General features: G+C 47.5%; 1 protein-coding gene across 1 annotated transcript; it reads right to left on the reverse strand.

The window, feature by feature from the left end:
• Positions 1 to 48,339: 48,339 nt before the first annotated feature.
• On the reverse strand, positions 48,340 to 198,463 carry LOC140389984 (uncharacterized). Its single transcript, XM_072474733.1, is given in 25 exon segments — positions 48,340 to 48,582; positions 49,846 to 49,989; positions 58,927 to 59,001; positions 59,646 to 59,757; positions 61,906 to 62,018; positions 62,479 to 62,553; positions 73,133 to 73,275; positions 77,479 to 77,583; positions 81,138 to 81,207; positions 83,214 to 83,276; positions 87,734 to 87,873; positions 89,004 to 89,171; positions 92,151 to 92,315; positions 95,032 to 95,196; positions 101,837 to 102,004; positions 122,364 to 122,531; positions 126,535 to 126,702; positions 130,870 to 131,037; positions 136,440 to 136,607; positions 142,000 to 142,167; positions 147,567 to 147,734; positions 156,152 to 156,304; positions 168,457 to 168,625; positions 189,447 to 189,594; positions 198,213 to 198,463. Coding segments are annotated over 24 exon segments (3,297 nt in total). The 5' UTR covers position 189,594; positions 198,213 to 198,463; the 3' UTR covers positions 48,340 to 48,468.
• Between the last annotated feature and the right edge of the window lie 23,434 nt (positions 198,464 to 221,897).

Below are 221,897 nucleotides of genomic sequence, written 5' to 3' on the forward strand. Positions count from 1 at the left end.
CAACAAAGGTTGCCTGCTACAGCCTCACTGCACCCTTGGGAATGGCCTGGCTATGGGTATGAATCTGTTATAATCTGCCTGAATCCTTTTGGCTGGGGACAATTGGTTATCCCGTGATGTATTTTGTGGTCAATCAACTAAATGGAAGAACAGGAATTAACTAAGGGATAAATTAAAAGCAGCCGCTCCTAAAAAAACAAATGGAGCACAGCCCAAAAAGAACAAAGAGGAATGGAAACTTAAAAACATTAAATCAAAAGGTGAAAACTGGGATCGATAAAACAATCCAATCCCTGTGGTGCCCACAGAACACGGAAGGCTGGTTATCCCATGACTCTTGGGGAGTACGAGCTCCAAATGAGGAGTGGCAGGGCAATCATTAGTCATTGCAGTTGTGTAAATAGAGATGACCAGTACGGTACCGGCTAGAGAAAGAAGCAGTGGTGAACATATTGTTGTAAATAAAGTTATTTTCTGTTTGACTCTACAATCACATGCTGGATTCTTCCTAGCCCTCACTAAAGAATCCATATTGATTATGTTGGTCCATTCCTGGGCACAATGATTTTTCTGTGATTGATGCATACTCTTAATGGATGGATATTTTTGAGGTGAAGTCACCCACATCGCATGTCACCATCGAATGTTGCGCCAATGCTTTTCAACTCTCAGATATCAGAGTATGGAACCGTATTCACAAGTGCCGAGTTCCAAAGCTTCACATCTTTCAATGGTATTAGAACTGCGCCTTACCACCCAGCATCAAAAGGACTAGCTGAGAGCCGTCCAAACTTTCTAGTCTGACTTAAAGAAACTGTCAGGAGGAACGTTGGAGACCAAAACTTTATGATTCCTCCTTAGCTATTGTAGACTCCACATGCAACACCAGGAGTTCCACCAGCAGAACTGCTAATGAAACATTGTCTCGGAATGAGATTGAACCTCATGTTTCCAAACTTGCCAAGGAAGGTAGAAGCCAGCCAAGTTGGATTCCTGGAATTATTATCTCTAAAACCGGACCCCTTTCATACCAAGTGAACGTGGAGGGTTGGATCGTTCATAAACACGTGGACCTCATGAGAGGCACTCCAGCAGTCAGTGTTTCCATCAAGAAATGTTTTCGAACCCATAAACACTAAAGTAGCCGATTGACTTGTTATCGGCATAACTGATGTCTCCTTGGAAGCAAGTAATGATCAATTGCCTATGCCAGAAGAGGTTCCCGTTATTGCAATTCCTTTTAACATCAACGCTGTGGAAGTACCTTAGACAACAGAATTACGCCACTCTACAAGGAACAGAAAATCCCCTCAAAGATTGATTTATAATCGTCCAAATCATGTACGTAATGTTTTGTTAATATTTAGGACTGAGTGAATTAGTTATACAAGGTTGTATAAAGGACTTAAATGGGGAGGGATGTGGTAATTGTCCCTTTAAGGGTAACACAACAGAGAAGGGTCACATGGCCGATGTGACCAACTGGGACTCCAAGCGTAGAATCACCTCATGGTGGGAGCAGCTCTTAGGCAGAGAAACATTTTGGGAGCTGGTTACAGCCATGAGGCTGCTGTACAATTTTTATTAATAAATAACTACCTTTTGTGTGATGTGTTATATGAGTTGGTTTAACACTAACTGCAACTGGATGCAGTAAGACGAGAAACAGGCTTCCGACACAGGAGATGGTTCAACACTGTTTTATTGAACCTGCTGATTGCTGTACATAATCTGCTGTGGGTTGACACTCTATTAATCTAAACTGATAACCCCTGTCTGGCTTGACCAGACTGGCTCTCTGTCACATGGAGACGGTGCTCACTGCACTGTGCACCCTGACTATTTCTGTAGCTGTATCCAGTGAGAAGAGGCAGAGTCTTGATGCCTCGTGTGTTTTATAGTGGTGGTGTCCCCTGCAGTGTCCTGTCTGTTATGATTGGTTGTTCTGTGTCCTGTGTGTTTATTGGTTATTCTGTGTGTCAGTCACTGCCTGTCTGTATCTCATTATATATATATGAGTGGATATTATGACATTGTGTTCACTAATGAAAACTGTGTAAGTGCATTTTTACATACACCCAAAACAGGAATAGAGCCAGGGACATAACCAATAAAGAAACCAAGACCAGAATTCAAACTAATGTACTCAAACCAGAAACAATTGAGAGCTCAAAAGTAAAAGTTATCAGCATTGAACATTGTTAGAGATTACTATTTCCTTACAGCGGTAGTGGAATCATTGAATTATGGACTATTCTGCCGCAGGAACAGGACATTGTGTCAATTGTGCCTAAACCTGCTCCCTCAAAGAGCTCTCCATTTTAGCCCGTATCACGAATTCTCCCGCATAGTCATGCAACGTAGTCATTTTAAGTGTATGTTCAATTGCTTTTAGAAAGTTCCGATGAGATATGATTCCAGGACACATCCAGCTTGTGCATTCCAAAATTTCACCCTTTAGCTATTTTTCCTATTATTTTAAATCTGTGGCCTTTCATTACTGACTTGCTAGAAGAAGCAGTTTGAGCTTTCTTGCTCCATCAAAGACTCTCATAGTTTTGAATACCTTTATCTCCCCTTAACAATCTTTAAGGAGAACAATTCCAGATTTCCAATGTTTCAATATGACTGAAGTTCCATATCCCTGATATCATTCTCATAAACTTCCCTTGCAAAAGTCTTGACATCCTTCCTAAAATGTGAGGTTCAGAACTAGACACAATGGCCGGGATTCTCCAATCCTGCGGCCAGGTTCTGACGCCGGCATGAAAAGTGGCACGAGCCACCCCGGCCTCAACAGGCCTCAACTGGCAGCTATCCACCCCTCCTTAGGGGGCTAGTATGGCGCCAGAGTGGTCTCTGCAGCTCCGGCGCCGGAAAGCCAGCACAACACGGCCAGGGCGAGTTTGCGCATGGGTTCCCGTCTCCGCGCCGGCGCCCGGGCGATATGGCAGAGCCCTACAGGAGCCCGGCGCGGAGGAACATAAGCCCTCCACAGAACTAGCCCGCCCGCCGATTGGTAGGCCTCGATCGCGGGCCAGGCCATCGTGGAGGCCCCCCCGGGTTCGGATCCCCCTGCTCTCCCCACCAGCACGGCCCTCGCAGACAGAACTCCGAGGTCCTGCCGAGTGGGACCATATGTGACCCACGCCGGGATTCGGCCAAACTCAGCGGGCGCTCTGCCCGTCGAGGCCCGGAGAATCTCCGGTGGGGGGGGGGGGGGCGGCGCTTTCAACGGCCCCCGACCGGCGCGACGGCGATCCTGCAGGCGCCCGAAAATCGGCACCGGAGAATCGGCGAGCCGGCATCGGGGCAGCATGCCGCGATTCTCGCGCGACCCCCCCACCCCCCACCCCCCGGCGGTTTTATGATAACCATTATCGATTGTCATAAAAACCCATCTGGTTCACTAATGTCTTTTGGGGAAGGAAACGTGCTGTCCTTACTTGGTCTGGATTTGACTCTAGATCCACAGCAATGTGGTTGATTCCTAGATGCCCTCTGGGATGGGCAATAAATGCTGGCCCTGCCAGCGACGCCAACATCTCATGAATGAATAATTTTTAAAAAAGTACCCAATTTTCCACTATCCCTTTAAACGTATCTTCTTCTATTTTCTGAATATGTCAGTTATGTTCATCAACTGCTTTTTGAAAATCCATTTATGCAATATCTACTGCTCCATTTCCAGCAACCTTCTCTGTTACCACATCAAAGAACTCAATCAGATTAGTCAGATTTGCCTCATAACAAATCCAAAATAATTGTTCCTTATGAAGCCATACTTCTCCATGTGAAAATTAATTTTGTCCTTAACAATGGACCCCTGGTGCTTACCAACCACTGATATTAGATCAACAGGCCTGTAGGTATGACATTTATCCCGCTCTCTCCCCAGTCTCCCGCTAAGGGGCTGGTTTAGCACAGGACTAAATCGCTGGCTTTGAAAGCAGACCAAGGCAGGCCAGCAGCACGGTTCAATTCCCGTACCAGCCTCCCCGAACAGGCACCGGAATGTGGCGACTAGGGTCTTTTCACAGTAACTTCATTTGAAGCCTACTTGTGACAATAAGCGGTTTTCATTTCTCTCTCCCCCGATGGCACAGTAGTTAGCACCACTGCCTCACAGCTCCAGGTACCAGGGTTCAATTCCAGCCTTGGGTGACTGTCTGTGTGGAGTTTGCACTTTCTTCCCGTGTCTGCGTGGGTTCCCTCTGGATGCTCCGATTTCCTCCACAGTCCAAAGTTGTGCAGGTTGGGTGGATTAGTCAAGCTATATTGCCCCTTAGTGTCCAAAGGTTAGGTAGGGTTACTGGATTATGGAGGTAGGGTGGAGACATGGGCATCTTTCCAAGGGCTGGTGCAGACTCGATGGGCTGAATGGCCTCCTTCTGCACTGTAGGGTTTCTATGATTCTTTGTTTTAAAACAGAATTGTAGCATTTACAATCTTATTGCAAGTAGCTAGGACTCTTAGAAAAGAGAAGCCTCTTTGAGATAGGTTATAACATTTAAGAAGTTTGATTCTCAGGGTCAGGAAGAGAATGTAGAGTTTGAGTGTGCACGTGTTCATGTTTGTGGGAGTTGTGCATGAGCTGTGAAACAAGTGGGCAATTTTACTATCTATGGCAAATTTGGCTGGCTCTAAAGAATGCTTTGCAACTTTTTTTCTGATATCTCTCTCTTTCTCTCTCTGTTAGCTATGGGAATCAACAGAGTATGGTTAAGAACTACTTGTATTCGGGGCTTCCTCTACAAACTGTAATGAAATTGGGCATGAGAAATAATATTTTCAATCTTCCATTAGCCGTAGCACAATGTTCAAACCTGGGACTTTCTTGATCTGTACTGCTGAGCTACTATCTGGAGAAACTCACTGAACCATTGGAGGAGCCCGAAAGAGGCACCATCACCAATTGATTCTTTGACTTCAGAATCTCTTACGAAAGGAGTTTCATCCATTCGGAATTCCTGAAAGAGTGTTTTACTCATTGACACCCCTTGTAGAACATCCATTGGAAACCTATGAGGAGAGGATCTCACCTTTTCAAACCCCTCGCAGACTAATCTTGCCCGTTCAAACCCGTACAGAATCTCATTTGTCGGGGCTGGACAGGGGAGAAATCTCATCCCTTGTACTGCTTCAAACCTGGTATATTTATAATACACACTTTTACATTAATCATTTTAAAACTTCTTAAATTAGCAAAAACTGTCTGCGAGTGCTATTCTATTTACCTTTCCTTCAGTATGAGATCTGTGCAGCTCTTTCAGATGTGAGGATGTACCCGGTACACTGATGTGCAAGCTGCTGGGCTAATGTTTTCTGTACAATGACTGTGACTCAACATTGCTAGTCACTGAGCTCCACAAAATGCAAGCTGCACAAGGCTGCTTTTCCTAAACCAACAGAGAAACCCCTGAAAGAAAGGATGAGCTCCTCAACTCTTGTTCAAAACTGTACATTAAACAAAAACACAATAGCGAATGTATATTAGACTGACACACACATTTATCACAATATAGTTCAATAGTTGATAGTATATTAAACTAACGCACCTTCTTTCAAATTGATTACTTGTACAGCAAACTACTTTATGTTAGCATAATGGGGTATTAAGGCATTGAATTAATGTACCGTTATCAGAATTAGGTTAGCATACCTTTATCACAAAGACGTAATCCCCTGAAGTTTCTGAAATGAATGCAGAAGAATTGTAAATCTTTTTTGTAAGTGGCATTGACAAATAAGTGCAGCTGGAATTTTATGAAACATCTGAAGTAACCTGTCAACAATGACACATATAGAAGAGACCAATCCAACCTCGCAGTCTATTGGCCTGATAGGTTTCTCCCATGATAGAAAGTCAGGTATTATTCCAGTCATGGGCTGGGCTGGCAGAGTGCCTTTTGAGGTGCGAACATGATCAACCCCATCCATAAATTAATTCAGCTTTTGCCTGAATACACCCCAGCTGACCATCATGTGTTTCATGTGGAGGTTAATTGAATTTGATTATGGCCAGAGACTCAGGTGAGCAGGAAGAGATCCAGCGAGGGTCTGAACATCAGGCCCTGTGTTTCACAGGTTTAATGGATAGATGGTCAGCAGGGCAACATCTTTACAGTGAACAAATAAGTCAACTTTTGTTCATATTACAAGAGATGTCGGTATTTTTACCAGGTGTCTGAGAATCACATTCTTGCTTCATTCCTCTTTCCATGGAAGCCATCCACTGCCATGTCTCACTGATTAGAGCGACGTTCAGTTCTCACACTCTATTTTATGTCTTCAGGCAGCTTTCATCAGTTGAAAGAGTGAAAAAACCCTGACTGCTTTAGTGCAGGAATAAAAAATTTTGGTAGACACCCCTTGTTTACCCTATGTTGCTCTCCTGTTACCTCCGATCTCCTATGATACTGTAGCCACTTAAAATGGCCAACTCCCGATTCAAAATGGCGAACGGCAAAGGCTGATGGGAAAGTCAGCCAACAAGACAAAAATGAGCAGCTGCAGGTTGGCTGCATATTTACCTCTGGAAAGGCCAGACACTATCGATACCAGCAACCATCAGCATAACAAAACAACAGCCATCTGCATACTAATGAGCAATCCCCGGGAACAATAAGCAACATTTAGACACACAAAGCAAAACCAGAGTCTTCGGCGCCAGCAGAAGCCTACACAAAACGAGGTGAACGAATACCTCCAGACCGCCCATCGATCAGGGAACCGCTCCAGCATTGGAGAAAATCGAACCAAGCGATTGGGACAAAGTCCAATCACTTGGGACCAGGTACAGGGTCCGCCCCAAAAGGCGGGAAGCCCCTGGGAACTATAAGAATTGAGCCCCAAGTTCAAATCGCTCTTCTTCTCTTTTCTCCACCGCTTCTCCAGCTCTTCACTCTTCAGCCGCTGATCAAAACTGTAAGTCTTACTTCAATGCTCGCTATGAGATAGGCGCTCCTAGCTATCAATCTGTACCAACTTCGAATCCCGCAGGCTCAGAACCCGAACGAAAGGCCATTTGTTTCCCTGACCTGGTGGGCCAGTTCAAAGTTAAGTATAGGCCTGTTAGTTGTAGAAGTAGCTTAAACGTAGAATTTGTGCATGAGTAGTGATTACTGTGTATAATAAATGTGCTTTGATTTAAATCTTGTTAATCGGTTTTTTGTTGCGACAAAACTGTCGGAAGTTTGTATATCGTAAAGTAGCGAAAGCCGTACCTGTATTTACAGCACAACCTTAATACTCCTGTCCCAAATTTGAAGAGCAGCATTCGGATTAATAGCCCTGTCCCAAATTTGAAGAGCAGCATTCGGATAGGAAAGATGGCAATGCAGGCAATGCAGCGCATAATGAACCCAGAGGAATTTGCGGTCGCAGCGACCAGCAGCAGTAGAGTGGGACAATGTCCCATTTGGGAGGAAGAGATCAGGAAAAATCTCAAAGGGAAAGGATGGCCCCTTTGGAATGAATTCTGTGACAACGAGGAATCAGGTCCCGGGAGCATAGGACACACTTGGTGGGAGAACCTGAGCGAGATCCACAAAAAGAGCTTAGGGAAAGCTCGCAAGCCGATGGCAATTGAGTCCTGCTTGGCACAATTGCGAGGCACAGAGGAGGTCGTTAGGACGCTCCGGAAAGAAGTTGAGGGCATACATCGAATGAGTAAGGTCGATGTAAGCGAGGTAGAAAAGGAGAATTTGGAATTGAGAAGGAAATTGGCAGCAAAAGATGTAGAGAGATGATGCCAAAAGGGCGCACCTGTCTTGTCTGGCGCACCTAAGCAGCTTCCAGTCCCAGTACGAAAAGGACTATCAGGACACGCAACCTGCAGTCCTGGTACGTGAGGAAACGGAGGAACAGGTAGAAGCATTACAGAGACAGTGTAGTGACCTCAAGGCAGCATTAAGAGCACTCCATGCTGCCACCACAGAACAAAGACAAAGCACGTTAGATTACGCAAAGTGCCGGAAGCAGATTGCAGAGATGCAATCTCTGCTTTCAGTTCAGAAAGGTTTTCAGGAAACCTTTGGAGAAAAATTAGATCAGGAAGACGGCCCTGATTGGGAAGAATTGAACGAAACAGCGCAGAGATATGTTCAGGGAACATGTGCGCAGGGAAAGCCACCAAAGAGGAAAGCGCCCCAACCCCCCACACAGCAGATAGTTCAAGCTCCAATTAACCCAGTAACCATCCACCGCACAGCCACATCGGACGATGCGGAATTTCTATACTCCACCCCCTTAACAGTGACCCAATTACGGGACACGTGCGATAAGATCACACCCTTCCTCCCCACCTCAGACCCCCACCATTTATTTGCCACAGTTATGCATCAGGCGACCATGTACGGCCTGGATGAGCAAGAGCATGTAAAGCTCACCGTTTTAAGTTTAGACCCTTCAGTAGCAGCAGCCCTTCCCGACCCACAGAATGTAGGAGGAGGCACCCTTGCAGAAATGCATACCGCAATCCTGGATGCGATCGGGTATAACTTGGGTGACCCCGTAGATGGCCTCAACAAATGTAGGCAAAAGAAATCCGAGCACCCCATAGCGTTTGCTGGACACCTGTGGATTCACTTTGCAGCAGTCTTGGAGACTTAGACCGTGCCCATTTGTCCCCAGACAACATGGCCAAATGGACCCGCACCCTTATCTCCCATGCCACAGAAACAGGACAGAAAGCTTGCACGAGTAATGATCCCTCAGAGGAGGCCCATAACGAGAAGTGGGTAGTGAAAAGATTGTCCCGCGCTTGGAAGCAATCTATACAAAGCAAGCCCGCAGTTAAGAATACTGAGGAAAAGCAGGCCGGCGCAGATATGCAGGCAGTAAAAACAACACACCACAACCCCGCATGAGTGAATGAGGGAAAGAACAGCCCCCCACCCAAGTCACAGGAGTGTTACAACTGCGGACAATTGGGACACTTCGCAAGAGAGTGCAATGCCCAGCAGATGGGCACTCTGAGTAAGAAAATGACAGAGCCCATTCATAGCGTTAGCGCCCGTTCGGATCAGACGGACTTGACCGGAACGGACTGACGGTGTATGGGCTCCCCCAGTTGGGTCTGCGACACCCTTTGGGATAGATCAGGACGACCCAAAGTTGCAGCGAAGATTCGGGGACAGCCTATCGAATTTCTCTGGGACACAGGAGGGTCCCGCACCACAATAAATTCCTCCAGCCTATTTCAAAAGGACACGTGGCCCACTACAGCCACTATCACCCTCAGCGGCTTTACAGGCCACTCACAGCAGGGACACATCACAGCCTCTGTACCCATTCAAATCAGAACCATCACCACAAAACACCCCGTGATTTTAGTTGACCTGCCCCACACAGCAGAACACATTCTGGGAATTGATTTCATGAATTCCCACCACCTTTCATTCGATCCAGTCAACCAGTGTGTCTGGAAGATGGCGAAATCCGCAAGAGCCCCTGCAACGCTCAACATAGGCGAATATATGAACAAAATTAGCGCAGTAGGCGAATTTTGGTTCAACCCGACCACGCTTAGCACAGACAAGCAGGTTAGGGCAGTTCTGCAAAAGAACAGGGCAGCATTCGCGACCCACAAGCACTACTGTGGACAGACGACTGGCTCCGTACAAATAATAGGACCTGACCCTAGACCCCAAAAACAGTATGGATTTCCCCAAGAGGCAGAGGGAGAAATCTCCAAGGTAATAGAAAGCTTATTAGAGCAGGGCATACTTCGATCAGTAGCCTCCACTACTAATGCCCCGATTTTGCCAGTAAGAAAGCCCAATGGATCATGGCGACTGACCATCGATTACTGGGAACTCAACAAAGTCACCCCCGCAGCAGCCCCCACAGTAGCAACAAGTCCCGAGACCATGCTCAAGCAGGGACTCAATTCCCGATTCTTTACGGTTTTGGGCGTCAGTAATGGATTCTGGTCCATTCCATTGGCAAAGGTGTGCCAGTACAAATTTGCCTTCACCTTTAAAGCACAGCAGTACACGTGGACATGCCTGCCACAAGGCTTCCACAACTCCCCCTCCATTTTCCACCGACAGCTGGCAAATGGTTTAGCCAAATTCTCTCGCCCCGAATGTCGGGTCCAGTATGTAGACGACCTGCTACTGCAGACTGACACCAAAAAGAGCACATCGAGCTTCTGTCCGAACTCCTGGAACTCTGACACTCAATCGGTTGTAAAGTCAACCCCAAAAAGGCCCAGATTTTGGAAGATAAAGTGATATATTTGGGAAAAATTTGGGAACAATTATCACACATGGTAAACGCGAGATTGAGCATAAAATGATTGACTCGATTGCTAAATTGCCCCTTCCCCAGAATGTTTCAGCCCTCCGGTCGTTTTTAGGACTGGTTGGCTACTGCCGAAACCTCATTGACGGTTTTGCCAGCAAGGCAGCACCCCTCTCAGACCTCCTAAAGAAGGGAGCCCCCTGGGAATGGCTTCCGCAGCATACGGACGCTGTAGACTCTTTAAAACAGGCACTCATAGCAGCCCCCGCACTACAAGTTCCAGATCTGCTTTCCCCTTACGCCATAGAGGTAGTGACCACAGACCGCACCCTTTCGGCCGTGCTCCTCCAGGAACGGCATGACCAGTTAAGGCCCGTAGCTTACGCCTCCAGAATTTTATATGCTGTGGAACAGGGATTTTCAGCTGTGAGAGGCACCTGCTCGCAGTATTTTGGGCAGTGCAGTATTTTTCATATATTACCGGACTGAACCCCATCACAATTCTCACCGAACACACCCCCACCCAACATTTACTGGACGGACGACTCCAGGACGGTACAGTAAGCCAGATTAGAGCAGCGAGATGGACCCTTCTCTTGCAGGGACAGGACATCACTGTTAAACGGACAAAGGCGCACCTATTTAGCCGACAACTTACAGTACCCCGGAACCCCCCATGGCAAATTATCTTGCCACACCACAACACAGGCCACTTTATTGCTAAGACACCGCCCAGAAAGATAGGTAGTTCAACCGAGAGCCCCCAGCACACGGACACGCGTGAGCCCATAAAGATCTATGTGGATGGATCTTCCACAGTCTTGGATGGGAAGCGCATAACAGGTTGCGGTATCTATGTCGAGGACGCGCAGGGACCCGCCCTTGAGGAAATATCGTTAAAACCTCCAGGCCACTTAGGCGCGCCGGCAGCAGAGCTCGCGGCCATCGCATATATATTGGAACACCCAGATTCCTTCCCCAGCCCAGCAGACATATACTCGGACAGCCTCTATGTCTGCAACAGCCTCACGGAATTTCTGTCGCTGTGGAAAGCAAGAGGATTTGTTTCCGCAGACGGAAACCCCTCCCCTCAGCCCCATTGCTCCGTCATATTTTACAGAGAGCCCAGAACAGGACTTTTGGGATAATCAAAGTTCGCAGTCACCATCGTTCCTCCCCCCCCTGGAAATGTGAAAATGACGCACTGGCTAAGGCAGGTTCCAGGTATGGATATTTCTGGACACCCCCCGAAGGCGCACCAGTGAGTGCAGTTCAGGTCTCACAGACAAAGATCGAGGATCTAGTGGAGGCCCAGAAGCAGGAGAGCAATCTCAGGGAGATTGTAAAAGGGAAATATCCAGCTCTCTATGAGAGGTTCAAAAATGCACTTACCACACATGACGGTGTGGTGTTAAAAGACATCCTTTATGTGGTTCCTGAACAGGACAGGAATCAACTGATTTGTTTGTTCCCTGACGGTCATGGACATCAGGGAATCGATCCCACTACAGCCCATCTCAGGCAGCTCTGTTGGTGGCCGAATTTAAAGAAAGATGTAAACCACTACATCGAGAATTGTCTTATCTGCGCCCAGAATAATCCGGATAGATATGCCAAAAAGGCTCAACTCAGCCACATCCGACCCGTTAATGGCCCCTGGACTAACCTCCAGATCGATTTTATAGGACCATTGCCCCCTTGCAGGAATGGCTATAAATATGTACATGTGGTTATTGACACATTTACGAAATGGGTGGAAGCATTCAAAGCCCGCACGAACACTGCAAAAACCACAGCCAAGATTTTGACCCACCACATCTTTACAAGATGGGGACTCCCCCGCAGCATTAAATCCGACCAAGGCTCCCATTTTACGGGACGTGTCATGCAGAACGTCCTCACGACATTTGGCATCACCCAAAAATTCCACGTAGCATACCACCCACAGTCAAGTGGTATCGTGGAGCGCATGAATCGGACCCTAAAATCCACCCTCAGAAAAATGGTCCAGCAAAACAACACCACTTGGGACTCAATCCTTCCTTTTGCGCTGATGTTTTTGCGTAATACAATTTGTACTTCCACAGGTTACACCCCACACACCCTCATGACCGGACGCTCCATGAAAGGCACAGAATATTTGTTAGGTTTAGACTTGACCAGCCCCGAAGTGACGGCCCTCACACACGAGAAAGCAGTGGAGCAATTAGTTGCAAATGTTAAAACGGCTCAGCTAGGAGCCGCAGTAAAATTGGGCACCAGAAAGAAACAGAGCAAGGCTTGTTTTGACAAGACAGTGCATGCGACTGAGTACAGTATAGGACAGCAAGTTATGCTCTTTGTATATAACCCCAGCACATTCCTGTCACCAAAATACTCGGGTCCGTACTCCATTGCGGATAAAGTAAGCCCTTCCGTATATAAGATTAAAATATCCCAAAGGTAAGACTGCGTGATTCCATATAAACCAGCTGAAGGCATATGGAACACAGTCTAACCACGCACACCTCGTCATGCTCGACGCAGCACACCACACCCCACCCACTGCCAATGTAACCCTACCATCCCCCAACACGTCCAGCCCAGCCACGGACTCAACCTCGACTCCACCCCCAAAATATACACTCCGCCCCGAAACACCCACAGACTGCAGCAGCAGAGACAGTGACTGTGACTCGGACGATAGCCACAGCACGCCTCTCTACTATCCCCATGCAACAGGACCCACACCCAGCGATTCTGACTACGATCCAAGTGATCCCTTCATGATCACTTTCCGAATCAAACCCCACCACCGACCACCGAACTACACTGACGACCCCGATTCTGTCCCCACACAGCTAGACACCAACTATTGGCACCGAGATAACTCGTTCCGACTCATCTGCAACGACGAGAGCAACCCCACCTCACACCATGCAGCCCTTTCAGCCTTGATACACTCAAGAGTTTGTCACCGGGAGAAGATGACCACCTTGGGTCTGACTCCCATACCGAGAACCCCTTTGCGACCCTGTTCGCAACCGAGAACTGAGGTGTCCAGATGATGTTTTAAAAGGAACCGCTTGGGAGAAGTGGTGTCCTTTCTGATGGAACCTGCAGCATGTTTTATGTTGTTTGTAAGTTTGTTAAATGTTGTATGTCCGACAGGAGAATTTTTTTTTTCACTTCCCAACGCCTTTTCGGCCGAAACCTCTGAGAACTTGTCCGCACGCTCATCAGCAGAAACCTCTGAAGGCTTGCCCACAGAGACTTGTTAAGGTCCCAGACGCCAGTTCAGCGGAACTCATCTATCGACAGATACCACACGCCCGTTCGTGACTGCCCTTCTGGTTCGAAGGAAAGAACCACTATGGCAGCCCCACCACGATGACTAAATTTCTTGCCTGTTCTTGTCGGTTGCTCAGGCAGTGGAGAAACGGCTTGGGACCCGCCCTGCCTGGGAACCCCCCCTCTGGTCAACTACGCTCGAGTCGGAGAGACACGGCATTGGTAGCCGTCCTACCCGGGGACTCCATCCAACTCTTACCCGTCGCGGCCCATACACACCTCATTTTGGAGATTTTCGTTCAAAAAGTTTTGTTTTGTTTCAGGTAACCCTTAGGTTGCCAACCATATGCTATTTACATCCTGAAACAGTTGGATGGTAAATTGCGCAGTCTGCGAGACGGCTCGCACTGGTTCATTATTGGGAAGTGTGTCTTGTCCTAAAATTCGGTTTTTGAAAAAAAAAATGAGGGAGTCACACATAGTGACCAATTATAAAGGGAGTAATTGACACTAAAGGACAGACATGCTATCATACGAGATGTTAAACCAAGATAGTAACAGACACTATGCTTGTTTCCACAGAACTTCAGAAGCTCCAGGACCGGAGAAGAGAAGAAAAGAAAAGAAAAAGAGCCATGAGGACTTCCTTCATATGGATCATCATCTTTATGGACATTTGGTTGCGAGTGAACGCGAACCCCATGACGTCAAGCCCCCCCAGCCGTTAATGTTTCACTTCCCCACAGTACCCAGAGCCCAGTCAGCAGCGACACCACATCATCTTGGTGTGCCAGGTTTATAACCTGGTACTCTCTGTCATATGTAATAGAAGCCTTACTGGTATTAGCGATACTCTGCTGCATCGTGCAGACTATGCGTCTAAGGGAATGGAGAAGGAAAGCCTACCGCGCTCGAACCCCGTATATAGGATCAGATCCCCTATTTTCGGATGCGACCAGACCCCGACCCCCGCAATCTATAATAAAGAGCATTCACTTGCGTTTTATTGTAAATAAAGACATGTAAAGAACTGTTCATGAGCAAATTGTACGATCCTGAGCTTGACTGCCAAGCCAGGAAAAATGTGTATAAACTGCTATGATTTTGTTTGTATGGTTGAGGAAGGTAGAATGATGAAATGTATAAGTGAGTGTAGTGTATTAAGAATAGTTAGAGGTTCCCAGTTTATTGTTTTATAATGCATGTTCCTGTTTGACATAGCGCCCTTAGAAATTGTCAGTTAAAAATTTTTTTGCATAGCTATGGTCAATGCAGAGGCCATGAAGGAAGTGCCCCCCCCCCCCCCCCAGGTCAGGGAATGGAAAGCAACATAGTTATGTGATCCTTCACGCTTCGCGTTAGGATCACAAGGAGGAAATGTAGCCACTTAAAATGGCCAACTCCCGATTCAAAATGGCAAACGGCAAAGGCTGATGGGTAAGTCAGCCAACAAGACAAAAATGAGCAGCTGCAGGTTGACTGTGTATTTACCTCTGGAAAGGCCAGACAAGATCGATACCAGCAACCATCAGCATAACAAAACAACAGCCATCTGCATTCTAATGAGCAATCCCCGGGAACAATGAGCAACATTTAGACACACAAAGCAAATCCAGAGTCTTCGGCGCCAGCAGAAGCCTACACAAAAGGAGATGAACGAGCACCTCAAGACCGCCCATCGATCAGGGAACCGCTCCAGGATTGGAGAAAATCGAACCAAGCGATTGGGACAAAGTCCAATCACTTGGGACCAGGTACAGGGTCCGCCCCAAAAGGCGGGAAGCCCCTGGGAACTATAAGAATTGAGCCCCAAGTTCAAATCGCTCTTTTTCTCTTTTCTCCACCGCTTCTCCAGCTCTTCACTCTTCAGCTGCTGATCGAAACTGTAAGTCTTACTTCAATGCTCGCTATGAGATAGGCGCTCCTAGCTATCAATCTGTACCAACTTCGAATCCCGCAGGCTCAGAACCTGAACGAAAGGCCACTTGTTTCCCTGACCTGGTGGGCCAGTTCAAAGTTAAATATAGGCCTGTTAGTTGTAGAAGTAGCTTAAACATAGAATTTGTGCATGAGTATTGATTACTGTGTATAATAAATGTGCTTTGATTTAAATCTTACTAATCGGTGTATTGGATTATTGATCATTACTCGGACTTGAACCACGTGGCGGTATCATAAAGATACCTGGCGACTCGAGCTAAGGTAATAAAACAGAGCAATTAAACTAAGGCAAAGTTAGCAACAATACCTCCTTCATTATCATGCATTTCCCATGGAACTGCTCAAGGGGTCCCTAGTTTTCCCATTGAGCTGCTGCTCAAACTACCTTAGATGTGCCATGGGAGTAATGTTATCTTTCCGATCATTTTTCTACATTAAAAGTTGGAGGAAAAGGACCTGTTCAGTTTGGTTCACACATCTCTGAAAATACATGAGCAGTGCCGAGGTGCAACAGCTAGAGAAAAAATAGGGCGTCGGGCTGCATTCCTGGGAAGATTTATGATAAGCCGAGGCAAATTGTTGTCATCTTTGTACAGAACCTTGGTCAGGTTTCGCTTGGGAATCTGCGTAGATGTTGAATGATATTGAGGCTCTGGAAGTGTGAAGAGGCGGGTCACTAGACTAAATCAAACAAAGCATCTTAGTTATCAAGACAGGCTGAAAGAAAAGTTGGAATTCCACACATTGAGATAGCAAAACTTAAGGTGAATCTGATCAGGTTGTAAGAGAATGAAGGGCAGATTATATTTGGGTTGATCGTTTGTACCAATTTAATTGACTATGGGAGACCATGGATCATCATTTAAGTTGAGTGAAGAGAGCCCTCAGTTCGATGTCAGGGCAATTGTGAACTTGTGTGGTGAACACCGATTTGCTGAATTCCTTTGAGAGGGAGCTGCACCTATATCTGGCTGGGAGAGAAAGCACCTCGTACAAAAGGTAGACGCAGCAGCTAATGCAGGACCAGAGTAATCTCCTGGACCCGTTTGACTGCCTAGATGGTCTCAAACTCTTTCGCCAAATTGACTTGGGTTTTTATCTGTTTTTTCACTTCTCCCAGGTGGTCAGCTTTGAGTGGGGTGGCAAGTGTATAAGTTGTGATCCATATTATTTAATTTGTGTGAGACAGGCTGAATGGAGCACAGGGTCTTTACCTGTCCACCGTTATTCATATGTTCATAGCTATCCACAGATCTGGATGAATAATCCAAGGACCGTGATTTCAAATCCCACCGGGCAGCACGGTAGCATAGTGGTTAGCACAGTTGCTTCACAGCTCCAGGGTCCGAGGTTTGATTCCCGGCTGGGTCACTCTCTGTGCGGAGTCTACACGTTCTCCCCGTGTCTGCGTGGGTTTCCTCTGGGTGCTCCGGTTTCCTCCCACAGTCCAAAGATGTGCGGGTTAGGTGGATTGGCTATGCTCAATTGCCCTTAATGTCCAGAAAATGTTAAGTGGGGGTTATTGTGTTACGGGCATGGGGTGGATATGTGGGCTTCGGTAGGGTGCCCTTGGTAAGGTCCGGTGCAGACTCGATGGGCCGAATGGCCTCCTTCTGCACTGTAAATTCTATGATTCAAAAATGAAAGATTGAGTGGTTGAATTCAGTTTAAAAATCTAGAGTAAGTAGTTAGCAACAGTAAAAAAGGCCATGAAGCTGTTAAATGTCTGTAAAATCCCACCTGTCAAATGGTAGTAGTGGTAACAGATTTGTAAAATGAATGACTTGGAAAGAAAATTGGTCGAGGGAAGTCAATTTCGAGGGTGATGGGGATAGAGTGGGGAAATGGGACAGGTTGGATTGTCCCATAGAGAGCCAGCATGGATTTGATTGGCCGAAAGGCCTCTTTTTGCACCAAAATGACTCTAATGTTCTTATCTGATCTGACCAACACATGACTCCTGTTGCATGCCAACCTGATGACCCTGAACTTCCCTCTGAAATGTCCTGATGTTGTGATAAAAGTGTCAGTCCTGGGCAACTAGGAATGAATAATAAATGTAGGTCATTGAGAATGAATATTAAAAAAGACAAAATATGTACCAGGCCCTTCATACTACCTGACTGACTCCTAATTCTGGTGCAGCTGGTGGACGGGTCTCTCCGCTGTGAGAGCCGAGTCCAAGGGAGCGATTCTCTCTTGGGGGCTCCTTCTTATACCCGAAGGGGGCTTCACGTGCTTTTGGGTGGGCCTTGAACTTGGCCCCAATCAATTGGGCCGTTTCTTGATCATTCCTATTGATTTCATCCAATAAAGGGGTGGGTGCCCTGATGGCTGGGCGTGTCCTAAGTGGTCGTTGGCCTGCTTTGTTTCGGTCTGCCTTAGTATCGGTTACTCAAATGTTACTCTTTTGTTCCCAGAGATGGGCCATTAGTATGCTAATGGGCCTACAGTTTTGGTCTTGTCTGGGAGCTGCGGCTCCAATATACAGACAAACCCTGAACCTGCTTGTTTTCTCAGCATTGTCCATTTTCCCTGCAATCTTTGCAAAGTGTCCATTTTGTAATCGGGAAGTGGCCATCCCAGATCGCTACAGAGTGCAGCTCCAACAACGTGCAAGAATCTCGACACCATCCAGGACAAAACAGCCCACTTGATTGCTCCCCCTTCCATAAACATTCATCCCCTCTACCACTTCCGAACAGTGGCAGCCGTGTGTACATCTACAAGATGCACTGCAGCAACACATCAAGGCTCCTTAGACAGCACCTTCCAAATCCATGACCACTACAATCTAGAAGGACAAGTGCAGCAGACACATGGAAACACCACCACTTGGAAGGCCTCCTCCAAGCCACTTAACATCCTGGCTTGGAAATATATTGCCGTTCCTTCACTGTTGCTGGATCAAAATCTTGGAAATTCCTCCCTAACAGCCCATTGGGTGTACCTACACCACATGGACTGCAGTTCTCAAGTGCAATTAGTGATAGGCAATGAATGCTGGCCTAGCCAGTGACACTCACATCCATGAATAGATAAAACAAAGCATTGTTACTTGTGGCCACAGATACGCTTCTGCTTGAATTCAAATAGACCCCAATGTATGTATCGGACAAAGAGCAAGATTTGCATTTATTTCGTGCTTTTCATGCCCATTGGACATCTCAAAGCGTTTTACGGCCAATTAATTACCTTTTGAAATGTAGTCACTGTTATAATTTGGGAAATGCAGCAGTACACTCTCACAAACCACAGATGACCAAAGTATATTTTTGTGGCGTCGATATAAGGAATAATATTGGCCACAACACCTACTTTTCTTCCAAACAGTGTCGTGAAAGCTTTGATATCCACCTAAGCAGGCAACTGGGACCTCAGTTTAATGTCTCATCCAAAAGGCGACACCTCCGATGGTACAGCACTCCCTCAATACTCGCTTTTTATTCTCAAGCCCTGTAGTAGTCCAAGGTCAACGCTCGCTACCAGACGGACGACCTTAGCTGTTCCCCTTCACCACTTCAACCCCAGCAGCCTCAGATCCGAACAACGGGCATTGTTCCTCTGGCTGAGTGGGCGCTCAAAGCTAAGTATAGGCTTTAGCAGTAGTGATAGTTTAGTCTGTAGTATTTCGTGCATGAGTAGATATTGCTGCGTGTGTAAATAAATAGGATTGACTTTGAACTAACTAACTGGTGTATTGGCTCTTTGATCAGTATTCGGGTTTGAACCTTGTGGCGGTATCGAAAGATACCAGGCAACTCTAGAGCAAACTTAATTAGGATTAAGGAAGGTGACCATATTGAATGCCATATTCAGAGCCAACCAAAGAGAGCAACAACTTATCCAGGCAAGTGGAGATATTCCATTAAATTCCTGACTTGTGTCTTGTAAATGGAACAAATTCTGAAACAGGTCTTCAGTACTATTGCCGGAATATTGTCAGGCTCCATAGCCTTTACAGCATCCAGTGCCTTCAGCCGTTTCTTGATATCATGCGGAGTGAATCAAATTGGCTGAAAACTGACATCTGTGATGCTGGGGACCTCTGGAGGAGACCGAGATGGATCATCCACTCGGCACTTCTGGCTGAAGATTGTAAATGCTTCAGCCTTATCTTTTGCACTGATGTGCTAGGCTTTCCCATCATTGAGGATGGGAATATTTGTGGAAGCTGCTTCCTCCTCCTCCTGCTCCAATGAGTTGTTTAATTGTCCACCACCATGCATGGCTAGATGTGACAGGACTGCAGAACTTAGATCTGACCCGTTGGCTGTGGGATTGCTTAGCTCTGTCTATTACTTGCTGCTTATGCTGTTGGCACACAAGGAGTCCTGTGTTGTAGCTTCACCAGGTTAACACCTCATTTTTAGGTATGCCTGGTGCTCCTATTGGCAGTCCCTCCTGCACTCTTCATTGAGTATGAGTGCAAATGTCATACTGCAGACAAAAACAACCTTCATAACCAAAGAGTCATATTGAACTCAAAACTGTAACTGTTTCTCTCTCCACAGACGCTGCAACATCTGTCGAGTTTTTCCAGCACTTTCTGTTTTATCCCACAACCATTGTGCTCGCATAGAAAGTGAAGCAATATCAGAGGGGGATGGAAAATTGCTAAGATGCTTTTGTTGGAAAGAGTGTTTATGATTTCATTATACCTCAAGCCTAGACACCGCATTGTCCCATGGCGGTGGAAACCCAATTTCCAGAGATACATGAATTCACCAATATTATAAATGGCACTGACATAGTTTATCTGATATTGGTCAAATCTCCAAGGAGCTCATTGGGCATGGCTCGACGAGGTTAGCAACATCATTCAGGCTGCATGCCCAATATGTGCAGCTTGTAGCCACCTAAAATGGCTGATTCCCGATTAGAATGGTCAAACCCCGATCTAAATTGGGGAACGAAAGAGGCTGATGGGAAAATCAGCCAACAGGACTCAACCGGACAGCTGCAGGTAAAACAGTGTATTCGGCCCTGGGGAAGTCAGCCCAGACCGATACCTGCAGCCATCAACATCACAACAACCCAGCCATCTGCATAGTAACCAGCCATCCCCGGGAACAATTGCTACAAATTAGCAACATAAAGCCGATCCAGACCTTTCAGCGCCAACAGAGGCTGTGACAAAGGAAGGTAGACGACCACCCCCCGATCAAGGAATCGCCCCATTATTGGAGCATATCGAACCAAGTGATTGGGACCGTCCAATCACTTGGAACCAGGTACGAGGTCCGCCCCGAGAGGCGGGAAGCTCCTGGGAACTATAAGAATAGGGGCCAAGTTCAGCTCGACCCTTCTCTTCCTGCTCGCGACCTTCGAGACCCTTCGACAAAGAGAACAGTAAGTCTTACTCCAGCGATCGCTACCAGATAGATGCTCCTGACTATCGACTTGTACCAGCCTTTGAATCCCGCAGGCCAGACCCAATTCGATAGACCATTCGATTCCCTGACCTGGTGGGCCATTTCCAAAGTTAAGTATTGGCCTTTAGTGGTAGGTAGTAGTCTAGAAGTAGGATTATTGTATAAGTATTTATTGCTGTATATAATAAATGATCGTTGATTTAACCTTTACTAAGTGGTGTGCTGCATTCTTAATCATTACTTGGGCTTGAACCATGGGGCGGTATCAGAAAAGATATCTGGCGACTCGTGAGCAAAGGTGACAGAATTAGAGCTAATAAAACTAAGGCTAATAAGAACAACATGTTGGCGACATCCTGACGGGATCCGATCTAGAAGTGGAAAACCACTCCGGGAGAACCCAAGAAATTTGAATTAGAATCCAATTGGAAACAAAAAACCACAAGTGTTCAAGCAGTTCTGATTAATAATTCATAATTCGGAAGTGTGTGTATGATTGCGTAACTAACAGGGCTATAAGGTAAAACTGATAGATTTTGTTGCGTCAAAACTGTTGGAAGTCTGTATTTTCGGAAATTAGCGCAAGCCGTACCCACATCTATGACACCACCTTAGCCCCCTGTTCCAAATTTAAATGAAGCAAGCGGATAGGAAAGATGGCCATGCAGGCAATGTAATGCCTCATGAACCCTGAGGAATTTGCGGTCGCAGCGACCAGCAGCAGTAGAGTGGGACAGTGTCCCATTTGGGAAGAGGAAATCCGGATATACATCAAGGGCAAAGGATGGCCCATGTGGAATGATTTCTGCGATAATGACGAATCAGGTCCCGGACGTATAGGGCATACTTGGTGGGAGAACATGAGTCAGATACATAAAAAGAGCTTAGCAAAAGCTCGCAAGCCGATGGCAATCGTGTCCTGTTTGGCACAATTGCGAGGCACAGAGGAGGTCGTCAAGACGCTCCGCAAAGAAGTAAAGAGCATACATCGTATGTGTAAAGTCGATGTATGCGAGGTTGAGAAAGAAAATTTGGAATTAAGGAGGAAATTAGCAGCAAAGGATGAAGAGGTGGCTGCCGCATTTGTCTGGCGCATTTGAATAGTTTCCAGTCCCAGTATGAAAAGGCCTATCAGGACACGCAGCGTGCAGTCCTGGTAAGGAAAGAAACAGAGAAGCAGGTGGAGACGCTACAGAAATAATGTAGTGGTCTCAAGGCAGCCTTGAGAGCGCTCCACGCTGCAACCACAGAACAAAGACAGAGCACCATAGATCATGAAAAGTGCCGGAAGCAAATTGCAGACCTGCAATCACCCTTTGGGGAAAAGGTAGACCAGGAAGACGGCCCTGATTGGGAAGAATTACAGGAAACAGTGCAGAGATATGCTCAGGGGACATGTGCGCAGGGAAAGCCCCAAAGGAGAAAAGCACCCCCACCCCCCACACAGCAGGTAGTTCAGGCTCCGATGAACCCTGTAACAACCCACCGCACAGCCACATCGGACGAGGCGGAATTCCTATATTCCACCCCCCTCACAGTGACCCAATTACGGGACACGTGTGCAAAAATCACACCATTCCTCCCCGCCGCAGACCCCCACCATTTCTTTGCCACCGTCAAACATCAGACGACCATGTACGGCCTGGATGAGAGAGAGCATGTAAAGCTCATGGTTCTAAGTTTGGATCCATCGGTAGCAGCAGCCCTTCCTGACCCACAGAAAGCCCAACAAACAGGCACTCTGAGTAAGAAAAAGGCAGAGCCCATCCATCGCGTTAGCGCCCGTTCGGATCAGACGGACTTGACCAAAACGAACTGACGGTGTACGGGTTCCCCCAGTTGGGTCTGCGATACCCTTTGGGATAGGTCAGAACGACCCATAGTCGCAGCGAAAATTCGGGGGCAGCCTATTGAGTTTCTTTGGGACACAGGAGGGTCCCGCACCACCATAAATTCCTCCACCTTATTTCAAAAGGGCACGTGGCCCACTACAGCCACTATCACCCTCAGCTGCTTTACAGGCCACTCACAGCAGGGACACATCACAGCCCCTGTACCCATTCAAATAGGAACCATCACCACCAAACACCCTGTAGTTTTAGTGGACCTGCCCACACAGCAGAACACATCCTGGGGGTTGATTTTATGAATTCCCACCACCTATCCTTCGATCCAGTCAACCAGTGTATCTGGAAGATGGCGAAATCCGCTAGAGCCCCCGCAACGCTCAACATAGGGGACTACATGAGCAAAATTAGCGCAGTAGGCGAATTTTGGTTCAACCCGACCACGCTTAGCACGGACAAGCAGGTTTGGGCAGTCCTGCAAAAGAACAGGGCAGCATTCGCGACCCACAAGCATGACTGTGGACGGATGACTGGCTCCGTACAAGTAACAGGACCGGACCCTAGACCCCCAAAACAGTACGGATTCCCCCTAGAAGCAGAGGGAGAAATCCTAAAACTTATAGAGAGCTTATTAGAGCAAGGCGTACTTCGATCAGTAGCCTCTACTAATAATGCCCCGATTTGGCCAGTAAGAAAGCCCGACGGATCATGGCACCTGACCATTGATTATCGGGAACTCAATAAAGTCACCCCTGCAGCAGCCCCCACCGTAGCAACAAGTCCCGAGACCATGCTCAAACAGGGACTCAATTCCCGCTATTTCACGGTTTTGGACATCAGTAATGGATTCTGGTCCATTCCATTGGCAAAGGCGTGCCAGTACAAATTTGCCTTCACTTTTAGAGCGCAGCAGTACACGTGGACATGCCTACCACAAGGCTTCCACAACTCCCCCTCCATTTTCCACCGACAGCGAGCAAATGGACTAGCAAAGTTTTCTCGCCCCGAATGTCTGGTACAGTATGTAGATGATCTACTACTGCAGACAGACACTAAGGAAGAGCACATTGAGCTTCTGTCCGAACTCCTGGAATTATTACATTCCATTGGCTGTAAAGTCAACCCCAAAAAGGCCCAGATATTGGAAGAAAAAGTGGTATATTAGGGTACAGCCAAATATGCGCAGCTAGGTGGACCATTCTCTTGCAAGGACGGGACATCACAGTAAAACGGACCCATACATACTTAGCGGACAATTTGCAATACCCCAGAACCCCCCATGAATGTGAGATCATCTCTCCACACCACAACACAGGCCCCTTTATCGCAAAAACACCCCCCAGAAAGATAGGAAATCCATCTCAGAGCCCCCCTCACCCGGACACGTGTGAACCCATTAGGATTTATGTGGATGGATCTTCCACAGTCTTAGATGGGCAACGCATAACAGGTTGCGGGATTTATGTTGAGGACGCGCAGGGACGCGCCCTCGAGGAAATAGCATTAAAACTCCCCGGACACTTAGGCGCGCAGGCAGCAGTGCTTGCGGCCATTGCATACATAGTAGACCACACAGATTCCTTCCCCAGCCCAGCAGACATATACTCAGACAGCCTCTATGTCTGTAACAGCCTTACAGAATTTCTGCCCCTGTGGGAAACAAGAGGATTTGTTTCCGCGGATGGGAAACCCCTCCCCTCAGCCCCATTACTCCGCCATATTTTAGGAAAAGCCCAGAACAGGACTTTAGGCATCATAAAAGTCTGCAGCCACCATCGTTCCTCCCCCCCTGGAAATGTAAAAGCCGACACAGTGGCTAAGGCAGGACCCAGGCATGGGTACTTTTGGAAGCCCCCCGAGAGCGCCCCAGTGAGTGCGCCAGTGAGTGCAGTTCAGGCACGCAGACTAGGATCTAGTAGAGGCCCAGAAGCAGGATAGCGCTCTCACTGAGATTGTGAAAGGGAAGTTTCCAGCCTCCTATGAGAGGTTCAGAAATACACTAACCACACATGGCGGTGTGGTGTTAAAGGACACCCTTTATGTAGTTCCTGAGCAGGATAGGAACCAATTGATTTGTTTATTCCATGATGGTCATGGACACCAGGGAATCGATCCCACTACAGCCCACCTCAAACAGCTTTGTTGGTGGCCAAACCTCAAGGAAGATGTAAGCCATTACATTGAGAATTGCCTTATCTGTGCGCAGAACAACCCCGATAGATATGCCAAAAAGGCCCAACTCAGCCACACCCGACCCGTTAACGGCCCCTGGACTAACCTCCAGATTGATTTATAGGTCCATTGCCCCCTTGCAGGAATGGCTATAAATATGTTCTGGTGGTCATAGACACTTTTACCAAGTGGATGGAAGCATTTCCAGCCCGCACCACCACCGCGAAAACCACAGCCAAGATCCTAACCCACCACATCTTTACAAGATGGGGACTCCCTCGCAGTATTGAATCGGACCAAGGTTCTCACTTTACGGGACGGGTCATGCAGAACGTCCTCACGATATTTGGCATCACCCAAAAATTCCACATTGTGTACCACCCACAGTCGAGTGGTATAGTGGAGCGCATGAATCGGACCCTAAAAACCACCCTCAGAAAAATGGTCCAGCAGAACAACACCACTTGGGACTCAGTCCTCCCTTTTGCGCTGATGTTTTTACATAACACTGTTTCCACCTCCACAGGTTACACCCCACACACTCTCATGACTGGACGCCCCATGAAAGGGACAGAATACCTGTTAGATTTAGACCTGACCAGCCCCGAAGTAACGGCCCTCACCCACGAGAAAGCTGTGGAGCAATTAGTTGCTAATGTAAAAACGGCTCAGTTAGCAGCCGCAGTTAAATTGTGCACCAAAAAGAAACAGAGCAAGGCCTATTTCGATAAGGCAGTGCATGCAACGGAGTATGATATAGGACAGAAAGTGATGTTGTCTGTATATAACCCCAGCACATTCCTGTCTCCAAAATACCCGGGTCCATACTCCATTTCGGATAAAGTAAGCCCATCAGTATACAAAATAAAATACCCAAATGGTAAGACTGTGTGGTTTCATATGAACCAGTTAAAGGCTTATGGAACACAGTCAAACCCCGCCCACCACGTCATGCTTGACGCAGCAGACCACACCCTGCCCACAGCCAACGTAACCAGACCAACCCCCACCACGTCCAGCCCAGACACGGACTCGACCTCGACTCCACCCCCAAAATATACACTCCGCCCCGGAACGCCCACAGACTGCAGCAGCAGAGACAGCGACTGTGACTCGGACGATAGCCATAGCACACCTCCCTACTATCCCATGCAACAGGACCCACACCCAGCGACTCCGACTACGATCCCAGTGATCCCTTCCCGATCACCTTTCTAAATAAATCCCACCACCGACCACCGAACCACACGGACGACCCCGACTTTGTCCCCACACAACTCGACACAACCCATTGGCACCGCGACAACTCCTACAGACTCGTCTGCAACGACGAAAGCAACCCCAACTCACACCACGCAGCCCTTTCAGCCCTGATTCACTCCAGAGTTTGGCACCCGGGAGAAGGGGACGACCTCGAGTCTGACTCCCAAGCCGCCAACCCCTTTGCGACCCTGTTCGCAACAGAGAACTGAGGTGTCCACATGATGTTTAAAGGAAACGCTTGGGAGAAGTGTTGTCCTTCCTGATGGAACCTGCAGGATGTTTTATGTTGTTCGTACGTTTGTTTTGTGTTGTCCGTCCGACAGGAGAATCTTTTTCCAGCCGCTTGTTCAGCGGTACCAACTTATCTGCAGATACCTGGTCAACAGACCAGACGCTTGTTCAGCGGAACTAGCTTGTCTACAAACACTTCAGCTGATACCGGTTCGGGTATCAGACACCCGATCGTAACTGCTCTTCTGATTCAAGGATAGAATCACTATAGCAGCCCCACCACAATGATTACATTTATGCCCGTTCTTGTCGGTTGCTCAGGCAGTGGAGAAACGGCCTGAGACCCGCCCTGCCTGGGGACCCCCCTGTTGGTCAAACACGCCTGGGTAGGGGAGATAGGGCATTGGTAGCCGTCCTACCCGGGGACTCCATCCAAATCTTACCCGTCGCGGCCCATACGCACCTCATTTGACATTCTTTCATTTCAAAAAGTTTTTATTTGTTTAGGCGACCTTTAGGTTGCTGCCATCTGCTATTTACATCCTGGAACATTTGGATGGTAAATCAGCACTGGTCCACCATTGGGAAGTGTGCCGTGTCCTAAAATTTGTTTTTGAAAAAAAATAAGGGAGTTACACATAGTGACTAATTATAAGGGTATAATTGGCCCCAAAGGACAGACACTCTAACACAAACAAAGAACACAAGAAGGAAAAGGAAAGAGGACAGCCAGGACAGCCATGAGGACTCCCTTCATCGTGCTCAACATGCTTTTTGTGGACATTTGGTTACGCAGGAACGCGAACCCCATTACTTCAAACCTCCCTGCCGTTAATGTTTCACTGCCCCGCAGTACCCAGAGCCCAGTCACCAGCGACACTGCATCTTCCTGGTTTGCCAGGTTCATAACCTGGTACTCCCTGTCCTACGTGATTGAAGCACTGTTAGCGTTGGCGATACTCTGCTGTGTAGTGCAGACTATGCGCCTCCGTAAATGGAGAAGGAGAGCGTACCGCGCTCGAACCCCGGTATATCGGATCAGATCCCCTATATTCGGTTACAACCAGAGCCCCGACCCCCGCGATCTATAACAAAATAATAAAGAGCATTCACTTGCGTTATTACTGTGAATAAAGAATTGTACACATTTTTCATGAAAAACACTGTATGATCCTGAGCTTGACTACCAAGCCAGGAAAGACTATGAAATGTTGTGATTGTTTGTTGTATGTTTAGGAAGATAGGATAATGCAATGTTTAGCGAGTATAGTGTACTATGGATAAAATTAGAGGTTCCAAGTTTATTATTTTGTAAATGCATGTCCCTGTCTGACATAGCGCCCTTAGAATTGCTAGGTAAAATGTTTGTGCATAGCTAGGGTCAGAGCAGAGGCCATGTAGGAGGTGTCCCCCCCTGGTCAGGGAATGGAAAGAACAAAATTTATGTGATCCTTCACACTTCGCGTTAGGATCACAAGGAGGGAATGTAGCCACCTAAAATGGCTGATTCCCGATTAGAATGGTCAAACTCTGATCTAAAATGGCGAACAGAAGAGGCTGATGGGAAAATCAGCCAACAGGACTCAAACGGACAGCTGCAGGTAAAACAGTGTATTCGGCTCTGGGGAAGCCAGCCCAGACCGACACCTGCAGCCATCAACATCACAACAACCCAGCCATCTGCATAGTAATCAGCGATCCCCGGGAACAATTGCTACACATTAGCAACATAAAGCCGATCCAGACCTTTCGGCGCCAGCAGGGGCTGTGACAAAGGAAGGTAGACGACCACCCCCCGATCAAGGAATCGCCCCATTATTGGAGCATATCGAACCAAGTGATTGGGACCAAGTCCAATCACCTGGAACCAGGTACGAGGTCTGCCCCGAGAGGCGGGAAGCCCCTGGGGACTATAAGAATAGGGGCCAAGTTCAGCTCGACCCTTCTCTTCCTGCTCGCGACCTTCGAGACCCTTCGACAAAGAGAACAGTAAGTCCTACTCCAGCGATCGCTACCAGATAGGTGCTCCTGACTATCGACTTGTACCAGCCTTTGAATCCCACAGGCCAGACCCAATTCGATAGACCATTCGTTTCCCTGACCTGGTGGGCCATTTCCAAAGTTAAGTATTGGCCTTTAGTGGTAGGTAGTAGTCTAGAAGTAGGATTATTGTATAAGTATTTATTGCTGTATATAATAGATGATTGTTGATTTAACCTTTACTAAGCGGTGTGCTGCATTCTTTTTTTTTTTATTAAATATTTTATTGAAAATTTTTGGTCAACCAACACAGTACATTGTGCATCCTTTACACAATACTATAACAACACAAATAACAATGACCTATTTTATAAACAAAAAATGAATAAATAATAAATGACAAAAATAAAAACTAGCCCTAATTGGCAACTGCCTTGTCACAAGTAACACTCTCCAAAAATATAATTTAACAGTCCAATATATAATTATCTGTAGCAACGACCTATACAGTATATATTAACAACCCTGAGAGTCCTTCTGGTTCCTCCTCCCCCCCCCCCCCCTCCCCCCCCCCCCCCCGATCCTGGGCTGCTGCTGCTGCCTTCTTTTTCCCATTCCGTCTATCTTTCTACGAGGTATTCGACGAACGGTTGCCACCGCCTGGTGAACCCTTGAGCCGACCCCCTTAGGACGAACTTAATCCGCTCTAGCTTTATAAACCCCGCCATGTCATTTATCCAGGTCTCCACCCCCGGGGGCTTGGCTTCTTTCCACATTAGCAATATCCTGCGCCGGGCTACTAGGGACGCAAAGGCCAAAACATCGGCCTCTCTCGCCTCCTGCACTCCCGGCTCTTGTGCAACCCCAAATATAGCCAACCACCAGCTTGGTTCGACCCGGACTCCTACTACTTTTGAAAGCACCTTTGTCACCCCCATCCAAAACCCCTGTAGTGCCGGGCATGACCAAAACATATGGGTATGATTCGCTGGGCTTCTCGAGCACCTCGCACACCTATCCTCCACCCCAAAAAATTTACTGAGCCGTGCTCCAGTCATATGTGCCCTGTGTAATACCTTAAACTGAATCAGGCTTAGCCTGGCACACGAGGACGACGAGTTTACCCTGCTTAGGGCATCTGCCCACAGCCCCTCCTCGATCTCCTCCCCCAGCTCTTCTTCCCATTTCCCTTTTAGTTCATCTACCATAGTCTCCCCTTCGTCCCTCATTTCCCTATAAATATCTGACACCTTACCATCCCCCACCCATGTCTTTGAGATCACTCTGTCCTGCACCTCTTGTGTCGGGAATTCCCTCACCTGTTGCCTCGCAAAAGCCCTCAGTTGCATATACCTGAATGCATTCCCTTGGGGCAACCCATATTTCTCGGTCAGCGCTCCCAGACACGCAATCTTCCCATCCACAAATGGATCTTTCAGTTGCGTTATTCCTGCTCTTTGCCACATTCCATATCCCCCATCCATTCCCCCCGGGGCAAACCTATGGTTGTTTCTTATCGGGGACCCCCCCAAGGCTCCAGTCTTTCCCCTATGCCGTGTAGCCACCACCACCGGGCTTGTGGTGTAGTTCCTCGGTGAGAACAGCAATGGGGCTGTCACCATAGCCTGTAGGCTAGTCCCCCTACAGGACGCCCTCTCTAATCTCTTCCACGCCGCTCCCTCCTCCTCTCCCATCCACTTACTCACCATTGAAATATTAGCGGCCCAATAATACTCACTTAGGCTCGGTAGTGCCAGTCCCCCCCTATCCCTGCTACGCTGTAATAATCCCTTCCTCACTCTCGGGGTCTTCCCGGCCCACACAAAACCCATGATGCTCTTTTCAATCCTTTTAAAAAAAGCCTTCGTAATCACCACCGGGAGGCACTGAAACACAAAGAGGAATCTCGGGAGGACCACCATCTTAACCGCCTGCACCCTCCCTGCCATTGACAGGGATACCATATCCCATCTCTTGAAATCCTCCTCCATCTGTTCCACCAACCGCGTTAAATTTAACCTATGCAATGTGCCCCAATTCTTAGCTATCTGGATCCCCAGGTAACGAAAGTCCCTTGTTACCTTCCTCAACGGTAGGTCCTCTATTTCTCTACTCTGCTCCCCTGGATGCACCACAAACAACTCATTTTTCCCCATGTTCAATTTATACCCTGAAAAATCCCCAAACTCCCCAAGTATCCGCATTATTTCTGGCATCCCCTCCGCCGGGTCCGCCACGTATAGTAGCAAATCGTCCGCATACAAAGATACCCGGTGCTCTTCTCCTCCCCTAAGTACTCCCCTCCACTTCTTGGAACCCCTCAACGCTATCGCCAGGGGCTCAATCGCCAGTGCAAACAATAATGGGGACAGAGGGCATCCCTGCCTTGTCCCTCTATGGAGCCGAAAATATGCAGATCCCCGTCCATTCGTGACCACGCTCGCCACTGGGGCCCTATACAACAGCTGCACCCATCTAACATACCCCTCTCCAAAACCAAATCTCCTCAACACCTCCCACAAATAATCCCACTCCACTCTATCAAATGCTTTCTCGGCATCCATCGCCACTACTATCTCCGTTTCTCCCTCTGGTGGGGCCATCATCATTACCCCTAACAGCCTCCGTATATTCGTGTTCAGCTGACTCCCCTTCACAAACCCAGTTTGGTCCTCGTGGACCACCCCCGGGACACATTCCTCTATTCTCATTGCCATTACCTTGGCCAGGACCTTGGCATCTACATTTAGGAGGGAAATAGGTCTATAGGACCCGCATTGTAGCGGGTCCTTTTCCTTCTTTAAGAGAAGCGATATCGTTGCTTCAGACATAGTCGGGGGCAGTTGTCCCCTTTCCTTTGCCTCATTAAAGGTCCTCGTCAGTACCGGGGCGAGCAAATCCACATATTTTCTATAGAATTCGACTGGGAATCCATCCGGTCCCGGGGCCTTTCCCACCTGCATGCTCCTAATTCCTTTCACCACTTCTTCTACCTCGATCTGTGCTCCCAGTCCCACCCTTTCCTGCTCTTCCACCTTGGGAAATTCCAGCCGATCCAAGAAGCCCATCATTCTCTCCCTCCCATCCGGGGGTTGAGCTTCATATAATTTTTTATAAAATGTCTTGAACACTCCATTCACTCTCTCCGCTCCCCGCTCCATCTCTCCTTCCTCATCCCTCACTCCCCCTATTTCCCTCGCTGCTCCCCTTTTCCTCAATTGGTGTGCCAGCAACCTGCTCGCCTTCTCCCTATATTCGTACTGTACACCCTGTGCCTTCCTCCATTGTGCCTCTGCAGTGCCTGTAGTCAGCAAGTCAAATTCTACATGTAGCCTTTGCCTTTCCCTGTACAGTCCCTCCTCCGGTGCTTCCGCATATTGTCTGTCCACCCTCAAAAGTTCTTGCAGCAATCGCTCCCGTTCCTTACTCTCCTGCTTCCCTTTATGTGCCCTTATTGATATCAGCTCCCCTCTAACCACCGCCTTCAACGCCTCCCAGACCACTCCCACCTGGACCTCCCCATTATCATTGAGTTCCAAGTACTTTTCAATGCACCCCCTCACCCTTAGACACACCCCCTCATCTGCCATTAGTCCCATGTCCATTCTCCAGGGTGGGCGCCCTCCTGTTTCCTCCCCTATCTCCAAGTCCACCCAGTGTGGAGCGTGATCCGAAATGGCTATAGCCGTATACTCCGTTCCCCTCACCTTCGGGATCAATGCCCTACCCAGCACAAAAAAGTCTATTCGCGAGTAGACTTTATGGACATAGGAGAAAAACGAGAACTCCTTACTCCTAGGTCTGCTAAATCTCCACGGGTCTACACCTCCCATCTGCTCCATAAAATCTTTAAGTACCTTGGCTGCTGCCGGCCTCCTTCCAGTCCTGGACTTCGACCTATCCAGCCCTGGTTCCAACACCGTATTAAAATCTCCCCCCATTATCAGCTTTCCCATCTCTAGGTCCGGAATGCGTCCTAGCATCCGCCTCATAAAATTGGCATCATCCCAGTTTGGGGCATATACGTTTACCAAAACCACCGTCTCCCCCTGTAGTTTGCCACTCACCATCACGTATCTGCCCCCGTTATCCGCCACTATAGTCTTTGCCTCGAACATTACCCGCTTCCCCACTAATATAGCCCCTGTTTTTCGCATCTAGCCCCGAATGGAACACCTGCCCCACCCATCCTTTGCGTAGCCTAACCTGGTCTATCAGTTTCAGGTGCGTTTCCTGTAACATAACCACATCTGCCTTAAGTTTCTTAAGGTGTGCGAGTACCCGTGCCCTCTTTATCGGCCCGTTCAGCCCTCTCACGTTCCACGTGATCAGCTGAGTTGGGGGGCTTCCTACCCCCCCCCCCCCCTTGTCGATTAGCCATCACCTTTTTCCAGCTCCTCACCTGGTTCCCACGCAGCTGTATCTCCCCCAGGCGGTGCCCCCCCGCCCATCCTCTCCCATACCAGCTCCCCCCTCTCCCCAGCAGCAGCAACCCAGTAATTCCCCCCTCCCACCCCCCCCCCCCCCGCTAGATCCCCCGCTAGCGTAATTACTCCCCCCATGTTGCTCCCAGAAGTCAGCAAACTCTGGCTGACCTCGGCTTCCCCCCGTGACCTCGGCTCGCACCGTGCGACGCCCCCTCCTTCCTGCTTCTCTATTCCCGCCATGATTATCATAGCGCGGGAACCAAGCCCGCGCTTCTCCCTTGGCCCCGCCCCCAATGGCCAACGCCCCACCTCCTCCACCTCCCCTCCTCCCCCCATCACCACCTGTGGGAGAGAGAAAAGTTACCGAATCGCAGGATTAGTACATAAAACCCCTCTTTGCCCTCCACATTCGCCCCACCACTTTGTTCGAACGTTCTTTTTAATAACCCGCTCATTCCAGTTTTTCTTCCACAATAAAAGTCCACGCTTCATCCGCCGTCTCAAAGTAGTGGTGCCTCTCTCGATATGTGACCCACAGTCTTGCCGGTTGCAGCATTCCAAATTTTATCTTCTTTTTATGAAGCACCGCCTTGGCCCGATTAAAGCTCGCCCTCCTTCTCGCCACCTCCGCACTCCAGTCTTGATAAACGCGGATCACCGCGTTCTCCCATTTACTACTCCGAGTTTTCTTCGCCCATCTAAGGACCATTTCTCTATCTTTAAAACGGAGGAATCTCACCACTATGGCTCTGGGAATTTCTCCTGCTCTCGGTCCTCGCGCCATCACTCGGTATGCTCCCTCCACTTCCAACGGACCTGCCGGGGCCTCCGCTCCCATTAACGAGTGCAGCATCGTGCTCACATATGCCCCGACGTCCGCTCCCTCCACACCTTCAGGAAGACCAAGAATCCTCAGGTTGTTCCTCCTTGCGTTGTTTTCCAGTGCCTCCAACCTTTCCACACATCGTTTCTGATGTGCCTCCTGCGTCTCCGTCTTCACCACCAGGCCCTGTATATCGTCCTCATTCTCGGCTGCCTTTGCCTTCACGACCCGAAGCTCCTGCTCCTGGGTCTTTTGTTCCTCCTTTAGCCCTTCGATCGCCTGTAGTATCGGGGCCAACAGCTCTTTCTTCATTTCCTTTTTGATCTCTTCCACACAGCATTTCAAGAACTCTTGTTGTTCAGGGCCCCATGTTAAACTGCCACCTTCCGACGCCATCTTGGTTTTTGCTTGCCTTCCTTGCCGCTGTTCTAAAGGATCCACTGCAATCTGGCCACTTCCCTCTCCTTTTTCCATCCGTATCCAGGGGGGATTCCCTTCTGGTTTACCGCACAGTGTTTTTAGCCGTCAAAATTGCCGTTGGGGCTCCTATCAAGAGCCCAAAAGTCCGTTTCACAGGGAGCTGCCGAAATGTGCGACTCAGCTGGTCATCGCCGCACCCGGAAGTGGTGTGCTGCATTCTTAATCATTACTTGGGCTTGAACCATGGGGCGGTATCAGAAAAGATACCTGGCGACTCGTGAGCAAAGGTGACAGAATTAGAGCTAATAAAACTAAGGCTAATAAGAGCAACAAGCTGTACATATTACAGATGGTGATGGCACAGCAGTATTGTCACTGTACTCGTAAACCAGATCTCGGGGCCTGGGTCGAATCCCACAACAGATGGTGGAATTTGAATTGAATAAAAGAAAATCAGGAATTAAAAGTCTAATGATGAGACTGTGAAACCACTGTTGAGTGTGGTAAAAATCCAACTGGTTCAGTAATGTCCTTTAGGGAAGGAAACAAAACTTGGACTGGTCTCCATGCAAGGAAGTGGCCTAGCAAGCCACTCAGTTCAAGGAATAGGGATGGGCGATAAAATGAAATGATGGCCCAGCCTGCAACCCGCAATCTCATGATAGAAAAAATAGAAATTTGAGATGGCTGGCTGATATTGACTTAACCAGCATCACTCACCTCCTGTGAAAGAAGATAAAAAGCACAGAGTTAAACACTCCTCTGAATATCCAGGTCCTTAGCTCACTTAAGGTTGCACAGCAATAACAGAGTATTAAAAGTTCTGCTCAGCCCAATCAATGGATTGTAGACAACCTGGCTGCACTTATGTCCCATTGGATTTGAGCCCAAACTCATGGATGTCCAAATATAATCACATCTTTTGAGTTCTTTGAAAAGACAAGCCAAGCAAGGTGGGCATGAATTCAAAGGGTATAAAATGGCCAAAGGTCAAACGGTGACAGCAAATCAGTAGCCCATTGTTGCACTCTGCCTAATTCCTGTTGAAAGTTGTTTTAGCATCAAGCTGTAGATAGATTAAGGCAATGTGGAATTGATCCTCATTTTCTGATGGGGAACATAGAATCAGGGAACATAATAAAATATTACGAAAGAAACACAATGTTGCCGCTGAAAGGCTGGCCCACCTCTCTCCCCTGTTGTCCAAACTCTGCTGATCGTGATCAAATGAAAATCACACGGACGCCTAGGTCTCTGTGTTGAGAAAGGAAGTCTCTTGCTGTTAATCATGCATTCATTCTGAACAATGAGCCTAGGGTATCAGAGTGTTCAGCTAACAGCTGGAAGTCCCCAATCAAACAGTTAGACAAAACCTTAACTGCCCAAAAGTTTCAAAGATCGAATCAATAATGTCAGACACCCTCGACTCAGCACGAGGCTGGGAGAGCAGAGTTTTGGAAAATTTCCTGAACCAGTTTTCAATTTTATCTTGCGTGACGCATCACGGTGAGCATCTCTTAAATAGCACTCTGCAGTTAATGAGTAACTCTTACCTTCCCAGTATAGGGGGATAGTTTTAGCCCAGCAGAAAAATGGTTGTGTGTATCAGACATCCCCTCCCATTATAGAAAACACTTGATTTTCACCGGTAAAGTTAGTTATATGCCCAGATGGGATGTTGATTGGAACCCTGCTGTCACTGGGCTGAACAGAGCCCCCCTCCACTGCGGCTGGTAAGATGCCGCGGAGGCAGTTTTGGAGGTGCGCACGGAAATTTGGAACGCTGCATGTCGGATGTGCTCCCCAAAGCGTTCCGGCCACCAGGAAGTGGGCTCCCTGAGGCAGAAGCTGGCAGGCTGATATCCAATCATGGTGCTCAAAAGGGCACTTAATCCCCACTTCTGGACTCCGGTGGAATCTCCAGAGCAGAGCAATCCCCCTGCGGTGTTGGTCCCCTGGCAGGCACGAGGTGGCAACATCAGGCTGTTAAAGAGCACACATCCTGTCTGCCCATATCATTGCTATAGAGTAAAGAAATTGTGCAGGTGGATGTTTTTGATAGCCATGTACAGTGAACCTTGCATCTGCTCCACCGGCCCCAGTGGCAGCTGTAATGCCTACCTGCTGCTCCATCAATCCAGTCCTCAGCAGCACACATACTGGTCTCACAATGAGGGATGCCAGTCTCCTTTGGATTGGCTCACAATGTCCTAGATTGGCTGGCAAATGCAGAAGTGGCCTCTCCTCACAGATGAGCCCTTCCCTCATTGATACACCTCTGAGTGGTGCCGGGCCGTGAATCAGGAATGGTCCCCACATCTGAAATATTTTTTGAAGAGGAAAAGATTCTTCACAATGTGTCAGCGCTGGTTCAGTCGTTGCCACCAAACTCAATCAGAAGGCTCTGGGTTCATGTCTCACGGCAGGGTCTTGAGCACAGAAATCTATACTGACATTCCAGTGCAGTACAGTACAGAGGGAGCACTGCACTGTCAGAGGTACAGTGTTTTGGATGAGGGATTAAACCAGGCCACAGCCACCCTCACCAGTGAATGGAAAAGATCCCATGACAATTCCAAAGACCAGGAGAGTTATCCAATATTAATTTCTCAATCAACTAAATCACTAAAACAGATGATCTGGTCATTATCACATCACTGCTTACTAGAGCTTGCTGTGCACATGTTGCATAGGAACATAGGAACAGGAGTAGGCTGTTCAGCTCCTTGAGCCTATCCTGCCATTCAATGATCTGGCACCTAACTCTATATACCTGCCTTTGGCATATATCCCTTAATATCTTTGCTTAACAAAAATCTATCTCAGATTTAAAATTAAGAACTGATCGAGCTTCAACTGCTGTTTGTCGGAGAGGGTTCCAAACTTCCACCACCCTTTAGTAAAGAAGTTCTTCTGAACATCTCTCCTGAATGGTCCAGCCCTATTTTTTAGACTATGCCCCCTAGTTTTAGAATCTCCAATCAGCGGAAATAGTTTATCTTTATCTACCCTGCCTTTCCCTGTTAATATTTAAATATTACGATCAGATCATTCCTTAACCTTCTAAATTCTGGTGAAAATAGGTCTAATTTGAGTCATTTCTCCTCATAGCTCATCCCCAGTAATCCAGGTATCATTTTTGTCAACCTATGTTGCACTCCCTCCAAGACCAAAATATCCTTCCTAAGGTGTGGTGCCCAGAACTGCTCACAGTGGGGTCTAACCAGGGTTTTGTAAAGCTGCAGCTTAACTTCTATTGGCTTTACACTCCAATCCTCTAGATATAAAGGTCAACATTTCATTAGCCTTTTTGATTATTTTCTGCACTTGTTCCTGGCACTTTAAGGACCCGTGCACCTGAAGCCTCAAGTCTCTGGACACCCACTATACCTAACCTATTTCCATTTAGAAAGAATTCTGCTCTATCCTTTTTTGGTCCAAATTGGATAACCTCACACTTACTTACATTGAATTCCATCTGCAACAATTTTACCCATTCACCTAGTCTGCCAATATCTCCTTGTAATTTTATGCTGTCATCGTCGACAATGCCACCTAACCTTGTATCATCTCCAAATTTGGATAGATGACATTCTATGCAACATCCAAGTCATTAATGAATGTGAATAATTGAGGCTCCTGTGGTATACCACGAGTCACCTCCTGCCAATTAGAGTAATTACCCATTATTCAAACTCTGTCGCCTGCCACTCAACCAATTTCCTAACTATGTCAATAATTTGCCCTCAACTCCGTCGGCTTCCACCTCAGTTCATAATCTCTGGTGTGGGACTTAATCGAATGCCTTCTAGAAGTCCATAGAAAATAATATCCATCGACACTACCTTAGTCACTACCTTTCAAAAAATTCAATAAGATTTGTCAAGCACGATCATCCCTTCACAAATCCATGCTGGCTCTCACTGATCGACCAAGATTTTCAAGGTGTTCAGTTACCCCATCCCTGATCTGGGGCGGCACAGTGGCACAGTGGTTAGCACTGCTGCCTCACAGCGCTGAGGACCACAGTTCAATTCCGACCTCAGGTGACTGTGTGGAGTTTGTATGTTCTCTGCGTGGGTTTCCTTCGGGTACCCTGGTTTCCTCCCACAGTCCAAGGATGTGCAGGTTAAGTGGACTGGCCATGCTAAATTGCCCCTTCGATGCCCAAAAGGTTAGGTGGTTTACGGGGATAGGGCGGGGTGTGGGCCTGGGTGGGGTGCTCCTTTGGAGGGTAGGTGCAGACACGATGGGCCGAATTGCATCCTTTTTCACTCCAGGGATTCCATGATTCTATGACTATAGACTCTACCAATTTCCCCACCACAGACGTTAACCGTTCTGTAATTCCCGTTTTCACCCTTCTTAAAAAGTGGAGTGACATGTGCAATTTTCCAATCCAGAGGGACTACTCCTGAATGGAGGGAACTCTGAAAGATTATAGTTAGGGCATCTACAATGTGCTCCCCCACTTCCTTTAACACCCATGGATAGAAACTGCCAGGTCCTAGGGATTTGTCACTCTTTAGTTCCATTAATTTCCTAGATACTGCTGCTATACTTCCGGTAATTGTATTAAGTCCCTATCGACTGTTAATTTTTTCAGAACGTCCAGCAAGTTAACATTCTTTTCTACTGTAAATACTGTGGCAAAATAATTGTTCAACATATCTGCCATTTCCCCATTATCACGGACAATACGTCCATTTTCAGCTTTTAGTGGGCCTACATTGCTCTTGACCACCCGTTTTCCCTTTATATAATTCTAAAATATCTTATTACTTTTGATGTCCTTTTGTTGCATCTTGAACATATTTGCTGCAGAAAACTATCCCGGACACATTCCAGAAATTCACTTCCTTCCTGACAGGTACTTGTCTACCTTTTCCAATCTATGTGTGAGTTGAAATTTCCCATTAATACTACTCTGCCTAATTTCTGCCTTTATACGCTCTAACACCTCAGAACTGCTACCAGGGGGTTGATCCACAACACCTATTGATGTGTTGGGTGTTCTGGATCACAAACAGGTCACCAACACTGGAAGTGGTACAACTCTATTTTATTATAAGGTTAACTATATTAACATACTTGAACTGTGGGTAAATGCAATACCAGCTTTAACTGTTGACCCTTGCTGAGTCCTAACCAGGCGATGCACTCAGCACATGGTGAATGGCTGTTGCAGGCTGTGAGCTCTGATCTCCGAGCTGGCTGCTACTAGAATGAGCAGGAACTCTCCTGTCCCGTCTTTATAGTGCGTGTGCTCTCACTGGTGATTGGCTGCGGTGTTGTGTATGCTGATTGGTCCCACTGCATGTCCATCAGTGTGTGTGTGTGTGTCTGCACCATGATATACTGGTGTATATTATGACATCCCCCCTTTTATATAAAGAATATGTGCCTGCGTGACAATAAATATTGTGTAGTGAATGTACCTGACTATGTGTGTGCGTGTTATTTACATGACTATGTACATGAGGCTAATCTATTTACACGGGAAGGTGCCTGGTGCCGAGAAATAGGGTGTCACACCAACAACGAAATGAACATTATATACAAACTACTGGAACGATGAAACGGGATAACAGAACAGATCAAAGAGTCCAACATCATAAAACTCATAAGTCAAGTCTCTGAGGTGGGCGACGAATTCTGGTTGACCGCCTCAAGGGTGGGTCAGGAGCCACTGGCTGAGGAACAGGCTGGGCCACGGCAGAGTGAGGAGGATGCAGTGTATTCGGAATCTCCACATAGTCCACGTTGGGGACAACAGGAGGGCGTGGCACCAGTGGAGGAGCACGTAGCGAGCGTGGAACAAGACGAAGGGGATGCCGATTGGGGCGGCGAATGGAACCATCTGGCAGATGAACCAGGAACGAGCGGGGAGACACCTGCCGAAGAACCACAGTAGTTCTGCAGACCAGCCACCCTCCGGAAAATGGATGAGGACGTTGTCATCCGGCGCCAGAGCAGGGAGATCAGTCGCCCGAGCGTCATGCGCCGCCTTGTGTTGTGCACGAGACTGTTGCATCCGCTGAAGGACCGGAACATGGTCGAGATCTGGGACGTGAATGGACGGCACCGTGATCCTGAGGGTGCGACCCATGAGCATCTGGGCTGGTGACAGGCCCATGGAGTGTGGGGCCGAACGATAGGCCAGCAAGGCGAGGTGGAAGTCGGATCCTGCATCGGCAGCCTTGCAGAGGAGCCGTTTGACGATGTGGACGCCCTTCCCGCTTTGCCATTGGATTGGGGGTGCAGGCGACTGGATGTCACATGCACAAAGTTGTACCTCCTGGCAAAGTTGGACCATTCCTGGCTCGCGAAGCAGGGGCCATTGTCTGACATCACAGTGAGTGGGATGCCGTGACGAGCAAAGGTCTCCTTGCAGGCACGGATGAACGCCGATGATGTGATGTCATGCAGGCATATGACCTCCTGGTAGACAGGTGGGGCAGTTGAGCACTGTGTTGGCGATGTCCTCATTGATGCCGGGCCAGTACACAGCCTCTCGAGCCCCCCGTCGGCACTTCCCCATGCCAAGATGGCCCTCGTGTAGCTGTTCCAAAATGAGCTGGCGCATGCTGTGCGCAATCACAATGCGGTCCAGCTTCAGGAGGACACCATCGACTACTGCCAGATCGTCTCTGATATTATAAAACTGCGGGCTTTGGCCCTTGAGCCACCCGTCCGTCATGTGGCGCTTGACACGCTGTAGTAGGGGGTCAGCCGCAGTCTCGCGGCGAATGTGGATAATGCGTTCATCCGTGGCCGGCAGATTGGAGTCAGTGAAGGCCACATGGGCGTCAACCTGGCAGACGAACCCCTCTGGGTCACACGGGGTGTTGACTGCCCTGGACAGAGCTTCGGCTATGATCAGGTCCTTGCCCGGGGTGTATAGGAGCTGGAAATCGTACCGCCGGAGTTTAAGCAGAATGCGCTGGAGGCGAGGGGTCATATCATTCAGGTCTTTTTGTGTAATGTTGACCAGCGGGCGATGGTCAGTCTCGACAGGGAATTGGGGGAGGCCGTACACGTAATCATGAAATTTGTCGACCCCAGTCAACAGGCCCAGGCACTCCTTTTCGATCTGCGCGTAGCGCTGTTCCGTGGGGGTCATGGCACGTGACGCATATGTAACGGGGGTCCATGATGAGGCCTCATCGCGTTGCAGGAGCACCGCCCCAATGCCGGATTGGCTGGCATCCGTTGAAATTTTTGTTTCCTTCGTGGGATCAAAAAATGCCAATACCGGGGCCGTGGTAAGCTTGGTCTTAAGCTCCTCCCATTCGCGCTCGTGGGCGGGAAGCCATTGGAAGTCTGTCGTCTTCCTGACCAGGTTCCGGAGAGCTGTGGTATGGGAGGCGAGGTTGGGGATGAACTTCCCCAGGAAGTTGACCATGCCCAAAAATCGGAGGACAGCCTTCTTATCCGCTGGCTTCTGCATGGCCGTGATGGCTGCCACCTTGTCCGCATCCGGCCGCACACCCAACCGGGAGATGTGGTCCCCTAGGAACTTGAGTTCCGTCTGGCCGAAGGAACATTTGGCTCTGTTGAGGCGAAGGCCTTGGTCCCGTATTCATTTGAAAATGCGCTGGAGGCGACTGATATGCTCCTGCATATCAGTGGACCAAATGATGATGTCGTCAACATAGACGCGCACACCCTCAATGCCCTCCATCATTTGCTCCATGATCCGGTGGAATACTTCTGATGCCGATATAATCCCAAACGGCATCCAGTTGTAGCAGTATCTTCCAAACGGGGTATTAAAGGTACACAGCTTTCTGCTGGACCTGTCTAGTTGAATTTGTCAGAATCCTTTCGAGGCGTCAAGTTTGGTGAAGATGTTGGCCCGAGCCATCTCGCACGTGATCTCCTCGCGATTGGGGACAGGGTAATGCTCCCTCATTATGTTGCGATTCAGATCCTTTGGGTCAATGCAGATCCGGAGCTCGCTGGAGGACTTCTTTACGCACACCATGGAACTGACCCAGTCGGTTGGTTCCATCACTCTGGAGAGCACTCCTTGGTCCTGGAGGTCCTGCAGCTGCTGCTTAAGGCGGTCCTTGAGGGGTGCTGGGACTCTGCGAGGTGCATGAACTACAGGCGTCTTAATTGAGCAGGATTTTGTAAGTTTATGGAAGCGTGCCCATGCCTTCGAAACGTCACGGTGCTGGTCGATGATGGCATTGAGTTGCGCCCTGAAGTCCTCATCCTGGAAGGCAGACGTGTCCTCTGGAGAGAGAGAGTGTACTCATTGAACGAGGTTTAGGGGTTTGCACGCCTGTGCGCCTAGCAGAGAGTCCTTCGAGGAGCCCACGATCTCGAAGGGAAGGATGGCTTTTCGCGAGTTGTGCGTCACTTCGAGTTGGCATGAACCCGTAGCAGGAATGACGTTGCCATTGTAGTCCACTAGTTGGCAGGTCGATGGAAGAATGGTTGGTTTAACCCCAAGGGTCTGAAAGGCTGCCCACGCTAGGAGATTAGCGGAAGCACCAGTATCCAGGCGGAATCGTATCTGGGATCGGTTGACCGTCAGGGTGGCACACCACTCGTCGTCTGGATCCATGCTGTGCACCGACAGCGGCTGGTGGTTTTGATTTGGGGGACAGCCTATTCTTTGTTATAACAACGACTCGAAAAGGCTCCCTCGGGTCCTCGGTGTCACTGGTCTGCAGGAAGTCGGAATCGGACTCGGTTTAGGGGTAGGTAACTGCTTGTTGCAGGGTTCTTTGGAGGTTTATTTCATTTCCTGGTTCAATTTGAGGCATTGTGCTGTCATTCCAGGTGAAGGAAGGTTGTTTTACAGCTTTAAAAGATTTTTTCTTTGATTTGGGACGTTTCCCCGTTACAGATTACAGTCAGCTCGGTCATGGGAAAGAGACAGGGCAAAGCAGCCGAGCTAAAATAGCTAATACATCTAAGGAAGACTAGAATTTAAAGAGTAGCCAGATTCAGCTCAGAGATAGCTCTCACAGCTCTGTACATGGGAAAGATAGAACACAGCAACTGAGCTAACCAGCAAATACATCTAAAGAAGACCAGATTTTAAAAAGAAGATTGATTGTCAAGTTGGGCCTGAAGGTCACTTCAACCAACCAGAAGGATCCAGAAGCAAGATCTTTTTACCTTTCTGTAAAGACAGTGATTGCATCTTTTAGAAAGAGAGAAAAAATATATATCATAATAAAATAACTAAAAAGTTTTAACCTGAAACAGTGGTTATTAGTCTACTTTCCTTACTTAGCAATGCGGGACCCAGGATCGATGCTACTAAGTGGTAAGTAGATGAAATCTTCGGTGAAGGTATGGGTTATACCGGGGGATAACTTGAAAATATAGTTTGACCTGAATAGCACCCCCTGAAGCTTGCATCAGAGTTGGGGAGTGAGAATCCCTGATCACCATTTAGAATGTCGGCCCTTTTTGGTATAGGGGGAATTCTAAGAATAGTGGTGAGTTTTCAAAAACATGGCATCCGAACAGGGACGTTTTGTTAAAACCGTATTAATTACGCCTAGCAGGTTGCTGTATTTTCTACATGGCACCCGTCGTGTTAACACTGTGTTAATTACGCCCAGCCGGTTGTTTTGCTTTCTCCATGGCATCCAGCGTGGAGGCCTAGAATATTAGAAATTTCTCGGTAAAGCGAGGCTAGAATATTAGAAGTTTCTAGTTCCCAAGAAACGGTTGGAATATTAGAAGTTTCTAACCGGCACAAAGGCTAGGATATTAGAAGTTTCTGGTCTATGTGTGAGTCAGACTTTACCTGCCGAGTTTAGTCTGGAAAGTCATTTGTGATTGACTTACGTAAGGATATTCTGTGGATCGAGGGGACATAAAACTCAGGGTGGGTGTGTAAAATTAGCAGACTAGAAGATGCTGACCCTGAGAAAAAGTCTGCAAGACATCTTGGTGACAGCACTAAAAATCTTGCATCCATTACTGGTAAAAAGAGGCCAAAAAATAAATCATCCTTAGAGTGAGGCAGATTGTGAGGTTACATCCTAGAGAAATGGGGACGCCTAGAATCTTTAGAGACCAGTAACCAATCGACCCTTAACTAAAACGGGAAGATAGTGCCTTAGTCAGCCTTGGATAGGGCCCAGAAAGGGTACTTATCCTTAATTTCAGGTTGCAACTGAAAGGGACACTCAGGAACAGAACTTAGAATTCTGAAAAATGGCAATTAGAATAATCCTCTTGCTCTGAAACACGGTCAAGACAGTTGAAGCAATGAAACAAGAGTGGAAGAAATTAACAGAGGCAAAAAAACCCTGCATAAGTGAAACTTTATCAGCATGGAGGGGTCTCAATTTTTGTTAAAGTAACTAAAACCCTACTGAATAGAGGTCCAAGATCTCAGTGGATAAATGTGTGTGTGTTTAATAAGGATTTGTGAAACCCTACAAAGTAGAGATCCAAGATCTGAGTGGATGAATGAATGTGTGTATGTCTAATAAGGAATTGTGAATTTCCTTTGGTGTTTGTATTTTTAAAAAATGTTATATTTTGTAAAACTGAGTTTCACATCAATTAGAAATTATAAATGGCAGGTAGAAATGTGATCAGTATTATGAGGTAAATCAGTATGTTCAGAACTAAATTAGTTTTAGAATAAACGGATAAAATGTTTGTACTGGGCCGCAGTCAGCTGCTAGCAGGCTTTGAAACGGAGCATTGAAATTGACACTGCATAGCTCCGCAGGGTCCTAGTGCCCAATGTGCACAAGAATGTCACCAGCAAAAATAATGATGTTTAGAATGTTAAATACATTGAAGAATGAGCTTTGGAGAATAAAGATATTGGATCAAAAGTTAGATTAAGAGAATTACTAGCAGTATAAGGAAAAGAGAATCTGATGGCAGGAAAAGATTTGATAAAAATAAATGCAGGTAGTAAAATTAAGATATTAAAACCAATTGATAACACAGAGGAAGTTTGGGTGAAGCTACCAACTAAAATTGCAGGAAAAATAATCAGTGAAGTTGTAAAATGTAAAGACAAGGTTGTTCAGAATCTGGGAAAACATACAGTTGAATTAGAGATTAAAACACATGACCAATTGGTGTGAAGACAGTGAATTAAAACCCGTTAGCAGCATTGATTGGACAGATGATGAAGTTACAATGTCATGTTTGGAACTTACTTTCATAAAGATCCAGTCGTAATCAAAATAAAATAATTAAAGTAAATGCAGTAGCAATATCAGGAATGTATCAGGGTAAGGTTTCAATGATTGGATCACTGAGTGTGCAAAAGGGGAGGAGTTTGAGATTCTTCGAATCTCACTCAGGGGTGCAATGACAGAAGGAGGAGGCTTAACAGGCCTTAATTGTATGAAGGACATAAAGGATAAGGAAAATAAACCAGTTCAAAAAGAAAAAAGAAAGAAATGGTAGCAAAAGAAATCCGGAAGTCCTGGAGAGGACACTTCTGGGGAATTCAAACGAAGATAGAAAGTACAAATTAAAGAATAGGGCCCTCTCCACCCTTGACCTGTTCATTTGATTTTTCAGATGGAAAAAATAACAGACAAACCAGTTCACAAGAAGGAAGAGAACTGCACTCCAGAGAAGAATGTTTTAGATAGGATTGGGGGGAAACTAATGATACAATTGGCTACATATTTGAGGGAATTAAATGACAAGAGCCCGGAGGAAAACTTTACGGGTTAGAAACATATCAAAATACCAAATTAGTACTGAACAGTGAAACCTCCGGTCAGACACCTCTAATTGGGCATCAGCTGATGGATGATCTGTGGTCTCCACGGGGAATGTACTACGCGATGGAGTTATTAAGGGTCTCGGCAGACAGCAGCGACTGACGATGAACCCCAATATGATAAATGATAAAAGTTTAAGAATTTTTGTAGCTTGATGCCACGGCGGGAAAATTATTACCAAATATTGCATTGAAGAGCTGTAAACATTATTAAGGAAGAAATGTCATATAAATTGGTAGGGACTGTTATGTGTGATAATGGGGATATGTGTGCCGTTCAAGGAACTTGATCAGCATTTCTAAACTGTGTGAATGTTTTAATAGAGGGGGAATAGTAGTAGTTTAGTGTGTTTTCCTGATTTAACTACATAGAACATCACAAATAATATTGATGTTGTTTACACGCCATATTTAGTATGTAATGACTATTGGTCCCAAAACCATGAAGGGATGTGTCAATAGATGTTGTACTTTATTTTAGTATTGAAATTGTGATAACAGTTGCAAATATGTAAAGTTGTAACACACGGTCTATTTGTGTGGTTAGGTGATGAGTAATGTGTTAAGACTTAATTTTTTAAAACTGTGTATTTAACAATAAGGAGAATTTATTTGGAAATAGTGATAGACCACCCCCTCTGCCATTTTCCCTGTCCCTCCTGTAAACTTTATAACCAGGTATATTTAGTTCCCAGTCCTGACCATCCTGCAGTCATGTCTCTGTAATAGCAACTACATCATAATTTTCAATTTGCATTCGTGCCTACAGCTCATCTAGTTTATTCCTTACACTCCGTGTATTTGTATATAGAACTCTTAATTGGGCTATTCCCCTTCAGCACTAATGTTTTATTTGCTTATTTATTGTGTTTCTCTTTTGGTTTAACCTGTATACATCGTGGAGTTTTGCCCTTAGCTGCAGTTCCAGAAGTTGGGTTCCTGATTATTTCTTTACTCTCTGCCCTGCTACTTGTTTTTGCAACTGTTTTTTAAAAATATATATTTTTATTCAAATTTCTACATATTTTCAACAAAACCCCCTCCCTTACAGAAATAAGAAAAAACAAAAAACACATAAATAAACATCTTATTGCTATGCCACGTGTTACCCCAATATACAAGCCCCCCATTAAACAATAATAAACACAGTAGTAAACACAAAGTACCCTCCCTGTTGTGTTGGGTGTTCTGATGTACAAACGATCCAACACGGCTGGAGATGGTGTAACTCAATTTTATTAACTAATCAACTGTAACAGCACACTGCTAACTTGGGTACGTGCATGACCAGCTTATCTGTGGACCCTGTCCTATCACTATCTGGGTGAGACACTCAGCACATGGTGAATGTCTGAGTGGCAGGCTCTGAGCTCGGTGCTCTGAGCTGGCTGCTGCTGGAATGAGTGGGAACTGTAGTGTCCCCTGTTTTTATAGTGCGTGTGCTCTCACTGGTGATTGGCTGTGATGTTGTGTGTGGGTTGGTTGGTCCTACTGCATGTCCATCAGTGTGTGTGTGATTGCACCATGATATGCTAATCTAAATATCATGGCACTTCCCCCCCCCCCCCACGATCTCGTCCTCGTTCTCCGAGGCCTTTTGCCGCACCTCCCACATCGCCGCCCCTTGGGCCTTCTGGGTCTCGAGACAGCTTGTCTATTGAAGCCTTCATCGGCTCCAACAGCTCTGCCTTCAATTCCGTGAAGCAGCGCGGGAGAAACCCCTGCTGTTCCTGCGACCACTGCGCCCACGCTACCTGGTCTCCACCTGCCGCCATCTTGGTTTTCCTCCCTCGCGCTTTTCGCTGCTCCAAAACTACTTTTTTCACCGTTCCACTCCTGGTCCAATCCATACAGTGCCGGGGAAGTGTTACTGTCACCTTCCCATACTGGGAACCGTCGAACAAATGTCGCTGGGGGCCATAAAAAGAGCCCAAAAGTCAGTTTCTGGTGGGAGCTGCCGAAGGTGTGACTTAGCTCAGCATAGCCGCAACCGAAAGCTCTTTGTTTTTGCAATTGTATTGACTTCCCCCGAGGCATCCCCCTGCCCTCCATTTGGTAGTTTAAAATCCTTGTGACCACCCTATTTACCTGTTCCACTAGAACATTGGTCCCAGATCGGTTCAGGTAGAGATAATCCCAATGGTACAGTTCCCTCCTGTCCCAATACTGATGCCAGTGCCCCATGAAATAGAACCCCTCTTTTCTGCACCACGCCTTTAACCACGTGTTTACTTCCCTAATTTTCTCATCCTTATGCCAATTTGCACGTGGCTAGGGTAATAATTCCGTGGACCCGTTTTTAAAATTTTTTCCGAGTTCCTGGTATTCCCCAAACAGGTCCTCTTGCTGTGCTTCCCACTTTACAGCAGTGACTTCATTGTAAAGTGCTTTGGGATGCCGGAGGGCATGAAAGGTGTTACATAAATGCAAGTCTTTTTTTACAACATATCTCACACTTGCATGCAGATGTATACACGGAAATGTATACCCACACGCACACACATGCTCCATGATAATACCTGTATTTTCCACCCCTGCACAGACATATAAAAATGCACACAACAAACACACTCCCATAAATAGAGAGCAATTGACAACATTGCATTCATTTATCAGATCTCCATTTTATTAAAAGATACAGAAATATGCATATTTACATACATGTGAGTGTATCAAAAAGTGAATTCAGATTTTGGCATATTCATTCATTGTAGCTCTTGGGTTAATACACCAGCATTCATTCATCTATTTGTGGGATTTGAAGGCCGCTGTTACTGATATCAAACACCTGCATCATAATCTCTTCAAATTCATCACTAAGGTTTCTTCCAAAGGCTTGAAATTCATTATCCTAGTAGGAAGAAGACAAGCAATTGGTGAACTGTATGAAACAGTAGTATATACCACTCTCAACCCATCCAGCCTCTCTCACACACACCACAGAGATCCCCCTCACTCTTTTCTACCCTGAGTCCCCCTCATTCCTTCCACCCCTTGCTCTTTATCCAACCGATCTAACTCTCTCTCCCCCTCCAGCCCCCCTCCCTCTCTCACAGTCTTTCTCATTCTGTCTCCCTCTTTTATGTTCTCATTCCCTCAGGTTACCCCTCTCTGCCCCCCTCCTTTCCCCGCCCCAAAGCATGCCTCCCTTCCTTTCTCTCTGGTCCCCATTTGCCCCCCTCCATCACTCACTACTCGCCCCCACCGAATCCCCAGCCCCTGGCACCTTCTTGCCCTCTTCCTGCCCCCAGCCCCTCTCCCTGTCCACACTCCCACTCCCTGCCCTCAGTCCCTCTCACCCTCTCCCTGTCCCCACCCCCTTTCGCTCACTCCTGAAATCTTTTCCCTGTTTATTGTTGTGTTTCTCAGCCAACAGAGGAAACCCAGAATCCTCCGATTTAGAAACCTTTGGAAATGGCCCAGTTTCCTCTCGTGGCTGCGGACCCACTGAAACAGGCCTATTCCTATTCCAATCATTATCATTTTCACCTACTCACAATTCCACCCCAATCCCAGAAGGATAGACCAGTAAAACTTGGGAAATGACTGGGCATTGGTTCGAACTAGTATTGTATACCTAAAAACATGAACTTCAGCTCACCGCCACTTCATAGCTGGCTGACTACCAACCTACGCAATGATCATCGATCAATTTATTATCACCAAAGCCCACTATGTTCTGCCTATGACAAAACAATGGCCGGAGTTCTCCAGTCGTTGCGATTCACTTTTCCCGCCGGTAGTGGTGGCTTTAATGGGAAATCCCATTGGCAGCTGGAGGGAAGGTAAGAACCCTGCCACCAGCGAATGGTGCACCGCTGAGAAACAAGTGGCTGGGGGGCCGGAGAACCCCCCCCAATGTTTCCAAAATGGCGTGTGGTGCCGCACACAGTGGAATAGCAATAACAAGTTGTGAACCCCAAACGGTTAGTTTCTAAAGTGCAAGGAAGGAGGAAAAGAAGGGAGTGAAGCACATATGGTCCCAAAATTTCTACATGGGTTCTTCATAACACAGGTCTGGAGCTGAAATTAATGTGTAATTCCCTGTTGGGCCCACCCATTACGGCACTGAGGAGAGTCCATGCTGGCAAAGTCATGCTGCTTGAGAGATTACCTGGTTGAATCTCGCACAGTTGTGGGAGATTAGCCTCACGTCGTCAATAAAACCGCCCACAATCCGGTATTCGTTCGTGGCCAACCTCTTCTTCACCTTGCAGAGCCACATCGGGTTTTCAATGACATCACTGTAGTTTGGAATCTGTGAAAGTGCAGACTGAGGATGAACAAGGCTGGCCAGAGAACCCCCACGAGTGTCAACATAAAAGAACCACTGATCACTATTTTAGATTCAAGACTCTGGATCAAGAATAAATAGAACAAACTTCCGGTGGTGGTCATGGAATGAGCGGTCGCATATTTGGTGGCTCCTGGTTTTTTCCCAGTTGGAAGGGCGAGGTTTTTGATTGAAAGAGGTGTAGGAGTACCTGGAGAAGAAGGTGTTACTCCTCTAGTGTGGCTGGTCGATGGATCTATCAACTAGGAGTGGGGCAAGAAGAAAAGAGCTGCTGGAGCAGGAGAGTCTTCAGGGTACACCACAGGATAAGATGGCAGAGGGCAAAGGACTTGTTCTGCCTGCTCAGTGGTCAATGGAGCAGCTATGGAGTTTTTGAACGCTAAATTCAGCCAGCAGAGGAAGGAGGCCCTAGAAGATCTGGCCAAAGTGGTGCGGCCAATCAAAGCAGGATTCGAGAGAGTGCAGCAGAGGCTGGAGTCCCAGGACTGGGCGATCCAGCAAGTGGAGGAGCTGGTGGGAGGGCACGAGGAGCAGCTGGCCTCTTTCAGAAGTGGGTGAAGTTTGGCGTGCTGTACCTGGCCCGTCTCCGGATGACTTTCCAGAGCGTCAGTATTATTTTGACATGCCAGAAGTGGCGATGGAGTGCATGAGGGACAATGGATTGGCTGGAGAAGGAGGTCATTGAACTTTGGAAGTTTGAGCGAGTGTTTCTTTGCTTGTTCTCTGAAAATGTTTCCCCTTGATGTGTTTCTTTCGTTTTGATAGCTGGAATTTTGGACGGCAGGCCTTTCATGGGGGAACATAAAGGGTGAGTGCACGTTTTGTTGCTTTTTGGGGGCGTGTGAAGGGGGGGTGGGGGAAGGGATTCGTGGGGTCTGGAGGTTGGAGGCCTTGGGCAGGGCCACCATGCTAGCTGGGTGAGCTAGTTAATGGGAGTGCAGTGGGGATTGTCAGGAGGTAAGCGTAGGGGAGGGGATGTTTGTTTGGTGTGGCACAGTTGGAAAAGGATCGATGAGGGTGGATATCCGAGGGTGGGTCTGAAGGGTCATGAGACACGGGACGGAGGGATATGGTTGATTGGCAGGGGATGGGGAGCTCCCTAAAGAGGCTGGTCACGTGGAACGTGAGGGGGCTGAATGGGCCGATCAAATGGTCACATGTGTTCACGCACTTGGCTGAAGGCGGACATGGCTTTTTTGCAGGAGGCGCACTTAAAGACAGGAGACCAGACAAGGTTGAGGAAGGAATGGATGGGGCAGTTGTTCCACTTGGGACTGAATAGAAAGAAAAGGGCGGGGGGGGGCAGTGCTGGTGAATAAGTGGGTTGCGTTCGAGGTGTGGAACATTGTGGCAGATTTGGAGGGGAGGTTCGTGATGGTGAGTGGGAAGCTGGAGGGGATGCCAGTGGTCCGTGTAAATGTTTATGCCCCAAATTGGGATGATGAAGATTTCTTGAGGCAGGTGCTGGGGAAGATCCTTGACCTGCACTCACACTGGTTGATCATGGGGCGGATTTTAATACGACTATGGAGCCGAGTTTAGGCGGGTTGAGCCCGAGGTCGAGGAAGGTGACGGCAGTGGCGAAGGAGCTGAAGGGGTTCATGGAGCACATGGGGGGGGTGGACCCGTGGAGGTTTGCGAGGCCGAGGGCGAAGGAATTTTCATTCTTCTCCCATGTGCACTGGGTGCACTCCCGAATTGATTTTTTCATGTTAGACAAGGGATTGCTGACAGAGATGGTCGACTCAGAGTGTTCGGTGATCATGGTCTCCAAACACGCGCCGCACTGGATGGATCTGTGAGTGAACCGCGGGGGCTCACAGTGGAGATTGGATGTGGGGGAGTTGGCAGATGAGGAGGTGTGTGAGCAGGTGAGGGCAGCCATCCGGGGGTATGTGGAGCTAAATGATATGGGGGAGGTTACAGCCGCCATGCTGTGGGAGGCACTCAAGGCAGTGGTCGCGGGGGGGGGGGGGGGGGGGGGGGGGGTTAATTTCAATTCGGGCACATAGGGAGAAGACAGAGCGGGCGGAGATGGCAAGGTTGGTAGATGAGATCCCGAGGTTGGACAGAGGATATTTGGAGGCCCCGGAGGCAGGGCTGGTGAAGGAGAGGCAGAGGCTCCAGATGGAGTTCGGATTAGTGTCCATGGGGAAAACCGTGGGGTAGCTCCGGAGGGCCAGAGGGGCAGTGTATGAATACGGTGAGAAGGCGAGCAGGATGCTGGCCCACCAGTTGAGGAAGCAAGAGGTGGTGAGGCAGTGCAAAGGACGAGATGGGAAGGGTGGTGTTGGACCCAGAGGGGATGAATGGTGTGTTTGAGGTGTTTTATCGGAGATTATATGAGTCGGAGCCCTCGGCCGGGGTGGGTGAGGGGTAATGCAGCAGTTCCTGGGCGGGTTGGAGTTTCCCAGGGTGGACGAGGAGATGGTGCAGGGATTGGGGCTGAGGGTGAGTATTGGGGCGATGCAGACAGGGAAGGCCCCAGGCCTGGATGGGTTTCTAGTGAAATTCTATAAAACGTTTGGGGAGGGACGTCCGGCCATTGCTGGTGAGGGCATACAACAAGGCTAGGAAGAGGGTGAAATCCTCCCTACACTATCGCAAGCATCTATCTTCCTGATGTTGAAAAAGGACAAGGATCCAGAGCAGTGTGGGTTGTACTGCCCGATATCGCTATTGAACGTAGGCGCCAAGTTGTTGGCGAAGGTGTTGCCTTCGCGAATCGAGGATTGCGTCCCGGGTGTGAACGGGGAAGACCAGAGTTCACTAAAGGGAAGCAGCTGTCGGTGAATGTGAGGAGGCTACTCACTGTATTATAATGCCTCCGGAGGGGCAGGAGATAGAGATGGGATTGGCGATGGATGCAGAGAAGGTGTTCAACCGGGTGGAGAGGGAATATCTGTGGGAGGTGCTGGGGAGCTTTGTGATTGGACAGGGGTTTGTGGACTGGATCCGGCTGCTGTACACAGCACCGGATGCATGTGTGCGAACAAACCGAGTGAGTTTGGGATACTTAGGCTGCATTGGGGGAGAGGCAGGGGGGGCCCGCTCTCCCCTCTGCTCTTTTCCTTGGCAATAGAGCCGCTGGCAATGGCGCTTCAGGTGTCGAGGGATTGTGCGGGGGTACGCCGAGCGCATGGTCTCATTGTACATGAACGACTTGCTGTTATACATTTCAGATTAACTGGGGGGCATTGGGGCCATTATAGGGGTTTGGGGGGATTTTGGCACGTTCTCTGGATACATGTTCAACATGGGAAAGTGCGAAGTGTTCCCCATTGAGGCCAGAGGGCAGGAGGGAAGAAAAGTGGAGCTGCCATTTAACGTAGTAGGGGCGAGCTTTAGATACCTGGGCTTCCGGTAACGCGGGGTTGGGCGCAGTTGCACGAGTTGAATTTGACCCGGTTGGTGAAGCAAATGAAGGGTTACTTTAGGAGGTGGGATGTGCAGTCATTGTCTCTGGCAGAACAGGTGCAGACAGTAAAAATGACAGTACTGCCAAGGTTTCTGTTCGTATTTCAGAACCTCCCAATCTTTGCTCATGCGCTAATCTCTGGGCTTGTGTGGCCATGAGCTGCCAGGGGGAATGGTTTCAGGTGCCTGCAGGTTCGGGATTTCGTGAGGAGAGAGGTGACATCTTTTCCTGGGCTACCGACCTTGGGGCTGCAGGATAAGGTACTGTCGAAGGAGGAGGTAGGGAGGGGAAGGTGCCGAGGTCTACAAGGAGCTGATGGATTGGACGGGGCCACCGGTGGGAGACATAAAGCGTACGTGGGAGGAGGAGCTGGGAGGGGAGGTCCAGGCCAGGACATGGGCTGAGGCCCTGTGGAGGGTGAATGCGTCCTCGCCGTGTGCAAGGCTAAGCTTCATTCAGTTTAAAGTAATTCATAGGACACAGATGGCGGTAGCATAGATGAATAGGTTTTTTGAGGGAATAGGCATGGAGAGGTCTGCGAATCACGTCCACATATTGTGGGCATGTCCAAAGCTGACGGGGTTCTGGCAGGGGTTTGCAGACGTAATGTTCGAGGTGTTGGGGTGAAGGTGGCCCCCGGTCCAGAGGTAGTGATATTCAGAGTATCAGAAGACCAGTGAGCGAGAGAGTCCGATGTTTTGGCCTGTGCCTCCCTGATAGCTTGGAGACAGATCCTGCTTGGATGGAGGGCGTCGGAGCTGTTGAAAGCGGGGGTGTGGGTGGAATTCCTGAGGCTGGAGAAGGTCAAGTTCGTCCTGAGGGGTCGAATAGGGGTTTGCATGGAGGTGGAAGCCGTTCATTTACTTTTATAAGAAAGATTGACGGGTCAGCAAGGGGGGTGGTGGGGGGGGGGGGGGGGGGAGTTAGGGAGTTAAAATGGGGAAGGCAGGATGGGAGAAGGGGGTGATGGTGGGGAGCAGTTGGAGGGAGGGGGGTTGGTTATTTGTAATGTTTTTCTTATGCTTTGGTTTGTTTTTATGAAAATGCCTGAATGAAATATTTTTAAAAATAAAAAATTGAACACCACATGAAACCTGCTAGAGTTGAGAGAACAAGTAGGATATATAGACCCTTCAAGCACATATTAAAAATCAGAGACTATTAAAATGAGTATGGAGTGAGTATTTCCCCACTCTGATTCAACACCCAACCCTGTTTCAACTGGAAGGTTTGGATGGTCAGAATATAAAATCCCTTTGTAAGGAATGTTGAGTCACAGACTGGAATGGCAAGAATATAATAATAAGAATCTTTATTGTCACAAGCAGGCTTACATTAACACTGCAATGAAGTTACTGTGAAAAGCCCCTAGTCGCTACATTCCGGCGCCTGTTCGGTTACACAGAGGGAGAATTCAGAATGTCAAATTCACCCAACAGCACGTTTTTGGGGACTTGTGGGAGGAAACTGGAGCACCCGGAGGAAACCCACGCAGACACGGGGAGAACGTGCAGACTCCGCACAGACAGTGACCCAAGCCGGGAATCGAACCTGGGACTCTGGCGCTGTGAAGCAACAGTGCTAACCACTGTGCTACCGTGCCACATGAAACATCTGTGACAATATGGTCAGGGCTGTATGTGAAAGTGTAAGAATGCAGGCAGTGAAAAAGACTGTGTCTAAAACTTCTAAGCATACTGAACAAGAATGACTATATCTGGAACACGGGGATCATATGATTGGGGATTGTATCGGAAATTATATCTGTGTTTCTGGGGAATGAGTGTAACTCTATGTGAGACAGTACAATCATAGAATAAGAAGAAGCAGCACAATTGGCTGAATTTATGGGCCTTACGGAGGTCAGGAACAATGGCAAATAGGGCCTGGGCCTGAGTACTGGCACTGACCATATCAGCCGAGCAGCTAACGAGACAGGCAACCAACTAGATTCATAAAGAGCCTTATTAAACACACTGAATGGAGGCTGTCTGAGATTTTCCAGCTGGCGTCCAATTTCTCAAAGAGATGGGGTGGGGGGTGGGGAGGGAATGGTACAACTTCCTGGAAGTTGGCACCTAACAGCAGCTAGGCTGGGCTGTCAGTGCACTCCACACAGGCCTACATGGCCTGCAAAGTCATGGGTACAGTCAAAGGTCACCCTGAATGGGAATTCTCCCTCCCAGTGGTGGCCTGGCTTATGCATCTGTTATTTTTAAATTTAAATTGCTTAACTAGTTCAGTGAGAGGGCATCGAATCATAGAATCCCTACAGTGCAGAAGGGGGCCATTCGGCCCATCACGTCTGCACCGACCCACCAAAAGAGCATCGTACCCCGGCCAAATCCCCCGTAACCCCACCTAACCTCCGGACTCTCAGGGGCAATTTTGTATGGCCATTCCACCTAACCTGCACATCTTTGGACTGTGGGAGGAAACCGGAGCACATGGAGGAAACCCACACAGATACAGGAAGAAAGTGCAAACTTCATGCAGACACTGAGCCGAGGTCGGAATCAAACCCGGGTCCTTGGCGCTGTGAGGCTGCTAACCACTGTGTCACCATGTTGCCCATGGACACCTAGACGTTGAAGCATCCTCTTACTTACCAACCACTGGTGCCTTGCTTTTGCTTGTTGCAAGCTACAAGGCTTCCAATTGGCCCTTCAGCTTTGGGAGGCTGCCCATTGCCCTTAATTGTACAGGGAAGCTATCTCTTTGCCAATTGAAGAGGATCCGTGAAAATCCCAAAGAATTTTTGTTTCCTGCCTAGGGGCCAGTTTGGGACATGGAAAGAGCCCTGTCCCCTCTTACATAGGAACATAGGAATAATAGCTGAAGTAGGTAACTGAGCCCTTCAAGCCTGTTCCGCCATTCAGTCAGATTAAAGCCACCTCCCTACCTGTTCCCCATGTGCCTTTAAACTGTTTTTTAAAAAATCAGAAATATATCTATCTCCCTCTTGAAACCATTTAATGATTCGGGCTCCACCGCACTATGGGGCAGCAAGTTCCACAAATTCACCACCTTCAGCAAGGTGTAGTGCCTCCTCATCTCAGGTTTAAATCTACCGCCTCTCAACCTATATCTGTGACCACTTGTTCTAGATTGCCCCACAAGGGGGAACATTTGGTCTATGTTTACTTTATCAATCCCTTTTAGTATTTTATATACCTTGATCAGATCCCCTCTCATGCATCTAAACTCAAGTGATATAAGCCTAGATTGTTTAATCTCTCCTCATACATCAACCCCTTCATCCTCGGAATTAATCTGGTGAACCACCTCTGAACTGCTTCCAATGCCACCACATCCTTCCTCAAATAAGGAGACCAAAACTGGACACAATACTCCAGATGTGGTCTCACCAACAACCTACAAAATTGCAACAATATATCTCCACTTTTACTCCAGTCATTTTGCAATAAATGCTAACATTCCATTTGCCTTTCTTATTACATATTGTACCTGCATACAGACTGGGAAGGAAAATCCTGCCCTATGTATATGTGCCAATAAGAGTGTTGACCAGGAATGGTAAACCAAAAGTCAGGATGATTCTGATAAGGAAGAATCTAACCTCGCAGGAATGATTACGGAATGTAGGCGTTTGTATTGTTTGAAAGGAGACTTGTGAGTTGACCAAAATGTTGAAAACATTAAATAGAAGGACATTGACAACACTGATCAACTGCTGTTGGTGGAGAACACTTTTGAACTAGGTTCTCACTCATTAACAAGTTCCATTTCTATAGCACAGTCTACGGATAAATTCTTTAGAGATTTACAGATTAGTGTAAGGGTGGATTTTGAATAGGAGAGAAGCGGAAGTAGGATTGGCAGACGGTGAAAACACAGGGAAGGGAAGGAACAAGGTGGATGGTCTGTGGGATAGAATTCTGCAGGACAGGCATACGCACTTACTCCAATGCACAATTAATGCATGTGCTAGCTCAGGTGTCGCATTCCAATACAATCTTGGTAAACTTATATGGTTTAATACATATTTAGCAAAGGTGCACATAAAGCACCCATGCTCACTCTGACACACTACATGTGTTCACCTGGTAATTTTCATACACACCTTTGTGCATGCTCTTGATCTAACACTACACTAGTTCAAGCATGCACCAATGAATTGAACACTCATTTAGCACATCTTTATTCTAACTATATTCAGCATGCATGCTGACTCTCAGATATTCTGAGACATAGATAGGATGCAGAGCTGGGCTGAGAAGTGGCAGATGGAGTTTAACCCTGAAAAGTGTGAGGTTGTCCATTTTGGAAGGACAAATATGAATGCGGAATACAGGGTTAACGGTAGAGTTCTTGGCAATGTGGAGGAGCAGAGAGATCTTGGGGTCTATGTTCATACATCTTTGAAAGTTGCCACTCAAGTGGATAGAGCTGTGAAGAAGGCCTATGGTGTGCTCGCGTTCATTAACAGAGGGATTGAATTTAAGAGCCGTGAGGTGATGATGCAGCTGTACAAAACTTTGGTAAGGCCACATTTGGAGTACTGTGTACAGTTCTGGTCGCCTCATTTTAGGAAGGATGTGGAAGCTTTGGAAAAGGTGCAAAGAAGATTTACCAGGATGTTGCCTGGAATGGAGAGTAGGTCTTACGAGGAAAGGTTGAGGGTGCTAGGCCTTTTCTCATTAGAACGGAGAAGGATGAGGGGCGACTTGATAGAGGTTTATAAGATGATCAGGGGAATAGATAGAGTAGACAGTCAGAGACTTTTTCCCCGGGTGGAACAAACCATTACAAGGGGACATAAATTTAAGGTGAAAGGTGGAAGATTTGGAGGGATATCAGAGGTAGGTTCTTTACCCAGAGAGTAGTGGGGGCATGGAATGCACTGCCTGTGGAAGTAGTTGAGTCGGAAACATTAGGGACCTTCAAGCAGCTATTGGATAGGTACATGGATTACGGTTAAATGATATAGTGTAGATTTATTTGTTCTCAAGGGCAGCACGGTAGCATTGTGGATAGCACAATTGCTTCACAGCTCCAGGGTCCCAGGTTCGATTCCGGCTTGGGTCACTGACTGTGCGGAGTCTGCACGTCCTCCCCGTGTCTGCGTGGGTTTCCTCCGGGTGCTCCGGTTTCCTCCCACAATCCAAAAATGTGCAGGTTAGGTGAATTGGCCAATGATAAATTGCCCTTAATGTCCAAATTGACCTTGGTGTTGGGTGAAGGTGTTGAGTTTGGGTAGGGTGCTCTTTCCAAGAGCCGGTGCAGACTCAAAGGGCCGAATGGCCTCCTTCTGCACTGTAAATTCAATGATAATCTATGATTAATCTAGGACAAAGGTTCGGCACAACATCGTGGGCTGAAGGGCCTGTTCTGTGCTGTATTTTCTATGTTCTATGTTCTATGTTCTGCTGGTTACAACAGGTATTTCCACCCTCACGCTTCCTTTACGTCACTAAACACAAGTGGACTGCAAAGGTTGAGGACTCAGGTCAAATACTTACAATCTCACAGGGGTTTTTGTCGAACCCCACGCTCACTTGCTTGCAATACAGTTGGAGCAAAATATATTCACATTTCTGTAATTAAAAACAGTCAGTTAAATGAAAGTAATAAATGAGAACACAAAGGTTAATGTTTGCTTATTCCTCTTTAATATGTAAATTCCGCTATTGGGACACCCTAAACCCCAGGCTGGTCTGTGACATCAATGACTATTTGATCATAGGAGGAATCACAGCCAAATGCAACCCTGTCCTTACCCACCATGCCCAACATTCAACATGCATACTGTAGGGTGTTTGGTGAGTAATCTGGGAAAATGTATCTCCTCCTCAACTGAGGCTAACTGGAGTCCTCTCACGGACATACAGGCTAAGATCATCCAGCTCAATCAAATGTCAGGCGATCATGGTCTTTGTGGCTCATTACATTGGTTGGGAAAATAACCAAGATTAAACTGTTCCTCATCTTGAGGTGATAAAAGAACAAATTCAAATGATGGCTTTTATACACATCCCCAAGAACAAAAAAAGTATAATTTCATGTGTGCAATTTATAAAAGAGTAGATTGAACCTTCCAATTAGTTGCATTAGAGAACTAGGAGAGGAGTAGATGAAAGCATAACATGAACATTCAAGGGGGACTAACAGTGTTTGAACAAATTAATACCCTGTTGGGACTATGGTTCTATGGATTATAAATGTTATCACACAGACTTACCAGAATGTACTGCGGTGTCATGGCTGTTTGATGTACACCAAATTCACTATTTGCCCTTGTTTTATTTGCTGACAGCTTGCCAATTTTGCAGAAAGTGCAGATAAACTTCTCACTGGAATGAAGTAGCAAAATTAAACTCTTTAACTGAAACCTTTCTGTTAGGTATAGGTCAATAGGAAATGTCATAGTCCGCTTCTCAAAGTCCATTCCTCCATTACATTAACTAACCTGCCCACTTTACTTCTTACATAAACTTACTGATCCATCTCTTCCATACATTATTAACTAATACTTAGTTAAATGCTAGTGTGACCTGGAGCCATGTGATGAGTATGGCGATCTCTCTGTGCATCACCCATATCGTTCAGAAGTGTTATGAATAATATATTAATTTTCTTTGCATTAAGAAAGGCAAAACATTGTTTCAATTTCATTTCGGGTTTTGTTGATGAATCTTGGTGCCTGAAATCTGAAGATATGTGGCTAAAATGATTCAGGTCATTTTAGTTTGTTTGTATATATGCAATTTTAATGAAGTTTCACAACCCCTGAAGCTGAAGAGATGGGTTTACGAGGGACTGAAGGTTCAGTGGAAAACAAACGCAAAAACAGAAAAGTTTTACTGTTGCCTCGCCAGTAATCCAGTCACACAATACATAGACAGGAGTTGAGAGAGGTTGGCGAGATTTTCTGGCCCTTCGTGTCAGGAGCTTCTCGTCCCAACAAAGGCATTCCCCCACCGGTGGGTTCCCTGGTGGTGGGACGGGCAAGCCATGCAAACAGCCATAGACATCGGTGGGACAGGGAGATCCAGCGGGCAGCGAATGGCAAGCCGCCTTCACTACTGCCTCGAGGAGTGGGCGGGGGGAGTGGGGGGGGGGGGGGGGGATCGCGCCTAGAGTGTTCATTGTAAGTCAGCAGAGAAAATGGTGGTTTTTACGCTCTCTGAGGAGTAAAACTGCAAGGTTATTACAATAGCAGTTAACTGAATAATCAGTTCTAGGACTCAAAAACGGTGATTAGTTTAGCAGAGGTGGCACGAGGGTGCAAGGCTGACAGAATGAAATTATAGCCTGTGGTAATTTTCTAACATCAAACCATGCCGAAAATCAAGTTCCCTGCAAGGCGTTTTGTGTGTGTCCATGATAACGGATGGATGTATGAGAATAGAGTGATGTGATGAATCAATAATGTGTGAAATAGTGTTCCAGTGGCCTACAAATCATTGAGAATGCAGCTTATTAGTGTGGGACATGTTCGTGCCCATAACCATTGAGACTAAGAGGAACCTGTAAAGAGATAATATCCACATTGCAATTATACCAAGAGGGTCTAATGTCCACAGTTCAACATTTGGATGTATGCCTTAACAAGCCATTCAAGGATCATGTTTGCACGAAATGGAATAGGTGGATGTTTGAGGCCGCCGTTTTGCGCATGCACGGCCATAGGCCTGGCAATTCTCTGGGGCGTATCGGCAGTTGAGCCGGGTGCTCTACGCTGCCGTCCTGCTAACTCCCAGCAAAACGGGGAATCGGTGGCCATTTTGCAGCAGTTTTTCTGGCATAAAACGCCACCGTTCCCATGCTGACGTGGGGGGGCATAGCCCCAGAATTGGAGAATGCAGCCCAAAATCCTCACAAAGTGAAAACATGTCCGCTGTCCAGCTTGTATGGGTTGCCATCTAATCACGGGATGCTGTTAATGCACGAGCTGCCATCAGATTGTTAAAGAAATGCAGAATATCCAATAATTTTGTTGTGGAGGAATGATTCTGAAACCAAAGTACTGCATCTGATCAGGAGTGGGATACTTACAATGACGCCCAAACCAAACGACTCAGAATGAATTTGATGAACTCTTTGTTTCCGATGCTTTTATGTTTTAAAATGCTTTCACTGTGGTTAAAATTATCAATGTGCAATTAATTTATTCAGTAAACCGTGCCACATTAATTTAATATTAATTACTGGTGTTCTGTTTTTTTCCCCTCACATTTCAAAATAACCATCCAGACCATGGATCACATTTTACACTTAAGTGTATAATTCGATCCCTGCTTTTGGAGACTTCAATCGTCAACTTCAAAAGTGCTCACGAGGTGTTAAGTCAGAATGTAAAGATTTATTTTTCCACTGATTTGTCTGCAAAACCCGTTTCCACATTGTGGCGATGATTCTGTGAATGTCCTATTTCTAACATGCTAGTACCCCAGCTCTCCGATAACAGCACAATAATAAGTTGAAGCCAAAATACAAACCTTAAGTTTGGGCTGAGCGAGGGAACATGGCAGAGGAAGTGGAAAGCTTTGGGACATTGGTCACAGCAGATCAGTTTCCCTCTATTCTCACACACTGTACACTCATCATCATTCTGTTTATTGAAAAAAGAGTAAGTTATGCAGAGAGCACCAAGAACTGAGTGACACTCTGAAACGTCCAACAAGCACAGTACACAGGTAACACAGTGAAACCAGGAGGGAACATAGGTACATCTTTGCTCCATGTCTCCCTCTATCTGTCACCATCACTGCCGGTCTCTCCAGCTGTAAGCATCTCTACCTTTTCCTCACCTTCTTGGCTGTTTCTCTTTATGAATCTTGCGATCTGCCCCATCTCCCTCTCGTTCTCTCTCTTTCTCATTTGGTCTCTGCCTGTTTATCATTATCTACCCGTCACTTTCTCTCTCTGTTTACCTGTAATTGTACTCGGATCATCTCGCCCATAACTGCTGGGACTAGGCTGCTCTGTGATAACAATGGGGTCAGTTTGCTTCAGAAGAATAAAGATGTAAATCTGCTGTGTAAAAGGGTAACTTTTTGGGTTTTATTTACCTGAGAGTCACAATCTGGAGGAGATGTGCACTTTTCACACAAACAGTCAAGCTTATGAAGTTTCAAGTGGCCTCTCTGGAAAAATAAAAGAATCAGAGGGAAGAGACAGGAATAAAATTTAAATCATATCAAATGATATACACTCAGAACAACTTAGGAAGGCGAGGGGAGTGGTGTATGAGCATGGGGAGAAGGCCAGCAGATTGCTAGCGCAGCAACTCAGGAAGAGGGAGGCGGCCAGGGAAATAAGTGGAGTGGTTGATGGGGAGGGGAGCAGAGTGGAGGAACCGGCAGGGCTGAATAAGGTATTTCGGGACTTCTATAGTAAGCTGTACACTTCAGAACTCCCGGAAGAGCCGGAGGAAATGAAAAGGTTCCTGGATGGACTAACCTTCCCAAAAGTAGGCAGGGGACTAGTTGACGGGTTGGGGACCCCGATTAGAGCGGAGGAGGTATTGGGGGGCCTAAAGGCCATGCAGTTGGGGAAAGCCCCGGGACCGGATGGATACCCAGTAAAGTTTTACAAGGAGTTCTCGGAGATAGTGGAACCGGTCCTGACAAGGGTTTTTAATGAGGCAAGGGACAGAGGGACCCTGCCACCGACGATGTCGCAAGCCACCATCTCGCTGATATTGAAGCGGGACAAGGACCCGGAATCCTGCGGGTCATACAGGCCAATCTCCCTGATCAATGGGATGCCAAGCTCCTGGCCAAGGTCCTGCCGATTAGAATTGAGGACTGCGTACCGGAGGTGATTGGGGACGATCAGACAGGGTTTGTGAAAGGCAGGCAGCTGACAGCTAACTTGAGAAGATTGCTTAATGTGATCATGATGCCCCCGACGGGCAAGGAGGTGGAGGTAGTGGTGGCAATGGAGGCTGAGAAGGCCTCCGACCGGGTGGAGTGGGGCTATTTGTGGGAGGTGCTTGGACGGTTTGGGTTCGGGGAGGGACTGGTTAATTGGGTCAGACTATTGTACCAGGCCCCAAAAGCTAGCATTAGGATGAACAGGATAATGCCAGATTATTTCAGACTACATTGCGGCACCAGACAGGGGTGCCCACTCTCCCCGTTGCTGTTCATGCTGGCCACAGAGCCGTTGGCGATGGCGTTGAGAGCTGCGAAGGGGTGGAAGGGAATGACTAGGGGGGGTGGAACATAGGGTCTCTCTCTATGCGGACGACCTGCTCCTGTACGTGTCAGACCCACTGGCCGGGATGGAAAATATACTGGAAACATTGAAGAAGTTCAGCCGGTTTCAGGGTACAAATTAAATATTAGTTTAACAAGATCAAGCCAACACCTTGAAAACCCCCTGTGTTCATTGACCTATCTTGGCTCCTGATCAATCCCTTGATCTTCAAATTCTCATCCATGTTTTCAAATCCCTCCCCATCTCTGTAATCCCCTCCACCACTGTAGATAGGGCTTTAAACTAAAAGGTGATTCATTTTGGTAGGACAAATTTGAATGCAGATTACAGGGTCAACGGCAGGGTTCTGAGGAATGTGGAGGAACAGAGAGATCTTGGGGTTCATATCCACAGATCTCTGAAGGTTGCCACTCAAGTGGATAGAGCCATGAAGAAGGCCTATAGTGTGTTAGCGTTTATTAACAGGGGGCTTGAGTTTAAAAGCCGTGGGGTTATGCTGCAACTGTACAGGGCCCTGGTGAGACCACATTTGGAGTATTGTGTGCAGTTCTGGTCACCACATTTTTGGAAGGATGTGGAAGCATTGAAATGGGTGCAAAGGAGATTTACCAGGATGCTGCCTGGATTGGAGGGTAGGTCTTATGAGGAAAGGTTGAGGGAGCTAGGGCTTTTCTCATTGGAGCGAAGGAGGATGAGAGGCGACTTAATAGAGGTTTATAAGATGATGAGGGGGATAGATAGAGTGGACGTTCAGAGACTATTTCCTCGGGTGGATGTAGCTGTTACAAGGGGGCATAACTATAAGGTTTGGGGTGGGAGATATAGGAGGGATGTCCGAGGTAGGTTCTTTACTCAGAGAGTGGTTAGAATGTGGAATGGACTGCCTGCTGTGATAGTGGAGTCGGACACTTTTAGGAACTTTCAAGCGGTTATTGGATAGGCACATGGAGCACACCAGAATGACAGGGAGTGAGATAGCTTGATCTTGGTTTCGGACAAAGCTAGGCACAACATCGAGGGCCGAAGGGCCTGTTCTGTGCTGTACTGTTCTATGTAAGAGTGAGATGTTTGTGGTGCAGGCAAGGGGCCAGGAGAATAGGCTGAAGGAGCTGCCATTTAGGCTGGTGGAGGAAAGTTTCCGGTACTTGGGGATACAGGTGGCACGAGACTGGGGCAGGTTGCATAAGTTAAATTTGACTAGAGTGGTGGAACGAATGAAGAGGGAATTTCGTAGATGGGATGCACTCCCGTTGTCACTGGCGGGGAGGGTGCAGACCGTAAAGATGACAATTCTCCCTAGATTTCTGTTCATCTTCCAGTGCCTCCCGATCTTTATCACACGGTCCGTCTTCAAAAGGACTGGCAAAATCATCATGAGCTTTGTCTGGGTGGGAAAATCCTCGCGGGTGAAGAAGGCAATGCTTGAAAGGAGCCGCAGTGAGGGGGTACTGGCATTGCCGAGTCTGATCAACCACTACTGGGCGGCTAACATAGCCATGATAAGGAAGTGGATGGTGGGTACGGGGTCTATCTGGGATCGAGTGGAGGCGACTTCGTGCAGGGGCACCAGTTTGGCAGCCCTGGTCACGGCTCCCCTACCGCTGTCGCCGGCCAGGTACTCCACCAGCCGGTAGTGGGGGCGGCCCTGCGGATATGGGGCCAGTGGAGGAGGCATGTAGGGAGGGTGGGTGTGTCTGTCTGGGCTCCAATATGGATAACCATCGATTCGCCCCTGGGAACATGGATGGAGGGTTTCGAACATGGCCACGGGTGGGGATGGGGGGGGTGGGCGATATGTTCCTGGAGGGGAGCTTTGCAAGTTTGAGGGGCTTGGAGGAGAAATTTGGGCTGGTAAGGGGAAATGACTTTAAGTACTTACAGATGCGGGACTTTGTACGCAGACAGGTCCCATCCTTCCCACGCCTCCCGCTAATAGGGATCCAGGACAGAATAGTCTCTACAGGAGAAGGAGGAGAGGGTAGAGTCTCGGATATCTACAAGGTGCTCATGAAGGGGAAAGAGTCCCAGACGAAGGAACTGAAACTCAAATGGGAGGAGGAGTTTGGCGGGGAGATGGAGGATGGGCTGTGGGCGGAAGCCCTGAGTAGGGTAAACTCAACCGCAACATGTGCCAGGCTCGGCCTGATTCAATATAAGGTCGTTCACCGGGCCCACATGACGGTAGCTCGGATGAGCAAATTCTTTGTGGTAGAGGACAAGTGCGCTAGATGCGCAGGAGGACCAGCGAACCACATGTTTTGGGCATGTCCTAAGCTGAGGGGGTATTGGGAGGGATCTGCGGATGTCATGTCCCGGGAGCTGAAAACAAGGGTGGTGGTGAGTCCCGAGGTGGCAATGTTTGGGGTTTCGGAAGACCCAGGAGTCCAAGGGGAGAAAAAGGCAGATGTTCTGGCCTTTGCTTCCCTGATAGCCCCGCGGCGAATACTGCTGGCATGGAGGGACTCAAAACCCCCGAAGACCGAACTATGGCTTTCGGACATGTCAGGTTTTCTGGGTGTGGAAAACATCAAGTTCGCCTTGAGGGGATCTGTACTGGGGTTCGCCCGAAGGTGGCAACCATTCATCGACTTCTTCGCGGGAGAGTGAACGTCAGCAGGGGTGGGGGAAGGGGGGAGATTAGAGTAGAGTAGGAGGGATAAATAGGCGGGTAGTGTCTATGGGAGAGGAGCGGGTATGTGCAGTATGGTTTGGTTGAAGTGTTGGCTTTTCATTGATGTTTGCATATTTCTGTAATCTGTAACTGTTTACAATGCCAAAAAATACCTCAATAAAATTGTTTGTTAAAAAAAAATGATATACATTCAGATACAAAATTTGCAGACACATTCTAAGATGTGGCAGGATGGCAGAGCGCACAACGGGACAGCAGTGAGACAGGGGATAAAATTCACCTGACAATGGAAGAGTGGGAGAGTGAGTGTACTAAGAATCTATAAATGACATAGAATGAAAGTGTGAATGGGTCAAAATGAGTGAGGCTGGCTGAATGTGATAGTGTGACTGGGTGAGTGTGATAAGTGGTCTGCGTTGATGATGTATGTGGTGGTATCAAGGCTGTGAGGATTGAACATGGGATGGCAAGCAGTAGGGGGAGCCCATGTTCAGTAACACAAGGCTGCAGGCTATAGGAGGGATGGTTACATTGCCCAACAGCATGAGAAAAATAGAATAATACACAATTTTAACAAAATGTTTATTTAAGTGCTCAAAACAGCTGACTCAGTAATTTGCCATTTTTGTGTAACCATCTCGGTTCATTTTCATTTATCGTACAAGGCAAGGAGTTTGTCTGGTCCTGTTTTTGGGAGGATGGCCAGAAATTGAGTTTCAGACACCTGTTATGTGTGGTAATTTGTGACTTAAAGGCAGCAACTGGATCTGAAATGGTGGCGAGGTGTCATGGACAGATGGTAAGGAATGATCATGATTCTGGAGTCAGAGGATTACTGTACATCTCTCTTTGACAGCTGTAACTACTGCTCAAGAATCCCCAGCAAAAAAGGAAAGGACCGGTGGTGGACTGAGAGTTTTTGAACTTTGCTGCAACGTTCATGGTTTTTTTTTTTGTTTGTTTCTCTGTTCTTTAAAAAAAAGTTTCTTGTTTTTCATTTTGTGGAAGCTGTTTGTAATGCCTTCTGTATTGATTTGGGACCAGTGGCAGAGCTGAGTGAGTTAAGGTTTTCATTTGCAGAGCTGAGTGAGTTAAGGTTTTCATTTGCAGAGCTGAGTGAGTTAAGGTTTTCATTTGCAGAGCTGAGTGAGTTAAGGTTTTCATTTGCACTGTTGGGGGATGGAGGTGTGCTTGTTTAGATTTTGGTGTTTTTCTGTCGGGCAATTACGTGGGGTTGTTTGATATTGGAGTATGTTTGTATGAGCGTGAAGGGTGGGGGAAGGGTGGGGAGAGAACAATAGGTGGGAGACTATCCGGCACCAGGGATGGGGGCCACCAAGCTAGCTGGGCGGGCTAGCTCATGGAATCGCAGTGGGGTGTGTGCATATGTTCAGTTTATCAAAGGGGTTGGGTTACAGAGTGTTGTTACTAGTGGGGGGGGGAATGTTCTGCTGACGAGGGAGGGACTTGGGCCAAGGCACAGAGAGGAAGTTGAGGGCGGAGGCTGCCTGGGGACGGGCCGGTGGAGGCTTGAGCATGGGCTGGAGGCGGGCCCAAAAAAGGGGATGACTGATCGGCGAAGTGGTGGGGCAATGAGCCCCCCAACTAGGCTGATCACCTGGAATGTTCGAGGGTTAAATGGGCCGGTCAAGAGGGCACGTGTGTTGACACATCTTAGAGGACTCAAGGCGGACGTGGTAATGTTGCAGGAGACGCACCTTAGAGTAACTGACCAGATTAGATTGAAGAAAGGCTGGGTCAGTCAAGTCTTTCACTCGGGACTGGATTCAAAGACTAGAGGGATCACGATCCTGATCAATAAGTGGGTGGTATTTGAGAATAGTTTCGGATGTGGAGGTCAGTACATTATGGTCAGTGGGAAACTGGAGGGGGTGCAGGTAGTATTAGTAAAAGTGTATGCGCCAAATTGGGATGATGTGGAGTTTACAAAGAGAATGCTGGGGAAGGTAATGGACCTGGATTCGCACAGGGTTGGTCATGGGAGGGGAATTCAACACAGTTATTGACCCTGGCTTGGACCGGTCAAGCTCAAAAACGGGCAGGGTGCCAGCAATTGTGTGATGAACGGTTATTGTATTACTGTACCCTTATCATCATGTAAGGTGATGTCCCCTTTAAGACCGGGCTTGGGACCCTGGGGGACTCCGCCTCCGGCTCTGCCCACCTGGGAGTCGTATATAAGGGGCCGCCTTGCGGGCGGCACCAGGCTAGTTCTTAGCTTATTAAAGCTTTCTTTACCGTTTTACTCTCTAGCGTCGTTATTGAGGGTACAACAAATGGCAAAGGAACTAAAAGGGTTCATGGAGCAGATGGTGGGGGGATGGAGATTTGGGCAGCCGAGGGTGAAGGAGTTCTCCTTCTACTCACACATGCATAAAATGTACTCCCAGATCGATTTCTTCATTTTGAACAGGGCCTTACTGGCAGGGGTGGTGGACACGGGGTATTCGGCGATCACAATCTCAGACCATGCTCCGCACTGGGTTGACCTGCAGGTTAGTAAAGACAGTAACCAGCGCCCTCACTGGAGGTTAGATGTGGGACTTTTGGCTGATGAAGGGGTGTGCGAGCGGCTGAGGAAATGTATTCAGAACTATCTGCAGGTCAACGACACGGGGGAAATTTCAGCAGCGATGGTCTGGGAAGCACTGAAGGCAGTGGTCAGAGGGGAGCTGATCTCCATACGGGCCCAAAGGGAGAAGGTGGACAGGGCAGAGTCGGACCGACTGGTTAAGGAGATGCTACAGATCGATAGGAGGTATGCAGAGACCCCAGAGGCAGGGCTTTTAAGGGAACGGCGGCGGCTGCAGGCGGAGTTTGGCTTGTTAACCACAGGGAGGGTGGTGGAGCAGCTGAGAAAGGTGAGGGGGGCGATCTATGAGTATGGAGAGAAGGCCAGCAGAATGCTTGCAAAGCAGCTTAGAAAGAGGGAGGCAGCCAGGGAGATAGGGAAAGTAAATGACGGAGATGGGAACCTGATTGGAGATTCAGCAGGGGTGAATAAGTCATTTAGGGATTTCTACAGTAGGCTGTATAGGTCGGAACCCCCTAAGGAGCCGGCGAGAATGAGACACTTCTTGAGGGGGGCGGTGGGGGAGGGGGTGGGGGGGGGGGGGGGCGGCTGTATTTCCCAAAGGTGGATGAGGAGCTTGTGGAAGGGCTGGGGGCCCCGATCGGGTTGGAAGAGATAGTGGAGGGTCTGTAGGCCATGCAGGCAGGTAAATCCCCAGGGCCAGACGGTTACCCAATGGAGTTTTATAAAAGGTTCTCTGGGATATTGGGGCCGGCGTTGATGAGGATGTTCAATGAGGCAAGGGAAAGAGTTGTGCTGCCCCCGACGATGTCACAGGCCACGATTTCACTGATTCTGAAGCGGGACAAGAACCCGGAGCTGTGTGTGTCCAACAGGCCGCTATCCCTGTGGAATTTGGATGCGAAACTGTTGGCCAAAATCTTGTCCTCCAGGTTTGAGGATTGTGTTCCAGACGTTATTGGGGAGGACCAGACGGGGTTTGTTAAGGGTAGGCAGTTGGTAGCCAATGTAAGAAGGCTGTTAAATGTGATCATGAGGTCCTCGGAAGGTAGGGAGGTGTAGGTAGTGATCGCAATGGATGCAGAAAAGGCTTTTGATCGGGTGGAATGGGATTATCTGTGGGAGGTACTGGGACAGTTCGGATTTGGGCGGGGCTTTATTGACTGGGTCAGGTTGCTGTATCAGGCTCCTGTGGCAAGTGTATGGACGAAACGGACAACATTGGACTATTTTAGACTGCACCGCGGGACGAGACAGGGATGCCCCCTCTCCCCACTGTTGTTCGCACTAGCTATAGAGCCGCTGGCAATTGCTCTGAGAGCCTCAAGGGGCTGGTCCGGAGGGGTGGAGCACAGAGTCTCGCTCTATGCAGCTGACCTGCTTCTGTATGTATCCATTAGAGGGGATGGAAGAAATCATGAGAATTCTAGGGGAATTTGGCTGGTTTTCGGGGTATAAGCTAAATACGGGGAAAAGTGTGATGTTTGCGGTCCAGACGAGGGGACAGGAGAGGCGATTGGGGGAGCTGCCATTTAGATTAGTAGGGGGAATCTTTAGGTACCTAGGCATTCAAGTGGCGCGGGAATGGGACCGGCTGTATAAATTAAATCTGGCCCGGCTAGTAGACCAAATGAAGGACGATTTTCGGAGATGGGACATGCTCCAGTTGTCATTAGCTGGGAGGGTGCAGACGGTGAAGATGACTGTCCTCCCGAGATTCCTGTTGTGTTAGGTACACTGCTCTAACACTGGCTGTAACAGGATGCAGCTTAAATCTGAAAGATACTCCAGACCTCGAGGTTAGTTCAATCAGGTTTATTGAACTAATAGCACAGTTAGCACAGTTCTCTGTGAGTTCGACTCTCTGCTAACCTAAGTGTGGTTACTCTGTCTGACTGAACCAGACTAGCTCTTAGCCACGTGGTGGAGGTGTGAGATTGTAACAACACCCTTGACTGACTCTCTAGATGTTCATCAGTGGAAAGAGGCGGAGTGTGAGTGCCTCGTGTCTTCTATAGTCAGATCCCACCCCTGAGTGTCCTGCCTGCTTATTGGTCATGTCCCGTTCTCTGTGTCCATTAGCTGCTTGTCTGTATATCATTATGTGCGTGTGTGTGTGCCTGCATATCATGACAATTCCTGTTCGTGTTTCAATGTCTTTATTCCGCGGTTGTTTTTTAAACGGGTCAACAAAGTGATCTCTGGCTTTGTCTGGGCGGGCAAGACCCTGCGGGTAAGGAAGGTAATGCTTGAGCGGAGTCGGGGAGAGGGCGAGTTGGCGCTGCCAAATTTTAGTAACTATTACTGGGCAGCGAATATAGCCATGATCAGCAAGTGGGTGGTGGGGGAGGAGTTGGCATAGGAGCGTATGGAGGCGGTGTCATGCAAGGGCACCAGTCTGGGGGCGTTGGTAACTGCGCCTCTGCCGTTCCCGCCAGCACAGTATTCCACCAGCCCCGTGATGGTGGCAGCCTTGAGAGTCTGGGGGCAATGGAGGAGACATGTGGGAGCAGAGGGAGCATTGGTCTGGTCCCCAATCTGTAATAATCACGGTTTGCCCCGGGAAGTATGGATGGGGGGTTCCGGCTAAGGCGTAGAACAGGGATTGAGAGGATGGGAGATATGTTTATAGAGGGGAGCTTTCCGACTACGAGGGCGCTGGAGGAGAAGTTTGGGTTGGCGAGGGGAAACAAATTCAGGTATCTGCAGGTGCCGGACTTCCTACGTAAACGGGTATCAACCTTCCCGCTCCTACCGCTAAGGGGGATTCAGGACAGGGTAGTTTCCAGAGGGTGGGTAGGAGAAGGGAGCGTCTCGGACATTTCCAAGGAATTCATGGGGTCAGAGGAGACGCAGACCGAGGAGCTGAAGCGCAAGTGGGAGGAGGAGCTGGGAGGAGAGATAGAGGATGGTCTATGGGCGGACGCGTTGAGTAGAGTCAACGCGTCCGCAACATGTGCCAGGTTCAGCCTGATACAATTTAAGGTCGTTCACCGTGCTCACATGACAGTGGCCCGGATGAGCAGATTATTTGTGGTGGAAGACAGGTGTGTAAAATGTGCGGGAGGACCAGCGAACCATGTCCACATGTTCTGGGCATGTCCGAAGCTTAGGGGATGCTGGCTGGGGTTTGCAGATGTCATGTCCACTGTGTTAAAAACAAGGGTGGCGCTGAGTCCAGAGGTGACGATTTTCGGGGTGTCGGAAAATCCGGGAATCCAGGAGAAAGAGGCAGACATTCTGGCCTTTTCTTCCCTGGTAGCCCGGAGACGGATACTATTAGCTTGGAGGGAACAAGGGTGGCGCTGAGTCCAGAGGTGACGTTTTCGGGGTGTCGGAAAATCCGGGAATCCAGGAGAAAGAGGCAGACATTCTGGCCTTTTCTTCCCTGGTAGCCCGGAGACGGATACTATTAGCTTGGAGGGAACAAGGGTGGCGCTGAGTCCAGAGGTGACGTTTTCGGGGTGTCGGAAAATCCGGGAATCCAGGAGAAAGAGGCAGACATTCTGGCCTTTTCTTCCCTGGTAGCCCGGAGACGGATACTATTAGCTTGAAGGGACTCAAAGTCCCTGAAGTCGGAGACGTGGCTATCGGACATGGCTAGCTTTCTCTGTTTGGAGAAAATCAAGTTCACCTTGAGAGGGTCGCTGTTCGGGTTCGCCCGAAGGTGGCAACCATTCCTCGACTTCTTCGCGGAAAATTAATCGTCAGCAGAAAGGGGGGGGGGGTTAGTTTAGCTGAGAGTAGGGGTTAATAAAGGTGGGACCTATAAGGGAGGGAGACGGCTTTTGCACTATGTTTATCGTTTCATGTACATTGTTTATTGTGTTGTTGTTATAATACAAAAATATACCTCAATAAAATGTTTATTAAGAAAAAAAGAATCCTCAGCAAGTCAGATATGGTACCTGCTCTGTTTATTGAATCAAATGTCCCAGGGGGCTGCTTTAACACCCATTAGGGCTCCAGTAAACACATACAGGGGACCTTAGATGGCCATCTGGAAAGCCTGAAAAAATAGTCAAATTTGGTAGTGGACTGAACTCATGTAAGGAAGCGAATTGCTAAATTTGTCAATGTTGCTTGCGCCTTACACTCAGGAAATGGACAAAACGTGGAACAATTTTAACCCACTGAACACTGTCAGAGACTGCTTTCTGGTAACATCTCACAAAGCACTCTTAAGTGGGTTTCTCCATTGCTGGTAATCTGATATTTTAAAATGTGAACGTTGAAAATATGCCTAATGCTAAAGATCTAGCTCCACATTAAATGTACATCACTTCACCTATACATTGGATTTAATGAAACTGACCTGGATCAGTTTACCCAGAGTCTCTGATTTACAATGGATATTTCTCTTCCAATATCAAATTTCTTTTTTGATATCACTCAAATTTTCAAACTCCGATGGAGTCAGCCATTTAGTCTCCGTTCGAATGGATTTTCCATTAATTCCTTAAAGAGAAAAAATGGAAAGAATGTGATAGATTGGTATGGCAGAGAAATTTTCAACAACTGTAGAAAATAGCATTGTCTCTTGTGCAAAGGTGGAGGGCACATCCTGATCATTAGAAGGCGTGTAGGGAATGAGGAGGTAGCAAAATTGAAAGGGATCAGATCACTGTTGCTGGATCAAAATCCTGAAACGCCCTTGCATACAGTGCTGTGGGTGTACCTAGACCAGATGGCCTGCAAAAGTTCAAGAAGGCGGCTCACCATCACTACCTCAGAGGCAATTATGGATGGGCAATAAATGCTGACATAGCCAGCGACACCAAGACACAGTGAAAGAATAAATTCTCATTGGAGTTTAGAAGACTGAGAGATAACCTTCTTGAAACATATTCGGAGGGGGCTTGATAGAGTAAACGCTGAGAGGACGTTTACTCTCATCAGACAATCTAGAACTGAGGGCCATAACTTCAAATTAAGGGGTTACCCATTTTAGATGGAGATGCAGAACGATTTTTTCTCAGAGAGTCGTTACTTATGGAATTCTCTCCCCCAGCGGGAAGTGGAGGCCAGTTAATTGAATATATTCAAGGCTGAGATTTTTTGATTGACTAAAGAGTCAAGGATTATGGGGAACTGGCAGGAAGGTAGAATTAAGGCCACAGTCACATCAGCCATGACCTTACGGAATGGTGAAGCAGGCTCGAAGGGCCGAATTGCCCACTCCTGCTCCTAATTCTTATGTTCTTATTCAAGGCACAGGAAGGTCGATCTCCACTGGTAGCTCAAACATAACAAAAAGGAACAGCAGTAGTCCACAGGACCCCTCAACCCTGTCCCGCTATGGAATAAGATTAAACAATTCTAGTTTCCTGCCCGATCGCAGTATTCTTTAGTGTCTAAAAATCTATTGATCTCATTGTGGAATATATTCATTGAGTGAGTATTAGCAGCCCTTTCAGACAATGTTCCCCTGAAGCTGCTTGGCTGCATATTAGCCTGAATGTTCCCACATTGTCCGTAACCATGCATGCCTCTTCAAATTACCATGGGGTCATGGTAGCCCAAACATTTTATTAAATGGGCTGAACAGATAAACTGCACAAGTATTCCTAAAAAAATGTACTGTGCAGCTGGAGTGGTGATGGAGAATTCCAAAGATTCACAAACCTTTGAGTATATACCCCCAGTTCTAAAGCCTCCATCTGGGGGTCTAACTGTTTTATACATTTCAATGAACTCATTTATCATTTTTCAAAACTCCAGAGAATATAGTCCCATTCTGTTCAATATCAGCTCAAAGGGACAGCTCTCTTATCCTAGGGATCAATCTAATGGTAGGTCGCAGGGTTGTCCACAGGCTATTTAAATGTCCTGGAAAAAGATGCCAGGGCTGGACAGGAGCAGAACACTTCTGGTTTGGTGCTTCTGTCAAAGTTCGAGAGGTGGCACCCAGGAGAATTCTTGTTGGATTGTATTGAAAAATGTGGAAGGATTCACACCTACTGCAGGCCACTAAAGAATGGAAGTGGGGCTGGTGGTGGGGAGGGGGGGTGGAGGAGGAGGAAATCCACAGACCGATTATAGAGCTGTGCGCCAACAATACTAACGAGATCTTTGAGATACTAAAATAGCCTGAGTGAGGGACCTATTTGTGGTGAAAAAGGACAGAATGTTCCATGTTGTTTTCTCAGGTTTGTTAGCACCAATAGTGAACCCAGAGATTGGTGTAGGAGAAATGAGTTTTGAATCATGGTGCATTGGCACCAGTACTGGGGTAAGATGGAGCTTTATTTTTTGAGCTTCAACCGAACCGTACTGGGACCAGTGTGCCAACAAGTAACGAAAGCTGTAGAGAGGACTTTGAATTAAATAGTGGGCGCGGGCGGGCTCGAGGTTGATGGGCAGGATTCTCCCCACGGGAGTCTAAGTGCCGACGCTGGAGTAAGAACCAGAGTGCTTTACTCCGGCGTTGGCGCCCGTTCCCAGGCCCCCATTCTGGGGCCTCCGTGGGGCTAGCAGGGGCGTGGCGCGATTTGCGGGGGCAGGGCCTCGGCACTCGGCAGGCGCCAACTAGCGCATGCGCAATGGCCGTCCTCCCCCAGGCTACCCCGCACAAAAATGGCACAGGGATATAACATTGCCAGCGGAGGAAAGGAGGCCCGCCGACAGAGAGGCCGGCCCGCCGATCGGCGAGCTCCGGTCGTGGGCCAGACACCATCGGAGGCCCTCCCGGTGAGGGAGCCCCCTCCTCCCCCCCACAGGCCGCCCCCCGGGCGTTCCCGCAGAGTTACCGCCGGCAGCGACAGGGGTGAACGGCGCCGGCAGGACTCTGTCAAATCAGCGTGGCCGCTCGGCCCATCCGGGCCGGAGAACCAGTGGCCCCGCCGATTCCAGTGGCCCACGGTGCGCCAAACGCGCCGGCTCAAATGGCGCCGATTCTCCGCACCTCAGAGAATCGCGCGCCATTGGGGTGTTCTGATTCTCCAGTCCGGCGCGGGTCTCGGAGAATCGCCCCCAATGTGAGGGGAAATGTGGAAAGTTAAAGAGAAAGATCAAAACAAGAAAATGGCAGTGACTTTCTACAGGTAATTTGTATCTGTCTTCACAGTAGAAAACATAAAGCACCAAAAGGGAGGGAAGAACTTAAAATAATGACAATCACCAGAGACAAAGGGCTGGATTCTTCCGCCCTGCCCACCGCAAGAACACCACGGGCAAGATGTGGACAATGGAGACGTCCATTGGCCTCGGGCAGGATTCTCCGATCGCCAGGTGGACACGGCCGGAGAATCCTGCCCAAAGTACTAGTCAAACTAATGGAACTAAAGGCTGACAAATCTTCTGGACCTGATGGCCTGCATCCGAGGGTGCAAAAGGACGTGGCTGCAGAGATAGTGGATGCACTGACTGTAATCTTCCAAAATGCCTGAGATTTTGCAACGGTTGCAATGATTTGGAAAACACCAAACATACCACTGTTCCAGAAAGAAAGGAGAGGGAAACCAGAAACTTAACCACTAATCCACACAGTTTATGTTTCCGCTTTTCAATGAGGCCCATAACTTACATAGAGTTATATAACTTTTCTAAGAATTATTTCAGTAGAAATAAACAGTGATCAAAACTAAACTTTGAACGAGTTGTCTGAAGGGTAACCCTCAACCTGACAGATTATTTTTCATTGGGTGTGGACATCATTGGCTGGGCCAGTATTTATAGCCCATCTTTAATTGCCCTTGAACTGAGTGGTTTGCTCAGCTATTTCAGAGGCATTTAAGTGTCAACCACATTGCTGTGGATCTGGAGTCACATGTAGGCCAGACCAGGTAAGGACGGCAGATTTCCTTCCCAAGGCCCACTGGTGAACCAGATGGGTTTTTGCGACAATCGACAAGGGTGTCATGGTCACCATTAATTCCAGGAGCGGGATTCTCCCCTACCCGGCGGGGCGGGGGGTTCTGGCGTAATGGAGTGGCGGGAACCACTCCAGCGTCGGGCCGCCCCAAAGGTGCGGAGACGGGCCAAGCCCTCACCTTGACGGGCTAGGCCCACGCCGGAGCGGTTTCCGCTCCTCCGGCTGGCGGGAAAGGCATTTGGCGCCACGCCTGCCGTGGCCGAAAGGTCTTCGCCGGGCGACGTGGGTCGGCGCATGCGCGGGTGCGTCTCTTCCGCCTCTGCCATAGTGAAGACCACGGCGAAGGCGGAAGAAAAGGAGTGCCCCCACGGCACAGGTCCGCCCGCGGATCGGTGGGCCCCGATTGCGGGCCAGGACAATCCACGCCCCCCCCCAGGACCCCGGAGTCTGCCCGCGCCACCTTGTCCCGCCGTTCAAAAAGTGGTTTAATCCACGCTTGTGGGACAGGCATTCCAGCAGCGGGACTTCAGCCCATCGTGGGCCGGAGAATCGGCGGGGGTGGGCCCGCCGACCAGCGCGGTGCGATTCCCGCCCCTGCCGAATCTCTGGTGGCGGAGACTTCGGGACACGGCGGGGGCGGGATTCACTCCAACCCCCGGCGATTCTCCGACCCGGCGGGGGGGTCGGAGAATCCCGCCCCAGATGTTGTTGGATTCAATTTTGCTATTTGCCATGGTGGGGTTCAAACCCGGGTCCCTAGAGCATTACCCCTGGTCTCGGGTTTACTAGTCCAGTAACAATACCACTAAGCCACAGGCACATATAAGCAAACACTATTGAATCCATACCGGTTATAAATCTGTCCTTGTGCAGGATCCCTGAGTGAGAACCGCATGCAACCGGAAGCTCATTGGAGGAGAAATCAGCCATTTCAGGATCCTCGGCATCTGCACCTGATTTGAAAACCAGTTCCACAATTAATTATTGCTGCATAGGTTGTGAAGGGAAGGAGTGTTTGTGGTGCATGAGGGAGGCAGTGCATGTCGGGGAGGCAGTATGTGTTTGGTGAGGGAATGTCTTTAAGACAGAGATAGATAGGTTCTTGATTAATAAGGGAGATCAGGGGTTACGGGGAGAAGGCAGGAGAGTGGGGATGAGAAAAATATCAGCCATGATCGAATGGCGGCGAGGACCCAAAAGGCCTAATTCTGCTCCGATATCTTATTGACTTATGGAGAGGAAATGGGGAAGCTTAGGCAGTGCATGTGCAATCAGTTTGTGCAGACATGCAGACTGTACATGTATACTATATGCAATATTTGTTGCTTTCCTGACATGTTTTAGGATATTATCAGCTCAAATGCTCTTGCATTCTGATGTTGGATTGCCCGAGCCACCTGATCTGCCTCCATGAAAGAACACCGTGGCCCTTGAGTTGTTAAATCTTCAGTGAGAGAGATGCCATCATATAGAGTAATGATGGAGCGGGTGTTTGTATCATTTGTAAAAGGATTGCATGTGGGAGTGGAAATGACTGTAACTTGTGGGATGGATATGGCTTAAAGAATAAAGAAAAGACTTGCATTTATATAGCCCCTTTCAAACCATGTCTCAAAAGGGCATTACAGCCCATGAAGTACTTTTGAAATTGAGCCCTTTCATAATGTAGGAATGTGGCAGCCAATTTCCACATAGTAAGGTCCTATAAACAGCAATGTGGTAATGGCCAGAGAATCTGTTTTTTTATGATGTTGATTGAGGGGTATAGATTGGGCATGGATACAGGATGCAGACTCTACTCACTGGTACTTCATTACAAACTGAAAATTCCACCAAGCTCCTCCAAATAGTGTAGGACCCTGTTTAAATAGGTGACCACTGCAGGCCGGATATTCGCAGAGAGAGATGCACTAAACAGGAGTCTAAGAAGTTAATAAGTGGAAAACAAGGAAATGGCAGGCACTTTGAATGAATATTTTGTATCCGTCTTCTAGTATAAGACCTTAAAAACATCCCAATAATAGTACAGAATCAGGGGGCAAAAAAGAGTGAGCAACTATAAACGATTGCCAGCACTACAGAAGAGGTGGCAGGCAATATTATGGACTAATGGCTGTCAGGCTGCCAGACCTGATAACATACATGCTAGAATCTGAAAAGAAGTGGCTGGAGAGATAGTGGATGCATTGGTTGTAATCTTACAAAATTCCCTAGATTCTGCAAAGGTCCCAGCAGGTTGGAAAATTAGAAATATAACACCATTTGGAGGGAGACACAAAGCAGGAAACTATAGTCCAGAGAATCCCTACCAAGAGCACCCTACTCCCCCACCCTATCCCCATAACCCCACCTAACCTGTACATTTTTGGACTGTGGGAGGATACCGGAGCACCTGAAAGAAACCCAGGCAGATACAGGGAGAATGTGTAAACTCCACACAGTTACCCAAAATGAGAATCGAACCCGTGTCCTTGGCGCTGTGAGGCTGCAGTGCTAACCACTGTGCTACTGTGCCGCCAGTTTGACGAATGTCATCCATTATTAAAAGAAGTAGTAGCAGGACATTTAGACAATCAGGCAGAGTCGACATGGTTATGTGAAAGGGAAATGGTGTCGAACACATTTATTAAATCTTTGAAGATGAAACGAGCAGGATGGATAAATGGTAAACCAGTAGATATGGTGCATTTGGGTTTCCAGAGAGCACACAATAAGTTGCCACATAAAAGGTTATTGCACAAGATAGGTCATGGTGTTGGGGGTGATATATTAGCATTGATGGGGGAATGGTTAAATAACAGAAAACAGAGTCGGGGTAAACGGTTCATTTTCAAATTGGTAAACTGCAACTATTGGAGTGTCAGACGAATCAGTATTGGGGCCTCAAACATTTACAGTCTGTATTAATGACTTGGACGAAGGGACCAAGAGGATTATAGCTGAATTTGCTGACAATACAAAGATAGATGAGGAAGCAAGTTATGAGGAGGAAAAAAGTCAAAGGGATCTAAATAAGTGAGTGGGCAAAAAAATTGGCAGTTGGAATATGGGCGACACGGTGGCACAGTGGTTAGCACTGCTGCCTCACAACTCCAAGGCCTGCATTCAATTCCTGGCTTGGGTCACTGTCTGGGCGGAGTCTGCACGTTCTCCCCATGTCTGCGTGGGTTTCCTCCGGGTGCTCGGGTTTCCTCCCACAAGTCCTGAAAGACGTGCTGTGAGGTGAATTGGACATTCTGAATTCTCCCTCAGTGTACGCAAACAGGCGCAGGAGTGTGGGGACTGGGGGATTTTCACAGTACCTTCATTGCAGTGTTAATGTAAGCCTGCTTGTGACACTAATAAAGATTATTATTATGAGGAAAAATGTGAGGCTGTCCACTTTGGAAGTAAGAATAGGAAAGCAAAATATTATTTAAATTGAGACTGACCGCAGACTGCTGGGCGTCCTTCTACATAAATTACAAAAACGTTAGCAAGCAGGTACGGCAAGTATTTAGGAAGTCAAATAGAATAGTCTTGATTGCAAGAGGGCAAGTATAAAAGTAACAAGCCTTTTGAACAGGGAATTGGTGAGATCATATGTACAGTTTTGGTCTTTTAAAAATATGTTTTTATTAGTATTTTTTCTTTTTATACATAACAAGGATAAAAATAAACATATGCAAATCGATATACATCAGGTACAGTTTACAATTTATAAGTGTCTAGCATTTGAATTGACATCCTAACCCCAACTCCTCCTACTTCCCCGAGACCCCGTCCCCTTCTTGCTATTTGGTGTGTTTTCTATGTTCGCTGGTTCATCAGTCCTGAACATATTGGGATGGCGTAGTGATACATATGTTACATTGTGTGAAGTTGTTCTTATTTAGTTGCTTGCATTTTCTTCTTCAGGGAAGAATATATTCGCATTGAAGGCTGTTGAGAAAAAGTTCACGAGATTGGTTTTGGGAGATGAAGGAATTATCCAACTGAGAAAGGTTAATAACACCGATACTGATTGGAGTTTAGAAGACTGGAGAGGTGATCTTATTGAAACACAAAATATTCTGAGGGGCATGTGACACAGTACATTCTGAGAGGATGTCACCCTTTGTGGGGGAATCTAAGACTAAGGGATAAAGTTTCAGAATAAGTGATCCTCCATTTAAGGAGGTGGGGATAAGGAGGAATTCGTTCTCTCAGAGCAAGCTGAAACTTTGGAACTCTCTACCCCGGAGAACTGTGGAAGCTGAGCCATTGAACATATTCAAGTTGAGAGAGACAACTTTTGAATTATAGGGGAGGCAAGGGTTATGGGGCACAGGCTAGAAAGGCGAGTTTAGGCCTGGATCAGATAAGCCATGATTTATTGAATGGGGGAGCAGGTTGGAGGGGCTGAATGGCCTACTCATGCTCCTATTTCTTATGCTCATGTTCACTTTCCACCTATTTCCCTCTTCCTGCTGATTCTGAAAATAGTGTTTCTTGCACTTTTTTAGAAACGGAATAGATAAATTGAAACCTTTTCTGCATTCATCTGAAGATCCATCTTCACACTGGATAGTAGATTTCTTCATCAACCCAATATGCTCCTGGAAAAGCAACACATTCCATTTTACATTGCATGCCTTCTAAAGCAGCACCTCCATTATTTGGTCTGAGCCTCACTTGGACTTCATTCATATCCAGGCTCAAAACGATTAGTATTCATCATCTGTCTGTTCTGCATCAAGAGCAGGCCCCAACTCAAGTCTCACTTATGGGTTTCTTGAGATACTTACTAGGGAAGTGGGGCCAAGGTAGTTTTGCCATTGCTGTCCTCGTCGGTTTTACTTCCTACTAGTTAGACTGCAACCAAGAACTTAAGAGCCCCACTTACATAAGCAATGGATAGTGTCAGTGATACCTTCACTCATTGGTTTGAAGTGCTCTCACTGGATATTAATCCAGTATTGGAACCAGTGCTCCAGTCTCTACCTGCGAGAACTGTCTGGACTGGGTCAGAAACAACCCCTCTGAATCAGTAGTTGGAACACTACCCCTGTCTGGATGTGAGTATCTCACTGAGATGTCAATACAGGATTTATAATCCACATTGTAGTCGAAATATGCCCAGGCTATCTGGAATGGGCCGGTACCCTTTGTCTTCTGACACAGAAGTGGAAATGCTATCACTGAGCCAAAGGTTCACTCCTAACAGTCATGATAATTTACTCCAAACAGCAATCTCAACATGTCATTCTAGCTTTCCCCAGATGATGGAGTTTCTGAGCTCCAGGAGTAAAGTTTGGGAGGGTAGGTGATTCAAGACTCCAAAATGTTGAGACATGTGAGACGATAAACTTGAATCTTACTAGTTGGCTGAAATGAACCAACACAGCAGTTGGGGCACTACCTTTAGTTTCAATGCATTAGATTAGTCAGGTTCCAGCTTTTCAACAATATGCTGGACATCAGGCAAGGACAGAATCAGGCTTGGCTTCTGCCACCTTCCACAGTCCTTGGTTGCGCTCCTAAAGAATGATAACTTGTTTGAGGGAGCACTCGGGGTTGGTGCCTGTGGAGCATTTGTGCAGTGAAGGAGACATTGGGTAGCTGGAAAGGAAGCAAAGCAACAACGGCTAACATTAACCTCTAACATTGCCTGCCTGCCTCACCACTAACTTCTGCCATCAATATTCATGCCACCTTCATTCGCCAGCTCATTGGAACTTCTGCTGACGAAATCCTACTCACGTCAAAATGCAGAGATGTCGAGGATGAAAAGTATGCCGAGGTGAAAGGACATTTAGCTGCCTGGTGGTAGATGATCATTTGTCTACGATCATGTCTATAACCCCTGCACTGCCTCTGTGTTGTCAGACAGCTGTCCAACATATTTTCTTGGACGAGGTACACATCCATCAATTAGTCTTGGGAAGTGTAGCCCCCATCCCACTATCAATCTGCTACCTTGCCACTTACTCCATTCTAAATTATCTCAGACTTTCAGTGTCCTTGGCCTGTTTTGTGTTCATTTCCAAGGTTGCATTGTAAGGGCAGCTACCTCGTGCCAGAGTGCTTCACAGTGCAAGGGACCCCGGTTCGATTCTTGACTTGGGTCACTGTCTGTGCGGAGTCTGCACGCTCTCCCCATGGCTGCGTGGGCTTCCTCCGGGTGCTCCGGATACATTGTTCAGGACTCTTTGCAGTGCAGCAATGTGGTGACAAGAACACTAGGGGAGCAATTTACTCGAATGAGAACAGAGTCGCATAGCGTGTGCGATTAGCCGGATGTATCCCAGTGCTCGGAGCGGTGAGAAGCATCACGCTATCGAACGGCTATTTGGGTAGATCAGAGGCCACACTTAGTCCCGTTTTCTGCACTGAGGAATTCCGCTTGCTGGAACTCCGTGCAGGAAGATATCGGGACGAAGGGGGCCTCGCCTCAGCTCGCTCCTCCCCCACCACCGGGCACCCTCGGGCCAATCCCGTTGCGTGAAAAATGTCAGCTTGGCACCTTAGCAGTGCATGCAATAAGTTTGTTTGGCTCCTCTCTTCTGTGTAGCTACAACCTACTTTGCTTCCAAAGAGAACACTGAAGTCAGGGATTTCTTACCTGAGCACATGCTGCTTTAACTTTCCCCTTCTTGGTTGGACTCTCACAAATCAAATATTCTAACTGCAAATTAAAGAATATGGTCAATAAAAAGAGACATTTCCAATTGTACCCATAATGTAAAACACGTTTCTAACTGTCCATTCATATTCAGGAAAAAGAGCAACAGTAAAATGGGACTGAAGGGCTAAGCTGTAAACATTTCTAGTAAACCTGACACCTCAATCAGGCAAGGCATAGGCGAGATAAAAAATAAAGCTCCTTCTACACTGTTCCACCAAATATCTTCAGGTCAAGTGCAGCATTGCTAGATACAGAAATATTTTAAGCAGAGGTAGGACAGCAGTGGAAAATATTTGAAACTGTGATCACTACAGTTCAGGAGAAAAATAATCTTATAGTCTTATCAACATTGACCGGGATACTGAATTTCCGGTTAATTTGGTCAAGACGTTCCACCAACTCCTGTAGGGGGCAGCATGGTAGCATAGTGGTTAGCACTATGGCTTCACAGCGCCAGGGTCCCAAGTTCGATTCCTGCTTGGGTCACTGTCTTTGCGGAGTCTGCACGTTCTCCCCGTGTCTGCGTGGGTTTCCTCCGGGTGCTCCGATTTCCTCCCACACTCCAAAGATGTGCAGGTCAGGTGGATTGGCCATGCTAAATTGCCCTTAGGTCAGATGGGATTGCAGGGTTATGGGGATGGAGTGGAGGTGTGGGCTTAACTGGGGTGCTCTTTCCAAGAGCCGGTGCAGACTCGATGGGCCGAATGGCCTCCTTCTGCATTGTAAATTCTATGAGATTCCATGAGCCCCATCACCAAGTTAGCGAACAGAATGACATTCACATATCAAAGACTCAAAATCTTTCCCCCTGCCAATCTGCATCCCACCTTTATATCCAACATGCGTCTCTCTCAACTATTTCTGCTGGAATGTTGATCAAATATGGTGGAGAAGGCAAACCCCGTCTTAACATCCTTTTTGGCTCTGAACCATCCTGATAGAGTACCAGTAACTCTTACCCTAGCTCATTGCTTATGATAAAGCTTAGCTAGCAAGTCGATTAAGTATGGTCTAACACAGGTTTTTCAAAGTGCGGGTCGTGACCTGCGGATGCGTTATGGGCTGGTGTTGGGAAGGTTGTGGAGCAAACGGTAGCGCCATTCCCGCGGTGATCCCGATCGAGGTAGAAGTGCCCAATGTCCGCTACCGGCTTTTACATTGAGAACGGTGGCAACTGCCGCCTTTTAAATGAAATTAATGAGGCTGTGTGCAGTTTTCCTGCCAGAGACAGCAGCAGGGAGCAGGTCATGCGCCCTGCATGTACACTTAACATCAGGTGCCCTCCATGTCCGTGCTTTTGGCGCCAAATTACACAGTAGAGGTGCTTTCATTTTCTAGCTGCTGGCAAGAGAACTGTGAAGATGGATCATTTTCTTAAAAGGAAGAGACAGCCGGAGACTCAAATAGCCAGTGTACCTATTGGCCAGGATCTTACAACAGAATCTGCTGGAGAGAGCTGCTCAAGAGAGTCCAGGGCAGATTGGAGCAGTGCTAGTGTTAGCTATGTACAGTGCTCCAGGGCCTCCGGTTAACAGACTACAAAGAAGAAACTTAACTCGGGAATAAAGCAGTATAAAGATGATTTCTTGAGGTTTGGTTTTGTCAATTGTCCAACGCAAATATGGATGCAAAGGCCATGTGTGTTATATGCAGGGTAGCACTGGCAAATGAGAGAAGTTTCAGATTTTGAAAGAGAAATGGTGGGTAAAAAATTCCTTTTGAGTTTAAGAACACAGAGTCAGTTCTTAACTTAGAGCTGACACCAAATTAAAAGATGACACTGCTATACCTGACCTGAAATACCACATTAAAAACACGGCAAAGGCCCATGAGGATGTCAGCATTCTGGAGCACTATCTCCCAGAAGTATCCAGAGCTGAGTAAAACAAGCATTTTGTTGCTATTGCCTTTCACGATGACCTACATGTGCAAGGTTGGATTTTACGTTTTCAGAGAGATGAAGATGACACAAAGAAACTAGCTGAAGTCTGCACCTGTTATGCATCCTTATTTGCTTGGCACAATTGACAAAACCAAACCTCAAGAGATCATTTTTATACTGCTTTTTTCCAGAGTTAAGTTTCTTCTTTGTAAGCTGTTAACCAGAGGCCCTGGATCACCTGACATGCACATTGCCCTCTCCTCCATTAAACCTAATTCAAGTGAGATTCACCTGATTATGTACATTGCCCTCTCCTCCATTAAGCCTAATTCAAGTGAGATTGTGAGGACCAAGCAGGCTCCCTTTTTGCATTAAAGATAACTGAACGAGGCGTGTGTCGTGAAGGTCGGCCGGTGTGGGTTGCAAAGGTTGGCCGGTGCATGTCCTGAAAGTTGGTCAGTTGGCAAAAGTATGGCCTGGGAAAACATGTTTGAAAAACAATGGTCTATCACCATTAACCAGAGTTTCTCACGTGAGATTGGCATGGTGGCACAGTAGGGCAACATGGTGGTATAGTGGTTAGCATTGCTGCCTCGCAGCGCCAGGGACCGGGTTCAATTCCTGTTTTTAGTGATTGTATGGAGTTTGCAATTTCTCCCATGTCTGAATGGGTTTCCTCCGGGTGCACCGGTTTCCTCCCACAGTCAAAGGATGTTCCGGTTAGGTGGATTGGCCATGATAAAATTACCCTTTAGTGTCCAGGGATGTGCAGGTTAGGTGGGGTTATGGGGATAGGGCAGTGGAGTGGGCATGGGTAGGGTGCTCTTTCAAAGGGTCTCCTTTTACTGTAGCAATTCTATGGAACACCTTCTTAAAATCAATGAAACACACATAAAATGGATGCTTATATTTTTGGACTTTGCCCATTATGATTTTAGGATTAGTGATTTGGGCCAAGACTTTTAGGGTGGCAGGATTCACCTTCCCACCACCCAAAGATTCCTCACCAATACTGCCTCCTCTGCAGCCACCACCTTGGTGGATTGAGTCTGCGCATATTGAAAGATGTGAGTGAAGAGATAGCACTGCCACCATTCGGCAGTTAAGAAGCAGTACAGCCAGAGGACTTGCGGATTATTCCAAAACTTTAAAAGTACATGTCTAGGGAACTACGAAACCAGTCTGCTTAACATTAGGAGAAGGAAAGTTTAGTTGCAACAAAGTGTCCATTGTTTGTGCCCACTTTCAAGTTATTGGCAAAGTTGCCCAAGAATACTGAATCCGAGGTATTGTGTCCAACCTCCCAGATTTTCAGATTTTTTCTGAAAAAACATTTTTGAACTGCTGGAGTTGATTTAATATTAAACAAATGTGTGGAAAATAGTATATATATAAGAAATAAATCACCATTTTGACAAGTGAGGAGGAGGAACTAATCCCAGATCACTTGCTCCTGACTGTGGGAATGTGAGTTTTCCACAAGGAGAGAGCAGCATCTGGAAGGAATCTGTACAATTTGAAATTTACTTCCTCTGTCTCTGCTTGTTATTGTACATGGAGTGTGATGGAGCAGGAAGCAAATTCAATTTTTATGTTTCTCTGCTTGGTTCTGAATTGTAGAAAGAAGGTTACTTCATTGTAATCTTTTTTTATTGAATCTCAGCTATTCAGACCCAAATCAAGCAGTATAATTATGCTATCAGTTCTCCATTTGAGCTGCTGTTCACAATTTGAGTGGACACGACTGATCTTTTGCTGGACCTTCCCATTAATGGCTGCTTCGGTTTAGTGGGGGCACAGGGGAAGGGGGTCAACAGAAAAAATCTAGATTGATGCCGTTTTAAAGAAAGCTACGGAGTAAAGTCTGAGAGACACCAGTAAAGCCACAGATAGCTCCCTTTGCACCATGTATTAAGTTGCCATTTCTAGTGGACACTTCCTTGTTACTGGAGTATGTTAGAGCACACACACACACCCGTTTTCTCTGACACACAAAATAATTTATTTTCTGGGGTCTTAGAAGGGGTATTGTGGTCATTTGGGTAGGGCAAAAGTAAAACCCTTCAGATGAGACATTAAAGCGAGTTCCTGCCCATCTGCTCCATCAGGTGGATGCTCAAGATCCCTTGGATCAATTTCACGGAGCTCTTCCCAGTGTCTTGGCCAACATTCTTCCCTCAACAAACACCACTCAGCAAAATCTGGTAGTTATCACATTGCAGTTTGTGGAACCTTGCTGGATAGACATTTCCTACATTACAGCAGTGACTACACTTAATAATATTGGCTGTAAAGAGATTCTGAAATCGTGAAAGGTGCTCTATAGGCGAATGTCTTTTCTTCATTTCGTATTCAGATACAGAGCAAAGCCATATCTAGGCCATAATATTAAGCATGATCAGGGCAGTAAGGCAGTGAGTAGAAACAGAATAAAGACATTTCTGCCCTCCTTATTTCTCCCCACTTTCAGCATGACAAAATTTATCCTGGTATGTGACTTGCTTTGGCTGTAATGAATGAGATTTTGCCCACATGGCCAGCATTAACATGTCGGAAAATGCAACACAGGATGTACCTCCAACAACTTGGATAGGCGACGGCCTTTGCATTGGATACTGACTTTCCAATTTTTACTTTTCTCTCGGCCACCCTTCACTTCAAATTCACGTGGTGTGTACCAGTCATCCTTGTATTTTATACATGCTTCCCTACTTCCTAAATAAACAGAGATCAGGTGGGACATATAAGAAGAGGAACATTACTCGGAATAATAACAGAGAATAGCACAGAATCATTGCATAACATAAGGATACAGGGTTGAAACATTATGTTGAAGAGTAATAATAGGAAGCACAAAAATATTATATCACACATAGTGAGAGGGGTGGAGGAGATGGGGACATGGTGGTAATGTCACTTGATGAGTAATATAACAGCCCAGGTTAATGCCCTGCGTGTCAGGGGTCAAAACAACTGGAGAATTTCAAATTCAATTAATTAGTACATTAAAAAATCCGGAATTGAAACCTAGTCTCAGTAATAGTGCCAGGAAACTATCATCTAATCCAGTGTCACCCAAAAGTTACAGAATACTGGTGAATTTCCTTCACTACTCATTAAAGCAAAGTTCCACAAACAATCAAATTGTGTGTTTTACCTGCAAAATAAACAGCAGAACTGAGGCCCAGTTCATTCACTGTGAGGCATTAAGGTTCATCCAGAGGATGTGAATGATGTTATATAAATAACATCATTCCTGATGTGACACTGAACTGTGTTGAGGAGGCCAAAGTGAAAACACGTGAAGATGTAAGACCAACTGGAAAACATGGTGGACTTTTATACTTTGCCAAAATCTCATTTGGTCCCCCGGTGAGGATAAGAGCGTGGTGGAATGATTGGAGGCAGCATGGTAGCATAGTGGTTAGCACAGTTGCTTCACAGCTCCAGGGTCCCAGGTTCGATTCCCGGTTTGGGTCACTGTCTGTGCGGAGTATGCATGTTCTCCCCATGTCTGCTTGGGTTTCCTCCGGGTGTTCCGGTTTCCTCCCACAGTCCAAAGATGTGCAGGTTAGGTGGATTGGCTATGCTAAATTGCCCTTAAGAGTCCAAAAAGGTTAGTTGGGGTTACTGGATTACGGAGATAGGTTAGAGGAATGGGTTTAAATGGCTCTTTCCAAGAGCCGGTGCAGACTTGATGGGCTGAATGGCCTCCTTCTGCACTGTAAATTATATGATTCTATGATTGCGGACTTGAGGCCCAACAGAAGAGTGTTGATGATACCAGGGGCTGAAGTAACTGAGGGGAAAGTGGTTGGCAAACACCCAAAATATGACATAAATACCAAGTGCTAGTTTTGTCTTGTCCAGCAGTCCAGTGATGTCACCACACGAGACTGGCAGTAGGTTGGAGTCAAAATCTTCTTCGCCCAGCAGAGAAGGAGGCTTTCTGGTTTTCGTCGCATTTGGTTTGCCATCTTTTTTTGCCTGTTGCAGTCCCACACTCCTTTTCCCTGAGCAGAAAAGAAAACAACTGGACTGAAATAACAGACTGGAACAGGCATTCTCAAGCCAATTGGTGCTACAATACATTGACGTTCGAGTACATAGAATCATAGAATTTACAGTGCAGAAGGAGGCCATTCGGCCCATCGAGTCTGCACTAGCCCTTGGAAAGATCACCCTCCCTAAGGCCACACCTCCACCCTATCCCCGTAACCCAGTAACCCCACCCAACCTTTTTTTTTTGGTCACTAAGCGCAATTTAGCATGGCCAATCCACCTAACCTGCACATCTTTAGGTTATGGGAGGAAATCGGAGCACCCGGAGGAAACCCACGCAGACATGAGGGGAACGTGCAGACTCTGCACAGACAGTGACCCAAGGCGGGAATCGAACCTGGGACCCTGGAGCTGTGTAGGCATATCAGCAGACACCTCCCAGCACAGACTTAACGCAGTTGGATGCCAGACCAATAGCCTCTGCATCACTGACACTGGGCTCATTATGCACAAATCGATAAGGAACTTCTCGCCCTAGTCTTCGCCGGACCGAAGTTTCATGACTTCATATATGGTCGTCCTACAACCACAGAAACTGATCATCAGCCTCATAACTATCCTAAAAAGTAATTTTGCACAGTCTGCATGGCTGCAGTATATGATGCTAAAGTTAAAACGTGACAACCTCAGCATTGGCTACAATTGGGATAAGAAATTGCCCTTTCCTCTTGTAGAATCCAGGAAGTCAAAGATGCCTTACAGTCACATGCAGACAACTGCACAACATTGTTTTGAGGGACTGGCCTGTATCCTCAAGGGAGCTTTCCCATGGGCTCCGCACATTGTTTGCCATCAGAGATGAACAAACGGTACTGGACGGTCTGAAATCGCGTGGCCAGCTTCTCCCCAGAGATACTGCACCCAACACCAGGGCACCCTGGGTTGAACATAACCAGATATAGTGCCAAGGAATCATTGTACTGGCCCTACATGTATACCGGCATAGATAGTGAAGTCTCCAGATGTGCACCATGCAGTGCACTCCAGCCATCAAACAAAAGAACCGTTAGTCCTACATGGGGCAGCAGGGTGGAAAAGTGGTTAGAACGCATGCCTCACAACTCCAGGGGCATGGGTTCAATTCTGGCCGTGGGTGACTGGGTGGTGTTTGCACTTTCTCCCCGTGCCCACGTGGGTTTCCTCCGGGCGCTCCGGTTTCCTCCCAAAATCCAAAGATGTGCAGGCCAGGTGGATTGGCCATGCTAATTTGCTCCTTAATGTCCAAAAGGTTAGGTGGGGTTACTGGGTTATGGAGATAGGCGGGAAAGGGAGGGTGGAGGTGTGGCCTTAAGTAGGGTGATCTTTCCAAGGGCTGGTGCAGATTCGATGGGCCGCATGGTCTTCTTCTGCACTGTAAATTATATGAAGTTCTATGATTCTATGAGGTCCCAGATCTCCAATGGTCATTCATGATGGTTGACATTTTTGATAAACAACATTTGGTCTCAGTCGATTTGCATTCCAGGTGGTTTGAATTTGACTACCTGCCAAACACAATGAGTAATTAATTAATGAGGAATTAATCTCAAGAGACACTTTTCCACAGCCTCGGAGGCAAATGACAGACGACACTCACCAATTTGTCTTCACTGAATTTAGAAACATTGTACACACAAGGGATATTGAACATATTACAAGCAGCTGCTATACCCACAGCCCAGAGGTGTGGCAGAACAGGCGGTAAGCTCAGCCAAGCATCCTCTGAAGCAATGTGCCCAGGATCTCACAGATTACTACGCTGTACTCCTCAGCCTGTGAAACATGTTACAACGGGGTTTGCCCGTGTCAGCATGGCAGTTATTCTTCAGGCGCATCAAGACCACAATTCCTACTGCCAAAGACATTTTTTAGCCAAAACTCAAAACCAATGTGAGTGGTGTCCTCAGGCACCTAGAATACAATGCCCACAGACCCAGTCCTCTGATACCTGGTCAGACAGTCAGGATCCAGATCACATGCCCTACAACACGTTGGCGATGGTACACAGCCATGCCCCACAGCCAAATTTATGTGGTTGCCTCAGATAGTACTCACTATACGAAACTGGTGACTACAGGTATTGGAATGAGAAGCAGCAGAAGCCACAGCGCACCAGCCATTCAGCCTACAACACAGGCCCCCTACAGTGGAAATGGAGGGCCCTCCAGAGACCTACGCAACAAGTCCTGCACCCACTAGGTACATAAATGGAGCACCCCAGGTCACTCATGCTGAGGACACTATCCCGAGAACATCTAGAGCACAGCCAACTGGCACAATGACATTCTCAGGGCATATGACCAAACCAAACACACGGTTCCAGGACTATGTGATGAACTAGTCTACAACTGGCCATGGCCTTCCTTCTTTAAACAACAGAATGCAGTTGGAGGGGGTGGGAGACCCGATGGGCTACGCACCAGCTGCCTACTGCCCAATCCGTTTTTCAACCTTTGTAATTGGTTATGTATTGTTAGCCTGTTCAATCTGTAGGTTATAAAATGGTTTGCACATAAGTGACTGTCCACACACCTTGTTACATTACAGTACCACCTTTGGCCCAACATAAATGGGTCACACGGCGATGTGATGATGCGGTTACTTAAGAGGTCACGTGATGGATGGACTGGCGTTCTCCCTGGAGCATGGACAGAGTACAAGCATGGAGTAGCTGCTCAGCTTGTAAATAAAGTATTGTTTGTTATAAGCCCTTGGTCCCAAGACTTTGGGAACCCAGCACTTCTACAGAGAGAGTTACAGAATGTGAGACCGAGGGAGTCATTTTGATTTACCACAGGCATTGAGTGCCCTTTATGGAGATGTCAAATTTACACTCTTATAGCATTAACCTACAAATTAACCCAAAATTTACAAATAACTGCAGAGACATATATAGAAGGCCGAGAGTTTTGTGTGGAGTGACTGGCCTTCTGAGAAGCCTAGCTGCTCACAGTTTGGGTCTTTGCTGCATTCCGGGATTTGCTCTTTGATGTCCTTCTGAGTTCTCCCACTAACTGAGTGATGTGCACATTCTTCATCAGGATACTTTCTCTTCCCTGTTACAGAGAATCCAGTCTTCACAACAGGAACAGTTGCAGGTCTATATTTACCAAGATCTGAGGATGGGCAAGAGGAAATAGTCGTCAGTGCATAGGAATAAACAGGACGAGACAAAGGATCACTCCCTCAGTTACTCAGGCACCGAGTCAAAAAGCAAAATACAGTTTCATTATCTGAATCCTTAAATTAACTTTCTTCATCCAGCTCCTTAAAATTACTGAAACCAGCAGCCTTGATCACTTCCTGTCAGACTATTAATTTGAAAATCCTTCCACTACTTCACAATTTTCTACAAAGGAATAGTGTGAACATAAATAAACAACAAGTCTCTCCCTGGGCATCCTATTCCAAACATCTGTGAATAAGTTATACCTTAACTGTCCATACACACTTTCTCAATGTCCAGTGCATCTCACTAATTGTCTTTCTTAGCACCATAGTAAATAATCACACAGGATCCAAACTGGGACGGCTGGTTCGTGATGCGGAGCGACACCAAACAGCACTGGCTTAATTTACGTAATGGCTGAGGTTACACATGAATCATAGAATTTACAGTGCAGAAGGAGGCCATTTGGCCCATCGAGTCTGCACCGGCTCTTGGAAAGAGCACCCTACCCAAGCCTACACCACCCTATCCCCATAACCCAGTAACCCCACTCAACCAACACCCAGGGCAATTTTGGACGCTAAGGGCAATTTAGCATGGCCTATCCACCTAACCTGCACATCATTGGACTGTGGGAGGAAACCGGAGCACCCGGAGGAAACCCACGCACACACGGGGAGAACGTGCAGACTCCGCACAGACAGTGACCCATCCGGGAATCGAACCTGGGACCCTGGAGCTGTGAAGCAATTGTGCTAACCACTATGCTACTGTGCTGCCCACATGCTGCCCCACCTTCTGAACCTTGCGCCTTGCCTGAGGTGTGGTGACCCTCAGATTAAATAGACACCAGTCAGCTCTCAAAAGAGGGGAGAGCAACCTATGGTCCTCTGGTGACATTTACATTTTTACTCCAAAGAACTAACTCAATACAATCCTCGCCCAATCTTCTCGACTGCAAATGATGCTCAGATCTATAGTCTCCCAGTGTACAATTTATGATAAGATTCGGCGTAACATCATTCTATATATCATCATTAACAGAAGAATGAAGTACATTGTCTGAAATGCCACTCTTGGTTGTTTGACACTCCCAGATCAAGTACAGCATGGGTGAAATATAGAATGAAGCTTGCTCTACACGAGGCCCAGTGTCGAAGGCAAGCCCCACCCCCTTAAGGGAAAACAGATCAACTCTCCCATGGCGAGACCATGCAGACGCTGCGACAACGAATGAACGGACATCGCGCAACAATCACCAGGCAGGAATGTTCCCTTCCAGTCGGGGAACACTTCAGCAGTCAAGGGCATTCAGCCTCTGATCTCCGGGTAAGCGTTCTCCAAGGCGGCCTTCAGGACGCGCGACAACGCAGAATCGCCGAGCAGAAACTTATAGCCAAGTTCCGCACACATGAGTGGGTCCTCAACCGGGACCTGGGATTCATGTCGCATTACATTCACCCTCCACCATCTGGCCTGGGCTTGCGAAATCCTACTAACTGTCCTGGCTTGAGACAATTCACACCTATTTAACCTAAGGTTACCCCGCTCTCTGGATCTGTAAACACTTAATTAACTGCAAATGCCCGCATTCTAAGCATTGTCTTTGAATTTTGTCAAGATATATGTTTCTGGAACATACCTCTTCATTCACCTGAGGAAGAAGCAGTGCTCCGAAAGCTAGTGTTTGAAACAAACCTGTTGGACTTTAACCCAGTGTTGTAAGACTACTTACTGTGCTCACCCCAGTCCAACGCCGGTATCTCCACATCATGATCATCAAGCTCAAGAGACATTTTTCCACACCCTCAGAGACAAATGATAGACAACACTCGCCAATTTGTCTCGGAGTTTAGAAACTTTGCACACACATGAGACTCTGAACATGTTACAAGCAGCCGCTGTACCCATAGTCCACAGGTGTGGCGGAACAGGCGGTGAGCCTCAGCCAAGCATCTTCTAAAGCAATATGATCAGGCTCACACAGGTTATTACGCTGTACGCCTCAGCCTGTGAAACATGCCACAACGGGGTTTGACGGCGTCAGCACGGCAACTATTCTCTCGTATCAGTAGCACAACGTGGTTACTTAAGAGGTCACGTGATAGATGCCCAGGGGTTTTCCCCAGACCGCGGACAGAGTACAAACATGGAGTAGCTGCTCAGGTTGTGAATAAAGTGTTGTTTTTTATAAGTCCTTGGGAACCAGATTTTGGGAACATAGCACTTCTGCAGAAAGAGTTACAGAATGTGAAACTGAGGAAGTCATTTTGATTTACCACTCGTATTGAGTGCCCTTAATGGAGATGTCAAAAGTACACTCTTATGGTGCAGTGGTTAGCACTGGGACCGCGGCGCTGACGACCTGTGCTGGAATCCCAGCCCTGGGTCACTGTTCATGTGGAGTTTGCACATTCTCCCCGTGTCTGCGTGGGTTTCACCCCCACAATCCAAAGATGTGCAGGTTAGGTGGATTGGACGTGCTAAAACTGCCCCTTAATTGGAAAAAACATAATTGGGTACTCTAAATTCATTTTTTTTAAAATTACACTCTTCTAGCATTTAAGCTACAAATTAACCTAAAATTTACAAATAATGACAGGTACAGAAAGCGAAAAATTTGCATGTGGAGTGAGAGCCTTGTGGGAAGGCTGGCAACTTACAGTTTGGGTCTTGACTGCATTCTGGGATTTGGTCTTTGATGTCCTTCTGAGTTCTCCCACTAACTGAGTGATGTGCACATTCTTCATCAGCATACTTTCTCTTCCCTGTTACACATAATCCAGTCTTCACAACAGGAACAGTTGCAGGTCTATATTTACCAAGATCTGATGATGGGCAAGAGGAAATAGTCGTCAGTGCACAGGAATAAACAGGACGAGACAAAGGATCACTCCCTCGTTTACTCAGGTACCGAGTCAAGAAGCAAAATATATTATTCATTACCAGAATTCCTAAATTATCTTTCCTCATCCAGCTCGTTAAAATTACTGAAACCAACAGCCTTGATCACTTCCTGTCAAGACTATTAATTTGAAAATCCTTCCACTCATTCACAATCTTCAATAAGGGAAGAATGTGAACATAGATAAACAGCAACTATCTCCCTGGGCACCCTATTCCAAACATCTGTGAATAAGTTATATCTTAACTTTCCATACACACTTTCTGAATGCACAGTGCTTCTCACCAATTGTCTTTCTTAGGACCATGGCAAATAATCTCACGGATCCAAACTGGGACGGCTGGTTCTTGATGCACAGCAACACCAACAGCATGGGTTTAATTTGTGTGCCGGCTGAGGTTACACCTGAAGGCCCCGCCTTCTGAACCTTGCCCCTTGCCTGAGATGTAGTGATGCTCAGGTTAAATAGCCACCAGTCAGCTCTCAAAAGAGGGGAGAGCAACCTATGGTCCTCTGGTGACATTTACATTTTTGCTTCAAAAGACTTCAACAAGTCAGGAGGATCCTCACCCAATATTCTCAACTGCGAATGATGCTCAGTTCTACAGTCTTCCAGTGAACAATGTATGATAAGATTTGTGTAACATCATTCTATATATCATCAGTAACAGAAGAATGAAGATCATTGTCTGAAATGCCACTCTTGGGTGTTTGACACTCCCAGATCAGGTACAGCATGGGTGAAATATAGAATGAAGCTTGTTCTACATGAGGCCCAGTGCCCAAGGCCAAGCCCCACCCCCTTCAGCCTATAGAGAGCCAGAGTGATGACAGACATATCAATCCACTATGATCTCACCTTTGCAAAAGCAACAACTCAATATTCTGGGTATCGAAAGAACAAACAGGTGAATTCTGACAGTGAAAGATTCCGATTGATAGAGCATGACACTTTGAAATCTGTTCCTGCTCATTCAGCAGTTATAATAATAATAATCTGTCACAAGTAGGCTTACATTAACACTGCACTGCAGTTACTGTGAAAATACCCTAGTTGCCACATTCTGACGCCTGTACGGGTACACAGAGGGAGAATTAAGAATTCTCAGCCGGTATGGGAATTGAACCCCCGCTCCTGGCCTTGTTCTGCATTACAAACCAGCTGAATCACAGCATAAAACACAGAGGAAATGAAACACAGATGGCATGATGTGTGTGTGAAGGAACTTAAGAACATAAGAACATAAGAACTAGAAGCAGGAGTAGGCCATCTGGCCCCTCGAGCCTGCTCCGCCATTCAAGGAGATCATGGCTGATCTTTTGTGGACTCAGCTCCACTTTCCGGCCCGAACACCATAACGCTTAATCCCTTTATTCTTCAAAAAAACTATCTATCTTTATCTTAAAAACATTTAATGAAGGAGCCTCTACTGCTTCACTGGGCAAGGAATTCCATAGATTCACAACCCTTTGGGTGAAGAAGTTCCTCCTAAACTCAGTCCTAAATCTACTTCCCCTTATTTTGAGGCTATGCCCCCTAGTTTTGCTTTCACCTGCCAATGGAAACAACCTGCCCGCATCTATCCTATCTATTCCCTTCATAATTTTATATGTTTCTATATGATGCCCCCTCATCCTTCTAAATTCCAACAAGTACAGTCCCAGTCTACTCAACCTCTCCTCGTAATCCAACCCCTTCAGCTCTGGGATTAACCGAGTGAATCTCCTCTGCACACCCACCAGTGCCAGTACGTCCTTTCTCAAGTAAGGAGACCAAAACTGAACACAATACTCCAGGTGTGGCCTCACTAACACCTTATACAATTGCAGCATAACCTCCCTAGTCTTAAATTCCATCCCTCTAGCAATGAAGGACAAAATTCCATTTGCCTTCTTAATCACCTGTTGCACCTGTAAACCAACTTTTTGCGACTCATGCACTAGCACACCCAGTTCTCTCTGCACATCAGCATGTTTAATATTTTATCATTTAAATAATAATCCCTTTTGCTGTTATTCCGACCAAAATGGATAACCTTACATTTGTCAACATTGTATTCCATCTTCCAGACCCTAGCCCATTCACTTAGCCTATCCAAATCCCTCTGCAGACTTCCAGTATCCTCTGCACTTTTTCCTTTACCACTTATCTTGGTGCCATCTGCAAACTTGGATACATTGCCCTTGGTCCCCAACTCCAAATCATCGATGTAAATTGTGAACAGTTGTGGGCCCAACACTGATCCCTGAGGGATACCACTGGCTACTGATTGCCAACCAGAGAAACACCCATTAATCCCCACTCTTTGCTTTCTATTAATTAACCAATCCTCTATCCATGCTACTACTTTCCCCTTAATGCCATGCATCTTTATCTTATGCAGCAACCTTTTGTGTGGCACCTTGTCAAAGGCTTTCTGGAAACCCAGATATACCACATCCATTGGCTCCCCGTTATCTACCGCACTGGTAATGTCCTCAAAAAATTCCACTAAATTAGTTAGGTACGACCTGCCCTTTATGAACCCATGCTGCGTCTGCCCAATGGGACAATTTCCATCCAGATGCCTCGCTATTTCTTCCTTAATGATAGATTCCAGCATCTTCCCTACTACCGAAGTTAAGCTCACTGGCCTATAATTACCCGCTTTCTGCCTACCTCCTATTTTAAACAGTGGTGTCACGTTTGCTAATTGCCAATCCGCCGGGACCACCCCAGAGTCTAGTGAATTTTGGTAAATTATCACTAGTGCATTTGCAATTTCCCTTGCCATCTCTTTTAGCACTCTGGGATGCATTCCATCAGGGCCAGGAGACTAGTCTACCTTTAGCCCCATTAGCTTGCCCATCACTACCTCCTTGGTGATAACAATCCTCTCAAGGTCCTCACCTGTCATAGCCTCATTTCCATCAGTCACTGGCATGTTATTTGTGTCTTCCACTGTGAAGACCGACCCAAAAAACCTGTTCAGTTCCTCAGCCATTTCCTCATCTCCCATTATTAAATCTCCCTTCTCATCCTCTAAAGGACCAATATTTATCTTAGCCACTCTTTTTTGTTTTATATATTTGTAGAAACTTTTACTGTCTGTTTTTATATTCTGAGCAAGTTTACACTCATAATCTATCTTACTCTTCTTTATAGCTTTTTTAGTAGCTTTCTGTTGCCCCCTAAAGATTTCCCAGTCCTCTAGTCTCCCACTAATCTTTGCTACTTTGTATGCTTTTTCCTTCAATTTGATATTCTCCCTTATTTCCTTAGATATCCACGGTCGATTTTCCCTCTTTCTACCGTCCTTTTTTGTTGGTATAAACCTTTGCTGAGCACTGTGAAAAATCGCTTGGAAGGTTCTCCACTGTTCCACCATAAAGTCTTTGCTCCCAGTCTACCTTAGCTAGTTCTTCTCCCATCCCATTGTAATCTCCTTTGTTTAAGCACAAAACACTAGTGCTTGATTTTACCTTCTCACCCTCCATCTGTATTTTAAATTCCACCATATTGTGATCGCTCCTTCCGAGAGGATCCCTAACTATGAAATCCTGAATCAATCCTGTCTCATTACACAGGACCAGATCTAGGACCGCTTGTTCCCTCGTAGGTTCCATTACATACTGTTCTAGGAAACTATCGCGGATACATTCTATAAACTCCTCCTCGAGGCTGCCTTGACTGACCTGGTTAAACGAATCGACATGTAGATTAAAATCCCCCATGATAACTGCTGTACCATTTCTACATGCATCAGTTAATTATTTGTTTATTGCCTCCCCCACCATAATGTTATTATTTGGTGGCCTATAGACAACTCCTATCAGTGACTTTTTCGCCTTACTCTTCCTGATTTCCACCCAAATGGATTCAACCATTTCCTCCATAGCACCGATGTCATCCCTTACTGTTGCCCGGATGTCATCCTTAAATAACAGAGCTACACCACCTCCCTTACCATCTGAATAGTTTGATACCCTTGGATATTTAACTCCCAGTCGTGACCATCCTTTAACCATGTTTCAGTAATGGCCACTAAATTATAGTCATTCACGATGATTTGCGCCATCAACTCATTTACCTTATTCCGAATACTACGAGCATTCAGGTAAAGTACACTTATGTTGGCTTTTTTATCTCTGTTCTGAATCTTAACACCTCGATCAGTAACCTCTCCTAAGTTATATTTCCTCTTAACCATTCTCCTAATTTTCCTTGTCGTTGAACCCATATCTTCATGTAACAACCTGCCGCGTCACTTACCATTAATGTTTTCACTTCCCGTTTTATTCCTTTTAGTATTCCTGGTCCTATTCACTGAGCTCCCCTCAGTCACTGTATCTTATACTGTCGCCCTTTTTGATTTTTGACTATGGCTTCTCTGCCTTACACTTTCCCCCTTACTGCCTTTTGTTTCTGTCCCTGTTTTACTACCTTCCAACTTCCTGCATCGGTTCCCATCCCCCTGCCACATTAGTTGAAACTCTCCCCAACAGCTCGAGCAAACACCCCCCCTAGGACATCGGTTCCAGTCCTGCCCAGGTGCAGACCGTCCAGTTTGTAGTGGTCCCACCTCCCCCAGAACTGGTTCCAATGCCCCAGGAATTTGAATCTCTCGCTCTTGCACCATCTCTCGAGACACACGTTCATCCTATCTATCCTAACATTCCTACTTTGACTAGCTCGTGGCACTGGTAGCAATCCTGAGATTACTACCTTTGAGGTCCTACTTTTTAGTTTAACTCCTAACTCCCTGAATTCAGCTTGTAGTACCTCGTTCCATTTTGTACCTATATCGTTGGTGCCTATGTGCACCATGACAGCTGGCTGTTCACCCTCCCCCCCCAGAATGTCCTGCAGCCGCTCCGAGACATCCTTGACCCTTGCACCAGGGAGGCAACATACCATCCTGGAGTCTCGATTGCGTCCGCAGAACCGCCTGTCTATTCCCCTTACAATTGAGTCCCTTATCACTACAGCCTTGCCATTCTTCTTCCTGCCCAGCTGCGCAGCAGAGCGAGCCACGGTGCCATGAACCTGGCTGCTGCTGCCTTCCCCTGGTGAGCCATCTCCCTCAACAGTATTCAAAGCGGTATATCTGTTTTGCAGGGAGATGACCGCAGAGGACACCTGCACTGCCTTCTTACTCTTGCTCTGTCTTTTGGTCACCCATTTTCTATCTCCCTCAGTATCTTTCACCTGCGGTGTGACCAACTCGCTAAACGTTATATCCACGACGCCCTCAGCATCGCGGATGCTCCAAAGTGAGTCCATCCGCATCTCCAGAGCCGTCAAGCGGTCTAACAGGAGCTGCAACTGGACATACTTCTTGCACGTGAAGGAGCCAGGGACAGTGGACGTGTCCCTGAGCTCCCACATTGCACACGAGGAGCATGACACGGGTCTGAGATCTCCTGCCATGTCTTAAACCTTCGGTTAACTTCAACAATTACAATTCCCCCCCCCCCGCCCCCAAAATAAATAAATAAATAAACAAACAACGAAGAAAAAAATAAATAAATATACCAATGAAAAGAAAAAGAAAACAGAAACACTACTTACCAGTCACTTACCAGGGATAAAAAGCACTTCTTCCCCACCCAGCTTCAAACCCATCGCAGGTGTACAATACTCCCCATTATTTTGATTATTGAAATCTTCCTATAATCCCTTTTTAGGCTTCGGCAGCCATTGGAGAGATGCATTCTGTTGTCTAATAACATGGAAAATATTGCTTCTCAACTGCAGTATTAACTGCATATTAAGGTATGAAATGAAAAAATAACTTTCTAGAAACTCACCGGAGGCAATCATCAAGCAAAATAATAGTGGGTTGCTTCAGATCGAAATACTGGATGTGAATGACGTTACATAAATAAATGCTCTTTTATTCCTGATGTGACACTGAACTGTTTTGAGGTGGTTAACGTGAAACTACATGAAGATGTAAGAACAACTGGAAAACATGGTAGGCAGATATACATTGGCCATGTCGGCAAAAACTCATTTGGATCTCATGGGGTGGGCGGCACGGTAGCACAGTGGTTAGCACTGTTGCATCACCGCCCCTGAAATGAAATGAAAATGAAAATCGTTTATTGTCACAAGTAGGCTTCAATGAAGTTACTGTGAAAAGCCCCAAGTCGCCACATTCCAGCGCCTGTTCGGGGAGGATGGACGGGAAATCAAACCTGGGTCCCAGGTTTGATTCCCGGCTTGGGTCACTGTCTGTGTGGAGTCTGCACTTCTCCCCGTGACTGCGTGGATTTCCACTGGGTGCTCTGGTTTCCTCCCACAAGTCCCGAAAGACGTGCTTGTTAGGTGAATTGGACATTCTGAATCCTCCCTCTACGTACGCGAACAAGCGTCGGAGTGTTGCAACTAGGGGATTTTCACAGTAACGTCATTGCAGTGTTAATGTAAGCCTACTTGTGACAATAAAGATTATATTATTATGAGAGCATGGTTGAATGATTGCAAATTTGGAACCCACCAGGAGAGTGTTGACAATACTAGGAGCTGAAGTAACTGAGGGGAAAGTGGTTGGGAAACACCCAAAAGATGACATAAATACCAGGTACTAGATGTGTCTTGTCCATTAGTCCGGTGAGGCCACCACACGAGACTGGCAGTTGGTTGGAGTCAAAGTCTACTTTGTCGAGCAGAGAAGGAGACTTTCTGGTTTTCGTCGCATTTGGTTTGTGATCTTTTATCGTCAGTTGCTTTTCCACAATCATTTTCCCTGAGCAGAAAAGATAATAACCGGAAATGTTAATCAAGACAAATAGAATTACAGGGAATACCAGCGAAGAAAGATCCCAACAAATCTGTGACAGTCTTTTCCCCACTTAAGTCAGTTAATTTATTCCAATCGTCTCACTATAAAATGTCAAAAACATCTAACTTCTCCAGCCCCTCATTAAGAGTAAAACCTTTTGACCTCTGATGATACACTAGTGATTCCACACTGCTTCCTGTGATGAGTGGGGTACAGAGAACTGCACACAGTAGAGTTCGGCCTAAGATCTGGTATAAATTCAGCTTCAGCTCCTTGCTTTTCCAATCCAGAAATAAAAATTTAGGATTGCAGGGGCAGCACGGTAGCATTGCGGATAGCACAATTGCTTCACAGCTCCAGGGTCCCAGGTTCGATTCCGGCTTGGGTCACTATCTGTGCGGAGTCTGCACATCCTCCCCGTGTGTGCGTGGGTTTCCTCCGGGTGCTCCGGTTTCCTCCCACAGCCCAAAGATGTGCAGGTTAGTTGGATTGGCCATGATAGATTGCCCTTAGTGTCCAAAATTGTCCTTAGTGTTGGGTGGAGTTACTGGGTTGTGGGGATAGGGTGGAGGTGTTGACCTTGGGTGGGGTGCTCTTTACAAGAGCCGATGCAGACTCGATGGGCCGAATGGCCTCCTTCTGCACTGTAAATTCTATGAAAATTGTTTTGCAATTCTTTCCTAATTTGCATGGACATTACCATGATTGATTAGTGAATCTATGCTGTAGGTGAAGAGTTGTTCACAGCTGGAAAGCAGTGGAAATGGAGAATGATGAAAAGAGTGAAAGGTAAAGAGGCAGTGAGAGGAAGAGACATGTTGAGGAAGAAACAGGGATAGTGTAGAACAAGTGGTTATGTGATGACCTGGTTTCTTAAGCAGTCACCATGGGTTGAAAGACAGTGCCAAGGAATCGCCACCGTATTGGCCCTCCATGTTCACCCACATAGATAGCGAAGTCTCCAGATGTGCACCATGCAATGCACTCCAGCCACATCAAACAAAAAGAACCGTTACACCTACATGGAGTGGCATGGTGGCACAGTGATTAGCACTGCTGCCTCACACTCCAGGACCCCGGCTTAAATTCTGGCCGCGGATGGTTGTCTCTGTGGTATTTGCACTTTCTCCCCGTGTAGTTATGGCTTCACATTGGAGCAACAAATCAGAATCTAGTGGTCTGCTTTGCCCTCATTCTCATCATTATTTTGATTATTCAAATCTGCCTTTTATCCCTTATTAGGCTTTGGCAGCCATTGGGGAAATGCATTCCACCGTCTAATAACGCGGAAAATATTGCTTCTGAACTGCAGTATTTTTATTTTTAAAAAAAAATTTAGTGTACCAAATTAATTTTTTCCAATTAAGGGCCAATTTAGCGTGGCCAAGCCACCTAGCCTACACATCTTTAGGTTGTGGGGGCGAAACCCACGCAAACACGGGGAGAATGTGCAAACTCCACACGGACAGTGACCCAGAGCCGGGATCGAACCTGGGACCTCGGCGCTGTGAGACTCCAGGGCTAACTCTGTAGCCATCTGGTATGGCCACTTTCGGTATACAAAATGGACGCTCACAGAGACTCTAGGGAAATATGGACAATACTAAGCAACAAGCAGGCACAGAGCCTGAATGTATATTTGGGAAGCAGTCAGCAGATGGAATCAAAACTCGAGGGTCGATTAACATATTGATGGCCCATCCCCGAGGAACAACGGACTAATACTCAGGTAGCCGATACTGTCACAGACATCCCGGCACCAGTACCCCAACCGAAAGACACAAACAAAGCAAGGCCAACGGCCACCTTGGACACGCCCAGCCAGCAGGGCACCCACCCCTTTATTGGTTTAGATCGATGATAATGATCAAGAAGCTGCCCAATTGATTGGGACCAAGTTTAAGGCCCGCCTAAAAGCGGGCAAAGCCCTTCCAAGTATAAGAAGGAACCCCCGACAAAGATTCAGTCTCTTGGATTCGGCTCTCAAGCGGAGACCCATCCACCAGCATCACGAGAAGCAAGTAAGTTCTTTTTAAAAAATATATATTTATTCAAATTTTTCAACAAATTTTCAACAAAACCACCCCCCCCCCCACAACAAAAAGAAATCAACAAGAATACAACAAGTAGAAATTATACATTGGAATTCCCCCATATACAGTAACCCCCCATATAACAGTAAAAAGCACAAATAGGGGGAAAAAAACTCACCTTAACCCAAATACCACCCCAAGAGAAACTAACTGGTGTATTGGCTCTTTGATCGGTATTCGGGTTGAACCTTGTGGCGGTATCGAGAGATACCTGGCGACTCTGAAAGTATACTCATAATTAGGATTAAGAAGTGTGTTATTTGCATGCGTACTAACAAGGAATATAAGGTAAACTTGATAGATTTTGTTGCGTAAAACTGTCGGGGGTTTTGTAGACCGGAAAATAGCGTAAGCCGTACCCATGTTGACATCACCACTTTATTCCCCCTGTCCCAAATTCGGTAGAAACCCAAAGATAGCAGTAGAAATTGTAATTAAGGCAATGGAACGCCTTATGAACCCCCAGGAATTTGAATGCGCAGCGACCAGTAGAGCAGGGCAGTGTACCATATGGGAAGAGGAAATTAGAAAATATCTCAAAGGGGAAGGATGGCCCCTTTGGAGCAAATTTTGTGCAAACGATGAAACAGGTCCCGGGAGTATAGAACATGGGCACGATTCTCCACTCCCGCGCCGGTTGGGAGAATCGCCTGGGCCGCCAAAATTTCCGGGACGCCGGTCCAACGCCCTCCCACGATTCTCCCAAGCGGAAGGAACGGCCCGGTCGGGTTTCGCGGGCTGCAGGCCGGAGAATCGCCGGAGACACCCAAAATGGCGATTCTCCGGCACCCCTGCTATTCTCAGGCCCAGATGGGCCGAGCGGCCAGGCCAAAACAGCGGGTTCCCCCTGCCGCCCTCCACACCTGGTCGCTGCCGTCGTGAGCGGTGCGTGAACGCTGGGGGGGGGGCGGCCTGCGGGGGGGGGCGAGGGGGGATCCTGCACCCGGGGGTACCTGAAATGTGCGGTGGCCCGCGATCGGTGCCGACCGTTCGTCGAGCCATCCTCTCTGAAGGAGGACCTCCTTCCTTCCGCGGCCCCGAAAGATCCGTCTGCCATCTTCTTGCGGGGCGAACTTAGAGAGAATGGCAACCACGCATGCGCGGATGACACCCGTTATGCGGCGCCGGCCACGTCATCTATGCGGCGCTGCCTTTACGCGGGCGACAAGGCCTGGCGCGTGTAGATGACGCAGCCCCGATCCTGGCCCATTGTCAGGGCTTGAATCGGTCGGGATCGGGGCCGTTTCGCGCCGTCGTGAACCTCGACGGCGTTCACGACGGTGCGGCCACTTCGGCGCGGGAGTGGAGAATCCCGCCCCCTATTTGGTGGGAGAACCTGACCGAAATTCATAAGAAAAAATTCGGAAAAGCTCATAAGCCGATGGCAACCGTGTCCTGCTTGGCACAATTGCGAGGCACAGAGGAGGTCGTGAAGACGCTCCGCAGAGAGATTTAAGACAGAGAGAAGAATAGTGAGGGCGACGTTAGCGAGTACGAAAAAGTTAACAGGCAACGTAGAGAGCAGTTAGCGGCGAAGGACAAGGAGACGGCTGATGTCAAACGGGCACACCAATCTGGTCTCGTTCACCTAAGCAACTTTCAGTCACAGTACGATAAGGCCTACCAAGACACGCAACACATGGTGTTGGTACGAGAAGAGACAGAACACCAAGTCGAGCAATTAAAGAAACAATGTAATGATTTAAAAGCAGACCTACGAGCACTCCACAGTTTCACGACGGAACAAAGGCAGAGTTCGGTAGACCACATCAAATGCCGAAAGCAAATTGCAGACCTGCAATCCCCGCTTTCTGTACAAAATGGATTCCAGAATACATTTGGACCCCAGTTAGATTAGGAAAATGGCCCCGATTGGCATGAGTTAAATGAGACTGCCCATCGATATGTACGTGGCACATGTACTCAGGACAAACCTCAGAAAAGAAAGGCACCCCCACCCCCGACTGCACAGGTAGAGCACAACCCCATGAACCCTGTCACCACACAGCGCAGGGCCACAACAGACGGAGACCCAGATTTTCTGTACACCACCCCATTAACCGTCACTCAATTAAGGGACGCGTGTGATAAGATAACACCGTTCCTACCCACACCATTATTTCACAAGAGTCAAACAACAGGCGACCATGTACGGCCTGGATGAAAAAAAGCAAGTGAAGCTCACAGTTTTGAGCTGCGACCCCTCAGTCGTGGCAGTCCTTCCCGACCCAAAAAATGAAGGAGAAGGCACCCTACAAGCAATGCATGCAGCGATCCTAGATGCGATCGGCTACAATAAGGGAGACCCCGTAGGAGGCCTAAATAAATGTAGGCAGAAAAAGACAGAGCACCCAACAGCATTTGCTGTACGCCTTTGGATTCATTTCACAGAGAGTTAGCCCACGCCCATTTGACACCAGACAATATGGCCAAATGGACTCGCATCCTAGTCTCTCACGCGACTGAAGCAGGACAGAGAGCTTATGCCAATTATGATGCCTCAGACGAGACCCACAATGAGAAATGGGTACTAAAGAGATTGTCCTGAGCTTGGGAACAGTCCTTTCAGGGAAAAACAGGTTACAGTAAAGCAGAGGAAGAGCAGACAGATGCTAACATGCATCCAGTTAGGACACATCAGAACCCCGCATGGGTAAATGAGGGAAGAAACCGCCCACAGCAGCCTAAATCCCAAGAATGTTACAATTGCAGACAATTAGGACACTACGCACGAGAGTGCACGAGAGTGCAATGTGCCCCAGAAACAGCAGTGAAACCAGCAGGTAAACACCCTGAATAAGAATAGGGCCAAGCCAATTCATAGTATTAGCGACCATTCAGATAACGCAGACATGAACGGCACCGATTGACAGTGTTCGGACTCCCCAACTTGGGTCTGCGATACCCTTTGGGACAAGTCCGGAAGGCCGGGAGTAGCAGGCACAGTCTGGGGACACCCCGTAGAATTTCTTTGGTACACAGGAGGGTCCCGTACCACGCTCAACTCCTCCACAATGTTTCAACGAGACACATGGCCCACCACAGACACCATTACTCTCAGCGGTTTTACAGGGCACTTGCAGCAGGGACACATCACAGCCCCTGTAGTGATTCAGATAGGGAATAGTAAAACCAAACACCCCGTAGTTCGAGTCGATCTACCCCAGACAGCCGAACACATTTTGGGGATAGACTTTATGAGCTCCCACAATCTATCGTTCGACCCCGTAAACAAATGTGTGTTAAGAAAGGCAAAGGCAGCACGAGCCCCTGCCACGCTCACAGTTGGAGACTACGCACACAGAATTAGCGCAGTAGGAGACTTCTGGTTCGACCCTCGAGCCATTAGTTAGGATAAAGACGTTAGAGACGTTTTACAGCGACACAAAGCAGCTTTTGCCCAGCATAAGCACGACTGCGGCAAAATAGCAGGCTTAGTAAACATTACAGGTCCCAACCCCAAACCCCAAAAACAATACGGTTTTCCACAATAAGCAGAGGGAGAAATCGCAAAGGTTATCCAGAGTCTGCTTGACCAAGGCGTACTCCGTTCAGTAGCCTCAACAAACAATGCCCCAATTTGGCCCATCAGGAAACCCGATGGATCATGGCGACTGACCATCAATTATAGGAAACTAAACAAAGTAACCCCAGTAGCTGCCCCCACCGTAGCCACAAGTCCCAAGACAATGTTAAAACAGGGACTCCAGTCAAACAGTTTTTCGGTTTTGGACATTAGCAATGGCTTTTGGTCCATTCCATTGGATAAAGCGTGCCAATATAAATTTGCTTTCACCTTCCAGGGACAGCAATACACGTGGATGTGCCTACCGCAAGACTTCCACAACTCCCCCTCCATTTTCCACCGACAGCTGGCGAATGGATTAGCTAAATTTTCCCAACCCGATTGCCTTGTCCAGTATGTAGACGACTTGATTCTACAGACGGACACTAAGGGAGAGCACATTTCGCTTCTCACCGAATTATTAGGACTCCTTCAAGAAATTGCATGTAAAGTAAACCCCAAAAAGGCCCAGATTCTACAAGAAAAAGTAATTTACTTAGGCACAGTGATCACCCACGGCAAACGCGAGATCGAGCAGAAACGCATTGATTCCATTGTCAAATTACCCCTGTCCCATAATCTCACAGCCCTCTGGTCATTTCTAGGACTGGTCGGCTACTGCAGGAATCACATAGACGGTTTTGCCACAAAGGCAGCACCTCTTTCCGAACTCCTAAAGAAGCAAGCTCCATGGGAATGGCTTCCACAGCACACAGTTGCTGTGGATGCAGTGAAACGAGCCCTCAGCACAGCTCCCACATTACAGGTCCCAGACCCACTCTCCCCATGCGCAATTGAGGTTGCAACCACCGACCAAACCCTTTCGGCCGTGCTCCTCCAAGAAACACACGATCGTTTAGGCCCCGTAGCATATGCCTCACGAGTTCTCGACCCAGTTGAGCCAAGATTTTCTGCCTGCGAAAGGCACCTGCTCGCAGTTTTTTGGGCTGTTCAATACTTCGCCTACATAACAGGACTCAACCCCGTCACTATTTTAACAAAGCACACCCCAACCCAACTTCTGCTAGATGGTAGACTAAAGGACGGCACAGTCAGCCAAATTCGCCCCTTCTCTTACAAGGACGGGACATTACAGTAAAGAGGACAAAAACACACACTTTCCTCGCAGACAATTTACATTATGCAGGCACCCCACATGAGTGTGAAATAATCACCACCAGGCACAACACAGGACCCTTTGTACCAAAGTCAGCTCCCCTGAAGCCAAGTACTACACCCCAGAGACCCCAGCCCACAGACATAGGCGCACCCCTAAAGATTTATATGGATGGCACCTCCACAGTTTTGAACGGTAAATTAATTACTGGTTGTGGCATATATGTAGAGGATGCAGAGGGGCGCGCGTTAGAGGAGATATCCTTGAAATTGCCTGGCCATCTAAGCTCACAGGCAGCAGAATTAGCAGCCGTAGCATATATTGTAGAGCACCCCGACTCGTTCCCGACCCCAGCCGAAATATACTCCGACAGCTTATATGTCTGCAATAGTTTAACGGAATTCCTACCCCTGAGGGAATCTAGAGGATTTGTTTCCGCGGATAGAAAACCCCTACCCTCAGCCCCATTACTCCAGCATATTCTCAGGACAGCTAAAGATCGGAAATATGATATCATTAAAGTTCGTTGCCACCATCGTTCTTCCTCCCCTGGTAACGTTAAGGCAGACGCCCTAGCAAAGGCAGGTTCCAAACACGGTCACTTTTGGAATTCCCCCGAGTGTGCCCCAGTACACGCGGTCCAGTTCTCACAGACCAACATTCAAGATTTATCTCAGGCCCAAACGGAAGACGCACAGCTCAGGGAAGTTTTAAAAGGCAACTTCCCAGCCCCCTACGATAAATACAAGAACACTTTGACGACACATGACGGTATAATTTTAAACAAAGGTATTTATGTAGTCCCCACCCAGGACAGAAACCAAATTATTTGCCAATTCCATGACAACCATGGACATCAAGGCATAAAAGCAACACTCGCCCACCTCAGACCTCTCTGCTGGTGGCCCGAATTGAAATCCAATGTAACTCACTACATTGAAAACTGTTTAATCTGCGCCCAGAACAATCCGGACAGACCCGGACAGATATGCACGGAAAGGTCAGCTTAGTCACATCCGCACTGTTAATGGCCCCTGGACGTATTTGCAGATTGATTACATAGAACCCCTACCCCCCCCGCAAGAATGGTTTTCAGTATGTGTTGGTGGTCATGACACCTTCACGAAATGGGTGGAAGCTTTTCCATCCAGAACTAACACGGTAAAAATGACAGCCAAGATCCAAACGCAGCACATCTGCACAAGATGGGGCCTTCCCCGCAGTATAGAGTCAGACCAAGGCTCACATTTTAAAGGACGGGTCATGAAAAACGTCCTCACAATTTTCGGCATCCGCCAAAAATTCCATATTGCATATCACGCCCAATCAAGCGGAATCGAAGAGAGAATGAATAGAACTCTCAAGGTAACCCTCAGGAAAATGGTGCAACAGCACAACACCACATGGGACACAGTTCGCCCCTTTGCACTAATGTTCATAAGGAACACGGTATCCACTTCGACAGGATACACCCCCCACACGCTCATGACCGGACGACTCATGAAGGGGACAGAATACTTGTTAGCGCTTGATTTGGTCAGCCCCACAGTCACCGCCCTCATCCATGAGAAAGCAGAACAGCAGATTCTCGATAATGTTAAAGCAGCCCAGCTTGCCGCAGCTGTTAGGCTTGGGACACGAAAGAAGCAAAGTAAAGTTTGCTTTGACAAGACAGTACACGCCACAGAATTTGTAGTAGGGCAGCAGGTCATGCTATCCCTGTACAACCCCAGTTCATTCCTCGCCCCCAAATTTGCAGGACCCTACTCCATTTCTGAAAAGTCAGCCCCTCCGTATACAAGATCACCTATCCCAATGGCAAGTTTGGATGGTTTCACATAAATCAGCTTAAGGCTTATGGCACACAGAACAACCACTCACACCACATCTCACTTGCAGCAGCAGATGACCACACCCCGCCCACGGATGCCCTATTCCTCCCCTCCCCCAACCAGTCCAACCCATCCTCAGACGCTACTGTGACTCCACCCCCAGAGGCACGACTCCGCCTCTCCTTTCATTAATCCAGCACCGACAGCGACAGCGATAGCGACAGCCCCGTGGCACCGCGACACGATTACGCTCCTGCACCAGGCACCACTCCCAGCGACTCCGAACAGGATTCGTTCGACCCCATTGAGACCACGTATATAAAAGTCCCTGAACCGGACCCACCGCCCGACGACTATGGATTGCCCCCTACCACCTCCAACCTCGACACGAAACATTGGCACCGCGACAATTCTTACAGACTCATCCGGAATGATGAAATGGACCCCACTTCGCCCCAAGCAGCTTTGGCACAGCTACTCCAGTCATGAGTGTGGCAACCGGGAGAAGATGATGACTTAGAGTCTGACTCCCACCAGACGAGCCCCTTTGTGACTCTGTTCGCTATAGAGCAATGAGGTGTCCAGATGATGGTAAAAAGGAACCGAGGGAGATTTACGGTGTCCTTCTGATGGAGCCTGCCCGATTTTGTTATGTTAGTTTGTTACTTTAAATGTTTGTTACTTTAAATGTTGAATGTTGTTTGTGCACTTAAACTTTATTCACGGCCCCATGCCACCACTCTTTTAACATCCATTGGCAGTTAAAGGAACTAGTTTGTCGGCAGACACCCAATCATAACTACTCTTCCGATTCGAAGGTAATCTTAAGAGGCAGTATCCACGATGAACACAAATTCTTTCCGTTCTTGTCCAGTCACTCAGGCAGTGGAGTAACGGCACTGATCTCTGCCCTGCCTGAGGACCCCCATCTGGTCAGCTACGCTTGGGTAGTGCACTTACGGCAAGGTCACCGTCCTACCCGGGGACTCCACCCATTCTTGCCCCGCCACGGCCCATACGCACCCAATTCGGAACTTTTGGTTCAAAACTCTTTTGTTTGTTTTCCGGTGACCCTTAGGTTGCTCTCCCATATGCTATTTACATCCTCAAACACTTGGATGGTACACTCACCGCAACGATCACACAGGCTGCGAGACTACTCGCGCTGTGACAGTATTTTCTTCTCGGTTGTCTGGTCCCCAAAATATTTGGTTTAAAAAAAAAATGAGCGAGTCACATATGGTGCCAATTCTAATGGGCAATTGGTAATAAAAGGACTGACAGACAGACATACAAGATCTTAAACAAGATAATAACAGATATTATGCTTGTGTCCACAGGAAATCCAGAACACCAGAATACAAAGGAAGACCAAAAAAGAAAAAGAGAACATGAAGACAGACATCATGATCTACATCTGGATCTTTGTGGGATCCCTCCAGTTGCGCACGGACGCGACCCCCCCGACCCCTATCCCACAGGCAGTGAATGTTTCCCATCCCTACCATACCCCACACCCAGTGACAGCCACTAATACACCAACCTGATGTGACAAATTTATCACATGGTATTCCCTGTCCTACATCGTGGAAGCACTGTTAGTCATAGCGATACTCTGTAGTGTCATCCAGACACTGAGACTTAGGAAATGGCGAAGGAAAGCCTCCCACACTCCGGTATATACCCTCAGACCCCCAATTTCGGACTTCAGCAAACCCCCCACTCACTTTAAGTGAATAAAGTGCATCGGCTAATTTTTTGTTTGTTCTAATGAAGATGTGAAATCCTGTACTTGACCGCCAAGATACAGAGACATGTAATGCTGTTGTATAGTTTATACTGTTGTAAATTCTTTTAATTCACTAAGGATAGTTTAGATAAGAATAGTTAGAGGTTCCCGTGTTTTAACTGTAATGCATGCCTGAATGTCATGGCGCCCCTTAGAATGTTATAACAATGTGATGTATATAAAGCAATTTAGGTAAAAGTTCCAATCCATAGGACAGAGTAGAGTAGAGCCTGTCCTTGATTGTGGGTGCTCGACTTAGGCAGAGAACAAAGAAGATTCAGTAATATGATCCTTCACGCTTCGCGTTGAGGATCACAAGGAGATGGCCACTTTCGGTTTACAAAATGGACGCTCACAGAGACTCTAGGGAAATATGGACAATACTAAGCAACAAGCAGGCATAGAGCCTGAATGTATATTTGGGAAGCAGTCAGCAGACGGAATCAAAATTCTAGGGTCGATTAACATATTGATGGCCCATCTCTGAGGAACAAAGGACTAATACTCAGGTAGCCGATACTGTCGCAGGCATCCCGGTGCCCATACCCCAACCGAAAGACACAAACAAAGCAAGGCCAACGGCCACATTGGACATGCCCAGCCATCAGGGCACCCACCTCTTTATTGGTTTAGATCGATGATAATGATCTAGAAGCTGCCCAATTAATTGGGACCAAGTTTAAGGCCCGCCTAAAAGCGCGCAAAGCCCCTCCAAGTATAAGAAGGAACCCCCGACAAAGATTCAGTCTCTTGGATTCGGCTCTCAAGCGGAGAGACCCATCCACCAGCATCACCAGAAGTAAGTAAGTTCAAGGTAAACGCTCGCTACCAGACGGACGACCTTAGCTGTACTCCTGTTACCTCTTCGAACCCAACAGCCTCAGGTCCGAACAACGGCCATTGTTCCTCTGACCTAAGTGGGCACCTGAAGTTAAGTATAGGTGTTAGTGATAGAGAAAGTTTAGCTTGTAGTGTTATTGTGCATGAGTAAATCATACCGTGTGTAAATAAATACCATTGACTTTGAATAACTAACTGGTGTATTGGCTTTTTGATCGGTATTCGGGTTGAACCTTGTGGCGGTATAGAGAGATACCTGGCGACTCTGAAATTATACTCATAATTAGGATTAAGAAAGGCAACCTTATTAACCGCCATATTTATAACCAAATAAATATAGCAACTACTCACTGCGCCACTGTGCTGCCCAACTGCAGTATTAACCAAAGAACAAAGAACAAAGAAATGTACAGCACAGGAACAGGCCCTTCGGCCCTCCAAGTCCGTGCCGACCATGCTGCCCGACTAAACTCCAACCTTCTACACTTCCTGGGTCCGTATCCCTCTATTCCCATCCTATTCATGTATTTGTTAAGATGCCCCTTAAATGTCACTATCGTCCCTGCTTCCACCACCTCCTCCGGTAGCGAGTTCCAGGCACCCACTACCCTCTGCGTTAAAAACTTGCCTCGTACATCCACTCTAAACCTTGCCACTCTCACCTTAAACCTATGCCCCCTAGTAATTGACCCCTCTACCCTGGGGAAAAGCCTCTGACTATCCACTCTGTCTATGCCCCTCATAATTTTGTAGACCTCTATCAGGTCTCCCCTCCACCTCCTTCGTTCCAGTGAGAACAAACCGAGTTTATTCAACCGCTCCTCATAGCTAATGCCCTCCATACCAGGCAACATTCTGGTAAATCTCTTCTGCACCCTCTCGAAAGCCTCCACATCCTTCTGGTAGTGTGGCGACCAGAATTGAACACTATACCCCAAGTGTGGCCTAACTAAGGTTCTATACCGCTGCAACATGACTTGCCAATTCTTATACTCAATGCCCCGGCCAATGAAGGCAAGCATGCCGTATGCCTTCTTGACTACCTTCTCCACCTGTGTTGCCCCTTTCAATGACCTGTGGACCTGTACTCCTAGATCTCTTTGACTTTCAATACTCTTGAGGGTTCTACCATTCACTGTATATTCCCTACCTGCATCAGACCTTCCAAAATGCATTACCTCACATTTGTCCGGATTAAACTCCATCTGCCATCTCTCCGCCCAAGTCTCCAAACAATCTAAATCCTGCTGTATCCTCTGACAGTCCTCATCGCTATCCGCAATTCCACCAACCTTTGTGTCGTCTGCAAACTTACCAATCAGACCAGTTACATTTTCCTCCAAATCATTTATATATACTACAAAGAGCAAAGGTCCCAGCACTGATCCCTGTGGAACACCACTGGTCACAGCCCTCCAATTAGAAAAGCATCCTTCCATTGCTACTCTCTGCCTTCTATGACCTAGCCAGTTCTGTATCCACCTTGCCAGCTCACCCCTGATCCCGTGTGACTTCACCTTTTGTACTAGTCTACCATGAGGGACCTTGTCAAAGGCCTTACTGAAGTCCATATAGACAACATCCACTGCCCTACCTGCATCAATCATCTTTGTGACCTGTTCTAAAAACTCTATCAAGTTAGTGAGACATGACCTCCCCTTCACAAAACCATGCTGCCTCTCACTAATACGTCCATTTGCTTCCAAATGGGAGTAGATCCTGTCTCGAAGAATTCTCTCCAGTAATTTCCCTACCACTGAAGTAAGGCTCACCGGCCTGTAGTTCCCTGGATTATCCTTGCTACCCTTCTTAAACAGAGGAACAACATTGGCTATTCTCCAGTCCTCTGGGACATCCCCTGAAGACAGTGAGGATCCAAAGATTTCTGTCAAGGCCTCAGCAATTTCCTCTCCAGCCTCCTTCAGTATTCTGGGGTAGATCCCATCAGGCCCTGGGGACTTATCTACCTTAATATTTTTTAAGACACCCAACACCTCGTCTTTTTGGATCTCAATGTGACCCAGGCTATCTACACCCCCTTCTCCAGACTCAACATCTACCAATTCCTTCTCTTTGGTGAATACTGATGCAAAGTATTCATTTAGTACCTCGCCCATTTCCTCTGGCTCCACACATAGATTCCCTTGCCTATCCTTCAGTGGGCCAACCCTTTCCCCTGCTACCCTCTTGCTTTTTATGTACGTGTAAAAAGCCTTGGGATTTTCCTTAACCCTATTTGCCAATGACTTTTCGTGACCCCTTCTAGCCCTCCTGACTCCTTGCTTAAGTTCCTTCCTACTTTCCTTATATTCCACACAGGCTTCGTCTGTTCCCAGCCTTTTAGCCCTGACAAATGCCTCCTTTTTCTTTTTGACGAGGCCTACAATATCTCTCGTTATCCAAGGTTCCCGAAAATTGCCGTATTTATCCTTCTTCCTCACAGGAACATGCTGGTCCTGAATTCCTTTCAACTGACACTTGAAAGCCTCCCACATGTCAGATGTTGATTTGCCCTCAAACATCTGCCCCCAATCTATGTTCTTCAGTTCCCACCTAATATTGTTATAATTAGCCTTCCACCAATTTAGCACATTCATCCTAGGGCCACTCTTATCCTTGTCCACCAGTACTTTAAAACTTACTGAATTGTGGTCACTGTTACCGAAATGCTCCCCTACTGAAACATCTACCACCTGGCCGGGCTCATTCCCCAATACCAGGTCCAGTACCCCCCCTTCCCTAGTTGGACTGTCTACATATTGTTTTAAGAAGCCCTCCTGGATGCTCCTTACAAACTCCGCCCCGTCTAAGCCCCTGGCACTAAGTGAGTCCCAGTCAATATTGGGGAAGTTGAAGTCTCCCATCACCACAACCCTGTTGTTTTTACTCTTTTCCAAAATATGTCTACCTATCTACTCCTCTATCTCCCACTGGCTGTTGAGAGGCCTGTAGTAAACCCCCAACATTGTGACTGCACCCTTCTTATTCCTGATCTCTACCCATATAGCCTCACTGCCCTCGGAGGTGTCCTCCCGCAGTACAGCTGTGATATTCTCCCGAACCAGTAGCGCAACTCCGCCTCCCCTTTTACATCCCCCTCTATCCCGCCTGAAACATCCAAATCCTGGAACGTTTAGCTGCCAATCCTGCCCTTCCCTCAACCAGGTCTCTGTAATGGCAACAACATCATAGTTCCAAGCACTAATCAAAGCTCTAAGTTCATCTGCCTTACCGGTATTACTTCTTGCATTAAAACATATGCACTTCAGGCCACCAGACCTGCTGTGTTCAGCAACTTCTCCCTGTCTGCTCTGCCTCAGAGCCCCACTGTCCCTATTCCCTAGTTCTCCCTCAATGCTCTCACCTTCTGACCTATTGCTCCCATGCCCACCCCCCTGCCATACTAGTTTAAACCCTCCCGTGTGACACTAGCAAACCTCGCGGCCAGGATATTTATTCCTCTCCGGTTTAGATGCAACCCGTCCTTCTTATATAGGTCACACCTGCCCCGGAAGAGCTCCCAGTGGTCCAAATAATGGAAACCCTCCCTCCTACACCAGCTGTTTAGCCACGTGTTTAGCTGCTCTATCTTCCTATTTCTAGCCTCACTGGCATGTGGCACAGGGAGTAATCCCGAGATTACAACCCTAGAGGTCCTGTCTTTTAACTTTCTGCCTAGCTCCCTGAACTCCTGCTGCAGGACCTCATGCCCCTTCCTGCCTATGTCGTTAGTACCAATATGTACAACGACCTCTGCCTGTTTGCCCTCCCCCTTCAGGATGCCCTCTACCCGTTCGGAAACATCCTGGACCCTGGCACCACGGAGGCAACATACCATCCTGGAGTCTCTTTCACGTCCACAGAAGCGCCTATCTGTGCCCCTGACTATAGAGTCCCCTATTACTATTGCTCTTCTGTGCTTTTACCCTCCCTTCTGAACATCAGAGCCAGCCGTGGTGCCACTGCTCTGGCTGCTGCGGTTTTCCCCTGATAGGCTATCCCCCCCGACAGTATCCAAAGGGGTATACCTGTTCGAGAGGGGGACAACCACAGGGGATTCCTGCACTGACTGCCTGCCCTTTCTGGTGGTCACCCATTTCTCTGCCTGCACCTTGGGTGTGACCACATTTACATAACTGCGATCTATGACGCTTTCCGCCACCTGCATGCTCCTAAGTGCATCCAATTGCTGCTCCAACCGAACCATGCGGTCTGTGAGGAGCTCCAGTTGGGTGCACTTTCTGCAGATGAAGCCATCCGGGACGCTGGAAGCCTCCCGGACCTGCCACATCTCACAGTCAGAGCACTGCACCCCTCTAACTGACATTGCGTCAATTAATTAAAATAATTTTTTTAAATTTTTTTAAAAAAAATATATATTTTTTTAAATTTCAAAGTTACTGCTAACTATCGGTTTCCTAGCACTAGATTTCTAATAGAAATGCGAAAGCTAAATATAGTACTCTCCGATCTCTGGCTTAGATACCCCTCTAAATTATAATTAGGTAATTATGTTTAATTAGTTACCAATGCTTAATTTTTTAAATTTAGTGTAGATTCCCAACCAGCCACTCAGGTCACAGTTTTTCTGTGATGTCACTTCAGTTTCCCCCCGACACACACAATTTGAAAAAGGTATAAAAGTAAAAATGAGTAAAAATCACTTACTTACCTTCTGAGTGTCTTAGATGTTCTCAGGTTCTCGCCCTGACAGAGACTGCTCCTCCACCTCCGAACCTTGACCTGCACAATGCTAATAATATAATATAATAATAATATAATATGACACTTACCTCACACCAATGGGTCTTATTATTAGGTTAGAGGAGGAGGGTGGGTGGGAGACACTACACGTGTAGTGTCTCGGGTTTCCTCTCCACCAGAATTTATTGGTTAGGGGGGGGGGGGGGGTCTTCCCAGAAGTCCGCGGGTCGAAAAAAAAAAAACAGAAAAGAAGTGTTTTTTTAAAAGGATACACTTACCTCCCAGAAATCACTTGCGCACCGCTCCCGCTGAAATCGACTGGCCTGCACCTGTGAAGGTAAGAGTTTTTAAAGGATACACTTACCTCCCAGAAATCACTTGCGCACTGCTCCCGCTGAAATCGACCAGCGGGAACCAGACGGTACGAAATGAAATAAATAGCTTTCTAGAAACACATCGGGCGCAATCAAGCAAAATAATAATGGGTTGTTTCAGATGGAAATACTGGATGTGAATGACGTTATGTAAATAAAAGCTCTTTTATTCCTGATGTGGCACTGAACTGTTTTGATGTGGTTGAAGTGAAATGACATGAAGATGTAAGAACAACTGGAAAACATGGTGGGCTGTTATGCATTGGCCACATCGCCAAAAACTCATTTGGATCTCATGGTGAGGGTGGGACGGTAGACAGTGGTTAGCACTGTTGCTTCACTCGCCTGGGTACCAGGTTTGATTCCCAGCTTGGGTCACTGTCTGTGCGGAGTCTGCACGTTCTCCCCGTGTCTGCCTGGGTTTACACAGAGTGCTCAAAAATTACATTGTCGAGCAGTGAAGGAGACTTTCTGGTTTTCTTTGCATTTGGAGTGTGATCTTTTTTCGTCAGTTGCTGTTCCACACTCCTTTTCCCTGAGCAGAAAAGATAATAACCTGAACTGCTAATCAAGACGAATAGAATTACAGAGAATGCCAGCAAAGAAAGATTCCAACAAATCTGTGACAGTCTTTTCCCCACTTAAGTCAATCAGTTTATTCCAATTCTCTGACTTTAAAATGTCGAAAGCATATAAAGTCTCCAGCCCCTCATTAAGAGTAAAACTTTTTGACCTCTGATGAGACACTAGTGATTCCACACTGCACTGGCACTGCATCCTGTGATGACTGGGGTACTCAAAACTGCACACAGTACTGGGTGGGTTTCCTCCCACAATCCAATGATGTGCAGGTTAGGTGGATTGGCTATTCTAAATTGCTCCTTAATGTCCAAAAGGTTAGGTGGAGTTACTGGGTTAAGGGGATAGGGGGGATAGGATGGAGGTGTGGGCTTAAGTAGGCTGCTCTTTCCAAGGGCTGGTGCAGATTCGATGAGCTGAATGGCCTCCTTCTACACTGTAAATTCTATGATTCTATGAGGTCCCAGACCTCCCATGGGCATTGACGACGGCTGACATTTTCGAACAGAATGTTAAACAACATTTGGTCTTAGTCGATTTGCTTTCCATGTGATTTGAATTTTACTACCTGTCAAACACGATTGGTAACACAGTCATCATCAAGATCAAGAGACACTTTTCCACACCCTCAGAGACAAAAGATAGACAACATTCGGCAATTTGTCTCGGAGTTTAGAAACTTTGCACACACATGAGACTTTGAACATATTACAAGCAGCTGCTATACCCACAGTCCACAGGTGTGGCTGAACCCGCAGTAAGCTCAGCCAAGCATCTTCTAAAGTTATGTGCCCATGGAGAATGATGAAAAGAGTGAAAGGTAAAGAGGCAGTGAGAGGAAGAGACATGTTGAGGAAGAAACAGGGATAGTGTAGAACAAGTGGTTATGTGATGACCTGGTTTCTTAAGCAGTCATGTGTCAGAAGCACCCTGGGTTGAAAGTAACCAGACACAGTGCGAAGGAATCACCGTATTGGCTCTCCATGTACACCCACATAGATAGTGAAGTCTCCAGATGTGCACCATGCAATGCACTCCAGCCACATCAAACAAAAAGAACGTTACACCTACATGGAGTGGCACGGTGGCACAGTGATTAGCACTGCTGCCTCACACTCCAGGACCCCGGCTTAAATTCCAGCCTCGGATGGTTGTCTCTGTGGTATTTGCACTTTCTCCCCGTGTAGTTATGGCTTCACATTGGAGCAACAAATCAGAATCTAGTGGTCTGCTCTGCCCTCATTCTCATCATTATTTTGATTATTCAAATCTGCCTTTTATCCCTTATTAGGCTTTGGCAGCCATTGGGGAAATGCATTCCACCGTCTAATAACGCGGAAAATATTGCTTCTGAACTGCAGTATTTTTTTAAAAAGTTGAATAAATTTAGTGTACCAAATTCATTTTTTTCAATTAAGGGGCAATTTAGCGTGGCCAATCCACCTAGCCTACGCATCTTTGGGTTGTGGGGGCGAAACCCACGCAAACATGGGGAGAATGTGCAAACTCCACACGGACACTCCACACGGACAGTGACCCAGAGCCGGGATCGAACCTGGGACACTGGGACCCTGGAGGGCAGCACGGTTGCATTATGGATAGCACAATTGCTTCACAGCTTCAGGTTCCCAGGTTCGATTCCGGCTTGGGTCACTGGCTGTGCGGAGTCTGCACGTTCTCCCCGTGTGTGTGAGGGTTTCCTCCGGGTGCTCCGGTTTCCTCCCACAGTCCAAAGATGTGCAGGTTTAGTGGAGTGGCCATGATAAATTGCCCTTAGTGTCCAAAATTGCCCTTAGTGTTGGGCGGGGTTACTGGGTTATGGGGATAGGGTGGAGGTGTTGGCCTTGGGTGGGGTGCTCTTTAAAAGAGCCGGTGCAGACTCGATGGGCCGAATGGCCTCCTTCTGCACTGTAAATTCTATGATCTATGACGTCGACACCGTGAGGCAGCAATGCTAACCACTGTGCCGCCCAACTGCAGTATTAACCAGAAGGTATGAAATGAAAAAAATAACTTTCTGGGAACACACCGGGGGCAATCATCAAGCAAAATAATAATGGGTTGCTTCAGATGGAAATTCTGGATGTGAATGACGCTATGTAAATAAAAGCTCATATTCCTGATGTGGCACTGAACTGTTTTGAGGTGGTTGAAGTGAAATGACATGAAGATGTAAGAACAACTGGAAAACATGGTGGGCTGTTATGCATTGGCCACATCGTCAAAAACTCATTTGCATTTCATGGTGAGGGCTGGCTGGTAGCACAGTGGTTAGCACTGTTGCTTCACACGCCTGGGTCCCAGCTTGGGTCACTGTCTGTGCGGGGTCTGCACGTTCTCCCCGTGTCTGCATGGGTTTACACCGAGTGCACCGGTTTCCTCCTACAAGTCCCAAAAGATGTGCTTGTTAGGTGAATTGGATTTTCTGAATTCTCCCTCTGTGTAACCGAACAGGTGCCAGAGTGTTGCGGCGACGGGCTTTTCACAATAACCTCAATGCAGTGTTAATGTAAGCTTACTTGTGACAATAAAGATTATTATTAGTGTTAGTTGTGGTGATATACATCACTGTAAGTACACAAAGGGTTAATGTACATACATTGCACCTAGCTAGACACTAGAGGGAACACCAGAGACATGACACACAGGCAGTCAACTAATAGGTCAGTAAGATAGGACACGACCAACGGGCAGTCACGATACACACAGAGGTGACACTACCACAGGAGGGCATTACACCAACCCATATAAAAGGACACATACTCAGTCTCTGTCCAGTGGAGACTCTCAGTGAGTACACAGGGTTGATTTGAAACACATCACACCCACCACGTGGATTGTAGCAGACTGGTTTGTCAGTCTGAGTAGCTATAGAAGGTTTAACAGCGAAAGAAGGAGTCGAATCTAAGTAGGAGAATTGTTAATAGTTTAATAAACATGTTAAAGCTGTCTCCAAGTCTGAACCTTCCTTTGTCAGAGTGCACATCAAGGAAGCAGCTTATGCTACATTTTGTAAGGGCCACAAAGAATCCAGCACAAGTTTAAGGATACAAAGCAATAACATTTATTTACAATAACATATATATATATATATATCAGCAGCAGCAACTTCCCTTGCTGCACACTCCTTCCTGCCGGTTCCTAAACTGGCCAGCTTTATTTATACTTGGAGTTTACTAATGGTTTCTCCGCCCCCCTCATTGGGGAAGCTCATACTCCCACAGGATTGTGGGATTGTCATTAGTCCCCAGCCAATGGTAAGCAGGCAGGTTATAACACTACGTCAAGAGCATAACAAAACATTAGTCTTATAAGAGCTTGGTTGAATGATTGGAAATTTGGGACCCACCAAGAGAGTGTTGACGATACCAGGAGCTGAAATAACTTAGGGGAAAGTAATTAGGAAACACACAAAAGATGACATAATTACCAGGTGATAGTTGTGTCTTGTCCAGTAATCCAGGGAGGCTACCACAAGAGACTGGCTGTAGGTTGGAGTCAAAATTCACATTGTCCAGCAGTGAAGGAGACTTTCTGGTTTTCTTTGCATTTGGCGTGTGATCTTTTTTCGTCAGTTGCTGTTCCACACTCCTTTTCCCTGAGCAGAAAAGATAATAACCTGAACTGCTAATCAAGACAAATAGAATTACAGAGAATGCCAGCAAAGAAAGATCCCAACAAATCTGTGACTGTCTTTTCCCCACTTAAGTCAATTAGTTTATTCCAATTCGCTGACTTTAAAATGTCAAAAGCATATAACGTCTCCAGCCCCTCATTAAGAGTAAAACTTTTTGACCTCTGATTCCACACTGCACTAGCACTGCTTCCGGTGATGACTGGGGTACACAAAACTGCACACAGTACTGGGTGGGTTTCCTCCAACAATCCAATGATGTGCAGGTTAGATGGATTGGCTATTCTAAATTGCTCCTTAATGTCCAAAAGGTTAGGTGGAGTTACTGGGTTAAGGGGATAGGATGGAGGTGTGGGCTTAAGTAGGCTGCTCTTTCCAAGGGCTGGTGCAGATTCGATGAGCTGAATGGCCTCCTTCTGCACTGTTAATTCTATGATTCTATGAGGTCCCAGACCCCCCATGGGCATTGACGACGGCTGACATTTTCGTACAGAATGTTAAACAACATTTGGTCTTAGTTTATTTGCTTTCCAGGTGATTTGAATTTGACTATCTGCCAAACACGATGAGTAACACAGTCATCATCAAGCTCAAGATCAAGCTGCAGGGGCTGTTTAGCACAGGGCTAAATCGCTGGCTTTGAAAGCAGACCAAAGCAGGCCAGCAGCACGGTTCAATTCCCGTAACAGCCTCCCGAACAGGCACCGGAATGTGGCGACTAGGGGCTTTTCACAGTAACTTCATTTGAAGCCTACTTGTGACAATAAGTGATTTTCATTTCAAGAGAGAGACACTTTTCCACACCCTCAGAGACAAATGATAGACAACACTCGCCAATTTGTCTCGGAGTTTAGAAACTTTGCACACACATGAGACTTTGAACATATTACAAGCAGCCGCTTTACGCACAGTCCACAGGTGTGCCGGAACAGGCGGTAACAGGAACAGTTGCAGGTCTATGTTTACCAAGATCTGACGATGGGCAAGAGAAAATAGTCGTCAGTGCACAGGAATAAACAGGACGAGACAAAGGATCACTCCCTCAGTTACTCAGGCACCGAGTCAAAAAGCAAAATATATTATTCATTACCAGAATTCCTAAATTATCTTTCCCCATCCAGCTCGTTAAATTTCTGAAACCAACAGCCTTGATCACTTCCTGTCAAGACTATTAATTTGAAAATCCTTCCACTAATTCACAATCTTCAATAAGGGAAGAGTGTGAACATACATAAACAGCAACTATCTCCCTGGGTACCCTATTCCAAACATCTGTGAATAAGTTATATCTTAACTTTCCATACACATTTTCTGAATGTGCAGTGCTTCTCACCAATTGTCTTTCTTAGGACCATGGCAAATAATCTCATGGTTCCAAACTGGGACAGCTGGTTCTTGATGCGGAGCAGCACCAACAGCAAAGGTTTAATTTGCATGCCTGCTGAGGTTACACCTGAAGGCCCTGCCTTCTAAATCTTGCCCCTAGCCTGAGATGTGGTGATGCTCAGGTTAAATAGCCACCAGTCAGCTCTCAAAAGAAGGGAGAACAACCTATGGTCCTCTGGTGACATTTACATTTTTACTTCAAAAGACTTCAACTAAGTCAGTAGGATTCTCGCCCAATCTTCTCGACTGCGAATGTTGCTCAGTTCTACAGTCTTCCAGTGAACAATTTATGATACGATTTGGCGTAACATCATTCTAGATATCATCAGTAACAGAAAAATGAAGAGCATTGGCTGAAATGCCACTCTTGGGTGTTTGACACTCCCAGATTAGGCACAGCATGACATGGCTCAAATATAGAATGAAGCTTGCTCTGCACTAGGCCCAGTGTCCAAGGCCAAGTCCTACCCCCTTCAACCATAATGCTTTATAAAGCATTAGTTAGGGCCCATTTAGAATACAGTGAGCAGTTTTGAGCCCCACACCTCAGGAAGGACATACTGGCACTGGAGCGAGTCCAGCGGAGATTCACACGGATGATCCCAGGAATGGTAGGCCTAACATACGATGAACGTCTGAGGATCCTGGGATTATATTCATTGGAGTTTAGGAGGTTGAGGGGAGATCTAATAGAAACTTACAAGATAATGAATGGCTTAGATAGGGTGGATGTAGGGAAGTTGTTTCCATTAGCAGGGGAGACTAGGACCCGGGGGCACAGCCTTAGAATAAAAGGGAGTCACTTTAGAACAGAGATGAGGAGAAATTTCTTCAGCCAGCGAGTGGTGGGTCTGTGGAATTCATTGCCACAGAGGGCGGTGGAGGCCGGGACGTTGAGTGTCTTTAAGACAGAAGTTGATAAATTCTTGATTTCTCGAGGAATTAAGGGCTATGGAGAGAGAGCGGGTAAATGGAGTTGAAATCAGCCATGATTGAATGGTGGAGTGGACTCGATGGGCCGAATGGCCTTACTTCCACTCCTATGTCTTATGGTCTTATGGTCTAACCAATAGACAGCCAGAGTGATGACAGACATGTCAATCCACTATGATCTCACCTTCCCAACAGCAACGACTCGGTGTTCAGGGTATTGAAAGAACAAACAGGTGAATTCTGATATTGAAAGATTCTGATTGATAGGACATGACATTTAGAAAAATGTTCCTATTTAATTACTCATTCAGCAGTTATAATAATAATAATATGTCACAAGTAGGCTTACATTAACACTGCAATGAAGTTACTGTGAAAAGACCCTAGTTGCCACGGGCGCCTGTACGGGTACACAGAGGGAGAATTAAGAATTTTCAGCCGGTATGGGAATTGAACCTGCGCTCCTGGCCTTGTTCTGCATTACAAACCAGCTGAATCACAGCATAAAACACAGAGGAAATGAAACACAGGTGGCATGATCGGGGGTGGTTTAGCACAGGGCTAAAGAGCTGGCTTTTAGAAGCAGAACAAGGCAGGCCAGCAGCACGGTTCAATTCTCGTACCAGCCTCCCCGAACAGGCGCCGGAATGTGGTGACTAGGGGCTTTTCACAGTAACTTCATTTGAACCCTACTTGTGACAATAAGTGATTTTCATTTCATTTCATTCTCTGTATGTGCAATTTGACAAGGAATTTGGTCTATAAAGTCAGAACCATACAGATTTTAGCACAAAAGGAACTTAGTCAAACCCATCGCTGGTGTACCATACTCCCCATTATTTTGATTATTCAAATCTTCCTATAATCCCTTTTTATGCTTCAGCAGCCATTGGAGAATGCATACCATCGTCTAATCACATGGACAATATTGCTTCTCAACTGCAGTATTAACTGCATATTAAGATATGAAATGAAAAAATAACTTTCTAGAAACACACCGAAGGCAATCATAAAGCAAAATAATAATGGGCTGCTTCAGATCAAATTACTGGCTGTGAATGACGTTATGTAAATAAATGCTCTTTTATTCCTGATGTGACACTGAACTGTTTTGGGGAGGTTAAAGTGAAATTACATGAAGATGTAAGAATAACTGGAAAACATGGTCGGCTGTTATACATTGGCCACGTCGGCAAAAACTCATTTGGATCTCATGGTGAGAGTGGCACAGTAGCACAGTGGTTAGCACAGTCACATCACCGCGCCTGGGTCCCAGGTTTGATTCCCGACTTGGGTCTCTGCCTGTGTGGAGTCTGCACTTCTCTCCATGACTGGGTGGGTTTCCTCCGGGTCTTCCGGTTTCCTCCTACAAGTCCCGAAAGACGTGCTTGTTAGGTGAATTGGACATTCTGAATTCTCCCTCTGTGTATCCGAACTGGCGCCGGAGTGTTGCGACTAGTGGATTTTCACAGTAACCTCAATGCAGTGTTAATGTAAGCCTACTTGTGACAATAAAGATTATATTATTATAAGAGCATGGTTGAATGATTGCAAATTTGGAACCCACCAGGAGAGTGTTGACGATACCAGGAGCTGAAGTAACTGAGGGGAAAGTGGTTGGGAAAAACCCAAAAGATGACATAAATACCAGGTACTAGTTGTGTCTTGTCCAGTAGTCCAGGGAGGCCGCCACGACAGACTGGCAGTTGGTTGGAATCAAAACCTACTTTGCCAAGCAGAGAAGGAGGCTTTCTGGTTTTCATCACATTTGGTTTGTCATCTTTTTTCGTCAGTTGTTTTTCCACAATCATTTTCCCTGAGCAGAAAAGATAATAACCGGAAATGTTAATCAAGACAAATAGAATTACAGGGAATACTAGCAAAGAAAGGGCCCAACAAATCTGTGACAATCTTTTCCCCACTTAAGTAAGTTAGTTTATTGCAATAATCTCACTATAAAATGTCTAAAACATCTAACTTCTCCAGCCCCTTATTAAGAGTAAAACCTTTTGAACTCTGATGATACACTAGTGATTCCAAACGGCTTCCTGTGATGACTGGGGTACACAGAACTGCTCACAGTAGTCTGAGTTCGGCCTAAGATCTGGTATAAATTCAGCTTCAGCTCCCTGCTTTTCCAATCCAGATATAAAAATCGAAGATTGTTTTGCAATTTTTTGCCTATTTCCATGGACCATTACCATGAATGATTGGTGAATCTATGCTGTAGGTGAAGGGAGATACACAGACGGAAAGCAGTGGAGAAGGAGAACGATGAAAAAGAATGAAAGGTAAAGAGGCAGTGAGGGGAAGAGACTTGTTGAGGAAGAAAAAGGGATAATGTCGAAAATGTGGTCATGTGATGACCTGGTTTCTTTAGCAGTCACGTGTCAGAAGCACCCTGGGTTGAAAGTAACCAGACACAGTGCCAAGGAATCACGGTACTGGCCCTCCATGTACACCCACATAGATAGTGAAGTCTCCAGATGTGCACCATACAATGCACTCCAGCCACATCAAACAAAAGAACCGTTACACCTACATGAGCGGTACGATGGCACAGTGATTAGCACTGTTGCCTCACAGCTCCAGGATCCCGGCTTCAATCCCGGTTTCGGGTGGCTGTCTTGTGTGGAGTTTGCACTTTCTCCCCGTGTACCAATGTTAGCTTCACATTGAAGCAACAAACCCAAATCTAGTTGTCCGCTCTGCCCTCATACTTATCATTATTTTGATTATTCAAATCTTCCTTTTATCCCTTATTAGGCTTTGGCAGCCATTGGGCGTCAAATAACGTGGAAAATATTGCGTCTTAACTGCAGTATTAACCAGAAGGTCTGAAGTGAAAAAATAACTTTCTGGAAACACTCCGGGGCAATCATCAAGCAAAATAATAATGGGTTGCTTGAGATGGAACTATTGGATGTGAATGATGTTATGTAAATAAAAGCTCTTTTATTCCTGATGTGGCACTGAACTGTTTTGAGGTGGTTGAAGTGAAATTACATGAAGATGTAAGAACAACTGGAAAACATGGTGGGCTGTTATGCATTGGCCACATCGCCCAATACTCATTTGGATCTCATGGTGAGGGCGGCACGGTAGCACAGTGGTTAGCACTGTTGCTTCACACGCCTGGGTCCCAGGTTCGATTCCCAGCTTGGGTCACTGACTGTATGGATTTCTCCCCGTGTCTGCGTGGGTTCACTCATGGTGCTCCAGTTTCCTCCCACAAGTCCTGAAAGACGTGCTTGTTAGGTGAATTGGACATTCTGAATTCTCCCTCGGTGTACCCGAACAGGTGCCGGAATGTTGCGACTAGGGGCATGTCACAGTAACTTCAATGCAGTGTTAATATAAGCCTACTTGTGGTAATAAACATTATTATTAGTGTTAGTATTATAAGTGCTTGGTTGAATAATTGCAAATTTGGGACCCACCAAGAGTGTTGACTATACCAGGAGCTGAAGTAACTCAAGGGAAAGTGATTGGGAAACACCCAAAAGATGACATAAATACCAGGTACTAGTTATGTCTTGTCCAGTACTCCAGTGACACCACCACAAGAGACTGGCAGTAGGTTAGAGTCAAAATCTACTTTGCCGTGCAGATAAGGAGGCTTTCTATTTATCGACACACTTGACTTGCCATCTTTTTTTGCCTGTTACTGTTCCACACCCCTTTTCCCTGAGCAGAAAAGATAATAACCGGAAATGTTAAACAGGACGACTAGAATTACAGAGAATACCAGCAAAGAAAGAGCCCAACAAATCTGTGACAGTCTTTTCTCCACTTAAGTCAATTAGTCTATTCCAATTCTCTCACTTTAAACTGTCGAAAACATCAAACTTCTACAACCCCTCATTAAGAGTAAAGGTTTTTGACTTTGGATGAGACACTAGTGATTCCACACTGCACTGGCACTGCTTCCTGTGAGGACTAGGGTACACAAACTTGCACACAGTAGTCCAAGTGCGTCCCAGGATCTGGTATAAATTCAGCATCAGCTGCTTGCTTTTCCAATCAGTTATAAAAGCGAGGTTTTGCAATTTTTTGCTTATTTTGCTTGTACCATTACCATGAATAACTAGTGAATCTATGCTCCAGGTGAAGGGAGATACACAGAAGGAAAGCAGTGGAGATGGAGAATGATGAAAAAGAATGAAAGGTAAAGAGGCTGTGAGAGAAAGAGAGCTATGGAGGAAGAAACAGAGTGAGTGTAGAACAAGTGGCCATGTGTTGACCTGGTTTCTGAAGCAGTCACGTGACGGAAGCACCCTGGTTTGAAAGTAATCAGATACAGTGCCAAGGAATCACTGTACTGGCCCTCCCACATAGATAGTGAAGTCTCCAGATGTGCACCATGTAATGCACTCCTACCACATCAAACAAAGAGAATCATTACACGTACATGGAGCGGCACGACAGCACAGTGATTAGCACTGCTGCCTCACATACCAGGATCCAGGTTTCAATTCCGGCCTCGGGGGAGGTTGTCTGAGTGGAGTTTGCACTTTCTCGCCGTGTACCAGTGTGAGCTTCACATTGGAGCAACAAACTCTAACCACTTGTCTGCTCTGCCCTCATACTCATCATTATTTTGATCACTCAAATCTTCCTATAATCCCTTATTAGGCTTCAGCAGCCATTGGGGAAATGCATTCCATCGTATAATAACGTGGAAAATATTGCTTCTTAGCTTCTGGTTAATACTGCAGTTATGAAATGAAAAAATAACTTTCTGGAAACACACAGGGGGCAGTCATCAAACTAAATAATAATGGGTTGCTTCTGATGGAACTACTAGATGAATCTGGATAACCCTCACCATCATAGAATCCCTACAATAGAGAGGGAGACCATTAGCCCCATCGAGGTTGCACCGACCCTTTGAAAGATTACCCTACCTATGCCAATCTTCCACCCTATCACCATAACCCCACTTAGGGGCAATTTAGCATCGCCAATCCACCTGACCTGCCTGTCTTTCAACAATAAGTGTAGGGAAACACAACAGGGACTAGTCACTTGTACTGATATACTGACTACTGTTATAAAGAGGGGACATGAGGGCGGCATGTGGTGCAGTGGTTAGCACTGGGACTACAGCGCTGAGGACCCAGGTTCGAAACCCGGCCCTGGGTCACTGTCTGTGTGGAGTTTGCACATTCTCCCCATGGCTGCGTGGGTTTCAGCCCCACAACCCAAAGATGTGCAGGCTAGGTGGATTGGCCACGTTAAATTGCCCCTTAATTGGAAAAAAACACAATTGGGTACTCTAAATTAAAAAATAAATAAATAGGGGACATGAAAGGATGATCATTACGGCAGACATACTCATCATTCATATAAAGACAGAACTTAATTGCTGAAAATAATTCATCTTTTAAAGTGAGACAAAGTGTTACATGCTAAGATGATTTACAAATGCTGAAACCAATGTAGGCCAGGAATGGGAATAGAGTCCATAATGAGCGCGTTTAGCCAGATGTTTTCTGGAGCTTGAAACGCCGACAAACCCCACGCTATCGAGCATGTCTCTGTTCCCATTCGAGTAGATTTGGGACCTCAGAGGGGAACATCCGACGAGGCCGCACTTAGTCCAGTTTTCTGCACTGAGGTGCTCCGCTCGCTGGAACTGCAGAAGGAGATCGGGACACCATTTAATGCATGCCATTTTGGATCATCCAGAGGATATGAATGACGTTATGTAAATAAAATCTCTTTTATTCCTAATGTGACACTGAACTGTTTTGAGGAGGCCAAATTGAAATCACATGAAGATGTAGGAACAACTGGAAAACATGGTGGGGTGTTATACTTTGCCACATTGCCAAAAAGCCATTTGGATCTCATGGTGAGGATAAGAGCTTGGTTGAATGATTGCAGATTTGAGACCCGCCAGGAGAGTTTTGCCAATACCAGGAGCTGAAGTAACTGAGGGGAAAGTGGTTGGGAAACACCCAAAAGATGACATAAATACCAGGTGCTGGTTGTGTCTTGTCCAGTACTCCAGTCAGGCCGCTACAAGAGCCTGGCAGTAGGTTGGAGCCAAAATCTACTTTGCCGAGCAGTGAAGGAGGCTTTCTGGTTTCCGTCGCATTTTGTTTGTCACCTTTTTTCACCAGTTGCTTTTCCACACTCCTTTTCCCTGAGCAGAAAAGATAATAACCAGAAATGTTAAACAAGACAAATAGAATTACAGAGAATATCAAGCAGAGAAAGAGCCCAACAAATCTGAGTCTTTTCCCCACTTCAGTCAATTAGTTTCTTTCAATTCTCGGACTTTAAAATGTCGAAAACATCTAACTTCTCCAGCCCCTCATTAAGAGTAAAGGTTTTTGAACTCAGATGAGACCAGAGTGATTCCACACTGCACTGGTGTGCTTCCTGTGATGACTGGGGTACACAAAACTGCACACAAGTGCGGCCTAAGATCTGGTATAAATTCAGCACCAGCTCCTTGCTTTTCCAATCCAGATATAAAAATTGAGGATTGTTTTGCAATTTTTGCCAATTTTGCATGTACTATAACCTCGAATGACTGGTGAATCTACCCTCTGGTTGAAGGGACTTGCTCAGACGAAAAACAGTGGAGAAGAAGAATGATGAAAAAGAATGAAAGCTAAAGAGGCAGTGAAAGGAAGAGACCTATTGAGGAAGAAACAGGGAGAGTGTTGAACAAGTGGCCATGTGATGACCTCGTTTCTTAAGCAGTCATGTGACGGATGCACCCTGGGTTGAGAATGACCTGATACAATGCCAAGGAATCATGGCACTGGCCCTCCATGTACACCCACATAGAACACAGAACAGCGCAGTACAGGCCCTTCAGCCCTCGATGTTGCGTCAACCTGTGAAACCAATCTAAAGCCCAGCTGCACTATTCCCTTATCATCCATATGTTTATCTAATGACCATTTAAATGTCCTTAATATTGGCGAGCCCACTACTGTTGCAGACAGGGCATTCCACGCCCTTACTACTCTGAGTAAAGAATCTACCTCCGACATCTGTCCTATATCTACCTCCCCTCAATTTAAAGCTATGTCTCCTCATGCTAGCCATCACCATCCGAGGAAAAAGGCTCTCACTTGCCGCCCTTTCTAATCCATTTTGTATCAGAGGATTAGATAGAGTGGACAGTGAGACAAAGGATACAGAGGATTAGATAGGGTGGACACAGATAGTGAAGTCTCCAGATGTGCACCATGCAATGCACTCCAGTCACATCAAACGTACATGGGACGGCACAGTGATTAGCACCGCTGCCTCACAGCTCCAGGGTCGCAGGTTCAATTCCGGCCTCGGGTGGTTGCCAATGTGGAGTTTGCACTTTCTCCCCATATACCAGTGTGAGCTTCACATTGGAGCAACAAACTCTAATCCAGTAGTCTGCTCTGCCCTCACACTCATCATTATTTTGATTATTCAAATCTTCCTATAATCCCTTATTAGGCTTCGGCAGCCATTGGGGAAATGCATTCCATCGTCTAATAATGTGGGAAATATTGTTTCTTACCTTCTGGTTAATACTGAAGTTAAGAAATGAAAAAATAGCTTTCTGGAAACACACAGGGGGCAGTCATCAAACTAAATAATAATGGGTTGCTTCTAGAAGTACTAGATGAATCTGGATAACACTCAGCATCATAGAATCCCTACAATGCAGAGGGAGACCATTTGGCCCATCACGTCTGTACCAACCCTTTGAAATAGCACCTTACCTCGGCCAATCCCTCACCCTATCTCCATCACATCATGTAGGGGCAATTTAGCATAGCCAATCGACCTGACCTGCACATCTCTGGACAATACGTGTAGGGAAACACAATAGGGACCAGTCACTTGTACTGATATACTGACCATTATTATAATATTATTAGATATTTCAGTAAGCTCAGGGAAGGTGGTAAAAGAGGGAGAGGGGTGGCATTGTTAGTCAAGGACAGTATTACGGTGGCAGAAAGGACGTTTGATGAGGACTCGTCTACTGAGGTAGTATGGGCTGAGATTAGAAACAGGAAAGGAGGTCACCCTGTTAGGGGCTTTCTATAGGCCTCCGAAAAGTTCCAGAGATGTAGAGAGGATTACAAAGATGATTCTGGATAGGAGCGAAAGCAACAGGGTAGTTGTTATGGGGGACTTTAATTTTCCAAATATTGACTGGAAACGCTATAGTTAGAGTACATTAGATGGGTCCGTTTTTGTCCAATGTGTGCAGGAGGGTTTCCTGACACAGTATGTAGATAGGCCAACGAGAGGCGTGGCCGTTTTGGATTTGGTACTGGGTAATGAACCAGGAAAGGTGTTAGATTTGGAGGTAGGTGAACACTTTGGTGATAGTGACCACAATTCGATTACGTTTACTTTAGTGATGGAAAGGGATAGGTGTATACCGCAGGGCAAGAGTTGTATCTGGGGGAAAGGCAATTATGTTGCGATGAAGCAAGACGTAGGATGCATCGGATGGAGAGGAAAACTGCAGGGGATGGGCACAATGGAAATGTGGAGCTTGTTCAAGGAACAGCTACTGCGTGTCCTTTATAAGTATGTACCTGTCAGGCAAGGAGGAAGTGGTCGAGCGAGGGAACCGTGGTTTACTAAGACAGTCGAAACACTTGTCAAGAGGAAGAAGAAGGCTTATGTAAAGATGAGACATGAAGGTTCAGTTAGGGTGCTCGAGAGTTACAAGTTAGCTAGGAGGGACCTAAAGAGAGAGCCAAGAAGAGCCAGGAGGGGACATGAGAAGTCTTTGGCAGGTAGGATCAAGGATAACCCTAAGGCTTTCTATAGACATGTCAGGAATAAAAGAATGACTAGGGTAAGAGTAGGGCCAGTCAAGAACAGTAGTGGGAAGTTGTGCTTGGAGTCCGAGGAGATAGGAGAGGTGCTAAATGAATATTTTTTGTCAGTATTCACACAGGAAAAAGACAATGTTGTCGAGGAGAATACTGAGATTCAGGCTAGTAGACTAGAAGGGCTTGAGGTTCATAAGGAAGAGGTGTTAGCAATTCTGGAAAGTGTGAAAATAGATAAGTCCCCTGGGCCGGATGGGATTTATCCTAGGATTCTCTGGGAAGCTAGGGAGGAGGTTGCTGAGCCTTTGATCTTTAAGTCATCTTTGTCAACAGGAATAGTGCCAGAAGACTGGAGGATAGCAAATGCTGTCCCCTTGTTCAAGAAGGGGAGTAGAGACAACCCCGGTAACTATAGACCAGTGAGCCTTACTTCTGTTGTGGGCAAAATCTTGGAAAGGTTTATAAGAGATAGGGTGTATAATCATCTGGAAAGGAATAATTTGATTAGAGATAGTCAACACGGTTTTGTGAAAGGTAGGTCGTGCCTCACAAACCTTATTGAGTTCTTTGAGAAGGTGACCAAACAGGTGGATGAGGGTAAAGCAGTTGATGTGGTGTATATGGATTTCAGTAAAGTGTTTGATAAGGTTCCCCATGGTAGGCTACTGCAGAAAATACGGAGGCATGGGATTCAGGGAGATTTAGCAGTTTGGATCAGAAATTGGTTGATGGGAAGTGTTCAGACTGGTGTCCAGTTACGAGTGGTGTGCCACAAGGATCTGTTTTGGGGCCACTGCTGTCTGTCATTTTTATAAATGACCTGGAGGAGGGCGTGGAAGGATGGGTGAGTAAATTTGCAGATGACACTAAAGTCGGTAGCGTTGTGGACAGTGCGGAAGGATGTTACAAGTTACAGAGGGACATAGATAAGCTGCAGTGCTGGGCTGAGAGGTGGCAAATGGAGTTTAATGCAGAAAAGTGTGAGATGATTCATTTTGGAAGGAATAACAGGAAGACAGAGTACTGGGCTAATGGTAAGATTCTTGGCAGTGTGGATGAGCAGAAGGATCTCAGTGTCCCTGAAAGATGCCACTCAGTTTGAGAGGGTTGTTAAGAAGGCGTACGGTGTGTTAGCTTTTATTGGTAGAGGGATTGAGTTTCGGAGCCCTGAGGTCATGTTGCAGCTGTACAAAACTCTGGTGCGGCCGCATTTGGAGTATTGCGTGCAATTTTGGTTGCCGCATTATAGGAAGGATGTGGAAGCATTGGAAAGGGTGCAGAGGAGATTTACCAGAATGTTGCCTGGTATAGAGGGAAGATCTTATGAGGAAAGGCTGAGGGATTTGAGGCTGTTTTCGTTAAATGTTAAGAGGTGACTTAATTGAGGCATACAAGATGATCAGAGGATTGGATAGGGTGGACAGTGAGAGCCTTTTTCCTCGGATGGTGATGTCTAGCACGAGGGGACATAGCTTTAAATTGAGGGGAGATAGATATAGGACAGATGTCAGAGGTAGGTTCTTTACTCAGAGTAGTAAGGGCGTGGAATGCCCTGCCTGCAACAGTAGTGGACTCGCCAACACTAAGGGCATTCAAATGGTCATTGGATAGACATATGGACGATAAGGGAATAGTGTAGATGGGCTTTAGAGTGGTTTCACAGGTCGGCGCAACATCGAGGGCCGAAGGGCCTGTACTGCGCTGTAATGTTCTATGTTCTAATGAGGGGCCATGGCAGCACGGTAGCATAGTGGTTAGCGCAATTGCTTCACAGCTCCAGGGTCCCAGGTTCGATTCCCGGCTGTGTCACTGTCTGTGCGGAGTCTGCATGTTCTCCCAGTGTGTGCGTGGGTTTCCTCCGGGTGCTCCGGTTTCCTCCCACAGTCCAAAGATGTGCAGGTTAGGTGGATTGGCCATGCTAAATTGCCCTTAGTGTCCAAAATTGCCCTTAGTGTTGGTTGAGTGGGGTTACTGGGCTATGGGGATAGGGCGGTGTGGGTCTGGGTAGGGTGCTCTTTCCAAGAGCCGGTGCAGACTCGATGGGCCGAATGGCCTCCTTCTGCACTGTAAATTGTATGAAAGGATGATCAGTACTACAGGCATACTGATCATTTATATAAAGACAAAACTTAATTGTTTAAAATAATTCATATTTTAAAGTGAGACAAAGAGTTGCATGCTAAGGTGATTTACAGATGCTGAAACCGATGTAGGCTGTGAACTACCCGAATGGGAATAGGGTCCATAATGAGTGTGTTTAGCCGGGTGTTTCCCGGCGCTTGGAGCACCACGATATCGAACAACTCTCTGTTCCCATTCGGGTAGATGCGGGGCCTCAAGAGGGGAATTTCCTGATGAGGCCGCACTTAGTCCTGTTTTCTGCACTGAGGAGCTCCGCTAGCTGGAACTGCAGAAGGAGATCGGGACACCATTTAATGCATGCCATTTTGGATCATCCAGAGGATATGAATGACGTTATGTAAATAAAATCTCTTTTATTCCTAATGTGACACTGAACTGTTTTGAGGAGGCCAAATTGAAATCACATGAAGATGTAGGAACAACTGGAAAACATGGTGGGGTGTTATACTTTGCCACATTGCCAAAAAGCCATTTGGATCTCATGGTGAGGATAAGAGCTTGGTTGAATGATTGCAGATTTGAGACCCGCCAGGAGAGTTTTGCCAATACCAGGAGCTGAAGTAACTGAGGGGAAAGTGGTTGGGAAACACCCAAAAGATGACATAAATACCAGGTGCTGGTTGTGTCTTGTCCAGTACTCCAGTCAGGCCGCTACAAGAGCCTGGCAGTAGGTTGGAGCCAAAATCTACTTTGCCGAGCAGTGAAGGAGGCTTTCTGGTTTCCGTCGCATTTTGTTTGTCACCTTTTTTCACCAGTTGCTTTTCCACACTCCTTTTCCCTGAGCAGAAAAGATAATAACCAGAAATGTTAAACAAGACAAATAGAATTACAGAGAATATCAAGCAGAGAAAGAGCCCAACAAATCTGAGTCTTTTCCCCACTTCAGTCAATTAGTTTCTTTCAATTCTCGGACTTTAAAATGTCGAAAACATCTAACTTCTCCAGCCCCTCATTAAGAGTAAAGGTTTTTGAACTCAGATGAGACCAGAGTGATTCCACACTGCACTGGTGTGCTTCCTGTGATGACTGGGGTACACAAAACTGCACACAAGTGCGGCCTAAGATCTGGTATAAATTCAGCACCGGCTCCTTGCTTTTCCAATCCAGATATAAAAATTGAGGATTGTTTTGCAATTTTTGCCAATTTTGCATGTACTATAACCTCGAATGACTGGTGAATCTACCCTCTGGTTGAAGGGACTTGCTCAGACGAAAAACAGTGGAGAAGGAGAATGATGAAAAAGAATGAAAGCTAAAGAGGCAGTGAAAGGAAGAGACCTATTGAGGAAGAAACAGGGAGAGTGTTGAACAAGTGGCCATGTGATGACCTCGTTTCTTAAGCAGTCATGTGACGGATGCACCCTGGGTTGAGAATGACCTGATACAATGCCAAGGAATCATGGCACTGGCCCTCCATGTACACCCACATAGAACACAGAACAGCGCAGTACAGGCCCTTCAGCCCTCGATGTTGCGTCAACCTGTGAAACCAATCTAAAGCCCAGCTGCACTATTCCCTTATCATCCATATGTTTATCTAATGACCATTTAAATGTCCTTAATATTGGCGAGCCCACTACTGTTGCAGACAGGGCATTCCACGCCCTTACTACTCTGAGTAAAGAATCTACCTCCGACATCTGTCCTATATCTACCTCCCCTCAATTTAAAGCTATGTCTCCTCATGCTAGCCATCACCATCCGAGGAAAAAGGCTCTCACTTGCCGCCCTTTCTAATCCATTTTGTATCAGAGGATTAGATAGAGTGGACAGTGAGACAAAGGATACAGAGGATTAGATAGGGTGGACATAGATAGTGAAGTCTCCAGATGTGCACCATGCAATGCACTCCAGTCACATCAAACGTACATGGGACGGCACAGTGATTAGCACCGCTGCCTCACAGCTCCAGGGTCGCAGGTTCAATTCCGGCCTCGGGTGGTTGCCAATGTGGAGTTTGCACTTTCTCCCCATATACCAGTGTGAGCTTCACATTGGAGCAACAAACTCTAATCCAGTAGTCTGCTCTGCCCTCACACTCATCATTATTTTGATTATTCAAATCTTCCTATAATCCCTTATTAGGCTTCGGCAGCCATTGGGGAAATGCATTCCATCGTCTAATAATGTGGGAAATATTGTTTCTTACCTTCTGGTTAATACTGAAGTTAAGAAATGAAAAAATAGCTTTCTGGAAACACACAGGGGGCAGTCATCAAACTAAATAATAATGGGTTGCTTCTAGAACTACTAGATGAATCTGGATAACACTCAGCATCATAGAATCCCTACAATGCAGAGGGAGACCATTTGGCCCATCACGTCTGTACCAACCCTTTGAAATAGCACCTTACCTCGGCCAATCCCTCACCCTATCTCCATCACATCATGTAGGGGCAATTTAGCATAGCCAATCGACCTGACCTGCACATCTCTGGACAATACGTGTAGGGAAACACAATAGGGACCAGTCACTTGTACTGATATACTGACCATTATTATAATATTATTAGATATTTCAGTAAGCTCAGGGAAGGTGGTAAAAGAGGGAGAGGGGTGGCATTGTTAGTCAAGGACAGTATTACGGTGGCAGAAAGGACGTTTGATGAGGACTCGTCTACTGAGGTAGTATGGGCTGAGATTAGAAACAGGAAAGGAGGTCACCCTGTTAGGGGCTTTCTATAGGCCTCCGAAAAGTTCCAGAGATGTAGAGAGGATTACAAAGATGATTCTGGATAGGAGCGAAAGCAACAGGGTAGTTGTTATGGGGGACTTTAATTTTCCAAATATTGACTGGAAACACTATAGTTAGAGTACATTAGATGGGTCCGTTTTTGTCCAATGTGTGCAGGAGGGTTTCCTGACACAGTATGTAGATAGGCCAACGAGAGGCGTGGCCGTTTTGGATTTGGTACTGGGTAATGAACCAGGAAAGGTGTTAGATTTGGAGGTAGGTGAACACTTTGGTGATAGTGACCACAATTCGATTACGTTTACTTTAGTGATGGAAAGGGATAGGTGTATACCGCAGGGCAAGAGTTGTATCTGGGGGAAAGGCAATTATGTTGCGATGAAGCAAGACGTAGGATGCATCGGATGGAGAGGAAAACTGCAGGGGATGGGCACAATGGAAATGTGGAGCTTGTTCAAGGAACAGCTACTGCGTGTCCTTTATAAGTATGTACCTGTCAGGCAAGGAGGAAGTGGTCGAGCGAGGGAACCGTGGTTTACTAAGACAGTCGAAACACTTGTCAAGAGGAAGAAGAAGGCTTATGTAAAGATGAGACATGAAGGTTCAGTTAGGGTGCTCGAGAGTTACAAGTTAGCTAGGAGGGACCTAAAGAGAGAGCCAAGAAGAGCCAGGAGGGGATATGAGAAGTCTTTGGCAGGTAGGATCAAGGATAACCCTAAGGCTTTCTATAGACATGTCAGGAATAAAAGAATGACTAGGGTAAGAGTAGGGCCAGTCAAGAACAGTAGTGGGAAGTTGTGCTTGGAGTCCGAGGAGATAGGAGAGGTGCTAAATGAATATTTTTTGTCAGTATTCACACAGGAAAAAGACAATGTTGTCGAGGAGAATACTGAGATTCAGGCTAGTAGACTAGAAGGGCTTGAGGTTCATAAGGAAGAGGTGTTAGCAATTCTGGAAAGTGTGAAAATAGATAAGTCCCCTGGGCCGGATGGGATTTATCCTAGGATTCTCTGGGAAGCTAGGGAGGAGGTTGCTGAGCCTTTGATCTTTAAGTCATCTTTGTCAACAGGAATAGTGCCAGAAGACTGGAGGATAGCAAATGTTGTCCCCTTGTTCAAGAAGGGGAGTAGAGACAACCCCGGTAACTATAGACCAGTGAGCCTTACTTCTGTTGTGGGCAAAATCTTGGAAAGGTTTATAAGAGATAGGGTGTATAATCATCTGGAATTAATAATTTGATTAGAGATAGTCAACACGGTTTTGTGAAAGGTAGGTCGTGCCTCACAAACCTTATTGAGTTCTTTGAGAAGGTGACCAAACAGGTGGATGAGGGTGGTGTGGTGTATATGGATTTCAGTAAAGTGTTTGATAAGGTTCCCCATGGTAGGCTACTGCAGAAAATACGGAGGCATGGGATTCAGGGAGATTTAGCAGTTTGGATCAGAAATTGGTTGATGGGAAGTGTTCAGACTGGTGTCCAGTTACTAGTGGTGTGCCACAAGGATCTGTTTTGGGGCCACTGATGTCTGTCATTTTTATAAATGACCTGGAGGAGGGCGTGGAAGGGTGGGTGAGTAAATTTGCAGATGACACTAAAGTCGGTAGCGTTGTGGACAGTGCGGAAGGATGTTACAAGTTACAGAGGGACATAGATAAGCTGCAGTGCTGGGCTGAGAGGTGGCAAATGGAGTTTAATGCAGAAAAGTGTGAGATGATTCATTTTGGAAGGAATAACAGGAAGACAGAGTACTGGGCTAATGGTAAGATTCTTGGCAGTGTGGATGAGCAGAAGGATCTCAGTGTCCCTGAAAGATGCCACTCAGTTTGAGAGGGTTGTTAAGAAGGCGTACGGTGTGTTAGCTTTTATTGGTAGAGGGATTGAGTTTCGGAGCCCTGAGGTCATGTTGCAGCTGTACAAAACTCTGGTGCGGCCGCATTTGGAGTATTGCGTGCAATTTTGGTTGCCGCATTATAGGAAGGATGTGGAAGCATTGGAAAGGGTGCAGAGGAGATTTACCAGAATGTTGCCTGGTATAGAGGGAAGATCTTATGAGGAAAGGCTGAGGGATTTGAGGCTGTTTTCGTTAAATGTTAAGAGGTGACTTAATTGAGGCATACAAGATGATCAGAGGATTGGATAGGGTGGACAGTGAGAGCCTTTTTCCTCGGATGGTGATGTCTAGCACGAGGGGACATAGCTTTAAATTGAGGGGAGATAGATATAGGACAGATGTCAGAGGTAGGTTCTTTACTCAGAGTAGTAAGGGCGTGGAATGCCCTGCCTGCAACAGTAGTGGACTCGCCAACACTAAGGGCATTCAACTGGTCATTGGATAGACATATGGACGATAAGGGAATAGTGTAGATGGGCTTTAGAGTGGTTTCACAGGTCGGCGCAACATCGAGGGCCGAAGGGCCTGTACTGCGCTGTAATGTTCTATGTTCTAATGAGGGGCCATGGCAGCACGGTAGCATAGTGGTTAGCGCAATTGCTTCACAGCTCCAGGGTCCCAGGTTCGATTCCCGGCTGTGTCACTGTCTGTGCGGAGTCTGCACGTTCTCCCAGTGTGTGCGTGGGTTTCCTCCGGGTGCTCCGGTTTCCTCCCACAGTCCAAAGATGTGCAGGTTAGGTGGATTGGCCATGCTAAATTGCCCTTAGTGTCCAAAATTGCCCTTAGTGTTGGTTGAGTGGGGTTACTGGGCTATGGGGATAGGGCGGTGTGGGTCTGGGTAGGGTGCTCTTTCCAAGAGCCGGTGCAGACTCGATGGGCCGAATGGCCTCCTTCTGCACTGTAAATTGTATGAAAGGATGATCAGTACTACAGGCATACTGATCATTTATATAAAGACAAAACTTAATTGTTTAAAATAATTCATATTTTAAAGTGAGACAAAGAGTTGCATGCTAAGGTGATTTACAGATGCTGAAACCGATGTAGGCTGTGAACTACCCGAATGGGAATAGGGTCCATAATGAGTGTGTTTAGCCGGGTGTTTCCCGGCGCTTGGAGCACCACGATATCGAACAACTCTCTGTTCCCATTCGGGTAGATGCGGGGCCTCAAGAGAGGAATTTCCTGATGAGGCCGCACTTAGTCCTGTTTTCTGCACTGAGGAGCTCCGCTAGCTGGAACTGCAGAAGGAGATCGGGACACCATTTAATGCATGCCATTTTGGATCATCCAGAGGATATGAATGACGTTATGTAAATAAAATCTCTTTTATTCCTAATGTGACACTGAACTGTTTTGAGGAGGCCAAATTGAAATCACATGAAGATGTAGGAACAACTGGAAAACATGGTGGGGTGTTATACTTTGCCACATTGCCAAAAAGCCATTTGGATCTCATGGTGAGGATAAGAGCTTGGTTGAATGATTGCAGATTTGAGACCCGCCAGGAGAGTTTTGCCAATACCAGGAGCTGAAGTAACTGAGGGGAAAGTGGTTGGGAAACACCCAAAAGATGACATAAATACCAGGTGCTGGTTGTGTCTTGTCCAGTACTCCAGTCAGGCCGCTACAAGAGCCTGGCAGTAGGTTGGAGCCAAAATCTACTTTGCCGAGCAGTGAAGGAGGCTTTCTGGTTTCCGTCGCATTTTGTTTGTCACCTTTTTTCACCAGTTGCTTTTCCACACTCCTTTTCCCTGAGCAGAAAAGATAATAACCAGAAATGTTAAACAAGACAAATAGAATTACAGAGAATATCAAGCAGAGAAAGAGCCCAACAAATCTGAGTCTTTTCCCCACTTCAGTCAATTAGTTTCTTTCAATTCTCGGACTTTAAAATGTCGAAAACATCTAACTTCTCCAGCCCCTCATTAAGAGTAAAGGTTTTTGAACTCAGATGAGACCAGAGTAATTCCACACTGCACTGGTGTGCTTCCTGTGATGACTGGGGTACACAAAACTGCACACAAGTGCGGCCTAAGATCTGGTATAAATTCAGCACCAGCTCCTTGCTTTTCCAATCCAGATATAAAAATTGAGGATTGTTTTGCAATTTTTGCCAATTTTGCATGTACTATAACCTCGAATGACTGGTGAATCTACCCTCTGGTTGAAGGGACTTGCTCAGACGAAAAACAGTGGAGAAGAAGAATGATGAAAAAGAATGAAAGCTAAAGAGGCAGTGAAAGGAAGAGACCTATTGAGGAAGAAACAGGGAGAGTGTTGAACAAGTGGCCATGTGATGACCTCGTTTCTTAAGCAGTCATGTGACGGATGCACCCTGGGTTGAGAATGACCTGATACAATGCCAAGGAATCATGGCACTGGCCCTCCATGTACACCCACATAGAACACAGAACAGCGCAGTACAGGCCCTTCAGCCCTCGATGTTGCGTCAACCTGTGAAACCAATCTAAAGCCCAGCTGCACTATTCCCTTATCATCCATATGTTTATCTAATGACCATTTAAATGTCCTTAATATTGGCGAGCCCACTACTGTTGCAGACAGGGCATTCCACGCCCTTACTACTCTGAGTAAAGAATCTACCTCCGACATCTGTCCTATATCTACCTCCCCTCAATTTAAAGCTATGTCTCCTCATGCTAGCCATCACCATCCGAGGAAAAAGGCTCTCATTTGCCGCCCTTTCTAATCCATTTTGTATCAGAGGATTAGATAGAGTGGACAGTGAGACAAAGGATACAGAGGATTAGATAGGGTGGACACAGATAGTGAAGTCTCCAGATGTGCACCATGCAATGCACTCCAGTCACATCAAACGTACATGGGACGGCACAGTGATTAGCACCGCTGCCTCACAGCTCCAGGGTCGCAGGTTCAATTCCGGCCTCGGGTGGTTGCCAATGTGGAGTTTGCACTTTCTCCCCATATACCAGTGTGAGCTTCACATTGGAGCAACAAACTCTAATCCAGTAGTCTGCTCTGCCCTCACACTCATCATTATTTTGATTATTCAAATCTTCCTATAATCCCTTATTAGGCTTCGGCAGCCATTGGGGAAATGCATTCCATCGTCTAATAATGTGGGAAATATTGTTTCTTACCTTCTGGTTAATACTGAAGTTAAGAAATGAAAAAATAGCTTTCTGGAAACACACAGGGGGCAGTCATCAAACTAAATAATAATGGGTTGCTTCTAGAACTACTAGATGAATCTGGATAACACTCAGCATCATAGAATCCCTACAATGCAGAGGGAGACCATTTGGCCCATCACGTCTGTACCAACCCTTTGAAATAGCACCTTACCTCGGCCAATCCCTCACCCTATCTCCATCACATCATGTAGGGGCAATTTAGCATAGCCAATCGACCTGACCTGCACATCTCTGGACAATACGTGTAGGGAAACACAATAGGGACCAGTCACTTGTACTGATATACTGACCATTATTATAATATTATTAGATATTTCAGTAAGCTCAGGGAAGGTGGTAAAAGAGGGAGAGGGGTGGCATTGTTAGTCAAGGACAGTATTACGGTGGCAGAAAGGACGTTTGATGAGGACTCGTCTACTGAGGTAGTATGGGCTGAGATTAGAAACAGGAAAGGAGGTCACCCTGTTAGGGGCTTTCTATAGGCCTCCGAAAAGTTCCAGAGATGTAGAGAGGATTACAAAGATGATTCTGGATAGGAGCGAAAGCAACAGGGTAGTTGTTATGGGGGACTTTAATTTTCCAAATATTGACTGGAAACGCTATAGTTAGAGTACATTAGATGGGTCCGTTTTTGTCCAATGTGTGCAGGAGGGTTTCCTGACACAGTATGTAGATAGGCCAACGAGAGGCGTGGCCGTTTTGGATTTGGTACTGGGTAATGAACCAGGAAAGGTGTTAGATTTGGAGGTAGGTGAACACTTTGGTGATAGTGACCACAATTCGATTACGTTTACTTTAGTGATGGAAAGGGATAGGTGTATACCGCAGGGCAAGAGTTGTATCTGGGGGAAAGGCAATTATGTTGCGATGAAGCAAGACGTAGGATGCATCGGATGGAGAGGAAAACTGCAGGGGATGGGCACAATGGAAATGTGGAGCTTGTTCAAGGAACAGCTACTGCGTGTCCTTTATAAGTATGTACCTGTCAGGCAAGGAGGAAGTGGTCGAGCGAGGGAACCGTGGTTTACTAAGACAGTCGAAACACTTGTCAAGAGGAAGAAGAAGGCTTATGTAAAGATGAGACATGAAGGTTCAGTTAGGGTGCTCGAGAGTTACAAGTTAGCTAGGAGGGACCTAAAGAGAGAGCCAAGAAGAGCCAGGAGGGGACATGAGAAGTCTTTGGCAGGTAGGATCAAGGATAACCCTAAGGCTTTCTATAGACATGTCAGGAATAAAAGAATGACTAGGGTAAGAGTAGGGCCAGTCAAGAACAGTAGTGGGAAGTTGTGCTTGGAGTCCGAGGAGATAGGAGAGGTGCTAAATGAATATTTTTTGTCAGTATTCACACAGGAAAAAGACAATGTTGTCGAGGAGAATACTGAGATTCAGGCTAGTAGACTAGAAGGGCTTGAGGTTCATAAGGAGGTGTTAGCAATTCTGGAAAGTGTGAAAATAGATAAGTCCCCTGGGCCGGATGGGATTTATCCTAGGATTCTCTGGGAAGCTAGGGAGGAGGTTGCTGAGCCTTTGATCTTTAAGTCATCTTTGTCAACAGGAATAGTGCCAGAAGACTGGAGGATAGCAAATGCTGTCCCCTTGTTCAAGAAGGGGAGTAGAGACAACCCCGGTAACTATAGACCAGTGAGCCTTACTTCTGTTGTGGGCAAAATCTTGGAAAGGTTTATAAGAGATAGGGTGTATAATCATCTGGAAAGGAATAATTTGATTAGAGATAGTCAACACGGTTTTGTGAAAGGTAGGTCGTGCCTCACAAACCTTATTGAGTTCTTTGAGAAGGTGACCAAACAGGTGGATGAGGGTAAAGCAGTTGATGTGGTGTATATGGATTTCAGTAAAGTGTTTGATAAGGTTCCCCATGGTAGGCTACTGCAGAAAATACGGAGGCATGGGATTCAGGGAGATTTAGCAGTTTGGATCAGAAATTGGTTGATGGGAAGTGTTCAGACTGGTGTCCAGTTACGAGTGGTGTGCCACAAGGATCTGTTTTGGGGCCACTGCTGTCTGTCATTTTTATAAATGACCTGGAGGAGGGCGTGGAAGGATGGGTGAGTAAATTTGCAGATGACACTAAAGTCGGTAGCGTTGTGGACAGTGCGGAAGGATGTTACAAGTTACAGAGGGACATAGATAAGCTGCAGTGCTGGGCTGAGAGGTGGCAAATGGAGTTTAATGCAGAAAAGTGTGAGATGATTCATTTTGGAAGGAATAACAGGAAGACAGAGTACTGGGCTAATGGTAAGATTCTTGGCAGTGTGGATGAGCAGAAGGATCTCAGTGTCCCTGAAAGATGCCACTCAGTTTGAGAGGGTTGTTAAGAAGGCGTACGGTGTGTTAGCTTTTATTGGTAGAGGGATTGAGTTTCGGAGCCCTGAGGTCATGTTGCAGCTGTACAAAACTCTGGTGCGGCCGCATTTGGAGTATTGCGTGCAATTTTGTTTGCCGCATTATAGGAAGGATGTGGAAGCATTGGAAAGGGTGCAGAGGAGATTTACCAGAATGTTGCCTGGTATAGAGGGAAGATCTTATGAGGAAAGGCTGAGGAATTTGAGGCTGTTTTCGTTAAATGTTAAGAGGTGACTTAATTGAGGCATACAAGATGATCAGAGGATTGGATAGGGTGGACAGTGAGAGCCTTTTTCCTCGGATGGTGATGTCTAGCACGAGGGGACATAGCTTTAAATTGAGGGGAGATAGATATAGGACAGATGTCAGAGGTAGGTTCTTTACTCAGAGTAGTAAGGGCGTGGAATGCCCTGCCTGCAACAGTAGTGGACTCGCCAACACTAAGGGCATTCAAATGGTCATTGGATAGACATATGGACGATAAGGGAATAGTGTAGATGGGCTTTAGAGTGGTTTCACAGGTCGGCGCAACATCGAGGGCCGAAGGGCCTGTACTGCGCTGTAATGTTCTATGTTCTAATGAGGGGCCATGGCAGCACGGTAGCATAGTGGTTAGCGCAATTGCTTCACAGCTCCAGGGTCCCAGGTTCGATTCCCGGCTGTGTCACTGTCTGTGCGGAGTCTGCATGTTCTCCCAGTGTGTGCGTGGGTTTCCTCCGGGTGCTCCGGTTTCCTCCCACAGTCCAAAGATGTGCAGGTTAGGTGGATTGGCCATGCTAAATTGCCCTTAGTGTCCAAAATTGCCCTTAGTGTTGGTTGAGTGGGGTTACTGGGCTATGGGGATAGGGCGATGTGGGTCTGGGTAGGGTGCTCTTTCCAAGAGCCGGTGCAGACTCGATGGGTCGAATGGCCTCCTTCTGCACTGTAAATTGTATGAAAGGATGATCAGTACTACAGGCATACTGATCATTTATATAAAGACAAAACTTAATTGTTTAAAATAATTCATATTTTAAAGTGAGACAAAGAGTTGCATGCTAAGGTGATTTACAGATGCTGAAACCGATGTAGGCTGTGAACTACCCGAATGGGAATAGGGTCCATAATGAGTGTGTTTAGCCGGGTGTTTCCCGGCGCTTGGAGCACCACGATATCGAACAACTCTCTGTTCCCATTCGGGTAGATGCGGGGCCTCAAGAGGGGAATTTCCTGATGAGGCCGCACTTAGTCCTGTTTTCTGCACTGAGGAGCTCCGCTAGCTGGAACTGCAGAATGAGATCGGGACACCATTTAATGCATGCCATTTTGGATCATCCAGAGGATATGAATGACGTTATGTAAATAAAATCTCTTTTATTCCTAATGTGACACTGAACTGTTTTGAGGAGGCCAAATTGAAATCACATGAAGATGTAGGAACAACTGGAAAACATGGTGGGGTGTTATACTTTGCCACATTGCCAAAAAGCCATTTGGATCTCATGGTGAGGATAAGAGCTTGGTTGAATGATTGCAGATTTGAGACCCGCCAGGAGAGTTTTGCCAATACCAGGAGCTGAAGTAACTGAGGGGAAAGTGGTTGGGAAACACCCAAAAGATGACATAAATACCAGGTGCTGGTTGTGTCTTGTCCAGTACTCCAGTCAGGCCGCTACAAGAGCCTGGCAGTAGGTTGGAGCCAAAATCTACTTTGCCGAGCAGTGAAGGAGGCTTTCTGGTTTCCGTCGCATTTTGTTTGTCACCTTTTTTCACCAGTTGCTTTTCCACACTCCTTTTCCCTGAGCAGAAAAGATAATAACCAGAAATGTTAAACAAGACAAATAGAATTACAGAGAATATCAAGCAGAGAAAGAGCCCAACAAATCTGAGTCTTTTCCCCACTTCAGTCAATTAGTTTCTTTCAATTCTCGGACTTTAAAATGTCGAAAACATCTAACTTCTCCAGCCCCTCATTAAGAGTAAAGGTTTTTGAACTCAGATGAGACCAGAGTGATTCCACACTGCACTGGTGTGCTTCCTGTGATGACTGGGGTACACAAAACTGCACACAAGTGCGGCCTAAGATCTGGTATAAATTCAGCACCAGCTCCTTGCTTTTCCAATCCAGATATAAAAATTGAGGATTGTTTTGCAATTTTTGCCAATTTTGCATGTACTATAACCTCGAATGACTGGTGAATCTACCCTCTGGTTGAAGGGACTTGCTCAGACGAAAAACAGTGGAGAAGGAGAATGATGAAAAAGAATGAAAGCTAAAGAGGCAGTGAAAGGAAGAGACCTATTGAGGAAGAAACAGGGAGAGTGTTGAACAAGTGGCCATGTGATGACCTCGTTTCTTAAGCAGTCATGTGACGGATGCACCCTGGGTTGAGAATGACCTGATACAGTGCCAAGGAATCATGGCACTGGCCCTCCATGTACACCCACATAGAACACAGAACAGCGCAGTACAGGCCCTTCAGCCCTCGATGTTGCGTCAACCTGTGAAACCAATCTAAAGCCCAGCTGCACTATTCCCTTATCATCCATATGTTTATCTAATGACCATTTAAATGTCCTTAATATTGGCGAGCCCACTACTGTTGCAGACAGGGCATTCCACGCCCTTACTACTCTGAGTAAAGAATCTACCTCCGACATCTGTCCTATATCTACCTCCCCTCAATTTAAAGCTATGTCTCCTCATGCTAGCCATCACCATCCGAGGAAAAAGGCTCTCACTTGCCGCCCTTTCTAATCCATTTTGTATCAGAGGATTAGATAGAGTGGACAGTGAGACAAAGGATACAGAGGATTAGATAGGGTGGACATAGATAGTGAAGTCTCCAGATGTGCACCATGCAATGCACTCCAGTCACATCAAACGTACATGGGACGGCACAGTGATTAGCACCGCTGCCTCACAGCTCCAGGGTCGCAGGTTCAATTCCGGCCTCGGGTGGTTGCCAATGTGGAGTTTGCACTTTCTCCCCATATACCAGTGTGAGCTTCACATTGGAGCAACAAACTCTAATCCAGTAGTCTGCTCTGCCCTCACACTCATCATTATTTTGATTATTCAAATCTTCCTATAATCCCTTATTAGGCTTCGGCAGCCATTGGGGAAATGCATTCCATCGTCTAATAATGTGGGAAATATTGTTTCTTACCTTCTGGTTAATACTGAAGTTAAGAAATGAAAAAATAGCTTTCTGGAAACACACAGGGGGCAGTCATCAAACTAAATAATAATGGGTTGCTTCTAGAACTACTAGATGAATCTGGATAACACTCAGCATCATAGAATCCCTACAATGCAGAGGGAGACCATTTGGCCCATCACGTCTGTACCAACCCTTTGAAATAGCACCTTACCTCGGCCAATCCCTCACCCTATCTCCATCACATCATGTAGGGGCAATTTAGCATAGCCAATCGACCTGACCTGCACATCTCTGGACAATACGTGTAGGGAAACACAATAGGGACCAGTCACTTGTACTGATATACTGACCATTATTATAATATTATTAGATATTTCAGTAAGCTCAGGGAAGGTGGTAAAAGAGGGAGAGGGGTGGCATTGTTAGTCAAGGACAGTATTACGGTGGCAGAAAGGACGTTTGATGAGGACTCGTCTACTGAGGTAGTATGGGCTGAGATTAGAAACAGGAAAGGAGGTCACCCTGTTAGGGGCTTTCTATAGGCCTCCGAAAAGTTCCAGAGATGTAGAGAGGATTACAAAGATGATTCTGGATAGGAGCGAAAGCAACAGGGTAGTTGTTATGGGGGACTTTAATTTTCCAAATATTGACTGGAAACGCTATAGTTAGAGTACATTAGATGGGTCCGTTTTTGTCCAATGTGTGCAGGAGGGTTTCCTGACACAGTATGTAGATAGGCCAACGAGAGGCGTGGCCGTTTTGGATTTGGTACTGGGTAATGAACCAGGAAAGGTGTTAGATTTGGAGGTAGGTGAACACTTTGGTGATAGTGACCACAATTCGATTACGTTTACTTTAGTGATGGAAAGGGATAGGTGTATACCGCAGGGCAAGAGTTGTATCTGGGGGAAAGGCAATTATGTTGCGATGAAGCAAGACGTAGGATGCATCGGATGGAGAGGAAAACTGCAGGGGATGGGCACAATGGAAATGTGGAGCTTGTTCAAGGAACAGCTACTGCGTGTCCTTTATAAGTATGTACCTGTCAGGCAAGGAGGAAGTGGTCGAGCGAGGGAACCGTGGTTTACTAAGACAGTCGAAACACTTGTCAAGAGGAAGAAGAAGGCTTATGTAAAGATGAGACATGAAGGTTCAGTTAGGGTGCTCGAGAGTTACAAGTTAGCTAGGAGGGACCTAAAGAGAGAGCCAAGAAGAGCCAGGAGGGGACATGAGAAGTCTTTGGCAGGTAGGATCAAGGATAACCCTAAGGCTTTCTATAGACATGTCAGGAATAAAAGAATGACTAGGGTAAGAGTAGGGCCAGTCAAGAACAGTAGTGGGAAGTTGTGCTTGGAGTCCGAGGAGATAGGAGAGGTGCTAAATGAATATTTTTTGTTAGTATTCACACAGGAAAAAGACAATGTTGTCGAGGAGAATACTGAGATTCAGGCTAGTAGACTAGAAGGGCTTGAGGTTCATAAGGAGGTGTTAGCAATTCTGGAAAGTGTGAAAATAGATAAGTCCCCTGGGCCGGATGGGATTTATCCTAGGATTCTCTGGGAAGCTAGGGAGGAGGTTGCTGAGCCTTTGATCTTTAAGTCATCTTTGTCAACAGGAATAGTGCCAGAAGACTGGAGGATAGCAAATGCTGTCCCCTTGTTCAAGAAGGGGAGTAGAGACAACCCCGGTAACTATAGACCAGTGAGCCTTACTTCTGTTGTGGGCAAAATCTTGGAAAGGTTTATAAGAGATAGGGTGTATAATCATCTGGAAAGGAATAATTTGATTAGAGATAGTCAACACGGTTTTGTGAAAGGTAGGTCGTGCCTCACAAACCTTATTGAGTTCTTTGAGAAGGTGACCAAACAGGTGGATGAGGGTAAAGCAGTTGATGTGGTGTATATGGATTTCAGTAAAGTGTTTGATAAGGTTCCCCATGGTAGGCTACTGCAGAAAATACGGAGGCATGGGATTCAGGGAGATTTAGCAGTTTGGATCAGAAATTGGTTGATGGGAAGTGTTCAGACTGGTGTCCAGTTACGAGTGGTGTGCCACAAGGATCTGTTTTGGGGCCACTGCTGTCTGTCATTTTTATAAATGACCTGGAGGAGGGCGTGGAAGGATGGGTGAGTAAATTTGCAGATGACACTAAAGTCGGTAGCGTTGTGGACAGTGCGGAAGGATGTTACAAGTTACAGAGGGACATAGATAAGCTGCAGTGCTGGGCTGAGAGGTGGCAAATGGAGTTTAATGCAGAAAAGTGTGAGATGATTCATTTTGGAAGGAATAACAGGAAGACAGAGTACTGGGCTAATGGTAAGATTCTTGGCAGTGTGGATGAGCAGAAGGATCTCAGTGTCCCTGAAAGTTGCCACTCAGTTTGAGAGGGTTGTTAAGAAGGCGTACGGTGTGTTAGCTTTTATTGGTAGAGGGATTGAGTTTCGGAGCCCTGAGGTCATGTTGCAGCTGTACAAAACTCTGGTGCGGCCGCATTTGGAGTATTGCGTGCAATTTTGGTTGCCGCATTATAGGAAGGATGTGGAAGCATTGGAAAGGGTGCAGAGGAGATTTACCAGAATGTTGCCTGGTATAGAGGGAAGATCTTATGAGGAAAGGCTGAGGGATTTGAGGCTGTTTTCGTTAAATGTTAAGAGGTGACTTAATTGAGGCATACAAGATGATCAGAGGATTGGATAGGGTGGACAGTGAGAGCCTTTTTCCTCGGATGGTGATGTCTAGCACGAGGGGACATAGCTTTAAATTGAGGGGAGATAGATATAGGACAGATGTCAGAGGTAGGTTCTTTACTCAGAGTAGTAAGGGCGTGGAATGCCCTGCCTGCAACAGTAGTGGACTCGCCAACACTAAGGGCATTCAACTGGTCATTGGATAGACATATGGACGATAAGGGAATAGTGTAGATGGGCTTTAGAGTGGTTTCACAGGTCGGCGCAACATCGAGGGCCGAAGGGCCTGTACTGCGCTGTAATGTTCTATATTCTAATGAGGGGCCATGGCAGCACGGTAGCATAGTGGTTAGCGCAATTGCTTCACAGCTCCAGGGTCCCAGGTTCGATTCCCGGCTGTGTCACTGTCTGTGCGGAGTCTGCACGTTCTCCCAGTGTGTGCGTGGGTTTCCTCCGGGTGCTCTGGTTTCCTCCCACAGTCCAAAGATGTGCAGGTTAGGTGGATTGGCCATGCTAAATTGCCCTTAGTGTCCAAAATTGCCCTTAGTGTTGGTTGAGTGGGGTTACTGGGCTATGGGGATAGGGCGGTGTGGGTCTGGGTAGGGTGCTCTTTCCAAGAGCCGGTGCAGACTCGATGGGCCGAATGGCCTCCTTCTGCACTGTAAATTGTATGAAAGGATGATCAGTACTACAGGCATACTGATCATTTATATAAAGACAAAACTTAATTGTTTAAAATAATTCATATTTTAAAGTGAGACAAAGAGTTGCATGCTAAGGTGATTTACAGATGCTGAAACCGATGTAGGCTGTGAACTACCCGAATGGGAATAGGGTCCATAATGAGTGTGTTTAGCCGGGTGTTTCCCGGCGCTTGGAGCACCACGATATCGAACAACTCTCTGTTCCCATTCGGGTAGATGTGTGGCCTCAAGAGGGGCATTTCCTGATGAGGCCGCACTTAGTCCTGTTTTCTGCACTGAGGAGCTCCGCGAGCTGTAACTGCAGAAGGAGATCGGGACACAATTTAACGTGCAGCATTTTGGTTCATCCAGAGGATGTGAATGACGTTATGTAAATAAAAGCTCTTTTATTTCTGATGTGACACTGAACTGTTTTGAGGAGGCCAAATTGAAATTACATGAAGATGGGGCAGCACAGTAGCCTTGTGGATAGCACAATTGCTTCACAGCTCCAGGGTCCCAGGTTCGATTCCAGCTTGGGTCACTGTCTGTGCGGAGTCTGCACGTCCTCCCAGTGTGTGCGTGGGTTTCCTCCGGGTGCTCCGGTTTCCTCCCACAGTCCAAAGATGTGCAGGTTAGGTGGATTGGCCATGATAAATTGCCCTTAGTGTCCAAAATTGCCCTTAGTGTTGGGTGGGGTTACTGGGTTATAGGGATAGGGTGGCGGTGTTGACCTTGGGTAGGGTGCTCTTTCCAAGAGCCAGTGCAGACTCGATGGGCCGAATGGCCTCCTTCTGCACTGTAAATTCTATGAAAGTTCTATGTAAGAACTGGAAAAAATGTGGGCTGTTGTCCATTGGCCGCATCGCCAGAAACCCATTTGGATCTCATGGTGAGGATAAGAGTTTGGTTGAATGATTGCGGATTTAAGACCCACCAGGAGAGTGTTGACAATACCAGGAGCTGAAGTAACGGAGGGGAAAGTGGTTGGCAAACACCTAAAATATGACATAAATACCAGGTACTAGTTTTGTCTTGTCCAGTACTCCAGTACGTCTGTAGTGGGTAAAGTCTTGGAGGGGATTATAAGAGACAAGATTTATAATCATCTAGATAGGAATAATATGATCAGGGATAGTCAGCATGGCTTTGTGAAGGGTAGGTCATGCCTCACAAACCTTATTGAGTTCTTTGAGAAGGTGACTGAACAGGTAGATGAGGGTAGAGCAGTTGATGTGGTGTATATGGATTTCAGCAAAGCGTTTGATAAGGTTCCCCACGGTAGGCTATTACAGAAAATACGGAGGCTGGGGATTGAGGGTGATTTAGAGATGTGGATCAGAAATTGGCTAGCTGAAAGAAGACAGAGGGTGGTGGTTGATGGGAAATGTTCAGAATGGAGTTCAGTCACAAGTGGAGTACCACAAGGATCTGTTCTGGGGCTGTTGCTGTTTGTCATTTTTATCAATGACCTAGAGGAAGGCGCAGAAGGGTGGGTGAGTAAATTTGCAGACGATACTAAAGTCGGTGGTGTTGTCGATAGTGTGGAAGGATGTAGCAGGTTACAGAGGGATATAGATAAGCTGCAGAGCTGGGCTGAGAGGTGGCAAATGGAGTTTAATGTAGAGAAGTGTGAGGTGATTCACTTTGGAAGGAATAACAGGAATGCGGAATATTTGGCTAATGGTAAAGTTCTTGGAAGTGTGGATGAGCAGAGGGATCTAGGTGTCCATGTACATAGATCCCTGAAAGTTGCCACCCAGGTTGATAGGGCTGTGAAGAAGGCCTATGGAGTGTTGGCCTTTATTGGTAGAGGGATTGAGTTCCAGAGTCAGGAGGTCATGTTGCAGCTGTACAGAACTCTGGTTCGGCCGCATTTGGAGTATTGCGTACAGTTCTGGTCACCATATTATGGGAAGGACGTGGAGGCTTTGGAGCGGGTGCAGAGGAGATTTACCAGGATGTTGCCTGGTATGGAGGGAAAATCTTATGAGGAAAGGCTGATGGACTTGAGGTTGTTTTCGTTGGAGAGAAGAAGGTTGAGAGGAGACTTAATAGAGGCATACAAAATGATCAGGGGGTTGGATAGGGTGGACAGTGAGAGCCTTCTCCCGCGGATGGAAATAGCTGGCACGAGGGGACATAACTTTAAACTGAGGGGTAATAGATATAGGACAGAGGTCAGAGGTAGGTTCTTTACACAAAGAGTAGTGAGGCCGTGGAATGCCCTACCTGCTACAGTAGTGAACTCGCCAACATTGAGGGCATTTAAAAGTTTATTGGATAAACATATGGATGATAATGGCATAGTGTAGGTTAGATGGCTTTTGTTTTGGTGCAACATCGTGGGCCGAAGGGCCTGTACTGCGCTGTATTGTTCTATGTTCTATGTTCAATGTATGTAAATGTAGTACTGTCATTTCAGCACTAGATGGCTCACAGACAGATACTGTAAGAACTGATTTCCCCCCTTTTATAAGTCAGATGATGACATGAAGAAGTGATTCAGAACAGTGAACAAGCAAGACATAGAATAGCTAGAATGAGAGAAGTTAGAACTAGTTTATTATAATAGTGTATAGTTATATAATTATCTGTATTGTACTTTAATTGTTTATTGTTAGTTTAATATTGAGTAAAAGGACTCACAGTTTATTATTTTATTACTCATTAAATAGTTCATCTTTCAACAAGAGGACTAATGGTCATTTTATCATCCTGGTGGATTCAAGAGTAATATATATATATTTTAGATAAGTCCTTATTTAAAATATAACAGGGAGCAGAGGAGAAGCTTAAGTAGGGTGCTCTTTCCAAGGGCTGGTGCAGATTCGATGAGCCGAATGGCCTCCTCTGCACTAAATTCCATGAAATTCTGATTCTAGGAGGTCCCAGACACCCTCCCATGGACATTCACGACGGCTGACATTTTCGAACGGAATGGTAAACAGCATTTGGTCTTAGTCGATTTGCATTCCGAGTGATTTGAATTTCACTACCTGCCAAACACATGAGTAACACAGTCATGATCAAGCTCAAGAGACACTTTTCCACACCCTCAGAGACAAATGACAGATAACACTCACCAATGTGTCTCCACTGAGTTTAGAAACGTTGCACACACAAAGGGACATTGAACATATTACAAGCAGCCGCTACACCCACAGTCCACAGGTGTGGCAAGCAGGCAAGCATCTTCTAAAGTAATGTGCCCAGGCTCACACAGGTTACTACGCTGTACTCCTCAGCCTGTGAAACATGCCACAACGGGGTTTAACGGCGTCAGCACGGCAACTATTCTCCAGGCGCATCAGGACCACAATGCGGTTATTTAAGAGGTCACGTGATGGATGTCCAGGCGTTTTCCCCGGAGCGCGGACAGAGTACAAGCATGGAGCAGCTGCTCAGGTTGTGAATAAAGTGTTGTTTTTTTTATACGCCCTTGGTCCCAAGACTTTGGGAACCCAGCACTTCTACAGAGAGAGTCACAGAAGGTGAGACTGAGGGAGTCATTTTGATTTACCACAGGCATTGAGTGCCCTTTATGGAAATGTCAAATTTACACTCTTATAGCATTAACCTACAAATTAACCCAAAATTTACAAATAACTACAGAGACATATATAGAAGGCCGAGAGTTTTGTGTGGAGTGACTGGCCTTGTGAGAAAGATTGCTGCTCACAGTTTGGGTCTTTGCTGCATTCCGGGATTTGCTCTTTGATGTCTTTCTGAGTTCTCCCAGTAACCGAGTGATGTGCACATTCTTCATCAGGATACTTTCTCTTCCCTGTTAGACATAATTCAGTCTTCACAACAGGAACTTCTTTACCAAGATCTGATGATGGCAAGAGGAAATAGTCGTCAGTGCACAGGAATAAACAGGACGAGACAAAGGATCACTCCCTCGTTTACTCAAGCACCGAGTCAAAAAGTAAAATATATTATTCATTACCAGAATTCCTAAATTAACTTTCTTCATCCAGCTCCTTAAAATTACTGAAACCAGCAGCCTTGATCACTTCCTGACACGCTATTAATTTGAAAATCCTTCCACTACTTCACAATCTTCTGCAAGGGATGAGTGTGAACATAGATAAACAGCAACTATCTCCCTGGGCACCCTATTCCAAACATCTGCGAATAGGTTATATCTTAACTGTCCACACACACTTTCTGAATGCACAATGCTCCTCACTAATTGTCTTTCTTAGGACCATGGTAAATAATCTCACAATATCCAAACTGGGACGGCTGGTTCATGATGTGGAGCAACGCCAACAGCATGGGTTTAATTTGCGTACCGGCTGAGGTTACACATAACAGCCCTGCCTTCTCAGCGTTGCCCCTTGCCCGAGGTGTGGTGACCCTCAGGTTAAATAGCCACCAGTCAGCTCTCAATAGAGGGGACAGCAATCTACAGTCTTCTAGTGACATTTACATTTTTACTTCAAAAGGACTTGTTTTGATTTATTGTCACATGTACCAAAGTACAGCGAAAAATATTTTTCTGCGGCCGAGGGAACGTACACAGTAGACAAAAAGAATAATCAACAGAGAGCATTGACAAATAATACATCGGCAAATGGTGATTGGTTACAATGCGGAACAAGGGGTCAAACAAAGCAAATACATGAGCAAGAGAACCCTAGGGCATGGTGAATAGTGTTCTTATTGGGAACTGATCAGTCCGAGGGAGAGTCGTTGAGGAGTCTTGTAGCTGTGGGGAAGAAGCTGTTTCTATGTCTGGATGTGCGGGTCTTCAGACTTCTGTATTTTCTGCCTGTTAGAAAGGTCTGGAAGAGGGTAAAGCCTAGATGTGAGGGGTCTTGACAATGCTGTCTGCCTTCCCGAGGCAGCAGGAAGTGTAGACAGAATCAATGTGGTGTGTGGGGTGACAAGCTTGTGTGATACGTTGGGCTGAATTCACCACACTCTGCAGCTTCTTGTGATCTTGGACCAAGTAGTTGTCATACCAGGCTGTGATGCAGCTGGATAGGATGCTCTCTATCGCACATCTGTAGAAGTTTGAGAGAGTCGATGCCGACATGCCGAATTTCTTTAGCTTCCGTGGGAAGTAGAGACGTTGTTGAGCTTTTTTGACTGTTGCATCAACGTGAGTGGACCAGGACAGACTGTTGGTAATGGTGACCCCCAGGAACTTATAGCTATCAACCATCTCGACTTCGGAGCCATTGATACAGACTTCAACTCACTCAGTAGGATCCTCGCTGTTGTGTTTGGTCCTTTGTACTTTAAGATGAACTCACCAAACACTTTGATCTGTGTAACCAAGATCCTTTTAAGACCATATGACATTAAGACATAGGAGCGGAAGTAAGGCCATTCGGCCCATCGAGTCCACTCCACCATTCAATCATGGCTGATTTCAACTCCATTTACCCGCTCTCTCTCCATAGCCCTTAATTCCTCGAGAAATCAAGAATTTATCAACTTCTGTCTTAAAGACACTCAACGTCCCGGCCTCCACCGCCCTCTGTGGCAATGAATTCCACAGACCCACCACTCTCTGGCTGAAGAAATTTCTCCTCATCTCTGTTCTAAAGTGACTCCCTTTTATTCTAAGGCTGTGCCCCCGGATCCTAGTCTCCGCTGCTAATGGAAACAACTTCCCTACATCCACCCTATCTAAGCCATTCATTATCTTGTAAGTTTCTATTAGATCTCCCCTCAACCTCCTAAACTCCAATGAATATAATCCCAGGATCCTCAGACGTTCATCGTATGTTAGGCCTACCATTCCTGGGATCATCCGTGTGAATCTCCGCTGGACCCGCTCCAGTGCCAGTATGTCCTTCCTGAGGTGTGGGGCCCAAAATTGCTCACAGTATTCTAAATGGGGCCTAACTAATGCTTTATAAAGCTTCAGAAGTACATCCCTGCTTTTATATTCCAAGCCTCTTGAGATGAATGACAACATTGCATTTGCTTTCTTAATTACGGACTCAACCTGCAAGTTTACCTTTAGAGAATCCTGGACTAGGACTCCCAAGTCCCTTTGCACTTCAGCATTATGAATTTTGTCACCGTTTAGAAAATAGTCCATGCCTCTATTCTTTTTTCCAAAGTGCAAGACCTCGCACTTGCCCACGTTGAATTTCATCAGCCATTTCTTGGACCACTCTCCTAAACTGTCTAAATCTTTCTGCAGCCTCCCCACCTCCTCCATGCTACCTGCCCCTCCACCTATCTTTGTATCATCGGCAAACTTAGCCAGAATGCCCCCAGTCCCGTCATCTAGATCGTTATGGTCTTTTCTTGTGTCTCGCGCGGATACTGAGAACGTTATCATGGAGTCTTGCAACTTCTGGAACTTACAACTTCTGTTGATCTGTTACACATACGTTTATTGCCCTCTAGCTCGTTTTCTTCTGGAGATTACCGGATGAGCCTCACATGACTTTGGTCTTGAGACTACATGGTGTGTTTGTACCGCCACCTGTTGGTTGGAGGTCTCACACCATCCAACTGTGATATGGCCCATAGGCATATTGTCATACTCGCCTAATCTTCGCGAGTGCGAATGTTGCTCAGTTCTACAGTCTTCCAGTGTACAATTTATGATAAGATTCGGCATAACATCATTCTATTTAACATCAGTAACAAAAGAATGCAGAGCATTGTCTGAAATGCCACTCTTGGGTGTTTGACACTCCCAGATCAGGTACAGCATGGGTCAAATATAGAGGGCCAGTGTCCAAGACCAAGCTCCACCCCCTTCAGCCTATAGAGAGCTAGAGTGATGAGAGATTGGTCAATATACTATGTTCTCACCTTCCCAACAGCAACGACTCGATGTTCTGCGAATTGTAAGTACAAGCAGGTGAATTCTGATAGTGAAAGAATCGCTTCGAAAAATGTTCCTGTTTAATCACTCATTCAACAATTAAACAGAAGCAGCACAAAACTCAGAAAATGAAACAGATGGCAAGACCGGTGTGTACAATTTGACAAGGAATTTGGGCTATAAAATCAGAATCAGAAAGGTCGGGATTCTCCGTCGGCAGGATCCTCAGTTTCACCAGCAGTGCACTTATGCCAGTGGATTTCCAGGTGGGGTGCCCATAATGGGAAACCCCATTGACCGGCTGGTGGGACAGAGGGTCCCACTGAAGGCGAGGTGCACGCCAGACCAGAAAACAGGTGCGGCGGGATGGAGAATCCACCCAAAAGGTTTAGCATGAAAGGAAATTATTCAAACCCATCGCAGGTGTACCAGTGTTAACTTTACATTGGAGCGACAAACTATAATCTAGTTGTCTGCTCTGCCCTCATACTCATCATTATTTTGATTCTTCAAATCTTCTTACAGTTCCTCAATAGGCTTTGGCAGCCATTGGGTAAATGGATTCCAGCATCTAATAACGTGGGAAATATTGCTTCTTACTTCCTGGTTAATACTGCAGTTATGAAATGAAAAAACTACTGGAAACACACAGGAGGCTGTCGTCAAGCAAAATAATAAAAATAGGCTGCTTCAGATGGAACTATTAGATGATTCTGGATAACACTCACCATCATAGAATCCCTACAATGCAGAAGGAGACCATTCGGTGTGCAACGACCCTTTCAAAGAGCACCCTATCTCGGCCTATCCCTCTCTCCATAACCCCACGTAGGGGCAATTTAGCATAGCCAATACACCTGACCTGCACATCTTTGGACAATAAGTGTAGGGAAACACAATAGGGACTAGTCACTTGTACTGATACACTGACTACTGTTATAAAGAGGGACATGAAAAGATGATCAGTACTACAGGCATACTCATCATTCACATAAAGACAGAACTTAATTGCTTAAAATAATTCATATTTTAAAGTGAGACAAAGTGTCACATGCTAAGATGATTTACAAATGCTGAAACAGATGTAGGCCGTGAACTACCCGAATGGGAAGAAAGTCCATAACGAGTGCGTTTCGCCTGGTGTTTCCCGGCGCTTGGAGCACTGATGAACCCCACGCTATTGAACAGACCTCTGTTCCCATTCGGGTAGATTTGGGGTCTCAGTGGGGAACCCCCTGACGAGGCCGCACTCAGTCCTCTTTTCTGCATTGAGGAGCTCTGCTCGCTGAAACTGTAGAAGGAGATTAAGCTACCAATTTAAATGTGGCCCGATCTCCAATTTGACCCCCAAACCCCCTCAAAGGCCCGACTCACCGATAAGTGGATTCTCAGAGACCGCCGCATCCCTCTCCATCCACGCATGGCACCACTGGGCCTTATCCCCTGTGTGGGAAAAATGCCAGCTTGGCACCTTGGCTGACACCCAGGTGGCACTGCCAGCGTGACAGACTCACAGTGCTAGGGTGCCAGGCTGGGAGTGGCAAAATGGCAAAGTGGCACCAGCAGTTACAAGGTGCCACCCTGCCCAGACGGCAAGCACCTGGAGGCCTCCAATCATCTGCTAGATTCCCAAGAGTATGGAGACTAGCATTGAATGGTGCTCGTCCAAGATCTCCAAAGCGAAGAGATTAGATCCTAATGCATTGGTTAGATTGTGAGAGTGCATATTAGAATGACACTAGATGTCTCACTCTAATATGCAGATTTGCGAAAACGTGAACAGGCCACCATGGGCGGGATTAAAATTGCGACGTCTCACGAGATCGCATTAGCTCTCGTAAAGCGTGGCGAGACAGGTTGGTCTCGGAAGAGGGATCGCCCGGCATCTACCAGCAGCATTGCAACACGCTGAGCTGCCTTTTGGGCAAAATATGGCTGGTAGATCACGTCTATAATGTGTAAAATCCGGTTGTGGTGTAACAATGTGTACAACAAGCAGGAGGGGTGAACTATGGAACATCGAGATTGGAGGAGGCATCAGACCAATAAACTTAGAGAGCCTGCTCCAGTAAAACAAAGTACAAAGTCTTACAACACCAGGTTAAAGTCCAACAGGTTTGTTTCGATGTCACTAGTAAAACAAAGTAAGTGACAGCCATTCACTGATTCATTCCATACAACAATGATCAATCAAGTTCAAGCCACCTGGTTTAAATTTCAAGTAAGGCTTGGAAGTTAACAGTCAGTCACCATCAACGTTGTGGGATGGTGACGCAGTGGTTAGCACTGCTGCCTCACCAGGGATCCGGGTTCGATTCCAACTTCGGGTGACTGTCTGTGTGGAGTTTGTACATTCGCCCCGTGTCTGTGTGGGTTTCCAACAGGTTCTCCGGTTTCCTCCCACAGCCCATAAATGTGCAGGTTCAGTGGATTGGCCTTGTTAAAATGACCCCTTGATTTCCAATAGGTGGGGTCACGACGATAGGTGGGGGAGTGGGCCTAGGTAGGATGCTCTTTCACAGGGTAGGTGCAGACCCGATGGGCTGAATGGCCTCCTTCTGTACTGCAGGGATTTTATGAACTGGTGCTTTCTCCATGGCAATGCTTCTACCAATCAGACTCCACTTGCCAATCAATCAGCACTCTCTTCTCAGCCAGTATATATTTGTTGTTTTCTCCTTATATTGGATTTCTTGCCAAGTGCCCTGCTGAGTGCAAGATGAAAAGCTTTGTCATGTCTCTTTTTTTTTCCAGAAAGAGCCACAGGTGTGGGTGTAGGGATCTGTATATCTGCAGGTCTGGGAAAATAGGAACATAGGAATTAGGAGCAGAAGTGGCAATTCAGCCCCTCGAGCCTGCTCCACCATTCAATCAGATCATGGCTGATCTCTTCCTGGTCTCAAAGTATCTTAGTATTTTATATACCTTGATCTGATCCTCTCTCACCCTGCTAAACTCCAGCGAGTATAAACCCAAATTGTTTAATCTCTCCTCATACATCAACCCTTCCATCCCTGGAATCAACCTGGTGAACCTGCTCGGAACTGCCTCTAATGCCACCACACCCTTCCTCAAATAAGGAGACCAAAACTGGACCAATACTCCAGATGTGGTCTCACCGACACCCCAATAACATCGTCGACGAGTACTCAAGATTCCCCTTCGCCATCCCCTGCTCTGACATGAACTTTGCCTCCGTTATCAAGGCCCTGCAGTCTTTTCACCCTGTTCGGGTTCCCTGCCTACATCCACAGTGACCGGGGCTCCTCCTTTATGAGCGACGAGTTGCGTCAGTTCCTGCTCAGCAAAGGCAAAGGCATCGCCTCCAGCAGGACGACCAGCTATAACCCCCGGGGAAACGGACAGGTGGAGAGGGAGAACCGACGGTCTGGAATGCCGTCCTTCTGGCCCTACGGTCAAAAAGTCTCCCAGTCTCCCGCTGGCAGGAGATCCTCTCCGACGCGCTCCACTCCATCCGGTCGCTCCTACGTACAGCCACCAACTAGACTCCTCATGAACGTATGTTTGCCTTCCCCAGGACATCCACCTCTGGGGTCTCACTCCCGTCCTGGCTGACAGTCCCGGGGCCCGTCCTTCTCCAGAAGCATGCGAGGAACCATAAAACCGACCCCCGCATCGAGAAGGTCCTGCTCCTCCATGCCAACCCCCAATATGCCTGCGTGGCACACCAGGACGGGTGGCAGGACACGGTCTCCCTTCGGGATTTGGCACCTGCAGGTTCCCCGGCGACCATCACCACCACCCCCCACCCTACACCGTCTTCCCCCACCTCCCTCATGAACTGACACCTGCAGGCCCACCAGTGACAAGCACTACCACCCTCGCCCATACACCACCCCCGCCCACCTTCGCCGACTCAACATCTGGTTGAAGAAAAAGACAACACGCTCCCGGACGTGCAGGTCTCGACGTGGCGCCCACACCACAGCCGGAACTGAGGCGATCACGGCGGAAGATCAAGGCCCCCGACAGACTTGACCTTTAAGACCACTTCACCCCCCGCCGGACTCTTTTTTTAAACAGGGGGTGAATGTGATAAACCATGTTGTTGCATTATATGTATTGTATTGTGCATGCCTGGGCTTGTCCAGGCTAGCTCCGCCTGTGGCTCCTCCCCTCGGGCTTCTATATAAAAGTGGCTAGTCTCCGCCGTTGACCCAGTTCGGGTCCAGAGGCATGAGCTTGCTGTTTAGTGTATTAAAGCCTCAGTTACGCTCATCACTCATCGTGTGTTATTGATGGTGTATCACACACCCAGATCCTTCTGCCCAGATGCATTTTGAATCTGCTTTCCATTTAGATAATAACTAAATGGGTAACCTCACACTTATCTACATTAAATTCCATCTGCCAAATTTTGGCCCAATCTCGTAGCCTATCTATATCCGTCTGTAAAATCTTTATCTCCTCTTCACTACCTGCTTTCCAACATATTTTACTATCATCCCCAAATTTTGCTATGTTACACACTGTCTATGCTTGCAGATCATTTATATAGTCCTCTGCCCCAATAAACTGCGATCTCACCTTCTGGATCAATCTTTTATGTGGCACCTTGTCAACACTCTCTTGGAGTCTAGATATACCCACATCCACAGGTTCCACATTATCCACCTTGCTGGTCACGTCCTCAAAGAACTCAAGCAAGTTTGTCAAGCATGACTAATTCTTCGTAAAACCATGCTGGTTTTGTCCAGTCATCTCCGCCTTAATGATTGATTCCAGCAGAGCTCAAGCTAACCTGTCTACAGTTTCCTACATTTTGCCTCTCTCCCTCATTTAAATAGGGGCATCATATTAGCCTGTTTCCAATCCAAGAAGGAAGATCTTGCATTTATATATGGTCCAATTTAAGAAACAACTGACATGGAATGAACGTGTGGTTATTACTGCAGCAGCTTTTCCAGTCGGGAAGCAATGGCTCAAAATGCCTTTGATGCTATTTCTGAAATTGTTTCAAAATATTTTCAGCTTAAGTTCTGTGGTGATATACATCACTAAGTAGACAAAGGGTTAATGTACATACACTACACCTAGCTAGACACTAGAGGGAGCACCAGAGACATGACACACAGACAGTCAACCAATAGGCCAGTAAGATAGGACACGACCAATGGGCAGTCACGATACACACAAGAGGTGATACTACCACAGGGAGGCATTACACCAACCCATATATAAAGGACACATCACACATGCTCAGTCTCTTTCCAGTGGAGACACTCAGTGAGTACAGACGCAGGGTTGATTGAACATTACTCCCAGCGCGTGGATTGTAGCAGACTGATTCGTCAGTCTGAGTTGCTATAGGATGAACAGTAGCGTCGAATCCAAGTAGGAGAATTGTTGATAGTTTAATAAATATGTGTTAAAGCTATCTCCAAGTCTGAACCTTCCTTTGTCAGAGTGCACATCAAGGAAGCAGCTTATGCTACGTCAAGAGCATAACAAAACAGGTTCCAGCAGGAAATTGAGACAATCACGTACAAATTCAAGGCAGTCTTGTGGGAAAATGCACAAATACACTTCCAGAAACAGCAATATCACAAGTGACTAATTAATTTGTTTTTGATGGGTGTTGACCAGGGTACCAAGAGAACTACTTATCGTTCCAGAACAAATAACATGAAATCTTTAACAACCTACCTAAAAAAGCCAACAAGACGGGACTTGCCTTCTCCTTTGGAAAGTTTGCACCTTGCACCTCTGACAATGCAGTGCATTACTGAGTCATTGAAGTGTCAGCTGTGACAGTGTACCCAGGACCTGGAGTGGGGTGGAACCAATATTCAGCTCACAGAAATGAAAGTGGATTTCCCATTGTGGCCACCCCACACCATTGGGAAACCTGCAGGCATGGGTGAGCTGCTGGTGGACTGGAGGAACCCGCCGACGGAGAATTCCGCTGCCTTTCTTCAAACTACTTTTATCTACGTAACTACATAGGATTACAGAACATGGGGGCAGCACGGTGGCGCAGTGGGTTAGCACTGCGGCCTCATGGCGCCGAGGTCCCAGGTTCGATCCCGGCTCTGGTTCACTGTCCATGTGGAGTTTGCACATTCTCCCCATGTTTGCGTGGGTTTCGACCCCACAACTCAAAAATGTGCAAGCTAGGTGGATTGGCCACGCTAAATTGCCCCTTAATTGGAAAAAATGAATTAGGTACTCTAAATTTAAAAAAAAAATTTAATAAAGGGTTACAGAACATTAGGACAAAGTTACTTGCTCCTCCCAGAGGTTCCTCTGACTCTTCTCTCTGAGTGACATTATCATGACATAGCTCCTAACGCACATGCCCAGTAGCTATTATTGTGTGTTGGAGTTAACTCTTTTCTCTACAAATGGCTCTTTGAGATTCTACACATTTTCTTTGTGGTTTATTTACTACCCTTTAAAAACATTGGCTCTCAATGTGTACAAGATTGTACCTTTGGTATGAATGCAACAGGAGGTCCTAGAAATTGTCTGGAACATGTATACAGTAGGTTCTAGCCTTCACTGGGAGGATCTGCAGAGCCTTGCCTGGATTGCAGCCCCCGACTGCCCAAAACAGGACCCTTCTTGATGAGGGTAACCACTTCCATAACTTCACATCATAAACTTGAAGGCTTGTATACCCAGAGAGAAGAGTCATGCAGCCCCCCAGAACAGTGCAACTGGGCACCAGCTGGGAAAGGGCCTGGAAATTCTCGAGGAACTAAAGTTAGCAACCTCCTAAGAGGGTTCAAGAATATTTTCTCAGAGTGGAACAGGGGGAAACAATGGGAGCAATCTAATGGGTAAAAACCAGAACTGGGTAGCACCTGTAGTGTCGAGAAAGACCCTGCTATCTAACAGAACTCTGTTTTTTTTCCTGGGCCTCAACGAGGAATGCCCTGATGAGGCCGCACTCAATCCCATTTCCTACCCTGAGGATCTCCGATCGCCAGTGCAGGAGGAGATGGGGGCACCATTTTTAAATGGTGTCGTATTTTGCGAGCCCCCAATTTGACTCCCCCAAACACCCCAACTCACCTGTTGGGGGTTCCTCAAGCCCCCTCGCACCTCATCTCATAAGGGCAGGGCAATCCAGGGCCCGATCCCCAGCATGGGCAAATGCCAGCTTGACACTATGGAGGTGGCACCTGGATACCCTGGCACTGCACGTGCCAGCACTACTTGGGCACCTTGGTATTGCCAGGGTGGCAGCTAGTCTCACTTTAATATGCGAATTTGCCAAATCGTGACGTCCCACGAGATCTCAGGCTAATGAGCTGGGTAAATCTCACCAGAGGCCTCTCGCGAGACTTACCAGCCGTGTCACGTTGGCTGTTAGATTGCACCCTATAGCTCACTCATGGACGGCAACAGGTATATGATTTGATCTGGCTAATGCTAAAGGGTGCAGTCAGATTCAGGATTTTTACGCTCATTATTAAAATCCAATCCAAGGAACCTACCAGAAATTATAGTGACTAACAAATCCAAGAAGGAATTCAGGAGAAACATCTTTACGCAGTGAGTGATTGCAATGTGAAACACACAGCCACATGGAGCAATTGAGGGCAGTAAAATAGAAGCACTTAAGAGGAAACAGAGTAGGTGCATGAGGGAGATAGGAATGTGATCCATTGACACAGTGAGAAAGAAGGTTAAAGGAGGTTTGTGTGGAGAATAAACAACGGCATAGAATCTGTTGTGCCAATATGCCTGCTTCCGTTTCCAGGCCATGCAGTGTTGCTTAGCATTTGGACCAAAATGTACAATCAATATGCTGTGGTAGGCACTGAGAAATGACAGGGAGCCCCTGTCAAACACCCCAGGGATAACCAACTTCCAACTGCAGGTAAGGAAACTGAAAGTCCTGACATTGGCTGCATGTGGACTCTGGCTCAGAGTAAGGACTGTAACACTCTAATTGTCATTACCGGGATCGAGACAAATCCCTCACAGTTCACCCAAGAGCGCAAGACTAAGAAACAGGAGAAGACCACAATGCCCGTTGACCTGCTCTGCTATTCAACACAATCATGGCTGTTCTTGGGCTACAACTCCATTTCTCTCCTTTTCCCTATGTCCCTCAATTCCCTGAGGAACCAAAAATCTGTCTATCCCAGCGTCTAAAACTCACTGGGATAGAGAGATTCATCACAATCTGACTGATGAAATATCACTTCATCTCAGTTCTAAACGATTGGCCCCTTATCCTGAAATTGTGCCCCCTTGTTTTAGACCCAAGCCAGGAAAAAAACTTCTCACTATCTATCCTGACAAACCCTTCAACATTTCACAGTAACTTCATTGCAGTGTTAGTGTATGCCTACTTGTGACAATAAAGATTATTATTGAATGCTCAATGAAATCACTTCTAATTCTTCTATTGCCAGTATTGAAAACATTCCCCATAGTGTCTACTATGTACGTACTGTGTACGTTCCTCGGCCGCAGAAAAATACTTTTCACCGTACTTCGGTACATGTGATAATAAATCAAATCAAATCAATCCTCAGACTTTGTACTTTATTTTACAACATTAATATGCTTTCTCCTTTAATGTAATACTGATTTTGATTAAACCCCAAAATTCTATGTCTGATTTTGGGCACATATAGCGGGTGTTTCTCGGCATCTTTTTGGCCTCAGGGAGATTCTCTCCACTGAGGCGGCACTTAACAGTAATTTCCTGCTGGAAAGGTTCCTCACAGATCGGGTTGCCATTTTCAAAGGCTGCCCCGATCTCCCCCCCCTCCCCTTTGGCTTCAGAGAGATTCTCTCCACTGAGGCTGCATTTAGAATAATTTCCTGCTGGAAAGGTTCCTCACAGATCGGGATGCCATTTTTGAAGGCTGCCCCGATCTGATGTATATCACCACACCCCCACCCCTTTTTAGCCCCCCCACCCCTGTTTTCGACCCTCCCTCCCCCTCTAGCCTTGGGTAGGCCTGGGAACACACCCTCACTCCTCCACCTGGGAAGGCTCCCTCACGGGCTCGATCCCTGACAGTGCCAACCTGGCACCTGGGCACCCCGGCACTGCTGGCATGGCAGCCTGGCAATGCCCCTGCCAACCTGGTAGGGCCAAGGTGGCACTGCCAGGGTTATATTGTCTTCTATTAATAAAGATTATTATTTAAGAAGTAGATCCTCATGCCTCCATCCAGGTACCTTCATTAACATACCTTCAATCAAGCTGGCCTGTAAGGGATACAGCTTTGGATACGTCTGCAAATTATAATCCTGAAACAAGTTGAGCCAAAATTTGCGAATGGTCGAAGAATCACTCTTTTCCAGCCACTGCAGCAACGAGTACATGGCCTTGCTGATCTGCTTTCGTGCTTTTGAGATTTCCTACAAGAGAAACACATACCTTAGATTTGTGTGTGATGCCATGGCGTGCAGAATTAATTATAATGACTGGATTGCAGCACCCAGTTTACTTAATCCAATCCAGAACATCACTATTGGTTTGTCTCCGTGTTCTTTGCAATTGTCACAGTTCATGGCATTCCGAACTGTTTCCACTTCTTTTCCATCTTAACTCTTTCCAATCATTGGACACAAGTGGGATCTTCAGCTCATTCCAATCATGAGAAAGTGATTGGTTGCACACCTGTCTGCCTTTAACTGAATGCATTTGTTAATTGGAGGGATGTAGAGGACTGGTAATTGGTTGCTAATCTGTAATTAATTATATCTACTGCTGGTAGTGTTGGTAGGACTGTTACTGAACAATTTACCATAGTTGTTACTTCGGCAAGTGCAATGAGGTTTTTAACCTTTCTTTGGAGCTTTGACAAAGAGTCATCAGACTCGAAACGTTAGCTCTTTTCTCTCCCTACAGATGCTGCCAGACCTGCTGAGATTTTCCAGCATTTTCTCTTTCGTTTCAGATTCCAGCATCCACAGTAATTTGCTTTTTACCTTTCTTGTCTTTTTATTTCCCTCTTTAAAATTTTTTTCTTCTAATAATTGGTTCATAACTCGTTTATCCTTTACCAGTGGTATGTGACCTTTAACTTCCTGCTCCCTTGACCATTTTCCCAATTAACTGCTGACCACCCTACTTCCCTTCTTGTATCCCAGATGAACTGATATTGTTAATGGTTCTTTTTTTTTTCAGGTACCAAAAAAAACTTTCAGTCAAATTTGCTGTCATCACCCCTCTCCTTTATAAACACAGCCCTTGACCTCTCTGCCTCTGTAAAATACTGCCCCATCTCCAACCTCCCTTTCCTCTCCATAGTGCTTGAATGTGTTGACATCATTCTCCATACTCATGCCTACCTTCCCTGGATCCATGTTTGAATCTCACCAGTCAGTTTTCTGTTCCTGCCAAGGTATCGAATTAGCTCTCATCAAAATCACAATAACATCCTTCATGACTGTGACAAAAGGTAAAATATCCTCCCTCATTCTTCTCAACCTGCCTACAGCCTTTGAGATGGTTAACCACACCATCCTCCTTCATTGCTTTTTAAAAAAACATTTTATTAAGGCATTTTTCAGTGCATAACACATCCCTCCATCTCCTATTGTTCCTGCCTACTCTAAACACAAAATAACCTAACTCCCCCCTCCTTATTGAATCTGCTGACAGTTTAGTTTTCTCTGAGGAAGTCGATAAACGGCTGCCACCTCCGGACGAACCCGAACATGGATCCTCTCAGGGCGAACTTAATTTTCTCAAGTCTGAGAAACCCAGCCATGTCACTAACCCAAACCCCTGATTTTGGGGGCTTCGAGTCCCTCCACGCTAATAAGATCCGTCTCCAGGCTACCAAAGAGGCAAAGGCCAAAACGTCAGCCTCTCTCGCCCCCTGGACTCCCGGATCTTCTGACTCTCCGGAAATCGCCATTACTGGGCTTGGCGCCACCCTTGTTTTTAATACCGTGGACATGAGATCCGCAAATCCCTGCCAGTATCCTCTAAGCTTTGTGCATGCCCAAAACATATGGACATGGTGTGCTGGCCCTCCCGCACACCTCACACACGTGTCCTCAATCCCCCAAAACTTGCTCATCTGGGCCACCGTCATGTGTGCCTGGTGAACCACCTTGAATTGGATCAGGCTGAACTTAGCAGATGATGAGGACGTGTTGACTCTGCTCAGAGCACCCTCCCACAGACCTGCCTCTACCTCCCCTTCCCATTTAAGCTTTAGCTCACCTATCTGAGTTCCCTCCCACTCCATGAGTTCTTTATAGATATCCAAAACCTTCCCCTCCTCTACCCCCATTTTAGAACCTACCTTGTCCTGTATACACTGTGGCAGTAGAAGCGGAAAGGTTGCAACCTCCTTTACAAAATCCATTATCTGCAGATATCGAAACCCATTCCCTCTCAGCAATTCAAACGCCTCCTCCAAATCCTCGAAACTTGGAAAGCTCCCATCAATAAATAGATCCCCCAGCCTCTCAATCCCTGCTCTCTGCCACCTCCGAAACCCCCCCATCCAGTCTCCCCAGGACAAACCGGTGATTACCACAAATTGGCATCCACGCCGACGCTCCCTCCACTCCCATATGCTTCCACCATTGCTCCCAGACTCTCGGGGCCGCTACCACCACCGGGCTTATGGAGTACCGGGCCAGCAAGAACAATAGAGGAGCCTTTAGTACCCGCCCCACTATCCATTTCCTGATCATGGCTATATTTGCCGCCCAGTCGTAATTACTAAAGTTCGGCAGCGCCAGCACCCCCCCCCCCCCCCCACCCCCCCTGGCTTCACTCCAGCAACACTTTCTTTACTCACGGGGTTTTACCCGTCCTCAAATAACGGAAGCTCCCTCCTACCACTTTAAACAGCAGCTCCCCAAGTCTCCTCTCCTGCCCTCTCGCCTGGATCACAAAAACCTGACTTTTACCCATATTCAATTTGAACCCTGCGAACCGGCCAAATTCCCCAAAGATCTGCATAATCTCCCCCAACCCCCCTATTGGGTCGGAAATATATAGGAGTCGGTCATCTGCATATAATGAGAGCCTGTATTCCATCCCCCCCACCCCCCACCCCGGACTACCCCTTCTAGTCCTTTGTTGCTCTCAGCGCCATTGCCAATGGCTCTTTGGCCAAAGCAAACAACAGTGGGGAGAGAGGACATCCTTGCCTTGTCCCTCGGTACAATTTAAAGTAGTCCAAACTCAGCCGATTCATCCGCACATTCGCCACCGGTGCCTGGTATAGCAATCGAACCCAGTCAATAAAGCCCTGCCATAACCCAAACCCAAACCGTCCCAGGACCTCCCACAAATAATTCTATTCCACCTGGTAAAAGGGCTTTTCCGCGTCCATAGCGACCGCTACATCCGCCTCCCTCCACTCAGAGGGCATCATGATCACATTCAGGAGCCTTCTAACGTTAGCCGTTAGCTGCTTGCCTTTAACAAACCCCGTCTGGTCTTCCCCCATCACCTCCGGAACACAGTCCTCTATCCTTGAGGCCAAAGATTTAGCATTGACATTCGGAAGGGAGATTGGTCTGTATGACCCACATTGCTCTGGGTCCTTCTCCCGCATCAGGATCAGTGATATTGAAGCCTGCGATATCATTGTGGGAAGGACACTTCGCTGCCTAGCCTCATTAAATGCCCTCAGCAGCAGCGGCCGAGTATCCCAGAGAACTTCTTGTAAAATTCCACTGGGTAACTGTCTGGTTCTGGGGCCTTGCCCGACTGCATGGCCTCTAACCGCTCTACTACTTCCACAATCCCGATCGGGGCTCCCAACCACCCCCACTAACCCTTCCTCCACCTTCGGAAACTCCAACCCTTCCAAAAACTGCGTCGGCCCCTTCATCCCAGCTGGGGGTTCCGACTCATACAGCCGACTGTAAAACTCCTGAAACACCCCATTCACCCCTGCTGGGTCCAAGACCGTGTTTCCCCCCTCTGTCCTTCACTCTTCCTATCTTCCTGGCCGCCTCCCTCTTCCTTAGCTGGTGGGCTAACATCCTCCTGGCCTTCTCACCATACTCATATATCCCCCCCCCTCGCCTTCCTCAACTGCCCCACCGCCTTTCCTGTGGATAGCAGACCAAACTGCTATCTGCCGCTCCTTCAACAACCCCGCCTCAGGTGCTTCTGAATACCTGCTATCCACCTGAAGTATTTCCCTCACCAGCCTATCCATCTCTACAATCCTCCTTCATTGTTAATCCACCATCATCCAGCTGGTTCCATTCCCACTTCTGATCAGGTAAGACCAAAGCCATTAACTTCAGTCTCTGTGACAAACTAACTTCTAGAACAAAGAACAAAGAACAAAGAAATGTACAGCACAGGAACAGGCCCTTCGGCCCTCCAAGCCCGTGCCGACCATGCTGCCCGACTAAACTACAATCTTCTACACTTCCTGGGTCCGTATCCTTCTATTCCCATCCTATTCATATATTTGTCAAGATGCCCCTTAAATGTCCCTATCGTCCCTGCTTCCACTACCTCCTCCGGTAGCGAGTTCCAGGCACCCACTACCCTCTGCGTAAAAAACTTGCCTCGTACATCTACTCTAAACCTTGCCCCTCTCACCTTAAACCTATGCCCCCTAGTAATTGACCCCTCTACCCTGGGGAAAAGCCTCTGACTATCCACTCTGTCTATGCCCCTCATAATTTTGTATACCTCTATCAGGTCTCCCCTCAACCTCCTTCGTTCCAGTGAGAACAAACCGGGTTTATTCAACCGCTCCTCATAGCTAATGCCCTCCATACCAGGCAACATTCTGGTAAATCTCTTCTGCACCCTCTCTAAAGCCTCCACATCCTTCTGGTAGTGTGGCGACCAGAATGGAACACTATACTCCAAGTGTGGCCTAACTAAGGTTCTATACAGCTGCAACATGACTTGCCAATTCTTATACTCAATGCCCCGGCCAATGAAGGCAAGCATGCCGTATGCCTTCTTGACTACCTTCTCCACCTGTGTTGCCCCTTTCAATGACCTGTGGACCTGTACTCCTAGATCTCTTTGACTTTCAATACTCTTGAGGGTTCTACCATTCACTGTATATTCCCTACCTGCATTAGACCTTCCAAAATGCATTACCTCACATTTGTCCGGATTAAACTCCATCTGCCATCTCTCCGCCTAAGTCTCCAGACAATCTAAATCCTGCTGTATCCTCCGACAGTCCTCATCGCTATCCGCAATTCCACCAACCTTTGTGTCGTCTGCAAACTTACTAATCAGACCAGTTACATTTTCCTCCAAATCATTTATATATACTACAAAGAGCAAAGGTCCCAGCACTGATCCCTGTGGAACACCACTGGTCACAGCCCTCCAATTAGAAAAGCATCCCTCCATTGCTACTCTCTGCCTTCTATGGCTTAGCCAGTTCTGTATCCACCTTGCCAGCTCACCCCTGATCCCGTGTGACTTGACCTTTTGTACTAGTCTACCATGAGGGACATTGTCAAAGGCCTTACTGAAGTCCATATAGACAACATCTACTGCCCTACCTGCATCAATCATCTTAGTGACCTCCTCGAAAAACTCTATCAAGTTAGTGAGACACGACCTCCCCTTCACAAAACCGTGCTGCCTCTCACTAATACGTCCATTTGCTTCCAAATGGGAGTAGATCCTGTCTCGAAGAATTCTCTCCAGTAATTTCCCTACCACTGAAGTAAGGCTCACCGGCCTGTAGTTCCCGGGATTATCCTTGCTACCCTTCTTAAACAGAGGAACAACATTGGCTATTCTCCAGTCCTCCGGGATATCCCCTGAAGACAGCGAGGATCCAAAGATTTCTGTCAAGGCCTCAGCAATTTCCTCTCCAGCCTCCTTCAGTATTCTGGGGTAGATCCCATCAGGCCCTGGGGACTTATCTACCTTAATATTTTTTAAGACACCCAACACCTCGTCTTTTTGGATCACAATGTGACCCAGGCTATCTACACCCCCTTCTCCAGACTCAACATCTACCAATTCCTTCTCTTTGGTGAATACTGATGCAAAGTATTCATTTAGTACCTCGCCCATTTCCTCTGGCTCCACACATAGATTCCCTTGCCTATCCTTCAGTGGGCCAACCCTTTCCCTGGCTACCCTCTTGCTTTTTGTGTACGTGTAAAAAGCCTTGGGATTTTCCTTAACCCTATTTGCCAATTACTTTTCATGACCCCTTGTAGCTCTCCTGACTCCTTGCTTAAGTTCCTTCCTACTTTCCTTATATTACACGCAGATTTTGTCTGTTCCCAGCCTTTTAGCCCTGACAAATGCCTCCTTTTTCTTTTTGACGAGGCCTACAATATCATTCGTCATCCAAGGTTCCCGAAAATTGCCGTATTTATCTTTCTTCCTCACAGGAACATGCCGGTCCTATATTCCTTTCAACTGCCACTTGAAAGCCTCCCACATGTCAGATGTTGATTTGCCCTCAAACATCCGCCCCCAATCTATGTTCTTCAGTTCCCGCCTAATATTGTTATAATTAGCCTTCCCCCAATTTAGCACATTCATCCTCGGACCACTCTTATCCTTGTCCACCAGTACTTTAAAACTTACTGAATTGTGGTCACTGTTACCGAAATGCTCCCCTACTGAAACATCTACCACCTGGCCGGGCTCATTCCCCAATACCAGGTCCAGTACCCCCCTTCCCTAGTTGGACTGTCTACATATTGTTTTAAGAAGCCCTCCTGGATGCTCCTTACAAACTCCGCCCCGTCTAAGCCCCTGGCACTAAGTGAGTCCCAGTCAATATTGGGGAAGTTGAAGTCTCCCATCACCACAACCCTGTTGTTTTTACTCTTTTCCAAAATCTGTCTACCTATCTGCTCCTCTATCTCCCGCTGGCTGTTGGGAGGCCTGTAGTAAACCCCCAACATTGTGACTGCACCCTTCTTATTCCTGATCTCTACCCATATAGCCTCACTGCCCTCGGAGGTGTCCTCCCGCAGTACAGCTGTGATATTCTCCCGAACCAGTAGCGCAACTCCGCCTCCCCTTTTACATCCCCCTCTATCCCGCCTGATATATCTAAATCCTGGAACGTTTAGCTGCCAATCCTGCCCTTTCCTCAACCAGGTCTCTGTAATGGCAACAACATCATAGTTCCAATTACTAATCCAAGCTCTAAGTTCATCTGCCTTACCCGTAATGCTCCTTGCATTAAAACATATGCACTTCAGGCCACCAGACCCGCTGTGTTCAGCAACTTCTCCCTGTCTGCTCTGCCTCAGAGCCACACTGTCCCTATTCCCTAGTTCTCCCTCAATGCTCTCACCTTCTGACCTATTGCTCCCGTGCCCACCCCCCTGCCATACTAGTTTAAACCCTCCCGTGTGACACTAGCAAACCTCGCGGCCAGGATATTTATGCCTCTCCGGTTTAGATGCAACCCGTCCTTCTTATACAGGTCACACCTGCCCCGGAAGAGCTCCCAGTGGTCCAGATAATGGAAACCCTGTGGCAGCTGATTCCACCTCTTTCCCTGCCAATTGACTGAGGCTGAGCCCACTTATTTTCAACTTTGGTGTCATGTTTAACTCTGAGGTGAGCTATCAAACACTTATCTGCACCATCTCAAAGATTACATATTCTCACTTATTTAACATCTCCTGGCTTTGCCCCTGCCTCAGCTCATCTGCTGCTAAAGCCCTTTGTTATCTATCGACTTGACTATTTGAGTTCATGCAAAATTCCTTTCCCCTGTTCACCTATCACCTATACTCACCAGGCTTGAAGAGCCGAATGACCTCCTGCTTCTATTTTCAATGTTTCTATGTACTCCCTCATCCACATTGATTCCTGGTTAAGCAATGCCTTGATTTTAAATCTCGTTCTTGTTTCCAAGTAGCTCTGTGCCCCCTCCCCTCCCTATCCTTGAAATCTCCTCCAACCTTACAGACTTCCAAGACATCCAGGCTCCTCTAATTCTGACCTCTGCGACATCCTTCTTGTGATTGTTTCAGTGTTTATGTGCCATCCTTGAATTTAAGTAGTAACTTCTTCTGACAATAATCCTGACTGCCACATGAGAAGAGGATTAGTAGCTTTTACGTAGTTTGTTTTCAGGTGACTCAAAGGACTAGACTCTAGATTTTCCAAAAGAAAGGAAATGACATCCTATTCTGCTGTTGACTTGATTTAACTGTCAAATCATCAGTAAATCATACCACAGAGTTTCTTGTCAACCACTTCTCCCCTATTCATTGTCTAGCCCTTTAGAATGAATACAGTAGAACGTAAGGTAAAGTCACCATAGTCCTCGATGACCACAGGTTATTTTCCCCTTTGGAGGGGAGAGCTGACTAGTGGTGATTTAACCTGAGGATCACCACATCTCAGGTGAGGGGCAAGGTTGAGAAGTTGGACCTTCATGAATAACCTCAGCTTGTATAGGAATTGAACCCACGCTGCTGGCCTTCCTCTGCATCATGAACCAGTGGTCTAGCCAAGTGAGCTAAACCAGCCACCTACGTGATGGTGCACCCTACCTAAGCCCACAACCCTGCCTTATCCCCATAACCTCACAGAAATTACACATCCCTGGAGATGGAGGGGCAATTTTATCATGGCCAATTCACCTAACATCCACATCCTTGGACTGTGGGAGGAAACCAGAGCATCTGGAGGAGACCCATACAGACACAGGGAGAAAGTGCAAATTTCACAGAGTCACCCAAGGCCAGAATTGAACCCGGGTCCCTGGCACTGTGTGGCAGAAGTGCTAACCATTGTGTCACCGTGCTGCCCCACATTGCAAAAGGGTGTAAATGCATTGGAAGCAGTTCAGAGAATGTTAACCAAAATATTAACTGGAATAGGTGGGTTGTCTTATGAGGAAAGGTTGGACAGGCTAGGTTTCTATCCTCTGGTGTTTTCCAGAGTAAGAGGTGACTTGATTGAAACATATTAACATGGGGGAAATGCCAGAGGACTGGAGAACAGCTAATGTGGTTCCACTATTTAAGAAGGGTTATAGAGAGGGCAGCACGGTGGAGCAGTGTGTTAGCACTGCGGCCTCACGGCGCCGAGGTCCCAGGTTCGATCCCGGCTCTGGGTCACTGTCCGTGTGGAGTTTGTACATTCTCCCCTGTTTGCGTGGGTTTTGCCCCCACAACCCAAAAATGTGCAAGCGAGGTGGATTGACCACGCTAAATTGCCCCTTAATTGAAAAAATGAATTGGGTACTCTAAGTTAAAAAAAAAGAAGGGTTATAGAGATAAGCCAGGGAATTATAGACTAATGAGTCTCACGTCAGTGGTCGGAAAATGATTGGAGAAAATTTTGAAGGAGAATCTATCACCACTTGGAAAAGCAAGGTTTGATCAGGGATAGTCATCATGGCTTTTTCAGAGAGAGGTCATGCCTAACAAATTTGATTGCATTTTTTGAGGAGGTGACCAAGTTTGTAGATGAGGGTAGTGCAGTTAATGTAGTTTATATAAATTTTAGCAAAGCCTTTGACAAGGTCCCATATATGGCGGACTTATAAAGAGAGTAAATGCACATGGGATACAGGGTAATTTGATAATGTGGATTCAAAAATTGGCTTTGTTGTAGGAGAAAGAGGGTGATGACAGAAGGCTGCTCTATTGACTGGAAGCCAGTGTTCAGTGATGTACCAAGGGATCTGTGCTGGGTCCCATATTATTCATAGTTTACATAAATGACATAGATGACTATGTGGGTGACACAAAGATTGATCTTGAGTGTGGGCATTCACTTGCCCATTCACTCTACTTATTCAAGCAGCAGGGTAGCACAGTGGTTAGCACAGTTGCTTCACAGCTCCAGGGTCCCAGGTTCGATTCCCGGCTTGGGTCACTGTCGGTGCGGAGTCTGCACGTTCCCCCCGTGTGCGCGTGGGTTTCCTCCGGGTGCTCTGGCTTCCTCCCGTAACAGCCTCCCTGAACAGCGCCAGAATGTGGCGACTAGGGGCTTTTCACAGTAACTTCATTTGAAGCCTATTTGTGACAATAAGCGATTTTCATTTTCATTTCAAGTTGTGCAGGTTAGGTGGATTGGCCACGATAAATTGCCCTTATTGTCCAAAAAGGTGGTTGGGGTTGCTGGGTTACGGGGATAGAATGGAGGCGTGGGCTTAAGTGTGGTGCTCTTTCCAGGGGCCGGTGAAGATTCGATGGGCCGAATGGCCTCCTTCTGCACTGTAAATTCTATGATCTCTATGAACTGGGATTAGGTAGGTAGATCAGGTGTTTTTCATGCGTTAGTGCAGACTTGATGGTTCAAAGAGCCTCTTCAACACTGATTCTGTGATTATAAGAACCTGAGGGGTGTTGACAGGATGGATGTAGAAATTATGTAACCTCTTGTGGGAGAATCTAGAACGAGGGGTCACTGTTTAACAATAAGGGGTCGCTCATTTAAAACAAAAATTAGGTGAAATTTATCCCCTCAGAAGGTCATGAATCTTTGGGTTCACTTCCTGAAAAGGAAACAGACTCTTTGAATATTTTTGAAACAGAGGAGGATAGATTCTTAGTAAGCAAGGGGGTGATAGGTTATTGGGGGTAGGCGAGATGCCGATTTGAGGTCCGATCAGCTATGATCTTATGAAATGGCAGAGCCGGCTCGAGGGATTGAATGGCCCACTTCTATTCCTTGTTCGTATGCTCAGCTAGCTGGAGCTTGTTAAGCTGCAGAACCAACTGGCCCATTTCTCCCATCTGTCACGCTTAACTCTGTCCCAGGCGGGAGTTGCGATGTAGCCAAAGACTGATCGATCAGGGGTGTGGCAGCATAGTGCACCAGAGGCATTAAAGCCATTGAGATATGAGTAAAGGGAGGTAGGAGGGTGGAGAAATAACAGTACTGCAGCTAAGTGGCATGTTCAATGTTAGTTTTAATCATTTTATTGCTCTCTCCTCTCATGTCTAACAGCTCAGGCTTTGAAATGTTTGACTCCAGTGTGACTGTCCAGCACCATCGGCTCGTCTATGAGCGAACTCTTTGGCGAAAGAAGGTATTGCCTACAGAAAACCAGGAGAAAGACACAAACACAGGAGGGGGGAAAAAAAGAGGAAAAATGAAAAAGTCAGAGGTGAAAATGTAAAGGTCTGAAGTGGGGTGTGAGAATGGGGTGTAAGGCTGTGAGAATATTTTGCTAGATCCGGTTAAAGGAAGTTCCCAAAAACTTTGGTTCAAAATTATTAAGAACCGTGCAACCTTGCAAGGACAAAGTTAAATGGCATTTGGGGAAAATCTTGATAGGTCAGACACAGAGCGAATGTTTCACAGAGCCCATAGAAAGTTAAAGCCTCGAATGAGGCCATTTGCCCCATTCTGTCTGCTCTGGCTTTTTGCTGAAGCAAACTCATCCCATTTTTGCTAAAGCAAACTCATTCAATGTCCCTCGTCTCACCCCATAGCCCGGGATCGTCCTTCGGTTCAAATGTCTATTTACTCGCTCCTTAAAAGATGCAGCCATCTCCCCCTCAACTACCCGAGAGACAAAATATTCCATACTCCCATTGAAACAATTCTCTGGGTAAAAAGATTTCTCCTCAGCCCCACAACCCCCTCCTCATTTTGGCAACTTTAGGTTCATGACCTTTTGTCATTTGTTCTCCAAGGAGAGTCTCTCCTTGTTACTATTAAATCTCTTACTCTCCTTGTGATGAACGGTTATTGTAGTACTGTACACTTATCATCATGTAAGGTGATGTCCCCTTTAAGACCGGGCTTGGAACCCTGGGGGACTCCGCCTCCGGCTCTGCCCATCTGGTAGTCGTATATAAGGGGCCGCCTTGCAGGTGGCACCCAGTAAGCACCCGTCTCGGCACCAGGCTAGTTCTTAGCTTATTAAAGCCTTCTCTACCGTTTTACACTCTAGTGTCGTTATTGAGGGTACTACAATTTAATAAGCTAAACTACATCAGGATGGACGCAGGCCTAAAACCAGAGAAGCTCAATCTGGAAGCACGGACACCGGAGGCAAAGGACATTTTTCAAAACTGGCTCTGATGCTTCGAGGCCTACCTGGACTCCTCACAGACTCCCATCCTGGGGCACGCAAGCTGCGCCTACTCCACGCCCGGGTGAGTCACAGAATCTCCGCCACGCTCCCAAAAGTGGACTACCTACGAAGAGGCGGTCGAGATACTACGCAAGCAGTTTGTCAAACCCATCAACGAGGTACATGCCCGGCATCTGCTCTCTACCTGCTGGCAGCACTCGGGGGCAACTCTAGACGAATTTGTAGAAAAACTCACTGCGCTCGCCAGGAACTGTAATCATCAGGATGTGACGGGGGAAATCCATATGAACGTGCACATCAGAGACGCTTTCGTGTCCGGCATCTGCTCGACCTACATCCAGCAGCGACTACTCGAAAACGGGGCAAAAGACCTACAGGACACGCTAACGCTCGCCATCTCGCTGGAAGTGGCCTGACATAATTTAGGCATGTAGCCCGCGGACCCTACGATCCCCCCTCGGACTTCCCCGGACTCGGCCACGTTACGGGCCTGCGCCGTGTGGTGACCCGCCCAGACCGGGGGCACACTGTGCTATTTCTGTGGGCAGGGCCAGCACCCATGCCCACGCTACCCAGCCCGCTCCGCCATCTGCAGCGACTGCAGAAAGAAGGGGCATTTTGCGAGGGTCTGCCTGGCCATGCCCAAGGGCCAGAAACACAAAGAACAGCAGACCTGAAAATCAGGCTCACAGGCCCGCATGCCTCGCAAAGCAGCTGCGCATCGACCCGACACGCCCCCTTCTGACGGGTCATCTGCCTCGTGCGAATCATGGGGGCGGCCATCTTGGCGGCGGCCATCTTCTCGACCCTGACACGTGCGTCTGATGACGGCGGCCATTTTACGAGTCCGACTTGGCTGAGGACTCAGACTACCCGCAACTGGGAGTGACCACCCTCAACCAAATGCGGCCAAAACACCTGCAGAACTCTATGATGCAGGTCCAGGTCAACGGGCGTGACACTCCATGCATTTTCGACTTCGCGAGCACGGAGAGCTTTATTCATCCAGAAAAGGTAAGGCGCTGCTTCTTGCACACCCATCCCGTGTCCCAAACCATAGCCCTCGCATCCGGGTCCCACTCGGTCCAAATCAAGGGGTATTGTATTGCGGATTTCTCGATCCAGGGCGCCGAATACACCCGTTTCAAACTGTATATCAGCCTCACCTCTGTGCCCCCCTGCTGTTCGGACTGGATTTCCAGTGCAGCCACCGAAGTCTGACACTGAAGCTCGGCGGACCCTTGCCCCCCCTCACGGTATGCAGCCTTGCGACACTGAAAGTCGCACCCCCCTTTCTATTCGCGAACCTCACTCCCGACTGTTGGCGGTACAGTGCCCAAGACATGACTTTTATCAAGTCAGGGGTCCAGCGTTTACTGGGAGAGGGAGTCATCGAGGCTAGCAACAGCCCCTGGAGAGCACAAGTGGTGGTAGTCCGGTCCGGGGAGAACAAACGGATGGTCGTGGATTATAGCCAGACCATAAACCGCTTCACGCAGCTTGATGCGTACCCCCTTCCTTGCATAGCAGAAATGGTAAATCGGATCGCCCAATACCGGGTATTTTCCACGGTCGATCTCAAATCCGCCTACCACCAGCTCCCTATCCGACCGAAAGACCGCCCTTATACTGCCTTCGAAGCAGCCGGCCGGCTCTTCCACTTCCTCAGGGTCCCCTTCGGCGTCACAAATGGGGTCTCCTTCTTCCAGAGGGCGATGGACCAAATGGTGGACCAGTACGGCTTGCGGGCTACATACCCGTACTTGGACAACGTCACTACCTGCGGCCATGATCAGGAGGACCATGACGCAAACCTTGAAAAGTTCCTCCAGACCGCCCGAGCCCTCAACCTGACCTATAACAAGGAAAAATGCGTTTTCCACACAACCCGGCCAGCCATCCTCGGCTATGTCGTGGAAAACGGGGTCCTAGGTCCCGACCCAGACCGCATGCGCCCCCTTAAGGAACTTCCCCATCCCCGCAGCCTCAAGACCCTCAAACGGTGCTTGGGGCTTTTCTCCTATTACGCCCAGTGGGTCCCCAAATATGCGGACAAAGCCCGCCCACTCATAAAGACCACGATATTTCCCCTGTCGGCTGAGGCCCAATTGGCCTTCAGCCGCATCAAGGCCGCTATGCACGCGGTGGACAAAACTATCCCTTTCCAAGTAGAGAGTAATGCGTCAGACATCGCCCTGGCTGCTACCTCAGCCAGGCAGGCAGACCAGTAGCGTTCTTCTTCTGGACCCTCACCGCCTCCTAGATTCAGCACTCTGTGGTCGAGAAAGAGGGACCAGCCACTGTGGAGGCTGTGCGGCACTGGAGGCACTACCTAGCTGGTAGGTGGTTCACCCTCGTCACCGACCAACGTTCGGCAGTCTTCATGTTTGATAACGCACAACGGGGCAAAATAAAAAACAATAAAATTTTGAGGTGGAGGATCGAACTCTCCACCTACACGTACGATATCAAGTATCATCCAGGGGAGCTCAACGCCCTGCCCCACGGCACGTGTGCCAACGCGCAGGAGGACCGCCTGCAAGCCATCCACAATGACCTCTGTCACCCGGGGGTTACCAGGCTCGTCCACTTTATCAAGTCCCACAACCTACCTTACTCAACCGAGAAGGTCAAGACCATGACCAGTGGGCAGCATGGTAGCACAAGTGGATAGCACTGTGGCTTCACAGTGCCAGGGTCCCAGGTTCGATTCCCGGCTTGGGTCACTGTCTGTGCGGAGTCTGCAAGTTCTCCCCGTGTCTGCGTGGGTTTCCTCCGGGTGCTCCGGTTTCCTCCCACAGTCCAAAGACATGCAGGTTAGGTGGATTGGCTATGATGAATTGCCCTTAGTGACCAAAAAGGTTAAGAGAGTGTAGCGCACAAAGACTCCGAGAGACGAATAGAGTGAAGTCGATGAGGCTTTATTAAGCATGTCTGTTCCCCCGCAGCTCGATAGTAGACTGGCCTGCGGGGGAGGCTTCTTATACTCCGCCTTCAGGGCGGAGCTAGAAGTCAACGGCCAACCAGGACCCAGGATCTGTCAGCCAATGACATTAGGGCTTCCAGTCCCACATGACCCCTAATACATACTACCACATTCACCCCTTGTCAAAAATGAACCCGGCGGGGTGATGCTTCGCATGGTGGTAAGGGTTTACAGGGCTGGTCCTGGGAGGAAAACATTCATATGGCAATACAGTATGTACAATTTTGTCCTGTTTCAACTATTTACAGAAGGTATCGGGAGAAAAAGCAAAAGTTGTGAAAAGTCCATATATTGATTTAGATCGACGCCACGAGTCGGTCGGGCGGTCTGGTCGTCCGTGTCGATCGCCTCGGCCCCGGTGGTGGTTGTGGTGCTTGTTCCGGTGTTGTCGTCTCCGGGAGCCTTACGGTTTCAGCTTGGGCTTTATTCTTGGTCGGGCCTGAGGGGAGGGGAACCGATCCTCCTGGGAAGGGGGCGGTCGCGGGGTGCGGCGGTGGCAGGAAGGGGGAGGGTTGGGTGAATGGTGTTGGGGGTGTGTGTGTGTTGCCGGCGGGCGCCAGATCCCGCAGGGAGACCGTGTCCTGTCGGCCGTCGGGGTACTCCACGTAAGCGTACTGCGGGTTCGCGTGGAGGAGGTGAACCCTTTCGACCAATGGGTCCGCCTTGTGTGCCCGCACATGCTTTCGGAGCAAGATGGGTGGTGGGGCCGCCAGCCAGGTCGGCAGCGACGTTCCAGAGGAGGACTTCCTAGGGAAGACAAGGAGACGCTCATGAGGCGTTTGATTAGTGCTCGTACACAATAGCGACCGGATGGAGTGGAGAGCGTCTGGGAGGACCTCCTGCCACCGTGAAACTGGGAGGTCCCTGGACCGTAGGGCCAGTAGGACGGTCTTCCAGACCGTGCCGTTCTCCCTCTCTACTTGCCCGTTCCCCCGGGGGTTGTAGCTGGTCGTCCTGCTTGAGGCTATGCCCTTGCTGAGCAGGAACTGGCGCAGCTCGTCACTCATGAAAGAGGACCCCCTGTCGCTGTGGACGTATGCGGGGCAACCGAACAGTGTGAAGATGGTGTTCAGGGCTTTAATGACTGTGGCCGCGGTCATGTCAGAGCAGGGGATGGCGAATGGGAAGCGAGAGTACTCGTCCACCACATTAAGGAAGTATGTGTTGCAGTCGGTGGAGGGGAGGGGCCCTTTGACATCCAGACTAAGGCGTTCAAAGGGGCGGGAAGCCTTAATCAGGTGCGCACCATCCGGCCTGAAAAAATGCGGTTTGCATTCTGCGCAGATGTGGCAGTTCCTTGTGACTGTACGGACCTCCTCTAAAGAGTATGGGAGGTTGCGGGACTTGATAAAGTGGAAAAACCGAGTGACCCCCGGGTGGCAGAGGTCCTCGTGGAGGGTTTGGAGGCGGTTAATTTGTGCGTTGGCACATGTGCCGCGGGATAGGGCATCGGACGGCTCGTTCAGCTTTCCGGGACGATACAAGATCTCGTAGTTGAAGGTGGAGAGCTCGATCCTCCACCTTAAGATCTTGTCGTTTTTGATTTTGCTCCGCAGTGCATTATCGAACATGAAGGCTACCGACCGTTGGTCCGTGAGGAGAGTGAATCTCCTGCCGGCCAGGTAATGCCTCCAATGTCGCACAGCTTCCACTATGGCTTGGGCTTCCTTTTCCACTGAGGAGTGGCGGATTTCTGAAGCGTGGAGGGTTCGGGAGAAAAAGACCACGGGTCTGCCCGCTTGGTTAAGGGTGGCCGCTAGAGCTACGTCGGAGGTGTCGCTCTCGACCTGGAAGGGGAGGGACGCGTCGATGGCGCGCATCGTGGCCTTTGCGATATCCGCTTTGATGCGGCTTAAGGCCTGGCAAGCCTCTGTCGACAGAGGGAAGGTCGTGGTCTGTATTAGGGGGCGGGCCTTGTCTGCGTACTGGGGGACCCACTGGGCGTAGTATGAAAAAAACCCCAGGCAGCGTTTCAGGGCTTTTGAGCAGTGCGGGAGGGGAAATTCCATGAGGGCGCGCATACGTTCGGGGTCGGGGCCTATTATCCCATTGCGCACTACGTAGCCCAGGATGGCTAGCCGGTTGGTGCTAAAAACGCACTTGTCCTCGTTGTACGTGAGGTTCAAGGCTTTGGCGGTCTGGAGGAATTTTTGGAGGTTGGCATCGTGGTCCTGCTGGTCGTGGCCGCAGATGGTTACATTGTCGAGATACGGGAACGTGGCCCGCAACCCATGTTGATCAACCATTCGGTCCATCTCCCGTTGGAAGACCGAGACCCCGTTTGTGACGCCAAATGGGACCCTTAGGAAATGGTATAATCGCCCGTCTGCCTCGAAGGCTGTGTACTTGCGGTCACTTGGGCGGATGGGGAGCTGATGGTAGGCGGACTTGAGGTCCACGGTGGAGAAGACTTTATATTGGGCAATCCGATTGACCATGTCGGATATGCGGGGGAGAGGGTATGCGTCTAGTTGTGTGTACCTGTTGATGGTCTGGCTATAGTCTATGACCATCCTTTGTTTCTCCCCTGTCTTCACTACTACCACCTGTGCTCTCCAGGGACTATTGCTGGCCTGGATTATGCCTTCCTTTAGTAGCCGCTGGACTTCGGACCGAATGAAGGTCCGGTCCTGGGCGTTGTACCGTCTGCTCCTAGTGGCGACGGATTTGCAATCCGGGGTGAGGTTCGCAAACAAGGACGGGGGTTGCACCTTGAGGGTTGCGAGGCCGCAGATAGTGAGTGGGGGTATTGGGCCGCCGAATTTGAAGGTAAGGCTCTGTAGATTGCACTGGAAATCTAATCCCAGTAATGTGGGGGCGCAGAGTTGGGGAAGGACGTGTAGTTTGTAGTTTTTGAACTCCCTCCCCTGCACCGTTAGGGTAACTATGCAGAAACCTTTGATCTGTACGGAGTGGGATCCTGCAGCTAGGCAAATCTTTTGTGCGCTGGGATAGGTGGCCAAGGAACAGCGTCTTACTGTGTCGGGGTGGATAAAGCTCTCTGTGCTCCTGGAGTCGACTAGGCATGGTGTCTCGTGCCCGTTTATTAGCACCGTTGTCGTCGTCGTCTGGAGTGTCCGGGGCCGAGCTTGGTCGAGCGTTATTGAAGCGAGACGTGGTTGTAGTAGTGGAGCGTCTTCCTCGAACCCCGTGGAGCCGTCGACACTGGGGTGCGTTGTTGCCGTCCAAGATGGCGTCGGGGATGAACAAAATGGCTGCCCCCCTACATCGCACATGGCTGGGGGGTCACAAGATGGTGGCGGGGGTGGACAAAATGGCCGCCCCCATGCGTCGTACAGGTCTGGGGTGGTCCAAGATGGCGGCGCCCTTCCTCCCCTCGTGGTGGCCGGGACCCAAAATGGCGGCGTCTGCGGTTCGCACATGGGGCGCTGGGGGGGGTTGGGGAGCGTTAGGAACGCGCGGGGCTCCCTCATCTCTGGGGACAGCGGTGGTCGGGACCCAAATTGGTTGCGCCGGCGGGTCATACATGTGGCGCGGGGGGGGGGGGGGCGGTTGGGGAGCGTAAGCGGCGTGAAGGGCTCCCTGTTTTCCCGGGACCGCGGTGGTCGGAACCCAGAGTGGCTGCGCCTGCGGGTCGTACATGGGGCGCTGGGGGGGTTGGGGAGCGTAAGCGGCGTGCAGGGCTCCCTGTTCTCCCGGGACAGCGGCGACCTCACGGGACCGGCACACAACCGCGAAATGGCCCTTTTTCCCGCAGCTCTTGCAGATTGCTGCGCGGGCCGGGCAGCGCTGCCGGGGGTGTTTCGCCTGGCCGCAGAAATAGCAGCGGGCGCCCCCGGTGCGACTTGGCGTTTGGACCGCGCAAGCCTGTGGGGTGTCTGGGGGGGGGGTGGGTTTGTCGCGACGGGTACGTACGGAGCCCAATGGGCTGCCGCGCGGTCGGGGCCGTAGGCACGGGTATTACGCGCGGCCACGTCTAGGGAGGCTGCTAGGGCCCGTGCCTCTGAGAGTCCTAGCGACTCTTTTTCTAGAAGTCTTTGGTGGATTTGGGAGGAGTTCATACCTGCCACAAAAGCATCGCCCATTAACATGTCCGTGTGTTCATTTGCGTTCACCGAAGGGCAGCTGCAGGCTCGTCCCAAAATCAGCAGCGCGGCGTAGAATTCGTCAATCGATTCTCCGGGACTTTGCCGTCTCGTCGCGAGCTGGTAGCGAGCGTAGATTTGGTTAACTGGGCGGACATAGTGACTTTTCAGTGCTGCGAACACCTTCTGGAAAACCTCCGCCTCTTCGATGAAGGAGAAAATCTCCGTGCTTAACCTCGAGTGCAGGACCTGTAGTTTTTGGTCTTCTGTGACCCGGCCGGTGGCCGTTCTGAGGTAGGCCTCGAAACAAGTCTGCCAGTGCTTGAAGGCTGCTGCCGCGTTCACTGCGTGGGGGCTGATCCTCAGGCATTCCGGGATGATCCTGAGCTCCATAGTCCTTTTTAGGCACGCTTAATAAATTGTAGCGCACAAAGACTCCGAGAGACGAATAGAGTGAAGTCGATGAGGCTTTATTAAGCGTGTCTGTTCCCCCGCAGCTCAATAGTAGACTGGCCTGCGGGGGAGGACTCCGGCTTCTTATACTCCGCCTTCAGGGCGGAGCTAGAGGTCAACGGCCAACCAGGACCCGGGATCTGTCAGCCAATGACATTAGGGCTTCTAGTCCCACATGACCCCTAATACATACTACCACAGAGAGGTTATTGGGTTATGTGGATAGGGTGGAAGTGAGGTTGGTGCAGACTCGATGGGCCAAATGGCCTCCTTCTGCATTGTATGTTCTATGTATGACCAGGGCTTGCCAGATCTGCGCGGAGTGCAAACTGCACTTCTATCGGCCAGACAAGGCTCGTCTCGTGAAGGCCTCGGGGCCCTTTGAGCGACTAAGTGTGGACTTCAAGGGCCCCCTCCCGTCCACCAACCGCAATGCCTACTTCCTCACCATCATCGACGAGTTCTCCCGTTTCCCATTCGCTGTCCCCTGTCCCGACATGACCTCGGCCACCGTGATAAAGGCACTGCACAGCATCTTCACCCTGTTTGGTTTCCCCGCTTATATCCACAGCGACAGGGGTACATCGTTCATGAGCGATGAACTGCATCAGTATCTGCTCAGCAAAGGCATTGCCTCAAGCAGAACGACCAGTTATAACCCGTGGGGAAACGGGCAGGTGAAAGGGAGAACGCGACAGTTTGGAAGGCTGTCCTTCTGGCCCTACAGTCGACAAGTCTCCCAACCACTCGCTGGCAGGAGGTCCTACCTGATGCCCTACACTCCATTAGGTCGCTCCTCTGCATGGCCGTGAATGAGACCCCTCATAACCGCTTGTTTGTCTTCCCCAGGATGTCCGCCTCCGGGGTCTCGCTTCCACCTTGGCTGACGGCTCCGGGACCTGTTCTTCTCCGGAGGCACGCGAGGAGCCATAAAACGGACCCCCTGCTCGAGAGGGTCCGATTACTACATGCGAACCCCCGATACGCCTACGTCGAGTACCCCAACGGCAGGAAAGATACAGTTTCCCTCCGGGATCTGGCCCTGCTGGTTCCCCCACTACAGATGCCCCCTCCCTCATGGCTCCCCTGCAGGATCAGGTACCCATTACTCCCCATCGCCCCCCCCCCCCCCCCACCCCGATCCCCTACCCGGACCAAGGCTCTGACCACCGTACTCCCGGACGTAACCTCAACTAAGACGTCCGTGTCCGCTGCACCACCGCCCGAGCTGAGGAGGTCGATGAGGGTGATCAGGCCGCCAAAACGAATGGACTTGTGATTCCACTTCACCCCCGCCGGACTTCGTTTTTTAAACAGGCCGTGAATGTGATGAACGGTTATTGTATTACTACCCTTATCATCATGTAAGGTGATGTCCCTTTTAAGACCGGGCTTGGAACCCTGGGGGACTCCGCCTCCGGCTCTGCCCACCTGGGAGTCATGTATAAGGGGTCGCCTTGCAGGCGGCACCCAGTAAGCACCCATCTCGGCACCAGGCTAGTTCTTAGCTTATTAAAGCCTTCTTTACCGTTTTACTCTCTAGCGTCGTTATTGAGGGTACTACACTCCTCAAAGCCGGTAGAAATATCGCCAGTATCACTTCCTCAGAACATTCCTATGCATGGCATCATTCTGGTGAATACACTGTGTGTGCAATTTATTGTCCTTTCGACAATGAGGTGCTCAAAACTGCATTCAGCATTTTAACTGTGGTCAAATCCAAACGAGATGTTACTTACTTTAAATTTTTCTGCAGTAATTAACTGCTTATCTCGAAGGCCATAGAGGAAGGGGAATACTTTGTCAATCGCAACGGAAATGTCGACCTTTTTGATGACCAACAACTGCCTGAGGTCTTGATCAGTAAAATAACAAAGGAAAGACATACTGTGGGGAAAGATAATGAGAGCATTCATTAATTAACATTGTTCAATTATATAAACATCAAAGAATGACTTCGAATTGAGCAATGTTATAGTTGGAGTTAAAATTTATTCCGATGGGGAGATAAAAGATTGAGGGAAATGCTCAGATGATGAATAAGTGGGTTTAACTTCAGGAAGAAAAAGAATAGACTTGTTGGCGATGATCTTCGCTCTCCTCCCAAAATGGGCATGAGGTTGGGTGAAAGGCCTGGCTGCCCGCATTAAGTTGATGTTTGGACTCTAGAACCTAGGGTTAACCTAGGGTTCAGGCCTTGTGTGGACTATTCTGACAAGTTATGGTCACCAAACAAGGACCGATCCCAAGAGGGTGGTGGAGGGTGAGTTAATCAATCCCTGGGAGCTAGAAGTGTCCTGAAATACTTTACTAGAGCCTTAAAGAACACGCCTGCTCATCCTGGCCCAATATTTAATAATACTATTAATAATAATTGCTTATTGTCACAAGTAGGCTTCAATGAAGTTACTGTGAGAAGCCCCTAGTCGCCACATTCCGGCGCCTGTTCGGGGAGATTGGTACGGGAATTGAGCCCGCGCTGCTGGCCTCGTTGTGCATTACAAGCCAGCTGTTTAGCCCACTGTGCCAAACCAGCCCCTCGTACCAAATAATTCCACCAAAAGAATAATTTGGGCTCTGTTCAGCTGTCACCAGAAATGTCATTCAGGGTTAACGAGTAAACCACCCCGACAAGGGAGCAGAATGCCCACTGCGCACTCTTGTTTTCATTATGTGAAAAATGTCAACTGGGTCCTATATCTTGCTTGCAACTCCCACCGAAATCAGGCATAGAAGTGGAAAGAGTCTACCTGGAATCATACATAGAAAACAGAAGAAGGAGGAAGCCATTCGGACCTTCGTGCCTGATCCATCATTCATTATGATCATGGCTGATCATCAAGTTCAATACCCTGAACCTGCCTCTCTCTCTCTCTCTCTCTCTCTCTCTCTCTCTCTCTCTTCCCCCCCCCCCCCCCCCCTCCCCCCCACCACCACCACCACCATCTCCCTTGATCCCTTTAGTCCCAGGAGCTATTCCTTCTTGAAATCACACAACAGTCTGGCCTCAACTACTTTCTGTGGTAGCGAATTCAACAGATTCACCACTCTCTGGGTGAAGACATTTCTCCTCACCTCCGTCCTAAAAGGTTTACCCCTTATCCTTCAACTATGACCCCTAGTTCTGGACACCCCCAACATTGGGACCATGCTTTCTGAATCTATCCTGTCTAATCCAGTTACAATTTTATAAGTTTCTATGAGATCCCCTCTCACTCTTCTAAACTACAAGGAATATATAGACATCGACAGAGACAGAGAAAGTGGGAAATCTTTATACTGTCGAGTGATAATGAAAGATGAGTCAGAGCCACAGAAACCCGCTGTAACTCATTTTTCATTCTCACTCCACAGTATAAAGATTTCCCACTTTCTCTGTCTGTTAGAGAACCCCAAAGTGTATCATGGAGTTCACCTGACCCACAACTTTTAATAGATTGTGGTATGGGGAGCACACGGCCCACTCTACAGATGTGGTACAGCAGAAATGGAAAAGTATTATTTAAAGCAAAACAATATTTATTCTATGAACTCACGTTAACCTTTTTAAAACATACAGTGAACATCTTAGCAACCACCAATTCAAATACAACCCCTAAAGAATACAACACTAAGTAATCCTTAATAACTTCCCAAACAACATCCAGAAAACAAAGGAAACACCTTTTAACAGAAGCACATTAGGTTTACATTCACTACTGAGAACATTTATAATTCTGAATTCACCAAATGATCAGGAGATAGTCTTTTCATGGCAGAGAGATCAACATTACACCTGCTCTGTCTGGCTTCAGCTCCAACACTGAAAACAAAACTAAAACACACCCTGCAGCAAACAGCCTAAAAAGAAAATAAATGGCTGACAGACAGCCCAGCTCCACCCACTCTCTGACATCACTGCAGTAGTAAACACCCATTTCTTAAAGGTACTCTCACTACAGATATTTATATACACAGCCATTTATAAACACCCATTTCTTAAAGGTACTCTCACATGGCAGACTCAAAACGTTAGCTCTTTTCTCTCCCTGCTGAGATTTCCCAGCACTTTCTCTTTTGCATGGAAAGATCATCCTACCTAAACCCACACCTCCACCCTATCCCCATAACCCGGTAACCCCATCTAACCTTTTTGGACACTAAGGGCAATTTAGCATGGCTAATCCACCTAACCTGCACATCTTTGGACTGTGGGAGGAAACCGGAGCACCCGGAGGAAACCCACGCAGACACGGGGCGAACGTGCAGACTCCGCGCAGACAGTGACGCAAGTTGGGAATCGAACCTGGGACCCTGGAGCTGTGAAGCAACTGAGCAAACCACTGTGCTTAATCAATCCCTCGGTCCAAGTTGGCTTAATTTTAAACTGTTCCCAATCCTCAGGTCTATTGCTTTTCCTTGCTAATTTGTATGGTTCTTCTTTGAATCTAATACTATCTCTAATTTCCCTTGTAAGTTATGGCTTGGACACAGTTCCCTTTGTATTACTCTTGTGCCAGATAAGAATAAACAGCTTTTGGGGTTCACCTATTTGTTCCTTGAATGCCTGCCATTGCCTGACTACTATCCATCCTTTCAGTAATGTTTGGCAGTCCACCTTGCCAACTCATGTCTCATACCATCACAGTTACCTTTATTCAGATTCAGGATCCTGGTCTCAGTATCAACTCCCTCACTATCCACCTTGACCGTGGGCAGCATGGTAGCACAGTGGTTTGCACAGTTGCTTCACAGCTCCAGGGTCCCAGGTTCGATTCCCAGCTTGTGTCACTGTCTGCGCGGAGTCTGCATGTTTTCCCCGTGTCTGCGTGGGTTTCTTCCGGGTGCTCCGGTTTCCTCCCACAGTCCAAAGATGTGCAGGTTAGGTGGATTGGCCATGCTGAATTGCCCTTAGTGTCCAAAAAGGTTGTGTGGGGTTACTGGATTACGGGGATAGAGTGATAGTGTGGGCTTGGGTAGGGTGCTCTTTCCAAGGGCCGATGCAGAAACGATGGGCTGAATAGCTTCCTTCTGCACTGTAAATTCTATGATCCTATGATTGATAAACAATTCTATCATATTGTGGTCACTCATCCCCAAGAGTTCTCTCATAACTGGATTGACAACTAATCCTTTCTAATTACACAATACCTAGTCCAAGATGGCCTATTCCCTTGTTGGTTCCTCAACATATTGGCCTAGAAAACCATCCCATATACACTCCAGAAATTGCTCCGCTATTGTACTGTGATAATTTGACTCACCCAATCTGTAAGCAGATTAAAGTCACCCATACCCACAGATGTTCTTTTGTCACATGCATGTCTAATTGCGCCCAAAAAGCAGCGTGCTGTGGCGCAGTGTGGCCGTTGAAGCTGGGGACCCCACTCCTGGATCCAACCGTAAATCCCGCATATTGTGGGTGGGAGCACCTTTACGCAAATCTGCATATTAAAGCGGATCTCACTTTAAGGTGTAGTTTCCTGAGGTACCCAAGGCGTTGGGATCCAACCCCTTTGCCTTGGCAAACTCAGGGAAGTGCCATACAGTATTGGTCTCCACAAACCGGGACTAGACGGAACACCACTCATGGGGTCTTCCAGGAGATCAAGGCCCCCAGGTGCATGCCCTCTGGGTAGGGTGGTACCCTGGCATTGCCAATGCCACCTGGACATCTTGGCAGTGCCAACCTGGCACCCTAACTGCCATCTGGGTGCCAGATTGGCACTGCCAAGGTGCCAAGCTTGTATGTTTTGCATGGTGGTGATCAGGCCGAGGGTGCCCAGCACGGGTGTTGGGATGTGTGTGGGTGTTGGGGGCGGGTGGAGGGAAAGAGACCCTCCCACAGTGTGCTGGGGCTTTGGGGGATCGGGGTCACTTTAGAGGAAATCGGGACGCCAATTCGCAATGGAATCCTGATGTCTAGCTGAGGGGTTCCGGCGAGCGGGGCTCCGCAGTATGGAAAACGGGGCTATATGTGGCCTTGGTTGCACATTCTCAGCTAAGGCCCACTATCTAACCGGGGTGCCGTTGTAGCCATCTCAGATGGCCACCTGCAAAGGGCCATGGGAATTATGGCCAACCCAGGACTCAAAAACAGACTCAGAGCTTGTGTGTGTATTTGCAACCCAGATAGCTAGACGCGATCGAAACACCCGCTCGTTTACATTCTAATGGCCCATTTCCCCAGAACAAAAGAACTGTACTCAGGTAACCAATACAGATACAGGCTAAGTGGCGCCACTCCCTTTACTCAGGGAGCCCAAACAGCCAAGGTCGATGACCACTATGGACACGCCCAGCCATCAAGACACCCGCCCCTTTATTGGCCAAAATCGAAGGCAGTGATCGAAGCCTGTTGAATTATTGGGTCCAAGTTAAGGACCGGTCCAAAGAGTGCAAAATCCCAGAGGGATAAGAAGAGACACAGCCATGTGCTCGGTCTCTCTTGGATCCGGCCTATGCCAACCCAAGTGCAGCGTAAGGAACAGGCAGACAAGTTTAAGACCAACGATCGCTACCAGATGGATGAGCTCAGCAAAAACAGAGCCACTTATTTCACCCAGCCACGCAAGATCCGGTAAAAGGCCTTGTCCATCTGCATAGAGCCAGTTGCCCTGAAGTTAAGTATAAATTATTGTAGTTGTGAGGTGTAGTTTAACTTGTAGTGTTTTGTGTTGCATGTCGAAGTAATCCTTGTGTGTAAATAAACCATCTTTGAACTTGAACTGACTAACTGGTTGTCTGGTCCTTTGATCAATATCCGCGGAGTAAAGCCTTGTGTTGGTATCATTTGATACCTGGCGACTCTAAAGAGCATCAGTATTAATTGGCAACATTATCGGTGCCGATTGGCAACATTATTGGCGACATCTGACGGGACTCGAATTAGAAGTGATTTGTCACTCCGAGAGAACCCACAAACTTTGAAATCCAATTGCGTGAAAGAGAAAGAACCACAAATGCAAGCCCATATCGACCAAATCACCAAATTTCGGAAGTGTGTACTAACCTGCATGCGTACTAACAGGGATATAAGGTAAACTCGTTAGATTGTGTTAGATTGTGTCAAAACTATCGAGGGAATTGTGAATCGGGAAATAGCTTAGGAAATTTCCGGTCGGCAAGCGGTGTTATTGAAAATATGGAAAGATGTGTCATTTGAAACATGGAAGTCTGGCAATATCTGGTCTGAGAGAAACATGAGAGGATACAGGGCAAGATCCCACAAAGGGTTAGCAGCAGCTGCCAGGGAAGGATTGTAAAATGCAGATATCCTTGGTCAAGCAGGTTTAGCAAACAAGACAAACAGGATTTTGAATAAAGCCAAAAACAATGGCTCACACCTTCATTGAAAGTAACTAACTTAGTAAGGATCTGGAAAATAATGGATGAGGTTCAGTTGAATTTGGTGATAATTCTAGGTGTGAACATTTGCTAATACCAGGTAAATTAAAGAGAACTGGAGACTATCAGTCTACGAGAAACATAATTCAAGGCCAAAATCAAAGTCAAAATTATGAGCTGAGGACACAATTGGAAAATAAAACTATAGAAATGGGAGGAACCAAACCAAAAGTAACACCTCTTGAAACCAAAGCATTTTGAACATCACAAAGGAAACAATGTAATCAGATCAATGAGATGAAGTCATGTCAAAATGAATACTTAGTTGGATTAGAAAGTTTAGATCAAAGATACTTTTTACAATCAAAGTGAAAAATGTTACTTTACAATAACGTCATAAAAACTTAATAACTGTTAGAAAGAGAATATAAACCAAGAGACCAGGGCAGGAACTACCAGAACAAGAACCAGAACTCAGAGAGAGAGAGGGGGGAGAAGCAGAGTCAGATTACAGTCAGCTCGGCCATGGGAAAGGTACAGGGCAAAGCAGCCAAGCTAAAATAGCTAATACATCTAAGGAAGACTAGAATTTAAAGAGTAGGCAGGTTCAGCTCAGAGTCAGCTCAAAGATAGCCAGCAGAGTCAGCTCTCATAGCTCGGTACATGGGAAAGACAGGACACAGCAACCGAGCTAACCAGCAAATACATCTAAAGAAGACCAGACTTTAAAGAAGATTGATTGTCAAGTTGGGCCTGAAGGTCCCTTCAACCAACCAGAAGGATCCAGAAGCAAGATGTTGTTACCTTTCTGTAAAGACAGTAATTGCAGCTTTTAAAAGAAAAAATATAATAATAAAATAATTTAATTTAACCTGAAATAGTGGTTATTCCAAAGTCTACTTTACTTACTTAGCAATGCAGGACCCAGGATCAATGCTACTGAGGGGTAAGTAGGTAAATTTATTTGGTGAATGTATAGGTTATACCGGGGGATAACTTGAAAACATAGTTTGACCTGAATAGCACCCACTGAAGCTTGCATCGGAGTAGGGGAGTGAGAATCCCTGATCACCATTTAGAATGTCGGCCCTTTTTGGTATAGGGGATTCTAAGAATAGTGGTGAGTTTTCAAAAACAGTGGGCGTGGCCGAAGGATTCCACCCACAGAGACAATCATGAATCTTTGTAGCTCAGTTTCTGTATAAGCAACAAATGCAGCAGCAGCACCATCAGCATGGAGGAGCTCTCTGCTCAGGATGTGCTGTATTTTTATCTTTGCTTTCAGTCTAATGCAGGTAAAGACCTTCCATAGCTACAGGGAAGGCAAAGATCGGGAGCTGACTCTCAACAAGTTGTTGGTTTATGTGCTGTTCTGAGCAGCTTGCGACTGTAAAGCCTAAACAACTTACATCTAACAAGAAGGGAAGCTCAACAAATTTTATCTTCGCTGTTTACGACGCATGCCCACCATGGAAGGACAAAATCCCGATTCTGACTTTGCCTTTCAAAGGCAAGTCTTCCAAGTAGTCTAGCACAAGACTTTGCTGGCTCAGGTATTTCTGCAGGATGGAAAATGGATGCATTTCCAAGGATTGTTGTGTGGCCAGCTAACCAGAGCCAGACGACCAGCAGGAAGCCCAACGTTCTGCTTCATGAATGTTTGCAAGCGGGACATGAAAGCTCTAAACATCACTTTTTACCCTAGGAGGCACGAACCAATGACAGAGGGAAATGGTGACATTGGGTGAGGTTCCCTGGACTCCCCATGGCATGTTTCTCTGCGGTGGGAGGCGCCCACTGTTGGCCGGCGGCTGGATCTTCTGGTCCCGCTGCTGTCAATGAGATTTGCCATTGAATCCACCGTACATCACCGGCAAACCCGTGGTGAGGGAATGCCGTCCGTGGGACCGAACGATACCGGCGGTATGAACAACCGGAAGGTCTCGCTCATCATCTGTAGGCCAGTGATGTGGGTGCTACCATGACAACCAATGGCTTGTACAGCCACTTGGCAATAATTGCAAACACCGAAAACCCATGATAACAACTGATAAACCACCTGATATGTGGCACTTGTGGTAGAACCAGCATCTCATGGATTGGTCTCTTCAGCCAACAGTAAAAGTGACCGTATTCTAGAATCATAGAAACCCTACAGTGCAGAAGGAGACCGTTCGGCCTATCGAGTCTGCACTGACCCTTTGAATGAGCAAATTTAGGAGTGCCCTATCCCCGTAATCCCATAACCTAACCTGCACCTCCCTGGACATTAAGGGACAATTTAGCATTGCCAAGCCACCAAATGCACCCATCTTTTGGACTGTTGGAGGAAACCGGAGCGCTAATCTGTCCCTGAAGGATTTACTGCCATGTTCATCCCATTTGTAGATGGAAGGATGCTAATGATGAGGCAAAGGATGCTAATGGTGAGGAGAAGGCAGCACGTTAGCATAAGTGGATAGCACTGTAACTTCACAGCGCCAGGGTCCCAGGTTTGATTCCCATCTGGGCCACTGTCTGTGTGGAGTCTGCACGTTCTCCCCGTGTCTGCGTGTGTTTCCTCCGTGTGTTCCGGTTTCCTCCCACAGTCTAAAGACGTGCAGGTTAGGTGGATTGGACACGCTAAATTGCCCTTAGTGAGTAAAAAGGTTAGAACATAAGAACATAAGAACTAGGAGCAGGAGTAGGCCATCTGGCCCCTCGAGCCTGCTCTGCCATTCAATGAGATCATGGCTGATCTTTTGTGGACTCCACTCCACTTTCCGGCCCGAACATCATAACCCTTAATCCCTTTCTTCTTCAGGAGGGGTTATTGGGTTACGGGGATAGGGTGGAAGTGACAGCTTTAGTGGGTCGGTGCAGACTCGATGGGCCGAATTGCCTCCTTCTGCACTGTATGTTCTATGTTCTTGGTCTTCCTGAGCCAATAAACAATCTAGTCCATTTCTATCCTCCCTGGAATTATCCTCTGACTGCTGTCTCTTACCCCTGATAAGCAGCACATATAAAACTTCACACAGTACTCTTAAAAGTAACCGTAACATTGTAACATTGATTCACTATTCTAATACCCTATCACTACTTATATGGCCCAGCATTAGACTGCAGTGTAAATAAAGCTGTAAAATGGAACCCATTCAGCTCTTCAAACTGGAACTGACTCAGAAACTAAAACCTACCTTGTGTACTGGTGGTGGTCTTGGTGGTGACAGCTGTACTGAGGCTTTGAAAAAGTCACCTCTGAGCTTTGCAGCGTGAATTCAAACTGCTTAAATTTCAAACACTTAGTTTCGGTTTACGGGTGTGGACATCACATTTAACAGGAAATCATTTGCTGCCTTATAGGGAGCATGTGCAAAGTTTCTACCTTTCTTTCAGAGGCACAAACGTAGAGAAACATCCGTTCCTTTATTTACTTTCCTTGAAAGAAAGGACAATTTAGCCTGCCTTCCCCTCACAGCTTTTTACTGTGAACTCTTGTTAATCATTGCCTAACTGCAGTGTACTGGGAGTATTTGATGGGCCAGTGAGGGAACTTCACTCATTTAACCCACTCTGGAAATGTTTGATGGGACAATGTAGAGGGAGTTTTACTTTGTATTTAACCCACACAATACCCAGTCAGGTAATGTTTGATGGGGGAGTGTAGAAGGGGCTTCACTTTGTAATTAACCCACAGTGTACCAAGTCTGAGAATGTTTGATGGGGCAGTGTCGAGGGAGTTTCACTTTGTATTTAACCCACACAATTCCCAGTCAGGGAATGTTTGATGGGGGAGTGTAGAAGGGAGCTTCACTTTGTATTTAACTCACAGTGTACCAAGTCTGGGAATGTTTGATGGGGGAGTGTAGAGGGTGCTTCACTTCGTAATTCATCCACACATTACTTACTCTGAGAATGTTTGAATGTCGAGGGAGCTTTATTCTGTACCCAGATTGGGAATGTTTGATCAGACGGTGTGGAACGTGCTTTACTCTGTACCTAACCCATACTGTATCCAGATTGGGAATGTTTGATGGGACAGTGTACCGTGGCCTGCTATTTTCTTATTAAATTCGCTCATTCAAATTTTCATTTAAACTGTTTCTTACTTTTCTAAATAATTTTTTAAAATTCTGACATCAAGTTAGAAATGTTTCCATGATGTACCTGACCTGTGAGTGTTTGTCGTGCAGAACTTTTATTGTGTATCTAATCTGTGCTGTACCTTACTTGGGAGTGTTTTAAGGGACTGATTTGCTCTAAATCAAACCCCACCTGAGACTGTTAGGGGAATGATTGATAGGATATGGCTAAGCAAAGCTATATCTCGCCTGGAAGTACTTAACACTGACCACGAGAACACACCTCTTTCAAACTCTGACTCCGATAGTGTTCACATGTATCAGTGCAACGCAACTTGCATAGAAACCAGTAAAATTTCAATTGGCGTCTTCTACGCTTCATTATGGAATTTGGAGACGGCCCCTAACTGCCGTTAGAAACGAAAGAGCAGCACACATCAAGTGTCACCACGAGGAACAATGGCAACCTCCAGGCATCAGGCCAGCACACAGCCTACGAAGTAATTTTTTTACACCAATCAAACAGAAAGTGCTTTACTTTCTGAATTTAAATTTAACATGACTTACTCTCAAAAATTTGCTCAGCATTAAATTAAATTCAGTTTGTGCAACATCTGATATATGGAAGGCTCTGCTTCCCAAGTGAGTCATTCTCGCATTGAGTCATGCCGTACCAACTAATGGAAACATCAGAAATTCCATCCAGTGTAAAATCAGCATAGGTTTCTGCATGTAGTCTCGCTGTACCCCCTTCAGGGAGGTATTGGTCTACTGATTACTGCAGTTTCGCTCTGTCCCACCCTCAGGGACATATTGGTATACTATTACTTTTTTAAAATATATATATTTATTAAAGTTTTTTAACACAATTTTTCTTCCTTACAAACAATAACCCCCCCCCCCCCCCACCCCCCGCCGTAACAAAAAAAAACGAGAAATTGCGCAGAGCAAGATATATACATGGCAAAATGATATATTTACACAGCTTTGTACACTGGCCCTCACCCGTACGTGCCAGTTTCCCCCAACCCTTCATGTTATCTCTTGCTCATCCACCCTCCCAGGCAGTCCCCCCTCCCCCCCACCCCCCCCTCCCAGGACGTCCCCCCCACCCCCCCCCCACCAATGTTGCAGCTGCTGCTGACCGACCTTCCTCTAACGCTCCGCGAGATAGTCTAGGAACGGTTGCCACCGCCTGTAGAACCCCTGCGCAGACCCTCTCAAGGCGAACTTAATCCTCTCCAACTTTATGAACCCAGCCATATCATTTATCCAGGCCTCCAGGCTGGGGGGCTTCGCTCGTTCCACATTAGCAAGATCCTTCGCCGGGCTACTAGGGACGCAAAGGCCAGAATGCCGGCCTCTTTCACTTCCTGCGCTCCCGGTTCGTCCGCTACTCCAAATATTGCTAGCCCCCAGCTTGGCTTGACCCGGACTTTCACCACCTGAGATATTGCTCCCGCCACTCCTCTCCAGAACCCCTCCAGTGCCGGGCATGACCAAAACATATGGACATGGTTCGCCAGGCTCCCTGAGCACCTTCCACATCTGTCCTCTACCCCAAAGAACCTACTCAACCTCGCCCCCGTCAAGTGCGCTCTGTGGACCACCTTAAATTGTATCAGGCTGAGCCTGGCACTCGAGGAGGAGGAATTAACCCTACCTAGGGCATCAGCCCACAGACCTTCTTCGATCTCCTCTCCCAGCTCCTCCTCCCATTTATCCTTCAACTCTTCTACCAGCGCTTCTCCCTCTTCTTTCAACCCCTGGTGTAGTTCCGACACCTTGCCCTCCCCGACCCATACACCCGAGATCACCCTATCTTGAACTTCTTGTGCCGGGAGCAACGGGAATTCCCTCACCTGTCGCCTCACAAAAGCCCTCACCTGCATATATCTAAAGGAATTTCCTGGGGGTAACTCGAACTTCTCCTCCAGTGCCCCTAGGCTCGCAAACGTCCCGTCGATGAACAGGTCCCCCATTCTTCCAATCCCTGCCCGATGCCAGCTCTGGAACCCCCCGTCCATCTTCCCCGGGACAAACCGGTGGTTACCCCTGATCGGGGACCACACTGATGCTCCCATTGCACCCCGGTGCCGTCTCCACTGGCCCCAGATCCTTCGCGTTGCGGCCACCACCGGGCTCGTGGTATACTTTGTCGGCGAGAGCGGCAGCGGTGCCGTCACCAACGCCCCCAGGCTCGTTCCTTTACAGGACTCCATCTCCATCCTCTTCCATGCCGCCCCCTCTCCCTCCATAACCCACTTGCGGATCATCGCCACATTTGCTGCCCAGTAGTAGCTCCCCAGGTTTGGCAGCGCCAACCCTCCTCGGTCCCTACTGCATTCCAGGAACCCTCTCCTTACTCTTGGGGTCTTATTCGCCCACACAAACCCCGTAATACTCCTGCCTACTCTCTTAAAAAAATCCTTAGTGATCACGATGGGAAGGCACTGAAACACAAACAGAAACCTCGGAAGGACCACCATTTTGACCGACTGCACTCTACCCGCCAGCGAGAGCGGTAACGTGTCCCATCTTTTGAAATCCTCCTCCATTTGCTCCACCAACCTCGTCAGATTCAGTTTATGTAGGGTCCCCCAACTCCTGGCTATCTGGATCCCCAGATACTGAAAGCTCCCCTCCGCCCTCCTCAGCGGTAGGTCCCCTATCCCTCTTTATTGGTCCCCCGCCTGTAATACAAAGAGCTCACTCTTCCCTACATTGAGCTTATAGCCCGAAAACTCCCCAAACTCCCTTAGAGTCTGCATGACCTCCACCATCCCCTCCATTGGATCCGCCACGTACAGCAACAGGTCATCCGCATATAGCGACACCCGATGCTCTTCTCCCCCTTGGACCACCCCCCCTCCATTTATTAGACTCCCTCAATGACATGGCCAATGGTTCGATCGCCAATGCGAACAACAGGGGGGACAGGGGGCACCCCTGCCTCGTCCCTCGGTACAGTCGAAAGTACTCCGACCTCTGCCGGTTCGTCACTACACTCGCCATCGGGGCTCTGTAAAGGAGCTTAACCCAATTGATAAACCCTACCCCGAACCCAAACCTACGCAGCACCTCCCAGAGGTACTCCCACTCTACTCGGTCAAAGGCCTTCTCCGCGTCCATAGCTGCCACTATCTCCGCCTCTCCCTCCTCCGATGGCATCATTCTCACGTTTAAGAGCCGCCGCATATTGGTGTTTAGTTGCCTGCCCTTTACAATTCCCTTCTGATCCTCGTGGATTACCCCCGGGACACAGTCCTCGATCCTCGTGGCCAGCACTTTTGCCAGCAACTTTGCATCCACATTGAGGAGCGAGATCGGCCTGTACGATCCACATTGCAGTGGGTCCTTGTCCCGCTTTAGGATCAAAGAAATTGTCGCTTCCGACATTGTCGGGGGCAGGGTCCCCTCCTCTCTTGCCTCATTAAAGGTCCTCACCAGTAGCGGGGCCAACAGGTCTGCGTACTTCCTGTAGAATTCCACCAGGAATCCGTCCGGTCCCGGGGCTTCCCCGCCTGCATGCTCCCCAAACCCTTGCTCCTCCAACCCAATTGGTGCCCCCAAACCAGCCACCTCTTGCTCCTCCACCCTCGGGAATCTCAGCTGATCTAGGAATCATCTCATCCCCTCTTCCCCCGCTGGGGGCTGGGATCTGTACAGCTCTTCATAAAAGGCCTTGAATACCTCGTTTATTTTCGTTGCACTCCGAACCGTGGCTCCCCTTCCATCTTTGACTCCCCCTATTTCCCTCGCTGCCATCCTCTTACGGAGCTAGTGTGCCAGCATCCGACTAGCCTTTTCCCCATACTCGTAGGTCGCCCCCTGTGCTTTCCTCCACTGTGCCTCTGCCTTCCCTGTGGTCAGCAGGTCAAACTCCGCCTGGAGCCGTCGTCTTTCCCCAAGTAATCTTTCCTCCGGAGCCTCTGCGTATCTCCTGTCCACTCTCAAAATCTCCCCCACTAACCTCTCCCTTTCCATACCCTCTGTCTTCTCCCTATGAGCCCTAATGGAAATTAGCTCTCCCCTGATCATCGCCTTCAACGCCTCCCATACCACCCCCACCCGCACCTCCCCGTGGTCGTTGGCCTCCAAGTACCTTTCGATACACCCCCTCACCTTCCCACACATCACCTCGTCCGCCAGCAGTCCCACATCCAGCCGCCACAACGGGCGTTGGTCCCTCTCCTCTCCCAGCTCCAGTTCCACCCAGTGCGGGGCATGGTCCGAAACGGCTATAGCCGAATACTCCGTCCCCTCCACCCTCGGGATGAGCGCCCTACCCAGAACAAAGAAATCTATCCGGGAGTAGGCTTTGTGTACATGGGAGAAGAAAGAAAATTCCCTGGCCTGCGGCCTTGCAAACCACTCCCCCCATCTGATCCATAAACCCCCTAAGTACTTTGGCCGCCGCCGGCCTCTTTCCAGTCTTTGATTTGGAGCGGTGCAGTGCTGGCTCCAACACTGTATTGAAGTCCCCTCCCATTATCAGGCCTCCTATCTCCAGGTCCGGAATGCGCCCCAACATGCGCTTCATGAATCCTGGATCATCCCAGTTCGGGGCGTATACGTTTACCAACACCAACCACGTCCCTTGCAGCCTACCGCTCACCATTACATCTCGCCCTCCATTGTCCGCTACAATAGTCTTGGCCTCAAATGACACCCGCTTTCCCACCAATATTGCCACCACTCTATTCTTCGCGTCCAGTCCCGAGTGGTATACCTGTCCTACCCATCCCTTTCTTAACCTGACCTGGTCCGCCACCTTCCGATGTGTCTCTTGGAGCATGGCCACGTCCGCCTTCAGTCCCTTTAAGTGCGCGAACACTCGAGCCCTCTTCACCGGCCCATTCAGGCCCCTCACATTCCACGTTATCAGCCGGATTGGAGGGGCTCTCACCCCCCCCCCCCGCCCCCCCCCCCACACCCCACCGACTAGCCATCTCCTTTTCTGGGCCAGTCTCGTGTCCACGCCTCCCTCACCCTCCAGTCCCCCAGAGGGGGGACCCCCGGCCCGACCACCTCTTCTGTGTCCCATTCCCTTTTGGCCAGTGCAGCAGCAACCCTTCCCCCCCCCCCCCCCTTCCCCCCCCCTCCCCTCCCCCCCGCTAGACCCCTGTCTAGCTTTTTTGCTCCCGCCATGTCACTCCCGTAAGTCAGCTGACGCCTGCTGAACCCGGCTTCCCCCACCGTCCCACTGACCTCCCCGCGTGGGAGTCTCCCAATCCATATGCATTCCTTCGTTCCCCTTCCCGCCTTTCTTCCGCGCGCGGGAAAAAACCCCGCACTTTCCAAAGCCCGCTGCGCCCCCTCTGGCACAGCTCCTGTCGCGGCCTTGTCTCTCTCCCCCAGCCCATGTAACATTTCCTGCGCGTGATTGACCCCCTATATACAACAAACATCACACATCAAACCTCAAACATCCCCCCTACCCTCACAAACCCTCAGTTAGAGTCCAACTTTTCGGCTTGTACAAAGGTCCACGCCTCTTCAGGCGTTTCGAAGTAATAGTGTTGGCCCTTGTATGTGACCCACAGTCGCGCTGGCTGCTGCATTCCGAATTTCACTTCTTTCCGGTACAACGCCGCTTTGGCCCGGTTTAAACCCGCTCTCCGCTTTGCAACCTCCGTGCTCCAGTCCGGGTATATTCGGATCTCTGCATTGTTGCGGGCAACTGAGACTAGCCTAATGGTAAAAACTGGGCTGCATGGACTGGTTGGGCCGAAGGGCCTGTTTCCATGCTGTAAACTTCTATGATTCTATGATCTCAGGATCCACTCTCTGTCCGAGAACCGGTGGAACCTCACCACCATCGCCCTTGGCGGCTCATTTGCCTGGGGCTTCTTCGCCAGCACCCGATGTGCCCCGTCCAACTCCAGCGGCCTCGAAGGGGCCTTCGTGCCCATCATCGCCTCGAGCATCGTGCTCGCGTATGCCCCGGCATCAGCCCCCTCCACTCCCTCGGGGAGACCCAGGATTCGCAGATTCTTTCTCCTCGACCTGTTCTCCAGGTCTTCGAGTCTCCCTGCCCACCTCTTGTGTAGCGCCTCGTTCTGCTCCACTCTCACCGCCAGGCCCACGAGCTCGTCCTCGTTCTGACTGACTCTTTTCTGTACCTCCTGGATCTTAGCTTCGTGGGCCTTCTGCGTGATCCCGAGTCCTTCAATTGCCGAAAGCATAGGCGCCAACATCTCTTTGCGCATCACCTCACGCTGCTCCTCGAAGCAGCGCTTGATGAACTCATGCAGCTCCCCTTTGTCCCTGGCCGCCGCCATTTTGTTTTAATTCCCTCGCTTCTCCCGTTGCTCCAGTGCCGCTCCTTTGGCCGTTACACTTCTGGTCCGTTTCATAGAAGTTGGCAGTGTTTGCTTCACCAGTCTGCCCCCAAAAGTCTATGGAAACTCCTGAAAAAGGTCTGAGAGTCGGCTCCAGACGGGAGCTGCCGAATGCGCGACCTACTCCTCCATGGCCGCCACCAGAAGCCTCGTCCCTGCTTCTTCAATGGCCCTGGTAGATCTTTTCACAGTTGTTCCCTCTGCTGCTAGAATTCACCTTTGATAGAGTCAAGCCAGATTGCAGCTTTAAGCTTGCCCTTCCCCCGCCTGCATGCTGGAAGAGGCCCTCGTCTGCTGCTGCAGCTCAAGCCAAATCTTTCACTGTTTCTGCCGGGTCTGGTAGCCAAAAGACACAACACTCCTGGGGGACACTGTCAGGGGAATGCTGCAGCCTTCTTCCCACACCGGGAAATGTCAGACAAATGCCGTGGGGGCCCTGTAAAAGAGCCCAAAAGTCCGTTCCAAGCGGGAGCTACCGAATATGCGACCTAGCTCTGCATAGCCGCACCCGGAAGTCGGTATACTATTACTGCAGCTACTCTCTGTCCCTCTCTCAGCGATATATTAGTATACTGATTACTGCAGTTTCACTTTGTCCCTCCCTCAGGGATATATTGGTATACTGATTCCTTTAAAAAATATATTGTATTGAACATTTTTGAATGTACAAAACAAATGAACAACCCCAAAAACACAAAAACAAACAACCCCCATCCCACCCCCCCTAACTTTTGACCGTGACCAGTTCCTTGGAATACATGACAAATGGCTGGCATCTTATGTAAAGCTGCACCCCGCCCCCCATCGAACCCCCTCAACATATATTTAATTTTCTCAGATACGAAAACTCCAATAGACCCCCCCCTCACCCGGAGCCACACTGAAGCACTGGGTGGAGAAGCTGGCCTCCACTCCAACAGAACCCCCCCTGCAAGCAATCAACAAGACGAAGGCTAAGACACCTGCCCTCGCCCCCGTCTGCAGCTCTGGCCGGTCTGACACCCCGAAAATGGCCTCTGGGGTACCAGGCTCTAATTCCATTTGTAAGATCGCTTACATAGTGCCAAAGAATGAACCCCAGAAGTTCACCAAATTGAGACATGCCCAAAACATATGCATGTGATTTGCTGCCCTCCCTCCCACACCACTCGCATCTATCCTCTATCCCCTCAAACACTTGACTCATCCTAGCCCTTGTTAAATGTGCCCGATGTACCACATTCAATTGTATGAGTCCACGCCTCGCACACAACAAGGTGTCATTTACCCTCCGTAGTGCTTCACACCACACCCCCTTCTCCACTTCCCCCTAGTTCTTCCCTCACCTGGCCTTAATCCTCCCCAGTGTGCTATGTCCTCCACCAGAATCCTCCCATAAATTCCAGAAGTACTCCCCTCTTCCGCCCCCACCAACCACAGCACCTCTCCACCAACGATGATGGCGGCAACACCAGGAAGGTCGGAAAAATGCTCCCAGCAAAATTACAAACTGCAAGTATCTGAAGGCCTGCAACTGCGCGAACCATACTCCTCGGCGAACTCCTGCAGAATCGCGGATCACCCGTCCAGGAATAAATTCCCCATTACTGCCGCCCCATTCTCCTCCAAACCTTAAACCTGCCGTCCAATCTAGCCAGTTCAAACATGTGATTGTGCCTAATCGGAGTCATCTTCGACTCTCCCCCCACTATAATTGCCTTCATATTTTTGATGTGGCCACCACAACCGGATTCCCTGAGACTTTTCCTGCAGAAAACGGCACGGAGCCATCACTAATGCCAGCAGCCGTGACCACTTACACTACCTAGCCTCCATCCTGACCCAGATCTCTTGCTGATCCCCACACCAGCCCAACACCTATTCCACATTCACCGCCCAGTAATAGTACATCAGATTCGGCGGGCCTGACCCCCAGCCTGCCAGTTTCTCTGTAAGACCCTTTTCCAAATCCTCGCCCATATACACGACGAGATCAGAACATCCACCCCCACAAAATCGCCTTTGGTAAAAAAAACAGCAGGTACTGGAATAAAAACAAAAACTGTGGTAAGATATTCATCTTTACTGCACTCGGCCAGAAAGAGACAGAGGGAGACGGTCCCATCCCTGTAAATCCATCTCAACCCTACTCGCTAAACTAGTGAAACTTGACTTCCGGAGCCATGCCCAATACTGAGCCACCTGCACCCCTAAGTATCCAAAATGAGAGCTTGTCAAATGAAACGGCAGTACCCCTAAGTTACCTCCTTTCCCGGAGGAGTGACTGGAAAACATTTGCTTTTTTCCAAATTCAATTTGTACCAGGAAAGAGCCCCAAACTGCCTGAACAACCCCGTTATGTCCCACATTGCGGGAACTGGTTCCACAATGTACAACACAGGAAAATCGGCATATAGCGACACCCTATGCTCCTCTCCCCTTCTCATTAACCATCTACACTTAGCGGAATACTCAAAGGAATGGCCAACGGCTCAATCACCAGCGTGAATAGGAAGAGGGACATAGGTCACCCTTGCCTCGATCCCCTATGCGATCTAAAATAACCCAAACTAACACGATTCATCAGAACATTGGCCCTTGGCCCTTGGTTCCTTGTACAACAGTTTGATCCATGACACAAACTTAGGCCCGATCCTGAACTGCTCCAACATTGCAAACAAGTACCTCCACTCGACCCATTTGTTTTCATCCCAAAGAACAAAGAACAAAGAAATGTACAGCACAGGAACAGGCCCTTCGGCCCTCCAAGCCCATGCCGACCATGCTGCCCGACTAAACTACAATCTTCTACACTTCCTGGGTCCGTATCCCTCTATTCCCATCCTATTCATGTATTTGTCAAGATGCCCCTTAAATGTCACTATCGTCGCTGCTTCCACCACCTCCTCCGGCAGCGGGTTCCAGGCACCCACTACCCTCTGTGTAAAAAACTTGCCTTGTACATCTACTCTAAACCTTGCCCCTCGCACCTTAAACCTATGCCCCCTAGGAATTGACCCCTCTACCCTGGGGAAAAGCCTCTGACTATCCACTCTGTCTATGCCCCTCATAATTTTGTAGACCTCTATCAGGTCGCCCCTCAACCTCCGTCGTTCCAGTGAGAACAAACCGAATTTATTCAACCGCTCCTCATAGCGAATGCCCTTTGTAGCCACCTGTGTTGGCCAACTCCCGACGTAAAATGGGGAACAGCAAAGGCTGCAGGGAAATTCAGCCAACACAGGCAGAAACTAGCAGGTGCAAGTTTACTGTGTATTAAACTCTGCAAAAGCCCAGACAGCATCGATACAAGCAGCCATCTGCATAGTAATGTAGCAGCCATCTACATACTAATGAGCGATCCCCGGGAACAATCAAAACATTTGGGATAAACACGGCCAAGCCAGACTCCTCGGCACCAGCAGGAGCCAACACAAAAGAGGTTAACGGACACCTCAAGACCGCCCATCGATCAGGGAACCGCTCCAGTATTGGAGAAATCGAACCAAACGATTGGAATGAAGTCCAATCACTTGGAACCAGGTACAGGGTCCGCCCCAAAAGGCGGGAAGCCCCTGGGGACTATAAAGTTGAGCCCCCAAGTTCAAATCGTCCTTCTTGACCGGGTCACTCAACAATGCGAACCAACCCTTGACAGTGACAGGTTCAGCTGCCGCCAAGGTCCAGTAAGTCTTAAGTCAACACTCGCTACGAGATAGGCGCTCCTAGCTACCAGTCCGTACCAACTTCGAATCCCGCAGACTCAGAACCCGAACGAAAGGACATTTGTTCCCCTGACCTGGTGGGCCAGTCCGAAGCTAAGTATAGGCCTGTTAGTTGTAGAAGTAACTTAGAAGTAGAATTTATGACTTCCGGTTGCGGTGATGTTTTGGCACGTTTCGTCAGCTCCCGTTCTAACAGACTTTTGGGCTCTTTTCGGGAGCCCCAACGGAAATTTCTTTGGACCAAACCCGGTGTGGGGTGACGAAGGAAGGAGTCCCCCCGGGTGTGTATGGAAAGGATCGGTGGTAGTGGCCAGATTGCGAAGGATCCTTTGGAGCAGCGGCAGAGAAGAGAAGGAAGAAGCAAGATGGCGACGGATGGAGCACAGATGACATGGGGCCCGGACCAGCAGGAATTCCTCCGACGGTGTGTGGAGGAATTAAAGAAGGAGGTGCTGGCGCGATGTTATTGGCAATCGAAGGGCTAAAAGAAACACAAAAGGCCCAGGCGATAGAGCTCCGTGGGGTGAAGGCAAAGGCATCCGAAAACGAGGATGGGATTCTGGGCGGTAAAAATGGAGATGCACGAGGCGCTACATAAGAGGTGTATCGAAAGGCTCGAAGTCCGGGAGAACAGCTCGAGGAGAAAGAACCTCCGGATTCTGGGTCTCCCCGAAGGAGTGGAGGGAGCTGACGTTGGGGCTTATGAGAGCACGATGCTCCATTCGCTAATGAGAGCTGAGGCCCCCTCGGGCCCCCTGGAGGTGGAAGGGGCTCACCGGGTCCTTGTGAGGAGACCGAAGGCTGGAGAACCACCAAGGGCGATAGTGGTGAGATTTCACCGCTTCACCGACAGAGAGGCCGTTTTGAGCTGGGCCAAGAAGGTACGGAGTAGCAGGTGGGAGAATGCGGTGATACGAGTGTATCAGGACTGGAGCGCGGAGGTGGTGAGAAGGAGGGCGAGCTTTAATCGGGCCAAGGCGGTGTTTCACAAGAAGAAAATAAAGTTTGGGATGCTGCAGCCTGCGCGATTGTGGGTCACGCACCAAGGCAAACATTACTACTTTGAAACGTCGGATGAGGCATGGACCTTCATCCAAGAAGAGAAACTGGACCAGAACTGAGAACTGAGTGACTGATGCTGTGGGGGAGACGACGATGTCAATGTATAGAAATGTAAATTGGGGAATGGGAGGTTCACAGTATCGAGACGATAGACGGGGTTTGTTCTCTTCTTGACGGGGGGACACTGAGAAATGTGGGCGCCGGTGGAAAAAAGGGACTGGGGGGGGGGATGGGGAATGAGGGAGCTGCGCCATGGGGGGGGGGGGGGGGGCGATCCAGGAAAGCGCAGGTTTTTTTCTCCCACACTAGGGAGATGATGGCGGGAAGATAGGCGCAAGAAGGATGAGAGTTCCACACACGGGGGGGGGGGGGGGGGGGGGGGGGGGGGTCAAGGAGAGAGCGGGGGAAGCCGGGGTCAGTTGGAGTCAGCTGACTTTCGGAAGCATCATGGGGGGAGTAACCATGCTAGATGGGGATCTAGCGGGGGGGGGGGGGATCAACGGCGTTGCTGCTGTTGGGAGCGAGAGGGAGCTGGCAAGGGAAGAGGTGGTCGGGACGGGAGGGCGCCGCCTGGGGGACAGGTGGGTGCGCGGGACCTGGACGGGGGACTGGCCTAGAATAAGGGATGGCTAATCGGCCGGGGGTGGGGGGGCAGCCCCCCAATCCGGTTGATCACGTGGAATGTGAGAGGCCTAAATGGGCCGATTAAGAGGGCCTGACTGTTCGCGCACTTAAAAGGACTGAAGGCAGATGTGGTCATGTTTCAGGAGACGCATATGAAGGTGGCGGATCAGGTTAGGTTAAGGAAAGGATGGGTGGGACAGGTGTTCCACTCAGGGTTGGATGCGAAAAATAGAGGGGTGGCGATATTGGTGGGGAAACGGGTGTCGTTCGAGGCTAGGAATATAGTAGTGGACAACGGGGGTAGATATGTGATGGTGAGTGGTAGATTGCAGGGAAAGGAGGTCGTGCTGGTAAATGTATATGCCCCGAACTGGGACGACGCGGGATTTATGAAGCGGATGCTGGGACGTATCCCGGTCCTGGAGGTGGGAAGCCTGGTAATTGGGGGGGATTTCAATACTGTGCTGGATCCAGGTTTAGATCGGTCTAGATCCAGCACCGGAAGAAGGCCGGCAGCGGCCAAGGTGCTTAGGGGGTTCATCGAGCAAATGAGGGGAGTGGATCCATGGAGATTTGCCAGGCCGTTGGCCAAAGAGCTCTCCTTTTTCTCCCATGTCCATAAGGTATACTCCCAAATAGATTTCTTTGTTTTGAGCAGGGCACTGATTTCGAAGGTGGCAGGAATGGAGTATTCGGCCATAGCCGTTTCAGACCATGCCCCGCACTGAGTGGATCTGGAACTAGGAGAGGAGAGGGAACAGCGCCCACTCTGGTGACTGGATGTAGGACTATTGGCGGATGAGGGGGTCTGTGGAAGGGTGCGGGGATGCATTGAGAGGTACCTGGAGGCCAATGATGATGGTGAGGTCCAGGTGGGGGTAGTATGGGAAGCGCTGAAGGCGGTGGTTAGGGGAGAGTTGATCTCCATTAGGGCGTACAAGGAGAAAAAAGAGGGCAAAGAAAGGGAGAGATTAGTGGGGGAGATTCTGAGGGTGGATAAAAGACATGCGGAAGCCCCAGACTAAGGACTATATAGAGCGAGGCGAAGACTTCAGACGGAGTTTGACCTGCTGACCACAGGGAAGGCAGAGGCACAGTGGAGGAAGGCACAGGGGATGAGATACGAATATGGGGAAAAGGCGAGCCGGCTGCTGGCCCACCAGCTTCGTAAGAGGATAGCGGCGAGGGAAATTGGGGGAGTCAGGGATGAAACGGGAACTACGGAGCGGAGAGCAGGGAAGGTAAATGAGGTGTTTAAGACCTTCTATGAGAGGCTATATAGGTCCCAACCCCCGGAGGGAAAAGAGGGAATGTAACAGTTTCTGGACCAACTAAGGTTCCCGAGGGTGGAGGAGCAGGAGGTGGCAGGTCTGGGGGCACCAATTGAGGTGGATGAGGTGACTAAAGGGCTGAGGAACATGCAGGCAGGGAAGGCCCCGGGACCAGACGGGTTCCCGGTGGAATTTTACAGGAAATATGTGGACTTGTTGGCCCCGCTGCTGGCGAGAACCTTTAACGAGGCCAGAGAAGGGGGGACTCTACCCCCGACAATGTCGGAGGCGACGATATCACTGATCCTGAAGCGGGATAAAGATCCGCTGCAATGCGGGTCATATAGGCCTATCTCACTCCTAAATGTAGACGCCGAGTTGCTGGCAACAGTGCTGGCGACGAGGATCGAGGATTGTGTCCCGAGGGTGGTGCATGAAGACCAGACAGGGTTTGTAAAGGGGAGACAACTGAATGTCAACGTGCGACGGCTGTTGGGGGTGATAATGATGCCCCCAGCGGAGGGGGAGGCAGAGATAGTGGTAGCGATGGATGCAGAGAAGGCATTCGATAGGGTAGAGTGGGAGTATCTATGGGAGGTGTTGAGGAGGTTTGGGTTCGGGGAGGGGTTTGTCAGTTGGGTCAAACTCCTATCTGGGGCCCCAGTGGCAAGTGTAGTCACAAATCGGCAGAGATCGGAGTATTTTCGGTTACATAGGGGAACAAGGCAGTCCCCATTACTGTTCGCGCTGGCAATCGAACCACTGGCCATAGCGTTGAGAGACTCTAAGAAATGGAGGGGGGTGGTTAGAGGGGGAGATGAACATCGAGTGTCACTCTACGCAGATGACCTACTGCTATATGTGGCGGATCCTGTAAAGGGGATGACAGAGGTTATGCAGATATTGAGGGAGTTTGGAGATTTTTCGGGATATAGGCTAAATATGGGGAAGAGTGAGCTTTTCGTAGTACACCCCGGGGATCAGGGAAGAGGGATAGACGCCCTGCCGTTAAGGAGAGTGGAAAGGAGCTTCCGATATTTGGGGATTCAGGTAGCCAAGAGCTGGGGAACTCTACACAAACTCAATCTGACGCGGCTGGTGGAGCAGATGGAGGAGGATTTCAAGAGGTGGGATATGCTGCCACTCTCACTGGCGGACAGAATGCAGGCGGTAAAAATGATGGTCCTCCCAAGGTTTCTTTTTGTGTTTCAATGCCTCCCCATTCTGATCACTAAGGCCTTTTTCAAGAAAATAGACAGGAGTGTTATGAGTTTCGTGTGGGCAGGGAAGACACCGAGGGTAAGGAGGGGGTTCCTGCAGCGCAGCAGGGACAGAGGGGGACTGGTGTTGCCGAATCTGGACGAATATTACTGGGCCGCCAATGTGGCGATGGTTTGTAAGTGGATGAGGGAGGGAGAGGGGGCGGCGTGGAAGAGGCTGGAGATGGCGTCCTGTAAAGGAACGAGCCTAAAGGCGCTGATAACGGCGCCGCTACCGCTTTCCCCGAAAAGGTATACCACAAACCCAGTGGTGGTGGCAACCTTAAGGATCTGGGGGCAATGGAGGCGACACAGGGGGGTGACGGGTGCCTCGGTGTGGTCCCCGATCAGGAATAACCATAGGTTTGTCCCAGGAAGGGTGGACGGAGGGTTCCAGAGCTGGCATCGGGCAGGAATTAGGAGATTGAGAGACTTGTTTATTGATGGGGAGTTTGCGAGCCTGGGAGCGCTGGAGGAAAAGTATGAGTTGCCCCCGGGGAATATCTTCAGATATATGCAAGTGAGGGCGTTTACGAGGCAACAGGTGAGGGAATTTCCGCTGCTCCCGACACAGGGGATACAGGATAGAGTGATTTCGGGGGTATGGGTCAGGGAGGGCAAAGTGTCCGAAATATATCAGGAGATGAGAGACGAGGGGGAGGCGCTGGTAGAGGAGCTGAAAGGAAAATGGGAAGAAGAGCTGGGGGAGGAGATTGAGGAGGGGCTGTGGGCTGATGCCCTAAGTAGGGTAAATTCCTCTTCCTCATGTGCCAGGCTTAGCCTGATACAATTCAAGGTTCTACACAGAGCACACATGACGGGAGCAAGACTGAGCAGGTTCTTCAGGGTGGAGGACAGGTGCAGGAGGTGCTTGGGAAGCCCGGCGAACCACACACACATGTTCTGGTCATGTCCGGCACTGGATGAGTACTGGAGGGGAGTGGCAAGACTGATTTCAAAGGTGGTGAAGGTCCGGGTCAAGCCAGGCTGGGGGTTAGCTATATGAGGGGTAGCGGAAGAGCGAGGAGTGCAGGAGGCGAAAGAGGCCGATATTCTGGCCTTTGCGTCCCTGGTAGCCCGGCGAAGGATCTTACTTATGTGGAAGGAAGCGAAACCCCCCGGCGTGGAGGCCTGGATAAATGATATGGCAGGGTTCATAAAACTGGAACGGATGAAGTTTGCGTTGAGAGGATCAGTTCAGGGGTTCACCAGGCGGTGGCAACCGTTCCTTGACTATCTCGCGGAACGTTAAGGGAAAATAGATCGTCAGCAGCAGCAGCCCAGAGGTGGGGGGGGGGGGGGGGGGGAGGGAAAGGGGGGGGGGGGGTGAGCACTATTTTTTGTTACTTTGTTAGTTCACTATTTTATTTAAATAATGTTACTTATTAGCTATTGTGTTATTTTTTCTGTTGATTTGTAAAGTGGAAAAATTGTGTTTGAAAACTTTAATAAAATATATTTTTTTAAAAAAGAAGTAGAATTTATGCATGAGTAGCGATTACTGTGTATAATAAATGTGCTTTGATTTGAATCTTACTAATTGGTGTATTGAGTTATTGATCATTACTTGAACTTGAACCTCGTGGCGGTATCATAAAGATACCTGGCGACTCAAGAGCAAAGGTTATAAAACAGAGCCAATTGAACCAACCAAAAGTTAGCAACATATTACTGGCGACATCTGACGGGACCTGATCTAGAAGTGGCTTAACCACTCCGGGAGAACCCAAAAAATTGAATTAGAAATCCAATTGGGAACAGAAAACCACAAGTGTTCAAGCAGTTCTGATCAATCCTCATAATTCGTAAGCGTGTTAAATGCATGCGTAACTAACAGGGCTATAAGGTAAACTGATAGATTTTTGTCTCGACAAAAATGTCGAGAGTTTGTATTTCGGAAAATAGCGAAAGCCGTACCCGTAATTACAGCACCGCCTTAGTCCCCCTCGTTCCAAATTTAAGAAAGCATTCAGATAAGAAAGCTGGCAATGCAGGCAATGCAATGCCTCATGAACCCAGAAGAATTTGTGGTCGCAGCGACCAGCAGCAGCAGAGTAGGACAATGTCCCGTTTGGGAAGAAGAAATCAGGAAGTACCTCAAAGGGAAAGGATGGCCCCTTTGGAGCGAATTCTGTAACAACGAGGAAACAGGTCCCGGGAGTATAGGACATACTTGGTGGGAGAACCTGAGCGAGATTCACAAGAAGAGCTTAGGGAAAGCTCGCAAGCCAATGGCAATCGTGGCCTGCTTGGCACAATTGCGAGGCACAGAGGAGGTCATTAGGACGCTCCGGAAAGAGATAGAAGGCATACATCAAATGAGCAAGGTTGATGTCAGTGAGGTAGAAAGAGAGAACGTAGAGTTAAGGAGGAAGTTGGCAGCAAAAGACGGAGAGGTGGATGATGCCAAGTGGGCACACCAGTCTTGCCTGGCGCACCTAAGCAGCTTCCAGTCCCAGTACGAAAAGGACTATCAGGACACGCAATGTGCAGTCCTGATATGAGAGGAAACTGAGAAGCAGGTAGAGGCAGTGTAGTGACCTGAAGGCAGCGTTAAGAGCACTCCATGCTGCCACCACAAAACAAAGACAAAGCTCATTATATCATGCAAAGTGCCGGAAGCAGATTGCAGAACTGCAATCTCTGCTTTCAGTTCAAAAAGGATTCCAGGAAACCTTTGGACCAAAGTTAGATGAGGAAGACGGCCCTGATTGGGAAGAGTTAAATGAGACAGCGCAGAGATATGTTCAGGGAACATGTGCGCAGGCAAAGCCCCAAAAGAGGAAAGCGCCCCAACCCCCCACAGAGCAGATAGTTCAGGCTCCAATGAACCCAGTCACCACCCACCGCACAGCCACATCGGACGATACGGATTTTCTGTACACCACCTCCTTAACAGTGACCCAATTACGGGACGTGTGTGAGAAAATCACACCGTTCCTCCCCACCTCAGACCACAACCACTTCTTTGCCAGAGTAAAGCAGCAGGCGACCATGTACGGCCTGGATGAGCGAGAGCACATAAAGCTCACAGTTTTGAGTTTAGACCCTTCGGTTGTAGCAGCCCTTCCCGACCCACAGAATGTAGGAGGAGGCACCCTTGCAGAAATGCATACCGCGGTCCTAGACATGATTGGGTATAACCGGGGTGACCCTGTAGATGGCCTCAATAAGTGCAGGCAAAAGAAAACCGAGCACCCCACAGCGTTTGCTGGACGCCTGTTGTGAGAAACACCGCCCACTTGATAATAATTTACACGTAGTCAAATTCTGAAGAAGGATTTTATTCAATCGATCTTGCAAGAGCGGATGCAGCCCATCAACATTGGCAAACACAAAGAATTCATACAGCATCACTTTGTTCTCTACAATCGGTGAGAAACACATCCCACAAACTGCCGAAAGGGTAGTTTCCTTATCAGTGATTCCTTATTTGGACTTGTTATGTTCATTTTGTCTTCCCCCTTGCATAGTGGTTTCTGTTAGCTCCTGGTATATCCTTGGACCGTCAATTAAAAGATAAGAAAGAGGCCCCCTGCATGCACCTGCTGTTTTCCCCCTTGTTTAGTGGTTTCTGTTATTGTACATCCCGTTCTTCCCCGAAGGTCAGTCCTGTACATAGTTACAACAACTTGCTCACTGTAGCTTACACAGAACTTGACATCTTAATTTCCCATCAAGCCCTATTGTTGACATCTTAATTGTGAACCAGAGTTATACATGTAAAAACAACATAAAATGCTCATTTCTCATAATTCCCCCTTTTTTTCTTTTTACTCTTGTTGCTTTTTACACTATGTAGCCCCTTCTAACCTACCCCAAAATTGTCCAACATCCTCTCAACCTCTCTTTCTATGGGGTCGTCCTCTCCTTCAGTCTTCCCTCTTTCTAGTAGGCAAATTGTATCCTGGCCTCCCGCACGTGGTATTTTTAGTGATGAGTAATTGCCCTGGGTGGTCACGTTCTTAGTCTCAATACAAGTCTTGAGTGCTCCCATATCTTTACTTAGCCCCGTATCAGAACGACTTATACACGATTTGTGATGCGTCACGGTAACCAAGAAGGAGGGAGGGTTTGCTGATAGTTTCTTATTAACAGGAGGAAACATCAGAGATAGGGCAATGCAGGTCTTGTTGCCCCAGGCTGTCTCATCTTGGTACAAGGCCATCATGCATTCCATGCTCCCTCTATTTTCTGTCCACCCCATTGGAAAGGGCTCCATATGGGCCTGTGGTCTACCTGATGCGCAAGCATAACAATTGTCTTTCTTCAGCGTCTGGGCAGAATACCTCACCCACTCAATCCACGCATTCTGTTCCTCATAGCCGGTTTCTATCTCAAAGGCTTGCTCTAAATCTTTTACTTCAATTATTTTGACTCCTTGTCCTTCCTCTGCCTTGTCGTTCCTAGTTCCATTAGTGGGAGTTGCCCCCTGGTCTAATGAGATACGGAAGCAGCATTCAGTCTCGCCATTTCTCATTTTTACCCCGAATATCTCATGTCTAAGTGAACAAACCCTATTGCCTGTCTCGACCCAGGCCGTGTGTTTTACGGTGATGTATACGGGGTGACAAGTTCCAGCCTTGCACGTTGAGGGGGAATTTCCATTAATCTGGTGAATGGATACGACCGGTGGTACCCCTCTGGACAATTGGCAGTACCTTTTCAGCCAACCCTCCCTCTCCATAATCATCCCCCCTCAGTAATAATGAAGAGAATCTACCCTAAACTCCTTTCCATTCCCCGCTGACTCGCAGTCTATGAGGGTGCATAGATCAGTCCGTATTACCTGAGGGTACCGACTTTCTGGGATTGTCAATGTAACCATACGACCGATTCCGTACTCACACATCATTAATATTATTATACATTGCATAGTCCATTTTAGCTGTAGTTTCGTCATATTATTGAACAGTTCAGGATTTAGTGTCTTTTCAATCTTATCTTTAATGGTTCCTCAGTGGCCTCCACATGCCATTGTTCCTGTTCAGGTGGTGATTTAACGGGACCCTTCGTTCTGCTGTAATGAGTCCAACCTTTTTCCGCGGTTCGTATGGCAGCCTCTGTGGTTAACAAAACCAGGAACGGTCCATCCTAAGTGGGTTGAAGCTTGGTTTCCTTCCACGATTTCACCAGTACCCAATCTCCTGGTTTAAATTTGTGGACTGCGAATTCAAGGGGAGGTGTCTGCGCTAGCAGTCCTTGTCTCCTGAGGAATGATAATGAGGAAGACAGTGCCAGTATATATTTCTTTACATAGATATCTTTACATTCTGCAATGGGCAATTCTCCCATTGTTCCAAGGTATGGCAATCCGAACAACATTTCGTATGGGGACAACCCCAAATCTTTTCTTGGAAGGGCTATCGGTAAGCATTTTGTCCAGGGAAGCCTAGTTTCTAGTATTATTTTTGACAAATTATTTTTAAGAGTTTGATTCATCCTTTCCACCCGTCCCGATGAGGGGGGGTGCCAAGGAGTGTGGAAGTCCCAATTTATCTCCAAACTTCTAGTAGTGCCTTCTTTAATAGAATCGACGAATTCATCTACAGAAAACCTATATGTTTAATAAGTTATTGTGTTTGATATTTTAAAATAATTGTTTAGAATTAGCCTGGAAATTAAAACTTAAAATGATGTGGAAGCTGGTCTTAAAAAAACAAAAACAACTTTGATTAAAAAGAACAGATCGTTCAAGGACATTTGATAACGGGAATTTGGCAGCAATCCAACTTTTACTCCCAGTCGATGAATTTGAGCTGAAATACTATTATTGAAATGTTACTGAATCAGTAGTATCAAATTTGATTAATTTATTAATTATCATAATTATTTTGAAATGCCTGGTTGTTGGGCCCCTGCGGTTGGCAGGGTTGTATGCTATATTGGGACTTGCCGGACGGGGAACTGACACTGCGGTTGATAAGACCTTAGAGGTAAAGTGGCTTCCCCTGTCCGAGTCTATATTTTCTACCAACCCGTATCAGGGAACTATTTGCTCCAGAATGATTTTAGAGACTCCGCCTGCGGTGGCGGTGGCGGTGGTTGTAGGGTAAGCTTATTTCAGCCTTCCCACGGGTGATAGTTCAGTATTTGCAGCCTTCTCTGTAACAAACTGTCTCTCTCTCTCTGTACTGAAACAGTGACTCCAGGCATGTTGCAGCCTTTTCTGTCTCTCTCTCTCTCTCTCTGTATCTCTCTCTCTGTCTCTCTCTGCCTCTCTGTCTCTCTCCGTCTCTTTCTCTCTCTGTCTCTCTGTATCTCTCTGTCTCTGTCTCTCTCTGTCTCTCTGTTCTCTCTCTCGGTCTCTGTATCTCTCTGACTCTCTCTCTCACTGCCTGCCTCTCTCTGTCTCTCTCTCGCTCTCTGTATCTCTCTGTCTCTGTCTCTCTCTTGGTAGTTCTCTCAGTCTCTGTCTCTCTCTGTCTCTCTCTGTTCTCTCTCTCTGTCTCTGTTTCTCTCTCTCTCTGCCTGTCTCTCTCTCTCTCTCTGTATCTCTCTCAGTCTCTGTCTCTCTCTCTCTGTATCTCTCTGTCTCTCTCTCTCTCTCTCTCTCTCTGTTCTCTGTATCTCTGTCTCTCTCTCCCTTTCTCTCCCTGTCTCTCTCTGTATCTCTCTCTCTCTCTGTTCTCTGTATCTCTCTCTTTCTGTCTCTCTCTGTCTCTCTGTATCTCTCTGTCTGTCTCTCTCTGTATCTCTCTCTCTCTGCCTGTCTCTCTCTCTCTCTGTCTCTCTGTATCTCTCTCTCTCTGTTCTCTGTATCTCTCTCTCTCTGTCTCCTTCTCTCTCTGTCTCTCTCTGTCTCTCTGTATCTCTCTGTCAGTCTCTCTCTGTATCTCTCTCTCTCTGCCTGTCTCTCTCTCTCTCTCTCTCTGTCTCTCTGTATCTCTCTGTCTCTGTATCTCTCTGTATCTCTCTGTCTCTGTATCTCTCTCTCTCTGTATCTCTCTGTCTGTCTCTCTCTCTGTCTCTCTCTCTCTCTGTCTCTTTCTCTCTCTGTCTCTCTGTACCTCTCTGTCTCTGTATCTCTCTCTCTCTGTCTCTCTCTGTCTCTTTCTCTCTCTGTCGCTCTATATCTCTCTGTCTGTCTCTCTCTGTATCTCTCTCTCTCTGTCTCTCTCTCTCTCTCTCTGTCTCTCTGTTCTCTCTCTCTGTCTCTGTATCTCTCTCTCTCTCTGCCTGTCTCTCTCTCTCTGTATCTCTCTCAGTCTCTGTCTCTCTCTGTATCTCTCTATCTCTCTCTGGCTCTCTGTATCTCTCTCTCTCTCTGTATCTCTGTCTCTGTCTCTCTGTGTCTCTTTCTCTCTCTGTCTCTCTCTGTCTCTGTATCTCTCTGTCTATCTCTCTCTGTATCTCTCTCTCTGCCTGTCTCTCTCTCTCTTTCTCTGTATCTCTCTCTCTCTCTGTATCTCTGTCTCTGTCTCTCTGTGTCTCTTTCTCTCTCTGTCTCTCTCTGTCTCTGTATCTCTCTGTCTGTCTCTCTCTGTATCTCTCTCTCTCTGCCTGTCTCTCTCTCTCTTTCTCTGTATCTCTCTCTCTCTGTATCTCTCTCTCTGTCTCTCTCTGTCTCTTTCTCTCTCTCTGTCTCTGTCTCTCTCTGTCTCTCTGTATCTCTCTGTCTCTGTATCTCTCTCTCTCGCTGTATCTCTCTGTCTCTCTCTCTCTGTCTCTTTCTCTCTCTCTCTCTCTGTCTCTCTGTATCCCTCTGTCTGTCTCTCTCTGTATCTCTCTCTCTCTGCCTGTCTCTCTCTCTCTCTGTATCTCTCTCTCTGTCTCTCTGTCTCTGTCTCTCTCTGTCTCTCTGTTCTCTGTCTCTGTCTCTCTCTCTCTGTATCTCTCTCTCTCTCTCTCTCTGTCTCTGTATCTCTCTCTCTCTCTCTCTGCCTGTCTCTCTCTCTTTATCGCTTCCCCCTAGCGGGTGTTTATTCTCCCACAGTCGCATACCTGCTCTTCTAATCATACCCCTTTCTTCCCCCGTGAATAGGATACTCATAATGGACATTAATTCGGTCCATGTGTATATATTAGGACCTAAGAACTGATCGAATTGTTCCGCCAGTCCTAAGGGGTCTTCCATTAACGTTTTCATTTTTTTTTTGAATGCTCTGACTTCTCCTGAATTTAAAGGAGAATTTACAAATCCTACATCTCCATCTCCAATCGGGACTTCCCGAAGGGGGTTCAGTTTTGTTATTTCTGGTTCCTTTCCCTGTCCTTTTGTGGATCTTAATATCATTTTACTCTCTCCTTCTTCTTCAGGGACTTCCTCTGATTTGCCTTTATTCACTTGTTGGTCATTTGGCGAGTTATTGTTGTTTGACTTATTCTTATAAGGGGGTGGCAAATTATCGAGGACGTCCCATTGTTTAAGAGGGGCGGTGGGAACGTCTTCGCCCTGTGGGATTAATGGATATATTCGGGTGGCGTTCCTGCTGGGAAGCCAACAACTCGCGTAACTTACTTCTTTATCGGAACAGGGTCTTTTATCATTGACATATATATTCAAAATTTGGCACTCCCAATCTTCGTCTGAACC

Source organism: Scyliorhinus torazame, chromosome 14, assembly GCF_047496885.1.
Source record: "Scyliorhinus torazame isolate Kashiwa2021f chromosome 14, sScyTor2.1, whole genome shotgun sequence".
Classification (NCBI taxonomy): domain Eukaryota; kingdom Metazoa; phylum Chordata; class Chondrichthyes; order Carcharhiniformes; family Scyliorhinidae; genus Scyliorhinus; species Scyliorhinus torazame.